This window comes from Corythoichthys intestinalis, chromosome 21 (genome assembly GCF_030265065.1).
Source record: "Corythoichthys intestinalis isolate RoL2023-P3 chromosome 21, ASM3026506v1, whole genome shotgun sequence".
Lineage (NCBI taxonomy): Eukaryota > Metazoa > Chordata > Actinopteri > Syngnathiformes > Syngnathidae > Corythoichthys > Corythoichthys intestinalis.
The window spans coordinates 35,942,300-36,189,269 of NC_080415.1; the positions used below are offsets into that span (position 1 = coordinate 35,942,300).

The following is a 246,970-nucleotide window of genomic DNA, read 5'->3' on the forward strand; positions in this document are numbered from 1 at the left end:
GATTGGGCACACACCTGACTTAAATTGTTTGGTAAAAATTGGTTTTAATTGTTCTTTAAGTCTCCTTAGACCGAGGGTTCACAAACTTATTTTCCACCCTTCTGTCATTGTTTGCATGCTATCCTCATTAAAATATGAAAACCTATAAATGTTTTGGTGGTTTTAGTTGAAGCGGACACTGTTTTTTCATCTGTGTGATTTTGACAAAGATCAGGTCACATTTGATGGCGATTTTATGCAGAAATGTGAGAAATTCCAAAAGGTTCAGATACTTTTTCATACCACTGTACACAAAAAAGCACCTAAGTAATTAAGTAATGCACTTTTACTTCATTACATTCCACTACTGTAAAAAAATTACAATAACAATGTTAAAATTAGGGTTGTTCCGATCATGTTTTTTTGCTCCCGATCCGATCCCAATCGTTTTAGTTTGAGCATCTGCCGATCCCGATATTTCCCGATCCGATTGTTTTTTTTTTTTTGCTCCCGATTCAATTCCAATCATTCCCGATAATTTTTCCCGATCACATACATTTTGGCAATGCATTAAGAAAAAAATGAATAAAACTCGGACGAATATATACATTCAACATACAGTACATAAGTACTGTATTTGTTTATTATGACAATAAATCCTCAAGATGGCATTTACATTATTAACATTCTTTCTGTGAGAGGGATCCACGGATAGAAAGACTTGTAATTCTTAAAGGACTTTGTATATTGTGACTAAATATTGCCTTCTAGTGGATTTTTATAAGCTTTCAGTAAATGATAATCCAGCCATTTAACTTCTGCCCAAATGTATGATGGGAAGTGCAACCATGACTGTGCGTAATGGTACCAATTGATCTATTTTCTCAGCGTTAGGAAATAAAATTAGGTGATAAGAAAAAGATCAACTACTACCTTTCTTCCCCTCATTGCTTCACACGATATTTCTGGTCGTCGAGAGAGGGATTGTAAGGCTTTAGCCAATTAAAAAAGGCTTCAAAGGCTGCCAAAGTTCTCTCTACTCATTTTACGTTGCCTTTTTGTTCTATATATACGTAATACGGTGCCATTATAGATTGAACGCGACAATGCGTGAGTGGGTAGTTCAGCGCATGCGTTAATTTCGTTAAATATTTTAATGTTATTACCGCCATTGACGCGATAAATTTGACAGCCCCACTTTAAGCCAAAACTAAAAACTCTGGATGAGTGTAAGACATTTTGTCTGTAACGTTAAATACAATTAGAAAACGATTTAATTTAAAAAAAAAAAAATATATATATATATATATATATATATATTAAAAAAGGCATGTCCGATATTTTTTTGCCGATTCCGATACTTTGAAAATGACTTGATCGGACCCGACATCTCTAGTTAAAATATTTCGAATAAGAGCAAAACGCCAGGAAAGCAAATATGATTTTCAAATAATAACAAAGACTTTTGCAAATATACAATCATTGTCACTCGATATCAAATGCAGTTCAGAAAATGAACAATACAACGGCAATCTTTTTCCACAGGAACTTTATTAACCCTCCATAGACATACAACATCATATTAATTGCCCTTAATATTACTTTATAATCTAATATGAACATTCTAGTAGATTGCAATTTATACAACATGTACCCCAGTGGTCTGCACTCACTAGGGATAGAAAACATACCCCATAGGTGAAGAACAGATTTTTTTTTTGGTAGGTTTGCACCATTTCTGCATTACAGATGAAGACAAACAGATAAGTAGTGACATAATCCTCCAGTTAATCATAGAAGAGCACCACTGCAACACAACTCAATGATTTGCAATAATCTTAAATTATGATCTATCCTGGGATTTGGGGAATTCTGGTACTTTTACTGAAACATAATTTGCAGATTTTTATCCTCAGTGCAAGCATGAGCGACATGCTTGGAGGAACATGCTGAGTATCAATGTGAAAATGGATCTTCCACCACTCTTAACAGTATTTTAGAGGCAATTAGCAGCATTTACTGGTGTTGTTTTTCTACTGTATTCAGGAGGTAACACTTGACAGCCTATTTCTTAAATATACTGTACATAGTTACAACTGTGTGTCTTTGTAATGCAGCATGGTGGATCTGTGATCAGTGTGGATGAGCAGTAAAACTGTACAGTGCGAGGACAGGATGCTAAGAGGCATCAAGGCCCAGTCTCAAATGCAAAGTTCCTCTCCTGTCAATTTTTTGAACCCACCCTCACAAACATCTTTGTCCTTTTGTTCGAATGGGCCTTAACGGTCTTGCAAAACCTGCCAAAAACAGCAGATTAGATGCACTATATACATACACATATACATCAGTGGACATCAAGTAACTTTACATCAGGCAAGCATTGCATTAGCTAGTTTGTGCATTGTCATTGTTTTAAAGTCACAGAGGTAAGCATTTATTTTCTCGGAAATAAAAATGTAAGTAAAATGTTCGGAAATAACTACATTTGTAAGATCATATATAACTTTTAAAATAAAAATATACTCCTTAAAGGTGCTATACCGATTTGTTTTGTGTCAATTTAAAATACCGTATTGGCCCAAATATAAGACGGTGTTGTTTGCATTGAAGTAAGACTGAAAAAGAGCGGGTTGTCTTATATTCGCGGTCTAGACGTTATACCCATTCACGACGCTAGATGGCGCCAGATATCATTGAAGCGATGTTCTGTCATGATAGATCTTAGCTACTCTCAAGTTTAACCAGTTTGCATTATTTTATAGCAATTTTTTTCCTTATTCAGATTTGTTTCAAGACTACAGTTGCAGTTAGACTTCACTTTAATTGTTAATGTCGTTATTGCAATTTTCTTGTTTTATCACAATAGATTAGTTTATTTACATTTCAAAAACCAGAAGCCATTCATTTACAAATGTGATTGCACTGTAGTTTACATTAGGGTTGTTCCGATCATGTTTTTTTGCTCCCGATCCGATCGTTTTAGTTTGATTATCTGCCGATCCCAATATTTCCCGATCCGATTTTTTTTTTTTTTTTTTTTTTTTTTTTTTGCTCCTGATTCAATTCCAATCATTCCCGATAATTTTTCCCGATCATATACATTTTGGCAATGCATTGAGAAAAAAATGAATAAAACTCGGACGAATATATACATTCAACATACAGTACATAAGTACTGTATTTGTTTATTATGACAATAAATCCTCAAGATGGCATTTACATTATTAACATTCTTTCTGTGAGAGGGATCCACGGATAGAAAGACTTTTAATTCTTAAAGGATAAATGTGACTTTGTATATTGTGACTAAATATTGCCATGTAGTGTATTTGTTGAGCTTTCAGTAAATGATACTGTAGCCATTTAACTGTTCTGTCCAAATGCATGATGAGAAGTGCAACCATGACTGTGCGTAGTGGTACCAATTGATATATTTTCTCTGCGTTGGGAAATAACATAGGGTGTTAAGAAAAAGATCAATTACTACCTTTCTTCCCCACATTGCTTCCCACAATATTTCTAATCATAGGGAGAGGGATTGTAAGGCTTTAGCCAATTAAAAAAAGGCTCCAAAGGCTGTCAAAATTCACTCTACTCATTTTACGCTGCCTTTTAGCTCTATATATATAGGTAAAACGGCACCATTACAGATTGAACGCGACAATGCGTGACTGGGTCGTGCAGCGCATGCGTTAATTGCGTTAAATATTTTAACGTGATAAATTTTTCAAAATTAATTACCGCCGTTAACGGGATAAATTTGATAACCTTATCTTAAGCCTAAACTAAAGACTGGATGAGTGTAACATATTATGTCTGTAACGTTAAATACAATTAGAAAACGATTTATACATATACATAATATATATATTTAAAAAAGGCATGTCCAATATTTTTTTGCCGATTCCGATACTTTGAAAATGACGTGATCTGACCCGATCGATCGGAATGCCGATCGATCGGGACATCTCTAGTTTACATATTTAAATGTTCAGATATTAAGATTTGAATGAGGCAAAATAACATGCTTTTTCTCTCAAATATATTGTTATAATCATTTGTTTCGGATGTACTGTAATTATTTTCTGTATAAAAATGAATTTGGTGTTCAAAAAGTCTTTTTTCAAACTTGAGTCTTGAAAAAGAGGGGGTCGTCTTATAATCAGGGCCATCTTATATTCAGGCCAATACGGTACGTTTATACTGCACGCATGCTCAACCAATGCCCCGATGAATACACAGAACTAGTGCTGCAACAATCAATCGATAAACTCAAGTAATTCGATTAGAAAAAATATTCGAATTAAATTTTGCTGCTTTGAGTATTCGTTTCATTAAAAAGGCGTTGTAATGGTTTGTTTGCATTTAGTTATATTGATTTTGGTGGTTACACCTCCCTCTAGTGGCAATAGTCTATGTTTTCACTCATTTCACATGGCTGAATCCAGCTGCTTCCAGTTAAGACCAACATAAGGTAAGTTTTTGTCTGAGCTAACGTTTTTTTTAATGCATTCTTTAGTTTATAGTCTTTAGTTTAGTTTATATGTAGTTTATTTAGTTTATAGGTATACTTAGCAGTTTTTTTGGGAATATCTGTTTGAACTGTGTATTAAAAAAAAAAAAAAAAAAAAAAAAGGCATTTCATAGCATTTAGGCTCGCAGACTTTTACTATGCAAGTTATCCAATTGTTCTTTTATTGCACTTTGATCTTCATTTTTAATACCGTTTGAGGCTCAGCGCAGGCAGGTATTTTAATTTTTTTATGTTCCTTATCCGATTACTCGATTATTTGAACTAACTAGTTCATCGATTACTCGACTACTAAAATAATCGATAGTTGCAGCCCTAGATAGTTGCGTTCTGGTTTGGCCCACATAAGGCTGTAAGTTGTTTCGGTTAATGTTTTTTGTTTTTTTTAATCCATTCTTAATTTAGTTTATAGGTATATTTAGCCGTTTTTTTGTGGGAATATGTATTTGAACCCTTTGTTAAAAGCATTGTAAAAAGAAAAAAAACATTTTATAGCATTTAGGCTAGCAGACTTTTACAATGCAAGTTAGCCAATTGTTCTTTTGTTGCACTTAGAGCTTAATTTTTAATACCGTTTGGGGCTCAGCGCAGGTATTTTAAATTTTTTATGGTCCTTATCCAATTACTCGATTATTCGAACTAAATAGTTCATCGATTACTCCCCTACTAAAATAATCGATAGTTGCAGCCCTAGATAGTTGCGTTCTGGTTTGGCCCACATAAGGCTGTAAGTTGTTTCAGCTAATATATATTTGTGTATGCATTTGTAATTAAGTTTAGAGTTACAGTTTGTGGAGTTATGTGTCAGCTATTTGCTATGAGAATTGTAAATATGTTAGCATTTGTAGCATTTAAGCTAGCGGACCTTTGTTAGGCAAATTAGGCTGAATTAATCTACAAATTTTACATATTGATCAGACTAGATGGACGTTTGAACATCAATTGTTCTTTGTCATGTGTTTTATTGTTAAAATGTGTGTCGTTTTGAGCATAAGTGTACATATGTGCGTTAGCTTTACAAATTGTCAAAAGTGAAGGAAGTGAAAATCTTCAAAAAGCTTTTGTTTGAGCTTTTTTTTTTTTTTTAAATGCATTTGTAATTTTGTTTATAGGTATATTTAGCTATTTTAGTAGGAATATGTGTTTGAAACATTTTTTAAGAGCATTGTAAAACAAACAAACAAACAAAAAAAAATGTTTTATAGCATTTTATAGCAATTAAGCTAGCAGAATTTTGCTATGTAAGTTAGCCAATTGTTCTTTTGTTGCTTTTGAGGCTAAGCTCAGGTATTTTAATTTTCTATGTTCCTTATCCGATTACTCGATTATTCAAACTAACTAGTTCATCGATTAATCGACTACTAAAATAATCGATAGCTGCAGCCCTACACAGAACCCTGACATTTTAACTGAGACTGCCCCAAAATTTATAGTATTTTTCTTCCAATCAATAGAAAGTGTTTGGGGCATCGGAACGTTTCACCAAGCCTCCGGCTAGTCTCCGCTTGGCAAAAACACTTTTCTAACCCCCCGAAGACTTGCTACTAACAGTGAACAATCACGTCTGCCATTTTTACATCTCTAGTGCTGATTTGATGGGCCAAATGCTCGTTGCTTTATGTTCGTGCTCGTACAAGCATGCACGCTGGTTCTCATAACTGTGTGTTTATCTATAAACGTCTGGTAACGGTACTGCATCTGTACAAGGACTTTTTCTTTCATTGTTTTTATCTAGAGGCTGCTACTTGATAGGACAAATATAAACTGTGATATAATATAATAGCTGTTTTCCCCCTTCTGTCATTGTTTGCATACTATCCTCATTGAAATATGAAAACCTATAAATGTTTGGTTTTAGTTAAAGCAGACACTGTTTTTTCATCTGTGTGATTCTGACAAAGATCAGATCACATTTGATGGTGATTTTATGCAGAAATGCGAGAAATTCCAAAAGGTTTAGATACTTTTTCATACCACTGTCAGTTTAAAAACGAGACTGTTCCCCCCACCCCCCACCCCCCAAAAAAAACTTGAACACAGAAGAAGCTTGGCCCTAATGCTATGGCTTAACAAATATTTCTAATGTTCTACGACAAAAAGATGCTTATCTCAGTGACTTGAATCCAATGACATAACAGGAGAAGTGCAAACTTAGGCGACCTTGAGCGTGAGCGTTGAATATTGTCCTCAGTGAGTGTTAAAACAAACACTCACAGATTCCACATCCAAAAAGAGGGAAAAGAAGGACATAAAGCCACATAACCAAATTCATAATTATTTACCCAGACAAAGCGCGTTTTGCATACTTATTTAGTTACCGAGGAGCGAAACTCCAAGACGGCTGTGTGTGTTTACAAAGTATGTCTATCTGAATACATCTGCACAATTCTTCAGAAGTGAACACACAAATGCATACGTACAGTCCACAACACACAATCAAATAGGTGGCTATTTTTAGTCATGAACGCCATTGCTCTGTCTTTTCATTTGGTTGTTTATACTTATTTTGGACAATGGGTGACTCTAAATGAGGTGATCTGAAGTGGAAGGGTTGCCTTAATATTTATCTCATTGCACCACATGTGTTCCTCTCTTCTTTGGAACGTGACTAAATCGGCGTTTCTATAAAAGTCCAGGAGATAAGATTGCCGGGACCGCCTCGCAAAGCTGGGTTTCTTCCACCCGCTTGCATAGTGGGGAGGCCCCATCCCAAAATACCTTAGTCTGCATACATAGGAGAGATTGGAGAGGCCGGGATCTGATCCAGGATGCGGCATACATAACTGGCAACATCCACGAAACGCTCTTCATACATAAGAATGAATGGATGTTTCTGGGTAAGACAAACAAAAACAGCGTTTATAAATAGAGAACTGGCAAGAAACAATACAAATGCATTATAGACATCAGAATAATTCAGAATTATGTATTATGCCCTGTATTTTTATTATTATTTGTAATGTATAATTAAGAAAAACATATACAGTAAGTCACAGTCAGATTTTTGGCAGACAATTTTTGAATTTTTCAGAACACCAAGAAGAAAAATTGGGGATGTCACAATCGCATATTTTTGCACTCGAGTCAGAGTCTCTGATTTTGAGAATCTAGAGTCCTAATCCAAAACAGACAATAAAAGTCTTTTTTTGCCCCATATACAGTGGGGCAAATAAATATTTAGTCAACCACTAATTGTGCAAGTTCCCCCACTTGAAAATATTAGAGAGGACTGTAACTGTAAATGTGGGTAAACCTCAACCACGAGAGATGGAATGTGGAAAAAAATTCAGAAAACCATTTTGTTTGATTTTTAAAGAATTCATTTGCAAATCATGGTGGAAAATTAGTATTTGGTCAACACCAAAAGTTCATCTCAATACTTTGTTATGTACCCTTTGTTGGCAATGACGGAGGCCAAATGTTTTCTGTAACTCTTCACAAGCTTTTCACACACTGTTGCTGGTATTTTGGCCCATTCCTCCATGCAGATCTCCTCTAGAGTAGTGATGTTTTGGGGCTGTTGTTGGGCAGCACGGACTTTCAACTCCCTCCACACATTTTCTATGGGGTTGACTTCTGGAGACTGGCTAGGCCACTCCAGGACCTTGAAATGCTTTTTACGAAGCCACTCCTTTGTTGCCCTGGCTGTGTGTTTGGGATCATTGTCATGCTGAAAGACCCAACCACGTCTCATCTTCAATGACCTTGCTGATGGAAAGAGATTTTCACTCAAAATCTCTTGATACATGGCCCCATTCATTCTTTCCTTTACACAGATCAGTTGTCCTGGTCCCTTTGCAGAAAAACAGCCCCAAAGCATGATGTTTCCACCCCCATGCTTCACAGTGGGTATGGTGTTCTTCGGATGCAATTCAGTATTTTTTCTCCTCCAAACATGAGGACCTGTGTTTCTACCAAAAAGTTCTATTTTGGTTTCATTTGACCATAACACATTCTCCCAGTCCTCTTCTGGATCATCCAAATGCTCTCTAGCGAACTGCAGAGGGGCTTGGACGTGTACTGGCTTCAGCAGGGGGACACGTCTGGCATTGAGTCCTTGGCGACGCATTGTGTTACTGAGGTCCCAGCTCTCTGTAGGTCATTCACTAGGTCCCCCCCCCCCCCGTGGTTCTGAGATTTTTGCTCACAGTTGTTGTTAGCATTTTGACGCCACAGAATGAAATCTTGCATGGAGCCCCAGATCGAGGGAGATTATCAGTGGTCTTGCATGTCCCATACTTGATTTCTTTGCACCAAGCGTTTCACCTATTGCAGATTCAGTCTTCCCAGCCTGGTGCTGGTCTACAATTTTGTCTCTGGTGTCCTTCGACAGCTATTTGGTCATAGTGGAGTTTGGAGTGTGACTGACTGAAGTTGTGGACAGGTGTCTTTTATACAGGTGACGAGTGGAGCCTCGTTAGACCTCGTCAGAAGAAAGACCTCTTTGACAGTCAGAAATCTTGCTTGTTTGTAGGTGACCAAATACTTATTTTCCACTCTAATTTGGAAATAAACTCTTTTAAAAAAATCAAACAATGTGATTTTCTGTTTTTTTTTTTTCCCCACATTCTGTCTTTCATGGTTGAGGTTTACCCATGTTGACAATTACAGGCCTCTCTAATCTTTTCCAGTCGGAGAACTTGCACAATTGGTGGTTGACTAAATACTTATTTGCCCCACTGTATATGTATACATTGCCTTATGAATTTCTATCCTTTCCACCAAGCAAAATGCCCACTTTCTTCCCATTCGATGGTAAAATATTTCCACACGACATACTGTACATTACCACTCTCAGCTACCCATAACGTTCTCCTATTGGGGCTCTTAAGCAGAAAGATTCAAAATCAGAAAATTAAGCCCATTTTGATGATGATATCAAGACCATATACTCTGCAAATGGCCAAACTGAGATCCAAAGGAATCTGTTAAACTAATACCTTTATATGAAGTGAGCGATCTGTTTTTAAATATAAAACTTGTTACTTGCATTGGATTGCTTTAGCGTGTGTGTACAGTGAGTATGTTCACAACTGATTTATATGTTGCTACAGTAACAACGATAGTAAAGCATAATGTAGTTAAAGATGCAGCAATGATACTTGACATGTGTTCCAATAAAGCAGACACTTACCAGCAACTCCCTGTACTTTGGCCTTTTAGATTCATCCTTTGTAAGGCTGGAGAGAAAATAGTGTAATGTTAGAACAGCAAAACCATGCTTACATATTAATAAGTGTTTATTTATTTATTTATTATTATTATTTCTTTATTTGGCCACGTAGTGATACATAATTGAAGTGCAGAACAGAGAAGGTTGTAACAAGATCTCACAGTGAAGGCATTTTAATTATATTCACTGCCATAGAAGTCAAATAAATATATTTTAACTGGGAAAGTTAACAATTAACCTGTGTTAAAACCTAATAAGTAAATATATACAGTACTGTGCAAGTACTGTTCAAAGCTTTACAGTCCAGTTAAAAAATTTAGCTGAGACAACAGCTCAATGCGACACAATAAAAGTATTGCTTTGGCACCACCTGGTGGTGTGTTGGTGCATGTTTATTTGGTTTAGAAAGATTTTTGATCAAATATTTGTTTAACATCTCTGTGGGTATCTATATACTCCATATTAAGACATGGACACCTGCAATTTGTAGTCAGGTGTGGCATAGGTGATCGTATGCATACTGTACATTTGCCCCATATCAATTTCTGTTGAACTGAGCATTCTCTCTTAGAGATGTCATATAGGGATTTAGATAATTTGACCAATGACATTGTTTGACCTTGTTGGGCTTTAAGGCTACGTCTACACTAGGATAGATAATTTTCGGTATTTTACATACTATTTTTATACCTGTCTGCACTACATTTAAAGCCCCCCCCGCTTCTGCAAGGTACGGCTGCCTTTGCGCAAAGTACGCATGCATAGAAAGAAGCAGCCTCTTGTGTTACTTGCTCGTCCGGACGGTTTATCTCTGAACCGGAAACTCATTACTTGCCGGCGAGAAATTACGAAAATACTGCACCTTCTAGACCAGGGGTCGGGAACTCATTTGTGATCACTGTTTTTTTTTTCGTGAACGCATTTGAATACACCACGTGGGAGAGAGTGAAGGGACTAAGGGCATATTCTGCTTTTACGAGCAGTCGCCGAGTTGTGATTGAAATAAATCTTTAGAAAACAACAACGAAAGCCTGACATCGTTACTTCGGATGTTACAATCGATACTCAGTTGCGCACTCACCACTTGGAAAATAACAAATGGATATAAACATATGGTGTTTTGGTATGTGCGTAACAGTGGCGCTCCTGTAATGGCGATATTTTAACAGGCGAAAATGTCATGAAAATAAAACTGCTCATGCGCTTCTGTGACTTGGTGTACCACGCAGTTCAGTTTAGTGGTTTAAATTTCCACCTACGTATTTTTATATACTCCAGTTCGGTCGGCATTGAGTTATTGGCGATAGCACGCTCCATGACGTCATAACCCCTCCCTCTAGGGAGGGACTATTTTTCAGGCACAGCCTCCTGACTATCCAGACCCCTGGCTGGATGGACGACCTCGTTGCCCCCGTCTCTTCTGGCTAGATGGACCTCCTCTTGTTCCCTCACTCTATTGCATCTCTCTATAAACTGTAACTCCGTCTGCTAATTCCCATTAGCAGTCCTGGTGCATCTTGTCTATCCGTCCTAGGAGTGGATCTCTCCTGACTGTGGTTCTCTCCAAGGTTTCTCATTTTTTCCAAAGGGTTTTTGGAGTTTTTCCTTGCCGACATGGAGGGTCTAAGGATGAGGGATGCCCAGGACTTGGACTAGAACTTTATTTAATTCATCTACAGTTTCTGACTGTGTATCATATTGCCTCTGCAAAGCCCTTTGAGACAACCTAGTAGTGATTTAGGGCTATACAAATAAAATTGAATTGAATAACCTCTGTATCCGGTTGTTATAAGGAGACACTAGTCTATATTAAGCGGCGGGTAATATTAGCCAGCTACCTACTCCTTGCAAGAACTTACACAGAGAAAAGGTACATTAGTGTAGCCGACATGCCATATCGTCTAACTAATTACACGTTTAAGGCCATTATCTGTGCTAGTGTAGACATAGCCTAAACATGCAATGACATACATAATGCTTACCATAAGTTAACGAAATTGATGAACTTGGGGGAAAACTGCCGGTCCTCTGAATTACTGAGCTGTGGAGGCTCCCCTTTCACCACTTGCGTCAACTGATCAAAAACGCTGTTCCACTTGGGGTATGGGAACCTTCCGGTGGCCAGCTCGTACTGAAAACATACACACGCACAGGGAAAAAATATACATAGATTAAATTAGCGAGAAATCATGACAAGTTGCAAAACATAGGTGTCAAGCGGTTGTGCTATACAGGACGGCAGGATATGAATTTCCTACCAAGGTGATTCCCAAACTCCAAACATCAGAGCGGACATCATAGCCTTGTCTAGAGGCACTGGGGTCTATTCTTTCAGGCTGGAAGACAAACAATCACAGAATAGTGTCGTTTTTTTCAGTAGTTGTTAACTCGCATACAGCAGCAATCTGCCAGAGTTCTGTTTACAATTGATTCATTAAATTTGTTTCGATTTCATAGCCGATCCATCAAACAATATACAGGGACTACCCAGGTCACAACGTACCCGACTTAATTTTCGACTTTACGACACCGGAGTCTACAGTCATTAAAAAAAAAAAAATATATATATATATATATATATATATACATATATATATATATATAAAATACTGGTGCACGATAATTATTGGTCCGATAATTATCGGTCCGATAATAGGAATTATGACGTCATACCGATAAATCCAATAACATTATTAATAGGACCGATAATATGTATTGTGCTGGTTTACAGTTTACAGTGACTTTACCCACTAGTATAGGAAAGCAGTTGACCATTTGTGGGGCATTGCTCCCCCCTGCTGGTCAGAATAATTCGTTGCATCTATTTTTTCTGTCACAGTCGTTTTGTTCACATTACAAGCTCATTCACACAGACATTGCGGTGTCTAGCGGTCGCATTGACAATTGTGAATGCTTTCTGTTACGTTTCCGCCTCGGAAATATGTAAGTATTTTATGTTTACTATAACAAATGGATGTGCACCGTAGGTTTACTTCTGTGGTGAAGGGTCATATGTACAGAATTTCATAAGTTGTGTTATAGAAGCCAGCCAATGCTTTAGTAGCTCAAGCTAGTGTGCTATGCTCTACGTATAATAGTTGTGTATATAACTGTATTGTGCAGTTTGTTGTATATTGAGTAGGGTTGTTCCGATCATGTTTTTTTACTCCTGATCCGATCCCGATCATTTTAGTTTGAGTATCTGCCGATCCCGATATTTCCCGATCCGATTGCTTTTTTTTTGCTCCCGATTCAATTCCAATCATTCCCGATCATTTTTCCCGAACATATACATTTTGGCAATGCATTAAGAAAAAAATGAATAAAACTCGGACGAATATATACATTCAACATACAGTGCATAAGTACTGTATTTGTTTATCATGACAATAAATCCTCAAGATGGCATTTACATTATTAACATTCTTTCTGTGAGAGGGATCCACGGATAGAAAGACTTGTGACTTTGTATATTGTGACTAAATATTGCCATCTAGTGTATTTGTTGAGCTTTCAGTAAATGATACTGTAGCCATGCACAAATGCATGATGGGAAGTGGAACCATGACTGTGCGTAGTGCTACCAATTGATTTATCGTCTCTGCGTTGAGAAGTAACATAAGGTGTTAAAATAAAGATCAATTGCTGCCTTGCTTCCCCACATTGCTTCCCATGATATTTCTAATCATCGGGAGAGGGATTGTAAGGCTTTAGCCAATTAAAAAAGGCTCCAGAGGCTGCCAAAATTCACTCTACTCATTTTATGCTGCCTTTTATCTCTCTATATAGGTAAAATGGCGCCATTACAGATTGAGCGCGACAATGCGTGAGTGGGTCGTGCAGCGCATGCATTAATTGCGTTAAATATTTTAACGTGATACATTTTTTTAAAAACTAATTACCGCCGTTATCGGGATAAATCTGATAACCCTACTTTAAGCCTAAACTAAAGACTCTGGATGAGTGTTTATGTTTGTAACGTTAAATACAATTAGAAAACAATTTAATTAAAAAATATATATATATATATATTAAAAAAAGGCATGGCCGATATTTTTTTGCCGATTCCGATACTTTGAAAATGACGTGATCGGACCCGATCGATAATATGTGTATTTTTCTGTTGTACTTTCACATTATTAAGAAGAGTGTCTTCCCATAAAAGCAAGAAATTCATTTTTAGCTGGCTGTCGGGCAGTGCAGAAGTGAAACGCACGGTTTTGTTCATGTCATTATTAAAAATCTGGTGACATCAAAGGAAAATCCATATTCAATCCACCACTATTTTTTTTTTTTTTTTTTTTTTTAAACCTCCAGGTGTTCAAAAACTCAGGTTATACATTTAAAAATATATATATTTATTATCGGTTATCGATATCGGCTTTGAGGAGCAAGAAGTTATCGATATCGGTTTCAAAAATTGGATATCGTGCACCCCTAATATATAGTGTTGACTTTTGTTTTGTGATGCTGCTTTTATTTCGGCGCAGAAAGCATTTAGCAGGTAGTTCTTCCGCACACGAGTCAGAAGGCGTGTACACACGAAGAAGAACGTATTTGCGCACACGAAAAAGAGCGCATGCACACATACGAGGAAGAGCCATTTGCTCCCATGAAGAGAGAGGGGAAAGAGCTGTAAGCCTGCGCGCACATTTGTTGCTTGTGAAGCATCTACACAGGCAACATCTGTATATAACACCTTCTTGTAAAGTTTTTTGTGAGTTTTCGATTGTGGTCGAATACTTGACGCGAGTTGATGAGATTGTTTTTGATGATGTGCGAGCGGGCACTGATACATGGTTGGTTTGGTTTGTGTGGATTGTTATTGCTGTATCAGCAGCTAGTTATAAACGCATATTTGAATTGCTGTTATTGGAGATGAAACAGATCAAATTTTAATGTTATTTTAGTTTTATTCTGCAAGTGTTGATGTCATGAGCAGCTGAATAAAATCAGCAAACCACATGAACGTCTGACATCGTCATTTCGGACCTTAGCTCGCTGTCTAGCTCAGACTGTACACTGGACAGTACAATGACATAATACATGTTTTTGCATAGGTATTTTTTTAGATTTAGGGTTATTTTGGGGCTTAAAGGGTTAATTCCGATTTGCACAGAAATTCGAGTTACGTCGCCAGCATAGGAAGGGAAATAAACGTAACCCGGGCACTACCTGTAATTATTTTCCATTTCACAGCTACTTACTGCCATGTAAGGCCTGCAGCCAGCATCTCTGGTCTTGGCTATGGAGTCGACGAGCTGGCCGCTGATCCCAAAATCGCACAGCTTGATGTTGCCCTTTCGGTCCATAAGAATGTTGGAAGGTTTGATGTCTAGAATTGAAGAGAGTAAAACCCCATTACCTATTAAATCAATTTACATGGCAACGACAATACGTAGGTAGTGTATTTTAAACTTTTTAAAATAGTATATTTTAAAATCAATAAACACCATCACCTTACCTCTATGAATTATTTTCAAGTTTTCCTTTAAGTGGTTCAGTGCTTTCACGGTCTGTTAACAACACACAATTGTAATTCCGGTACAACTCATCAAGCCCATTAAGGAAGGTTCATATTATACTTACAGCTAATGTTATTTTGCCTAATATTTCCTCTGGAATGACATAATCAAACGCACAATACACATATTTATAAAATTTGTCTAATGAGGTAGACATAAGCTCCATACAAATCCAACAGTCCCCCTGAAACACAAATAAAAACATGTTTGTGATAATTACAGGTGTCTAAATTCGGAGTAATGTTGGCAAAAGTTGAGTTGAGCAGAGACAGGGTTTCCCCAACGCAAAAAAGATTGTGGCGCACCGCCACACCAAAATAAAAGCTGCCACGCCTTGCAAATGATTTCTTTTTTCAAATTTAAAGATAAATTCTAATTTATCATTTGAATCCTTTAGCAATACATCTGTGCTGGCTATATGCGCCAGTATGGGAAACTAGTTGACTTTTGCAGTGTGGTGTTGCCATTTGTCTATTTTATAACACAGTTTGGCTCAAAAGTCATTTACTTGCGCTGTGCTCTGTCTATTGGTCGCATTGACACTCGTGAGTTATTTCTGCTACGGTTCGACCTCGGAAATATATTAGGGCTGTCAAACAATTAAAATTTTTAATCGAGTTATAATCACAGCTTAAAAATTAATTAATCGTAATAAATCGCAATTCAACCCATCTATAAATTATGCCATATTTTTCTGTAAACTATTGTTGGAATGGAAAGATAAGACACAAGACAGGTATATACATTCAACATACTGTACATAAGTATGGTATTTGTTTATTATAACAATAAATCAGCAAGATGGCATTAACATTAACACTCTTAAAGCGATTTATAGATAGAAAGACTTGTAGTTCTTAAAAGATTAATTTTAGTACTAGTTATAGAAATTTTATACTAAAACCCCTCTTAATGTTTTCGTTTTAATTTGTAAAATTTTCAATAAAAAAATAAACTAGTAGCTCGCCATTGTTGATGTCAATAATTACACAATGCTCATGGTGCATAAAATCAGTCGCACCCAAGCGCCAGCAGAGGGAGACAAAAAACACAAGTAACAAATGGACATGACACTCTGCTGTCATTTTAATCTGTTTGATGTGCGTCAATTACGTCAAATATTTTAACGTGATTAATGAAAAAGATTAATTCCCGCCCGTTAACGCGATAATTTTGACAGTCCTAAAATATATAAGTATTTTACATTTACAGTAACCTATTGATGCACAGAATATGCATACGTCTGTGGAGAAAAGTCATATGTACAAAACTCCTTAAGTCTTTTTGTTGCATTATAGAAACCAGCCTATGCTTAATGGTAGTGGTAGCTCAAGCAAGTTGTTATATTTATTTAATAGTTGTGTAAGTAAGTGTGTTGTACAGTTTGTAGTGTATTAAGTACTGAATATGCGTTTCTTTCTGTGTTATAGTTTCACAATACAAAAACAAGTGACTTCACATAAAGGCAAGAAAAGACCAATTCTTGTGGTTTATTGAAGTGCATTTACTATTAGATGGCTGTTGGGCAATGCACAAGGAAACGCACTGTTTTGAGCAGTACAACCTCCAAATGAATATAGATACCTCACTATTTACGCCCTATTTGCAAGAAGTCATCTGAAATCGCACATCAAATAAAAACTGTTCCTTTACACGCTTTTTTTTGAAAATCACATTGGTTCTCCTGTTGCAAGCTTGTGCCTGACTACTTTATAATTGGGAGAAAAATCCATAGAAATGTATTTCAATTTGAAGAATGTAATTCTGCTTTAGGCCTGTGAAAACGACCTTAATATTGACATTGACATAACGTTAAAGTTCTTTATTGCATGTGTTTGGCCTGAGTCTTCGCGTGCTAGCATAGCATTTGTTCGTTGCTGATATCATAGTTGTCATTTCAGATTAGTATTTTGAAGTATTAATAAAAGATTTGAGTTGTAATGGGTCCTTTAACAGACGGACTATTATTGTTGTGGTAATGTAGTACGTATTAGGGCCAAATAAAGAAAAAGGGGGGGGGGACTATGAGATGTAAGTAGATGTCATCAGCTACGCATTTTACAAACATGTACCGTAACTGAGAGCTATGACATTAGCCTGGCTAATGAAATATTTTAAATAGATACTTGTTATGGCTCTTCTTGGAAAAAAAAAAATAATGTGGAAAAAAAAATCTCCTTTGTCATGATATGAAGCAATTTCACCGCGGCACGACATGTTGAGACTGTCCAACTCTGATGTAGACCACCGCAGCTTAAAAAAAAATCCTAGGGGAAACCCTGACAGACATTCAATATTTACTGTAGAGTTGTTCATACCTCCCTGAAGAGAGCCCCGTAGAATTGGACAATGTATGGACAGTCGCTACTCCTCATCACCACATCGAGATCCATCAGCAGCTGCTTTTGCTCCTTTTCATCCACGGTGGAACGAATCCTCTGAGGACACAAATAGCACAAGAAATGTGTAAAAAAAAAAAGAGGTTTTTTTTTTTAAATCTATGATGAGTTCCAACTATTGAATCTGTTAAAATGTTACAATCTGTGGAAAATCTCTTACAGTTTGCTAAGAATTGTGATATTGACATTGAAAATACTTCTATATCAACTACGGTATAATCTATATTACTACTGCAGAAATAGCATGCTACCAATTAGTGGTGTGACAATATATGGAAAAGGTGTAGCCCAAAAGGTTATCGATATGCTCCCACCAATAGTTGATGTATCATATAAAACAGGTGTTGCGGTTCAAAAAATAAAAAGGAACCAACCGGTTGCTACCAAAATCTCGCATTAGAATAGTGTTTATCAGTGTTGTTTTCGTCAACGATGACGATAATGAAAATAGTTCGACAACAAACAATTTTTTTCATGACGATGACGTCACGGTGACGCGTTGAAAACATGTCTCGGGAGACTAAAACATAACGAGATGGATGCCACTTGTTGTCTGACAACATGAGAACGAGATGAAAATTTGCCATAGTTTCCGTCATAAATTCACAGTGTGATATTTTCTTATTATATGTGTAGTTAGCTCGCATTTCGCAGTGTTTGGTCGTGTCACTCGTGTGACGTGCTATGCCTCCCCCACCAACCAACACACACGCTTACTCAATAAGCCTGTGCCCATTCCAGGCTCAATTTGTAAAACGTGTCAAGTGCTGCTTGGTAAGTTTTGCTTTCTTATCTTGGCTCGATATGCCATGTTGCTTTAGCCTTTAAAGGTCTGTGCTGAGTGATAATCACACACTAAACTAACTTGTAGAGTTAGAATAGCATTCGCGTTAGCATTTAGCGCTTTGATTTGGTGTCTTCTTAAACTCTTGGAACATTTTACATACAGTTTGTGACATCCAGGTGAGTTTAGTTATTTGCAAATAACGTGCTGTTTTCCTGCTGATTGTGTATTATCATCATGAAAATGGAGATGTCCTTGTAGACTCTAGATTTAGGTGCTGGTCTGTCATGTTCATTCGATATTGTTGGAAATGTTTTACTTATTATTTATTCATGGACTAAAACTTTTGAAGTTTATTGAGCGCCTTGAAAGGTGGAAAAGCGCTATATAAGTATAACACCATTTACCATTTATAGACGAAAACATTTTGAGAATTGTCGACTAAAACTGGACGAAATATGAGTTTTTGTTGACTAAAACTAGACGAAGACGAGCATATTTTGAAGTGACTAAAATATGGCTAAGACTAATAAGTATTTTCATCCAAAAGACTGTGACCAAGGCGAAAATTAAAATGGCTGCCAAAAACAACACTGGTGTCTATGTTACCTCATTGGCTGCCATTGAAAGTGCTCGACATCCTATTCATTTTGACTAGATTGGACGTCCTGCCAGAGCATGTGTTGTGAGGAATTACAGGTGATTTCCTTTTCATTTTGAGTCACACCCTATTCATAAGGGAACATTCTTGAGTCACTTGCTTTTCAGTAACCCAAAATCTCAAGGAGAGACCTGTAAATCCTGCAAAATCAACAGGATGTGACCCAGAAATGCCCTAAAAGGAAAAGCAAGTCACCGAAAATCAACAGGAAATGACGTAAAATGGCCCAAAATTAACTCATTGCCTGGTATTAGCTGCCACTGATGGCAATAGACGTCCAATCAGTTTGATATTGGAGGGTGGCAGCGAATTAACATTGCTTCGCTTCAAACGCACAGGACATCTACTCGTGATGAACTCATTCCAATTCACAGCAAAAGGATGAAAATGGCTTGTTTTTCTATTTTTTTTGTTGTTTTACAGAACATCCTAGCAGGATTACCTGATAATTGTTGTATCGCCAAATTTTGAGTTCATTATTATCGTGAGCCTTGTATTGCCAATAATATCGTGAGCTAGTACCCGGAGAGGTTCCCACCCCTACTACTAATGCTAATTGCACCTGATCTACAATCATTTTACATGGGTCAGATCTCCTAAACTGCATTGTCACAAGCGCAATATCTGCCAATTAAACAAGTCACCTTGACTGCCATAATCTGTCCCGTGGGTTTATGGACCATCTTGTTGACGGAGCCGTACGCCCCTCGGCCGATCTCCCCAAGGTCTCTCAAATCTTCTGCCGTGAAGTCGCAGTGCTGCTCAGGAGAAATCTTAAGCTTCCCCGACGACTCGATGCTGTGCGTTCTCAGCCGCTCTCTACAGTAGATAACCATGTGTATGGATAAATGCAGAAATATTTAATGTGGTTCTAAGTTCCTCTAGAGTTATGTTGTAATGTTTAAGAGTCTAATTTTCATGCCTACTCACATGTGAGGGTTCTGGAAAGAGGGGGGTGTTGGATTGAGCGGGAGGCGGGACGCTGGCTTCACGGGAGGGCTTGCGAAATTCAGCTTCAGCGCTTTACGTTTACCTGTCAGAACAAAGCCACAAAGGGGTCCAGATTGCCACAACATGCACATCCCATACGGTGCACTACAAAACATGGTGTTATGTCTGAAGTTATGCAGTATTATATAAGGCTGCATAACTTACATAGTACATTACATGACCCCTTGAACAATGTAATGATATCCACAACAAGAGCTATATAGTAAAGCAATAATAGTAAACATAAATTAGTAATCTTGCTCTGACAATGCCAATAAAAAATTATTACGATGAACATTTGATAGATTTTTATTTTTCACTGGATATCATTTTTGAAGAAGCGGGCATGTTGCGACTTATCAGTACATTGATATACACTTGAGATAAGCTAATACTGTATGTGTAAAAGTAAGAATGAGAATTGAACCCTAAATTTGACACCAGAAAGATCAGTTAATGTACAAGTAAAGAAGAAACAGAGACAAATTACAATGGTTAAAACAGAATTAAGGGGGAGGATACCCATTCAATGCCTATGAGTTATCTCAAGTTTTCATCAAAATGCATTTTTAGCCAAATCTAAATGTCTAGACAGCCTGCCAGGGGTTCCCAACATACGTACAAATCTACTGAATTAGCTCTTTACCTCAATGCAAAACCAAGCTAGGAAAAACTGTATGCTAGCTTCATGAAAACCTGTTTCCTTATCCAAAAATACTTAATTTGTAAAACAACATCATAGAAAAATAAATAACACTTAACGGTTTGCAGATTCTGCAATGTTCAACTGACTAAAATAGCAGAGTCAAACTTTAGCTAGCATCTTGAGACGATCAACAGCTCGTGTCTACATACTACACACTTCTTAATTCATGTCACTCGTATCTGAAGGCAACAGTTTGCTCTCATATGGATTTGAGAAAGTTTTAAATAGATTTAAACTTGGCGCACTGAATTTTTATTAACAAAACAAAAACAGCTGTTTGATAACCAAGCTACCCTGAAAAAAAAAGAACAAATCAAAGGAACCCAGATAACAAACAGACGTTGAATAAACGATGACATACCATTAAAATCATCAGTATGGTTGACGTTGAAATTTTCGACAAAAAACAATGTTGACTCAACATTGCAAATGCCGATGACACCCGACAGTGACGTTAAAACAACATTGTTCTATGGTGTGTCAGATGATGGTTGGGTTTACATTGTTTTATAGTTGATGAAATAATGTTGACAAATAGTTGATTTCTGATTGACCGGGAAATATGAAATAAGTCATCCAATTATGGACAAGCGGGCGTTATGGTAACAAATAGTTGTGTTCGTGATTGAGCGGGAAGACAGCGCATCACCTCAAATGAACTCCACTGAAAACGCCTCATTTAAGGATAGCCATATTTAAAGGTAAGCCTGTTGCTTTTCTTCAGAGCCTTTATAAGCAATGATACCTTACGGGTAGAATAAATTGCGTTTGTCATCAAAGTTGTACATAAAACGGTTCGCCTGACACAACGTGACAAAGTTGCCGAAATTGTCAGAAACGGTGCATTTGCTGTGATTGGCATACAAGCGAAGACCTATTAGCCTGGATGTTAGCCAAGTAGAACTTCGTTCAGGCAAACGTAATTCATTTTCCAATTAAAGCGCAAAAATCACGAGATATGACACAATCGAGCCTTGTCTAAATTAATTTTTTGAACACAAAGACTGCAGTCATTTTTCCATCGTAGCTAGCTAACGAGCTAGCTCTTTTCCATATGTAGCCCTAATTTGGTTTGTGATTGTATAATATTTTATATGTCAGCCTAGCCGTTTCTTCTGTCTGTAAATAAAGCAGGACCTCTAAATATGGGCATATTTGACAACATTAATAGCATCATGGTTGAAAATGAAGGAAAACAACATTGGTTCAGCGCTGTTCCAATATTATTAATAATCGAAATTACGTTTACGTTTTGTAAGGATTTCAGCGTTGGAACAACATTAATTGAGGGTGCAAAAGTGATGACAAATCAACATCGGGTGTCAACGTTGTTTCAACAATATAAGATTGACAGCAGAATGTTGATTCAACATCATTTCAAAGTCTGTCTGCTATCTGGGAATCATTAAAAGCCTCACACTAATATGATAGTACAGTCCATGTATTTGAATGTTAGTTCTAAAAATTACTATAATTGGTTGACTTGTCAATGAAATACCAGGATGGCACCAGTTGAGAACCCCTGCTTTAGAACAAATAATTTCACCTAGTGTTGCATTCAAGTGTCGGATTAAATCATGCCCTGTTTAAACAAGGTGCAAGGTGAATCCAAAACTATTAACACTACTGCAAAGTCAAATGCAGATTTCTTGAATAAAGTTAAACAGTGACAGTCACCCAATTTACCAAAGCACCCCGCAGGCAGACTCAATAGTATACAGTGGCTTCCTTTCACCCATTCCACATGTGAAACACAACCGATCTAAATTCAAATGTGCCCCATACAGCAGCTCACCATAATGAAAACCAATCAGTGTACACAAGCTGAACAACAAGAGGTTAGGAAAACCACCTGAGACTACTGAGGTGTACGTGAACCCACAAAGAGATTAGAACGGCATTATTAGCGTGCAAGTTACTTGCTTACTTTTGGAAACTCCAGAAAGGCTTATCTGAAATCCTGAGGTAAGAATAAAAACACGCACTTACTTTCGATTTTGTTTACATTATTGCCAGGATGCCAACTATAGAATGCTATACTTAGTAGCAGAGGTGGCTAGTAACACGTTACATTTACTTGAGTAACTTTTTGAGATACATGTACTTCTAAGAGTAGTTTTACTAAGCCATACGTTTTATATTTGAAATATTTGTGAAGAAGTGTTGTATAGCATAGCATAACCTAATGCTAACGTGAATGGTATGCTAACGCTACGAGTTACATTTGGTGCGCGATGAGCACTCGGCACAGACTTTTAGAGGCTAAAGCAACATATCATATCTCTCTTGCCGAGATAGGAAGACAAATCTTACAGTGTGTGTCTCAAAACAAGCAATGACGAGACTAGAGAGGACATTAGTGGGAGATGTTGGAGTGGCGCAGCATGTCACATGAGTGACAAATCCAGGCAGGCTAACTACACATAAAATGCCATACATTGAGAACATGTGACATAAACGATGGCGTATTTTTTTTTCGTTATAGTTATTGTTGACGAAAGCAAGACTGGTGGAGAAGCAACTAGGGTTGTTCCGATCATGTTTTTTTGCTCCCGTTCCGATCCCGATCGTTTTACTTTGAGTATCTGCCGATCCCGATATTTCCCGATCCGATTGCTCTTTTTTGCTCCCGATTCAATTCCAATCATTCCCGATAATTTTTCCCGATCATATACATTTTGGCAATGCATTAAGAAAAAAATGAATAAAACTCGGACGAATATATACATTCAACATACAGTACATAAGTACTGTATTTGTTTATTATGACAATAAATCCTCAAGATGATTTACATTATTAACATTCTTTCTGTGAGAGGGATCCACGGATAGAAAGACTTGTAATTCTTAAAGGATAAATGTGACTTTGTATATTGTGACTAAATATTGCCATCTAGTGTATTTGTTGAGCTTTCAGTAAATGATACTGTAGCCATTTAACTGTTCTGCCCAAATGCATGATGGGAAGTGCAACCATGACTGTGCGTAGGGGCACCAATTGATATATCATCTCTGCGTTGGGAAAGAACATAGGGTGTTAAGAAAATGATCATCTACTACCTTTCTCGCCCACATTGCCCCCACGATATTTCTAATTGCTGAGAGAGGTATTGTAAGGCTTTAGCCACATAAAAAATGGCTCCAAAGGCTGTCAAAATTCTCTCTACTCATCATACGCTCCCTTATAGCACTATCTATAGGTGAATCGGCGTCTTTATAGATTGAACGCGACAATGCGTGAGTGGGTCATGCGCTGCGTTAATTATTTAACGTGATTAATTTTAAAAAATTCATTACCGCCGTTAACGCAATAAATTTGATAGCCCTACTATAAGCCAAAACTACTCCAGATGAGTGTAAGACATTTTGTCTGTAACGTTAAATACAATTAGAAAACAATTTAAATTTAAAAAATATATATACATATATATATATATATATATATATATATATATATATTAAGAAAAGGCATGACCGATATTGTTTTGCCGATTTCGATACTTTGAAAATGACGTGATCGGACCCGATCGGACATCTTTAGAAGCAACGCAACTCTTACTCCGAACTCTGGGCTACACTAGTCGTCACATTTTTCCTCTTTATTCTAAATATTAGATTTTACTTTCGGGTTTTTTTTTTTTTTTTGCCAGCGATGCCAACAGTAGCATTACTAGTTTCACCAAAGACACGTTGCAACAATAATCACATGACTCCTTAATAACAGATAGACACAAACTAGCCGTTCTACGACCACACCGGCCTGTTCAATCACGTGGTGTCTTTAAAGCACTGTAAAAATTGAATATTTGACATTGAGCGCTGCCCTCAACATGTCTCAAAAGTGCGGATTTCAACCTCTCTCCCAGCTTTTATTTGGCACCGATCGACCACGGAAAAACGGAAATCCTTATAATTTCATAATAGGAACTATGAAGGAACTATTCACCATTCAACTATTCAAATTAGGAACTATTTACTCTACTAGAGGGCACTCATGCTCTTGTGACGAATGATGCTTCAGTTCTGCAGATTTTTTTTCCCCCTCTCACTGGATTTCAATGATTTTTTTTTTCCAAATGATTTTGTTGGCTTAATGCGGTTATGAAGTTTATAATACAGTATAATAATAATAACAGTTCATATATATAACTTTGTGCTAAGAAAAAAAATACCATTGTTTAATTTATTTTAAAAATCAAACATCGTAAACAGTTACAATGTTACTTTGAGTTTTCTTTTCATCAAATACCTTTTTACTTGTACTTGAGTACATTTTTTTGATGACTACTTTTAGTTGAGTATTATTATTTTGAAATAACACCACTCCTACTGAATTTTTTGGCTACTCTACCCACCTCTGCTTACTAGTAAGCTACAATAATTGAAAGTGTTAACTGGAAAACATTTCAAAAGGTAGGCAGTCACTAACTGTATTTCATTTGCATAAAATTGCAGCAACTCAAGTGTCCCATCTTTTTTAGCTAGCTAGCTACATACAGTAGGGTTATTAAAACAAACACTGTAAACCACACCCACCAGGGAATGTAATTTTTTAGGTGTTGTCTTGTATATTTGTAATGTGTTTTACAGATAATATCATTAACGTTTACCCCAAAACAAATTATATAAGAAAATTGTGGTGTGTGCCCCCCATTGACACACTCAGAAGTCATAGCATGAGTTACACCTTTAATTTAAACTGAGATTCTTTCACAAAAACATTACAAATCAACCGCAATAGATTTGTAAATGTTATCATAGTATGACCTATATAGTGTTGTCAAACCGCATTGCAGAATAAGTACAGGTTGTTCTTGCACTAAGGCTTAAAAATGAAACCAAATATTAAACTTGCCTCTCGATAAACAGTGCAGTTCTATCAACTCTAAAAACAATGATGAATATGCATGCTTTATTAACTTACTGTATACTTCTAGACAGTGAGCTGTAAAAAACGATTTCTGCATTGGATGATCTTCAATATTGCTTCACTGTCATGATGAGTTTATATTAGCTGCTGCACCAAAAAGAACATTGTTTGCTCTAGGTAATCATAGCCACTACTAATAAAAGTGCATGGATACGTTGCTAGGCAGGAGGTTCCGTTGATTAAAACTAACTTATATGGCTATATCTCCTGAGTGGTGCAGCAGAATCACATATTGTACAAAGGAAAAAAAAAATAACGCAGAACACAATATGGAGAGCAAATTTCACGGCAGAATCAGAAAAAAATTAATTCCCAAATTGTTATCTGCCAGTACGAGTGTAGTGATAAAGCACTGATAGGATATATCCCATCATAGGATTTCTAATGCTCTGATTATTGATAAATAAACGACGAATTAAATACAGGTAGTCCCCGGTTTACGAACGAGTTCCATTCCTGCACTGGCGATGTAACCCAAATTTCCACGAAAGTCGGAATTAACTTTTTAAGTACCCCTAGATACCCCCTAAATCTCAAAGTAACTATCCAAAACCATGTATTATGCATCATTGTACTGTTCTCGCCACGACTTTGTTGCTAAGTCCTAGCTAGACAGTGAGCTAAGCTCTGAAATGACAATGTCAAACGTCTGTGTGGTTTGCTGACTTTTTTTCAGCTGCTCATGACGTCAACATTTGAAGAAACTAAAAATGAAATTTCTTTAATAACAGCAATTTAAATTTGCGTTGACACGTAGCTGCTGATACAGCAATAACAAACGATTAGCATGTATCAGTTAGCGTTTACACATCATCATCAAAACAATCACATCAACTCGTCTCAAGTATTCGATCACAATTGAAAATGCACAATAGTACAGTACAAAAGGGGTTATATACGGCTGTCGCTTCTGGATGCTTCACAAGCAACAAATGTGCGCGCAGGCTGTCACCTCTGTCACTCAGCTGCTCTGTGTGTGCGTGTCTGGGGTGGACGCGTCTGTACATGCGCTCGCTTCCTGTTCTACGCTTCTTGTGCCAAAATAAAAGAATGCATCACAATACAAAAATTAACATATGGCGGAAAACACTCAGGTGACTTGAAGTTCTGCTGTGAGACCCCCAATTTAGCCAACTTTCAAAATTGTCCGATATGCATGTGTGATACATCATTGGAAAGCTTAAAATCTCAATTTTCTGGGGGAAGAAAACATTTGAACAGGAGGGCTTTTTTTTTTTTAATGTTTTTTTATACAGCAAAACCTTATCTGGAGGTGAGAGCACACGAGAACAGAATTACAGACGCCATGACTTTAACGAGATATTATCGCGTACTTACTTTGTTTCGATGCAAACACTGCAGACATCAATTAATGATTCTAAGCTAAAAATGACAGACATTTTGAATAATAAATATAATTAATTTAGGGCTGTCAAAATTATCGCGTTAACGGGCGGTAATTAATTTTTTAAATTAATCACGTTAAAATATTTGACAATTTGACAATTAACGCACAAGCCCCGCTCAGACAGATTTAAATGACAGTAGAGTGAAATGCCCTCCTGTTAATTGTGTTTTACGGAGTTTTGCCGCCCTCTGCTGGCACTTGAGTGCGACTGATTTTATAGGGTTTTAATATAAAATTTCTATAACTTGTACTAACATTTATCTTTTTAAAACTACAAGTCTTTCTATCCATGAATCGCTTCAACAGAATTTTAATAATGTTAAAGCCATCTTGTTAATTTATTGTTATAATAAACAAATACAGTCCTTGTGTGCCGTATGTTGAATGTATATATCCATCTTGTGTCTTATCTTTCCATTCCAACAATAATTTTCAGAATAACATGGCATATTTTATAGATGGTTTGAAATGCGATTGAATTGCGATTAATTACAATTAATTAATTTTTAAGCTGTAATTAACTCGATTAAAAATTTTAATCGTTTGACAGCCCTAAATTAATTACCTTCGTTTTATGGCTGGGTTGAAACAAAAGCGGTTGCGCGACGTCTGTAAACGGGGGTTGAAACAAAAGCGGTTGCGCGACGTCTGTAAACGGGGGTTTTCAGGGTAAAACAGACTAATTAAAAATAGTTCAGGGGCTTTATGCACCATGAATCTGCTATGGCAGCATATAGACATATTGTTCTATCAAACACAACAGTTGTTTTAGCTTAAAATACAGCCGTTTCTTTTAAAGAGGAGTGCAAGAGCTGAAACAGCTTTTTCAGTTTTGTCTGTGTTTTCCGCCATACATAAAAAAATAATTTTTTAAAAAACAACGGGACTCAGGCGTCGTACAGTCAAAATCGCGCAAGTCGGGTCCGTCGTAACCCAGGGACTAGCTGTAACACCAAAAAACGCACTAAAAAATAGTAAATGTATCGACAATTAAATACACAGTATGATGATGATTTCAGACTGAAGAAATTGAAGGTTACACTGGTTTACATCAACTGCAAAACATTATTGTAATACTGAATATTTACATTATTTATGTAATAATGTTTACATTTGTGTTGTCACTGCACAGTGTTGATACTTGTGGTTTCAATAACATTAGTTTGTTGGAAGTGCTTTATCAGTTGTACACTCAGCCAGATTAGATAAATCTCACTTTAAATATTCATTTACATGCACGTACAGTAGAACTTTTCAGAGACAGACATTCAATCATATTTGAGCATTTGGACCTGCATTGTCAATCGAGCCTGAATGGCACATGCATCTTATGATGACTGATGTCATTGTACATTATCTACTGGAATATAGAGCACTTACATGTCTGAAAACATGAATAAATACCAGTAACTATATGGCGTCCTGTTAAGTGCATTTAAAAACCATTTAGAAAAGGAAACTTGCCAAACAACATGCAGATTAACTATGTATATTTGGATGCAGGATACAGTCAAACCTCGGTTCTGGAAATTAATTTGTTTTAGGACTCATTTTGTAAACCTAAATGGTTTTTGCCCATTTAAATGAATGGAGGAGAGAAAATATATACCAGCCATCAAGTTGTGTTTGTTTTTTATGAGTTTTAATACAAAGAAATTTAGTCACATACAGTCGCTCAAACTTTCAGCTTTTTTTATCCCGTCTTGGGGGAACCATTTTTAAATAAATATTTAAAAATAAATAAATAAAACAGCTTCCTGACTGTTAAAGGGCGTGAATGGTTTTTAGAGGAAACACAAATGAGTGTTCTGCAAGAATGCTGTGACTGAAACAAGATTTATTCAAAAATATTTGTTTTTGAACGGGGCCATTTATGAACCGAAGTTTGACTGGATAAAACAATTTTTGTTGTTGTTGTTGTTTTTCCCAAAATACCATAACAGCAGGATTGGGTCACTTCCAACAGCAGATTACAGCCTAGTAAAGTAAATGTGAATACCTGTTTCATTTTGACATCTCCAGCAGCTGTTGGTTTCTGTAGGGTTTAGATCAAAGATTTGATACCACACATGTGCCACAAAAAGATAATGCACAAAACACATTTCTGAATAGAGTGATGCTGCTGTTTATCATCTCATTTGATGTAAGTGGGCATATGGAGAAAGCAGTGTGCCAAAATTTGATTAAATCAATTGTTAAAGGTGCACTACAACCTTAGAGATTTATATCAATAGTTCAATTAATACCAAAGGCGTAGGTTTGCATTAGGATGATAGGGACATAACACAACCATTTTCAGGATGCTCAAATTGTCCCCACTAACTTTTCAGTCAAACAATACATCAGAGGCTAATATATCGGGCCGATATATAAATTTTTTCCCCAATCTCGGATGATTAACATAATAAAAGCAGCTAAAAAAGGATTTTGATCAGGCATCTGTGTGGGCAACTGTGGCCGCTGGATATTACAAGTTTTTTTTTGTCCAGCAGCAGCCACTGTAAGTAATGTAAAAAGACAGCAATGTTGTGGAGGTAGGGGAAACACCACTAATTTTCCTACTGAAAGGCCGACTTGCATAACATTAAACTGTGTGAACTTACTAACCTGCAAAACAGCCTCCACAAGGAAGTCAAGGCATCTCTCACTTGAATCATTGTTTGCATTATGTGCAATACTGTAGAGCCGGGCGGTATACCGAAAATTTACCGTTACCAAAATTCTTCACAACCCGACGTAATTTTGACCATGTCGGTAAATTTGGTAATTTAATAAAACACAAAAATATTGTCTTTTCACCCCGCTTTGACTTTGTGTTGTTCCGCTAAGTTCAAGAAAGCAGTCAGTGTGCTTATGTATGAGGTCACGTGGTTATCAGGAAATCAAACAACCCGAAGCCCGGTAGGCTAACGCTAGCGGCTAACGCTATGAGCAAACGTGATGGAGTCAGGCTTAAGGGAGTTTCGCCAAAATTTTCACCCGACATTAAGTACAGTCTTGGCGGCCTCCCGACAGGCTTTCACCCGCTGTCCTCTCGGGTTCTCACAATTTCAGGAGAGGGTGCTTTCTACTGGTAGCCAGGCCACAGGCTAACGCTAGCGGCTAACGCTACAAATGAACGTGATGGAGTCGGATAGTGGCTCTAACCTTGTTGAAATGGCTGAACTTCATGACGAGATTGGGCACGGACTGCATCTAGCAATCAGTATGTTGCGTTATTTTTTTATCTCTGTGTGTGTGATTTCTCTGATAGCTTTTATGATGGTTCGGCATAAAGTATAATCCAACAGTGAAGCCTATAATATGACCGTTTAATAGCCACAGCTATTTTTCTGTGTGTGCTTGCCTTATTCTGTGTCATTACTGCCATCATAAAATCTTAAAAATGTTTCATTGGCATAAGAGCAATATAGCTTTAATGTGGTTGTGTCTCAGTGGCTGTGTCTGTGTCTGTGTGTGTGGGGGGGGGGGGGGTGCATGTACCAGTATTTTTAAAAAAAAATCCCATATAACTTTTATATTACAATACTTTAGTTTGACTCTAGGGGTGCTCCAGTGTAACATGAAAGTTAGTATGCGTCAAAACAGATTTATTTTTCATGAATTATTTAGCCTATCAATTAATTAGGTTCATTTTTGTGAGAAATGCAGCCCTGACCGCCGTTCAATAACCTGTTTGGTCTTATTAATGTCTGTACCCAGCAAAAGTGTACATGCAGGTTATGATGTCATTTCGTCCCCTACCAATGTTGAGACCAAACCTACGCCCTTGATCAATACATACCTATTGAAATAATTCATTACGACATGACATATCTAAATATACTATACCTAATTGAGTGTTTAATTTTGGTCATCTTGATTCTCTAGTCGGGTGGGGAAGATCATTCAATGGAAATGTCATCCATCAGCAACTATTAACACATCCCTGATTGAACACAATGCTGTCCAAAGCGGCATCAGCCTCTTGTCAAATAGAATCAAATGAGTGTGACAGCAGTTATGTCAGCAGACTAACACCTTTGTCCTTCTAAAGCCTAAACCAATATTAGATCCATAATTTGTGGCTGGGGGCAGATGAAACTTCATTATCCAACACTATAGAGTTTAATAAAAGTACTACACAGTAAAATGTTGTAAAAATGTAAGACACTCAATGTGTCAGTATTATAAGCAGATTTAAAAATGATTGTCAGTTTGATGCTTTCTATCATTACTTGATCTATCTATGTGCTGTCTTGTAAAAGCGTAATTGATCCAGGGAATTGAGCAGCAATCAGTTATAAAAGTCGATTGAATACGTAGTAGTAGTCAGATAGATTTCTGAACTAAACAGTAGCCTGGGTAAAAATAAATACTTTCAATGCAGGCCTGAAATTGCTCATTGCTAGAATCTGCTGAACGACAGCAGTGACCGTGACGTTGGTTCTATACTTGCTTATGAAATACATTTTGAAATTATTATACGTTGTCGCTCTTATATTCATGCGTATTGTGACAGACTTTGGGAATAAAAGTCTCCATGATAGCAACGAGGCCCGGCAATGCAGCAGCTAAACTTGGCTACTGCATCATGGCTAACCTGATAGCTGTGGTTGGTTGTGTAGCACTTTGACGCTAGCTAAACAAAGCTAGGGCGGTAGCGGAAATGGCAACATTTACACTTCAACCTGAAGTCAGACTTTGAATATTTTACAATTTATATTTAAAAATAAATGTGAAATTGGCCTCTTAAAGCATATTAGATACTAATTTCTTACATTTTCAGTCTTAGCTCATGGACTAGATCGCTTGTTACAACAATTTATTTAAGAATGGAAAAAAGTCCCGCAATTATGATTTTACTTTGAAAGTTCTGTCGAGACGGTTCGATGTAAATCTCTCTGCCTTCACAAGGGTTCCTACTTATGGTAGCTACAATGCTATATTTCCATACAACTTCCGTCTTAAGATAGACAGCAAGAAAAATATGTTTGTGTCGTACCTTGCATACTGCTACTCTGTGTCTGCTGGTTAAATTGATGCGACGCGGATCCTACACTGTTGAAGCTGTTGCTGGAGCTGGAGGAGTTGCTGTCAGGACTGGGAGTCGCCATTGTTGTGTTGGGTTCCGGCAGCAGCGCTCGGGCTGCAATGCAGATAGTGAAACTTCGCCCTCTCCCTGCCTCCAGACGGGACACTGCGCCACTTGAACGCAGCAGATGCGATATGGCCACGTCTGTGCTCGCGCTGCCTTCACGGACTGTCTGAAAACTCAATTTTTGAAAATGGATGAACGTAAAAAAAAAAAAAAAAAAAAAAAAGGTTTTGTATTTATGAGTCGCCGTGGATAATGACACTTTGAATCTGTTGGAATTTTTTTTTTTTTCATATAATGCCGAAATTTTTGCACCTTTATAATTTTGTTTTCTAATCATCTGTTATTTAAAGCAACACTAGGTAACTTTTCAACCTTTATAAAATATTTTCATAACATTTGTGATGATATGTCGACTGACAACTAGTTCAATGACACATCTTTTATATCTTTTTTGAGGGGGTCTGTATCACTTTCACTAGCCCTAAATAACTTTGAGGAGGGTGGCAGGAACACTCCACACAAAAAAGCTGAACTGGGGTGGGGGGTGAGCCACACAAATCCAGACAGTTGCTTACAGTCATATGCTATTGTTTAGCAATAACTGGATGCATTACCTTATTACAATTCATCCATCACACAGCCGCTGGAAACAGAAATGTTGTTTAGTCCATCTGAAGGCGACCGAGAGATCATGATTTTACGACACTGTGCGGGTGTGCGTTGGTCGTCATGGGAAACGCAGTCTTCTTTAAGGCAAAACACTTCGCTTTTGTCCACAGGCGTCGCTAAAATTAACCAAAATTAAAAAGTTACCTAGTGTTGCCTTAAATTGGAGGTGTAACTCATGCTATGGCTTCTGTGTGTATGGGGGATTTTTAATTGATTGATTAATTTTACAACACTGTGTGGGTGTGCGCTGGTCCTCATGTGAAACACAGTCTTCCTTAAGGTAAAACACTACCGCTTTTGTCCACAGGCATCGCTAAAATTGACCAAAATTGTAAAGTTACCTAGTGTTGCCTTAAATTGGAGATTTAACTCATGCTATGGCCTTTGAGTGTGTCTGTGATTTTTGATTGATTGATTGATTGATTGATTGATTGATTGATTGATTGATTGATTGATTGATTGATTGATTGATTTTACAACACTGTGCGGGTGTGCGCTGGTCCTCATGGGAAACGCAGTCTTCCTTAAGGCAAAACACTACCGCTTTTGTCCACCGGCATCGCTAAAATCGACCAAAACGGAAAAGTTACCCAGTTATCCAACACTGGGTAATTTTTCAACCTTTATAACATATTTTCATAACATTTGTGACTGACAATTAGTTGAATGACACCTCCTTTATATCTTGAGGGGGTCTGTATCGCTTTTACCGGTAAAACTATCGAATTAACGATGAGGAGGGTGGCAGGAACCCTGCCACACACACAAAAAAAAAAGTCAAATGTGCTGAAGGGTTTACGGCATACGTCACCTCCCTCCAGTGTTGTTTTTGCCTGCCCTTTTGATTTTTGTCTTAGTCTTTTGGACGACAGTACTTATAGGTCTTATTCATATTTTAGTCATCTCAAAATATGTTTGTCTTCGTCTAGTTTTTGTTGACTAAAACTGAAGACTAATTTTGTCTAGTTTTAGTCGACGTTTCATAAAAATGTTTTCATCTGTGAAATGGAAAAAAAAATATTAAACCCACCAGGACGCTATGAACTGTATGTAAAAAAAAAAAGCTGTCTGGGAGTTTAAGAGGATGCTCGCCGTTAGCAATAGCCTGATGCTAACGTGACTGTGAATGCTATGCTAATGCTATGAGTTACATTTAGTGTGTGATGATCACTCAGCACAGAGAGTTTAAGAGGATGCTTGCCGTTAGCAATAGCCTGATGCTAACACAATAGTGAACGCCATGCTAACGCTACAAGTTACATTTAGTGTGTGATGATCACTTAGCTCAGACCTTTAAAGGCTAAAGAAACACTCCATAGTCTCTCTTCTTGCAAGAAAAGAAGACAAATCTTCACTTGTGAATGTCAAAACAGGCAATGGGAACACTGGAGAGGACACTAGTGGGTGAAATGGGGGTGCGCAGCACGTCACATGAGCGACACAACAGACACACATTGTGAACATGACAAAAACGATGGCGCACTTTCGTCTCGTTCTTGTCTCTTCAGACAAAAACTGGAGACTAAAACATAACATGAATGAGCAAACACACGTTTTTAGCTCGTCATCGTCTCATCATCGTCATGTGAAAATTGTTCGTTGACGAAATATTTTCATTGTAGTCATTTGCCACGTTTACATGGAGCCAAATATTCCAGTTACAATCGGAATATTTGTTCAAACCGAATAAATGTGTTCCATATAAACACCTCATTCGGAATGAACAGGCCCAAACCGAATGGAATTTCATTCCGATTCACAGGGGTGGAAAATTCCTTTTCCCAAACCGATTAGAAGTAAAATTATATCATGTAAACAGGGAAGCGGAATGGTGTCTAGTTGCGTTCTTTCTGCACATGCTCCGTACTGACGTGGTGACGTCACTTGGTGACGTAAGTAACGTCACTTGCAACATGGCTTCCAAGCACACGCACAGCGCACCCACACAACTTTTTAAATGAACGGCGTGTCATTCTGAAGTTTTGTTTCCACCCGAAAAGTTAAAACAGCAGCTGATCTGACGATCGATCTCCATGTTTTGCAACGTGACGCTTTGTTTTGATTAATCTGCGCATGTCAGACGGCAGTTGTCAAACGTCCTTTTGGAATAAAGGCAGACACATGCAAACGCTGGATCGGAATAGATGAAGTGACATGTAAACAGCTGATGTGAAATTTCCATTCGGAATGATTTGAATCGGTATGAAAAAAAGTCAGCATGTAAACGTGGCTATTGTTGATGAAAACAACACTGCTTCCCTCTTTCTCCATTCATTAAAACGACCTAACTCAATGCTAACGCTTTCACGCGAATTCTGCAAAGATGGCAGAGCAACAGAGACAAAAAGTTTAGTCTGAGGAGGAAAAAGAAAGTGGCTACCTGAATATACAGAATAAACATTGTTGCCTGGTACACCAGACTCACCGCTGTTCCAGCTATTGAGTCTGGCCACCATTCAGCGGATACAATTTCCAGGGCGGAGCAAGCCACAGCAAACAGACAGCGGAGTGGACCAATCAGCGACGGGCAGACGTGACGTTAGTAAAACGACGAGGGCAGGACGAGGGACTTGCGCGCGGAAGTAAACATACGAAGAGAGCGGAGTTTATTCAACATGGCTAGCGCGAGACAGAATGTTGTCAATGACTCGTGTCGATGTGTTTTTGGTCATTTAAAACTGATTTTACCGTGGATTGGAACATATTCTCGGCTCTCCTGTTCACCATCTGTGTTGTTGTGGAGACGACTTCCGACGCGCAAGAGTGACATTGCTCGTTAAGAACACGTCACGCAAATAATCAAATCTGATTTGTCGATTGATTTTGTACCTGGTCGAGAGGCCGTTAATGGGCTGGTTCCCAGACTTTTCTCTCAGTGTTTGAAAAATACAGGGAGAACAGTCTGGCCGTGCCAGACAATAAACACTGGCCAAGCTTTCACTCGCTGGTGTGGCAAACCCCCCCTCACCCCACTGATGAGTTCGGGGGGGCTACACCAAGCCACCCTGTTGCTAACAGTCATATGCTATTGTTTAGCCACAACCGGATTCATTACCTTATTACTCTTCATCCCTCACACCGCCGCTAGAAACAGAAATGCTGTCCAGTCCATCTGCAGGTCACCATCATGATTTGACGACACTATGCAGGTGTGCGCTGGTCCTCATAGATAAGGCAGTCTTCCTAAGGGCAAAACACTACCGCTTTTGTCCACCGGCGTCGCTAAAATCGAGTCAAACTGTTACCAAGTGTTGCTTTAAATAAACTGTTTCACTTCTGAAATAATTACGCTATCCATCCGTTTTTTTATGTATATATATATATAAATATGAAGTTGGATAACCAAATACCTAATGATTAATAAATGTTGGGGCGGTGGGGACTTTTTCATAGCATTTCAGGACACTTTTCAATGGTCTGAAAAGTGGCATTAAAAATGAAATGTCATTTCTTATCACGTTATTATAAATTAAATCAAAGCGTAACAATTTTTAAAATTTTCTGTTACTCCACGAGCAAGACTTTCCTTCAAATTTATGTTTGGCTAAATGTGTCCGTGTATGACATCGCCAACGACTTGACACAATATATAGACGTGCAAACAAACATATTTATTGGCCTATTTCTTATTTGATTATACAAAGTAGATGTTCTTGGGAGTTTTGTGGCACTATAAAACCAGCCATCATTTTACAGCAAAGTAAGACGTAGCATTTCCTTCCAAATGTACTCATTATTTAAAAATAATCACAAAAATTAAATTTAAGCAAATAAAAACTGTTAACTTTATTCATATTTAACAGATCTTAACAGTAAAATCTAAAGTGCAATGAGTGTATTAAAAACATTCCCTGCTTAAGACATCACAAGTCATTTTTCCTCTCACGATAGTTATTTGACAATATACATGTCTTCGTTCCAGTGCAAAATAAGTGCATAGTACCAATTTTATTAAAAGATTCATTTTCTTTATAATCAAACCTCATGCTTACAATATAAGCTTATATAGTGTAAATCAGCGGTCTCAAACCGACTCCACAAAGGGCCGCAGTGGGTCCTGGTTTTTGTTCCAACAGATCCAGCACAAACAGTTCAACCAATGAGGTTTCTACTAACATAAGCAGCACCTGATTGCAATCAACTGATTACACTTGTAAGAAACCAGATTGGTGAAAAGGTATTTGTCTCGTTTGGTTGGAATGAAATCCAGTACCCCCTGCGGCCCTTTGAGGACCGGTTTGAGACCACTGGTGTAAATGATGTAAATATTCAGTGTATAACTGATGGCCTACATAGTAAAGATTTTAAATTAGATTAGATGAATACCAACTGTTGTCAGGGAAACAAAATGTCTATATTTGAAATCCTCCCAACCCCCTTTAGGACCATCCGGTCTTCGTACACCGAGACAGTTCCAAAAGCGTTGCTGTCTGGTGACGTCTCGATCACTGCCTCCAGAGTAAGGTGGTGAACTCCTGTGCTTTTATCCAAGCAATATCCACCATCGTGATCATGTCCAGCTATGAAACACACTACGCTATTGTGGGACTGGATTATGGACAGGAGTTCATCGAAGTTCCAGGCCAGGCACATTGGGGTTGTGGAGAATGGATGAACTGGGAGGTGACCTGAAAAGTAAACGGTAGATATAGACAAATCCATGTTTCTTATCAGTAGAATGAAGAGAAACTAATTGATGGATTAATAAATTACCTAAATAATCGATAGCTGCAGCCCTAGATGTCATCAACATTCATACATTCCCTATTTTCTCTCTTCCGCTGTAAGCTAATTCAATCACTAAATATTAGGGCTGTCAAACGATTAAAACTTTGAATCGAGTTAATCACAGCTTAAAAATTAATTAATCGTAATTAATCGCAATTCAAACCATCTATAAAATATGCCATATTTTTCTGCAAATTATTGTTGGAACAAACTGTACACAAGTACTGTATTTGTTTATTATAACAATAAATCCACAAGATGGCATTAACATTGACTTTCTGTTAAAGGGATCCACGGATAGAAAGACTTGTAGTTCTTAAAAGATACATTTTAGTACAAGTTATAGTAATTTTATATTAAAACCCCTCTTAATGTTTTCGTTTTAATAAAATTTGTAAAATTTTCATTCAAAAAATAAACTAGTAGCTCGCCATCGTTGATGTCAATAATTACACAATGCTCATGGTGCATAAAATCAGTCGCACCCAAGCTCCAGCAGAGGGAGACAAAAAAACACAAGTAACAAGTGGACATGACACTGCTGTCATTTTAATCTGTTTGAGCAGGGCATGTGCGTTAATTGCGTCAAATATTTTAACGTGATTAATTTTAAAAAATTAATTACCGCCCGTTAACGCGATAATTTTCACAGCCCTACTAAATATCATTTTTATTTGCCTCCATGTGTTTCTGTTTTAATAGATTTATATTTTAATATGAAATAAATAAAAATGTAATAATTATTATGCTTTAATATTATGCTATCAGGGAAAAAAAGTCAACGATAGTTCAATATTTTACTGTTTCTCGCTATGATAATGTATTAAATGAGGTTTCTTGGCTCTGTTGATGTTGGTTCTTTATATTTTCAACTCCCCTGCCAGGGTCCGGAGTGGGGAGTTCCATCAAGAAGGCACTTTTTTGACACCCACACTTTTCACATTGCCTGTTTTAAGCATTGTCAAATGCTGTCAAATGTTATTTTTAGTACACTGTATGCCTGGGGTCGCCAAAAAATAGATACCAGACCTAAAATCACTTGTAGGCACCTGCCTTATAAAACAAACCCATTCAAAAAAGCTCTTTTACATTCACATGTGTTAAACAGTAATAGCTTTTGGATGAATTTTACAACCTTGTTTCATAACTCTTAACAGACAGCGAAACCGATTGCGTTGCTGTCACTTTGATTTGTAGATGTCGAACCTCAAGTAGAGAAAAATATACATTATATTACTTACTCATGATGGTGACTTTTTCCTGCTTCTTGTCGGCTGAGGACAGAACGGAATCGAGCCAGTCCAGCTGGGCCTTACTGAAACCACCATTGAATTTTGAGAACCTCTGCTTTAGATCATCAAATAGTCCTAGAAAAAGAACAACAACAACAACAAAAACATACATCAGCCAGTTTTATGATTTGTAAGTGTAAATGCAAATGAGTAGACATGAAATGAGGAATGAGTTTATCCCTATTAGATGCCGAATCCATTGGTAATGGAATGGACAATTGTTTATTCACTTCAAACCGAATGCACATCTGGACAATGAGTATTTTCGGTCACTTCCTTTTCCTTTTGGGGCATAAACGGGTCACTTGTTGATTTTGGGGCATTTATGGGTCACTTCCTTTTGATTTTGAGTTACTAAAAAGAAAGTGACTAGTCAAGATTGTCCTTAAATTAATAGGAAGCGACTCAAAATCAATAAGAAGCAACCTGTAAATGCTCTAAAATGAACAGGAAGTGACCTGTAAATGCCCACAAGACGTGCCCTGGTTTCAGTGCCATTGACGTCGCTAAACGTCCAGTCCAGTCTAAATGAATTGGATGTCTAGCGCCATCAATTGCAGCCGGTGAGCTAACATAGACACTATTCTAAGAGAAGATTTGAACTATATATTGATTCTTGGTGGTGGGAGCATACCGATAACCTTTTAGGCTACAAAGTATCGCGATATATCACCTTATAAATGTATTGTTACTGGAACAGTTGCTGTATAAATAATTAGCACAGAACATGAATTTTGATTGTTATTTACACCTGTAGTGCTGCAATGCATGCTAGAAGGCACGTGCTATCTATTAACCCAAATAAATCAACAAATAAGCATTAGGAAGGAATAATAAGGATTTAAAATGAAGGAAAAAAAGTAGCAGCTTATAGTCCGAAAATTACGGTAATGTGACGGTCAAAAGACTGTGATGGTTCTAGAATGGTTCATGGCTTTTGTTCTGTTCTTGGACCAGTGCCGACAGGTATTGGCAGTTATTGACAATCAATTGCGTCCCAGCACCAGGAAAACTAAATTCTTATGTTACTTTTAAATTGAATTATGAGTAAGTATACATATTTCATTCACAACATAGAAATGGCTCAAACACTTATTATGTACTTAACATTTAAATAAAATTTAAAAAAAAACATTTAGAATCCAGTATCTCTTAATTTGGATCCCAAAAATCAATGGGCTTTATCATTGTGTGAATGTACCTAACATATTTTACATTTTCCCCCAAATAAAAACCCGGAAGTGCGTTTCGTATGACGTCATTGCGTAAAGGTCTGGATTACCTGGCGGGGTATTGAGGTCCTCGTGGGTATTGTGTTGTTTTATCAAATTTAAAGCGCTGTGATACTGCACACTGTCCTCCTCTACGCCAAGCAAGCTCACATCATAAGCATCCAATACGACAAATGTAAACCCGGGGTAGGGAGTGAAGCTGTAGGCGTAAATATCGCCACCGGCACGGGTTCCGCCGAGGCTCGTATCGGCAAGAAAGGAGCTGTTCAGCTTGGAACGTAACAGCTCGCTTCTACTGAAATTATAGAACTCATGGTTGCCCCACACGTGGTGCACCTCGATGGGGCTGAGTCTAAACTCGTCCAAGACCCGCTCCAGTGCCTGACTAGAGTTTCCATTGTTCTTGTTAAAGCCGTCGATGATGTCTCCCATCTGGAGGATGAACTTTGGACGGGTGTCAGAGTGAGACCAGCTCTCCCGTGCTTGTCTGAGCAGTTCAAGACTGTTTCGGTAGTATCGCCTTCTTGTCTGGGGAAAATTGAGCCCGTCGTCCATGTCAGCGTACTGAATATCAGCTATAACTCCGAAGGTAAAAAGTGGTGCTCGTTGACAACTGTCCTCCATCACCGCTTTTTGTTCTTAGTCTAACTACGGAGTGTAAATATATGACTGATACAATGGGTTGTATGGGAACTTCCTTCACAAAGTTCACATGTCACAATAAAACACGTTCACCCTTACGTCACTTCCGTATATTACATTTCGATGAGGGCGGCGTTTTGGCGCCCTCTATTGACGAGTTATCACCGTTACTCACTTACCAGTCAGCTTTCCATAATTAAATTTAAAAATTATGTTACTGGTTTACAAATAATATACGCACCACAATGCGCTGTGTTTTTTATGGAATAAACTGCCAAGAAAAGTAAAATCCCCCCAAACTGTAAAATAATTTTCAACTCAACTGCGTGTTATTTTAATCATTTTAACAAGCTTAGTATAATTTCTGCACTGTTCTAAAATGTTTGTTTTTTTATTTAATTATTGTATTCTTTAAAATGTAATGCACATTGTGTATGAAATGCGGTCTGATGATGATTTGGTTACGATTTTCATGACTGCATTTAGGACACTGATGAAAACAAGTAGGCCTACTGTATTATCTGGACTATAAGTCGCACTTTTTTCATAGTTTGGCTGGGCATGCAACTTATACTCAGGTGCGATTTATATCGAGTTACATCGCTATCGTTGGAACAGAACTCCGGGACTACCTGTATAATGTTTGTGCTTGGTCTCTGATTAAATAAAATGACCTCCCCAAAATGTGACTTTTTTTTATACACACACGACTTGTAGTCCGAAAATACGGTAAGTCAAGTCCAAGTTGTAGTTGTTAATGCATATTTTTAATGCTGACAGAGTGATATACAAATTCCTGATACTACATTGCAGTTTATTCCTAACCTTCAAAATGAGTAAAAACTATTTTTTGTTAGAATAATCTCTAATAATCTTTATTACCATTGTTAATATTTTGTTGTTATTATTATTATTGTAGCGCTTTAAGCAGTGGATGATTGGTTGGATCATCCGTGTACAGTAGAGACGATATTTAAAAAAAATAATAATAATAAAAGAATGAAGATCTTACAAAAGAACAATTTGCATAGCAAAAGTCCGCTAGCTTAAAAGCTATATAATGCTAATGTTTACCAGATTGCTTGTAGTGCACACCACATACTATCTGGTGCGCATCAGATGGTTTATATTTATTTTATCCCTGTCGATGTCCCTTTAGGGGTTCCGTACATTTCAACATTTATCAAGATCACCAACTAGAATTCCCCATTTGCATACTCAGGACACATACTGTACATACTAAAAAGCCACATGGATGCCAAATTCCTTTTCCTTTCGAATAAGCAAACGATCGGGTGCATTATTTCCACGACTGAACGTTGTAGCATAAGGGAGAACCTATTGTTGTATCAAAATGCCATCTCAGACAGATAATAGATTGTGACCTGTGCTTAGCACCCCTTATTTAGACAACTTGAACTTGACTTGACATTTACTCATAAGCCAGGAGATTTGGCCATCTGTTACATTACAGATTACAATAAACTGTTGTTGCATTTCACCACCATCGGCCTGGCTTTCTTAGACACACGAGGAGGTGCTGTTCAAAACCGATTCAATCAATAGAAGCAGACGCGGCTGTTAAAACAAGGCCCGAAAAACAGAAAAAAACTGTGTGACTGCAGCGTTAATCCACTTCATGTTACACTGGGCATCGCTGTCCACTTGAGGACAGTGTCCTAAGAATATCTAACGCGGTGAACTCCCTAATTTGGCCCATACTTAAGATGGAAACAATGTAAGCTGAAGGTTCATAGCCTGCTTGTTCATGATTTAGCACCCTCGTTGTCAGTTTACAATCATCTAATTTTCTCCTACATGACCCTGACAAGGGATTTTAAATTGAGTGACAGTTTAAATACATCACTTCAAAGACTATATTAATACACTGTCTATACTGGTGAAAGCCCAAGCAGACTTCATAATGCTGTGACTTATATTCAGATGTTTTCACGTTTGCGTAAAGTGGCATACTGACCGTTGGCAATAAAGTCAAAACGATTACAGTATAATGTTTAAATCTGATAAGTGTTTTAGCATTGTAGTCTATTCCAGAGTTTCGATAAAGACACGTGGATCACATTCAGATCTGTATTTCTACAATACTGTAGTGATATCCTGAGAATCTAGTAAGATGTATTGCAAGAGCTTTATGCTTGTGGTGGTTTAATTTAAAACTAGGTTTCCATCAGAGGTGATTGCTCTAAGACTGCAAGGGAAGCTCAGCTTCCCCCCAAATGTCAAAAAAATAAGTGATTAAATGAATACTGTTGTGTGGAGATGTGATTGACCAAATTTGCACAACAACACACTCAATTTTGTTCAGAATTAACTTCTTATCACTAGTGATGATTAGGGGTGCAACGGTTCAGTTAGCCCACGGTTCGGTTTGAACCTCGGTTTTGGGATCACGGTTTCGGCTGGGTTTCGGTTTGCTTTTTGCATTTTTTTTTTTAAAGTGCCTTTATTTTGCTTTTAAGAAAATGAAATAAACACTTAAAATGTAAACATTTTCGACTGCTAAAACTAGAGATGCCCCGATCAATCGGCGTGTCCGATCACGTCATTTTCAAAGTATCGGAATCGGCAAAAAAATATCGGCCATGCCTTTTTTAATATATACTGTATATATATATTTTTTTTAATAAAATCGTTTTCTAATTGTATTTAATGTTACAGACATAATATGTTACACTCATCCAGAGTCTTTAGTTTAGGCATAAGGTAGGGTTATCAAATTTATCCCGATAACGGCAGTAATTAATTTTTAAAAAAATGTATCACGTTAAAATATTTAACGCATATTGCATGCGCTGAATGATCCACTCACGCATTGTCGCGCTCAATCTGTAATGGCGCTGTTTTACCTATATAGAGAGATAAAAGGCAGCGTAAAATGAGTAGAGTGAATTTTGGCAGCCTTTGGAGCCTTTTTTTATTGAGCTAAAGCCTTACAATCCCTCTCCCTACGATTAAGAATATCATGGGAAGCAATGTGGGGAAGCAAGGTAGCAATTGATCTTTTTCTTCACACCTTACGTTATTTCCCAACGCAGAGAAGATATATCAATTGGTAGCACTACGCACAGTCATTGTTCCACTTCCCATCATGCATTTGGGCATGGCTACAGTATCACTTACTGAAAGCTCAACAAATACACTAGATGGCAATATTTAGTCACAATATACAAAGTCACAAGTCTTTCTATCGGTGGATCCCTCTCACAGAAAGAATGTTAATAATGTAAATGCCATCTTGAGGATTTATTCTCATAATAAACAAATACAGTACTTATGTACTATATGTTGAATGTATATATTCGTCCGAGTTTTATTCATTTTTTTCTTAATGCATTGCCAAAATGTATATGATCGGGAAAAATTATCGGGATTGATTGGAATTGAATCGGGAGCAAAAAAAGCAATCGGATCGGGAAATATCGGATCGGCAGATACTCGAACTAAAACGATCGGGATCGGATCGGGAGCAAAAAAACATGATCGGAACAACCCTAGTTAAAACGCCTCTTAGCTCTTTGGCTAGTTTAGTGACTGACTACTGAAATACACAGTAGTAAAAAACTTACTAGGCAAAGTAACTGGTGTTACCTTTCATGTTTTTTTTTTCATATCTAAAAAAAAAAAAAAACATAGTAACCTTTGCTATGTTTGGAGGTTATTTAATGTTCTGAATCAACCGTTAAAGTTGATAAAATTGCTCCCATTTTTGCATTAGTTCCCTTCTGTCTACTTTCGACATGTGAAAATTTTAAAACTGTTTCATCATTTAAAGATAGACTCAAGTCAAGATTTTGCCGATTAAGGAGTGTTTTCGATAAAAACTTACTTAGGTTCACTTGGAAGGTTCACTACAACAGAGCCTTTCTGAGAAGTTTACTGCTCTAACATTGCGGCTGTTTACTAACGCTACTGAGTCTGTCATTTCGCATGTAGTTCTATATGCATGAGATATCTAGGCGTAGGTTGTAGGCTGTCGGCTACAGTCAGGAAATATTGGAGCCACCTAGCCTAGCATTGCGTTTGCTACAGCATCAGAACAAACACTCTTCCCTCTCCGTGCCTCTGACTTTTCTCGCGTCATTTACCTAACGTAGTAACGCATCGTAACACACATTGTCTCGTTGCCGAAACAGTGACAAAATCCGAACGAAGAAAAAAAAAACTAATGCATGAAAACGTACAGATTTTGAATGTACGGCGTACACATTTAAAAATCAGTGCTCACTTGTACAAATTACGCCGAGACCGTACAACCACACTGTCTGTCTCTCCTTTTCTATTTTCCTGCCCCCCCCCCCCCAATAACCCTTTCCAACTCGCTGCTTGCTCCTAATAAACAAAACACAATAATTAATCATAATTGGAGTACTGTGTATCATACTTACATGCATTAAAACTCTACAGACCAATAGGACACTCAGATTCACATTCTTTGTGTCAAGCAGCTGAAGGACGCAAAAAAATTGTATTAAATCAATCGCAGGCCTTTGAATCGAATCCTTGCAGAATACCATTTTGTCCAAAGAACTGATGACGTATTACCGTCATGAAATATTTTCTACCCTCAAAAAGTTCCGGCCCCCCCCCTCCACTCCATAAATATTTTTCTAGATCCGCCCCTGTGAAAAAAGTCTCTCTGTGTTATATTTTATTGACACATAATTTGACGTTGAACTCCTGTCAGGCCAGCATCCCCAAACAAGACTGTCTAGGTCCATAACGCTCATTTGACATTGCATTCTGAATTTCTCATACAATACACCGCGTGAGTGAAAGAGGACAACTGTAGCTCTTGTGTGTGTTGTGCTTGTTGTCAAGGCTAAATCATCTTCGATGCAGACTTAATTGTTTCAAGCTTTGTATCACTTGTTGAGGTCGCCATCCTTTGACATTCATTTTTTTTCATCCTTAATCCCAGCTACTCCGTGCCTTGGGTTTATAACAAAAGCTCAGTGATATCCCCATTAAATCACATGCCAAAGTAATCGCTCCTCTACCCGCCACATGGCTTTGCCCTAAATATAGGCGTCAGAGTCCTTATAAAAGACTTTAGCGCCAATGTTGTTTGCATTTTTCAGCTGACACTTCTGCTGGTGGGTATGTCTGACTGTTAATTGTTTTTGGTTGTTGTGTCGTATATCCTGTTACAATTCTTGGCGGTGTTTCTAGTAGTTCAGATATTTATTTAAGACGCTACTGTTGGCAGAATAACAGTTTTGCCGTGCCAACGTGAATATGGATGCTGAAATGGCTGTTTTCGGGGAGGCTGCCCCCTACTTAAGGCGGCCCGAGCGTGAACGGATCGAGGCCCAAAATCGTCCTTTCGACGCCAAAACCTGCGTTTACGTGGTGGATCCAAAGGAGCTCTTTGTTAAAGGCACTATTCAGAGCAAAGAAAAGGGGAAAGTGACCGTGAAAACAGATGCCGGAAAGGTACAATAGACAAGATGAAGCTTCAGATTGATTTGTGTTGACTGTTCTTAACATTGCAGGTTGTGACAGTGACGGATGAGGACGTGTTCCAAATGAATCCGCCCAAGTTTGACAAAATTGAGGACATGGCTATGATGACCCACCTCAATGAGGCTGCTGTGCTGTACAACCTCAAAGAGCGTTATGCAGCATGGATGATTTACGTGAGCATTGCAACGGATTTTTTTTTTCCAATGTAAAAAAATGTATAGATCGGTTTTTCTAACATATAAATTGATTACACTTGTAAAAAATTAGAGATGCCTGGATTGCATATTTTTGCATCCGAGTCACCTGATTTTGAGACCGAGTCATTTTTTTATTATTGATTTTTTTTTTTTAACAAAAGTTCCAAACATGCAACAGTACTGTTTAAAATACTTCCTCTTCTATTTTTTCCGGGAGTGTTAAGGAGTATAAAACATAGATATATTTGTTTCTTTTGCTAATGCCACCATTTTTCCGGATTATTTTGTTACTTTTTAGTCTTTAAAAATACCATTAAAAATCTTTTTTTGGTTTCATCAGTTTTAACACCCCAATTTCCGGTCACATGACAGGGGAAAACCATAGTTTGTTCCGCTAAGAACAGAAATACAGTGAAATGAAAAAGTCTCTGAACCTTTTCGAATTTCTCACATTTTTGCATACTACCATAATCAAATGTGATCTGATCTTTGTCAAAATCACACAGATGTAAAAACAGTGTCTGCTGTAACTAAAACCGCCCAAACATTTATAGGTTTTCGTATTTAAATAAGGATAGCATACAAACAATGACAGAAGAGGGAAAAATAAGTAAGTGAACCCTCTGCCTAAGGAGACTTAAAGAGCAATTGAAACAATTTTTTACCAAACAATGTGTGCCCAATCACTGATGAGTGGTTTAAAGCTGCCCGGTCCAGTAAAAAACACGCACCTGGTAAGAATTGTCTTGATGAGAAGCATTTTCTGATGTGCATCATAGCTTGGTCAAAAGAGCTGTCTGAAGACCTGCGATCGAGGATTGTTGATTTATATAAATCTGGGAAAGGATATATAACACTGGCAACAGCGACTCCCAGTCACGGTTTCCCACCATGTATCTCGGGGCAGAACACACAACAATGGGCGGGAAACAACAATCGCCACAATATAGACATATTGGTCTATCAAACACAACAGTTCTTTTGGTTTAAAATACAGCAGTTTATTTTAGAGAGGGGTGCAAGACCAGAAACTGCTTTTTCAGTCTTGTTTGTGTTTTCCGCTATATGCATATCCCTGTAGTATACAGAAGTACTTAGTTGCTATGTGATTTTCTTTCAGACCTACTCAGGCCTCTTCTGTGTCACTGTGAATCCTTACAAGTGGCTCCCAGTTTACAACCAAGAGGTGGTGGTGGCCTACAGAGGCAAAAAGCGCCAGGAGGCACCACCACACATCTTCTCCATCTCTGACAATGCTTATCAGTTCATGCTCACTGGTAATGTCTGTAATACTATCTGTAAATGTTCTGCAAGTTGTTCCAAAACTGTAATTTAGGATCAAGTTGTGCTGTTGTTTATTACAGATAGAGAAAACCAGTCCATCCTGATCACGTAAGTTGCATGTTTATTAACAAGTTCAACTATAACTAGACATGTATGATTTCTTTTGTGTTTTTCTATCATTTAGCGGAGAATCCGGGGCAGGGAAGACTGTCAACACAAAGCGTGTCATTCAGTACTTTGCAACAATTGCAGGGTCTGGTGATAAAAAGAAAGACTCTGGCGCTACTGGCAAGTTACAGGTTTGTTCTGAGTGGAATAAGCCTTCATTTTGCTATTTTCAGGCAATATCCGTAACGTTTAAATGTGGTCTCCGGTCGGTCTCAATTCAATGGTCAGTCGCTACGTGGTTATGTTAGTTAGTTGTTAGTTATCTTTGGTAATACTACGATAATGGCTGAACAAACATGCCGTACTTTTTTCCCTCCTGAAAATGGATGGTTTTGTATATGTGTTTTGTTTGTTTTCTTGATGTTGAAGGGAAATCTGGAGGACCAGATAATCTCTGCTAACCCTCTACTTGAGGCTTTTGGAAACGCCAAGACTGTCAGAAATGATAACTCCTCACGTTTTGTGAGTAAAACCATATCACTCCATCAATAATTCTGCTTATACAAAGATAATAAAATCAATTTGACACCATGTAGAACTCTCAAACGTACCCCTTAAAGTTTGCGCTGCTTTAAGACCACATAGGGGAAAAAAACGAAAATTTGGAGAAGGGGGTAAACCTCGGTTCACTACATTTCTCACAGTTTAATTAACGTTAACAGTAGAAAATACATACAGGAGGACACTTCTCTCTAAGCAGCTTCTTAATCGAGTTTTGCAGGTGAGCAAATTCACACAGTTTAATGTTATGCTAACTCTGTTGCAAGTTGGACGTTCAATAGCAAAATTAGTGGTGTGTTCCCCACCTCGACAACATTGATGTCCATTTGTATTACTTACAGTGTCTGCTGCTGGCCGAAAAAAAATCTATCGTTCTAATTTCCTTTCTCTTTGAAGGGGGCGGTGAAGGCAGGCGGCATGTTGTCAACATGTTTTGTTTCTGTCGGGGCTGTGAGTGCGTATGTGTGTGTTGGGGGGTGGGGGTGGGGTTCAAGTCAGCAGCCAATCAAATGTGCGTTTGAGGGGGAAAATGGACTGGCACATTCATCAAGTGAAAAGGGGTAAATTTAAGTCTGAACATAATGAAAATAATTCACTTAATAATGGTAGGGTCAACAATAACAATAACCTGAGCCGAATGAGGACAAGTGGAATAGAAAATGGCTGGATATTTTTTGTAGTTGTTGTTTTAACTGCAGTACAACCAGTGTAATTCTAATGAGAGAGAGCCAATATATTAGAAACGGCTGTGAGTGGTACAGTGCAGGTCAATATCATTCAAAACTGAGCAATATACTAATATGCTTGTCAAGCAGAATTGTTTTTACACAGCTCTTGTTTAGTTTCGATAGTGAGTGCCTATTCATAACTGTTTGAAAATCTACCCCATACATTTTTCATCTTTCAGGGCAAATTCATAAGAATTCACTTTGGTACAACAGGGAAGTTGGCCTCCGCTGATATCGAAACTTGTAAGTTTAATGAAAGATACACTCCCTTTATTTTTACAGCCTGTTCCTTATGATTCACTCATGTTTGTTAGATTTGTTGGAAAAATCCAGAGTTACGTTCCAGCTGTCAGCAGAGAGGAGCTACCATATTTTTTACCAGATCATGTCCAACAAGAAGCCTGAGCTCATAGGTAACGTGTACTGTACATACTAAACATGTTGCAAACAGTGTTGTTTTTGGCAGCCTTTTTAAAGTCTTTTGGACGATAATACTTATTAGTCTTAGTCATATTTTAGTCATCTCAAAATGTGTTTATCTTTGTCTAGTTTTAGTCAACGCTTGCTAAAAAGCTTTTCGTCTGTAAAATGAAAAAAATTAATCCGAAAATAAAGGTTTCCAACTGTTTGGAATGAACATTGACAGACGAGCACATGTCGTAGCGTCTACAAGGACAACGCCAACTTGGTGATAATACACACTCAGCAGGAAAACAGTACATTATTTTCAGTTAATTACACCCACCTAAACGCCACAAACTGTATGTAAACAATGTTGCCTGAAAGTTTAAGAGGATGCTCACCATTAGCATTAGCCTAATGCTAACGCTAATGCTATGCTAACGCTACAAGTTACATTTAGCGTGTAATGATAACCCAGCACAGACCTTTAAAGGCTAAAGCAACATTGCATATTCTCTCTGGCCACAAAAACAAATCTTACTGTGTGTGCAAGCCTGCATGAAGACTGGAGACGACACACTGGTGAGTCTGGAAGTGGGCGGGGGGCGCAGTACAGCAAGAGTGACACAACCAGACACTGCTACGATGCAGGCTAACTACACATAAAATGTCACAAATTGTGAACATTTGACAAAAACTATTGCACATTTTCATCTCGCTCTCGTCTTGTCAGATGAAAACTGTCATTCATCTCGTTATGTTTTGGTCTTCTAAATCACGTTTTTATTATTTTCATTTATTTATACCCATCTGGACGCCACAAACTGTATGTTAACAAAGTTGTCTGAGAGTTTAAGAGGATGTTTACCTTTAGCATTGGCCTAATGCGAACACTATGCTAACGCTACAAGTTACATTTAGCGTGTGATGATCACTCAGCTCAAACCTTTAAAGGCTAAAGCAACATTGCATATTCTTTCTGGCCAAGATAAAAAAAACTAATCTTTCCGTGCAAGCCTTGAGACTGGTCACACGAGCAACACAACCAGACACTGCTACACTGCAGGCTAACTACACATAAAATGTCGCACATTGTGAACATGTGACGGAAACTATTGCGAATTTTTGTCATGGTCTCGTCTTGTCAGACAAAAACTGGCATTAGTCTCGTTATGTTTTAGTCGTTTTTAGCTCGTTATTGTCTCACTGTCGCCATGAAAAACGTGTTTGTTAACGACATAATTTCGTTATCGTCATCGTTGACGAAAAAAAAAAACACTGGTTGCATATAACATTCTTTTTCAAATGTGTCCTGGAATGTCCTTTTAGAGGCCCTGCTTATTACGACCAATCCGTACGACTACCCGTTCGTCAGCCAGGGGGAGATCAGTGTCGCTAGCATTGATGATAGCGACGAGCTGATGGCAACGGATGTAAGCATAAACATATGAAACAAAATATTAGATGCTAATTAATATGTACTCTAGATGGCTTTGCAACATTGTTCTTTTAGAGTGCTATTGACACCCTTGGCTTCAGTGGAGATGAGCGAATTGGCATTTACAAGCTAACAGGTGCTGTAATGCATTATGGGAACATGAAGTTTAAGCAGAAGCAGAGAGAAGAGCAGGCGGAGCCAGACGGGACAGAAGGTAATTTATTTGTATTGCTAGAACTTTTGATCTCTAAAAATGATCTCTCATTTCTGTGTTTGATTTTCACTAGTGGCTGACAAAGCAGCTTACCTGATGGGTCTGAACTCTGCAGATCTATTGAAAGCTCTGTGTTACCCAAGGGTGAAAGTGGGGAATGAGTATGTAACCAAAGGACAGACTGTGCAACAGGTATTTAAACTCTAAGATAATACGATGTGATACCGTAGTAGAAACATTTGCCTGACTTTGGCCCAGGCAGCATGGGATCGGTTCCCACTCAGCGGCGGTGCGATTGTGAATATGAATGGTTGTCTGTCTCGGTGTGCACCTTAAGACTGATTGGTGACCAATTTAGGGTGCGGTCTGCCTTTCGCCCGGAGTCAGTTGGGAGCATCCTATGGCACTTAAAAGGAAAGCTGTGTTGAAAGTGGACGGATGGAAAATGGCAACATTACTTACAATCAGTGATGGATTGAATTTCACAAATACTGTAATACATGTTCTCTACAATTAGATCAAGAGAGGCAAGTTTGAGTCCTCTGTTCATGATAACAACTCAAGGAAATAATTATACTGACAATTCTTTGGAAGTAATTACAAAGGGGGAGAATGCTATTGTATTTCATATGATTTTGCAGACCAATTCCGGAAAACTATGTTATTAATATATCAATTATTAATCTCTAATTAAGAATCTGAATCACACAAAAATACACACGGTCTCAGGCTTCAACTGGGACCGTGTGCTTTGGTCAGATGAGACCAAGATTGAGATTTTTGGCAACAAACACTCTAAGTGGGTCTGCCGTGCCACGAAAGATGCGCATGCTGAAAAGCACCTCATACCCACTGTGAAGTATGGGGGTGGGTCAGTGATGCTTTGGGGCTGTTTCACTCCCAAAGGCCCTGGGAATCTTATTAGGGTGCATGGCATCATGACTGCATCTCCGCCACATATGGGCCTCCATTTCCCCCAGCCATCCTCCGTACATCCAGACGTGAAGGTGTTGGCCGGCATGAGCGTTGGCTCGATGTGGGTCGCATTGTTAAAAAATCCTGTCCAATGAACTCGTTGAGTTCACTGGACAGGATCTATATATGAAGACAGTTTTAAAATAGGCTATTCATTGAAGGTGCGCCTTGTACTTCAATACACCTTATATAGCATTATTATTGGCAGCATTCTACCATGATATCTATGACCTATTCATTTTACGCACTTTGTGCAGGTCTACAATTCCATTGGTGCTCTGGCCAAATCAGTCTACGAGAAGATGTTTCTGTGGATGGTCCTCCGGATCAATCAGATGCTGGACACCAAACAACCACGTCAATTCTTTATAGGTGTCTTGGATATTGCTGGTTTCGAGATTTTTGACGTACGTTAACATTCACATTTACTGTAGTCGGAATGAAATCCTTCAATGATAGTGAAATTGTTGTTTTTCAGTACAACAGCCTGGAGCAGCTGTGTATTAATTTCACTAATGAGAAACTGCAACAGTTTTTCAACCATCACATGTTTGTGTTGGAGCAAGAGGAGTATAAAAAAGAGGGCATCGAGTGGGAGTTCATTGACTTTGGGATGGATCTGGCTGCTTGTATCGAGCTCATTGAAAAGGTTGGCTGCAAATAACCAACTCTATATAGAGAAATTGGAAATAATGTATTGATTCCTATTCTTTCTTCACCGCAGCCAATGGGCATCTTTTCCATCCTTGAAGAGGAATGCATGTTCCCTAAGGCCTCAGACAGCACCTTTAAAAACAAACTGTATGATCAACATCTTGGAAAATCAAACAACTTTCAGAAGCCAAAGCCTGTCAAAGGCAAAGCCGAGGCTCACTTCTCTCTGGTGCATTATGCCGGCACTGTGGATTACAGCATTACAGGCTGGTTAGACAAAAACAAGGACCCACTCAATGAAACTGTAGTGCAGCTCTTCCAGAAAGCGAGCCTAAAACTGTTGGCATTTCTGTACAGCAGTTATTCCTCATCAGATGGTAAGACCGTGCATAATAACTGTAGTTCTAAAAAGTTTTGGTTATGAAGTTCTCATTAGAACTTTGTTTGTAGAGAACTCAGCCGGAACGAAGAAGACTGCCAAGAAGAAGGGTTCATCTTTCCAGACTGTTTCAGCCCTCTTTAGGGTAATATGAATCAGATATACTTACTTACTACTTATATTTTGGGATGTTGGCAATTTTATAATGAGAATGATTACTTCCAACAGGAGAACCTCGGAAAGCTCATGACAAATCTCAGGAGTACCCATCCACATTTTGTGAGATGTCTCATTCCAAATGAAACTAAAACTCCAGGTATTTCAGTCACATTGTATGATCTAATTGTATGTAGTAGAGAGTTAGTTCAACAATTCATGGCGCTTTCACGCTAGCAATGTAACGGACCAGAGTTGTTTTTTTTTTTTTTTCCAGATAGTCCGCTTCGTTTTGTAAATGTGAACGTGCATCCGTACTTTAGTTTGGACCAAACAAACAAACTCTGGTTAAAATCATATTTAGAGATGATTCGACTATATACAACAATTTGGCAAAGTGCAGGTGACGTGAAATGAGTCTTTCAATCTGCAGTTTCGCTATACTTGTCATTATGGCGCTCTGGCGCCGCCATCTGGGTGATGACGTCGGCAGAATAAGGATTTTAGCTGATTTAGAATTCAGCCAAATGGAGGAGGAAGATTCAGAGCAAGGAAAATGAGACAGAGAGCAGCAAAATGTCATCAATGTTTTTATCTCCCTACTCCAATATTTTTACAGGATATTCTTTTTATCTAAGTATTTTTCCCGAATTACTAAATAAATTGTATGGTCATGACAAATAACAGTCTTGTGCTAAATGGAATATGAAATATTAAAAATGCATTTATTCAGTATGACATGGTTAAATTACAGCATAGTGGTCAAAACTGCCGACTTCTTAAACCTCCCTGAACGGTATTTTATGCCAGCGGGGTTAGTCAGGCTTTTGTCATTTCCCTGCAGAGACGGAGGAAAGAACGTACACAAAACAGGAGGCGTGAGAGCTAGGCAACATGCTAACTCAAACCGAGCGGCTTTTCTAAGTCTCTTCCTCGCATTTTGAAAACGAAAAATCACACAAAACTACCCAGACTCAAGTCACACACGGATTGCCTTCACCGATCAGCCAGCCCTAGGCAGCGAGCAACTTTAGCTCATCGTTCTGCTGCAGTCCTGGCAGGCAGGCAGTGCTCGTCGCCAGGGACGCAGAGGGGAATGAATGCCGAAAATGGCGCATTTTCGGTGGACAAACCAGCCAACGTCGGAGCATGTGGCCGCCCAAGCCCAAGCCAAGTATAGCTCTCTCTAGGCAGGCACGTGAAGAGGGCCAAAGGGGCTGGAATCTTAACACAATCGAGAACCAGAGAGCGGGGTGGTCCTCGGAACCAAGCCGAAGATCGTGCTCTATGGGCGGGCACGCGAAAAGGACCGAGGAGGGTGGAAGTCTCGACACAATCAAGAACCGGAGACATGAGCGGGGGGCTCCTCTGGCCCAAGCCGAGGGTAGTGCCCTATAGGCGGGCACGCCTTTATCGGCCGGCGACCATGGTGTGCGACAAGCTACCGGTCGTCAGCCGAGTGGCCTTCTCGGTGGACAGGGACCATTGTCACCCACAAAATGCAAGCCACCTCTTCATTAAAACGTTTGCCACCATCCCAGTATTTGGCATAACATAAAACACGTAGCTTACTTACTTCGTCATCCGTCCAATGGTCTCGGACTTGTTTTGCCCATTTTTCGCGGTGAATCTTTTGTGAAGATCTTATGGAAATCCAAAAAGCCTCACACTACTCTCCCTGGTGAAGCAACAAAATCCTGCAGCACATAGGGCTGGCGTGACACAAAAAATAAATGAATTCATCCGCAAAATCAGCTGTATCCGCAGTTCTTCTGCATACTATAGTAATGGCTGTATTGCGAAAATAATTAATCCGCTGATGTCACAGTCGCCTTCTTCCTCTATCCAGACTCTGGCAAAAAGTCACTCATTTTCATGGCACGGGATTAAAAAAATTGAACACATTTTTCGATCGCTTCCACACACATCCAAGTGGTCTATTTCATTCAGGAGCATAAAATATCACTTGTAATATGATAGAAACAGGCTTTTATGTGTCACTGGCACTTTAAGGATGATTTACGCTCCTGTGTTGCGGTGACGGCGGACCTAAGCCTTTAAGGCAGACCTGATTCACGACCCTACGCTGTAGCCAACGTGCGCCTCCAAAAAATCCTGACTACACGTGGTGACGTAAACGTCAAAGGACTGTAATTGCTCTGCTTGGTTTGTTGTTTCAGGTTCAGCCCAACAACACCGCCATTTTCAAACATTCAGACACCTTCCCAAACTTCTTCTGTGTCACCTACTCAACATTTGTTGTTCAATATTGATTAGCTGCAGCTCCAAATACATGTGTTTTATCTCCATTGCCATTGCTGTCTATGAGCGGAGGAAAACTAAAGGAATTCGACAACAGTCCCCCAAAACCATACAAAGATAAAGCCAAACTCCACTAGGGGCTTGGCGATGAATTACAGAGCAACGCGTTCCCTGACGCAGAACTTCTAATGCTCAATGACGACATATGGTCTACGCCGTTGCTCCGCCGTCAACAGAATGCAGAATCAGGCCTTACTACCTCTTGAACAGTTCTGACCACCGGTTTACGACGTTATATAGTTATTAGAGGTTATGTGATTATGTCATGACTGACTGTGGCTGTCAATTAGGAATTATGGAACACCATCTGGTTATACACCAGCTACGATGTAATGGTGTGCTGGAAGGAATAAGGATCTGCAGAAAAGGCTTTCCCAGTCGGATTTTGTATGGGGATTTCAAGCAAAGGTAAAAAAAATATATATATTTGTTTTTAATTCATTCATTAATTCATTGGCTGCCATGGACAACAATAGACATCCAATTAATTTAAACTGGAATAACTGTCTGCCAATCCTCATGTTTTAGTGCTATTTACATCTCAGTCATTACATCTCAGTCAAAATAGATTGGATGTCAATGGCAGCCAATGATGTCGCGACATAATTGTAAAAAAATAAACTAAAATAAACAAAAGTGATAATCAGTTTTTGTGAACTAATTGTCTGTAACCAGCAGAGACGGCATTGATTCAGGCTCAAGTAGCTTCTGTTGTCTACTTGATGCCACAGTGGCTTTGAAACAGGTGTTCACCAAGTGCGGAGACATAATTTTGCAAAATTTCCATTTCTTTCTATTCTATTACCTCAAGGTACAAAGTGTTGAATGCCAGTGTTATCCCTGAAGGACAATTCATTGACAACAAGAAAGCTGCTGAGAAGCTCTTAGGATCTATAGATGTGGATCATACACAGTATAGATTCGGGCATACAAAGGTCAGTAGAGCAGACACCGTAGCAATCTTTCATACTCATTGGTGTTCACGTGTTTTTTGGTTCCTGTAGGTGTTCTTCAAGGCAGGTCTTTTAGGGCTTCTTGAAGAAATGAGGGATGAGCGTCTAGCCTCTCTCATCACCATCACTCAAGCCTTGTGTCGGGGCTTTCTCAGAAGAAAGGAAATTCAACAGATGTCAGAGCGGCGGTAAGGCGATTGATCGCGCTAATGTGGTCAATAGAATCATTTTGACTTTATTGCATGAATTCCTTGTAGAGAATCTGTTTACACCATCCAGTACAACATACGCTCCTTCATGAATGTCAAACACTGGCCATGGATGAAACTTTACTTCAAGATCAAGCCGCTTTTGAGAAGCGCTGAGACGGAGAAGGAAATGGCCATGATGAAGGAAGAATTTGCAAAGTGTAAAGAAGATTTAGCTAAATCCGAGGCGAAGAGAAAGGAGCTGGAAGCCAAAATGGTTTCTTTGGTTCAAGAGAAGAATGACTTGTGTCTGCAGATTCAAACTGTGAGTACAAACATTATTCGTTATCACTGTTTTGGCTTTTTTTTTTTTTTACCTGTCTTGTTCAGCTGCTTTGACACGGAGAGTGGGAATCTGAGTGTCCTTATGGTCTGAATAGTTTTAATACAGTGCCCTCCATAATTATTGGCACCCCTGAAAAAGATGTGTTTTTTAGCTTCTAATATATTTTTTAAATTCAAATAATATGGCCAAATAATATATAATATTATAATATTTGCCAACAAAACAAGGTCTGGGGACTGAGATGGCCATGGGAGGAGCTTGATTCTGTGTCTGGTGAACCATTTCTGTGTAGATTTGGCCATATGTTTAGGGTCATTGTCTTGCTGAAAGGCCCAGTGACGACCCATCTTCAGCTTTCGGGCAGAGGGCAACAGATTTTGAAACAGCCCTACAGCATCACTGACCCACCCCCATACTTCACAGTGGGTGTGAGGTACTTTTCAGCATGCGCATCTTTCGTGGCACGCCAGACCCACTTAGAGTGTTTGTTGCCAAAAAGCTCAATCTTGGTCTCATCTGACCAAAGCACACGGTCCCAGTTGAAGCCTGGGACTGTGTGTATTTTTGTGTGTGAAAAGAACCTCATACCCACTGTGAAGTATGGGGGTGGGTCAGTGATGCTGTGGGGCTTTTTCGCTTCCAAAGACCCTGGGAAGCTTGTTAGGGTGCATGGCATCATGAATGCTTTGAAATACCAGGACATTTTAAATCAAAATCTGTTGCCCTCTGCCCGAAAGCTGAAGATGGGTCGTCACTGGGTCTTTCAGCAAGACAATGACCCTAAACATATGGCCAAATCTACACAGAAATGGTTCACCAGACACAAAATCAAGCTCCTCCTATGGCCATCTCAGTCCCCAGACCTTGTTTTGTTGGCAAAAGGGGGTTGTACAAAGTATTAACACAAGGGGTGCTAATAATTGTGACACACGTTATTTGATGTCAAATAATTATTTCTTTATGTGGGATTTTTTCCCCACTCAATGAATGCACTTGTATTGGAGGTTGGATTTTTCTCTTTTTTTACATTAAGGTCCCATATTATTTGAATTAAAAAAAAAATATTAGAAGCTAAAAAAACGCATCTTTTTCATGGGTGCCAATAATTATGGAGGGCACTGTATATCACTCGGGAGCATAGACTTCATGATCAGGTGACGGGACACGGGGCTGATCCATAGGAGGCCTATTTTCAAAAACTTAAAATTCAAATATTTTCAAAACCAAAGCCACTAGCGACCTAAAAACCAAAACAGGCACCTCCCTTAGGCATATATGAGCAGCGACATTAAGAAAATTCAAAGTCGTTCCCTAATACAATCCAGATTGATTATTTTTTAATACAAGTATAACAAACTTAAAATGGCTCTAAAATTCTCAAATTTTACTCTAGATGCACAAAAATCACCAAATGCAGGATTAATCACCTATATTTTCAGGATTAATAGCAATATTTAACATATCATGTACGTTTTTGCCCAAAATAGCAACTGAATTTCTTTTTTAATTTAGTGCAGGTTTTCAAACGCTAATAAATCACTCAATTTTCACGTCATAAACTTAATACTTGAGGAAAACATGCAGAATCATCTTAATTTTACTCAACAGTTTTGTTGTCTTTTGCAATCTAGGAAGGTGAGAGCCTGGCAGACGCAGAAGAACGATGCGATGGACTAATCAAGAACAAGATTATGTTAGAGGCAAAGACCAAAGAACTGAGTGAACGCCTGGAGGATGAGGAAGACGTGAATGCTGAACTCACTGCTAAGAAGAGGAAGCTAGAGGATGAATGCTCTGAGCTGAAAAGGGATATTGATGACCTTGAGCTCACCCTGGCAAAAGTTGAAAAGGAAAAGCACGCCACTGAAAACAAGGTTTGCATCTATGTCACTTTGGTGTAAAAAGATTTATTTTTTTACCGAGTTTATTGGTTGTTTCTCAGGTCAAAAATTTGACAGAGGAGATGTCTTCCCTGGATGATACCATTGCCAAGTTATCGAAAGAAAAGTCGGCTTTGCAGCAGGCACACCAGCAGACCCTGGAGGACCTGCAAGCCGAAGAAGACAAAGTCAACTCTCTTAGCAAGGCTAAAATCAAGCTGGAGCAACAAGTCGATGACGTCTGTATTTTTACAGTGTAAACAAAGTCATGCATGGTCTAAAATCTAAATAAAAATGTATCTTTCTGTTGTTGAGGTAGCTGGAGGGCTCTCTTGAACAAGAAAAAAAGCACCGCATGGATGTCGAAAGGGGCAAGAGGAAGATCGAAGGAGATTTTAAACTAGCCCAAGAAGCCATTATGGATTTGGAGAGCGACAAACAAATTCTGGAAGAGAACCTTAAAAAGTATGGACATGTATTTAAACAGGCTGACGATTACTTTATGAATGTACTATTTTCACATTTTCAGGAAAGAATTTGAACTAAGTCAACATGCATCCAAAATCGAAGATGAGCAGAGCATAGCAGCGCAATCTCTGAAGAAGATCAAGGAGCTGCAGGTACTTTTCAAATGTTTTCATATATTTCTGTAGATTTTTCTAGTCGATGATTTGAGTGTATTTCTTTGCCTAATTGTAATTATTATTTAGCATTTGGGTTTTCGGTTAAAAGACCGAAAGCGCATTTATCAAGGTTACATTGGCCAAACAGAATGTTATGACGACTCCAGCACCTATGCGTTTGACGAATCCGAGAAGAGATTTGTGCACGTCACCTTCTAGTGGTTGGCCGCCATTACTGGGGTGCTTACAGACCTATAGACCCTACCCACGTGCCGTCACAACTCCTTCCTCCTGACTGATGCCGCCCAATTGTCCGTCAACACATCATGTTTCCCTGTTACGGCTACATACATTCCTCCTATTTACGACGGGTTTTTCTGCTCGTTAACATTAATAATCAAAATGGTGAAGGCGTGTGTGGCGGTCGGTTGCAATAACAGAGAAGATAGACGGAGAAGACGGAGAGACTTGAAGTTCTACCGGATTCCGAGAGACCCGGAGAGAAGAGAGCGAGATGGGCTGCTGCAATTCGACGAGAAAACTGGGCTCCAAACGATTACCACAGATTATGTAGTAGTCATTTTATATCTGGTAAGATGCATTTAATATATATTTAGAGGGTTTTGGGCTGACAACCACAATTAAGATCATTGCTAGGCTAATCGCTGACAACATACACGTATGTATGTAGTGAGAGTGCTATCGCTAAACCATATAAACATTAAAAGCCCTAACTCCATTGACAAACGACATGAAATACATTAGACTTGACAGTGGATGTTAGCAATAACAAAAGATTTTGAATTGAAAATTTCGTAACTCACCTTTCCAAGCACAAGATAGATTCCTGCCGAATTTTCGTGGACGAGGACCTGTTTCACCCAACCAGCAACGAAGTATTTATAAGCCTCCAAGCTCTTGAAGTTTTTCAAACTTTCGTGAGAATAGGCTGATTTTGTGTGGACAAGATAGTTGTACAGTTCAGGGTAGCTAGCAGATGTCAGGCAAATACGGCGGAGACAGCGGGTCGAAAAACATCGATTTAGGCATCAAATATGGATCTGGCGAATGGATAAACTGAAGCTTTTCCACATAACGCCTTTTATGCAACGCATCAAGTGAGTTTACGGCATCCGAAAGCACCGGGTCTTCCATGAAATGCATTATAACTTGCTCGATCAATTGAGACCATTGATAATACAGACACAAAATGACGGACAAGTGGGGGGAACCATGCAGCGAGCACGTGTTTTTGTGACGTCGGTGGGTAGGGTCTATAGCAGCCCAGGGTCAGTCAATGTACACAGTAATGTTGGCTGCTGTTGACTGTGTTCTGCTTGTGGCTCACCTCAGCAATGGTGGATGGGGTATTTCTGGTTGGTTTGCTCGGATTAGTCAATCAGACGCGTTCAGAGTTTGCTACAAAATGCTCACTGCCACCAGGAACACACCCTCCTATAGGGTTTCAGAATAGGAACCTCTCAAACTCAATTTCTTGAGCCTCCGGGGTTGTAGAACCAATGCCAAGGCGTCATTCATTTATTCATTAGCAGTGTTGTTAATAACGGCGTTACAATATAACGGCGTTACTAACGGCGTTATTTTTTTCAGTAGTGGGTAATCTAATTAATTACTTTTCTCATCTTGCTGTTACCGTTACTGAGGACGGAAAGGCATGCGTTACTATGCGTTACTATATTGGTCGAAAATTTTGAGGGAGACGGACTCACCGAGACGACAGAGCAGAGCAGGAGTGGGGAGGAGGCAAGAAAGTTGTGACGCCGAGCAAACGTGATGCTAGTTAGCTTCAATAATACATGTTGTAGCCGATAGCCTACAAATTACGCCCGCATGTTATAGTAGATATGGTAGACATGGTAGATATCACATGTACTGTATATAAATATAACTAGATGCAAAATGACAGACATGGCACTAAATGCGTTAGTAGACAGCCGCCATCTTAAAGCAGTAGACTTTTTAGGACGGCTCTGTTGTAGAGAACCTTCCTAGAGTCGGCAAAATCTTGACTTGAATCTATCTTTAAATGATGAAACAGTTTTAAAACTTTCATATGTCGAAAGTACAGAGAAGGAACTAATGCAAAATGGGAGCAATTTTAACAACTTTTAACAGTTGATTCAGGGTAAAGCAGTACTTCTCAAATAGTGGGGCGGGCCCCCCCAGGGGGGCGCAGAGTGATGCTGGGGGTGGCGCATGTGACTTTGGGAACATACGTTTTTGCCGAACTAGAATAAAGTGTAATTGCACATCTGCTGAGTGGGTGGCAGTGGCGCTCTCATTTTCAGCATGTGTGCAGTATTTTTGAACCAAACAAGAACACACAGCAAAGAGCACTGGAGCTATGAAAAGCTAAAACAAAGAAATATGACGAAGCGTATGTAGCATTTGGCTTTTGACTGTTAGTACAGTGGGAGATGAGGAAAGACCAGTCTGTTTACTTTGTCTAAAAATGTTCAAAGCGGACAGCAGGATTTTTTTTTTTTCAGTGAAAAGGTACCGAATATTGCCAACAATCGTCCCGCTTTGTCAGTGTTACATCAGTAAACCAGCGAGCACTGTCAGCATCACATAAGGTGGCATAGCAAGTATTTCAATGAAAAATAACCCAACACCACAGCAAAGGAGCTGATACTGCATGCAGCAAAAATAGAAACTTGTCTCTCTGTCCAATGACACTGTCGTTTTTGTTCTATTAATTTTTGTTTCTTCAGTCTAATGGTTTGGCATATTGTCCGATTGAGTTAATGTTGCAAATCATTTTGGCTTTATGATTAGTTTTTTTATTTTATTTATTTATTTATTTTCAGTATCAAACGGTCAAAAAATTTATCTTGAGTCTATTTTTACAGTATGGATGTGTTATTTTTTATTTTTTTTTAACACTTATTTTTTTCTTTAATATTAAAAAGGACAATGTTATGCAGATGTGTACCTATAAGAATTTTATAGACCAACAATACTACGGTATATTTACATGGCAGCAGAGAGTTGGGGGGGGGGGAACGTTTACGTCTTTCTGTGGGGGGGGTGTAACAAAAAATAATTTAGAAGCACTGGGGTAAAGGGTAAATTAGGGTTAAGAATTGGGCTCGGGCCAATTGTACCAAAAACCTTCACAAAAAACTTCACATAGTGTGGCCAATGCTTTTTGGGATTTTTGGGGGGGTTTTTTGAGGAAAAAAAAAAAAAAAAAAAGTAATTATCACCAATTACTTTGCCAAGTAACTAATTACTCTTACATTCAGGTAATTGAGTTACTAACGCAATTACTTTTTGGGAGAAGTAATTTGTAACTATAATTAATTACTTTTTTTTCAGTAAGATTAACAACACTGTTCATTAGTGCTCCAGCAAGGGTAAGGGTGTCCCGTATTGTCAGCATTTTTCTATTGCTGGCGATCTTGTGCCGGCTGCTCTGCATCTTCCACCGTAACTCCATGTTGTTGGAGGTCGCCTTTGATGACTTCGAGCCATCGGGTGCGGGGCTTCCCTCGCGGTCGTCTCCAGCCTGCGGCCCCTTTGGGTCAAACTGGAGGACGGTCAGGAGGCAGAAAAAGGACATGGCCTAACCAGCGGGTGTGGTGTTTTACGACCAAGGAAGCTCCATAAGGTCTCTAAGCACTTCGTTGGAAACTCACTGGGGCCACCTGATGTTCTCGAGGGTTCTGAGAGCACTGCTGTCAAAGCCATCGATTCTAGAGTGTGGTTCAGGGGCCATGTTTCTGAGCCATAAAGCAGGATGTAGAGTATAGCGGGGTTGCGTGAGATGGTCTGGTGCCGCCAGAGTGGTTCCCAGAGAGACTGCAGGTTGGATGCTGCCAGGGCTCGTCTGCGAATAATCTCTGGTTTTAGGTCCTCGTTTCCATGAACCCCAGATACACAAAGTTCTTGACCGGCTCTACGATGTCGCAACCGACAAGGCAAAGGGCATTATGTTACGTGGGGGATGCATGGAGGATCTAAATGCAGGGAAACAAAGACAGGGAGGCGAGGCAGGGTGTCGGTGAGCTCAAAAAAATTATTTAATGATAACTACAAAAAAAGCAAAGTACAAACAAAAACCAAGGGCACCAAACAAAAGGTATCAAAACTTACAAAGGCAGGGATGAGGCATAACTGGGGCAAGAACGTTGATGGGACAGACACTTGGGTAGACACATGGATTGACGATGACTGAACAAAGAACAGACAGAACATGGGGAACTTAAATACAGACATGGGGTAACGAGACAATGAGACACAGGTGGTTGATACAAGAGGCAGCGGATTGGTCAAGACACAAGAAGCAGGCCATAACAGGTGAAATCAATGAATAATCACATTTCAAGACACACTATGACACAAACCTAACCCAATTTAACTCAAGGCATGACAGATTCATCGGAAAATAATGAAAAAACAACAACTAATTTTTAAATTAATTCCATGCATGTGTAGTATTCAGACTTTCGTTTTTTTGGCCAAGTGTGTCTAATATTCTGTTTTCGGTTTCGGCCAAGAATTTTGCTTTCGGTACTTCCCAAATAATAACAATTCATTATTGTATACAAGAAGATGACGGTGTGTTGCGAAAAAAAACAATAGCATTATTTAAAAAAAAAAAAAAAATCTGACATGGTGAGCAGTTACTCACAATATTCCTCATTACTTGAGTATTCTTTTCACCGAATATTTTTTTGTTGAGTCATATTATTTTGAAGTAACTTTACCTAGTAACGCTAACAAACAGAGAAGTAACGCTCTTACTTGAGTAAAATTTCTGGCTACTTAACTCACCTCTGCATGCTATCCATGTAGAGAGAAGACCCACTCAGACGTTGGTTAGTGGTAAGGCTGGTTCTAAATTCACTGAACACAACCCTCATTGGGATAATGGGTATGGATAATGGATTAATAAATTCGGTTTTTATCTGTTATTCACTCAATTAAATTTGGGTTTTGTACTTTGCCATTAAGAATATACATTTTTTTACAAGTTATATTGAACTGTTCTCTACCCTAGGCACGTAATGAAGAGCTGGAGGAGGAGATCGAAGCAGAGCACGCTGCTCGAGCCAAGGTGGAGAAACAGCGGTGTGAACTCGCAAGGGAGCTTGAGGAGATCAGCGAGAGGTTAGAGGAGGCCGGAGGGGCCACCACGGCTCAAATAGAGATGAACAAGAAGCGAGAAGTCGAGTTTCAAAAACTGAGACGGGACCTCGAAGAGTCGACGCTCCACCACGAAGCCATTGCCGCCGCCTTGAGGAAAAAACACGCCGACAGTGTGGCCGAGCTTGGGGAACACATTGACAACCTTCAACGGGTCAAACAAAAGCTGGAGAAAGAGAAGAGCGAGTACAAGATGGAGGTCGATGACATGTCAGGCAACATTGAGGCTGCAGTAAAAGCAAAGGTAATCTGAGCGTTTATATTGGCTTTTTGAAGAAAGAAAAACTGAGGTTTGTATATCATTGATGAAAACAGATTCAATATGAGAAGCTGTGCCACTCCATGGAAGATCAACTAAGTGAATACAAAGCTAAACATGATGAAGACGCTCGTTTAATCACGGAATTAAACGCACAAAGGGCAAAACTACAGAATGAAAATGGTAAAGTACTGGCTACGGTCTTATGGAAGTGTATGGAAACTTACTGAATATTGAATTATTTTGCAGGTGAGTTTTCTCGCCTTCTGGAGGAGAAAGAAGCAATCCTTTCTCAAACGTCTAGGGGCAAACTTGCCTTTGCTCAGCAAATTGAGGAACTCAAGAGACAAGTGGAGGAGGAAACTAAGGTCTGCTCTGTTTAGTGAAACACAAATATCATAAAAATAGTGGCGTTAGTTCTGAATATAATGAGTCTTAACACATTTTGGTTCGCGGGCAACATTGATGGCAATTACATCTCATGTAGGCCAAGCTACTTTCTTTTTGGCCAAATAAGTTAACTCACTGACTGCCATTGTCGTTGCCTGAGTTTCAATCCATTTTGACTGGGAGGGTGAGAATGAACAAACATCCCAGTCAAAATAGATTGGACGTCAAGCGCCGTCAACGATCGTCATCCATCCATCCATCCATCCATCCATCCATCCATCCATCCATCCATCCATCCATCCATCCATCCATCCATCCATCCATCCATCCATCCATCCATCCATCCATCCATCCATCCATCCATCCATCATCTACCGCTTAGTCCAGGGTCTGGTCGCGGAGGCAGCAGCTTTAGCAGGGAAGCCCAGACGTCCCTCTCCCCAACAACTTCAACCAGCTCCTCCGGCGGGATCCCAAGGCGTTCCCAGGCCAGCCCAGAGACATAGTCTCTCCAGCGTGTCCTGGGTCGTACCCGGGGCCTCCCGCCGGTGGGACATGCCCGGAACACCTCTCCAGGGAGGTGTCCAGGAGTCCCTCCCGGATGACCGAGCTTCTCACCCTATCTCTAAGGGAGAGCCCAGACACCCTGCGGAGAAAACTCATTTCGGCCGCTTGTATCCGGGATCTTGTTCTTTCGGACACGACCCACAGCTCGTGCCATAGGTGAGGGTAGGAACGTTGATCGACTGGTAAATCGAGAGCTTCGCCTTTCGGCTCAGCTCCTTCTTCACCACTACGGACAGGTGCAGAGTCCGCATTACTGCAGACACTGCACCGATCCACCTGTCGATCTCCCGTTACCCCCTACCCTCACTCGTGAACAAGATCCCAAGGTACTTGAACTTCTCCACTTGGGGCAGGATCTCATCCCCGACCTGGAGAGGGCACTCCACCCTTTTCCGACTGAGGACCATGGTCTCGGATTTGGAGGTGCTGATCTTCATCCCAACTACTTCACACTCAGCTGCGAACCGCTCCTGTGAGAGTTGGAGGTCATGACTTGATGAAGCCAAAAGCACCACATCATCTGCAAAAAGCAGAGATGCAATGCTGAGGTCACCAAACCGGAACCCCTCAACGCTTCGGCTGCGCCTAGAAATTCTGTCCATAAAAATTATGAACAGAATCGGTGACAAAGTGCAGCCTTGGCGGAGTCCAACCCTCACTGGGAATGAATTCTACTTACTGCCGGCAATGTGGACAAAACTCTGACACCGGTCGTACAGGGACCGAACAGCCCTTATCAAGGGGGTCGGTACCCCGTACTTAGGGAGCACCCCCCCACAGATGACCAAGCTTCTCACCGTATCTCTAAGGGAAAGCCAAGACACCCTGTGGAGGAAACTCATTCCGTCCGCTTGTATCTGGGATCTTGTTCTTTTGGTCATGACCCACAGCTCGTGACCATAGGTGAGGGTAGGAACGCAGATCGACTTGTAAGCTCCTCAGTGGCAAGGCCCTGGGGGTGGATGAGATCTGCCCGGAGTTCCTAAAGGCTCTGGATGTTGAGGGGCTTTCATGGCTGAAACGTCTCTACAACATCGCGTAGACATCAGGGACAGTGCCTTTGGATTGGCAAACCGGGGTGGTGGTTTAAGAAGGTGGATTGGAGGATGTGTTCAAATTATAGAGGGATCACACTCCTCAGCCTCCTTGGTAAAGTCTATTCAGGGGTGCTGGAGAGGAGGCTCCGTCGGGCAGTAGAATCTCGGATTCAGGAGGAGCAGTGTGGGTTTCGTCCCGGCCGTGGACCAGTGGACCAGCTCTACACCCTCGGCAGGGTACATGGGAGTTCGCCCAACCAGTCTACATGTGTTTTGTAGATTCGGAGAAGGCGTTCGACCGTGTGCTTCGGGGAGTCCTTTTGGGGGTGCTCCGGGACTACGCGGTACCGAAGCCCTTGGTAAGGGCTGCTCGGTCAGAGTTTGGTCCACATTGCCAGCAGTAAGTTGAATTCATTCCCAGTGAGGGTTGGACTCCGCCAAGGCTGCCCTTTGTCATACGTTGTATGACAGAATTTCTAGGCGCAGCCACGCGTTGACAGGCATTCGCATTCTGCTTTTTGCAGATGGTAATGGTGGTAAACTTGTATAGCGCCTTTCCACCTCAAAGCGCTTTACACTATCTCGCCATCCACCTACTGGTGAAACAGCACCAGGAGCAACTTGCTCAAGGACACTTAGACAAGTTCATCAGGGTGGAGAATTAAACCCACAACCTCTGGATTCTGGCAAATACTCTACCACTGAGCCACGCCACCCCAAGATCCAAGATGATGTGGTGCTGTTGGCTTCATCAAGCCGTGACCTCCAACTCTTACTCGAGCGGTTCGGAGCTGAATGTGAAGTGGTTGGGATGAAGATCAGCACCTCCAAATCCAACACCATGGTCCCCAGTCGGAAAAGGGTTGCTTGCCCTCTCTGGGTCTGGGATGATATCCTGCCCCAAGTGGAGGAGCTCAAATATCTTGGGGTCTTGTTCACGAGTGACGGTAGGAGGGAGCAGGAGATCGACAAACGGATCGGTGCAGCGTCTGCAGTAATGCGGACTCTGCACCGGTCTGTAGTGGTGAAGAAGGAGCTGAGCCAAAAGGCGAAGCTCTCAATTTACTAGTAGATCTACGTTCCTACCCTCACCTATGGTGCTGAGTGATCATCATATACTAAATATAACTTGTAATTTAGCATAGCATTCACATTAGCATTAGGCTAATGCTAACAGTGAGCGTCCTCTTAAAGTCTTGGACAACTTTTTAAAATTACAGTTAGTGGTATCCCGGTGGGTATTAGCGATAGTTTAATTCTTAGGGCACTTTTAAATTAGACCAAGAGGACCAGGATCAGGTTGGAGAGCTACCTCACAACAACACTGGCAAATGACTTGCTGAAAAGGTTCAGTATTCACACTTCGTTAACAGAACTTTCTGAGTAGGACGAGTACACACGTGGACAAAAGGTGCGCATATTGATTGGACCCATTTAGAAGAAGACATATCACCCTCCTAGGGGAGCATAGGGAGCGTGGAGCACATGATGAAGTTTTGATGTCCGAGTTTCTTTATAAAGTTTTCCAATACCTCTTTGCTGAGCTACAAATTATCTGAATTTAGGACATTCAATTTTGTCCGTTAGGGGTCGAGAAGCAGCACACTATCACAATATATCAACAAAAACAAAAAACATGCAATCATACATGTATTTAGACCAAAAAAAAATAACACTTGTGCAAACGCCTAACATTTCCTTTCCCATTAGGCTAAGACTGCCATGGCCCATGCTCTCCAATCTGCACGACATGACTGTGATCTGCTCAGAGAGCAGTTTGAAGAGGAGCAGGAAGCCAAAGCGGAACTCCAGAGAGCAATGTCTAAAGCCAACACCGAGGTGTCTCAATGGAGAACCAAATATGAGACGGATGCCATTCAGCGCAATGATGAGCTGGAAGAGGCAAAGTTAGCATCCTGTCATCTTAGCATGCTTTAACCAACGGAAATCATTCTTTAAATGTCTCAATATTTCAGGAAAAAGCTCACTCAACGCTTGCAAGATGCTGAAGAATCGATTGAGGCTATAAATGCCAAGTGTTCCTCTTTGGAGAAGACAAAGCAGAGGCTCCAAGGAGAAGTGGAGGACCTCATGGCTGAAGTGGAACGGGCTAATGTGCAAGCAGCTCTCCTAGATAAAAAGCAGAGAAGCTTTGACAAGGTCAGAGGGTTAAACATGATAGAGCACTCATTATCTGTTCTACAGAATGCTTGTAAATTTAAAGAACCGACAAATGTTGTTATGTTTAGATTTTGTCTGAGTCAAGACAGAAATTTGAAGAAAGCCAAGCCGAACTCGAAGGATCGCAGAGAGAATGTCGCACCCTCAGCACAGACCTCTTCAAAATCAAAAACTCTTATGAGGAAGCGCTGGAACATCTTGAAGTTGTCAAACGGGAGAATACAAACTTACAGCGTACGTATTTTCTAGTACGACGCGGGAAAAGCAGCAAAGAACATTCTAATGAGTGTAAATATGTTGTACGTATTGTATGTCTAATAAGATTGGATGCTAAATATTCTTTGTAGAGGAGATCTCTGACCTCTCTGACCAACTTGGCGAGAATGGAAAAGTCATGCATGAGTTGGAGAAGACCAAGAAACATACAGAGTCTGAAAAGACAGAGATTCAGACTGCGCTAGAGGAGGCAGAGGTAATGTGGTTTGTGATTATCTCTGAAATTAGTTGAAGTGAAATATATTAAAGAGATCCCTTTAGATCCGATGGGTCAAACTAATTTTCGTTTGCGGGACACATTTATGGCACTTAGGTCTCATGTGGGCCAGACCAATTTATTTTTGACCAAATAAGTACGTTAGTGGGGGTGAATGAACAACTGAAAGATTAGCATTCACAGCTGGTCCTTCCAGTTTAAATGAATTAGACTTATATCGCGTAAGTGGCAGGCAATGAGTTAATGTTACACCATGTCCTTGTAATTTCAAGCTACTTAGAGCTCCCTTCCTCTAAATGTCCTGTTGATTATTCGGCCATTTCTGGGCTGACCCTTTGGGTCATTTTTGGGTCACTTCCTGGTTAGCTTATTAGCTGCCGTTGACGGTGCTAGACGTCCCATCCCTTTAGACTGGGATTTGGCGAATAAACGGACGCAACTGCACATATGCAAGTAAATGGTAAATGGAGTAATACTTGTATAGCGCCTGCGCCTTTCCACTTTCAAGGCCCTCAAGGCACTTTATACTACATCCCTAGGGTGGGAAATTTCACAGTTAATAACAGACAAATAACAGTCTTGTGCTAAATGGAATATGAAATATTAAAATGCATTTATTCAGTACGACACGGCAAAATGACTCCATAAAAGTCAAAATTGTCGACTTCTTGCACCACCCGAACGGTATTTTAAGCTACCGGAGTTAGTCCGGCTTTTGTCACTGCCCCGGCTTCGGAGAGCATAAACACACCAGGAGGCGTGACAGCTAGCTGACATGCTAACCCGAATCGAGCGCCGTTTCCCAGTCTTATTCTCGCCTTTCGATGCGAAAAATCACACAAAACAAGCCCGGATCATCTCACACGGCGGTGGAGTTGTCGATTGTCTTCGCTGATCAGCAACCCGCTGGCGGCGACCAAGTTACAGATCGTCGTTCCCCTGCTACGGGAAGGAGAGGTTGTTTGCCTGGGAAGCGGCTGGAAAATGACCGCTGGACAAACCAGCCGACGTCGGAGGAGCGCGTAGCTGCCCGAGACCAACCTGAGGATAGTGGTCTACTGCCGGACACACGAAGAGGGCCGGAAATCTGGACGATATGGAGAACCATACGAGCATAAGCCGAGAATAGTGCTCTCTTGGCGGGCACGCGAAGAGGACTGAGGGGGGTGTGCCAAGTGGCATTCTCGGTGGACAAGGAGCATTGTCAGCCACAAAATGCAAACCACCTCCGTATTAAAACGTGTGCCATGATCCCAGTATTTCACATAATAGAAAACACGATGGTTACTCACTTCCTCGTAAGTCCAATGGTACCACAGCTGTCAGACTTCTTTTGGCCAATCGCCAAAAAGGCTCACATGCCTCTCCCTGGTGCAGCAACAAAACCCTGCAGCACATTTGGCTGGTGTGATGTGAAAAATAAACAAATTATTCTGCAAAATCAGCTGAATCCACAGTCCATCTGCGTGCCATACAGCAATGCTGTGTTGTGAGATGCTGACCCGGGTGACGTCACATTCGCATTCGTCCTCAACCCAAGACTGGAGCTGGAAGTCACTCATTAAAACTAATAGACTCTTGGAACCTCTCGTCGTTATTGACAATGTAAGGATCGAAGGACCAGATTGTTGGGACAGAAAAGCTACTGTGATCAGTGAAATCAGTCCAATATCTTTCATTGTTGAGACAGAGGATGGACACAGATTGAGAAGAAATATGAGGGGTCTGTTAAAGGCTCATACGGCTACAGAGAGTCATTCTAAGGATGCTGGCGCTGAAAAACAAAGTGACACACAACCACCGGCAGGAGTAGTGCACGCACTCGATCTCACAAATCAACAGTCTTATGGTGCCAATTTCAAAATGAAAGCATGTAAAGTATGAATAAACGATATGCCGGCCGGATGAATAACCCCGCGAGCTATGTTAACAACGGTGAACCCTAATACTGTATTAGAATGAATGCCTGTCCTTCAGCATTGACACACCATTTTTCTTCTAGGCTTCTCTGGAACACGAAGAATCCAAAATTCTTCGTATCCAGCTCGAGCTCACTCAAATGAAGGGGGAGGTCGATCGCAGGCTGGCTGAGAAGGATGAGGAGATGGAACAAATGAAACGCAACCACCTGCGCATGATGGACACATTGCAGTCGGCCTTGGATGCCGAAGTGCGGAGCAAGAACGACGCCATGCGAATAAGGAAGAAGATGGAAACCGACCTCAACGAGTTGGAGATGCAGTTGAGCCACTCCAACCGACAGGCTTCTGAGGCCCAGAAGCAGCTGAAGAGCATGCAAGCCCACCTCAAAGTGAAACGATATCCCAACCATGCAATGCAATACAAACCGAATATAGACTTTTAAACATAGAATCTTCTCTCTACAGGAACAAACTCTTCTCCTGGATAGCACGCTCCGCAGCCAAGAGGAGCTGAAGGAACAGGTAGCCATGTTGGAGCGAAGGAACACTTTGATGCAGGCCGAAGTGGAAGAGCTGAGAGCAGCCCTTGAACAATCGGACAGAAGCCGCAAATTAGCTGAGCAGGAGCTAGCAGATGCCAGTGAAAGAGCCGGTCTGCTGCATTCGCAAGTGAGTGACATGACGCGTGTCAGACAGTCGAAACCGTCCTGGAATTATTTTTCGGAATATAAGTCGCTTGCCTGGCACGGCCAGACTGTTCTCCCTCTATTTTTCAAACACTGTGAGAATAGTCTGGGACCCAGCTCCTTAATGGCGTCTCGAGCCGAACGAAATCATCAATGCAATCAGATTCGGTTATTTGCGTGACGTGTTCTTAACGAGCAACGTCACTCTTGCGCGTCGGAAGTCTCCACAACAACACAAATGGCGAACGGGAAAGCCGAGAATATGTTCCAATCTGTGGTAAAATCAGTTTTAAATGACCAAAAACACATCGACACAAGTCATTGACAACAGTCTCTTGTGCTAGCCATGTTGAATAAACTTCTCCGTTCTCTGCTCGCGGTAGAGTTTCTTGTCGCTTTACGAACGTCACGTCCGCCCGTCGCTGATTGCGCCACTCCGCTGTCTGTTTGCTGTGGCTTGCTCCAACCAAGGAATTTGATTTACGGAACGGTCGTCAGACTCAATCGCTGGAACAGCGGTGAGTCTGGAGTTCCACGCACCAGCCAAAAAATGATGAGGAAATAAACATATACAGGCAGTCCCTGGTTACAAAGTAAGTACGAGGTACCGAGCCACTTGGTAAGGGATGTTCAGTCCCTGTACAACTGGTGTCAGAGTTTGGTCCACATTGCTGCCAGTAAGTCAAATTTGTTCCCAGTGAGGGTTGGACTCTGCCAAGCTTGCCCTTTGTCACCAATTCTGTTCATAATTTTTATGGACAGAATTTCTAAATGCAGCCAAAGCGTTAAGGTGGTCCGGTTTGGTGGCCTTAGCATTGCATCCCTGCTTTTTGCAGATGATGTGGTGCTGTTGGCTTCATCAGGCTGCGGCCTCCAACCCTCACTGGAATGGTTCCCAGCCAAGTGTGAAGCAGTTGGGAGGAAAATCAGCACCTCCAAATCCGAGACCATAGTCCTCAGTCAGAAAAGGGGGGCATGCCCTCTCCGGTTCGGGGAAGAGATCCTGCCCCAAGTGCAGGAGTTCAAGTATCTTGGGGTGTTGTTCACGAGCGTGGGCAGGAGGGAGCAGGAGTTCGACAAGCGGATCGGTGCAGTGTCTGCAGTGATGCGGACTCTGCACCGGTCCGTGGTGGTGAAGAAAGAGATGAGCCAAAAGGCGAAGCTCTCAATTTACCAGTCGATCTTTGTTCCTACTGTTGGAGGCAGACTTTCAGGTCCTCCACATGTTCGTTTTCAATTCACGTGAGATGTCTAGACTGGATTGCTAAATAAAAGACTGGAGGCAAGAGATCATTACTGCGCTGTTGTAATTACAGAAATTTCTGGGTGCATTCAATGACAGAACAAAAGCTGTGAAAAGAAATGCATGCTGAACAGAGAGCTCGGCGTTGCTTATATGCTGTACACATAAGGAGGTGTGTCTGTTTGGTGATTAACTCATCTTGCAAAATAGGTCATGAGCCTTGCTGGTTGGCAGTTAAAGTCAATGATTATCTGAGGCAAAACTAACTGTCAACTCCATTTATGGACATGATTGCATTAGGCTAGATGCATACTGACTTCACTACCCTCACCTATGGTCACGAGCTGTGGGTTGTGACTGAAAGAACAAGATCCCAGATTCAAGCGGCCAAAGTGAGTTTTCTCCGCAGGGTGCCCGGGCTCACCCTTAGAGATAGAGTGAAAAGCTCCGTCATCTGAGGAGGACTCGTTGTCGAGCCGCTACTGCTCAGCTTGAGAGGAGCCAGTTGAGGTGGCTCGGGCATCTGGTTCCGATGCCTCCTGGACGCCTCCCTGGAAAGGTGTTCCGGGCATGTCCTAATGGCATGAGACCTGGGGATGAACCAGGACACACTGGAGAGACTGTGTCTCGGCTGGCCTGGGAACGACTTTGGATCCCGCCGGAGGAGCTGATTGAAGTGGCTGGGGAGAGGGAAGTCTGGGTTTCCCTGTTAAAGCTGCTGCCCCCGCAACCTGACCCAGGAGCAAGCGGAAGAAAAAACATATGTTGCATCTGAATATAAGCAAGCGGAAGACAAAAACATATGTTACATCTGAATATAAATCGGGAAATTTATTTGATAAAATCCAACACCAAGAGCAGATTTCAGATCTTGAAAGACATTTCAGTAAGAGTTACCTCCGAATTTCGCCAGTCCCTTACAAGTTTCTTGCTATCTCCATCTTGTAATCTGCAGAATATGATTTTCTTTTCGGTGCCATTTTGTTCAGCCCTTCTCAGTTGTTTTTATAAGTTACCGCCAATGTTCAAACAGAGGCCTTAAGCGCCCTCTTGCGGTTCAGTATGAGAATCACGTGAAATGATATGATAATGTGTTCACAATTTCACACATAAGTCGCACCTCTGAACCAAACTTTGAAAAAAACTGCGACTTATAGTCAAAAAAATATGGTAAAAGACTTTTGCGGTCATAATGAACTGTGGAAATCATTGTTGCTTATGTGAAATGCAGAACACGAGTCTTCTCAACCATAAAAAGAAATTGGATGCGGACGTCAGCCAGCTGCAGGGTGAGCTGGAGGACGCGATCCAAGAGGCTCGCAACGCTGACGAGAAAGCAAAGAAAGCAATCACTGATGTAATTATCGCGGGTATGATTTTATTTAACCCATCGGATTTCGAAATTGCAATCTTTCGCTTCAACGTAGGCCGCCATGATGGCCGAGGAACTCAAGAAGGAGCAAGACACCAGCAGCCACCTGGAGAGGATGAAGAAGAACATGGAGACCTCGGTGAAGGACCTGCAGAATCGTCTCGATGAAGCCGAGAGTCTTGCGTTGAAGGGGGGAAAGAAGCAACTCCAGAAAATGGAGGCTCGGGTATGCAAACGTGTTCAGCAAAGTTTGGCGATATTACATAGAAGAAGTTTGCGATTTTGCTTCAGGTGCGTGAACTGGAGGGCGAAATGGAGAGCGAACAAAGAAGAGCTGCCGATGCAATGAAGGGAATTCGTAAATACGAGAGGCGGATCAGAGAGCTCACGTACCAGACGGAAGAAGACAAGAAGACCGTTTTGAGACTGCAGGACCTTGTTGATAAGCTGCAACTTAAAGTCAAAGTATACAAACGGCAGAATGAAGAAGTGGTAAGGTCTTACAGTGGGGCAAAAAAAGTATTTAGTCAGCCACCAATTGTGCAAGGTCTCCCGCTTAAAAAGATGACAGAGGCCTGTAATTTTCTTCATAGGTGTACCTCAACGATGAGAGACAGAATGAGAAAAAACATCCAGAAAATCACTTTGATTTTTAAATAATTATTTGCAAATTATGATGAAAAATAAGTATTTGGTCAAGAACAAAAGTTAATCTCAATACTTTGTTATATTCCCTTTATTGATAATGACAGAGTCAAAGGTTTTCACACACTGTTGCAGTTATTTTGGCCCATTCCTCCACGCAGATCTCCTCGAGAGCAGTGATGTTTTGGGGCTGCCGTTGGGCAACACGGACTTTCAACTGCCCCCAAAGATTTCATATCGGGTTGAGATCTGGAGACCGGCTAGGCCACTCCAGGACCTTGAAATGCTTCTTACAAAGCAACTCATTGTTTCCCGGGCAATATGTTTGGGATCATTGTCATGCTGAAAGACTCGGCCATGTTTCATCTTCAATGCCCTTGCAGATGGAAGGAGGTTTTCACTCAAAATCTCACAATACATGGCCCCATTCATCCTTTCCTTTACACGAATCAAGTGTCCTGGTCCCTTTGCAGTAAAATGCTGTAAAGCATGATGTTTCCACCCCGATGCTTCACAGAAGGTATGGTGTTTTTTGGATACAATACAGCATTCCTTCACCTTCAAACACGAGAAGTTGTGTTTCTACCAAAAAGTTCTATTTTTTGTTTCATCTGACTATATGATATTCTCCCAGTCCTCGTCTGGATATCCAAATGCTCTCTAGCAATCTTCAGATGGGCCTGGACGTGTACTGGCTTAAGCAGGGGGACACATCTGGCACTGCAGGATTTGAGTTACTGGTGGCGGAGTCAATAAATTCTTTAAAAATCAGACAGTCATTTTCTGGATTTTTTTCTCATAGTTGAGGTATATCTATGATGTTAATTCCAGGCCTCTCTCATCTTTTTAAGTGGGATAACTGGCACAATTGGTGGCTGACTAAATACTTTTTTGCCCCACTGTGTGTGAAGCACTCGTGATGGTAACAATGACGACGGGTGTTTCTTTTTTTGCTAACTTATCATTTGCACAGGAGGAGCTGGCTAATGTTCATCTGGCCAAATTAAGGAAAGTCCAGCATGAACTAGAAGAGGCTCAAGAGCGGGCGGACATTGCCGAGTGTCAAGTAAATAAGATGAGAAGCAAAAGCAGAGAATTTGGAAGGGTAAATAATAATATCATTTTATAAGTGAAGTCAGGCGACAAAAACACGTAATTGCCCTTAATGTTTAACATGTTTTTTCTTTTCTGTCCAGGTTACTGAGTCAGAGTAGAACTCAAAATCAACTACACCCAGAAGACTGTCAATGTAACAAATTTAAAATGTAAATGGAATTCAATGGCCACAGTTACATTTGCGATTAACCCTATCAGAACAAGTACGTTCAAAAACCAGATTATGCTCATATCCCTGATTTTAAATAACCTGCTTACCTCACTCACCTCCCGATTTCCCTTTTGATGCAAAATTATGAGATTTACAACAAAATGATCAAGTTATGACTTTGTGGAGTTTGGCGAAATGTTTGTATTTTCACGTTCACATCGACATGTGTGATGTCATTGCTATACCAAAGGAATATGATGATTGATTTGCAATCCTGTACATCTTGCAGATTTAAATGGATTATTTTGAATTAAGAAAACAAAAAAAACAAAAAAAAAAAAGAACTAAGAATAATAGAACCTTGGTTTGCATGTAAATGTGGCCTATGAGCTACAACTTGATTTGCTGTATCTGTAGTGGAATAAATTTGTATATTTCCCATACAATAAAAGCATATTTAATACAAAAGTGGTGATGATTTACTTGTTAAATGATCATCTCCTAGAAGGATATTACACACAAAAACAAAATTTCTTTAAATTCATTTTCTTGTTCCTGTATTGTACTGCCATTTGATTCATTGATATTACTGCCACAAGGAGGCGCTATATGGCAAAGGAGGAAATCAAATGTGTCGAGTGGTTTCTCCAGCGCTTTATTAGAAAAAGTAATAACATTGATAATCCATACCTAACCACTGGTTTAAAAGTGTTTTTTTTTTTTTTTTTTTTAAACCCTTGTGTGGTCATACCATTCTATTTACTCCCCTTGCCCTACAAGTAAAAATGACCCACTCTACCAACGCCTCAGAATAGAGCGAACTAGAACTAGAACTTAATTGAAAAAAAATTATTTAGACATCCAATGCATTATGACTGGTCCCACTCCAGATGTCAATGGTTAAACATGATCATGCAATACCAGCACTCCATATTGAAATGGATTTCAGTTCTATAACTGTCAATGGCAGTGAATGAGTTAAGCTTGTTATGAGGGCCATATTCAACAATATTTTCACAATTTTTCGAAGGCCAATAACAAGTCGACCCGCAACTGAGTCGTGGGCCGTCGTTTGGACACCTCTGGCCTACTGCAATAAGGAAATATGCAAATGTGATGCTATGTAGCACCAGTGGTGGATGAAGTACTCACTTTTTGTTTCACGTAAGTAAAAGTACTAATAAGGGGTAAAATTGCTTAAGTACAAGTATCTAAGAAAAAAGAATACTCAATAAAAGTACTTGCTTTAAAATAAAAGTAAAAGTATTTTCTCCAGATGCAAAAATGTGATTTTATATATATCTTAGATTTTAAATATAAACTGTGCAGAAATATGTAACTGTGCAGAATGGAAAACAGTAAATAAATTGACTGCACTGTAAACAGAAGCTTATCAAACTAAAAAAATACGGAGCTTAAAGGGACATCGACAGAAATAAAATAAATTTGAGCTATTTGGTGTGCACCACAAACTATCTGGTAAACATTAGCATTATATAGCATTTAAGCTAGGGGACTTTTGTGAGGCAAGTTAGCCAATTGATGCATTGTTGCAATTGGCTAGCTTGCATAGCTTTTGTGAGACAAGTCTTGCGTAGCAAAAGTCCACTGGCTTAAATGCAATATAATGCTAATGTTTACAACAATTAGCTAACTTGCATAGCAAAAGTACGCAAGCTTAAATGCTATATAATGCTAATGTTTACAACAGTTGGCTAACTTGCATAGCAAAAGTCAGTGAACTTAAATGCCATATAATGCTAATTAGGGTTGTTACGATCATGTTTTTTTGCTCCTGATCCGATCCCGATCATTTTAGTTAGAGTATCTGCTGATCCCGATATTTCCCAATCTGATTGCTTTTTTTTGCTCCCGATTCCATTCCAATCGTTCCCGATAATTTTTCCCGATCATATACATTTTGGCAATGCATTAAGAAAAAAAATGAATAAAACTCGGACAAGTATATACATTCAACATACAGTACATAAGTATTGTATTTGTTTATTATGACAACAAATCCTCAAGATGGCATTTACATTATTAACATTCTTTCTGTGAGAGGGATCCACGAATAGAAAGACTTGTGACTTTGTATATTGTGACTAAATATTGCCATCTAGTGTAATGGTTGAGCTTTCAGTAAATGATACTGTAGCCATGCCCAAATGCATGATGGGAAGTGGAACCATGACTGTGCGTAGTGCTACCAATTGATATATCTTCTCTGCGTTGGGAAATAACATAAGGTGTTAAGAAAAAGATCAATTGCTATCTTGCTTCCCAACATTGCTTCCCATGATATTTTTAATTGTAGGGAGAGGGGATTGTAAGGCTTTAGCCAATTAAAAAAAGGCTCCAAAGGCTGCCAAAATTCACTCTACTCATTTTACGCTGCCTTTTATCTCTCTATATAGGTAAAACAGCGCCACTACAGATTGAGAGCAACAATGCGTGAGTGGGTCGTGCAGTGCATGCATCAATTGCGTTAAATATTTTAACGTGATACATTTTTTAAAAAATTAATTACCGCTGTTATCGGGATAAATTTGATAGCCCTATCTTAAGTCTAGACTAAAGACTCTGGATGAGTGTAACATATTATGTCTGTAACGTTAAATACAATTAGAAAACGATTTAATAAAAAAAAAATTAAAAAAGGCATGGCCGATATTTTTTTTGCCGATTCTGATACTTTGAAAATGATGTGATCGGACCTGATCGATCGGGATGCCGATCGATCGGGACATCTCTAATGCTAATGTTTATAACAATTAGCTAACTTGCATCGCAAATGTCCGCTAGCGTAAATGCTATATCATACTAATGTTTACCTGATAGTTTGTGGTGTGCACTAAAAACAATTTGGTGCGTACAAAAAAAAAAAAGTATCTGAATGGCTGATTGCAAGCAACTGTCAGGTGCATAGCCCCATCTACTGTACAAGAGTGTGCAGTAGCCATCTGAATGCTCTTGATTTTCATTGGTCAACATCTTGTTCACCTGCCTTATCTTGCTTGCACTCCTGTTGCTCCCTCTAGTGCTCAATAACGGTATAGTTGCACAGGGCTTATTGATTGCCCTGGAGGCATGAAAACGAAACTATCAGTTCACAATGAGACAAAAACAAACAAAAGTAACGTTAAACACAGGTAACAATTTGAAAAGTAGTGGCGTAAAAAGTACTGATAAGTTCTATAAAATGTATTAAAGTAAAAGTAAAAAGTACCACCTCGTATTTGTACTCAAGTACAGGAACAAAGTACTTTTACTTCCTTACAATCCAACAGTGCCTACCACTGTTTTCGTGGTGAATGTCAGCTTCCCCATTAATTCACAATTAAATGGTTCAATCCGTTTTAAAACAGCAATCTAGTCAATTTCATTGAAAACTGTTTTGGAGTACAATGTCGTATTTGAAAACTAAGCGAAAACGAAATAACTTTCCTTTTTTATATTTCCCCTATTTTAGACTTTTATTTTGAATTTCTCCGTGGTTTCCCGTTTTCTTCTCCATGCCTTTCATGTGGTTGACGTTTCGTTAGTCAGAATGCCTGTCGAGGCAGAGCGGCACAGGGCGTACTGACGTGACCCACCGGACAACCTGTTCACCTACTTTCCTCAAGTTTCACAACAATTCTCTTCTGAACTGCGGAATTTGATCGCCGGCACCATTGTCAGCAGGCAGTTTCGCTTTTCCGGGCGATGTCTGGATCCTACTGCAAAACTTTGTATCCGTTCAATGGACAGCAGCACCAGCAAGGACTGAGTTTTGATGCCGGGGAGATGATCAAAGTGGTGCAGCCCCTGCCTGGAGGCTGGTGGGAAGGGGAGAAAGACGGAGCCCGTGGATGGTTTCCTTCGAGTTACGTCCAGGTGTTGGAGGTAAGATCTCATGGAAGTAATTTCATTCATTGAATATCCTATGAGTTATTTTTTCATTAGTTTGGGGAACAATGACCTGTCACTTTGAGATTATTATCAAGATTAGTTCATCCGTACAGGCTCATACAGAATGTCAAATCTTTTACTTTGTGGTTTACAGTTTATAAAGGCAATAAATCAAGATTTTTTTTCATTTATTATTTTTTTAATTAAAAAAAAAGTTCACTCACCTTGTTCATCACTTTGTACATTTTTAATTCATTAATCTTGCATCATTACTTGAAAATATTGTATGCGCTAACTCTTTCGGGGCCAGTGGTCACTGCAGTTGACAGCTTAACAAGTGACAATTTTTTAATTAGTTAATTAATTAATTAAGTTAATTTAAAAAAAAAAATTGGGGCACTTAAGAGCTTTATAACTATTTATAGGCAGGGCCGGCCCAGCCTATACGCAGACTATGCAGCTGCTTAGGGCCCCTGACCACTAGGGGGCCCCTAATCTGGCAATTGTTTATTATATTATATATGTTTATTTATTAATTTATATCCTATTTTGTTTACTACTGTTTGCTTTATTTGACTATTGTGAGTTTTGATACTTAATTTCAAGCTTAAAAAATAAAAGTTCCTCCTTAACTTCTTTTCCTCTTTTAGAAAAAGGTTTGGTGCTATCTACTGTAAGTACTGACAATCATTTGGGGTGAGAAGTTTGAAGCATGCAGTGCAACAAAATCTGATTAATATTAAAAATATGGACGTATGGGTTGGATTGCATGTATATGGGTTTCACAGTACACTGTGACAAAATGGCGTGCCAAAAATATGGGCCCCTTGGCATTATTTTGCTTAGGGCCCCCAAATGGCCTGGGCCGGCCCTGTTATTGGGCAAGTGACTATTTTTGGTCTTTAAAAAATATACAAATATTATCAATTGATATATATATATATATATATATATATAATTTAATTATGAATCATTGTATTTTTATATATTGTTATAAGTATCAGTAGTTATATAAATAATTACAATGTTGTTAAAAACAAAGTTAATGAATATAAAATGAATAAAAACAGAAATACACACTGGTTACAGCCCGAAGTCACACTCTAAAGTGGATCTCCCCCCCCCCCCCGTAGTACAGTGGTACCTCTACTTACAAATGTCTAGATACAGAGTTGTCAGGTTAAGACACGCCTTAACGGGTAATAATACACACTAGTTACAGCCCCAAGTCACTCTTTAAAGTTGATTCCACCCCCCGCCCCCTATAGTACAGTGGTACCTCTACTTACGAATGTCTCTAGATACAGAATTTTCAGGTTAAGAAAACACCTCAACGGGCAATAATACACACTGGTTATAGCCCCAAGTCACACTCTAAAGTTGATTTTTTCCCCCCTGTAGTACATTGGTACCTCAACTTATGAATGTCTCGAGATACAGAATTGTCAGGTTAAGACACACCTCAACGGGCAATAATACACACTGGTTACAGCCCCAAGTCACACTCTAAACGTTTTTTACATCATGTCCATCTCATATTTTATTGTTTATTGTGCAATAATCTAAGTCCCATTCTAAAGTTGAACGCCTCCCCTGTAGTACAGTGGTACCTCTACTTACAAATATCTCTAGATACAGAATTGTCAGGTTGAGACACGCCTCTCAGGGCAATAATCCACACTGGTTACAGGCCCAAGTCACACTCTAGAGTTGACCCCGCCCTCCACCGTAGTACAGTGGTACCTCTAACTACGAATGTCTCTAGATACAGAATTTTCAGGTTAAGAAACACCTCAACGGACAATAATAACCACTGGTTATAGCCCCAAGTCACACTCTAAAGTTGATTTTTTTCCCCCGCTGTAGTACAGTGGTACCTCTACTTACGAATGTCTCTAGATACAGACTTGTCAGGTTAAGAAACACCTCAACGGGCAATAATACACACTGGTTATAGCTCCAAGTCACACTCTAAAGTTGATTTCCGCCCCCTATAGTACAGTGGTACCTCTACTTACGAATGTCTCTAGATACAGAATTGTCAGGTCAAGACACGCCTCAACGGGCAATAAAGCTCATTGGTTACAGCCCCAAGTCATACTCGAAAGGTTTTTTACATTATTTCCAACTAATTTTTTTGTTTATCGTGCAATAATCTAATTGTAACATGTATTTGTTACAAGTTGTGATGCATTTTATGCATGTTTAAAGATTTATGTCTGAATTTTGGGGGGGTTTGGAACGGATTTACATGGAAAACCGTCTCTACTTAGAGAATTTTCAAGTTACGAAACTACTGCTAGAACCAATTAATTTGGTAAATAGAAGTACCACTGCATTTACATAATTCATGGCATGCCATGTCATTGAGGGCGCTAGACATCCAAACCCATTTTGACTGAGAAAACTAATTTTCCAGTCGTTTTATTGTTCACTGCAACCAAATTAGAGTTCATGGTCTGTCTAAAAGGCATTTTAACCGTAGATGGTTGGAGCTGAGATTTAAAGTGGCCAACCTTTAGACATTGGTTGGCCTGCTCCAGCCAACTGATCATATCACGTCCATGATGCTTCGTAGAACCTGCGCAAGAAAGCTGTGCAAACTGTCACTCACGCTGTCCAAACTCCATCACCGCATCACACTCACGGGACCAGACATAATTTCAGGGTTTCACTTCCAAGAAAGTAAACACCCACATTTCCCTCAAGTGGGGAAGTGAGGGGGAGAGCAGCCAGTGCATTCACGCGGACTGAGAGGAGACCTGAGAATTTCAATGGAATGTGCATGGAATGAGGAAGTGTGAAGCCACTCAGCAAGATGCCAATCACCATCTAAATCAGACAAAGCTTAAGGGAATGTCTCCATACTCAGTTTATCTTGAAACGTCTGCTCCAAATACCAATGGTAAACGAGAGGAAAAAAATGTGAGTTTTAGATATTAACCCTTTTCTGCACGAATTATGTTTTTTTTTTTTTTAAAGCTGAAAAGGCACACTTTAGTTCACTGGTTGCCATTGATGGTCCAATGCATTTTGACTGGGAGCTGGGCAAATAAACGAATGTAACTGCGGACAGTACAGTACATTAACTTTTAAGCCAACATACAGTGGTATGAAAAAATATCAACCTTTTGGAATTTCTCACATTTCTGCATAAAATCACCATCAAATGTGATATTTGTCAAAATCACACGGATGAAAAAACAGTGTCTGCTTTAACTAAAACCACCCAAACATTTATGGGTTCTCATATTTTACTGAGAATAGCATGCAAACAATGACAGAGGGGGGGTGAAATATGTGAGTGAACCTTCTGCCGAAGGAGACTTCAAGAGCAATTGAAGCCATTTTTTTACCAAACAATTTAAGTCAGGTGTGTGCCCAATCAATGATGAGCAGTGTTGGGCACGTTAATTTAAAAAAGTAATTAGTTACATTACTCACTACTTCTTTCAAAAAGTATCTGAGTTAGTAACTGAATTACTCTATAGTAAAAGTAACTAGTTACCAGGGAAAGTAACTATTTCCGTTACTTTAAAAAGAACTTGTTGTATGTCAAAGAATTTGAAATTTTCTGAGCAGTATTCGAGTCAGTGGAATAGAGAAGAACAGACAGGTAGTTAACTTGTTAGGTGCTTCAGCAGATTTGAATTGCTTACCACAGATGTCGACAAAAGCTTTGCCCCGGGACATAAATTACACATTACATGCAGGTTCTTTCCTTTAATTTCGACAAACTTGAAATAGTATCTATATCTCCACCTCTTAAAGGACAATTTTTCTTCTGAATACTCTGCCATCCCGACCCTGTGCATCGGTTTTGCGTGTGTGTGTTTGCCGCACGCGCTGTTCCGGTTTGCTTGTGAAATCACCGACTCTGATTGGCTTACAAAACACATGACTCTAACCCTCAGCCAATCACAATCACTTCCATCGCATCTCTCGAGGGGCTGCATTTAGGTAGGCTCGTTTCCCGACAATTCACGTCACCTTCAAAGCGTCTGCCGTCCTCAAGATGGAAGCAGAATTATTGCTGGCTGACAGTGGGGGATGGGAACGAGGCTGGCATCAGGTGTACCAAACGGAGAAATGTTACCAAACTTTGGAAAGCATTGTCTAATTGAATGAGCAGGGACAAACAGCTTGGAGTCAGAAGTACGTGCGCTATTCTCAAACCTGAACGCACCCCAAGTCTTGGATGACAAATCAACAGAGCAGAGAGTCGACTCGACACGGCTGGTAGTTTCTTCAATTTATTCAGAGTAAATAACACACCGCTTTTGACCGTCAGTAACGGCATTGTAACGGCGGATAAAGTAATTAGTTAGATTACCCCATTACTGAAAAAATAACGGCGTTACTCCCAACACTGCTGATGAGTGGTTTAAAGCTGCCTTGCCCACTATAAAACACACACCTAGTCAGAATTGTCTTGATGAGAAGCATTGTCTGATGTACATCATGGCTCGGTCAAAAGAGCTGTCTGAAGACCTGTGATCAAGGATTGTTGGTTGTATAAAGCTGGGAAAGGATACAAAACCATCTCTAAAAGTCTGGATGTTCATTAATCAACAGTCAGAGAAGTTGTTTACAAATGGAGAGAGTTTGGTAATGTTGCTTCTCTCCCAAGGAGTGGCCTTCCACCAAAGATGACGCCAAGACTTCAGCGCAGAATACTCAGAGAGGTAAAAAAGAACCTTAGAGTGACTTACAGAAATCACTGGCACAGTCCAGTATCTATGTGCACACATCAACTATATGTAAAACTATGGCCAAGAATGGTGTTCATGGGAGGACTCTACGGAGTAAGCCATTGCAGTCTAAAAAAAGCTATTGTTGCTCGTTTAATGTTCACAAAAAGGCACTTGGACACTCCACAGAAGTTTTGGCAAAATATTTTGTGGAGTGATGAAACCAAAGTTGAATTGTTTGGGAGTAGCACACATCATCATGTGTGGAGGAAAAATGGAACAGCCCACCAACATCAACACCTCATCCCCACCTTGAAGCACAGTGGAGGGAGCATCATGATTTGGGGCTAATTGGCTGCTTCAGGGCCTGGACAACTTGCAATCATTAAATGGGAGAATGACACTTGCTCGTTTAATGTCCGCAAAAAGGCACTTGAACACTCCACAGAAGTTTTGGAAAAATATTTTGTGGACTAAATGAAACCAAAGTTGAGGAGTGTGGGAGTAACACACAACATCATGTGTGGAGGAAAAATGGAATAGCTCACCAACATCAACACCTCATCCCCACCGTGAAGCATGGTGGAGGGAGCATCCTGATTTGGGGCTGTTTGGCTGCCTCACGGCCTGGACAACTTGCAATCATTAAATGGGAGAATGACACTTGCTCGTTTAATGTCCGCAAAAAGGCACTTGAACACTCCACAGAAGTTTTGGAAAAATATTTTGTGGACTAAATGAAACCAAAGTTGAATTGTTTGAGAGTAACACACAACGTCATGAATGGAGGATAAATGGAACAGCTCGCCAACATCAATACTTCATCCCCACTGTAAAGCATGGTGGAGGGAGCATCATGATTTGGGGCTGTTGTGCTACCTCAGGGCCTGGACTACTTGGAATGATTAACGGAAGAATGAATTTAAAAGTTTATCAGGATGTTTTGCAGAAAAATCTGAGGCAGTCTGTCAGGCAGTTGAAGCTAAAAAGAGGATGAATGCTGCAACAAGACAATGTTCCAAAAAACAGAAGTAAATCAACTTCAGAATGGTTTCAGGAAAAACAAAATACACATTCTGGAGTGGCAAAGTCAAAGTCCAGACTTGAACTCCTGCTGTGGCATGACCTAAAGACAGCGATTCATGCCAGACATCCCAGGAATCTGACTGAACTACAGCAGTTTTGTAGAGAAGAATGGGCCAAGATTATTCCTGATAGATGCGCTAGACTGATCTGCAGCTACAGGAAACGCCTGGTTGAAGTTATTGCTGCCAAGGGTGGGGGGGCAAAAAATATTTAATATGATGGTTCACTTACTTATTTTACGACCTTCTGTCATTGTTTGCATACTATCCTCATTAAAATATAAAAAAACTATAAATGCTTGGGTGGTTTTAGTTAAACCAAAAACTGTTTTTTCATCTGTGTGATTTTGATAAAGATCAGATCACTTTTGATGGCCGCTTCCAATAGTTTCTGATATTATTTAAAATGCTTCTATTGGCCGATATAATGTACAGTATTGTCCTGTGTAAATAACAGGCTGTCGTGACTAGTGGTGTAATGTTGCCAGGAGAACTCCAGCAATTTGCAACAAGCAGTTAGGTATGTCGATTTACTTTTACGCTCATATTGCTTCTCTCACTGGAGAGTCAGCTGTGTTTAGAATGGAGTGAAGACTGGGCTTTTCGCATAGGCTTTTGTGGAATTCCTGTGATTCTATCTGTGCTGTAGAGTGGCCGGGCAGCCAGCCAGCCAGGTGCTTCCCTTAGATTGAAAAGAACATTTCCCTTCTGCACTTATGTCACATCAAAATACTATCATACTATGTATCATCACACTGACATACACAGTCCACGTGCGCTTAGCAGAGAAGAGTCAGCTGTTTGGCTATGACACACCCTTTCCCAACTTTGCTCTGGACTAAAGAATACATTTGAGGTTTTCACATATCTTGTGGTAAAACTGTCACTGAGGGCCTCGGAACAATTTGCTGTACATCTTCCCAGCACGTCGGAGCCGCATAGCGAAAAAGCTTTTTGTGTTGCGGTAGCACTCAGAAACCTTTTAATTGTGAGACATTTTAGCCACCAGTTTGGGGTTTGGAGAGAAAATCAACTATTTAAAGACTTAATCTCATACTGAGGGATGTGACTGTTTCTATTTTTGAGTTGTTCTTTGAAAAACATTAGGTCAGTCAATGTGATTATAGTTATTTTCATTTGGGCTTCTGTGTGATTCCGCGTGATTTTTGACCTCTATGAAGTTTTACAGTCAGTCACGAAATAATTAAAACAAACAAACAAACCTCAAAAAAACCACAATGGATATCAGACATGGCTTTTGGATTAACTAAGAACCGGTTTTGTGAAACATAAAGAGTGTGTGGGATACTGTGTAACTGTACTATATTTACACACAGTAACTCTGCTTTGTACATTAAATAATAATATTAACAGTATGATAGGTAACAGCTGTTTAAACATATGTGATCATTTACTCAAACAACTTTATAGTCTAGCCTAGCGACCACTTGAAAGTCAGATAAGGACGATACTCTGTGGAATGTTATGTGTGGCATGAATGAAAATGAAGATAATAGTAGCGGAAAAAATGATGCAGCCAATGCACTCCTACAATCCTTTTCATCAATTGAGTAATTAATTACTGTAATTTTTGGACTATAAGCCACTACTTTTTCTCTTCATTTTGAATCCTCATATACAGTTGTGGTCAAAAGTTTACATACACATGTGAAGAACATAATGTCATGGCTCTCTTGAGTTTCCAGTTATTTCTACAACTCTGATTTTTCTCTGATAGAGTGATTGGAACAGATACTTCTTTGTCACAAAAAAACATTCATGAAGTTTGGTTCTTTTATGACTTTATTATGGGTGAACAGAAAAAAAGTTATCAAATCTGCTGGGTCAAAAATATACATACAGCAGCGCTAATATTTGGTAACATGTCCCTTGGCCATTTTCACTTCAATTAGGCGCTTTTGGTAGCCATCCACAAGCTTCTGGTTGAATCTTTGACCACTCCTCTTGACAGAATTGGTGCAGTTCAGTTAAATTTGATGGCTTTCTGACATGGACTTGTTTCTTCAGCATTGTCCACAAGTTCTCAATGGGGTTTAAGTCAGGACTTTGGGAAGGCCATTCGAAAACCTTAATTCTAGCCTGATTTAGCCATTCCATTACCACTTTTGATGTGTGTTTGGGGTCATTGTCCTGTTGGAACACCCAACTGCGCCCAAGACCCAATCTTCGGGCTGATGACGTTAGGTTATCTTGAAGAATTTCAAGGTAATCCTCCTTCTTCATTATCCCACTTACTCTCTTTAAAGCACCAGTTCCATTGGCAGCAAAACAGCCCCACAGCATAATACTACCACCACCGTGCTTGACGGTCGGCATGGTGTACTTGGGGTTAAAGGCCTCACCTTTTCTCCTCCAAACATATTGCTGGGCATTGTGGCCAAACAGCTCGATTTTTGTTTCGTCTGACCACATAACTTTCCTCCAGAAGGTCTTATCTTTGTCCATGTGATCAGCAGCAAACTTCAGTGGAGCCTTAAGGTGCCGCTTTTGGAGCAAGGGCGTCCTTCTTGCATGGCAGCCTCTCAGTCCATGGAGATGCAAAACACGCTTGACGTGTTCCAGCAGCTTGTAATTCTTGGCAGATCTGCTTTTTGGTGATTCTCGGTTGAATGTTCACCCTCCTGACCAATTTTCTCTCAGCAGCAGGTGATAGCTTGCGTTTTCTTTTTGATCGTGGCAGTGACAAAACAGTGCCATGCACTTTATACTTACAATTGTTTGCACTGCTGCTCTTGGTAGTGTTGTATCGGTCGCGAACGATTCGTTCTTTTTGAACGAATTGTTTGGGTGAACGAGACCGAACTAATCACCATCTGCACTGATTCGTTCTATGAGGTTGGTGCTTGTTCGCTGAGTGGGAGGGCTTTGAGCAAGCGGCAGCGCCTTCTGACATCGCACACGACCAATCAGACGCCAGCCTCATCGCGGGCAGGGGAGGGAGCGGAAAAAGAATCAGGGCGTCTGTCACTCACTTCCACGTGTAGCCAATAAGCAGCCAGCGTGCAGGCAGGAGGGCAAGACTGAGTTATGTCACTTCCCGTTCAGTGACTCGGTCCTCCGGAGGCTCCGGTTCCTGACCTAGCTTGCTGCTAACTTGACTTTGCAGTAATGCGGTGAACGAGTCAAAAAATGAAAGGAAATGACTTTGTCACATATTTGTTAATGTGGAGCCTATCAAATGCTGCTCAAACAGACAAAAACACCACACAAACCTAGCGAGCATGGTTTAGTGTACTACTTTTCTCAACAGACTCGGGACTACATATAATGACATAGTATCAAATTTACAGTAGTAAAGACTTTCGCGGGTAGCTACGAGGCAAGCAAAAGCTGAGCTGCGGTCGCGTGACGGCAGTGCGGGGGGAGAAAACTGTCATTGTATGGAGGCTTCACGGCAGCGATATTTACCTCATATGTGCACAGAAAAAAAGAATATTTAGTATGATCACCATAATACTGATTTGCAATGAAACTGTATATACATGTCAATTTTTTCCGACTGTTTTATTTTCTTTCATGTCAGAGTGTGTCGGGTGTTAGTTGGTTTGACAAATTATGTCCATCCGTCCATCATGTGCTACTCAAGCGCCCAAAAACAACGCACGCGTACACGGGAGATGTCGCAATATGTCTACATTTTTCTTAACAGACTAATGAGAGTAGAAAGGCAACTTCGTAAAGAGCAAACAATTATTTCTCGTCAGCATTTGACGATCTGAGATGAGGGGACGACAGGGGAGCTGACCGGATTATTTTATTTGTTAATACCAGTGCAAAAATTCAATACGATCATCTTAATACTGATTTGCAATTAAACTGTCAAATATCAAAATGTAGTATTGTTTTTATTTCAGAGCAGCAACATTTGACAACTAGCTGTTTACACTTTAGTTTTAACAATAGTGACCAAAAATAATAGTGATGAGCATTGAACGACAGATCCCGTCAATAGCTCTTGGGACCTGCAGCTGCTTTGAAATGGCTCCAAGTGACTTTCCTGACTTGTTCAAGTCAATGATTCGCTTTTTCAGATCCATGTATGTATATTTTTGACCCAGCAAATTTGATCACATTTTCTGTTAACCCATAATAAAGTCATAAAAGAACCAAACTTCATGAATGTTTTTTGTGACAAAGAAGTACTGTTCCAATCACTCTATCGGAGAAAAATCAGAGTTGTAGAAATAACTGCAAACTCAAGAGAGCCATGACATTATGTTCTTCACAAGTGTATGTAAACTTTTGACCACAACTGTATGGCGGAAAACAAAGACATGACTGAAAAAGCAGTTTTTGCTCTTGCACTCCTCTTCAAAATAACCTGCTGTATTTTAAGCCAAAACAACTTTTTTGTTTGAAAAATATGTCTATGTGCTGCCATAGCAGATTCATGGCACATTAAGCCCCCGAACTATTTTTAATTTGTCCGTTTTACCCTGGAAACCCCCGTTAACAGACAACCGCTTTTGCTTCAACCCAGCCATAAAACTAAGGTAATTCATTATATCTATTATTCAAAATGTCATTTCTAGCTTAGAATCAATCATTTTTCATTTAAAAAAAAAAAAAACACTTTAAAAAATTATTCATTCGCAGTTTTAAACTTTTAAACAAATTACGTCACAATGAAAAAAATGGGGTCTGTAAAAAAAAAAGTCACGGATATCTACCTCATAACTATCGCTTAATTGTATTTTTTGTTACTGTCACATTTTCTCCAATATGTTGGATGATGAATAATCGATCGAAACAAAGAAAAATTGGGAAAAAAACGTTTAAAAGGGTACAGGAAACTGAGGCTACAATTTGCACAAACTCATCGAAATTGGACAATGGAAGATTGGAAAAACGTTGCCTGGTCTGATGAGTCTCGATTTCTGCTGCGACATTTGGATGGTAGGGTCAGAATTTGGCGTCAACAACATGAAAGCATGGATCCATCCTGCCTTGTATCAACGGTTCAGGCTGGTGGTGTAATGGTGTGGGGAATATTTTCTTGGCACTCTTTGGGCCCCTTGGTACCAATTGAGCATCGTTGGAACGCCACAGCCTACCTGAGTATTGTTGCTGACCATGTCCATCCCTTTATGACCACAATGTACCCAACTTCCGATGGCTACTTTCAGCAGGATAATGCGCCATGTCATAAAGCTGGAATCATCTCAGACTGGTTTCTTGAACATGACAATGTGTTCACTGTACTCAAATGGCCTCCACAGTTACCAGATCTCAATCCAATTGAGCATCTTTGGGATGTGGTGGAACGGGAGATTCGCATCATGGATGTGCAGCCGACAAATCTGCACCAACTGTGTGATGCCATCATGTCAATATGGACCAAACTCTCTGAGGAATGCTTCCAGCACCTTGTTAAATCTATGCCACGAAGAATTGAGGCAGTCCTGAAGGCAAAAGGGGGTCCAACCCGTTACTAGCATGGTGTACCTAATAAAGTGGCCGGTGAGTCTATATTCCGGCTTTGAACATCATCTTACCTTTCTATTTGACCCTTACTTTGCCCAACCACGCCCCTGTTACACCCACAAACCGGGGTCCCTAGTGGCATGGGCCTGGGTGCCACTGCACCTCCAGCACCCCCCTAAGTTCCGCTCCTAGTCTGAGCGTACAGTTTGTGCACAAGTACAGTGTCACTGTCTGCAAGTGCATGTGTGAGAATGTGCGTCCAACTCTCCCATATTCCCTCAGTGCATAACAGTATCTACAAAAAAGACAGTATTTGAAACCCTTGTTATTCTTTCTCCTTCCAAGCACTGATTATCCGTTCCTCATTCCCTCTTACTTTCACTCCATTCAGTCATATCTTGAATACATTTGTCTGTCTAGGTCAAAGGGCTAGTAGCACAGTGTATTTGTGAGAAATTTCTCCCAGACTGTATTTTTCACGAGGTCTGGATGCATGCTGAGTGATCCCACAAGAATTGGAAACTCTGCTCCAAAGGACAGTTACAGTACATTCTCCACTAGTGCCTATTGATATGAGTGGCGATTACATGGCTTACTACTCCCTTGGGAGACTTGTGTGGGAGTTTGTGAGAGTGGAGCCTTGTTTTGTGTTTTGTGTGAACCTTGATTTCAAGCGGATGTGTGCATTTTTTTCCCCATTTTGCCTTGTGATAAGGACATTTGGAAAGAAAAGGCCTATAAGGGCGCGTTCTCACTATCACTGTTCGGTTCGTTTGAGTTCTTTTTCTCAGATAATCCACTTCGTTTTGTAACTATGAATGCGCATTCAAACTGTAGTTCAGACCAAACAAACGAACTCTGGTCTGCTCAAATATCATTGGTCTCGAGACACAAGAAAAAAAGTCTGATTTAGTTATTGCCACCACCTGTTATGTGCCACAGGTAAGTAACAGGTGCTGTTAATTACACAAATTAGAGAAGCATCACATGATTTTTTCAAAGCGTGCCAATACTTTTGTCCATCACATTTTTGGAGTTTTGTGTAAAATGATAATGATTTAATTTTTTGCCCCATTCTCTTTTGTGTTTTTTCATTGCAAGCAAAATTAATGAAGATATTATTACCAAAGCATTTGTAATTGCAGTTATTTTCTGGGAGAAATTGAGCATTATCTGACAGAATTGCAGGGGTGCCAATAATTTTGGCCAGCAGTGTATGTGTATTTGTTAAGAGCATTGTTTAAAAAAAAAAAAAAAAAAAAAAAAAACTTAAGCATTTTATAGCATTTAAGCTAGTGGACTTTTGCTATGTAAGTTAGCCATTTTTTCTTTTGTTGTACTTAGATCTTATTTATTTTAAATTTTTTATACCGTTTTAGTTTCAGCTCAGGTATTTTAATTTTCTATGTTCCTTATTCGATTACTCAATTATTCAAACTAATTACTTCATGGATTAATCGACTACTCAAATAATCGATAGCTGCAGCTAGGGCTGGGCGATATGGCCTTAAACATGTATCACGGTAAATTGAGCAGATTTATCTCGATAACGATAAATGACGATAAATTCGCCCAAGCGGACTGTTATATAATTTGAAAATCTGAATCAATGCATGAAATACAGATTAACTATTTCTTGTTGATTTATTTACCAGCATTCAATTTGATATACTCTATTTAACAATTGTACATGCAGTCTAAACATTAAGTTTATAAAAATGTATTGTAAGCAATAAGAATTCAAGTATGAACATTTATAACAGCGTGTATGACTTGAACAATGTACATTGTCAAAATCAATATGCCTGTGCAAACATGTAATTGTAACACAAATGACTTGCAGCTTGAACAATACACTTCAAAAAGACAACTTATTGTTAATGGCTGCTGTGACATAATTATTAAATACAAGTGTTTACTTTATGGTTTATGGTTTTTTTTCCCCCCAGTGCATTTTTTAATAAATGCACGTACAATAAAAATAGCTGGGGCCATTTCTCGGTCATTATAAGTTTCGCCATTGGATTGTACTTTATGCTGAATGCTTTACCATCACAAAAGCTATCAGAGGAATCACACACAGACAGATACAAAATAACGCCACATAGTAATTGCTAGATGCAGTCCGTGCCCAATCCACTCATTAAGTTCAGCCGTTTCGACAAGGTTAGAGCCGCTATCCGACTCCATAACGTTCATTTGTAGCGTTAGCCGCTAGCTAGCATTAGCCTGGCTACCAGTAGAAAGCACTGAAAGCACCATCTCCGGAAATCGTGAGAACAAAGGAGGACAGCGGGTGAAAGCCCGTCTGGATGCCACCAAGAGTCAACTAAATGTCGGTTGAAAGTTTGGTGAACCTCCCTTAAGCCACACTCCATCACGTTTTGCTTGTAGCGTTAGCTGCTAGCGTTAGCTTACCGGGCTTTTGTTTGATTGGCTTCCTGATGATCACGTGACTCCCTACGTAAGCACATTCACTGCTTTCTTAAAGGGGAATGAACATAGACGAACAACACAGAATCAAAGCGGGATGAAAAGACTATATTTTCTTGTTTTATTAATTTACCGAATTTACCGACATGGTCAAAATTACGTCGGTCATCGTTAAGAATTTCGGTGACGGTAAATTTTCGGTTTACCGCCCTGCTCTAGCTGCAGCCCTACTCACAATATATTTTCATTCCAATGGCTTTGATTCAATATTGATACTTTTCCGAGATGAGCTTGTCTCTTAGTTATAAGCATGGTTGAATACGTACATGATGGATATTCACACCTTTTCTGGACACACAACTTCAGCAACTTTGCTGTAATGCAGAAAGGGAAGGTGTTGTAATGAATAAAAAGAAAATAGGAAACAGACACTTCCCCTGTCGTTGACACATTTGCTTTAATGTTTTTTTCTCACTCGAATAACAGTGCAGTATCAACATTTATTAAAGACCCAAATGCAGACAGATTCTATCGCTGCATATTGTGTGAGTTTACAGACATACCTCATTATGTACAGTACGTGAATGTAGCTTGTATCTTTGCTAGGAATCACTAAATGTTGTGCTCAGTTTCCGTAGCAACAACATACACAGCGGTAGACTTCTTTTTTTTTTTTTCAACATATGGGAGTGCATTTGCGTCCATGCAATTCAGACGCATACACGTCATGGATGTACAGTCAATGTTGGGCTTTTTCATTAGCCATTCTGTCAAAACTGGGACGCTGAGGTGGCATAATCTTCCTCCTCCACACAGTCAGTGAGTGGGGGGGACCTGCATTTACAAAAAAATCATGTGACGGATGGTGACACAGATGGCGAGTAGGGGTGACTCACCTCTTCAGAACACGTCTGTCCTCGAACATTGTTAACCCTCTGACCAATGTGTCATTCGCCACACGAAAAGAAAACCCTGAAAAACTTTTTTTCTTGCTTCATGTTGGAGTCCTTATCAGAAATGGTACAACAGTGTCAATTGGGCCACATCCTCATTAGATTCATAATCTTGTGAACCCCTTGATGCCTATTGTTGCGAATTAGAGATATTCCAGTTCAAGGCAGCCTTAAAGATTACTTTTCCTTACCATAGTTGCCTGTTGGTCCTAATTTTCATTACACATACAACTACTAGGGTTGTTCCGATCACGTTTTTTTGCTCCCGATCCGATCCCGATCGTTTTAGTTTGAGTATCTGCCGATCCCGATATTTCCCGATCCGATTGCTTTTTTCTGTTGTGCTCCCGATTCAATCATTCCTGATAATTTTTCCCGATCATACACATTTTGGCAATGCATTAAGAAAAAAATGAATAAAACTCGGATGAATATATACATTCAACATACAGTACATAAGTACTGTATTTGTTTATTATGACAATAAATCCTCAAGATGGCATTTACATTATTAACATTGTTTGTGTGAGAGGGATCCACGGATAGAAAGACTTGTAATTCTTAAAGGATAAATGTGACTTTGTATATTGTGACTAAATATTGCCATCTAGTGTATTTGTTGAGCTTTCAGTAAATGATACTGTAGCCATTTAACTATTCTGCCCAAATGCATGATGGGAAGTGTAACCATGACTGTGCGTAGTGGGACCAATTGATATATCTTCTCTGCGTTGGGAAGTAACGTAGGGTGTTAAGGAAAAGATAAACCACTACCATTCTTCCCCACATTGCTTCCCACTATATTTCTAATTATTGAGAGAGGAATTTTAAGGCTTTAGCCAATTAAAAAGAGGCTTCAAAGACTGCCAAAATTCTCTCTACTCGTTTTACGATGCCTGTTAGCTCTATATATAGGTAAAGCGGTGCCATTATAGATTGAACGCGACAATGCGTGAGTGGGTCGTGCAGCGCATACGTTAATTGCATTAAATATTTTGACGTGATTAATTTAAAAAAAAATTATTTACCGCCGTTTACGCGATAAATTTGATAGCCCTACTTTAAGCCAAAACTAAAGACTCTGGATGAATGTAAGACATTTTGTCTGTAACGTTAAATACAATTAGAAAACGATTTAATTAAAAAAAAAAAAAAAAAAGTATATATATATATATATATTTTTTTTTTTTAAAAAGGCACGTCCGATATTTTTTTGCCGATTCCGATACTTTGAAAATGACGTGATCGAGACATATTTAACAACTACCGTAATTTTTAGACTATAAGTCGCTACTTTTTTCCAGTTTAGTCCAGTGCGGCTTGTTTGTTATGACATGACACTTTCATTGGCATATTATGTGTAATCCGGCAAATTTGTCACCAATGCCATTTATGTCCAGCTTGGCTCTTTAACATCCTTTAAAATGTGAGATAATTTGCCGGATAACACTAAATGACATCTGTTATAAGCATTTATTAATGCTCATGACAGTGTCATGTCATAATTATGATTGTCTAATGACACTTATGGCACCACTGTCAAATAAAGTGTTAGCAAATACCATAATTTGCAATTAATGAAACAACTAGAACAGTAACTGAAGAAATAATTAGCACAGAACGTGAATTTTGCATTTTATTATTTCCATCTGTAGTGCTGCAATGCATACTAGGAGGCATGTTGGACGTCCACACTGTTGATAGCAGGTGGCAGCAGGGGTTGACTCTCTCCCCCAAGGGAGCAGTGATGGCCAAATGACGCTTCTTGAAGCTTGGTTCAAAGCTTCATGGTGGTTCACTTGTTCTTATGACAGTTGGATGATGCCACTGTCAAATAAAGTGTTACCGGTTAATATCTTTTGGTGTAAGTATCCCATAATACAGTGAGGACAGCTGTGGCTTATAGTCCAGTGCGATTTATGTATGAACAAATATCGTTTTCGTGTCAAAGTTGATGGGTGGCGGCTTAAAGTCAGGTGCGCCTTATAGTGTGAAAATTACAGTACATGTATTTTATTTTTGATGTTTAATAAAATATCCGAAGGTGTACTGGGACGGACAACTTGCATTCGGGTTAGGAACTTGTGGGTACCTCATGAAACAATACGATTTGCGATACAAGACTCACGATAACGATGATCTTACGATATGGCAATGCAACAATTATAGATACATTGGTCAGGAAATTGTTCTAAAATATTCTGCAAAACAACTAATAAACAGAAAAACAAGCTATTATCAGTAAAAGATGTCCGGTCCATTTGAAGTGGGTGAGTGACAGTGAATGAAGATTCGTTCATTTACTGCCACCACTCCCATTTCAAATGGATTAGACGTATATGACCATCAGTGGCAGCCAATAACAGGCAATGAGTTCATTCATTTCAGGTCATTTCCTGATGATTTTTCAGTCACTTCCTTTTCCTTGTGGGGCATTGACGGGTCATTTCCTGTTCATTTTGGAGGATTTACAGTTCACTTCTTGTTGATTTTGGAGAGACAGCGAGAGCCAAAAGCAGGATTTAAAATGGATTTTGCCATGTGGCATTTTTTTTGCCATGTGGCAAAATGAATTTTGCAATGTGGCAATTTTTTTGCCATGTGACATTTTTTTTTTGTCATGTGGCAAAATTAATTTTGCAATGTGGCAGTTTTTTTTGCCATGTGGCATTTTTTTGCCATGTTGCAAAATGAATTTTGCCATGTGGCCTTTTTTTTTTTGCCATGTGGCCTTTTTTTGCCATGTGGCAAAATGTATTTTTACATGGGGCATTTTTTGGTGGCATTTTTTTGCCATGTGGCATTTTTTTTCGCCATGTGACAAAATGAATTTTGCAATGTGGCAATTTTTTTTGCCATGTGGCATTTTTTTTTGTTATGTGGCAAAATTAATTTTGCAAAGTGGCAATTTTTTGGCCATGTGGCAAAATTAATTTTGCCATGTGACATTATTTTGCCATGTGACATTTTTTTTTTTTGCCATTTGGCATTTTTTTTCCATGTGGCAAAATTCATTTTGCCATGTGGCATTTTTTTGCCATGTGACATTTTTTTTCCCATGTGGCATTTTTTTGCCATGTGGCTTTTTTTTGCCGTGTGGCAAAATTCATTTTGCCATGTGGCATTTTTTGCCATGTGGCAAAATGAATTTTGACATGGGGCATTTTTTTATTGGTATGTGGCAAAATGGATTTTAGTTTGTGGTATTTTTTTTGCCATGTGGCTTTTTTTTTTTTTGCCAGGTGGCAAAATGTATTTTGACATGGGGCATTTTTTATTGGTATGTGGCAAAATGGATTTTGGTTTGTGGCTTATTTTTGGGGGGGAATGTGGGATTTTTTTGGGTTAATGGCATTTTAGCAGGCCATCCACATCCATGCCATCAACAGCTATTCACGTCCAAATTTTCCATTCTTTTTAAATGGCAGAAAAACATGTGTGGCTGTGATTTTTGACCATAAATTTACCATTAGAGCGTATTGACATTCAACTGGCACCCAAGTCGGGCTATGCCATTGACGGCTATGCACGTCCTTTATTTTTTTAACAGTGACACCTTTTAAAAATGAAATATCGATTCTCGGTGGGAGCATATTGATAACCATTTGGGCTATATATCACCTTTTCGATATATTGTCACACCCCTAACTCGCATAGTGCAGTCTAATGTCTTACATACTGTATAAAGGAGAAGAGTAGGCTACAGTGGTTGGTTGGCGGTTGGCTTGATTCATTAATTTGATTCATTCAGAGACTGTTTCCTTAGTCTGCATTGTGTTCAGTTTTGACCATGAAGTAGTATATTCATGAATAGAAGCATTGATTTTAATTTCTGTTTTAACCAACATCTAGGTGACTCATGATTAAAATCATGGGTAAGACAACGTAAAAGTGCAGACAATGCTTGCTCACAAGCTTTCATGATTGTTGCAGTCCCTCCTCCATGTTTTGCAGCCTCGATGGATGAGTGCGTATGTTGTATGCCACAGGCTTTCTGGCATGCTGTGAATGCTGAGCCAAAGGCAGTCTGGGTTATAGAAGGTTAACCATCTGGAATGGTTCATTATTTAATGCTGCATATGCCATGACAAGATTGCTCCAAGATTTGACACCACTTCCTACTGTGGGTCTTTACTTTTGTTGAAATGTTATTTGCGGTTTATACCGTTGTATGGATCAGACTACACAAAATCTTGGGACTCATATGTAGGAAGATTGGACAGAATCTTCCTCACATGCAGGATGAGATGGTTAAACCATAAATCAGTATCCTTCTGCAGCTTCTACATATTATCCATACTGTTCATACCACTACCGGATGGTGACCATCTGTTTTTGCCAGTGGCTGAAATCCATAGAACAATACAAGGGTTTGTTCACTATTAATTAATACGTGACAGTAGACAGAACATGAAAACAATCTGTTAGTCAAAACATATCTTTAATATAACTCAAGTAATGAGTAACATTGTGAGTAACTGCTTAAGATGTTTGATTTATTATTATTATTTTTTTAATTAAAAAAATGTTTGTTTGTTTTTTTTAATCGATATCAAGTATTATTATTATACTGTACTATAACATGTTGTATAACCACAACAAAAAAACAGAATTCCGGCGAGAGAAAAAAATCTACTGAAATTAAGCATTATTCGTCCAAAGGGTATGAGTGCCCTCTAGTGGAGAAAACATTTCTGAATTTGCAACTAAAAAGAAATCATATCTCTGGTTTTCCGTGGTCAATCGGCGCCATATAAAATCTGGGAGATCGAATAAAATCCGCGCTTTCTGGTAAAGTTGCGCTGTACATCAAATACTTAATTTTTTTATGGTGCTTTAAAAACGCCACGTGATTGAACAGGATGGCGTGATCATAGAATGGCAAGCTTGGGTCTGATTGGTATAATGGAGTCATGTGATTATTGTTGCGACGTCTCATTGGTGAAACAGGTTGAGCCACTGTTGGCATCTTTGGAAATCTCAAGATCTTTTGCCAAGTTGTAAGAAATGTGCATTAATTGTTAAGAGTAAATAGTTTAAAGAAAAATACATGTTGATAAGTCACTGAAATAACTTTGACATGCTTCACTCTACTATTGTTGAGAATTAGTTATGCAGTACATACCTACAAATTCCAGATACCTTGACAAGAAGCAGACCCAGAACATATGGCATGTCAGTTGTTGGCATAATAAAATACTGCTCACTTATAGGATGAAAATCAAAGAAAGTTTGTGCTTGCATAAAGAATTTATGGAGAAAACAAAGATTTCAAAGTTGTATAAATCAATTATGTGCTGGTAAAAAAAAAAAAAAAAACTTTCGTGGCTACAGAGACACTTTTTCTGAATACCGTATTTTCTGCACTATAAGGCACATTGGAGTATAAGGCGCACCTTCAATGAATGGCCTATTTTAAAACAGTTTTCGTACATATGGTGCACCACATTGTAAGGCGCAGTAGGAGTAGTAGTACCTTAATTTTCACACTATATGGCGCACCTGACTATAAACCGCCACCCACCAAACGTGACATGAAAACGTCATTTGTTCATAGATAAGCCACACCCGACGAAAAAGCCGCACCTGTCTCCATTAAATTTAGGGAAATTCACACCAAAAGATATTAACCGGTAACACTTTATTTCACAGTGGCATCATAGGATTGTCATAAGACCAAATGAACCACCATGAGGGTTTGAACCCATTGGTTGGAACCTTCATTTGGCCATCACTGCTCCCTTGGGGGAGACAGTCAACCTCTGCTGTCAACACTGTTGTCGTCCAACATGCCTCCTAGCATGCATTACAGCGCTACAGATGTAAATAACAATAAAAATCATGTTCTGTGCTAATTATTTCTTCAGTTACTGTTCCAGTTGTTTCATTAATTGCTAGTTATGGTATTGGGTAACACTTTACTTGACAGTGGCGCCATAAGACTGTCATTAGACAATCATAATTTTGACATGACATCTGTCATAAGCATTCAACAATGCCTATGATAGTGTCATGTCATAATTATGACAGTCTTATGACACCGCTGTCAAATAAAGTGTTACCTATTAACCCAAATAAATCAACAAATAAGGCGCACTGGACTTTAAGCCACAGGATTCAAATCAAAATTAAGGGAAAAAGTAGCGGCTTATAGTCCGAAAATTACGGCAATAGTAGTAGTGGTTAGGGTTGCGTTATACAGCCACTAGATGGTGCTGCGCTGACATGGTTAACCAATATTGATCCATATATAAGGCGCATTGGGTTATAAGGCGCCCTGTCTGCTTTTGAGAAAATTGTAGCTCCTTATAATATGGAAAATACGGTAAATCTTTGTATATAGGAAATGTGTGTATAAGTGAGATATCTACAGTGGGGCAAATAAGTATTTAGTCAATCACCAATTGTGCAAGTTCTCCTACTTGAAAAGATTAGAGAGGCCTGTAATTGTCAACATGGGTAAACCTCAACCATGAGAGACAGAATGTGGGGGAAAAAAAAAAAACAGAAAATCACATTGTTTGATTTTTAAAGATTTCCAAATTAGAGTGGAAAATAAGTATTTGGTCACCTACAAACAAACAAGATTTCTGGCTGTCAAAGATGTCTAACTCCTTCTAACGAGGCTCCACTTGTTACCTGTATTACTGGCACCTGTTTGAACTCATTATCGGTATAATAGACACCTATTCACAACCTCAGTCAGTCACACGCCAAGCTCCACTATGGCCAAGACCAAAGAGCTGTCGAAGGACACCAGAGACAAAATTGTAGACCTGCACCAGGCCGGGAAGACTGAATCTGCTATAGGTAAAACGCTTGGTGTAAAGAAATCAACTGTGGGAGCAATTATTAGAAAATGGAAGACATACAAGACCAATGATAATCTCCCTCGATCTGGGGCTCCTTGCAAGATCTCACCCCGTGGCGTCAAGATGCTAACAAGAACGGTGAGCAAAAATCCCAGATCCACACGGGGGAACCTAGTGAAAGACCTACAGAGAGCTGGGACCACAGTAACAAAGGCTACTATCAGTCACACAATGCGCCGCCAGGTACTCAAATCCTGCACTGCCAGACGTGTCCCCCTGCTGAAGCCAGTACACGTCCAGGCCCATCTGCAGTTCGCTAGAGAGCATTTTGATGATCCAGAAAAGGACTGGGAGAATGTGTTATGGTCAGATGAAATCAAATTAGATCTTTATTGTAGAAACACAGGTTCTCGTGTTTGAAGGAGAAAGAATACTGAATTGCATCCGAAGAACACCATACCCTCTGTGAAGCATGGGGGTAGAAACATCATGCTTTGGGGCTGTTTTTCTGCAAAGGGCCCAGGACGACTGATCTGTGTAAAGGAAAGAATGAATGGGGCCATGTATCGAGAGATTTTGAGTGAAAATCTTCCATCAGCAAGGGCATTGAAGATGAGACGTGGCTGGGTCTTTCAACATGACAATGATCCCAAACACACAGCCAGGGCAACAAAGGAGTGGCTTCATAAGAAGCATTTCAAGTTCCTGGAGTGGCCTAGCCAGTCTTCAGATCTCAACCCATAGAAAATCTGTGGAGGGAGTTGAAAGTTCGTGTTACCCAACGGCAGCCCCAAAACATCACTGCTCTAGAGGAGATCTGCATGGGGGAATGGGCCAAAATACCAGCAACAGTGTGTGAAAAGCTTGTGAAGAGTTACAGAAAACGTTTGGCCTCCGTTATTGCCAACAAAGGGTACACAACAAAGTACTGAGATGAATCTTTGGTATTGACCAAATACTTATTTTCCACCGTGATTTGCAAATAAATTCTTTAAAAATAAAACATTAAAATAATGTGATTTTCTGTTGTTTTTCCCACATTCTGTCTCTCATGGTTGAGGTTTACCCAAGTTGACAATTACAGGCCTCTAATATTTTCAAGTGAGAGAACTTGCACAATTAGTGGTTGACTAAATATTTATTTGCCCCACTGTATATAAGTGTGCAAATTAATGTTGCATCTGTAAATGTTTTGCATTGTGCTATGTGTGCAACACTGAAGAGAACCTCACGCTGAATTCAAAAACACAGCATTCGGAATATTATTTTATTACATTGTTTGATTTTTCCTTGAAAACAAACATTGGAGTAGCATTAGAATGTGGAATTTCCAAAAATCTGAGACAGTTGGCCAGTTAGCAGCAATTTATCACAAAAGATGCAGTAATGATTAATTATATCTCTTGTCGCTGGTGTGGTCGGAAATAGGGTGGAGAATCTGTTTCTCCAAAAGCACATGAAGGGCAAATCTAATTCAATCTACTAATGCTATTAGAGAGAAAACACTGCTGATGTAGTTGGAGACAATTCATAATTCACATGGTTGCTGAATTAGTAGTCACCGAGCCATGTGGTACCAGATTAGTTCATTGCTTCTCTTCCTTCAGAGCATTAGTAACAAATAACTACATTTCTTCAAGTGATGTCTTATGTCAGTATCTACAGTGGTATGAAAAAGTATCTGAACCTTTTGGAATTTCTCACATTTCTGCATAAAATCACCATCAAATGTGATCTGATCTTTGTCAAAATCACACAGATGAAAACACAGTGTCTGCTTTAACTAAAAGCACCCAAACATTTATAGGTTTTCATATTTTGATGAGGACAGCATGAAAACAATGACAGAAGGGGGAAAATAAGTAAGTGAACCCTATACCTAAGGAGACCTAAAGAGCAATTGAAACCAATTTTTACTAAACATTTTAAGTCAGGTGTGTACCCAATCACTGATGAGTGGTTTAAAGCTGCCCTGCCCACAAAAAAATACACACCTGGTAAGAAATGTCTTGATGAGAAGCATTGTCTGATGTGCATAATGGCTCGGTCAAAAGAGCTGTCTGAAGACCTGCGATCAAGGATTCTTGATTTGTGTAAAGCTGGGAAAGGATACAAAACCATCTCTAAAAGTCTGGATGTTCATCAATCGACAGTCAGAGAAGTTGTCTATTAATGGAGAGAGTTTTGCAGTGTTGCTTCTCTCCCAAGGAGTGGCCGTCCACCAAAGATGATGCCAAGAGTTCTGTGCAGAATACTCAGAGAGGTAAAAGAGAACCCTAGAGTGTCTGCTAAAGACGTACAAAAATCACTGGCACAGTGTACACACATCAACTATATGTAAAACTATGGCCATGAATGCTGAATGGTGTTCATGGGAGGACTCCACAGTGGAAGACACTGCCGTCTAGAAGAAAAAAAAAAAAACGTTGTTGCCCGTTTAATGTTCGCAAAAAGGCACTTGGACACTCCACAGAAGTTTTGGCAAAATATTTGGTGGACTAATGAAACCAAAGTTGAATTGTTTGGGAGTAACACACAATGTCATGTCTGGAGGAAAAATGGAACAGCTAACTAACATCAACACCTCATCCCCACCGTGAAGCATGGTGGAGGGAGCGTCATGATTTGGGGCTGTTTTGCTGCCTCAGGGCCTGGACAACTTGCAATCATTAATGGAAGAATGAATTCAAAAGTTTATCAGGATGTTTTGCAGGAAAACCTGAGGCCGTCTGTCAGACAGGTGAAGCTAAAAAGAGGATGGATGCTGCAACAAGACAATGATCCAAACGCAGAAGTAAATCAACTTCAGAATGGTTTCAGAAGAACAAAATACACGTTCTGGAGTGGCCAAGTCAAAATCCAAACTTGAACCCCATTGACATGCTGTGGCATTACCTAAAGACAACGATTCATGCCAGACATCCCAGTAATCTGACTGAACTACAGCAGTCTTGTGAAGAAAAATGGGCCAAGTTTAGTTCTGATCAATGGGGGGCCACAAAATATTAAATGTGATGAATTATTAACTTATTTTTCCTCCTTCTGTCATTGTTTGCATACTATCCTCATTAAAATATGAAAACTTACAAATGTTTGGGTGGTTTTAGTTAAAGCAGACAGTGTATTTTCATCTGTGTGATTTTGACCAAGATCAGATCACATTTGATGGTGATTTTATGAAGAAATGTGAGAAATTACAAAAGGTTCAGATACTTTTTTGTCCGAGTGTGATTTGCCCTTAAATGAGTAATGGTAATTTAAAACTATTCATGTTAGTTTGTTTTAAATGTCATAATGGGAAATTCAAATGTTTCAGAAAGCTGATAAAATGAAAATAAATAAATTAACTCTTCACAGTTTTCTACACACTGGGTTCTTTCTATTCTGTGTTCCCACTTACCATTAGTAAATATACTGGTATGCAGGGTCATTTTATGCACATATGCTCCTTTACGGTTTTAACAATTGTATTTGACTACATTAAAATCTTGACACTTTTTGTAATTACTGCTTTGTGTCTTAACAGCGAACAGCTTCACTAAGTCAGCTTCCAATGGAGGACCTAAGAGACCCTCTTCCGCCTCAGTGGAAATGCTACATGTCTCCACAGGGGCGGCAATACTACGTCAACACCACAACCAATGGTAAGATTTAATGTTACACTTTCAGCCAAGGGTGGGTAATATTGTTCCAAAGAGACAATAAAAATACAGAATTGTTGTTACAGGACCAGTCCAACATGTTATTGAATTGTGTTTTATACGCTATATGTTGTTGACTAGAAGCAGAGGTCGGTAGAGTCGGGAAAATTTTTACTTAAGAGTAACGTTGCTTCGAAATAATATTACCCAAGTAAAAGTAGTGATCAAAAAAATGTAGTGACCAGAAGTAAAAAAGTTTTTAGTGAAAGGAATACTCAAGTAATGAGCAACATTGTGAGTAACTATTTTAGATGTTTGATTTTTTTGGTTTGTTTGTTTAATTGTTGAAACTGGTTGAGCCACTGTTGGCGTCTCTGGCAAAAACAAAAAAAAGTCAAATCTGTCAGGATAACCGGGCAGGCAGGTAGTGTGGACCCAAATGCAGGGAAACAAAAAGCAGCAAGGCAGGTGGTGGTGAACTCAAAAAAACGTTTTAATAATAACTAACAAAAACACAAAGTACAACCAAAAGTACTGGGGGATCAAAAAGGGAAGGTTCAAACAAAACTTACTTTATATGAGGGACTAGCACACGAGGGCTTGGACAGGACATCGACTTTGACATTGACAATGACGCAACAAGGAGTGAAAAGAAACTGGGAGCTTATATACACTCAGAGACGAGGGGTAACGAGACAACGAGGAACAGATGGGTGACACAAACGGATGCAGATTGTCGGATACACTAGCAGCAGGCACAACAGGTGAACTCAATGGGTAATCACAGGAACACACTAGGAGGAAACCAACTCAAAACAAAAAAAAATATACTGACGAGTAAGGTTGCTCCGATCATGTTTTTTTGCTCCCGATCCAATCCCGATCATTTTAGTTTTGAGTATCTGCCGATCCCGATATTTCCTGATCCGATTGCTTTTTTTTGCTCCCGATTCAATTCCAATCATTCCCGATAATTTTTCCCGATCATATACATTTTGGCAATGCATTAAGAAAAAAATGAATAAAACTCGGACGAATATATACATTCAACATACAGTACATAAGTACTGTATTTGTTTATTATGACAATAAATCCTCAAGATGGCATTTACATTATTAACATTCTTTCTGTGAGAGGGATCCACGGATAGAAAGACTTGTGACTAGGCATGTGCCGGTTACCGGTTTCACGGTTTACCATGGTGTCAAAACGTCGCGGTTTCAAAACCACTAAAATTTTCCGTCAGACCGTCGGACGGTATTCGCTATTTTTCTTGTGTCAAAAATGCAGCCAGAAGCGGCTTGGCGCAGCAGCGCTCACCCCCTCCCGTTTGTTTCTGTGTATGAAAGTGACGCTAACGGCTACACAGCCAGCTAACCCAAAAACAAATACTCCTAACATAAGGCGTACTGTTCTTCAATTTATTGAGCTCTCAAATCGTGGTAAGTTTAATATACAAAATGAATACATTTACAATGTACAATTAGATTTTTCCATGTGAGTAGCTTCCACAGATTAGCACCATAGATAAAGTTCGCCAAAAACAAAACACACATTTTCCTTTCAAATTCAATATACAAACTAAGTAAAAGCTTACAAAGATGAATGTTAGCCTAGGCTCAGCTGGGAGAGCAAGTTCGTTGAGTGTTACAGCCGCAGAGTGAGAAAACAAGCTTGATTCGCTTGAATGAAGGGGGAAAAGTGATAGCATCAAAGATCGCTAATTGCGAACGATGATCTTGCCTTAAGCACAAATCCACGTTCGCTGGATCAAGGTGAGGTCTCACTCCCAATGTGTTTTTTTTTTTTTTTTTTTAAGATGAAACCTTTCCACAACAATATTGACATTTTAACTAACTTATACATTTTTACCTAACTTATGAATTCCTTATGTTCTTTTTAGCACAAAGGCATTACATCATGTAGACTAGAGTTGACACAGTGACTGAAAATGGCGAAACTTCACTTAAGCTTTTCCACCCTAAAAAAAAACAGTCATGCAGTATAAATTTTTAAAAATTTTATTCAGAAGTGTTTTTACTTTATAGAAATTATTTTGTTCTTGCTGTAATCTTGAGCAACTTGAGCTGTGGCTGTGAGTATAGTCTATAAGTTATATTTATTTTAATTTGATTTCAAATATTTTTTTTATTGATAATTTATTTATTTTAACAATATATTCATGTTCCAATTTGCAACTATGGTCTGAAAAAAAAAAATCCTGTTCAATGGAAAAAAGTTGTTGTTTTTTTTTTAACCCATACATCTCAAAATTTTTGGGAGCTATAATTGCAATACCGTGATACCGTGAAACCGCAGTATTTTTGCTCACGGTTATCGTACCATCAAAATCTCATACCGGCACATGCCTACTTGTGACTTTGTATATTGTGACTAAATATTGCCATCTAGTGTATTTGTTGAGCTTTCAGTAAATGATACTGTAGCCATGCCCAAATGCATGATGGGAAGTGGAACCATGACTGTGCGTAGTGCTACCAATTGATATATCTTCTCTGCGTTGGGAAATAACATAGGGTGTTAAGAAAAAGATCAATTACTATCTTGCTTCCCCACATTGCTTTCCACAATAGCTTTAATCGTAGGGAGAGGGATTGTAAGGCTTTAGCCAATTAAAAAAAGGCTCCAAAGGCTTCCAAAATTCACTGTACTCATTTTACGCTGCCTTTTAGCTCTCTATATAGGTAAAACGGCGCCATTACAGATTGAGCGCGACAATGCGTGAGTGGGTCGTGCAGCACATGCATTAAATGCGTTAAATATTTTGACGTGATACAATTTTTTAAAAATTAATTACCGCTAGGCCTGAACGATATATCGTTTAAACATCGCCATCGCGATGTGCGCATGCGCAATAGTCCCATCGCAAGGACGTGCGATAGTTTTTTCATTTCATTTTTTTAAATCCACAAACGTTTGTTTTGAGCAAGGAGCGAGAAAGAGAGTGCACAGTCTCTCATTCTCTCCAGCTCGCAGTCATCGGCTCCTCCCCCTCCCCTGCTAGAGCGGAGTGGAGGGAGGAGGGGCCGAACAGCAGAGCGGAGGGAGGAGGGGCCGTTTTCAAAGTGAAAGCAAGCAATCAAGCAGCACGTTGAATAGGGAAGACTGTCTCCAAAAGGAGTTTTGGAAGTATTTTGGCTATCGACAAGAATATAAGGAACAAAAAACAGCCCTGTTGACAGTGCCTCGCCATGGTTGCCTCAACAAGAAGTAATCCGTCGAACATGTGGGACCATTTAAAACGCAGGTATCTATGCATTCCTGCTACGAGCTTCCCATCAGAGGCTTTTTAGTACAGGTGGGAACATTGTTACGTGCCAACGTTGTTGTCTCAAGCCTGCAATGGTGGATAAACTAGTAGTCTTGGCCAAAAACCTATGAGACCCAGTTGAGAATTGCTGAGCAAGGAAGGTGGACGATATGCAGACAAATACATAAATTTGGGAGTTAAAATGGTTCTGTTATTCATCAGTTATTTGCTGTTATTCAGTTCAATTATTTACAAGTTCAATTGAGTTTCTGTTTCTTTTATATTTAAATTAACTGTAAATCGTATTTTTCAAATAACTATATATAGTACAGCTGCACATAAAGTTTTGATACTTAATATTTTTTAAATATTTTTACAACTTTGTTGCAGTTTTGCAGTTCTATATTGTTATATTTTGTGTAAACAACTCAGGGGACTAATGCACTTGCACTTTTATTTGACAGATTTAATATTTAAGTTCAAATATGTTGACAACTTTTTTGTTTTACTGAGGTTCTTATTTATTGTTATAGTTTGTGAACAACTCTTGTCATATTTAATATTTTTGTTCAAATATGTTTACAACTTTGTTGTTATTTTACCGAAGTTGTTATTTATTGTTATATTTTGTCAAAAACTCAGGGGACGAATGCACCTGCTCTTTTATTTGTCATTTAATGTATTTGCTGCTGTTGAAGTGTCAAATATTGTGTTCAAGAAATTATCTATTTTGTGCAGACATGGCTTCCTGGATCCCTTCATAATAATACAGCAATCTTAATCATTCACAAATGAAACCGTATTATATGAATACACTGTGGTCACGGTGTGTCATGCAAAGTATTTCCAAACAGCTATTCAAGTCATCTAGTGAATATTTCTTTAAAATTATTATTATTATTTTTTTTTTTTTACTATCGCAATATAATATCGCAATATATTGCACACCTAAAAAAAATCGCAACAATAGTTTTTTCCAATATCGTTCAGGCCTAATTACCGCCATTCATTCATTCATTCATTTTCCATGCCGCTTATTCCTCACGAGGGTCGCCATTATCGGGATAAATTTGACCCTTAAACCCTACCTTTAGCCAAAACTAAAGACTCTGGATGAGTGTAACATATAATGTCTGTCACATTAAATACAATTAGAAAACAATTTATTTAAAAAATGTATACATCAAAAAAAGGCATGTCCGATATTTTTTTGCCGATTCCGACACTTTGAAAATGACGTGATCGGACCCGATCGATCGGCATCCCGATCGGGACATCTCTACTGACGAGTGTAGCCCAAAATAGTGGAGTAAGAGTAACGTTTGTTCTTTACAAATCTCAAGTAAAAATCAAAAGTATGGCTTAATAAAACTACTTTTAGAAGTACATTTTTCTCAAAAACTTACTCAAGTAAACATAGCAGAGTAAATGTAATGTGTTACGCGTCTTGAAGGTGACGGTGGCACAGGTGATCATGCATTCATTGAAATATCCCCATATCCTTTGGGTTGCCAGATAAGCGGCTCGCTACAGTGATGTTTTCATCAACAATGACAAAAACGAAAATAAATAATCGTCGATCAATTTTTTTTGTGACAATGATGAGCTAAGAATGTGGCTTGGGAGACTAAAACATACCGAGACGAATGCCAGTTTTCGTCTGACAGGACAACTATGAGACAAAAATACGACATCATTTCTGCCTTTAAAGGTCTGTGCTGAGTGATCATCAGATGGTAAATGTAACTCCTATCGTTAGCGTAGCGGTCACTTTAGCATTAGTATAAGCTCTTAAAATACTGGCTAATCTAAATCAGAGCCACTCGGCTTTTCTGGTCAGTAAGTCTAGAGCAGGGGTAGCCAACTCCGGTCTTCTAAGGCCCCTATCCAGCTTGTTTTCAATGTCTCTCTCCTTAAAACACCTGAAGCAAATGATCAGCTCATCAGTAAGCTCTGCAGGAGCCTGATAACGATCCTGATTATTTGAGTTAGATGATAGGGTTAGCGGCACACACTGGCTGCTGCCATGCAAGGCGCTGCCAACCCATTGGGGGCAAATTAGGGGTTCAGTGCCTTGCCCAAGGGCACTTCGACAGTGGGCAGTTATAGCCGGGAATTGAATCGCTGACCCTTCAGTCCCAGAACAACTCCAGCTACCAACTGCGCCACGGCCAAATAATAAAAGTGCATATGTAAAAGAGCAAACATGCCAATGCTATTCCTTTGTCTTATGGTTATAAAAGATGAGGAAAACACTAGCGTTGTTCAGAAAAGGACGAGTTGCAAGAGCGGGAGGATTTCCGTTTCTCATCTATTACTTTGTTGAACTGACTGTTGCGTTAATATGTTGTTCTTTAAGTTGCCATTCCAGATAATTCCGCTATCTGATGTACATTCTTTATCTACCACATACATCAGCCACAGCAGTCACACATACCAAAATAGAGTCACGTGCACTGAAGCAAGCTCAACTGCCCCATTGCTCTCAATAGATCAACTGTGTTGATTGTAACTAACTGGTTTTCTGACACATCAAATCTCATTTGTATACAGGCATAAAACACATAATTAGTGGCAAAAAAATAATTTTCAGATTGATAAGATTCTGGGTTTGGAAGAAATACTTTCCCATGCCAAACATGTACAATATGCCATTGTGGTTGGGAATCGCTTCTGCCTTTAACTCATTCACTCCCAGCCATTTTCACCGGAGCAAGACCCTTCGCTCCCGGCCGTTTTACTGGATTTTGACTGATTTTGCAAGGCCCACAGAAAATTCTGTTCTATTGCTATTTAAACATGTAACCCATCGAAAGAAAAATTAGACTCTCTTCTTTCAGTAAGAAAAAAAATGTTAGTTCTTATTAAAGATGTCTCGATCCGATCACGTCATTTTCAAAATATCGGAATCGGCAAAAAAATATCGGACATGCCTTTTATTTAATATATATATATTTTTTAATTAAATCGTTTTCTAATTGTATTTAACGTTACAGACAAAATGTCTTACACTCATCCAGAGTCTTTAGTTTTGGCTTAAAGTAGGGCTATCAAATTTATCGCGTTAATGGCGGTAATTAATTTTAAAAAATTTAATCACGTTGAAATATTTAATGCAATTAACGCATGCGCTGCATGACCCACTCACGCATTGTTGCGTTCAATCTATAATGGCACCGTTTTACTTACATATAGAGCTAAAAGATAAAATGAGCAGAGTGAATTTGGGCAGTCTTTGGAGCCTTTTTGTAATTGGCTAAAGCCTTAAAGTCCCTCTCTCAACAATTAGAAATATTGTGGGAAGCAATGTGGGGAAGAACGGTAGTGGTTGATCTTTTCCTTAACACCCTATGTTACTTCCCAACGCAGAGAAGATATATCAATTGGTGCCACTACACATAGTCATTGTTGCACTTCCCATCATGCATTTGGGCAGAACAGTTAAATGGCTACAGTATCATTTACTGAAAGCTCAACAAATACACTAGATGGCAATATTTAGTCACAATATACAAAGTCACATTTATCCTTTAAGAATTACAAGTCTTTCTATCCGTGGATCCCTCTCACAGAAAGAATGTTAATCATGTAAATGCCATCTTGAGGATTTATTGTCATCATAAACAAATACAGTACTTATGTACTGTATGTTGAGTGTATATATTGGTCCGAGTTTTATTCATTTTTTTCTTAATGCATTGCCAAAATGTATATGATCGGGAAAAATTGTCGGGAATGATTGGAATTGAATCGGGAGCAAAAAAAAAAAAAGCAATCGGATCGGGAAATATCAGGATCGGCAGAAACTCAAACTAAAACGATCGGATCGGGAGCAAAAAAACCTGATCGGAACAACCCCAGTTCATATCTTTTTCCATTCTTTAGAAATCAGCATTAGAAAATAGCTTAGTTTGAGCAATTTTCCCATTTCTGATGAAAAAACAGAGAACTTGAGCTTTTCAAACATAACTTTGACTTTAACACAGCTATTTTTTGCTTTAGTGACATCCCAAACATCTGAATAATGTTTTCCTTTTACAAAATAACATAAACAACAAGACAAATAGAGTTTTTGATAGCAAAGTAACAATTTATTTACGCATAACTAACTCAGATGACGCTGTTGTGGCCACGACAGCCAGGTTAACCTTTCCCTCATCGCCGCATGTCTCATAAAGATGGATTTTTTTGAGTCTCTGCGGGGTTTGCTTGGCGAGCAGCACGGAATCAACGACATCGTCCGCTGCACTGGTGGTCCCGGTTGTTCTCCTCGGTCGTTCAGCGCCTGGCATCCCGGGCGTCTTCTAGATTGTTCTCCATTTGGTTGTCTTCCGCCGGCGCTGTGGCCCGGCCGTTCGTTGCCGTTGAATCGGGTTGCGGTTCTACCAAATGCGCTACTGCCCTCCAGTGGCCAGTTTTATTGCTTTAAAATGGATTTTCAGCTTTGTGCTTTGGACCTCAGTTGTATCAGAACCAAAAAACCTAAAAGACGTATAAATACGTCTTTGAGACACTGAAGCGCTTAAAAATAGAACGTATTCATACGTTTTTGGGAGCAAATGAGTTAATGATGTAAATACATACGGCAAATATTGCACTTATCATATACTTTTGGTTTCTTTTTAGATGTAGTGGCGCTGCTACTGATAGCATCATTTCAGAGAAATGACTAAAAAAGAAAATATTGCGTAAATCAGCGCATGGCTACATGAGGATGTTCACCTCTACCACAGATTAAGAAAAGACTAAAATACAACGACTGATGTGTGAGAGTTTCCTTAGCAACTTTCAATGTTTTGTATCAGTGGTAAACACCAAAGCCAAACAGATTAAAGCTAAAGGCATGGTCTCTCTACTTAGCCTCGGAAAACAATTTATTTTGTTGCTCTGTGGGTAGAAAAAAATGCACTTTAGAAGAATTGATGTATTTAATTCATATTTCAAATAGAGACCCAATCATCTAAGTATCACCTCTTTTAAGAGATAATAACGCAATTATTGCTAAGAGTGTACATTACAAGAGTACGTTCTCAATGTGTTAACCACAGCTGTGGATTAGACGTTGCCTCAGAGTGGAACCGGTTTCCCACAGAGCTGTTCACATCTTGTATGCCTCTGATCATATTTCCAGTGGTCAAATTGTGGCTCGAGCTGGAGCTAAAATTAGCCACGGGCTCTATACCAATACTCGTACTATAATACTATTGTCAAATTTATTTACACAAACCAGGCTCGTCTTTTTATTTAAGATGATTGAAAGTGATTATTCAATAGGGTCGCATTGCCAGCCATCTTGAGAGAAAGTCTTTTTCGGACAGAGTGTTTGACCATCTGGAATTCCTTTCAAACTGACAAACCCTCAGACAAACTCTCTTTTAACACACATAATAGGTTTGTCAAGAATCTCAGTCGCTTTTGCCAGAGGGAGACTACTGTTCCTTTTAAATGTGACACTGAAATACACAGATGTGCAAAGAACCCAAATGCAGTACAACAACCAGAGGACTAGTTGGAGTTAGATGTTAACCGGTATGGGATTGTCAAATGCTGATGCCGATACCTAAAAAAGATTTCAGCCGATACTCAAAGCCAATATTTAAGACCAATATTTTTTTGAAGCACATAGATTATATAGGCATTTGAAAAAAAATGCTTCAACATCTTCAAATTTACAATGATGACCTGAGACTTCAAGGATTAATTCGGTCTGGTGCTACCAAACCAACGAACAAAGCCCTTCTTTTTATAATTATACACATTCAGCCAGAACATTATATTCACACTAGAAACTACAATTTCTAGAGAAATTACTCTGGGTCTTTGCTGTGTGGAGATACAGATCTTCACCCCGCCAAGGTTGGTTTGGGGACATTTCGGGGACAATATCAGTGTTGATTTGGGAACATTTGGGGGTCGCGTCCTGGTCATAACAGGTCACTTCCTGTTGATTTGGGGACATTTGGGGGACATGTCCTTGCCATATCAGGTCATTTGAGGACATTTCAGGGGCGTGTCCTAGTCATATCAGGTCATTTGGGGACGTTTGGGGGGGTGTCCTAGTCATATCATGTCATTTGGGGACATTTGGGGGGGGCGTGTCCTAGTCATATCAGGTCATTTGGGGGGGGGGGGGGTCCTGGTCATATTAGGTCATTTGGGGGAGTGTCCTGGTCATATCAGGTCATTTGGGGACATTTGGGGGGGGGATGGCCTGGTATTATCAGGTCATTTGGGGACATTTGGGGGCGTGTCCTAGTCATATCAGGTCATTTGGGTACATTTGGGGGGCGTGTCCTGGTCATATCAGGTCATTTGGGGACATTTCGGGGTTGCGACCTGGTCATATCAGGTCATTTGGGGACATTTGGGGGGGCGTGTCCAAGTCATATCAGGTCATTTGGGGACATTTGGGGGCGTGTCCTGGTCATATCAGGTCATTTGGGGACATTTTGGGGGATGTCGTGGTATTGTCAGGTCATTTGGGGACATTTGTGGGTGTGTCCTATTATTTTCTGGTCATTTCCTGTTGATTTGGGGACATTTGTTTTTTTGCCATTGAAAATGAATGGGAAGTTTGGACGTCCATGGCCATCGACAGCATCGACTTACATATGTGTCAATGGAATCCAAGTTCATTGCCATCAATAGAATTGACATGCATAGCCGTCAATGGTATCAATACAATGTAAATTCCATTGGAAATTTCATTGGAAGTGAATGGGAAATTTTAAAGTTGCATCCCATTAAAAATAAATGGGAAAGTTTTTGGCAAATTTCCAGGGCACCGGAAAGTTTTTCCAAATTCTGTATACAACTTTTATGCCCCTCATCATCCTGGATTTTTTTAATGTCCAAATTATGTGAGTTGGGCAAATTGTAGGACTAGATATATTTTTTAAATGTTTTTTTTTTTTCCCCAAAATTGCTACAATTTTTGACCAAATCACGGAATTTACACATCGAAAATTCCAGGACTGTAAGGGACATAAAAGTTGTGCAGAGAATTTGCCAAAAAACTTTCATTCCCCCAAATTCACCCAAAAGTGTCCCATTCATTACTGATCATGATGCCATTGACAGCCATGTACGTCCAAATTTCCCATTCATTTTTAATGGCAAGAAAACATAGGTCCTTGTGATTTAGGTCCTTTTGACCATTTACCAAGTTGAAATGAAACTGGCACACAAGTAAGTGGATGCAGTTGACAACCATGCACGTCCTTGCCATTGACGGCCATGTACGTCCAAATTTCCCATTCATTTTCAATGGCAGAATAACATAGGTCCTATTGATTTAGGTCCTTGTCCTTGTGACCATTTACCAAGTCAGTCCCTTGACATGAAACTGTCGCACAAGTAAGTGGATGCAATTGACAGCCATGCACATCCGTGTCATTGACTGCCATGTACGTCCAAATTTCTCATTCATTTTCAATGGCAGGAAAACATCGGTCCTTGTCATTTAGGTCCTTGTTTTTGTGACCATTTACCACGTCAGTCCATTGACATGAAACTGGCACACAAGTAAGTGGATGCAATTGACAGCCATGCACGTCCATTCCATTGACGGCCGTGTACGTCCAAATTTTCCATTCATTTTTAATGGCAGGGAAACATCAGTCCTTGTCATTTAGGTCCTTGTTTTTGTGACCATTTACCACGTCAGCCCATTGACATGAAACTGGCGCACAAGTAAGTGGATGCAATTGACAGCCATGCACGTCCATGCCATTGACGGCCATGTACGTCCAAATTTCCCATTCATTTTTAATGGCAGGAAAACATTGGTCCTTGTCATTTAGGTCCTTGTTTTTGTGACTATTTACCACGTCAGTCCAATGACATGAAACTGGTGCACAAGTAAGTGGATGCAATTGACAGCCATGCACGTCCATGCTATTGACTGCCATGTACGTCCAAATATCTCATTCATTTTCAATAGCAGGAAAACATAGGTCCATGTGATTTAGGTCCTTGTCCTTGTGACCATTTACCAAGTCAGTCCCTTGACATGAAACTGGCGCACAAGTAAGTGGATATAATTGACAGCCATGCACGTCCATGCCATGGACAGCCATGTACGTCCAAATTTCCCATTCATTTTCAATGGCAGGAAAACATAGGCCCATGTGATTTAGGTCCTTGTCCTTGTGACCATTTACCACGTCAGTCCATTGATATGAAACTGGTGCACAAGTAAGTGGATGCAATTGACACTGACAGCCATGCACGTCCATGCCATTGACAGCCATGTACGTCCAAATTTCCGATTCATTTTCAATGGCGGGAAAACATACTGTAGGTCCTTTTGATTTAGATCCTTGTCCTTGTGACCATTTACCACATCAGTCCATTGACATGAAACTGGCGCACAAGTAAGTGGGTACAATTGACAGCCATGCACGTCCATGCCATTGACAGCCATGTACGTCCAAATTTCCCATTCATTTTCAATGGCAGGAAAACATAGGTCCATGTGATTTAGGTCCTTGTCCTTGTGACCATTTACCACGTCAGTCCATTGACATGAAACTGGCGCACAAGTAAGTGGATGCAATTGACAGCCATGCACGTCCATGCCATTGACGGCCATGTACGTCCAAATTTCCCATTCATTTTCAATGGCAGAAAAACCTGTGTGTTTGTGATTTTTGACCAAAAACATACCATTACAGCCCACTGACATTCAACTGGTGCCCAAGTAAGTTGATGCCATTGACAACCATGCAACAGGACGTGTGCCCGAAAATGTCTCCAAATAAACAGGAAGTGACCTGATACGTCTGTCTCTACCACAGCAAAGCCTCATTGTAATTTCTCCATAAATTGCAGTTTCTAATGACAGTATATAGTTATGTCAGAGTTAAATTCATTTTTACTGCTGTGAGCCAGGATCTGCTCACATCAGCTTGATGGTTAAAATAAACATCTCCATCTTCGTATCTCGTCATTTTGCTGCTTGATTTCCTTACTTTATGTAAAGGGAAAAAGGTCATTCATGTGCTGCGTGCTGTCATTGAAATTTTGAATCTGAATGATGGAGGCTCATTCTAAGTCTCGAGAGAGGCTGGGAAGGAAATGAGTCATATGAAACGCAGGTCAATTAGGGCAATTTAGAATGATGGACATTTTTTCTTTTTTACAGTTTTGTGGGACAAGGAGGCTGATGAGATTTGCTGCACTTATACATAAATCTGACAGACTAAGAAAAATATTTAATTCTAATGAGTACGAATTGACATTTTGCTCGATAGCATAAGTTGCTCAGTCCACATGTGCTGTCTAATATTATAATTCAGGGTTCTCAACTTATGAAACTTGTTTAGATTGTTTAGAGTGACACTGTGTGTGCGTGTATAAATACTGTATAATGTATGTTATCATGTAGAAAACCGTATTGTTGTTGGCAATACGCTAGAGTTAGATATTGTGATTATTTTTTTCTCACAAAATTCCACATGGTGTTTTTTTGGTGTTGTGGAAGTTGTCACACTGCTGCTTACTCTGAACTCACTTCAAAATTCAGAGCTCTGTAGTTGTTATGGTAACCAGTAGTGTTGTTCCGATCATGTTTTTTGCTCCCGATCTGATCCCGATCGTTTTAGTTTGAGTATCTGCCAATCCCAATATTTCCCGATCCGATTGCTTTTTTTTGCTCCCGATTCAATTCCAATCATTCCCGTTAATTTTTCCCAATCATATACATTTTGGCAATGCATTAAGAAAAAAATGAATAAAACTCGGACGAATATATACATTCAACATACAGTACATAAGTACTGTATTTGTTTATTATGACAATAAATCCTCAATATGGCATTTACATTATTAACATTCTTTCTGTGAGAGGGATCCACGTATAGAAAGACTTGTGACTTTGTATATTGTGACTAAATATTGCCATCTAGTGTATTTGTTGAGCTTTCAGTAAATGATACTGTAGCCATGCCCCAATGCATGATGGGAAGTGGAACCATGACTGTGCGTAGTGCTACCAATTGATATATCTTCTCTGCGTTGGGTGGTAAGAAAAAGATCAATTGCTACCTTTCTTCCCCACATCGCTTCCCATAATATTTCTAATTGTAGGGAGAGGGATTGTAAGGCTTTAGCCAATTAAAATAAGCCTCCAATGGCTGCCAAAATTTACTCTACTCATTTTACGCTGCCTTTTTTTCTCTATATATAGGTAAAATGGCGCCATTACAGATTGAGTGCGACAAAGCGCGAGTAGGTCGTGCAACGCATGCATTAATTGCGTTAAATATTTTAATGTGATATATTTTTAAAAAAACTTATTACTGCCGTTATCGGGATAAATTTGATAACCCTACCTTAAGCCTGAACTAAAGACTCTGGATGAGGCAATGCATTAAGAAAAAAATGAATAAAACTCGGACGAATATATACATTCAACATACAGTACATAACATATTATGTCTATAACGTTAAATACAATTAGAAAACGATTTATTTAAAAAAAAAAAAAAAAATATATATATATATATATATATATATATATTAAAAAAAGGCATGGCCGATATTTTTTTGCCGATTCCGATACTTTGAAAATGACGTGATCTGACCCGCTCGATCGGGATGCCAATTGATCGGGACATCTCTAGTAACCAGGGGTGGGTAGAGTAGCCAAAAATGTTACTCGAGTAAGAGTAGCATTACTTCAAATTAATATAACTCAAAGTAAAAGTAGTCATTCCAAAAAATGTACTCAAGTACAAGTAAAAAATTAGTTGGTGAAAAGAATACTCAAGTAATGAGTAACATTGTGAGTGACTGCTAACAATGTTTGATTTTTTTTTTTTTTTTTTAATCTATATGAACTGTTATTATTATGCTTTGAAGAAGAAAAAGACTACAAACCTATTACATAATCACATTAATCCTCCTCAGAAATCCGTTGAATTCCGGCGAGAAAGACAAAAAAAAATACTGAAATGAACGTGAATGTGCTTTTTGAAAAATAGTTCAAATATTTTTGTTCTAATGGTAATGTTGTTGAGCTGTGGCTGTGGGTTTAGGCTCACCTAAAGGACCACATTTGTTTTAATTTTATTTAAAATATTTAATTAATTTATTTAGTTTTTCAAATTTATATTAACTTAACATTATACTTATGCGCCAATTTGCTAATATGTTTTGAAAAATAAAAATCTTGTTCATTCTGCTTTTTTTTATTTATTTTTTAATCTTTTTAACACAGATATCTCAAAGTAACATATTTTAGAGCTATAATTGCAATACCGTGAAACCGTAATATTTTTGCTTGAGGTTACCATACTGTCAGAATCTCATACCGCACATGCCTACAAAACTTACTACCCACCTCTAATGATAACACTTTGCAAGTTGTATTTTATCTACAGAAAGTATGAAAAAGAGACACAATTGATCATATTGTTTGCCTGGGAGTTGCGCTTCCTGCTCACGTTTTGCATCAAATCGGAAGCTATGGCTGTTAACCATCAGCTAGCTGCCAGTTCTCCGTGCCATGCGTGTCATTTAAGGCGAAGGCTTGGGCAGCTCTTCCCTCTGTTCAATAGAGCCGAGCCAACCAAAAAAAGCCCAAATGAAATGAAATTTTTTCCTCCCATCGATGTGGCGCTTGAATGTTCTCCCCATATAGTGGTGTTTTTCTCTGCTGGTTATAGAAACTTACAACAATAAACTCTTTTAAGTATGAATTATATGATTAAATGCATCATACAAATATGAGTTGCATAGCTTCTGGGGTACACAGTACTATTCTTTTTGTCTTCTCACTTCCTTTAACCATTAACTGAAATGAAAATAAAATAACTGTCCTAATGTGATGAAATTGTACTTATTTTTCTTTTCCCCATAAGAGACAACATGGGAGAGACCCTCCAGCGCTCCTGGGACTCCAAAATCCTCCCAGCGTCACAAGAACTTTCCTCCTACAGGTTCAATATTCCACATATCTGTTTGAACTTTCTATCATTGCAACTTCCCATGTTCTTTTTTTTTTTGACCCGAGGCACGGATTTCTTCTAAAATTCCGCCACGGCACAAAGCAGCCTCTCAAGCCACACCACACACATAGAAACAGACACTTCCTGGAACTAATTTTATCTGTAGCTTCAACTACTGAAGCAAAGGCTCCTCTGTCACTGTTTTGGCTCTATTTTCCCCCTGAAGGCTGATGAACACAAGAGAGCCTAGGAGGATCGGAACATGTTTCCAACCCCGCTGCTGAAAGTTGCTCTCATTTGTATCTACAGTATCGGCCCAATTGGAAAGTCATTACTGTGTATCGCGCTCACTGCACAACAGGGACAGGAATAATACATTATGGTTAAAGTGAATTCATTTTAGACCTTTCTTAAAACTTGATAAAGTTGATATTAAAATGCAACTTTAAAAAATCAAGTTTCATGTTTGTACATGATATCACATTTTTACATGGTAAGTATCAAGTTTTTAGATGATAATGATCATGATTTTCCATGATAATTGTCACAATTTTATATGATAATCACCACATTTTTACAAGCTAATTACCAAGTTTTTACATGATTGTTATAACATTTTTACATGATAATAATCACAATTTTACATGATAATTACCACTGTCTTTACATGAGTTATCACGTTTTTATATGCTAATCATCTCATTTTACATGATAATTATTGTGTTCTTGCATGATAATTATCATGTTTTTACATGATCGTTATCATGTTTTTGCATTATAATTGTTTTTACATGATAGTTATAACATTTTTACATGATAATTACCACGTTTTAACATGATACTTATCACGTTTTAACATGACAGTTATCACGTTTTTATATGATATCAAGTTTTACCATGATAGTTATAACATTTTAACATGATATCACATTTTTTACATGACAACACATTTTTACATAATTGTTATCACATTTTTACATTATAGTTATCACGGTTTTACAAGATAATTAAAAGATTTTTACATAATTATCACAAATTTATGTTATTATTTTCACATGATATCACATTTTTACATGATAATTATCATATTTTTGCATGATCGTTTTCATGTTTTTGCATGATAGTTACCACATTTTTGCATGATAATTACATGTTTTTACATGGTAGTTATCACGTTGCTACATGATAACTATTATGTAACAACGTGATAACGAGTTATTTCATGACAGTTCTAACATTTTACATGATGTCACATTTTTACACGTTTGTTCAAACACTTTGACATGATAATTATCACGTTTTTACATGATAGTTATGTAATAAAATCGTGATAATTATGTAAAAATCTCATAAGATTTTCACATACAACATTTTTAAATGATAATTGTCATGCTTTTGCTTGATTGTTTTCCTGTTTTAGCATTATGGTAACCACACTTTTACATGATGGTTATCACTAATTTTACATTATAATTATCACGTTTTTACATGATAATTATCACTTTTTCCATGATAATATGTTTTTGCATGATTTTTATCATGTTTTTGCATGATAGTTACCACGTTTTTGCATGATAGTTACTAGGTTGTTACATGATATTTATCACTATTTTTCCAAGATAATTAGCATGTTTTAGATGATAATTATCACTTTTTTTCCATGAAAAGATCATGTTTTTACATGATAATTATCACATATTCCCATAATAATTATCAAATTTGTCCATGATAGTTATAACATTTTTACATGATATCACGTTTTTTACCTGATAACATCACATTTTTACATGATAAGTATCACATTTTTACATGATAATTATCATATTTTTGCATGATCGTTTTCATGTTTTTGCATGATAGTTACCACATTTTTGCATGATAGTTACCATGTTTTTCCATGATAGTTATCACGTTGCTACATGATAACTATTATGTAACAACGTGATAACTAGTTATTTCATGACAGTTATAACATTTTACATGTCACATTTTTACACGTTTGTTCTAACATTTTGACATGATAATTATCACGATTTTACATGATAGTTATAAGATGTTTACATAATTATCACGATTTTATTATAAGATTTTCACATACAACATTTTTAAATGATAATTGTCATGCTTTTGCATGATTTTTTTCCTGTTTTAGCATGATAGTTACCACGTTTTTACATGATAGTTATCACTAATTTTACATTATAATTATCACATTTTTACATTATAATTATTACTTTTTTACATGATAATATGTTTTTGCATGATTTTTATCATGTTTTTGCATGATAGTTACCACGTTTTTGCATGATAGTTACTAGGTTGTTAATGATAGTTATCACTATTTTCCCAAGATAATTAGCACGTTTTTACATGATAATTATCACTTTTTTCCCATGATATCATGTTTTTATATGATAATTATCACATTTTTCCATAATAATTATCAAGTTTGTCCATGATAGTATAACATTTTTACATGATATCACATTTTTTACCTGATAACCATCACATTTTTACATGATAAGTATCACATTTTTACATGATAATTTTAACATTTTCACATGATCGTTATCATGTTTTTGCATGATAATTATCATGTTTTTACAAGCTAATTATAACGTTTTCACGTGACAATTATTGATAACTTGTAAAAACGTAATACTGGAGTTTTTTTTTTTTTTTTTTTTTGTTCGGGTGGCAGCAGTTCTTCTTTTTCCACTGCTGCCAAAGTGCTTCAATATGTGAAAATCAACTAACTAACTCTTAAAATATCAGCTGAGAACACTGTATATACTTGTTTTATTGAGAAAAAATGCATACAAAAGGTGTTTATGTAACACTCGTGGGATTTAAGTTAATTTAGAAACACTCGCTTGAACTTTTGAAGTTTAAGTAACACCAGGTACAAACATCTCAAAACATTACAGCACAACCCCAAGTAACAAAAAATGAAAGAATAAGAAAATTGGGTGATGAAATAATATGTTTTGTTTCTAAAAGTGCCCCCTCCTTCTGTTACATATGCATTATGTTATCTTGCAGTTGATCAAATACTTTCTCATGTAATCTGTGTTATGTTGTGATGTGACTATATCTGTGTTGTTGTCCAAATATTGATTAAAAATGACTTATATCCACAGTGAACGGCTTCCATTTTAGTGGGAGTCCCTCGCACCATCCGGAGCCTCCACACAACAGTATAGGCCGGAAAAACAGTACTGATCCACAGGTAAAACACTATGACAACACAAAACAAAAAAGTGCAAAATCAGAAGTGTCAATTTTTTTTTCTCTTTTCAAGATGACTATTTTAACGACAGTTGACTTGTAAAACATTAACAGGGCCTAGGTTTACGGAAATTAATACAAAACCAATGTCCACAAAATATCTTGTGCTCGAGCGAACAATCCTGATACTACTTAAAGTACTTTCAATGGAATGAACAAAGGGTCATTTGTCTCTGTTCTGTGTTCTTAGCCTCTTAACCTTTAAAAGCATATTAGTATGCTTTAGATAGTTTTTACGGACAGCAATGTTTGTGTGAGTTAGCATTTTCTCCCAGAGCTTACAGTACATGTGTTTTCTCATGATATTCCAGATTCCAACCGCATGAGAAGGTTTGCACACGTGTGCAACCAGTTGAGAAAAGCTCTAACTCGCTCACGATGAGGACAAATGTCATTAGTTCAATTTCTTTCTTCATCAAAGCAAAAGTATTATCATTTTCGGACTATAAGGCGCCGCCCACCAAATTTGACACGAAAACGCCATTTTTTCATAGATAAGACGCACAGGACTATAAACCACCACTGTCCTCACTGTATCATGGGATATTTACACTAGTGATGCACGATAATACATTTTTCCACTGATACCGATAACCGATAATTTCCTCCTCGTTCCAACTGATAACCGATAATGTCAAGCCGATAATTCTATTAAAAGATTTATTTAAAATTTTAAAGTATACACAAGGGAAAACATTACTGTGCAAAACTATAATTTATTGCTTTTTTCAACATCAAATGTGAACAAGTAGTCAATTCCAACATCTAAATAAAGACAGATTGTCTGACATTGTGTAATGGTAGACTTTTGGCAACAAGTACTTACAGAGTAAATAAAAAGTAAAGTTGCACAAAAATGCCTTTAAAAGTAAGCCATTCCTAACAAAAAACATTACAACACTGCAAAAACACACCTCCTTCAAACTAGTTAAATTCCCTTGTTTTCAGTGTAAATCTATTGGAAATAAGTGAAATTATCTGCCAGCGCTTCAAGAATATTTCACTCAGATTTCTTGAAGAAAAATAGCTAGCTGAAAATAATCTTAACAGCCTTATTTTAAACAATAAATTATTAGACTTAATCCTAAAAAAACATGTCAGAAATATTCTTAATTCAAGAATAGGTATGGTTCAAAACATTTGAAAGCAATTTTTTCATGGTTTAGGTGAAAAATGACCAATTTTGTGTAGATGTATGGGCTTAATAAGAACAAATGGCAATATTTACTTCAAGGGTCAGTTGCCAAAGGGCTTACACTCACAAGGGATTCAAACGATTACTGGTTTCTAGATCACAAGAGTTGATTTGTGTACACTCTACCCCTCTTAATTGAGACTTCCCCACCCACTTCCCCTTCTTTCCCTGGTCAACAGCCCCCCCACATGGTGTCAACCGGAAATACATCTAGCTAACGATAGCACCAACATATTCCTAGTTAGTGTAGGCGTTCAATGTATTTCTTGTTATTTTTTGTGTTTCGTTTCTTGTGTTTCTTTTCTTCTGTTCCCCCATAACCCCTTCCTGTTCACAGCTTTGTCATAAAAGTATAATTTACATAAGTGGACAAAACTGCTTCGGTTGCGCACATTTGGAGGCTAAACCAAGTGTATAATTATCGGATTGCATTATCAGTTGTATTTTTTTAAAATCTGGATTATCTGTGTGTCGTCATAATTGCCATTATCGGCCGATAATTATCGGTAACCGATATTATCGTGCATCTTTAATTTACACCAAAAGATATTAACCGTAGCATTTCATTTGATAGCAGCATCATAAGACTGTCATAAGACCAAATGAACCCCATGAAGCGTTGAACCAATTGACCGCAAAGCTTCATTGCTTCAAGAAGCCGCATTTGGCCATCACTGCTCCCTTGGGGGAGAGAGTCAACCTCTGCTGCCACCTGCTCTTAACACTTGTCGTCTAACATGCCTCCTAGCATGCATTGCAGCACTACAAATGTAAATTACTTTCAAAATTCATGTTCTGTGCTAATTATTTTTTCAGTTACTGTTCTACTTGTTTCATTAATTGCTAGTTATGGTATTTGTTAACTCTTTATTTAACAGTGGCGCCATAACACTGTCATACGATCATCATAATTAGGACATGACACTGCCATGAGCACTAATGAATGCTTGTGACAGATGTCATTTTGTGTCATAAGGCAAATGATCTCACTTTTGAATGGATGTAAAAGATCCCAGCTGGAGATAAATGGAGTTAGTGACATAATTTGCCAGATGACACTAAATGACAGCTGTCATAAGCATTCATTAATGCCCATGTCTTGATTTTGATGGTCTTATGGCAGTCTTATTAAGCTGCTGCCAAATGAAGTGTTACCTACAGTGGTGTGAAAAAGTATCTGAACCTTTTGGAATTTCTCACATTCCTGCATAAAATCACCATCAAATGTGATCTGATATTTGTAAAAATCACACAGATGAAAAAACTGTCTGCTTTTACTAAAACCACCTGAACATTTATAGGTTTTCATATTTTAATGAGGTGCTCCCAGCTTCATACAAATCAATAATCCTTGATCGCAGGTCGTCAGGCAGCTCTTTTGACCAAGCCATGATGCTTATCAGACAATGCTTCTCATCAAGACATTTCTTACGAGGTGTGTGTTTTATAGTGTGCTGGGCAGCTTTAAACCACTCATCAGTGATTGGGCACACACCTGACTTAAAATGTTTGGTAAAAATTGGTTTCAATTGCTCTTTAAGTCTCCTTAGGTAGAGGGTTCACTTAATTATTTTCCCCCATACTGTCATTGTTTGCATGATATCCACATTAAAATATGAACACCTATAAATGTTTGGGTGGTTTTAATTAAAGCAGACAATGTTTTTTCATCTGTGCGATTTTGATTTTGCAAATAAATTCTTTAAAAATCAAACAATGTGATTTTCTGTTTTTTTCCCCCCACATTCTGTCTCTCATGGTTGAGGTTTACCCATGTTGACAATTACAGCCCTCTGTAATATTTTCAAGTGGGAGAACTTGCACAATTAGTGGTTGACTAAAAACTTATTTGCCCCACTGTATGTGAGAAATTTCGAAAGGTTCAGATACTTTTTCATACCGCTGTATAAATACAACAATTAAGCCACACTGGACTCAAAATGAGGGGGAAAAGTAGTGGCTTATTGTCCTAAAATTACGGTACGTCATGTCCTGTAGCTCCTTCCGATTTCCTTTAGTCTTAAACAATTAAAATTCAGATATTTTAGAAGAACAGCATGTTCTTTCGGAATCCATTCCAATTCACCTCTACTTTCAGTGCTGCCAACGTGCTTCAATATGTGAAAATCAGTCAACTATGACAAGTCAGAGAAACGGATATAACATGTCATCTACAGTGGGGAGAACAAGTATTTGATACACTGCCAATTTTGCTGGTTTTCCCACTTACAAAGCATGTAGAGGTCTGTAATTTGTATCATAAGTTCTCTTCAACTGTGAGGGACGGAATCTTATACAAAAAAACAGAAAATCACGGTGTATGATTTTTAAATAATAAATTTGCATTTAATTGCATGAAATAAGTATTTGATACATCACAAAAATCAAACTTAATATTTGGTACAGAAACCTTTGTTTGCTATTACAGATACCAAACGTTTCCTGTAGTCCTTGACAAGGTTTGCACACACTGCAGAAAGGATTTTGGCCCAGATCTTCTCCAGAGCCTTCAGGTTTCGGGGCTGCTGCCGGGCAACACGGACTTTCAGCTCCCTCCATAGATTTTCTATCGGGTTCAAATCTGGTGACCGGCTAGGCCACTCCAGGACCTTAAGATGCTTCTTACGGAGCCACTCTTTAGTTGCCTTGGCTGTGTGCTTTGGGTCGTTGTCATGCTGGAAGACCCAGCCACGACCCATCTTCAGGGCTCTCACTGAAGGAAGGAGGTTGTCAGCCAAGATCTGGCGATACATAGCCCCATCCATGCGCCCCTCAATACGGTGCAATCGTCCTGTACCCTTGGCAGAGAAGCAGCCCCAAAAAAATGATGTTTCCTCCTCCATGTTTCACGGTTGGGATGGTGTTCTTGGAGTTGTACTCATCCTTCTTTTTCCTCCAAACAAGACGAGCCGAGTTTAGACCAAAAAGTTCAATTTTGGTCTCATCTGACCACATGACCTTCTCCCATTGCTCCTCTGGATCATCCAGATGGTCAGTGGCAAACTTCAGACGTGTCTGGACATGCACTGGCTTCAGCAGCGGGACCTTGCGTGCGCTGTAGGATTTTAATCCATGACGGCGTAATGTGTTTCCGATTGTTTTCTTCGAGACTGTGGTTCCAGCTCTCTTCAGGTCATTGACCAGGTCCTGCCGTGTAGTTCTGGGCTGATCCCTCACCTTCCTCATGATCAGTGATGCCCCATCTTGCATGGAGCCCCAGAACGAGGCAGATTGACCGTCAACTTGAACTTCTTCCATTTTCTAATAATCGCTCCAACAGTTGTTACCTTCTCACCAAGCTGCTTGCTTATTTTCCTGTAGCCCATCCCAGCCTTGTGCAGGTCTATTATTTTATCCCTGATGTCCTTACACAGCTCTTTGGTCTTGGCCATTGTGGAGAGGTTGGAGTTTGTTTGTTTGTTTGTTTGTTTGTTTGTTTGTTTGTTTGTTTGTTTGTTTGTTTGTTTGTTTGTTTGTTTGTTTGTTTGTTTGTTTGTTTGAGCATGTGAACAGGTGTCTTTTATACAGGTAACAAGTTCAAACAGGTGCAGTTGCTTCCGGTAATGAGTGGAGAACAGGAGGGGTTCTTAAAAAAGAACTAAGAGCCGAAATATTTACTAGTTGGTAATGTATCAAATACTTATTTCATGCAGTTAAATACAAATTTATTATTTAAAAATTATACAATGGGATTTTCTGGATTTTTGTATTAGATTCTGTCCCTCACAGTTGAAGAGAATCTATGACACAAATTACAGACCTCTATATGGCTTGCAAGTGGGAAAACCAGCAAAATCAGCAGTGTATCAAATATTTCTTCTCCCCAATGTACTGTAACTATGCAAATTAACTGTAAGACTATCAAAAATGCCCATTGGAAAAAAAAAAAAAAAAAAATGATGGCAGACTTAAAATCAATGACCAAAAAGTATATAGATTTTTTTTTTTTTTTTTTTTAAACGCAACAGAAAATAGAAAAAACATTTTGGTTAGTGTCATATTTAGGGGGAAGGTGGGCTTAATGCAATGAAAGAAAACAACATCGAATATTAAACATGCCAATGATGGACTATTTAGACAAAAAATTAGATACAGGTAGTCCCATGGTTACGAACGAGTTCCTTTCCTACGCTGGCGACTTTCTGTCAGAATTAACGCTTTAAGTTTATTTTTGTAAATGACTTTTTTTTTCTGATTGAAGCAACTTTTTTCGGGGATTGGCATATGGCCATAGGCACCAGAAAGTTTAAAAAAATCACACTAGCAGAAATGGGTTTCTTGTTCTGTTGGGGGAAAAAAACATACTTTTTTATTTTAGTGGCGGGAATGGGCTTCCATAGGTATTGTTTATGAGACTTAAAAATAAATAAATAAATGACTGAAGACAAGACGAGACTCCGGTGTCGTAAAGTCAAAATCGCATAAATCGAATACCTTGTAACCCGGGGACTACCTGTACTGTAAAAAACTCAGGCAGACTTTCCCCATTTCCTTTCACACATACACACACCCATACTCACCCCCTCATCCCTCACTTACATCATGCACATCCACAGCAGCGAGCTCCAGACAGATGGTAAAGGAGCTCGACACCATAACAACTGCGCGAGAGTGTGTATGAATGTGGAGCAGTCATGACTGAGATGGAGAACGGACGGTTTGACAGACCATCCTTCCTCTTTCTGCAGAGCCCAGGACCATCAACGCCCACCAGGAAACAGAACAAGGAGACCACAGTAACGGTGAGTGGGAACACTTTCCATGAACTACCTACGGTATGGTTCTCTTCAGTAAATATCAACTAAAACATTTCATACTGAGCAGGGAATACATTTCAAATTTGGAAAGAATGCAGATGGCACTGTTGGGATCTTCTTTCCACCCACTATTATAGCTGTACTATATCACCTATGTGAGCGTCATTAAAATCCAAGTAAATTCCTTCCACTGGGCTTTGCCCAAAGCGTATAATATTTTTTATTGTGTCTTCCCTCTCTATTCTCCTGTTTCTGGTGTTTTTTGTCAGTTGCTAGTCTACATTGTACACAATAACAAATTCTGTATGCAGCATCGACATCATATGTCAGGTTTCCAGAAAATAGCAGAGATGCTGCTCCTGTGACTTGATTAAGTTTTTCATAAGGTTCTTCTTTCTCGCTGCAAATTTATAACATTTTAATCAGATTATTTTTCTTAAATCTAGTCAAATAATTTTCTCCATCTTGTTTTGAGTGTTAAAACGTAGTTAACAGATGAATGTGTCAGATGTAGGGCTGCATCTATCGATTATTTTAGTAGTTGATTAATTCATCAACTAGTTAGTTTAAATAATCAAGTAACTTGTACAGCAAAATCCGCTAGCTTAAATGCTATAAAACAGTTTTTTTTTTACAATGTTCTTAACAAATCGTTCCGACACATATGTATTCCCACAAAAAATGGCTAAATTACGAATGCATGAAAAAACAACAACAACAAAACTTAGCTTATGTTGGTCTAAACAGGGAGCAGCTGGATTCAGCCATGTTAAATGAGTTATGTCATATTCACTGTTGCCATTAGAAGGGAATGTATTAACAAAAAATTATGAAACTCGATGCAAACACTTTCAAAACAAACCATTGCAACGCCACTCTAACTAAACGAATACTCGAAGTCGCAAAATTTGACTTGAAGCTTTTTTTCCTAATCGAATTACTCAAGTTAGTCGATTAATCGTTGCAGCACTATAAGATGATTCCGTTTACTTTAAGGAAATATTATGATTTGTTTCTTATTAAGCCTATACATCAAATTGTTGTTGATTTTTCACCTAAATAAAGGAAAATTTGCCTTCAAATAATGTTTTGAACGATATCTATTCATGAATTAAGAACATTTCAATATTTCAAAACTTTTTTTTTTTTAAAGATTAAATACAGGTAGTCCCGGGGTTACAACGTACTCACATAAAACAATCGATGATCAAACGTCCATCTAGTCTGATCAATAAGTAAATTTAGTAGATTAAATAAGCCTAATTTGCCTAACAAAAGTCCACTAGCTATTAATGCAAATGTATTTACAATTCTCATTGCAAATCGCTCATACATAACTCCACAAACTGTAGCTGTAAACTGAATTAAAAATGCATACGCAAACATATATTAGCGGAAACAACTTATAGACGTATGTGGGCCAAACCAGAGCGTAGCTAGCCTTTATCCATGTCCGACGTCTGAGTCTGCTTCTCAGTCATACAAGGGGACAGTCCAGCCAGACCCAACTCTGCCAACAGAGGGCAGTGTATCCTCCATCATTAAACAAAATGCAATACTTTTGGACTTTTTGGATTATTATTTTGGGGTACTTGTGCTTTTTGAAGCTTTTGACTTTATTTTTGACACTTTGTAAAGCTGTAACACGTATGTATGCTTATGTTCAAAACGACACCTGTTTTAACAATAAAGCACTTGACACAAAACAATTGGTGTTCAAACATCCATCTATTCTGATCAGTAGGTAAATTTAGTCAATTAAATTAGCCTAATTTGCCTAACAAAAGTCAGCTAGCTTAAATGCTACGAATCGCTCACACGTAACTCCACAAACTGTAGCTGTAAACGTAATTACAAATGCATACACAAACGTATTAGCTGAAACAACTTACAGTCTTATGCGGGCCAAACCAGAGCGCAGCTGTCCTTTATCTATGTCAGACGATAGCTTCTCAGTCAAAAGGCGACAGTCCAGCCAGACCCAACGCTGCCACCAGAGGGCAATGTATTCCGACTTATGCGGAAATTCGGTTTACGTCGCCAGTGTAGGAACGTAACTCGTTCATAACCCTGGGACTACGTGTATACTAATTTATTGCTTATGGTAAGTTTATTTAATCTTATTTTCAGCTAGCCTTTTTTTAGGGCTGTCAAACAATTAAAAATTTTAATCGAGTTAATTACAGCTTAAAAATTAATTAATGGTAATTAATTGCAATTCAAACCATCTATAAAATATGCCATATTTTTCTGTAAATTATTGTTGGAATGGAAAGATAAGACACAAGATGGATATATACTGTACATTCAACATACGGTACATAAGTATTGTATTTATTATAACAATAAATCAACAAGATGGCATTACCATTATTAACATTCTGTTAAAGCGATCCATGGATAGAAAGACTTGTAGTTCTTAAAAGATAAATGTTAGTACAAGTTATAGAAATTTTATATAAAAACCCCTCTTAATGTTTTCGTTTTATTAAAATTTGTCAAATTTTCAATCAATCGCCATTGTTGATGTCAATAATTACACCATGCTGACTCATGGTATAACACATAAAATCAGTTGGACCCAAGCACCAGCAGAGGGCGCCAAACACCACAAAACAAGTAATAAGCTGATGTTACACCGTGCTGTCATTTTAATCTGTTTGAGCGGGGCATGTGCGTTAATTGCGTCAAATATTTTAACGTGATTCATTTAAAAAATTAATTACCGCCCGTTAACGCAGCAATTTTGATAGCCCTAATTTTTTTTCTTTTTTTTTAAGAAATCAGAGTAAAATTCACTTGAAGCACTGACAGATAATTTCGCTTATTTTTATTAGATTTACACTGAAACAAAGGGACTTTAACTAGATTTAAGGAGGTGTGCTTTTCCACTGTACTGCTGCATGACTGCACTTAGCAAACAGTAATGCTAATGATTAGCAGATGATAGCTATCGCACACAAGTTGTAACTTTGTTCACGATGTTTTTTTTCCCTGTCGATTCATAAGACATCAGTTGCATTGTTCATTGTGTTTTCCTTAAAAACAAGATCTGAAGACTGAGGTTAAAGCTACAAATCTGAGTCAGAAAGAAAGACCTTTCATGCGACAGACATGGCAGTAAATCAGGAGGATCAGCAGGACTTTGGCTGGAGCTCTACATATGCATCAAACGGAGTTCATGTGGTCAGCTAAGTTACAAAAGAGAAGACGTCACAAAACTTTTACTGAACATGCTGTCAACAACAACACGAGCAGTCTATCTGCGGTTAGGTGTCTATTCGGATTGAAATGAACTCATTGGTTGACATTGACAGCTATAGATGTCCAAATGATTTTGACTGAAAAGTTGTGGTGGTGAATGATGGCGATCGACGACCCTAAGGAATTTTTTAAAATCAGATCTTAAGTTTTTTGAGTGAAAGCAGTGTTTTTTTTTTTGTTTTTGTTTTTTTATTTCTTGCCTTTCTAGATGACATACCTGTTCTATGTGTTGGATTTAATCAAGTCTATTTCCCCCAAAAATGCGACTTCGATTTGTATGTTTGTTTTTTTTTCCTCTTCGTTGCGCATTTTTGGGCTAGTGCAACTTATACTCAGGTGCGACTGATAGTCCGAAAGAATACGGTATGTTACAAGTTTGAGTCTTGATACTGATTGTATGGGGTGGACAGGTGTTTTTATGCACCTATCGACCTCAAACAAGTGCATCTAAATCAGGATAATACATGGAGTGGAGGTGGACTTTTCATAGGCGAACTAACAGGTCTTTCAGGGTCAGAATTCTCGTTGATAGACTGGTGTTCAAATACTTAATTGCAGCTGTATCACAATTAGGGTTGTTCCGATCATGTTTTTTTGCTCCCGATCCGATCGTTTTAGTTTGAGTATCTGCCGATCCCGATATTTCCAGATCCGATTGCTTTTTTGTTTTGTTTTTTGTATTTGCTCCCGATTCAATTCCAATCATTCCCGATAATTTTTCCCGATCGTATACATTTTGGCAGTGCATTAAGAAAAAAAATGAATAAAACTCGGACGAATATATACATTCAACATACAAGTACTGTATTTGTTTATCATGACAATAAATCCTCAAGATGGCATTTACATTATTAATATTCTTTCTGTGAGAGGGATCCACGGATAGAAAGACTTGTAATTCTTAAAGGATAAATGTGACTTTGTATATTGTGACTAAATATTGCCATCTAGTGTATTTGTTGAGCTTTCAGTAAATGATACTGTAGCCATTTAACTTCTGCCCAAATGCATGATGGGAAGTGCAACCATGACTGTGCGTACTGGTACTAATTGATATATCTTCTCTGCTTTGGGAAATTACATAGTGTGTTAAGAAAAAGATCAACTACTACCTTTCTTCCCAACATTGCTTCACTCGATATTTCTAATTGTTGAGAGAGGGATTGTAAGGCTTTAGCCAATTGAAAAGAGGCTTCAAAGGCTGCCACAATTCTCTCTACTCATTTTACGTTGCGTTTTAGCTTTATGTATGCGTAAAACGGTGCAATTGTAGACTGAACGCGACAATGCGTGAGTGGGTAGTGCAGCGCATGCGGTAAGTATTTTAATGTTATTACCGCTGTAACGCGATAAATTTGATAGCCCTACTTTAAGCCATAACTAAAGACTCTGGATGAGTGTAAGACATTTTGTCTGTAACGTTAAATACAATTAGAAAACAATTTAATTTAAAAAAATATATATATATACAGTATATATATTAAAAAAGGCATGTCCGATATTTTTTTGCCGATTCCGATACTTTGAAAATGACGTGATCGGGACATCTTTAATCACAATCATAAATTGTTAATAAATCATGCATTGTCATTTCTGGATTGTTCTTTTTAGATGATCTCTCTCACAGTGGACATGCACCTACGATGAAAATTTCAGACTCCTCCATAATTTCTAAGTGGGAGAACTTGCCAAATAGCAGGCTGTTTAAATAATTATTTTCTTCACCTCACTTCACGAATTGCTCTTTACCTTAAAAAAAATGTTAATTCACTTTACCTGTTTAATCAATGACATTTTTGGTAGAATACTCGATTACTAAAATATTCGATAGCTGCATCCCTAGGTGTGACATTGCATGAACTTTGATGTTCTGGGTGCCTTTATAGACCCATTTTCTGTCTGACAGTTTAGTCAAATTCAAAACTGAAAGATGGCTGGGGGATTTGATTTCTGACAGGATTAATGTTCCTAACATAGGAGTGAAAAATTGCCTTTGTTGTAATGGGACTTGATTTATTGACAAGTGCTTGTTGCTGCAATTTTGTCTGAGGAATTCTTTAGTGTTTTTGCCTTTTTTTGCTACAGGAATGAAAAAAATAAAAAAACATCTGACTCCCCACAAGAGTTAAAGTTACTAAAACCCTAATTTTTTTTTCATACTAGTTATCCCCTAAGTCAAATCATGGACATCGTGAATCGTCACATGTTGCAAATATCATGAGCATTACCTCATTGTAAGCCTCCTCTCCTAAGTATATTAGGAATGCCATACAGACCAGAGGATGAACTGCTTTTTTTGGTCATTTGCATTTTAAAAACTGTTTTTTTCCCTCCAAATTAAGTTTGCATAAATTATCCGTTAATCTGCCCTCGGTGTGACGCTTTCTTGCTGTGTCTTTCTCTCTTCAGATTAATTGTGTGACATTTCCTTCGCCGGCCTCCATGTCGGAACAACAGCTGCTTAAACCAAACGAATGGAGTTACTGTGACTACTTCTGGGTGAGTTCAGCGTTTTTTGAAAAGCTTTTAGTGATACAGCTGAAGCACAAATAATAACTCGACAAAAATATTTAAATCAAAGATTTCAAACCTAGAAAAAAAATTGTGGCTGCTTTACGTCAATTGGTAAGCAGAAACAAATGTCATGAATCCCTTTTAGTCTGTTTACATGGTCTCTCTGTTTTACCAAATAACATCCTGTGTGGCAATGTGGACATATACAACACTGTATCCTTTTATGTTTCGTTGTTACTCTGTCCACAATGCATGCTGGGAATAATCGTTGGCTTTAGAGCTTGGCGGGATAATAGATTGCGTCAATCTAGAGGGACAGAAAAAAAATTCTGCTTGGCCTCTAATTGTTTATGTGGAAGTCTCCATCTCCTGCAGTGTAATCTCTACCATGTGTGACGTGTGGTGCTAATACGCTATCGTCTACTGTGTGTACTTGTATGTTTTTTTGTTCTAATTCATGGTTCAAACACAGTTACGTACAAACCCAATTCCATTGAAGTTAACATGATAAACATACATAAACCCAGAATATAGTGGTATAGTGGTATGAAAAAGTATCTGAACTTTTTGGAACTTTTAAAATTTCTGCATATAATCACCACCAAATGTGATCTGATCTTTGTCAAAATCACACAGATGAAAAAACAGTGTCTCTTTGAACTAAAACCACCCAAATATCTATAGGTTTTCTTTATTTAATGACAATAGTATGCAAACAATGACAGAAGGGGGAAAAAATAGGTTTGGACACCCATGCTCTATGGAGTCCTCCCATGAACACCATTCTTGGCCATAGTTTTACAAATAGTTGATGTGTGTGCAGAGATATTGGACTGTGCCAGTGATTTCTGTAAGTATTTAGCATACACGCTCGAGTTTTTTTTACCTCTCTGAGTATTCTGCACTAAACTCTTGGCGTCATCTTTGGTGGACGGCCACTCCTTGGGAGGGAAGCAACAGTGCCAAACTCTATCCATTTGTAGACAACTTCTCTGACTGTTGATTGATGAACAGCCAGACCTTTAGAATTGTTTTTGTATCCTTTCCCAGCTTCATACGAATCAACAATCCTTGATCGCAGGTTATCAGACAGCTCTTTTGACCGAGCCATGATGCATATCAGACAATGTTTCTCATCAAGACAATTCTTACCAGGTGTGTGTTTTATAGTGGGCAAGGCAAATTTAAACCACTCATCAGTGATTGGGCACACACCTGACCTCAATTGTTTAGTAAAAATATGTTTCAATTCCTCTTTAAAGTCTCCTTAGGCAGAGGGTTCACTTACTTATTTTCCCCCTTCTCTCATTGTTTGCATGCTATTCTCATTAAAATATGAAAACCTATCGATGTTTGGGTGGTTTTAGTTAAAGCAGACACTGTTTTTTCATCTGCGTGATTTTTTACAATCACATTTATCACATTTGTTGGTGACTTTATGCAGAAATGTGAGAAATTCCAAAAGGTTCAGATACTTTTTCATAACACTGTAAGACATGTTTTTTGCTTCACTTTTTTAGTATAATAATAAAAAACAACAACTTATGTTTATATATTTTAATAAATGGTTTTTAGGCAATTCAAATGTAGAAATTATGATGTTACTGTCCCACCGAATTATTTTGAAACAAGAATAAAGAGCGAGTCCACTCAAATCCACTCAAGCTGCTTACTTACACACAATAAGTTGCCACAGCAACTGTTTAACAAGTTAAACCATGACTGACTCATGCGGCGCTTTCAAGCTTTGGCTTCAGTGCGTCTCTGGCAAGCTCAAACCTTAACGTCTGTCAATCATCATTAACTTAAATAGGCAACTCCAGTGCACTGACTACGTGATCGGATCGGGACGGTTCTATAAAACACCGCATTTATTTATTTATTTATTTTTTTTTTAATCGGGGAAAAAAAAAAATCCGCGATGGACTGAAGGCGCGAAGTTTGAAGAGCGAAGTAGCGAGGGATCACTGTACATTATGGTTCAATTAATTCGTTCCACAGCCCAAAAACCTACGCTAAATCTTTAATAAATCCTGCAGGTACAATTAAAAATAGCAATGACACATAGCAAAACAATAGTAATAATAATAATATGATAATAAATCTCACACATTTATTGTTTATGTGAAATGAAAGTGCAGTTGTGCATCGTTTGAAAAAAAACCTCAGGAATTTTATTTTGTATTCACGTTTAACATCCCTGCTACACTCTAAAACTGCCTTGTTCTGATGTCGCCACCTGTTTGTGTATTTAAGCACTGATAAAACCATTTACTACGCTGAGGTGTGAGATTCTCCTGTTTACTGCAAAGTGTTTGTTCAAAGCATTTCTTGTGTGCTTGTTGTATTTATCTTTTAGACTGATAAGAAGGACCCCCAGGCCAACAACTACATTACCGGGTTTGAAGTCTTATTGCAGAAACAGCTGAAAGGAAAACAAATGCAGAAAGAAATGGCGGAATTTGTCCGCGAGAGGTAACCTTCGTTTTCTTGATCTTTATTCCCCTTTTTTTATTCTTTAATGTGTCATTCTCAAGTTAAAACGAAAAGCACATGTGGCTTCCCCTTTTTTGTGCTACATTAATCCGTTGCGCGAAAGTGGAAATGCACAGTCATTGAGCAGGTTGTGCAAACACACAACAGGTAACGAAAGTCTTTACTTCCTTCTCAGGATAAAAATAGAGGAGGAATACTCCAAGAATCTGTCCAAGCTTTCCCAGATCCCTCTAGGAAGTCAGGAGGAAGGGTGAGTATCTCTCCCTTTGAGTCGTTCGTTCAAAAGAAAGTCAGATCTGATGGAACGAGATGTGTCAAAAGAGATTCAAACAAAACTTCCTTAATTCTGAAATTAAAATCCATGTAATTAAGGTCTTATTGTGTTAAATTTACTGTAAAATTCTTTCGAATACACAAGCTTTTTTAAAAAAGATTTAATATACTAATTTATTGCTTCAAATAAGTCTGTTAAGATGTTATTTTCAAGAAATCTGAGTAAAATTTACTTGAAGCACGGGAAGATAGTTTCACTTATTTCTAGTTGATTTACACTGAAAACAAGAGAATTTAACTAATTTTAAAGAGTCAAGACTTTGTTCATGTATGAAGGTTAGCTTTAGCACATTGCAAATATTGTAAAGTGGTATGAAAAAGTATCTGAACCTTTTGGAATTTCTCACATTCCTGCATAAAATCACTATCAAATGTGATGACTTTGTCAAAATCACACAGATGAAAAAACAGCGTCTGCTTTAACTAAAACCACCCAAACATATATAGGTTTTCATATTTTAATGAGGATAGTATGCAAACAATGACCGTAGGGGTGGGGAGTAAGTGAACCAGCACATTTAATATTTTGTGCCCCCCCCCCCCCCCCCCTTTGGCACCAATAACTTCAACCAGACGCTTCCTGAAGCTGCAGATCAGTCTGACACGTCGATCAGGACTAATCTTGGCTCATTTTTCTCTACAATACTGCTGTAGTTCAATCAGATTCCTGGGATGTCTGGCATGAATAGCTGTCTTTTGGTCATGCCACAGCATCTCAATGGGGTTTAAGTTTGGACTTTTACTAACCCTATTTCGAACTTTTGAAACCATTCTGAAGTTGATTTACTTCTGTGTTTTGGATCATTGTCTTGTTGCAGCATCCGTCCTCTTTTTAGCTTCAACTGTCTGACAGGTTTTCTGGTTTTCCTGCAAAACATCCTGATAAACTTTTGAATTAATTCTTCCATTAATGATTGCAAGTTGTCCAGGCCTTGGGGAAGCAAAACAGCCCCAAATCATTTTGCTCCCTCCACCATGCTTCACAGTGGGGATGAGGTGTTGATGTTGGTAAGCTGTTCCATTTTTCCTCCACATTGTATGTTACTCCCAAAGAACTCAACTTTGGTTTCTTCACTCCACAAAATATTTTGCCAAAACTTCTGCGGAGTTTACAAGTGCCTTTTTGCGGACATTAAACGAGCAACAATGTTTTTTTTTAGACAGCAGTGGCTTCTTCTGTGGAGTCCTGCCATGAACACCATTCTTGGCCTTAGTTTGACATAAAGTTGATGTGTGCACAGAGATATTGGACTGTGCCAGTGATTTCTGTAAGTCTTTAGCAGACACTCTAAGGTTCCTTTTTACCTCTTTGAGTATTCTGCGCTTAACTGTTAGCGTAATCTTTGGTGGACGGCCACTCCTTGGGAGAGAAGCCAAAGTGCCAAACTCTCTCCATTTGTAGACAACTTCTCTGACTGTCGATTGATGAACATCCAGAGTTTTAGAGATGGTTTTCTATCATTTCCCAGCTTGATACAATCAACAATCCTTGATCGCAGGTCTTCAGACAACTCTTATGACCGAGCCATGATGCATATCAGACAAGCTTGTCATCAAGACAATTCTTACCAGGTGTGTGTTTTATAGTGGGCAGGGCAGCTTTAAACCACTTATCAGTGATTGGGCACACAACTGACTTCAATTTTTTGGTAAAAATTGGTTTCAATTGCTCTTTGAGTCTCTTTAGGCAGAGGGCTCACCCCCCCCCCCCCCCCTCCTGTCATCGTTTGCATGCTATCCTCATTAAAATATGAAAACCTATAAATGTTTAGGTGGTTTTAGTTAAAGCAGACACTGTTTTTACATACGTGTGATTTTGACAAAGATCACATTTGATGGTGACTTCATGCAGAAATGTCAGAAATTCCAAAAGTTTCAGATACTTTTATGTACCACTGAATCAACAATACCTGTTAAGCCAAATAACATTATGCGGTCACAGACAGTTCCTCCCAGGCCATTTGATGGAGGAATCCATATGGCTTGTCCTCAATGGCCCTGTAGGGAGTACAATTCTGAACAGTGTGCATGAACCTAACAACGCACATTGTTGGGCGGAACACAAGGAAATTTGCATAGAAACCTAAGTACTGTTATGCTTAAAAAAAATTGCCCCTGTTACAGAATAACCTGAAACTGTTCGGCTTACACGATCTTAATCTTGAAAATGAATTTGTTAACCAGAATCAAAATATCTCTACCCTTCTTCATAAACAGCTTACATGCGTAATGGATTCTGAATATATATGAGAAGGCTGAATTGGGATGGAATCATTCCATATAGAACCTCCGTCAGCCCACACTCATAAAAGTATCGCACAATGCTACCATTATATTTCTAACTCAAGCAGGCTCTGTTGTCAGGAAGGACAATTGCTGTTCTGTTGCTTCTGTTCTGTCATTCCAGCCGAGCATCAGCTGTCAGCGGTGGATGAAGTACACAATTTCTTTATTCAAGTAAAAGTACAGATACCTGGTCAAAAAAAAAATACTGAATTAAAAGTAGTAGTATCTAAGAGAAATGTACTCAAGTAAAAGTACAAAAGTACTTGCTTTAAAATTTATTTTTCAAGTTAAAAGAAAGTATTTTCTCCTGATGCAAAAATGTGCTATATAGTGACCCCTCGTTTCTCATGGTTAATAGGGACCAGAACCCAGCACCCCCCCCCCCCCATTTTTTTTTAATTTATAATTTTGTGTGTGTTCAATGTATATACACTACCATTCAAAAGTTTGGGGTCACGGTATCTGTATTGACTTATAATGACTTTCATACAATACCGTTCAAAAGTTTAGGGTGACCCCAAACTTTTGAACGGTAGTGTATATTTTGAAATAAATAATTTTTAAGCACTTCAAGTTTTAGACATATTATTATTCCATATTTTTAAACAAGAAAAACGTAGAAAAATGATTGTCTTTATTAAATGCTTCATTGAGTGACTCAAATCTGCTCATGCTGCTCACTTACACAAAATAAGTTGGCACAGCAACTGTTTAACAAGCTAAACGATGATTGACACATGCGCTACTTCGAAGTTTCGGCTTCCAAGCGTCCCTGGCAAGATCAAACCTAAACGCCTGTCAATCATCGTTAACTTTAACCGGAAATTCCAGAGTACTGCCTGACCAAGAAAAGCAGCAGGAGGGAACGTGAAAGACTGTGCAAAGTTTGAAGCGCGAAGTAGCTTAGGATCACTGTATTATATACAGTATATGTATTAATTAATATATATCGAGATACATCTGAGCCAATATTCAAAGAAAGAACCAGAAAATTCATTAACTACTCAATTTTATTTAAAGCAAGCAGTAAAATTGCACTATAAACAGGAGCTTAACAAACTAAAAAAATACTCCAAAATTTTAGTTTAATGGTGGGTGCATACCCCCACCTACTGGACAAGAGTGTGCAGCACCCATTTGAAAGTCTGTTGCTCTCACTGTTGGTTTGTATTGGTCAATATCTTGTTCACCTGCCTAATCTGTAATTGTGTTTCTGCCTCGAGGGCTCAATTACGGTATAGTTGCACGGGGCTTATCGATTGCGCCGGAAAACAAACAAAAAAACGGTGAGGTGCGACTCAGGCGACAATTTGAAAAATAATGGAGTAAAAAGTACAGATACATGTTGCAAAATGTAGTGAATTAAACGTAGAGTTAAGTACAGATACAATGATACAGATAAAATGTACTTGAGTACAGTAACGAAGTACTTTGTTAAATTCTACCACTCCCAATAGTTTTCTCTGAATTTACCATTTGATTGATTGAAAGGGATGTGACCAATTTCTTTCATTTCCAATCATGCTAATGTACGGTATCTGTCAATTTTAATGGCAAAAACGTACGAGAATCGATTAAAACAATATGATGCACACAGCAACAGCAATCCATAATGTAAAACATCTCATTTTGTCAAATAATTAAACCCACCAGGACGTCACAACGAGATGTAAACAAGTAAAAGTTTAAGAGGATGCTCACCATGCTAAAGCTAATGCTAATGCAAATGCTACAAGTTTCATTTAGAGTGAAATGATTACTCAGTAAAACACCTTATAAGGGTAAAGCAACATTGCATATTCTCTCATGGAAGATAAAAAAGCTTCCTGTAGTGGCTTGCATTCAAGTTGTTTCGGGGTCCTTGCGGTGTCCTACAGTCTGTCAACGGTGGCCAAAGTTGCCTACACAGATGCCTGATCAAAATCCTTTTTTATTCAGCTTATTTTTTTGATTGTTAATCGGCAGATGTTTAAAGAGAGTCCATATATCGGTCGACCTCTAGTTAAAAACAGTGAGATTGAATTGTGAATAAGATCTCACTCTTTGCATTCTGGGACAGGAAATTGACATTTGTCTTGACTACAAATGGCAAAAAGTATGTTTGCAATACAGGTGTCACCTATCCACAAAGTATTTCGTAGCGTTGGAACACACATTTGAAACCCTTGCTCTAGTGCTCACTCCCTAAAGTCATCCGCCTCTACACGTCATCTTCCAATTTGCACTCAGTAATAATCATCCAGCTTCCTGCTGTCATATCAAATGCAGAAGGATGCGCAGAATCTTTGCATAATACGCATTAGCTCACTGATTTTTGAGGCAACAAAAAATCCTAACACCGGCAACGTAGCGGCAAGTTGAGCCATCCAGGCTGCAGCAGATCACATGCATCACACATTCTAATTATCTGCTGAACTGCTTTTGGACCTCCAGTTCTCCAGATTTACTGTTGAGTGGTGGAGCTGCTGAACTTTTGCACTGACCCGGCTTCGCATCCCCAGCTGTGTGCGCTCATCATCATCCGCTGAACTCCTCCCTTTCTTCGACACTTTCTGCCCAATTTTCGACATAAAAGTGTGTGTCGTCCCTCTCCTCGTAGGACGCTGGGGGAGGCTTGGGCCCAGTTGAAGAAGAGTCTGGCTGATGAAGCGGAGGTTCACCTGAAGTTCTCCTCGAAAGTAATTGCCACTTTTCTCTGACACGAGTTCAAGCACAAAAATACACCACACATAAAGAAAATCAACTAATCTAATAATTCATTCATTGTTATTGTTCAGCTCCAGAGTGAAGTGGAGAAACCGTTGCTGAGCTTCAGGGAGAACTTTAAAAAGGACATGAAGCGGTTCGACCACCATATCGCAGACTTACGCAAGCAGCTCGTCGGTCGCTATGCTTCGGTGGAAAAGGTAGGCCCACTTATACTTGATACAGTGGTACTTCGACATATAGTGTATCACAAAAGTGAGTGCACCCCTCGCATTTATGCACATATTTAATTATATCTTTTCATGGGACAACACTGACAAAATGACACTTTGACACAATGAAAAGTAGTCTGTGTGCTGCTTATATAATAGAGTTCATTTATTTTCCCCTCAATATAGCTCAAAATATAGCCATTAATATCTAAACCCCATGCAAAAAAAGTGAGTACACCCCTTAGAAACTACATCCCTAAATGTCCAAATTGAGTACTGCTTGTCATTTCCCCCCCAAAATGTCATGTGACTCGTTGGTGTTACTAGGTCCAGGTGTGCATAAGGAGCAGGTGTGTTCAAATTTGTAGTGCAGCACTTATTGGGGATTTTATGGGTAAATCACGGTAATATTCATATGTAACAAGGGTCGCAATGCAGAAATCGCAGACATCAAGGAGTGGTTGGGATTTTCTTTTTCAAATATTTACCCTTTTAAACAATTTTTTCTTCAATTTTTACTTGCTTGGAATGATTATTTATCATCTAAAATATTAGGGAAAATGCGACAGTAACAAAAAAATACAATTAAGTGATAGTTATGAGGTAGACATGCATGACATATATAGAGATACATTTTTTTTTCATTGTGACGTAATTTGCTTTAAAAGTTTAAAATATGCGAGTGAATAATTTTATAAAGGCGTTGGGTTTTTTTTTTTTTTTTTTTTTTTTACTAAATATTAGACATCCATTCATGATTCCAAGCTAAAAATGACAGACTTTTCGAATAATAAATATAATTACTTCTTTTTATGGCTGGGTTTATACAAAAGCGGTTGCGTGGTGTCTGTAAACGGGGGTCTCCAGGGTATAACAGACAAATTAAAAATAGTTCGGGGGCTTAATGCGCCATGAAACTGCTATGGCAGCATATAGACATATTGTTCTATCAAACACAAAATTTCTTGTGGCTTAAAATACAGCAGTTTATTTTAAAGAGGGGTGAAAGAGCAGAAAATGCTTTTTCAGCCTTGTCTGTGTTTCCCACTATGTGTATTTGCAGCTGAAGCTAAACAATATTGAACAACAAATGTTGTCAAGTTCTGACGCGTAGGCGACACAATAGACGTTTGCGAATGTTTGAAAACGGCGGTGTTATTGTGCTAAACCAAAAACAACGTTCTGGATGGACAAATCTTCAAGATTTTAATCATTTATTTCAGAATCTATGCAACACAACACGCCTGTCCGCTGCAGCTGATGCCAACAACAGAACACTAAAAGAGAAAGTAAAATCTCTACCGCACCTATCTCACTATTTCACGTCAGCCATGTGGTGCGCTCAGGTACAGCACGATTCATTACAGAACGTGGAACGAATTATAATGTATTCTTATGGGAAAATCCCACTTGGTATACGAACATTTCGACTTACAAATAAGGTCCTGGAACGAATTAGATTTATATGTAGAGGTACTACTTTATTTCTCTTCTCCAAACAGAATATCAGGTGCCATTTGGTTAAAATCCCAAGCAGAAAATAAAATATAAGCACTAACTTAGTTCTTAAAAATCGTACAAGAATGCCAGTACAGCAGCTTTACTGGGTTCTGTATAAAAAAAAAAAAATCAAAGATGGTTTATTGAAGGACCTTCAGATAAAGTTACAGTATTCCGTATAAAATAGGGTGGAGACGCATGAACATTGCAGCACATGCCCCCACCACGAGTTTCTTCCAGATTTGAAAATTCATAAAATTTATATAGTGCCGTGATTTGTATGCTCATGAAAATTCTAATATTGCACCCCACCTCAGCTTTGTGGAATTCAGTTTTGTACACTCTTTAACTGAAGCTGAACCCCTGATTTTAGCTGTAATATTTTCCGTTGATGTGATATATCAATAGATTTATTGATAATCTACATGCAACTGTAATGTGTGTGTCTATGATTTATTTTCTATCAAGTATATCTATATTGTTAATCATTCAATTACTTTCCAATTTTTCACAGCATGTAGTAGGATGGATATCTATCCACAGAGTCATTTGAAAACTTTTTTATTTACTTTTTGGAGTGTGTCCATAACTCATGTACCCTTTTAGGCTCGTAAAGCTTTGGCCGACAGACAGAAGGAGTTGGAGTTGAAAACTCAGCAGCTGGAGAGCAAACTCAACACTAAAGCTGAAGAAGACATCAAGAAAGCCCGAAGGAAATCCACTCAAGCAGGTCAGTTGGGGAGGAGTACCTTGAAAGTGAATATCAGAAAACTCTTTTGTAGAGGTTGACCGATATGGGATTGTCAAATTCCAATGCCAATATCTGAAAAACCTATAAGCCAATTGCTGATATCCAAAGCTGATATGCTTTTTAAAATTTATTTATTTATTTTAAATAATGCGCGAATTATAATGACATTAAAAAAAAATGTTTCAACAACTTCAAATTTACAATGATGACCTGAGACCTAAAGGATTAATTCAGACAAGTATGTACAGTCCATAACAGTAGCCTACATTATTTTCAAATAATTTAACCAACCAGGACTTCATCTGCCCATTGCTTGTTTTGAGACATACACGGTAAGATTTGTCTTCTTATCTTGGTAAGAGAGAATATGCAATGCTACTTTAGCCTTTAAAAGTCTGTGCTGATCATCACAACCTAAATGTTACTCATAGTGTTAGCATAGCGTTAGGGTTAGCATTTAGCGTGGCGAGCGTCCTCTTAAACTTTTTTTTTGCTTACAGTTGGTGGTGTACGGAGCCCATAAAGGGACATCGACAGATATAAGATGTATTTACGCAATCTGGTGCGCACCAGATAGTTTCTGGTGTCCACTTGAAACAAATTATCTGGTAAACATTAGCATTATATAGCATTTAAGCTAGCGGACTTTTGCTATGCAAGTTAGCCAATTGTTGCATTGTTGTAATTGGCTACAATTATAATTATAATTACAAAATGCAACAATTGGCTAACTTGCATAGCAAAAGTCCGCTAGCTTAAATGCTATATAATGCTAATGTTTACTATAATTGGGTATCTTGCATAGAAAAAGTCCACTAGCTTAAATGCTATATAATGCTAATGTTTTCTACAATTGGTTATTTTGCATAGCAAAAGTCCACTAGCTTAAATGCTATATAATGCTAATGTTTACAACAATTAGCTAACTTGCATAGCAAAATTCGGCTAGCTTAAATGCTATTTAATGCTAATGTTTACAACAATTGTCTAACTTGCATAGCAAAAGTCCACAAGCTTAAATGCTATATTACGGAGCCCCTAAAGGGACATAAATTTAGGCAATCTGGTGCGCACCAGAAACAATCTGGTAAACTTTAGCATTATATAGCTTTCAAGCTAACGGACTTTTGCTATGCCATCCATCCATCCATGTGTAGCAAAAATTCACGAGCTTAAACACTAAATAATGTTAATGTTTACAACAACTGGCTAACTTGCATAGCAAAGTTCACCTGCTTAAATGCTATATAATGCTAATGTTTACAACAATTGGCTAATTTGCATAGCAAATGTTCGCCAGCTTAAATACTATATAATGCTAATGTTTACAACAACTGGCTGATTTGCATAGCAAATGTTTGCTAGCGTAAATGCTATATCATGCTAATGTTTACCAGATTGTTTCTGGTGAGCACCACAAACAATAACTGAGAGTGTGTATTATCATCATGAAGTTGGCGTCGACGCTACAATATGTGCTCATTTGTCAATGTTCCTTCCAAATAGTTTAAACTTTGAAGCTTTTTTAAATTTATTTTTTTTTGGAATACAACTTTTGAATTTTACAGACAGAAATATTGAGTAAACGTCGACTAAACTACACAAAGATTTTAAAATGACTAAAATATGACTAAGACTAATAAGTATCATCTAAAAGACAAAGACAAAAATTAAAATGGCTGTGAAAAACAATACTGGTATGTAGTATAGGAAATGGATGGGTCCGTTTAAAAAAAAAAAAAATGTACGCCACAGTGTAAGTAAAATCTCAGCCCAGTTAACTAATCAGGATACTTTAAAACATGGCTTGGCAGAGTTTGTAAGTAGCAATTTGAATATTTAAGAGGAGTATGTTTCTCAAGGGAAAAGCAGATGTCGACTCTCTCTGCCATGTGATGTCATGACTCAGCCCGGCACCGACCACATGCTGTCACAAACAAGTGTGAAAGCCTCCCTCCGAACTGTCTCTGTGTACGGACACAGAACACTGTCTTCCCTCCTCGGTGGCGCTTATGCAACCGGGGAGGAAAACAGTGGCAGTTGTTGATGCCGTTTGGAAAGTCTGCTCGCTCGCCTGCGATCACTTGAGTGTGAGGGAAGCGGAGCAAAGACTGAAGCCAAAACAGCTACAGCGCTTAATATCGTCCATAACAAAGACTAATTGTCATGTCTTCACTGCGCGATATTTATCCTCACGTTTGCCCGACATGCGTTTACTCCTTCTACCCGTTTTGAGTAAGCTTTGCTGTACTTCCTTTTTTTGTAGCAGCTTCTGTATTCAGTTGTGTTTCCTCAGGGTTACTTTAAAGAGATTGTTGCGTTAGTAGCCATGGCAATAAGACATTATACACTTAGTGTATTTTTTTTTTTTTTTTAATTGCATAAAGTCTCATGTGATTGCTAAAACTCCCCTGACAAAGATAAGTGAAACCCCTGTTATTGAGATTGAGGTTCACATTGTTTTCAGTCCTCTGTCTTAAAAAATGCAAAGGAATAATTTGCTTTATTTGCTTCCATTTTCTGGAATTTAAGGTGGACATGGTGTCAATTGGCTTTACATTGAGATTGTTGTGTGGTGCAGACCAGAGGTGGAGCTTAGGGGGTTGGTGGGAGGTTCAAACAGAAAGGTAATGGAGCACACACATGCTGTAAAAACACACCTTCTTAAAACTAGTTAAATTCCCTTGTTTTCAATGTACATCTACTAGAAATTAGTGAAATTATCTGACAGTGCTTCCAAGTAAATTTTACTCGTTTATATTTTTTGAAATAAGAAAAATAGCTAGTTCAAAAATAATCTTAAGTTAGTGTATTTATTCTTAAAAACCTCTGAAATGTCAGAAATGGTCTTAATTCAAGAATAGATATTGCTCAAAACATTATTAGAAAGCAATTTTTTCCTGATTTAGTTTAAAAATGACCAGCTTTTAGATGTATCCTTCCATCCAATCGCTTTGTTTATGTATGAAGGTTAGCGTTAGCACATTGCAGCATCCTGCAACCTGCTAGCAGCATTAAACTGCAAATCAGGCACATGCCCTTACATGCCCAAATGCCCCTTTTGACTGGGCTTTTTTTGTGTGTGTGTATGTGTGTGCTGGCATGCCACCGAGGGCTTTACCTCAACACCGAAAACACCTTTAAAAAAAAAAAAAAATTTAAGCTGTCTGTGTGCCGCTAAACCGGTGCATTAACCCCCACACCACCACCACCTTCGCGCTGTGGCTCTGAGGTGTGTGGTCATCTGGTGGTTGAAAACAAAACAAATAGTGTTACCCTGTTGAACCGTGTTCGAGCAAATACTGTAGTGAAAATTCTTACACCAGGTTTATAGTGGGGATTTAAAAAAAAAAAAAAAAATGTAATTTTCTCTTATATAATGTTCTACTTTAATAATGTGTCTCTACTCTCCATAGGCAACCATATTTGTCCGTTTTCTTCACATTATTTAGAAAAGTACACATCTTTAAGTTCTCTAATAAAGAAATAATAGTTTTGAAAAAACCTGTGCTGACTGTGGCTCAGTATGTATGTATATGTAATTTGTTCTCAGATGAACAACAAGTTGAGTAAGGAAGTTTGGATATAGAGGTTGAAGGAAGAGGCAAAGACTGACTGAGTCAAAGCCAGAAAGTGTTGATGACAGTGTTGATTTCTATTCACTGTTCCCCCCTCCCAATTAAAGTCTATTACAGTCACAGCCAATTTTACTGTAAAATTGGTTAAACTGGAAGTTATTTTGTTGTAAGGTGCATTAAATTTTTGTTCATGTGCCCCTTTTGATCTATGAGCACCGGCCACTCCATCGGTCTATGCACAGCCCTGTTGCAAATGTATGTCTTGATAAGGTTATTCTTCTTAAATCTAGTCATTTTGTCCATCTTGTTTTGAGTGTTAAAGACTAGTTAACAGACGAATGTGTCGGCTTATTCCACTTATTTTAAGTAAATATTACTATTTGTTCTTATTAAGCCCATACATCTAAAAATTGGTAAATTTTCATCTAATCAAGAAAAATTTGCTTTCAAATAATGTTTTCAAACAATATCTGTTATTGATCTGAGAACATTTCTGACATTTTAAATCTTTTTTAAGATAAAATATATTAATTTATCGCTTTGAATAAGTCCGTTAAGCTAATTTTCAGCTAGCTATTTTTTGTATTTCAAGAAATCTGAGTGAAATTTACTCGAAGCGCTAGCAGATAATTTCACGTATTTCTAATAGATTTACACTGAAAACAAAGGAATTCAACCAGGTTTAAGGAGGTGGGTTTTTTTTCAGTGAACAAGATGCATTGAACTATTAGCCACAACGATATTCACACCGAAGAAGTGCATATTATTAGCCTGTAAAAATTCATATATAAGCCGCACTATAAACCGCAGAGGAAAAGAAGTTTTGGTTTATAGTCTGCAAATGATGGTAGTTAAAAACAGTACATTGAATCATTATGAATTTTAAATAAGTTAAATAAATTTAAGTCATTAAAAAGAATACAGCATGGTTTAAAAAGCAAAACATGAAATTGATCAAATACAACTAAGTCATACACAACTTAACCCAGTTGTAAGTGATAGGACAGGATAATGCAAACAAACATAGTCTTGCTATTAGAATATTTGTGTTTGATAATTACAGTACTTCAGTTTTGAATTTTTAAAATGATTTGGGGAAATGTGTTCAAAAGCAATAACTTGTAAACCAGCCTCATCTAGTGGACATACAGTGTAATAGCCATATTTAATGTAAAAATGGTGAATGGTGATGAATGTGCTTTTTTTTTTCTCATACAGTGTCTTGTTGAATTTATTCATAGGAGATGAGCTAATGCGCTGTGTGGACTTATACAACCAGTCACAGTCCAAATGGTTTGAGGAGATGGTTACCACCAGTCTGGTGAGTTTTGTGTAAGGACTCTATGATTTGAGAATGTAAATAATTACAGCATATATATTTAGCATAACATTGGGTATGGTGATGTGTGTTTGTTTTTTATTTAGGCATTTAAACATGTTAAGCTGGTTGAACATGCAAAACAATAGCGCTAAATGCCTTATCAAATAATTGCATATATATGCTACCTGACTATAAATAGCAATACAAAGTAGTCACAAATGTATTTACTGATTTGACACCCTGTTAGAAGGGGATGCACCATTGGGTAGGACACAGGTGAAATAGGGAACCCAAATCAAGATTAATCACCTGTGAGATTCGGTGAAAGTGCAAGACAAGGTTTTGGTAAAGTGCATTACAGAGGAAATAATCTTCCGTACCAATTTGAACAATGGACAAATTTTACAAAGCGCTAATCAATTAGCACTTTGCTCAGTGATACTTATAGATACAGTGAGCTGTGCATATTATAACATTTCTCCTTGACCTATACGTGTGACCACATGATTTGTACTCACCAGGAGTTGGAGCGGTTGGAGTTGGAGCGAGTGGAAATGATCCGGCAGCACTTGTGTCAGTACACCACATTACGACACGAGACGGACATGTTCAACCAAAGTGTAAGAATCTATAATTCATTATCTAAAATCCATATGCAGATGCAATATGCAAGTATTCACTCATTTCGAACTTGAAGGATAGAAATTCATGTCAGTTTTAGGCTTTCATCCTTTGATCTCTCCAAAATCTCTCAATCTTTATAATATAGCATGAATCGTGGAAGATGAAGTCTCTAAATTCCTTGCAATTTTACCTGTATGTTGAAAGACATTTGTATATTGCACCTGCAGCTGTACTTTTACTTAGTTTAAAAAAAAGTGAGTACTTCATCCACCACTGATCATAAGACCGTCATAATGATGACATGACACTGTCATGAGAATTAATGAATGCTTGCAAAAGATACAAACTGGACATAAATGGAGTTAGTAACAAAATTTGCTGGATGTCCCTTAATGGCATCTGTCATGTGAAAATTACGACGGTCTTATGACGCCATGGTAGATTGAAAAAAGTACAATTGTTTTGTACTTGTTAGGTGGACAAGCTCTCCAGGAAACTAACTACAGTATAGGCTTAACATTAACAAACATTTCCAGTATGTACAGTGCCTTGCAAAAGTATTCGGCCCCCTTGAACCTTGCAACCTTTCGCCACATTTCAGGCTTCAAACATAAAGATATAAAATTTTAATTTTTTGTCAAGAATCAACGACAAGTGGGACACAATCGTGAAGTGGAACAAAATTTATTGGATAATTTAAACTTTTTTAACAAATAAAAAACTGAAAAGTGGGGCGTGCAATATTATTCGGCCCCCTTGCGTTAATACTTTGTAGCGCCACCTTTTGCTCCAATTACAGCTGCAAGTCGCTTGGGGTATGTTTCTATCAGTTTTGCACATCGAGAGACTGACATTCTTGCCCATTCTTCCTTGCAAAACAGCTCGAGCTCAGTGAGGTTGGATGGAGAGTGTTTGTGAACAGCAGTCTTCAGCTCTTTCCACAGACTCTCGATTGGATTCAGGTCTGGACTTTGACTTTGCCATTCTAACACCTGGATACGTTTATATTTGAACCATTCCATTGTAGATTTGGCTTTATGTTTTGGATCATTTTCCTGTTGGAAGATAAATCTCCGTCCCAGTCTCAGGTCTTGTGCAGATACCAACAGGTTTTCTTCCAGAATGTTCCTGTATTTGGCTGCATCCATCTTCCCGTCAATTTTGACCATCTTCCCTGTCCCTGCTGAAGAAAAGCAGGCCTAAACCATGATGCTGCCACCACCATGTTTGACAGTGGGGATGGTGTGTTCAGGGTGATGAGCTGTGTTGCTTTTACGCCAAACATATCGTTTTGCATTGTGGCCAAAAAGTTCAATTTTGGTTTCATCTGACCAGAGCACCTTCTTCCACATGTTTGGTGTGTCTCCCAGGTGGCTTGTGGCAAACTTTAAACGAGACTTTTTATGGATATCTTTGAGAAATGGCTTTCTTCTTGCCACTTTTCCATAAAGGCCAGATTTGTGCAGTGTACGACTGATTGTTGTCCTATGGACAGACTCTCCCACCTCAGCTGTAGATCTCTGCAGTTCGATCATGGGCCTCTTGGCTGCATCTCTGATCAGTTTTCTCCTTGTTTGAGAAGAAAGTTTGGAAGGACGGCCGGGTCTTGGTAGATTTGCAGTGGTCTGATGCTCCTTCCATTTCAATATGATGGCTTGCACAGTGCTCCTTGAGATGTTTAAAGCTTGGGAAATCTTTTTGTATCCAAATCCGGCTTTAAACTTCTCCACAACAGTATCTCGGACCTGCCTGGTGTGTTCCTTGGTTTTCATAATGCTCTCTGCACTTTAAACAGAACCCTGAGACTATCACAGAGCAGGTGCATTAATACGGAGACTTTTTTACACACCGGTGGATTCTATTTATCATCATCGGTCATTTAGGACAACATTGGATCATTCAGAGATCCTCACTGAACTTCTGGAGTGATTTTGCTGCACTGAAAGTAAAGGGGCCGAATAATATTGCACGCCCCACTTTTCAGTTTTTTATTTGTTAAAAAAGTTTAAATTATCCAATAAATGTTGTTCCACTTCACGATTGTGTCCCACTTGTTGTTGATTCTTGACAAAAAAATTAAATTTTATATCTTTATGTTTGAAGCCTGAAATGTGGCGAAAGGTTGCAAGATTCAAGGGGGCCGAATACTTTTGCAAGTCACTGTATGCATCCTTTCAAAACAGTATAAGGCAAAATTGGACTGCTGTTTTGTCTTTGTCCAGACGATGGAGCCGGTTGACCAGCTGCTACAGTGCGTGGACCCCACCAAAGACAGAGAGCGGTGGGTGCAAGAAAATAAGACTGGAGAAATCAGGCCGGTGGACATAGAGATATAATATCTGCAGGACAGGGGCTCGACTTTGCAGTTCCACATTCCTGCCGGATGACGGTGCTTTAGATCGCTCGTGCGTCCATGATGGTTTTATGACTTTTAACAAAAGATGGGAGTGATAACCTCCCGTCAAGAACCTGCTGAGGATGATGACGTCAATTTCGGGGTCAAAATAAGCCAACTTTTCTTCTTTTTATGCAAGCACATGCACGCTTCAATGACGCAGGACTTCACAAGGAGTAAGAAACGCCGTGGATGAACAGTGTACATATGTCAAGATGCCCTTTGCCATGCTGCAGTGTAATGCTTCATGTGCTTTTCGCCTCTTGTGATGATTCAGAAGTTGCTGGCAAAAACTGATGTAACAGATGCTACTGAGCAAATGCATTCTGACCACAAGGTATGAGTGTTGTATCACGATTACAGCTCGCGTAATACATTTTATGTCACGAGCAATTACTGACCTTGTCACTACTGCTACACCTACGTGTATTTCATGTAGATATGTGATGATGGATCAACTGTTAACCATAAAATAGTTACAATATATTTAATCTGGTGTGCTTTGGATTGTTGTCATTTGGACAGCCATCACATTCAGTACTAGCGGATTTAAAATAAATATCCAGCAGACTTGTTTTACAGAGGTACAGTATTGTACAATGCAAAATGAAGAGTAATTGATGTTGAAATTGAGAAGACTGTGCAATTATAACCAGATTATGACCATTTTATAAGAAGGTTACTGCTTATTTCAGTGCCATTTACACAAAAGGATGAGGCCAAATGATAACAGTACAAATAGCTACCTAGCCTACTATAGAGTTGATTTATGAGGTTGAAAAAAAAAACTTTTTGGCCTTTTATGTGGCCAGTGGTGTATGTCACCAAACTTTCTAATAATTAAAGCAGATGGAAAATCAAATTGATATGTTTTTATAAGTCTCAGAATTTGCAATTTGGGAAATCAAAGATACAGTGGTATTAAATAGTCTCTGAACCTTTTGGAATTTCTCACATTTCTGCATAAAATCACCATCAAATGTGATCTGATCTTTGTCAAAATCACACAGAGGAAAATATGGTGTCTGCTTTAACTAAAACCACCCACACATTTACAGGTTTTCATATTTTAATGAGGATTGCATGCAAACAATGACAAAAGGGGGGAAAATAAGTAAGTGAACCCTCTGCATAAGGAGACTTAAAGAGCAATTGAAACCAATTTTTTACCAAACATTTAAGTCAGGTGTGTGCCCAATCACTGATGAGTGGTTTGGAAATGTCTTGATAAGAAGCACTGTCTGATGTGCATCATGGCTCGGTCAAACGAAAGGATTCTTGATTTGTATAAAGCTGGGAAAGGATACAAAACCATCTTTAAAAGTTTGGATGTTCATCAATCGACAGTCAGAGAAGTTTTCTACAAATTGAGAGAGTTTGGCACTGTTGCTATTCTCCCAAGGAGTGGCCGTCCAGCAAAGATGATGTCAAGAGTTCAGCGCAGAATACTCAGAGAGGTAAAAAAAGAACTCTAGAGTGTCTGCTAAAGACTTACAGAAATCACTGGCACAGTCCAATATTTCTATGCACACATCAACTATATGTAAAACTATGGCCAAGAATGGTGTTCATGGGAGGACTCCACGGAGGAGGTCACCGCTGTCTACAAAAAAAAAAAAAAAAAAAAAACTTTTGCTCGTTTAATTTTCGCAAAAAGGCACTTGGACACTCCACAGACGTTTTGGCAAAATATTTTGTGGACTGATGAAACCAAAGTTAAATTGTCTGGGAGTAACACACAACGTCATGTGTGGAGGAAAAATGAAACAGCTCACAAACATCAACACCTCATTCCCACCGTTAAGCATGGTGGATGGAGCATCATGATTTGGGGCTGTTTTGCTACCTCAGGGCCTGGACAACTTGCAATCATTAATCTAAGAATGAATTCAAAAGTTTATCAGGAAAACCAGAGGCTGTCTGTCAGACAGTTGAAATCAAATCAAAATCACACAGATGAAAATACAGTGTCTCCTTTAACTAAAAGCACCCAAACATTTCTAGGTTTCCATATATTAATGAGGATAGCATGCAAACAATGACAAAAGGGGAAAAATAAGTAAGTGAACCCTCTGCCTAAGGAGACTTAAATAGCAATGAAAACCAATTTTTACCAAATAATTTAAGTCAGGTGTGTGCCCAATCACTGATGAGTGGTTTAAAGCTGCCCTGCCCACTATAAAACACACCTGGTAAGCATTGTCTTGATGAGAAGCATTCGCTGATGTGCATCATGGCTCGGTCAAAAGAGCTGTCTGAAGACCTGCGATCAAGGATTGTTGATTTGTATAAAACTGGGAAAGGATACAAAACCATCTCTAAAAGTCTGGATGTTCATCAAGTTGTCTACAAATGGAGAGAGTTTGGCACTGTTGCTTCTCTCCCTAGGAGTTGCCGTCCCCCAAAGAAGATGCCAAGAGTTCAGCACAGAATACACAGAGAGGTAAAAAAAGAACCCTAGAGTGTCTGCTAAAGACTTACCGAAATCACTGGCACTGTCCAATATCTCTGTGCATACATCAACTATATGTAAAACTATGGCCAAGAATGGTGTTCATGGGAGAACTCAAAATATTAAATGAGTTAGTCAAACTGTCCAAGAAACAAATTTCTAAAGGATTTACTGTAATTTTCTGACTATAGGCTGCTACTGTTTTCCCTCATTTTAAATCCTGCGGTTGATAGTCCAGTGTGGCTTATTTATTTATTTGGGTTTACAGGTTAGTAAACACTGTCATGAACGTGTCCCACCAGCTACGAGAGTTAACTCCAGCGTGTTTAGTGTGTCTAGCGGTGGTAAAACTTGTTTTTTCTCTCTCTGGCAACTGTCTGTGTTGAGAAAGAGAGTGTGTATAATGTAAATATGATACGAGTCAGACACACGTGCTTTTTATGGAAAATAATTCAAGGGCAGATATGATTAAAAATTAGAAATACATAAATATTTTTCGATGGTTTAAAAATTAAAAATACAAAAATATTTTTAGGCGAAAGACATCCATGTCGGTGGCATGTTGTCAAACGGGGTATGAAAAAAACAATGCTGATGTGAAGTGTTTATTCAAGTTAAGACACTGCAATGACCAGAAATTGGTGCGTATTAAAGCAATACACGAGGAAATACAGTTTAAGATATAATTTGTTTCAACACATTACAATATGACTGTCTTTAGGATACGATGACCTGTGTTGAAAAAAATGTGTTCAAGACAAAAGGAGTGCATTATATTAAATGCTAGGGGGGGCGTGTTTATAATGTGAAGTTGGAGTTAAAATAGTTTCAGTCCCACTCAGGTCTTCATAGCGTTTGAGCGTATTCTTCAAATGGCATCGAAGTGAGTGATGTTACATCGTTGAAGACCGCACTCTTTCTAGTCGATCATGAGCTTCTTAAGGGAGTTGAGATAAGCCGGGATAAGGGAGCTGACGGACTCGTTGTCATCACTCAGGATCTTCTCGCCTCGGCCCTCTGAGCCCACTGAGCTGGCCGATCGCACCAGACTGGGGTATGGGGTGCTGTAACCCTGCAAACACATATTTGAGAAATATTAGGAGTCAAATGAAAATATAATATTAGATTTAAAATCCACTTGGGTGCGAAGTGAACGGGTGTTAATGGTTTTCAGCACAGTGAATCAGGGGTTGCCACAAATGTCTCATGGTTCTACGATTCTGGGTTTGAATATCGTGGGAGCAACATAATCACATAGACAACCCAATTTTGTATGGGATCAATCACCAACGATGTACTGTATATGCAAATCCCAAACTGAACTACAGAATTTTCCGAATATAAGGCGCACCTTCAATGAATGGCATATTTCAAAACTGTTTTCATATATAGGGCGCACCGCATAATGAGGCGCAGAAGTAGTAGTAGTAGTCGTAGTAGTAGTAGGGGTTGTGTTATACATCCACTAGATGGTGCTGCGCTAAAGGGGAATATCATACCATGACTAACCAATATTGATCCATATATTAAAGCGCATCAGATTATAAGGCACTAGAGCTGGGAATCTTTGGGCACCTAACGATTCGATTACGATTACGATTAAGAGGCTGCGATTCGATTATAAAACGATTATTGATGCACCCCCCTCCTTTTTAAAATTTTTATGATATATATATATTTTTTTTTAAAAATGTTTTGTACATTAGTCCAAAAATTATTCAAAAATCCTCTCAGGCTAAACCAAACTACTATATCAGCATCAAGTTAACATATAACAGTAAACAAATATACAAAAATTCTGTATCAGCAGCTTTAAACTACATTCAATTAATTTAATTTTGTGAATCAACTGTTACAGTTGTTAAAATTGCTCCCATTATTCCATAATTTCCCTTCTGTCTACTTTTTTCAAAGTTTTAACACTATTTCATCATTTAAAGGGTATGTAGCGGCAAAGGGGGTGTGAGACATCAATAGAACCGTTATGTGCCAAGATAACAAATATTGATAAAGTTAACAAAAAAATCAATCACATTAATGAGCAATTATCGAAAATAGATCGAAAATGACGAACATTTCCGAAAGTGTTCCGGAAACAGCCGAATGGGGCGGGGACGTCACGACAAGTGAATGAAAGTTGAGGCGGAGCCAGGTGCCATTGTTTTTTATCGACGAGAGAGCCGACCATACACGCGCAGCCACCTAAATGTCCCGAGATATCAAGAAAGAGGACGATGACTGGCAAAGGAGGCTAAGGCTAAGCAAAGGAGGGGAGCAGTCAAGCTCGAAATGGCCAGAGTGAGTACTCTTTTATAATTAAAAAAATGTCACACATTGGATACAGGACTGGACACATGTATAAATTATCATTCGTAAAATGTAATAGAACAAATCCTCTGATCCCATTCATATTTTTGTCTGTTGGCAGAGCGAAAAGCTATGATAGCGCAATAAATGATAATTATTCTATGCATTCCTTTATTTTGCAGTCACGGTGTATCAGCTTCACAAAAAGAAATGCAAAACAAATCATTGGTGTTTCCCACACGATCTGCTGCCGATGTTTCATCAGTGTCATTGCTCCCCTCAATGACCGTTTCATTACGCTGCATTGGCGTTCGTTTGGGCTCAAATTGGTAACCTAAAACACTGATTAAAGCTTCGTAACTCTCCTCGTCACCATTAGATGAACATTCGTTACGTCCTTCTACGTCGGATTCGTCGCTGAAACTAGAAACAAAATTGTCTGCCATCATCGCCGCCATTCAGTATTAAAGCACTGAGCCTTTTTCTTGTTGAAGAAACACCCCTCACTGTCATTTCTGAATTCTCTTTTATTCACAACGAGGGGTGTTTCTTCATGAGGGAACCTGGAATATGTGCAGGATGAACACAATGCATCAGCATAAACAGCTCAAAACACCCCTAATTCTCCCCTCACTAGAAGGAATTATATTGATGCAGACAGGCGCTGCCCCCCTAGTGGCCGGTGGCACTCTCTTCACTTGTCGTGACGTCACGCACACAATCTGCCAGATCTCGGGCGCCGGTCGTTTTAGCTTGACAATCGAGCCAAATTTCTCTCATTTTCTTGTGTGTAATTACACGAAGTGGCATGATATGAATACAAAAGGCATGCGTTTATGGATAAATGATGGAATATTAACATTTTCCCAGGGCATGACATACCCTTTAATGAGAGATTCGTGACAAGATTCTGCCGATTTAGGAGTATTTTAGATTAAAAAGTTAATTAGGTTCGCTACAACAGAGCCTTCTAGAGAGGTCTACTGCTTTATGATGGCGGCTGTTTACTTACACCGAAAAGTCTGTCATTTCGCATCTCTGTTCAATAATACATACAAAATATTAAATTTGGATCTCACAGCACCACTACTTAATTCGCTTATGTTATGTAACATAATTTTGTATTTGAAGTACATTTTTTGTTCAATTTTCACACTACGTTCTGTAGGCGACAAAACTTTTGTCTTGCCAAAATTTGACCTTTATGTCTTCATTAAATGATAAATCTTTTTTCAGTGAAACAAATAATATTTGTGTACATTCAACATCTTTTGGGAGCGTCTTCGCTTTCATATGAGCCATTTTTGAAACCAACTGAATAATTAAAAGTCAAGTTATTAGCAATTGTTTCTACAAAATGGATAAGCGACAAGACTTAAGTCAGGGATTGTATAAGGACTGGCGAACGGAGGAGGACCGCCGGCCGAGATCGACATTCTACGGCCCTATTGTCGACCCAGTGTTTATTTCTCTCACAAGAAAATCAGCCGTGCGTCCGTCTTCCGGCAAAACAAAGAAACAGCGGCGCTGTCAAAAATAGTCGTATTTCCAGCATGTCGTCGGATGTAGAAAAACAAATGGCGAGTCAAATTTTACGTCGGATGTCGAAAAGATCGTGTGTCGAAGCGATCGTATGTCGAGGTTAGGGCTGCAGCTATCGAATATTTTAGTAATCGAGTAATCGACTGAAAATTCTATCGATTAATCGAGTAATCGGATAAAACAAATATATTTTTAGGTGAAGAGCAATTATAAATATACATGAGAAAACAAGACATTTCATCTAATCTTGATCCATTTTCAGTCAATCAATGTCTTTATTTTCGATGTATATTGTTGAAAACAGCCAACAATTGCATCTCAGATGTAACTAGAATAAAAAAAAGACTAATTCACTGCTTTCACTCAAAAAACTTTTAGATTTAAAAAAAAAAAAAAAAAAATTAAATATCTTACCTAAAAATGCCGTTACGCTTGATAACACACATCACTTAAAAGTTAGGATTTTTCTCCCACGTGTTTCAATTGAATTTCTATTTGTGTCAAGCCATTTTTAAGTTCTAGTTAAGTTTTAAGTTAGTCTAAACTGTAAGTCCTGATAGGATTTTGAGTTTTTGCAGTGTTCAAAATAAATGTATGATACAAGCTGTATTGGAGCACATTCGGGACCAGTGCTACTTGGTGTTTTATCCAGCAATGACTACTGAGCTAAAATTGATAGTTAGCATTATTGAGTTTTTATTTTACACCCTCATCACTCCACAACGCTATGTTATGTTAAAGCCTGTATGTAAGACACATTAGCCACGCATCGACAGTGGTCATAATTAATAGAAACCTAGCCCTCCGCAGGGCTAACGTTACGTGAGCTTGTGACAGTAACGTTAATCTTATTTATTAGCGCTTAGCGCTCTTTATTAGCGCTTAGCGCTCTACTGCTTTAAGATGGCGGCGGTTTACTAACGCTGCCCAGACGCGGCCGAGTCTTGTCATTTCGCATCTAGTTCAACATACATGTGATCTCTATGAGACGCATCAGATGCTACCTGCTACCAACTAGCATTGTGCGGGCAAGTATTTAGCAACGTCGGCGTCGTGTGTAGCGGCTGTCTGCTGCAGTAAGTTTTGTTGTTGCTGTTTTTTTGCTTCGTCCTCTACGCACATAACATCAGCGCGTTGTCCAGCATTAAAAGTAGTCCGAGCAAAACGTGATGCTTAGAGCTGTCACAATAAACGAATACTCGAGGTGAATAAAATTACTCGGATCAGTTTTTAAACTCGAGTTACTCGAGTTGCTCGAGTATTCGTTTCAGCTCTAGTCGAGGTACCACTGTAGCATAAATAGTTCAGTAAACGGTTCAGATTGTGAGTACATACAGAGGAGTATCCCTTGCTGAAGCTGCCTCTCTTCTTGGTCCTTATCTTCGTAAGCGCTGACTCGGCGATGTCGGCTCGTTCCTCAGCGTCGTCCAGCTCATGGACTGTCTTCCTGTATTTGGCCAAGTTCATGTTGGCTTGCACCTCCTACATTATTTGTGAGAGAACACAACATGAAGACCAAAAGTGACAGAGTATTGTAATTTTCTACATATTACAAAGATACATACAGCTTCTTCTATTTGTCTCTTGTAAGCCTTCATTTTGTTCTGAAGCCTCTCTACCAGTTCTTGCATTCTCTGCTGGTTTTTCTGGTCTTCCTCAGACTGGAAGACCAGCTCCTTGAGACGACGCTCATTTTTCCGTAGAGTCTTCACGGTCTCAGCGTGTCGCTTCTGCTCGGAATCCAGTTCGAGTTCCAACTCCTTTACCTGTAACACATAAAGTCACTTGAATCAGACTATTTTAACTGAACGAGCAGTCTGATACATAGGCGGAGTTTAACTTTTGGGCCGGGGGGGGGCACAACATGTTGATGACCCCAAAACACAGTGTCAGCAATACAATTTACAAGAATATGTATAATAATAAGTTGAAATGAGCGTTTTTTATTTCCCATCATTCTTGAGGGGAATTCTAAATCAGGCTGCTTGGGACCGCTAAACTTTTCGCCAAGATCATCATCCATTGAATATGGTACGCCCGCCGGTGTCGTGCCAATGTAGTTACCCCAGTCAAAAATTGTATCCCCTGGGCGGAGCCTTATGGAGGTAGATTTGTGTCTTCATTATTCAATCAAAAAAATGTGTTTGAATTAGGGCTGTCAAAATTATCGCTAATTTTTTAAATGAATCACGTGAAAATATTTGATGCAATTAACGCACATGCCCCGCTCAAACAGATTAAAATGACAGTACAGTGTAATCTCCGCTTGTTACTTGTTTTTTGGTGTTTGGCGCCCTCTGCTGGCGCTTGCGTCCAATTGATTTTATGGGTTAGTACCATGAGTGAGCATGGTGTAATTATTGACATCAACAATGGTGAGCTACTAGTTTATTTTTTGATTGAAAATTTTACGAATTTTAATAAAACGAAAACATTAAGAGGGGTTTTAATATAAAATTTCTATAATTTGTACTAACATTTATCTTTTAAGAACTACACGTCTTTCTATCCATGGATCGCTTTAAGAGAATGTTAATAATGTGAATGCCATCTTGTTGATTTATTGTTATAATAAACAAGTACAGTACTTATGTACCGTATGTTGAACGTATATATCTGTCTTGTGTCTTATCTTTCCATTCCAACAATAATTTACAGAAAAAAATGGCATATTTTATAGATGGTTTGAATTGTGATTAATTACGATTAATTAATTTTTAAGCTGCAATTAACTCGATTAAAAATTTTAATCGTTTGACAGCCCTAGTTTGAATGCAAAAATTAATTTGAAACTCAAAAAATGCCTTTGAAAGGTATTTTTCTTTGAATTTTTGTTTTAATTGAAGTCAATTTTTTTTTTTTTTTTTTTTTTTTTGATTGAAGCAACTTTTTTGATTGAAGTAATGTTGTTTTGCGTTTGGACCACATTTTGGCTAGGACATTCGTGTCTTTATATATTATTCAATCAATAAATAAGTTGCTTCAAAAAAATATATATATTTTCAAACGAAAAATCACTTAATTAAAAAAAAAAAAAATTCAATCATAGAAAAAAAGTTTTTGAAAGCGAAAAAATATTTGAGACTCAAATATTTGCATTTGAACACTTAATTTTTAATTTTAAAAGTTTTCTTTGATTTTAGCAATTCTTTTGGTTTTTGGGCCATATTATGGGTTGCGTCAAAATTGCTTCAATCCCCCCAAAATATTTTCAAACAAAGAAAAAAATCATTTGAAAGTTGCCCTACCCATATTTTGGGGGGAAAATAATATGCAGAGCAAATGACCGTCTAAGGTGTTAGTCACATGATTTGTTCGTAAAATAATTTTGACCATTATAAAAAACTTTTTGTTGGGCTTGGCCCTGCCCCCTCCTTAAACTTGCAAACAGATTACCTTTCCCTCCAACTTCTGAATGCTCTTCTTGCCACCTTTCAGAGCCATCTGCTCTGCCTCTTCCAGCTTGGTGCTCATGTCTTTGACCTGAGCTTCAAGACCTTTCTTCGCCTTCTCTAGATGGAGTGTGTGCTCTTGCTCCAAGCGTAGCTCTTCCACCACTCTGGCCAACTGCATATATTCAGCATCTTACTGTTTGCTTAATCTATGATTTCCTTTCGTGTGGTGTGTTTTACCTCACAGCTGGACTTCTTGGATTTGTCTACTGTTCCCCTCAGCTCTCCTTGGAGCTCCTCATGTTCGTGCTGCAGAGCATGTAGATCTACCTCCAGCTTTCTCCTTCCATTCAGAACTGACTGGAACTGAAGAGCAAGAAATTCATTAGTTTACATATCAACACATTTATTGAAGATGGAGTGTTTTATTGAATATAAATGAATTGATAATTGGGTAATCAAACATTCGATCAACAAAGTTGTCCTATTGTAAGATCATGACGGAAAATTAGGATGTTGTTCCACAAATGATCACCTGATTTGTCTTAATAGGTCCCCTCTACACATCACTAGGACTACTTGTGCACTCACCCTGCCCTGTCACACCCTAATCTGACCTACCGTCTTTCATCCCATCCTATTGGTTACTAGGTGTATCCTCTCACCACATGGTGTCACTTCGGTAAGGAAAATCATGTTTTTGTATTACTATATACAGTGCCTTGCAAAAGTATTCGGCCCCCTTGAATCTTGCAACCTTTCGCCACATTTCAGGCTTCAAACATAAAGATATGAAATTTAATTTTTTTGTCAAGAATCAACAACAAGTGGGACACAATCGTGAAGTGGAACAACATTTATTGGATAATTTAAACTTTTTTAACAAATGAAAAACTGAAAAGTGGGGCGTGCAATATTATTCGGCCCCTATACTTTCAGTGCAGCAAACTCACTCCAGAAGTTCAGTGAGGATCTCTGAATGATCCAATGTTGTCCTAAATGACCGATGATGATAAATAGAATCCACCTGTGTGTAATCAAGTCTCCGTATAAATGCACCTGCTCTGTGATAGTCTCAGGGTTCAGTTTAAAGTGCAGAGAGCATTATGAAAACCAAGGAACACACCAGGCAGGTCCGAGATACTGTTGTGGAGAAGTTTAAAGCCGGATTTGGATACAAAAAGATTTCCCAAGCTTTAAACATCTCAAGGAGCACTGTGCAAGCCATCATATTGAAATGGAAGGAGCATCAGACCACTGCAAATCTACCAAGACCTGGCCGTCCTTCCAAATTTTTTTCTCAAACAAGGACAAAACTGATCAGAGATGCAGCCAAGAGGCCCATGATCACTCTGGATGAACTGCATAGATCTACAGCTGAGGTGGGAGAGTCTGTCCATAGGACAACAATCAGTCGTACACTGCACAAATCTGGCCTTTATGGAAGAGTGGCAAGAAGAAAGCCATTTCTCAAAGATATCCATAAAAAGTCTCGTTTAAAGTTTGCCACAAGCCACCTGGGAGGCACACCAAACATGTGGAAGAAGGTGCTCTGGTCAGATGAAACCAAAATTGAACTTTTTGGCCACAATGCAAAACGATATGTTTGGCGTAAAAGCAACACAGCTCTTCACCCTGAACACACCATCCCCACTGTCAAACATGGTGGTGGCAGCATCATGGTTTGGGCCTGCTTTTCTTCAGCAGGGACAGGGAAGATGGTTAAAATTGACGGGAAGATGGATGCAGCCAAATACAGGAACATTCTGGAAGAAAACCTGTTGGTATCTGCACAAGACCTGAGACTGGGACGGAGATTTATCTTCCAACAGGACAATGATCCAAAACATAAAGCCAAATCTACAATGGAATGGTTAAAAAATAAACGTATCCAGGTGTTAGAATGGCCAAGTCAAAGTCCAGACCTGAATCCAATCGAGAATCTGTGGAAAGAGCTGAAGACTGCTGTTCACAAACACTCTCCATCCAACCTTACTGAGCTCGCGCTGTTTTGCAAGGAAGAATGGGCAAGAATGTCAGTCTCTCGATGTGCAAAACTGATAGAAACATACCCCAAGCGACTTGCAGCTGTAATTGGAGCAAAAGGTGGCGCTACAAAGTATTAACGCAAGGGGGCCGAATAATATTGCACGCCCCACTTTTCAGTTTTTTATTTGTTAAAAAAGTTTACATTATCCAATAAATGTTGTTCCACTTCACGATTGTGTCCCACTTGTTGTTGATTCTTGACAAAAAATTAAAATCTTATATCTTTATGTTTGAAGCCTGAAATGTGGCGAAAGGTTGCAAGGTTCAAGGGGGCCGAATACTTTTGCAAGGCACTGTATAAGAACCCAGAATGTGATTACAGTGGTACCTCTGCTTACGAAGTTAATTGGTTCTGGAAGTAGTTTCGTAACTTGAAAATTGTGTAAGTAGAGACACGTTTTCCATATAATGCCGTAATTCGTTCCAAGTCTCCCAAAATTAAGACATAAATCGTTTTTGTAATGCAAAATAATGCCACGAATAAAGAATAAAAGTTGCATAATTTTCGCACTATAAGGAGCACCTGACTATAAGCCGCCACCCACCAAATTTGACACGAAACTGACATTTGTTCATAGATAAACCACACTGGACTATAATCTGCCGCTGTCCTCACTCATTATGGGATATTTACACCAAATGATATTAACCGGTAACACTTTATTTTGACAGCGGCATCATAAGACTGTAATAAGACCAAATGAACCATCATGAAGCTTTGAACCAATTGGCTGCAAAGCTTCATTGCTTCAAGAAGCTTCATTTAGCCATCACTGAACCATTGGGGAGACATCTGCTGCCACCTGCTGTCAACACTACTGTTGTCCAACATGCCTCTTAGCATGCATTGCAGCGCTACAGATGTAAATAACAATCAAAATTCATGTTCTGTGCTAATAATGTCTTCAGTTACTGTTCCATTAGTTTCATCAATTCCTATTTATGGTATTTGGTAACACATTATTTGACAGTGGCGCCATACAACTGTCATAAGACCAAATGAACTACCACGAAGCTTTAAACCAATTGGCTGCAAAGTGTCATCGCTTCAAGAAGCTTCATTTGGCCATCACTGATTTCTTGGAGGAGACAATCAACCTCTGCTGCCACCTGCTGTGTACACTGTTGTTGTCCAACATGCCTCCTATCATGCACTGCAGCACTACCGATGTAAACAATCAAAATTCATGTTCTGTGTAATTTTATTTCTTCAGTTACGGTTCCAGTTGTTTCACTAATTGCTAGCTAACAAGCTAACCAGGAATGGTTAATTTAAAAAAAAAAGATAGAAAGCTTTAATTCAAAAGTTACCTGGTTGTTGAGATCATTGTATTTTTCATTGGCATCTTGCAACTCTAACTCCAAGGCTTTGCGAACCCTTTCTGTACTCTCCAGAGCTGAGCGAGTTTCTTCACCGTCACTAACCAGCAGAGCACAACGTCGCTCCAAGGCCGCTGTCTCCTCCTTGTGCTCCTCACGGGCTCTCACCTCCTCCTCGAGCTGAGCTTGGAGCTCCTAGAGAAGAAAAAGAATCAGTTCTGGAAGTAGCACAATGCTGGTAGCGTGATTAGCACGTTGTCATCAAACCTTAATTTGCTGCTGTGTCTTTTTACTACTCTTGCTTAACTCCGTGTTGGTCTTGGTAAATTGATCAACTTGAAGTTCCAGTTCAGTGATATCAGCCTCTAGTTTCTTTTTGAGCTTCAGTCCCTCCATGCGACCTTTAGCCTCGACATCCAAAGTGGCCTGTAGGGAGTCCAATGCCCTCTGGTGGTTTTTTCTGATTAAGAATAATTGAAGAAGTTAGAGGAAGGAAGGTAAATTAAGAATTTGATTGCATTTAAGCTTTTTCGAAAGTAGGGAAAGCTGAATGAGAAAGGTCTTACCTCTGTATAAAGTTGAAGGGTTGAAAAGAAATAGAGGACAGTATTAGAGGCAGAAAGAATCAAAGTGTGTTAGCATAAAAGTTGGAGACAGGGACTCGAGAGGAGATGAGGTACCGAGCAGCGTCAATCTCTTCATCCTTTTCTTGAAGTCTTCGCTCCAGGTCTGCTTTTGACTGCGACGACTCCAGCTGCAGCCTCATTAACTTGGTTTCCTCTGCCTATAAGGGATGAATCCGACTTGAACACAACTGTAAATATCTGGGAGTTTAAAAGTTATACCTCTAAAGCTGCCTCTGACTCTTCCAGCGAAGCCTGCAACTCTTCTTTCTCCATCTCTATCTTCTTCTTTGCTTTCTGGAGCTCATGGACACTCTTGCCTCCATCTGTCAGCTGGTCTGTGAGGTCAGCAATCTCCGCTGGAAGTTGGGATGACCAAGTTAAGATCAGGACTTTTCAAGACCAAGACGGGAACAAGATTGAAACCAAGACTGAGTCTGGGTTTAGACCAAGACTTTTGAAAATTGAGTCATGAACCAAAACCTGTCTCAAGTGTAAACATGAGTGTAAAACACTTATAGTGGGGCAAATAAGTATTTAGTCAACCACTAATTGTGCAAGTTCTCCCATTTGAAAATATTAGAGAAGCCAGTAATTGTCAACATGGGTAAACCTCAACCATGAGAGACAGAATGTGGGGGGAAAAAAAAGAAAAAAAAACAGAAAATCACATTGTCTGATTTTTAAAGAATTTATTTGCAAATCATGGTGGAAAATAAGTATTTGGTAAATACCAAAAGTTCATCTAAATACTTTCTTATGTACCCTTTGTTGGCAATAACGGAGGCCAAACGTTTTCTGTAACTCTTCACAAGCTTTTCACACACTGTTGCTGGTATTTTGGCCCATTCCTCCATGCAGATCTCCTCTAGAGCAGTGATGGTTTGGGGCTGTCGTTGGGCAACACGGACTTTCAACTCCCTCCACAGATTTTCTATGAGGTTGAGAACTGGAGACTGGCTAGGCCACTCCAGGACCATGAAATGCTTCTTACGAAGCCACTCCTTTGTTGCCATGGCTGTGTGTTTGGGATCATTGCCATGCTGAAAGACCCAGCCACGTCTCATCTTCAATGCCCTTGCAGATGGAAGGAGATTTTCATTCAAAATCTCTCGATACATAGCCCCATTTATTCTTTCCTTTACACCAGGGGTCCCCAAACTTTTTCCTGTGAGGGCCACATAACTCTTCCCTTCTCTGATGAGGGGCCGGGGTCAGTATGTAACAGAAAAAGTGTGACGATTGCAGGAGTGCCTAAATTTAAAAAATTGTTTTTCAGAAAGCCAAAATCAAATAACCCTTTCTGGATTCTTCACGGAACAAATGTAAAATAAAATAAAAATAATATAATATAATATAATATACCGTAATATAATATAATATAACATAATATAATATAACCAAATAACCCTCTCTGGGTTCTTCACAGAAAAAGCTAGGAAATAAATAACACACAAAAAAAACAAAAAAAAATTCAGGGGGCCGGACCAAATGTGGAGGCTGGGTCGTATCCGGCCCGCGGGCCATAGTTTTGGGACCCCTGCTTTACACAGATCAGTCGTCCTGGTCCCTTTGCAGAAAAACAGCCCCAAAGCATGATGTTTCCACCCACATGCTTCACAGTGGGTATGGTGTTCTTCGGATGAGTCAGTATTCTTTCTCCTCGAAACGCGAGAACTTGTGTTTCTACCAAAAAGTTCTATTTTGGTTTCATCTGATCATAACACATTCCCCCAGTCCTCTTCTGGATCATCCAAATATTCTCTAGCGAACCGCAGACAGGCTTGGACGTGTACTGGCTTCATCAGAGGGACACGTTTGGCAGTGCAGGATTTGAGTCCCTGGCGGCGCATTGTGTTTAGGGCTGCAGTTATCGAATATTTTACCAGTCGATTAATCGATGGACTAGATAGTTTGAATAATCTAGTAATCGGATAAGGAACATGAAAAATTAAAATACCCGAGCTGAGCCTGAAACGGTATAGATTTTTTTTTTTCTAAATGAAGATCTATGTACAACAAAAGAACAATTGGCTAACTTACACAGAAAAAGTGCGCTAGCTTTAATGCTATAAAATGCTAAAGTTTTTTAATTCGAATATTTTTTTCTAATGGAATTCTCGAGTTAATCGATTAATCGTTGCAGCACTAATTGTGTTACTGATAGTAGCCTTTGTTACTGTGGTCCCAGCTCTCTGTAGGTCATTCACTAGGTCCCCCCATGCGGTTCTGGAAATTTTTGCTCACCATTCTTGTTATCATTTTGACGACTCGAGGTGAGATCTTACATGGAGCCCCAGATCGAGGGAGATTATCAGTGGTCTTGTATGTCTTCCATTTTTTAATAATAGCTCCCACGGTTGATATCTTTACACCAAGTGTTTTACCTATTGCAGATTCAGTTGTGGACAGGTGTCTTTTATACCGATAATGAGTCAAAACAGGTGCCATTAATACAGGTAACGAGTGGAGCCTCGTTAGAAGGAGTTAGACCTCTTTGACAGCCAGAAATCTTGCTTGTTTGTAGGTGACCAAATAGTTATTTTCCACTCTAATTTGGAAATAAATTCTTTAAAAATCAACCCAACGTGATTTTCTCTTTTTTCTTTCCACATTTCTGTCTCTCATGGTTTAGGTTTACCCATGTTGCCAATTACAGGCCTATCTAATCTTTTCAAGTAGGAGAACTTGCACAATTGGCGGTTGACTAAATACTTATTTGCCCCACCATATAAGGGTCAAATATAGAACTAAACCTTGGTAGGCCTTGTTCTCCCTTCGTAACGCTTCCAGCTGCTCCAGAGACTCTTCGTGAACCGTCTTCAGTTTGAAGAGCTCGGCTGCGTGTTGTTTACTCTCCTTTTGACAGCCCTCCACTTCTGCGACAAGCTCGTCACACTTTTGCTTCCAGTCTCCCAGCTGCTTCTCTAGAACCCTTTGCTTCTTATCAAGCGCTTGTCCGCATCCGCTAGCCTTGAATCGGAAGAAATACTGTTTGTTTAAATTCTGCAATCAAAGCTACTTCTGGAGATAAAGCACACCTCTGCTCTACCTTCTCCAGGTCCATGCACAGCTCCTCCACCTCTCCCTGGAGCCTCTGTTTGGTTTTCTCCAGAGAGGAGCACTTCGCCTGGGTAGCTTCCACTGCCTCCTCTGCCTCTTGCAGCCGCAATACCAGCTTCTTTCTGCAACAGATTATTCACAGTTTTAGATTTGAATGTGGCTGTTTTTTAAGAACATGGCTGCCAGGATCAACTTGACCTACTTGGTTTCCTCCAGCTCATCAGCATACTGAATAGCATCCGCCTCATGTTTGGTCCTCAACTGTGTCACCTCACTGTTGAGTTTGGAAACGAGCCGCTGCAGCTCTTGCTTGCTCTCCTGCTCCTCCTCCAGCTGATCCTTGAGCCCCTCGCACTCCTGTCGCACCGAGCTCAGATTTCCACTGACTGTCTGCTTACACTGGCAACAACCACAAGATACCACGTTTGGTATTTCTTTCATTTGCTATAGAGCCTCATAAGAAACTTCATTTCCGTTTAATTTCAAATTGTGAGTTTTGTATACCGTATCCGCGCTGTGGCACTTACTTTGACCTCTTCGTCCAGCTGTTTCTTCAGCTCCTCTAGTTGAGACTGGAGAAGAGACTTGGTACGACTCAACTGACCAGATCTGTTCTCGGCTTCTGTCAATCGTCGACTTATGTCTGTGTTATCAGCTAGAGAGGCACAGAAGGAAACTGATGAACATATGAAAACTAGTTATTTTAGTTCTGTTACCCATTATTGCTGTACCAATACCCATAAAACTGTTGGCGTTTTTGCTTAAAATGTTGTTCTGCCATCACCTATATGCATGTGCTTAGCAGGGCCGCAATAGAGTTTTGAAGGTGCAAAGATTGAAACCTTACCCCCGTGAAGTAGGCCTCCCATCAGACGCAAATTTATATTAAAATGATGGCAACTCTACGGGTACATTTTGCAGTAAATAGCAGGCTTGAAATATTAATTTCGAGTAATGACGTGACTCGCAGACCCCCTGTTGAGAGAAATGGTGGAGGAAATGTTTTGTATTCATAAATGTGTTCTCAGTTGATGATGAAATAATGCTCCTATTGCTTGTTATTGTTGACATATTAACTTTTCGCCACAAGATGGCAGGATGGGACTTAATTGTCTAAAGTGCTACTTTTATTACGTCTTCTTGTTTGACTTTGATGACTTTGATTTGTGGGATTGCCTGTGAAGACAGCATTGAGAGAGGATGTATCCGCATGTCAGTGGAAATTAAACACGCCGCGTTTTGGCTAAAAGACAACTTATTCTCTGTCAATTCTTCCTACGAATGCAACGTTGAGCTGCAACCACCTCAACACCCCCATTTACTGTAAACTCGACCTGGACGGGTGCCATTCGTTTGTGCTAGTTGTTGGGACACCCCTCTGTGATTGAGAGAGTTGGTACGCTCCGTCAGCCACGACAGGGGGGCTGCGATTGACGTCATCACTCGAAGTTAGGATCATCAATATCTATAAAACGATAGCAACACAAACAAGGGTCCATTTTGCAATAATTGGGGGCTGCTAGAAAGGCTCCCGCTACGCGTTCGTTTCCATGGTAACCGCTCATAGTTTCTTCATGTTTTGGTCTCGAGTCACACGCGCTAAGTGCTTTGGAACTGAGAGAGGCGTGAGGATTGCGGGTACACACTCGAGCAGAGTGCAGCCACTTGTTGAGTTGTGCGAGGGAATGTTGATTTGTGTGCGTCCATGAATGTACCTGAGTATTTTTCCTTAATTTTGGATGGTTCCAGCAATAGGTTGGAGCCTCTACTGTTAGAGCAGCAGGCCTGTATTTTCTTTCCTTTTTTTCCTCCCAGTCATCAGCACTCATTCCACCCACCTCCTCTGCACACCTAATCATTACCCTAGCCTCCCTTCACATACACCCACAGCCTTCTGCTTCATTTGTTAGCCCTCACTGCAACATATGAACGTTTTCGCGTAACCCTGCCTTCACGGACCTTGATACCTTTTTGACTTTTGGGATTTGTGCCTCTGCCCTTTTTCAATGACCCGCAACCTGCAACAGGACCAGATCTAGAACGTTTCCTGCCTTGGCCTTTGCCTTGTGTGACAGGTACACGCTGGTCCGCGTGTGTGAGGCGGTGCGTGAAAAACCTTCCCTCCAATGCCTTCAAGTAGGGACGCTAACGGCCGGGCTGTTGGCTCGAGCTTTATTGGTGCAGTGGTTAGCGTCCCTGCCTGCCGTGTGGAAGCATCGTTGGGCGGCGCTGACACACTGGTTACATTGGTGCCGTGACCCGGATAAGCAGCGAAGGTTTTCGGGGGGTGAGTGTGACGGGTACACGCAGGTCCGTGTGTGAGGTGGTGCGTGGAAAACCTTCCCTCCGATGCCTTCAAGTAGTGACACTAACGGCCGGGCTGTTGGCTTGAGCTTTATTGGCGCAGTGGTTAGCGTCCCTGCCTGCCGTGCGGAAGCATCGTGGCGCGCGGGTTTGCGTCCCGGCCTGGTCAGAGGTGGGAGCGGAACGCGGGGCGGGGCTGACACACCGGTTACACTTGCTTAACCCCCCCTCCACTCCAACATCTCTCCGAAAGACAAGGTCTCTTCCTGTCAGGGAAATTGTTTAATAAACCTCGCACTGACTCTGCATTCTTGGGTCCGTTTGTACCCTGAGCCCTGTCAGCTACACGCGCGGCCGTTTTGTAGTTTTGCCGTTGCAACGCTGGGTAGTCATCGCTCCCGCTCGTCCTTCCCAAGTCGGTGAGCATTGGTTACATCATATTCGTTTTGCACATTTATGCCTGAGGTGACGTGTTCATTTAGCGCAGGGGTTTTCAACCCAGTCCTCAAGGCACACTGTGGGTCCTGGTTTTTGTTCCAGCCGATCCAGCAGAGACAGTTGAACCAATGAGGCTTCTGCTAAAACAAGCCACACCTGACTGCAATCAACTGATTGCACTTGTAAAACACCAGATTGGGGAAAAAGTGTTGTCATCTTGTTTGGTAAGAATGAAATCCTGCACCCACAGTGTGCCTTAGTGGAATAGGTTGGGAACCCCTGATTTAGCATATGGGTGTCCAAACCTGTCCTCAAGTGCTGCTGTGGGACCTGGTTTTTGTTCCTACCAATCGAGCACAGACAGTTTAACCAATGACGTTTGTGCTAAAACAAGCAGCACCTGACTGCAATCAACTGATTACACTTGTGAGACACCAGATGAAAAGAAGTCGTCTTGTTTTGTAGGAATGAAATCCAGCACCCACTGCGGCCCCATGTGGAATAGTTTGGACACGACTGGTTTAGCATCTTTGGGATGTGTTGTAAGTTCAAATGAATGTAAAGTGCTTAGTTGCCACCACATTTTGTGGCTAAATTGACCGCATGTGTGTATGGCGTACTTCCGGGTTGTGCGCGCGCATCCTACCCGCCCCCACCCCCACCTTTGTGTTTATTATACCGTGCATTTCATTTGTGTGTTGTTGATTATTGTGCAGTCAATGTACATTGTTTTACATTGGCACTTATATGCTGTTAACCCTAAACCCTAACCCAAACTTCAGAATTTTTTACATTAAGCTTAATCTTCGAATTAGTGGAGGTTTAATTAGTCGGTGGAGTTGATTTCAACAAATTCTATGCATTTTTTCAGTTATTTGTGAGTTTTGGGGCTCTGGAGTGGCTAAGCTAGCGCTAGTCAACGGTGGTTGAAATCAACTCCATCGACTAATTAAACCCTCGCTATCTCGAAGATGAAACCTTATGTGACAAATTCTGATCTTCCTCTTTCAATTATATGCGATGGCTTTTTTCTGTTGTCATTCATATGTTGAGCCAGCAAAGGGAGAAAAATTGGTAAAAAGTAACTGATAAATTACTTGCAAAGTATCTTAGTTACTTCGATTATGAAGTAATGAGTAAAATCAGTAACTTTGAGACGTAATCAGTATTTAAATTACTTTTTCAAGTAATCTGTGACAACATTGCTCAATAACTCAAAAACGATAGCAGCACAAACAAAACTTTTTACAGCACAAACAAAGCATAAACGATTGACACCATTTTTAGCTTATTTTAATCAAAATGGAGGCTGGTTGACCTCAGATTGACCTATATAAGAATTCTAAATATCTTAAAAACGATAGCAGCACAAACTAAACTTTTTACAGCACAAACGTAGCATGAACGATTGACATCATTTTTAATTTAAATTTATGTCTGATGGGGGGCCAACTTCATGGAGGTTGAAACGTTGGATGGAACAGCACAGTAATATTTACAGTAATATTCAAAAAACCTGTGAGAATATGCAAACAAAATAGCAAAGCCTAGTCATATGACTAGCCGTTTGATGTTTACAATTTCCTAAAACACCCACAGGAACTGAAAATCAAACAAGATGTGGCGTTTCCATAGAATTGAATAGGGTTTTATGATTCACTTTATGATTTCACTTCTACGCTAGGCTAATACTTTTTTTTCTTCTGAATAGTGTAGCTCAGTTCCATGTGTCACTATAGTTTTACATGGTAATAAACAACAGGAATGGAGAGCAAAGTTCACATGTATTCACTTATTGTCATTGCTGTTGGCCACAACACGGAGAGAAAAAATATTTTCGAAAGAATAAGAGCACCATACTTAGACTATGGATACGAACTGGACAGTGTATTGGTGACGTCACCCATAGCATTTGAGGCTAACTTTTGAAGTTCGCTTCAGCGCGTTATGTTTTCCTCCACGTTTGTAAACCACATATTTGGGGTGAGGCAGCGAGAGATCCACAGGTGGATTGATGCAGCGTCTGCAGTTATGCGGACTCTGCACCAGTCCGTATTGGTGAAGAAGGAGCTGCGGCGAAAAGGCAAAGCTCTCGATTTACCAGTCGATCTATGTTCCTACATTCACCTATGCTGAGGGTTGTTCCGATCATGTTTTTCTTTGCTCCCGATCCGATCCCGATCGTTTTAGTTTGAGTATCTGCCGATCCCGATATTTCCCGATCCGATTGCTTTTTTTTTGCTCCCAATTCAATTCCAATCATTCCCGATAATTTTTCCCGATCATATTCATTTTGGCAATGCATTAAGAAAAAAATGAATAAAACTCGGACAAATATATACATTCAACATACGGTAGATAAGTACTGTATTTGTTTATTATGACAATAAATCCTCAAGATGGCATTTACATTATTAACATTCTTTCTGTGAAAGGGATCCACGGATAGAAAAATTTGTAATTCTTAAAGGATAAATGTGACTTTGTATATCGTGACTAAATATTGCCATCTAGTGTATTTGTTGAGCTTTCAGTAAATGATACTGTAGCCATTTAACTGTTCTGCCCAAATGCATGATGGGAAGTGCAACAATGACTGTGCGTAGTGACACCAATCGATATATTTTCTCTGCGTTGAGAAATAGCATATGGTGTTAAGAAAAAGATCAACTACTACCTTTCTTCCCCACATTGCTTCCCATGATATTATTAATTGTTGAGAGGGGGACTTTAAGGCTTTAGCCAATTAAATAAAGGCTCCAAAGACTGCCTAGATTCACTCTACTCATTTTACACTGCCTTTTAGCTCTTTATTTAGGTAAAACGGCGCCTTTATAGATTGAACGCAACACTGTGTGAGTGGGTCGTGCAGCGCATGCATTAATTGCATAAATATTTTAATATATATATATAATATATTATATTTTCAAAAAATTAATTACCGCCGTTAACGCGATTAATTTGACAGTCCTATTTTAAGCTAAAACTAAAGACTCTGGATGAGTGTAAGACATTGTGTCTGTAACGTGAAATACAATTAGAAAACGATTTAATTAAAAAAAATATATATATACAGTATATTAAAAAAAGGCATGTCCGATATTTTTTTGCTGATTCCGATACTTTGAAAATGACGTGATCGGACCTGACCGATCGATCGGGACATCTTTAGCTACGAGCTATGGGTCGTGACCGAAAGACCAAGATCCCGGATACAAGCGGCTGAAATGAGTTCCTCCGCAGGGTGTTCGGGCTCTCCCTTAGAGATAGGGTGAGAAGCCTGAGAAGGACTCAGGATCGAGCCACTACTCCTCCGCATTGAGAGGAGCCGGCTGAGGTGGCTTGGGCATCTGGTTCAGATGTCCGAGCCACCAATGTAACCCCGGGATTACCTCCAATAATAATTATAATGCCTTGGATTTTTTATAGTCCTTTTTTAGACACTGAGATGCTTTACATGTCATTATTCTTTCACTCCGTACTCAATAGTGTTAAGCCAGTACTGTGGCCACAGCTGCTCTGGGGCAGTCCAACAGAAGCGAGGCAGCCAATGCGCACCATCGGCCCTTGCCACCGCCATCCGACCACTCATTCTCACATTCCTTTCACAAAGGCAAGTAGGGTGAAGTATTTCGGAATGGAATCCCTGATCCTTCAATCAGTGGGCGACCTGCTGAACCACCTGTGCCACCGTCGCCTCAAATTGACATTCACATTGAAATCACAAGTAGATCTACTGTACATTCCTACTCTCACCTATAGTCACGAGGTGTGGGTCGCGACTGAAAGAACACGATCTCGGGGACAAGCGGCTGAAATGATATCCTCCGCAGGGTGTCCGGGATCTCCCTTAGAGATAGGGTGAATAGCTCGGTCATCCGGGAGGGACTCAGGGTCGAGTAGCTACTCCTCCACATTGAGAGGATCCAGCTGAGGTGGCTCAGGCATCTGGTTCCGATACCTCCTGGATGCCTCCCTCGAGGGGTGTTGCGGGCATGACCCACCGGCGGGAGGCCCCGGGGACAACCCAGGACACACTGGAAAGACTGTCTCTTGGCTGGGCTGGGAATGCCTTGGGATCCCCCCGAAGGAGCTGGTTGAAGTTTTTGAGGAGAGGGAAGTCTCGGCTTCCCTGTTAAAGCTGCTGCCCAGGCGACATGACCCCGGAGCAAGCGATGGATGGATGGATGGACGGATGGATGGATTAGATGGATGGATGGATGGATGGATGGATGGATGGATGGATGGATGGATGGATGGATGGATGGATGGATGGATGGATGGATGGATGGATGGATGGATTTGGGGTGTTTTGGCGGTACGTATTCTCTACATCAGTCTATGGGCGGGAACCCTATCCTGCCAACTGGGTAAAGATTAAGAGAGATCCCAGAAATGCAAGTGGCCCCTGTTCCCTCATGATTACTATTTTTTTCAGATACATTATGACTTAACGATTGTGGTACAAAAAAATGTCCCCGCGCCATATTGTCCGTCAACTCGTCACTGTGGATGCATTACCGCTACGTAAATTCCTCCTATTATGGCGTGTTTTTCTGCTCGTTAACATTAATAATCAAAATGGTGAAGGCGTGTGTGGCGGTCGGTTGCAATAACAGAGAAGATAGACGGAGAGACTTGAAGTTCTACCGGATTCCGAGAGACGAGATGGGCTGCTGCAATTCGACGAGAAAACTGGGCTCCAAGCGATTACCACAGATTATGTAGTAGTCCTTTTATATCTGGTAAGATGCATTTAATATATATTTAGAGGGTTTTGGGCTGACAACCACAATTAAGATCATTGCTAGGCTAATCGCCGACAACATACACTCAGACGTGAATGAACTACCTGAAAATATATAATTATAAGGGGATAATAAGGCAGTTGTCATACAATTAATTTACAGTTTCACTATTGAAGTCAAAAGCCAAAAAATAAATTCAACTAGGGACAATCTGGAGTAGTGTTATCGCACTTCATATTTATTACTTATTATATATGTATGTAGAGAGAGTGCTATCGCTAAACCATATAAACATTAAAAGCCCTAGCTCCATTGACAAATGACATGAAATACATTAGACTTGACAGTGGATGTTAGCAAGAACAAAAGATTTTGAATTGAAAATCTCACCTTCCCGAGCACAAGGGGTGTCTGGGACACCATTCGACACCTTGAACTTTCGCGTCACTTTGCATTTTTTTTGCCTTGGGTTTTGGTCGTTTTACATTTTCGTTTGGTGTTCCTCTACCTTGTGCAGGTATTTGAGTTTTAAGTATTTTTTGACATTAGGCTTAATCTTCGACTTAGTAGTTGGCTTAGTAGTTCTTGGCTTTCTGCCGACCACCTTGGTTTACCCTCTCGTTTATAGAATTGATCCCCATGTTTGTTCTCTGTTTTGAGGTCCAACTTTTGTTTCTGCATTTGCGGACCGTGACACATATACAGTATGTCTCCAAACAGTCCAAATTCAAAGTTTGAATCAGGCTTTAAACTGGTTTCAAATGGAGTGTCAATGTAAAATTGTCACTTCCGCAATCAGAGGAGCCAAACCTCGGGGACAATGTCCGATACTGCAGGCTAAGACTAAAGAGTTTTTGTTACACGGGACCACATCAGCAAAGTGAAGACTAATTGAACGTCAAAAGCTGAGATAGGTTAGTCTATTATGTGTGTTTGTATAATTTTTGGTTGCGTTGGTGTTTTGTGCTGATTTAGACAATGACCCAGTCATGATTGTACCTGTGAGTCTGTTTTTGGACACGCTAAGTTCAGCCAGTGCCTTCTGCAGGTCATCTCCTCTCCTGGTGGCCTCATAGAGCTGTTCTTCTAATTTTTTCATCTGGCCATCTGAGGACATCTGTAGTAGCACAGAAACATATGAGGCCACACGTGAGTCTTTGTGACAAAGGCATATGGCTTAGGTTACTTGTTTGAAACTGTTTTTCCATGTCCCGAACTTACGGACCTTGGCTTTCTGGAGACTTTCGAGTGAAGTGGACAGATCATCCACTTCCATTCTCAAGTTCTGCTTCTCCTTCTCCAACTTGGCCCTTGTCCTCTGAAGACCGTCACATTGCTCACTTAGCTCTACGATGACATCGCTGTGGCGTTTTCTCAAGGTTGCGGCCAGCGTTTCCGACTGGACCGATGACTCCTCCAGGTCTCGTCTCAGACGCTGGAGCTCCGCCTCTCGCTTCTTGTTCATTTCCATCTGTTCATCACACATATGCTTCTTTATACGTGGTAACATTTTATTGAAAGCACTATCAAGAATAATAGTTCTATCTGATATGCCTGTGCTGTTCTGGGAGGTGTGGTGAGTTTCGTGGCTTTTCAGACTGAACATTTTATTTGGAGAAAGAGAGGAAATTTAATGCATCTGTTTCTTGAAATCACAAACATCATCTTTAACCACTCAGTACAACTGCTGATGGCTTGATATCATTGAACGACTCCAGGAATTCCAACCACAGGGATAAGGAATTGCTTGGAAAAACAGCCCAGAGACACAAAATTATGACAGCTTTATATCAAAATACATTAAAGGCCAGAACTAAACATTAGACTTACTCGTAATTTTGCATATACAGGGGTGTATTTAAGTAGATTATAAAAACTAGGCTTGAGTCAAATATTTTTCAGGTCATACAGGTTCACCAAATTTGGGAGGGACGTTGTACAAGATCACAGTTCAGAAAGCATCAAGTATCTGTGAAAGAGACTCTTAAAAATGTTCCTTAAAATGAGAAAATAAAACAGATTTGATGATAGTGACTGTTGTTTTTGAACAACTGGACGTATAATACATATTTCATGTATTTCGGGGTACTTAAAGAGTGAATTTCGACTTGCGCGGAAATTCGGGTTACGTCGCCAGCGTAGGAACGGAACTCGTTCGTAACCCAGAGACTACCTGTACTCTCTTACCTGTGAGGCTGTGAGTCCGCCTGCTTCCTCCAGTCGATCTGTGAGATCTTCTAGTTCTCTGCCCAGATCTGCCCTGTGCTTCTCCACCTGTCAAACAGATTATTGGAGCTGAGTTTTGACCAGTGTTGTTTGCGTCAACGATGACGATGTCGAATATGTTTTTCATGACAATGACGAGATGATAACAAGCTAAAAACGTGTCTTGGCAGACTAAATCATGATGACACGAATGTCGAAAACACGCCATAGTTTCCTGTAGTGGGCGAGTTAGCGAGAGAGAAGCACAGCTGCGAACCTACGTTTATTGTTTATGCTTTTAAAATATCTATAAAGAGGCAACGCCTGTGTGTATCATCTTTTCTGTTGTGTATTTTACACCCACGATCGGACACATAAAGCCAGTTGTGTGGTTGTTTGAACGATGTGCGATGAGCGAATGCATGCTAACCGTTTGTGTAATTGCTGTAACAGCACCTAATTATCATTTATTTACGTCTATACAAACCTGTTTGGTATCGAGGACGAAATTGATTCCGCAAATGATACGGACGTCAAGCATCGTTATTTGGGAGTTTAGCTCGCTGTATAGCCAGGACCGAGCTGTAGCGTCCTGGTGAGGACAGTATATTCGCATTTCGTTGTTCATGCACTGTACACTTATTCAGCATGTTGTTATTTATTGTATTTTTATATTAAATTGCCTTTCAAGATGACAGATCTGTGCTATGTGTTGGATTTTATCAAGTAAATGTCCCCCAAATTGCGACTTATACTCAGGTGCGACTTACATATGTTTTTTTTAGGGCTGTCAAAATTATCGCGTTAACGGGCGGTAATTAATTTTTAAAATTAATCACGTTAAAATATTTGACGAAATTAACGCACATGCCCCGCTCAAGCAGATTAAAATGACAGGATAGTGCAATGTCCAGCTGTTGTGTTTTTTGGAGTTTTGTCGCCCTCTGCTGGCGTTTGGGTGCGACTGATTTTATGTGCTTCAGCATGACGAGCTACTAGTATTTATTTTTTGATTGAAAACTTTACATATTTTATTAAAATGAAAACATTAAGAGGGCTTTTCATATAAAATTTCTATAACTTGTACTAACATTTATCTTTTAAGAACTACAAGTTTCTATCCATGGATCGCTTTAACAGAATGTTAATAATGTTATTGCCATCGTGTTGATTTATTGTTTTAATAAACAAATACAGTATTTATGTACCTATGTTGAATGTATATATCCATCTTGCGTCTTATCTTTCCATTCCAACAATAATTTACAGAAAAATATGGCATATTTTATAGATGATTTGAATTGCGATTAATTACGGTTAATTAATTTTTAAGCTGCAATTAACTCGATTAAAATTTTTAATTGTTTGACAGCCCTAGTTTTTTTTTTTCCTCTTCGTTGGGCATTTTATGGCTGGTGCGACTTATACTCAGGCGCGACTAGTAGTCTGAAAAATACGGTAGATTTAATGAAGAAAAAACGCTACTCTTATTCCGTTACTTTGGGCTATGCAAAGTCGTTACATTTTTCCTCTATATTCTACATATTAGATTTTTTTTTTCTAGCGATGCTAAGAGTAGCTCTACCAATTTCACCAATGAGAGGTCGCAACAATAATCACATGACTCCATTATACCAATCAGACGCAAGCTTGCCATTGTATGACCCTGCCAGCCTGTTCAATCACATGGTGTCTTTTAAGCACTGTAAAAAATGAAGTATTTGACATAGAGGGTTGCCCTTAACAAAAACAAACAAACAAACAAAAAAAAAAGCACGGATGTAAAACTCTCCCAGTTTTTATTTGGCGCCGATTGACCACAGAAAAACAGAGATATGATCCTTTTAATTTCATAATAGTAACTATGAAGGGACTATTCACTATTCAAACTAGGAAATATTTTCTCCACTGAAGGACACTCTTTCTCTTTGGATGAATAATGCTTCATTTCTGTAATTTTTTTTTTCTCCCAGCGGAATTCCTTTTTTAGTATTTCTTGGGCTTAATGTTTTGTAATTGCCATTGTGAATTTTTTTTTCTTTGAAACTTAAAGGCAACATTAAAGGTATGCAAATTCAGGCAAAATAGGCTTGGGTGTTAATGCTTTTTAATAGGGTTGTTCCGATCATGTTTTTTTGCTCCCGATCCGATCCCGATCGTTTTAGTTTGAGTATCTGCCGATCCCGATGTTTCCCGATCCGATTGCTTCTTTTTTGCTCCCGATTCAATTCCAATCATTCCCGATAATTTTTCCCGATCATATACATTTTGGCAATGCATTAAGAAAAAAATGAATAAAACTCGGGACGAATATATACATTCAGTACTGTATTTTTTTATTATGACAATAAATCTTCAAGATGGCATTTACATTATTAACATTCTTTCTGTGAGAGGGATCTACGGATAGAAAGATGTGTAATTATTAAAGGATAAATGTGACTTTGTAGATTGTGACTAAATATTGCCATGTAGTGTATTTGTTGAGCTTTCAGTAAATGATACTGTAGCCATTTAACTGTTTTGCTGTTTTGGGAAGTGCAACCATGACTGTGCGTAGTGGCACCAATTGATATATTTTCTCTGCGTTGGGAATTAACATAGGGTGTTAAGAAAAAGATCAATTACTACCTTTCATCCCCACATTGCTTCCCACGATATTTCTAATTGTTGAGAGAGGGATAGTAAGGCTTTAGCCAATTAAAAAAATGCTCCAAAGGCTGCCAAAATTCACTCTACTCAATTCACGCTGCCTTTTAGCTCTATATATAGGTAAAATGGCGCCATTATACATTGAACGTGACAATGCGTGAGTGGGTCGTACAGCGTATGCGTTAATTGCGTTAAATATTTTAACGTGATTAATTAAAAAAAAATTTAATTACCGCCGTTAGCGCGATAAATTTGATAGCCCTACTTTAAGCCAAAACTAAAGACCCTGGATGAGTGTAAGACATTTTGTCTGTAACGTTAAATACAATTAGAAAACGATTTAATTAAAAAATATATATATTAAAAAAAGGCATGTCCGATATTTTTTTGCCGATTCCGATACTTTGAAAATGACGCGATCGGAACCGACTGATCAGCATCCCGATCGATCGGGACATCTTTACTTTTTAATACTTTTTAATGTCTGATTTTTTTTCACAAAACTTTTTTAATGCCCCCACATGAACCCTGTTTAACCCAAAATGTAGACGATCTTTGACACCGAACATCAACAACAAAGTTGAAAGGTGGCTAGACAGTTCTGAGGATTTCAGAAACGTGAGGACATGAAAAACTACCCTCCTGCATTCCATGTTAGAGAAACCTCCATGGGAAATCCTTGTCTCTGTCAGTCAATGTGTCTCCTGATGATATCTTCTTCTTAGCTTGGTGGATTTAAACAATAAGAGCATGTCTTTTCTGAAGGTATGCTCTATCTCAGCTCTTCAGATAAAGCGGGGCATGTCTTTGCTTGTTCCAATCTCCAGTCATGTGTCTTTGGCGGGAGTAACCCCATAACAAATACCACCCAGAGTAGGGAGAGGGGAGCGAAACACCTCCAAGGGCCGATTGTCATTCCATTTATCATGCAGTTGAAATATGCACTTATTCTGCTACTGGAACATGCCCCTTAGTCATAAAAGAGTCTGCAAGTGTCTTGTGGCTTAAATACACACATCCTTTAAGAGCAAGTCATGTGAAACAACAAGCACTTAACATGCCCACCTTGGTAGATTAGTTTCATAGGAACCAGGCCACCAAGTTTGTGGATTTTTTTCCACTGAAAAACAAAAATGTTCTGCAGCTAAAAAGAATTTCATCGGAAATAGTGAAGAAGGTCATCCAATATGGGCGTTTGTGTGTCTATTAAGCGTAGACAAAATAGAAGGTCGAAAAACGACGTCCACTCAACATATGAAATGTTTAAATTCGATTCTATGGTGGATGTGAATCGGGAACACAAGCTCGCCTTTCAGAGTTTTATTGTGACAGGTGCAGATAGTTTGGGGCGGTCAGCACTCTTCTGTGTCTTTTACATCTTGACCCACAAATAGCTTTCGGCAGCAGCGGACTCAACTAAGCCAAGCTCGATTATAAGATGCGCCTTATCGGCCTTGCAACCCGACCAACACCCTGGAAGGCACATTTGCTCTCTGTTTTGTTCGTGAAGAGGATTGTCAGTATAGTAAACATTTGTGGTGTCAACAATAATCGGTGCGGCGATGCATCCCGATGCGGAGCATGGACGATTCAATTCGATGCAGGCAACAAACCGAATCGATTCAGCGCATTTTAAAATATATAAGTACGTTCAAAAATCTTCCCTGCGCAATTCCGGTGATGCAACGGATTTGGTTTCCCCATTTGTATTATTATTCTCATGTTTCATTTTTTAAACACCGCAAAACTCTGGTCAAGTTTCCCACCAACCTTGCAGAAGCCAAAATGTCTCCAGATATCTGCTTTCAATGTCTTAGGTGCATCAATAATCTTTCTCACTCCCTCTTTCTCCGCTTCAGCCATTGTTACAGTATGTTATATCCTATCTCTTAGAGGTTAGCTCTTGTCCCCAAACCTGATTAACATTTTGGGCCCTCAGGTCAGGCCCAAAATGGTAAGCATTCATGTTCGGGTCGGGTCGGGTCGCCGCGCCGGACTTATAAATTATATCTTAAAAAAAAAAAAAAAAAAAAAAAGGGACAAAACCGAGAGCAGGCTCTCTGTATTGTGCATTTGCTTGTGCACGCATATGAACGCTGTGGCCCGCATGTTTTTTTTTTTTTTATATTAAACTTTCCCAGCGTTAGTTGGTTGTGTAAATGCTTTTATGATGATCATAAAAATATGTAGACTATTTAAACATTAAGAAAACTTGCATTTTTTTCTGCCAACTGAGAATTCGTTACGAAAGACACTTTTATTTATGCACACAAAGGCAACAGAAATGTGATCCTTTTGATTCTTCTCCTCTGTGTGTCTGCAAAACCCAAGGTTTTTTTTTTTTTTTTTTTTTTTTAATTAAACTTTCCCGGCGTTATTTGGTTGTGTAAATGCTTTTATAATGATCATAAAAATATGTAGACTATTTAAACATTAAGAAAACTTGCCAACTGCCAACTCGAAGAAATGAAAATAAATTGCTGCTGCTGCGTTTTTTCTTCTTCGCGCCACTCACAAAAAAAAAAAAAAAAAAAAAAAAATGGGTTTTTCGGGCTGGGCCTGCAAATCTAGTTAATTGATCGGGCTCGGGCCAGGTCGGGCTTCAATACCAGCGGGCCGGGTTGGGTCGGGCTGGATTTTTTAGGCCTGATCTAACCTCTATTGCACATATATAGTGGGCTAGGCCTACATTTTACTTTTGTTCTACATTGCAATTTAGTTGATGTCTTGTTTGCAACTAAACTGATCCCTGGATTGATATTGCAATAGATGCTGCTGCACTACATTATTTTCTTTGTTGTTTTCTTTGATATTTACTAGAATATTTTTATTGATGGGTCGTTTTGACCAGGCCCAGATCTAGGTTTACCCACCAGAGTGGGCACTAAGAAATCTTGAGGGGGCACCCCCAATGCAGGCTTTTTTTTACCCTCTGCATTTCTCCGGGCTTCGGACCGGTGTTGTGCCGAAAAATAGCCGCCCCGCGTGAAACAACAAGGAGTGACACAAGAGCCAATAAAAAGTTGTTTAATGTCTGACCGCTTGTGTTGGTTCATGATTCACGAAAAATATGCTTTGCTTTAAAATTTTAATGCATCCCACGCTTTAATGCATCGCGATGCATTGCCGAATCGAATCGTGACCCTCTGAATCGAATCGAATCGTGACCCTCTGAATCGGATCGAATCGTGGCCCTCCAAATCGTAATCGAATCGAATCGTGAGGGCAGTGCCGATGCACACCTCTCGTAAACATGCCTTCATACCTTTGCTCTTATGGCCCGTTCAGCTTCCAGCTCCTCCTCCAGCTCCTCAATTCTGGCCTAAGAGGATACAGAATAAATTTTTTTTAAAAAGTCAGAATAGCTTTGAGTGTAACAAAAATATGACTTACAAAATTCACCCTTCCATTGTGAGATAAATCGCCATTTAACAAAAATAGAGTATGTCAGTATAGTGACATAATACATTTGCGTGTAGTTCCATCCTTGACCACTTAAATGGCAGCAAACTTTTTGTTCACACTGTCAAAAAAACAATGAAAACAGGAATTCAGCGTACGCAGTATGCATATGATGGTTAGCAACCTTGTGGCTTAGTGTGGCTAACTCCCTCCACCCGAACTCGTCAGCGCCCGCTCAGTGTCGTAAAATCCTAATCTCTCAGTCGCATGCAAGTGGATTAAATGACATTTCTGTTTCCAGCGGCTGTGTGACGGTTGAATAGTAATAAATTAATGGATCCAGTTGTGGCTAAACAATAGCATATGACGGTTAGCAACCGTGTGGCTAAAACGTTACCTACTTTAAATGTGTCTATTTCAAAAGTGTGTTTGAATATCTTTTTTTTTTTCACTAAAATACTAATAAAACATGTCAAGAATGTATTTAAATATAGTTCCCTGCATTACTGATTTTTACTTATCGCAAAGGACTGTGTATTACTGTATATGCTTTGGTCTGTTGCTTCACATTTAATTTGGCTTTATTTTCATTTTTCTTGTACAGCTGAAACAAGAAAAAGCTGCACACAGACGGCTCATTTCTTATTCGCTCTAAAATGTGGACTCTTACATAATTATATTAATAAACAAATACAAGTTTTTGTGACAAAACATTTAATTTCTGCATTTTTAGACACTACTAGTATTCACTCGTCGTCCGCTCGCCATCACGAACACATCTGCAGTCACACATAAATATACTGTAAAAGCCCCGAATGGGGAAATAGGAAGGAGAGGAGTCGGTGATGACTTTCCCACTTTATTGTGGCAACCATAGAAATAATAAAAAAATAACTGCGTTATCCGCAACATGCTAACTTCGCTCTCACGCTGTACGCTCTCTCTTTCTTGCTTCCCGCTACGTCACTACTCTGCCGTCTGATGGCCTGTTCAAGGGCCCACAAATAGTTACGGACATTACAATACTTAACGATTAACATATTTCTGAACTATATTAACACACAGAACACATCACAATCATCATAAAATAAAGCAATACGCTAATATACACAGTCAAATTATACTCTTTTTCTCACCTCAAACAAGAAAAAAATACTAGTTTACAACGTCCATCTCACATTGCTGCCAAGACGGCTGATTTCTTATTCGCTCTAAAATGCGAACATTTATTGCCCATGCACGCCATGTAGCGAACGCCTCCCCCCTGCTGGTTTAAAACCGTAAGTACAACAGTCTATCTGTGGACACAAAATATTAAAATAATTATTTTGATATTATTTAATATTATTTTATTTAATTACTATTATTATTTGTAAGTTATTACAAATAATTCAGAGACTTATTGTACTTTAAAAGAGTTGAAATTACATAAAATGCACATATTACTTGTATTTTTAGTTTTAAACCTATTGTATGGCTCTCACAGAATTACATTTTAAAATATGTGATGTTCATGGCTCTCTCAGCCAAAAAGGTTCCCGACCCCTGCTATATATTTAAAAAGTACGATTTTAAATTCAACGTTTTTTTAAGCATTTAATTGTCTTTATCTATGTGTCATTCCAGCAGATTGTTTGCTATTTCAGGGCAGCTCTTGTGTGGTCACTCAGTCAGTTCCCTAAAACCTCTTGTCTCCTGGGATTCGGCGTGCCTCTGGATTTTTCCTCAGGTAGCAATTTAAGAGCAAGAATGTCTGTAGCCACAGTCATTGTTGGTATTCTGACCAAGGGCAGGGTCTACTATGTCCGGTTTGAGAGCCTGTCCTAACATTTAAGGAATTTGTATTATTGTTTTTTTTTTTTTTTTTTTTCTTTTACCGGTCAGTGTTGTCATGAAAGGTCACTTTACAAATGCACAAGTAAGATTATGACTGCTAAAAATCTTATAGAATTAATTTCACACTTTAGAAGACTTAATTTAAAAAATACATGTATAAACGTCTAATTGACATGTGCTGCTTATCCAATAGTAATTGTCATTGAGCAGATTTCAAGGATGTCAAGCTCACATAATGACACAGGTAGTCCTCGGGTTACGAACGCTAAATCGTAATTAACCCTTTAAAAATTCAAAATAACTATCCAAAAAGTCCAAAAGTATTGTATTTTGTTTAATGGTGGAGGATACACTGCCCCCTGGTGGCAGCGTTGGGTCTGGTTGGACTGTCATTCAATAATGCTTCCATACAGGAGCGCTCAGATGTCTCACATGGTGTTTGTGTTTGCACTAGTAATTAAGTTTAGAACTACTGTTTGTTAAGTTAGGTGTGAGCGATTTGCAGTGAGAATTGTAAATATGTTAGCATTTGTAGCATTTAAGCTAACGGACTTTGTGAAGCAAATTAGGTTAATTCAATCTACTAAATTTACATATTTATCAGACTAGATGGAGGTTTGAACACCAGTCACTTTGTGTGGCGTGTTTCATTGTTAAAATGCGTGTCGTTTTGAACAGACATGTGCATATGTGTCTTACAGCTTTACAAATTGTCAAAAGTGAAGGCACTAAAAAGCTTCAAAAAGCACAATTGCTTTGTGTGCTGTTTGTCAAGCTGAACAACTTCACGTTTAGTGAGGACAGAACAAGTCACGTAAAGTAGGGTGACCATATTTTGATTTCCAAAAAAGAGGACACTCAGCCCGGCCTCAAGATACTTGAATTTTACTCGAAGTTCACTCAAAGATGCCTATATCACTTTAATATATTTAAAGTGTGCCCCCTCACTCTGGATGGAAAAATGCAGTTTGAAAAAAAAAAAAAAAAAAAATATATATATAAAATGCAGACCCATGGAAATGTAGTCCAGCCAATACACATACACACAGTAAGCTATGAGCCAACTAAACATTTTTATGTATTACTATCACGACAATTGTCCTTGATGAATTGTTATTCCCATTCAAATGATATTCTCATTCAATGTTCTAGATTGCACACAAACAATAACCGAAATAAACTGACAAACTATTCAACCAGCATGTTTCCAAACGTAGCAGTTCAAAATTACCTTTCCCATAATGCCTAGCGTGGTTTAGCTTTACAGTCAAAGCTCCGACAGAAGTCAACAGTTGCCATTATGTAGGTATTTATCATAAAAAACTTAACTGGGCAGGCGTTGTGGCCAAATGGTCAACCCAGTAGATGGCGGTAATGCTTCATGATAGGGGTAAACTGCCTACAAAAACAAGAAGAACTACTCCTTCCCTCCATAGTATTAGGAGCAATGTCATCCCAGGCATGCGCTGCCACCCAGCAGCCGGAGGGATTCTCTTCAAAATGGTCCCGTGAAAAATCATAAAAACCGGACATTTTTATGAATTTATAAAAAACGCCCGGACGACGAGGATACTACGTGAAAGTAGGACTTGTCCGGGCAAAAGAGGACGTTTGGTCACCCTAACGTAAAGTAAAGTAAAAAATAAGATACGGCGAGGTACATTTAGGTACTGTTTGTGCGACTAAAAAGAAAAAGGGAAAAAAAAAAAAGACTGCAGACAAAATGGCGGACGAGACTCCGGTGTATGGAGTTTCTCCAGTTTAATAAACGTCTATGTCCAAAATACAGTATATAACTCTTTTCTGGCTTCAATTAATTGTTTAAGTCGACATAACTCATAACTAATATGTGTGTGTGTGCGCTCCCGGGGCCAGGGGACACCATTTTTGACGGGGTAACTATATTGGCAAGACACCGGTGGTGGCTCTGTTGTAAAATTAGCGTCTTTAGTGGGGCAAGTTAAAACTCACCATTTTGTCGGTGTTCTCTAGCGATTCATGGTCCAGATTTTCAATCCTTGGTTCTTGCTCAGTAGTTGTTGTCACTTTTGAAAGCTTAGGTTTGAAAAAAATTACGTATATACTAGGGCTGTCAAAATTATCGCGTTAACGGTCGGCAATTAATTTTTTTAATTAATCACGTTAAAATATTTGACGCAATTAACGCACAAATGCCCCGCTCAAACAGATTAAAATGACAGCACAGTGAAATGTGTACTTGTGTTTTTCGGAGTTTTGTCGCCCTCTGCTGGCGCTTGGGTGCGACTGATTTTATAGGCTTCAGCACCCATGAGCATTGTGTAAGTAATTATTGACATCAACAACGGCGGGCTCCTAGTTTATTTTTTGATTGAAAATTTTATAAATTTTATTAAAACGAAAACATGAAGAGGGGTTTTAATATAAAATTTCTATAACTTGTACTAATATTTATCTTTTAAGAACTACTGTACAAGTCTTTCTATCCATGGATCGCTTTAACAGAACGTTAATCATCTTGTTGATTTATTGTTATGATAAAGAAATTTAGTACTTATGTACCGTATGTTGAATGTATATATCCATCTTGTGTTTTATCTTTCCATTCCAACAATAATTTACAGAAAAATATGGCATATTTTATAGATGGTTTAAATTGCGATTAATTGCGATTAATTACAATTAATTAATTTTTAAGCTGCAATTACCTCAATTAAAAAACTTAATCGTTTGACCCCTAGTATATACATCTTGCCTCTCCATGGTCTTCGGGTGGTTTTGGCTAAGCAAAGCAAATGTCCGTCTATGGTGCTAGTCACATGATCTGTTTGAAAAATTATTTTGACCCATTATAAAAATATCTTTTTTTGTTCATTTCATTCATTTCTTGTAGACAATACTTTACTGGAAATTTTTAATTTTAAAATCATATACTGTATAGGGAAGTCAATTACATGCAATGACACTTTATGGCCACCAGGGGGGCCTGCCCCTCCCTGAACATCCGCTTATGCTTACAGGTAGTCTGCAGATTACGAACAAGTTCTGGTCCCACGCTAGCGGTGTAACCAGAATTTCCGCGTAATTCGGAATTAACCCTTTAAATACCCCTAAATACCCTGTAAATCCCCAAATAACTATCCAAAACATAGATTATACGTCATATTAATAAAATAAAGGGAGAAAAAAATAGATACTGTTAGGTACGTTGTGTTAAATGCCCTTATATTCAATGACTATTCGGGCTCGTGAGTGAGTCGCCTTGCTGAGAGAAAAGGGCAATGTGAAAAGAGTAGGGAGGCGAGAGAGGGAGGATATCATGGCCGCTCAGGTCGCCTCTCTCAACGCACGTCTGCCGTCCAAACTCAAAAAACTACATCGGGACTCGCAAGAGGAGTCAGCGCTGATGAGAAGCAGCAGCAGCATGAGAACAAGGAAGCTGGACTTGACGCTATCTGGAACCGCAGGACGGCGGCAATGCTGCTGGGGGAGAAGGGGATCATGAAGAACGGCAACGGGATCTAAGTACTGTTTACGCGTCGTAAAGTCGAAATCACGCAAGTCGGGTATGACGTAACCCTGGCACTACCCGCAATAATAATTATAACAATCATGCCTTGGATTTTTATCGTGCTTTTTTTGGACACATTGCATTATTCTTTTACTCCGCACTTGATGGTGTTAAGCCATTACTGTGACCACAGCTGCCCTGGGGCAGTCTGACAGAAGTGAGGCAGCCAATGCGCACCATCGGCCCCTGCGACCACTCGTTTTCACATTCCTTTCACACAGGTATCTCGGAATCGAATCTCCAATCCTTCAATCAGTGGACGACCTGCTGAACTACCTCAAATTCAAAAAGCACATAAACCAGGCCAGCCAACCACTACCCAATCATTGACACACACAAAAAATCCTTTTATGCACCATTTACAAAACTTAATAAATCAAGTCTGTACTGAAATAGGCTTAGCGTGACTATTACAATACTGTCTAAATCCACTGTTAACATTCCCTGTATTCATGCAAAAAAAATACTGTGTGACATATTGAACACTATAGGGCTGCAGCTATCGATTATTTTAGTAGTCAATTAATCTATCAACTAATTAGTTCGAATAATCGAGTAATCGGATTAGGAACATTCAATGCGTTGCAGAATAAATTTTAGGAGATGTAAAACAAAGGCTTGCAAAGATTTTAAAAGAACATTACATGTGAATACTGAAGGAATCTGACCCTTAAGCCAGACTGCCAAAATCACGCCAGCTCCAGCGACCCGGGCCGGCGAGAGTCCGGCCTTAATCTTAACCCCATGTAATGACTCCATTTTGAAAGCTGGATGAAGGCTTTGAAACACTAGTTGAAAATTTATTCTGAGTCGCCAGCAATCATACAGCACAGAGGGACCCAGTCGAGGATTCAGGGTCACCATATCACAAGTCAACAAAAGGTTTCCGAAAAAAAAAAAATGACAACGATGAGTTAAACATTCAGTCTTTTTGAAGGCTCTTGTGGGGCTGGCTATGGGCAGAAGAAGGGTGTGTTTTGGTATTGTTTAGGATTATTGTCTGTTTGTGGATTGGACAGGAGAATTCGGGATTTACTGTTCTCAGGGCAATGAGGGTTGTGGATTTTGCCACCTTAGCATCAAAGTGGCTCTTGGAGTCTTATCAGTCGTGTTATCAGTTGGATATCGGGTGTTCTCTGGTGTTCCTTGTGTTGGGACAGGGCGTTCCGCCATTTGCTCTGGACTGTCCGGGAGAACTGATTGCGAGAGTTGGTGGTGCAGACGCGGGCTTGTCAGTGTCAAACATCTCTCGCGTCATGTATCTCTTATGCCCTATATTCTGCTTGTTTTCCTTAAACTATGGTATAAGTGCTATTTATTTTATATTGGATGTGTTAGAGTAATACAAACAGTCAAACAGTATATACGAGAAATGATTCTAATGCATAAAAAATATTAGCTCTAACAACCCTTATGTTGGTCTTAACGGGAAGCAGCTGGATTCAGTCATCTTAAATAAGTTATGTCATATTCACTGTTGCAACTAGAGGGCAGTGTATCCACCCAAATCAATAAAACTAAATGCAAACACTTTCAAAACAACCATAACAACACCACTCCAATCAAACGAATACTCCAAGCAGCAAAATTTGATTTGAAGCTCTTTTCTAATAGAATTACTCTATTTCCCCTAATTTTCGGACTATAAGCCGCTATTTTTTCCCCTCATTTTGAATCCTGCGGCTTATAGTCCAGTGCGGCTTATTTGATGATTTATTTGGGTTAATAGGTAAAATTTTATTTGACAGCGGCATCATAAGACTGTCATAAGAACGTCATAATTATGACATGACACTATCATGGGCATTACTGAACGCTTATGACAGATGTCAATATGTGTCATGTGGCATATTAAGTCACTAACTCCATTTATGTCCAGCTCAGATCTTTTACGTCCATTCAAAGTGAGATAATTTGCTGGATGACACTAACCGACATCTATTATAAGCATTCAATAATGCTTATGACAGTGTCATGTAATAATTGACAGTATTATGGCACCACTATCCAAGAAAATGTTACCAAATACAATAGCTAGCAATTAATGAAACAACTGGAACAGTAACTGAAGAAATAATTAGCACAGAAAATGAATTTTTGATTGTTATTTACATCTGTAGTGCCGCAATGCATGCTAGGAGGAATGTTGGATGACAACAGTGTTGACAGCAGGTGACAGCAGAGGTTGACTGTCTCCCCCAAGGGAGCTGTGATGGCCAAATGAAGATTTTTGAAACAATAAGGCTTTGCAGCCAATTGGTTCAAAGGTTCATGGTGGTTCGTTTGGTTTCATGACAGTCTTATAATGCCCTTGTCAAATGAAGTGTTACCAGTTAATATCTTTTGGTGTAAATATCCCATAATACAATGAGGACAACTGCGGCTTATAGTCCAGTGCGGCTTATCTATGAACAAATGCCGTTTTCGTGTCAAATTTGGTGGCTGGCGGCTTATAGTCAGATGCGCCTTATAGTCCAGAAATTACAGTAATCGTTGCAGCACTACACTAGTCCACAGAGTATTTAATCCTGTCATAACAGTGAATTATTCCATTCAAAGAAATCATAATAAAGGCTCAATAACTCGTCTCAAACACACTATTGCTTCCATCAATTAACATCGTAACAAAGCGAATTTGTTTTTCCTAATGAGAGTGGATTGCAAGTTCATCTCTCCATGTTCAGACACGTTCCTGTGTTATCTGAAACCCTCATCCTTGTCATATTGTGAGGAAATGTGTTTGACAGGGTGCATAGCTCGGGGTCATTCACACAACAATACTGATGAAAGACACACATTTGCTACATCACTTCACGAAATAATGGCTTTTAAGACAAAATAAAACCACTATGCTGGTTGCGTTTTTTTTAATGCATGCAAACATGCCTCCAAAAATATTTTGGACATTGTGCAAATTACACTTGTTATTATCTTAAAGGTTGAGCACATTTTTGACACCAATAAAAATAATACACTCACATGCCAACGAAGAACCTCTGCAGAGAGAACAGCCATGGTGAAGCAGCAGTCTGACTGACTTGTCTTTCTCTCACACACAAGCAAACACGGCCAAAGCCCTCCTGCATGTTCCTGTCCACACCCCCTTGCACATGCATGGCTACGTTTCTCAGACACACACACCCCTCAAATATCTGTTTTTCGTTATATTTCTACTTTTCAAAACATCAAAAAAAAAAAAAATCATTCCTCATTAGATACAAACAACTTAAACTAGTTACTAGAGTATAGGGCTGCAGCCTGCAACTAACGATTATTTTTGTAATCGGTTAATCGGACGGTTAATTAAACGATTAATCGGATCAATGTCACTTTTTTCAATACAACTGTGTTAATTTTGGACAACTGTTTTAAGTACATGAAACCTAAAGTTTTTAATAAATGTTCTGAGTATAAAACATGAATAGAATTTCTGCACACTATGTCAATTTAAAAGTTTGAATGGGAGTTTGTGTTGAAAGATGACACGAAGCTGTTTTATGAATGGGTTTATGTATATGGTTTCTTTACAACTTTACTATCTTACAATAACTCAGGTACGAATATGCTTCTCCAAAACAAAATACAACCGGACACTGATTAGCATAATCGCTAACTAGCTTAGCGCTAAGTAGTAACGTCTCATCCACAAAGAATACAAACAATACAATTGGCTTCATTTACTTAACTCTGACAGAGGCACACTGGATCTAATGACACAAAAGACAATCTTATCTCTCAACACTTCGTACAGTATTATTAATTCAGCAACTCAACTGAATGAAGCAGTGAACTCTCTCTTTCTCTCTCTCTCTCTTGCTCTAATCACTGGCACGCATGCGCAGTCTTACATTACACACAAACAAGGACCCAGACGGACCTGCTTGTAGCTGCCGGCAAAAATGGATTATAAAATTAGTTGGCAACTAATTTATTACCGTAATTGAGTTAATCGATGAGCTGTTGCAGCTTAACTACAGTGGAATGATTTTATGAATGCACTTCGCTACCTACCTACCCACCTACCCAAATCCGCCCAAACATACCCACCTACCTAACTTCCCACCCAAACGCGCCTGCTTGCCTGCCTACCTACCTACCTACCTACCTACCTACCTACCTACCTACCTACCTACCTACCTACCTACCTACCTACCTACCTACCTACCCAAACCCAACCACTTACCTACTTACCCACCTACCTACCTACATACCTACCTACATACCTACCTACCTACCTACCTACCTACAGCACTACCATTTCTTACCTACCTACAGCACTACCATTTCTTACCTACCTACCTACAGCACTACCATTTCTTACCTACCTCCCTCCCTCCCTCCCTCCCTCCCTCCCTCCCTACCTACCTACCTACCTACCTACCTACCTACCTACCTACCTACCTACCTACCTACCTACCTACCTACCTACCTACCTACCTACCTACCTACCTACCTACCTACCTACCTACCTACCTACCTACCTACCTACCTACCTACCTACCTACCTACCTACCTACATAAAGCAGTACCATTTCTTAGTTATTCCACCCAAAACAATGTATCAGAAAAAGCTCACTTTTTTGAGCACTTCTCTTATTAAATTACCTTTAAAGGTGCTATGAATTGGTGACCATGTCGAAAATTGACTGCACTAATGTGATTTTACATAAAGAAAACGAATTTGGCACTCAAATCTGACTATGCATCAGGGAATTAATTGTTACAGAACCCCTACAGGGACATCGAAAGAAATAAAATAAATTTAAGCAATCTGGTGCGCACCAGATTGTTTCTAGTGTACTCCAGAAACCATCTGGTAAACATTCCACATGCAAATTATCCACTTGCAACAATGCAACAATTGGCTAACTTGCATAGCAAAAGTCCGCTAGCGTAAATGCTATATATTTCTAATGTTAACAACAATTAGCCAACTTGCATAGCAAATGTCCGCTAGCTTAAATGCTATATAATTCTAATGTTTACCAGAAAGTTTCTGGTGTGGACTAGATTTCTTTAAATTCATTTTATTTCTGTCGATGTCCCTTTAGAGGCTCCGTAAATTGATGATTACGTCTAGCTTTCCAGAGCTGCGCTATCTAGTCTATGTTAACAGAGTGATAGAACGCTCACACGGCAACAAGAGAATTAAAAAAAAAAAAAAAAAAAACTATGGATAGCATCCTAGCAGAAATCTGCAGATCAGTCTGGGTGTGACATCATCTTCTGTTTGAAGGCAGCCGAGTAATGACGACTAATTAGGATGTAATTTCAGTAATAAACCTTTTCAGTCACTTTTTCAGATTTGTGTCCAAAACGTCCTCTGCTATCATTTTAAAGTCACATACTGCAGTATTTTATTGCACTTTTAAACAATATGAGCAAGAACAAAAAGAGTTTGTCATTTGTGTAAATCGCTTCATGCATTTGATCTCGCTATCAACCTGGACTCCAACCTGAATAATTGGTCATGAATTACAATCAGATGTGGCCTCTACAGCTGAGGTCCTTTCTCCCGCATCTGATGGGATCGTCAGCATGCGTGGGTAGTTATTTCCTCTGTGATTCCCCCTGAGTCGATCAAAGGGGAAAACACAAGCTAAACAACTACGATTAATGCTTTGGATTCATCTACACCTAGTCTTGCTGACCTCCTGCAGCGCAAACAAGAGCCCACCATACTGTCCGTTCACACATGTTCACATAGCGACACCGTTGGAATTTACCACTTTGTTCTTTTCAAACGTCTTCAAATGGCAGTGTAGGGCTCCTAAAAGAAATTTATGGTTGTTTGAGAGAGCAGCAGGCGAGCTCTCTTGACCTGCTTTAAGCCTTTTGCTTCAGGTGATGAAGGGGTCAAATAAGTCGATATGAAAACAACCTAACACCTGTTTGAGAAAGCCGGTGATGCTGGTGTTATGTTGCAAAATCCACTTTAGTAGGCCAATAAACAATTTCATAATATTAAAACGAGCAGAGCCCCTAAAGAGACAATTTCCCATGGAATTTACATTGCCACTGACGGCCATGTATGTCGAATCTATTGATGCCAATGTACTTGGATTCCATTGATGCATATGTAAGTTGATGCCAATGACGCCCATGGACGTCCAAATTTCCCATTCATTTTCAATGGCAAAAAAATTAATCTCTCCAAATCCACAGGAAATGACCAGTTATCAATAGGACGTGTCCCCCAAATGTCCCTGATTCCATTGACGCATATGGAATTCAATGCCATTGGAAACGAATGGGAAATTTGGACATCCATGGCCGTCAATGGCATTGAATTCCATATGCGTCAATGGAATCGGGGACATGTGGGGGACACGTCCTATTGATAACTGGTCATTTCCTGTGGATTTGGGGAGATTAATTTTTTGGCCATTGAAAATGAATGGGAAATTTGGACGTCCATGGCCATCGACGACCATGTATGTCAATTCTATTGATGCCAATGTACTTGGATTCCATTGACGCATATGTAAGTTGATGCCATTGACGGCAACTGACGTCCAAAATGTTGCCGATTCATTTTCAATGGCGAAAAACCCAATTTCCCCAAATCAACAGGAAATGACCAGATATCAATAGGACGTGTCCCCCAAACGTCCCTGATTCCATTGACGCTTATGGAGCGTGCTGCCATTGACGGCCATGGACGTCCAAATTTCCCATTCATTTCTAACGGCATATACTTTGTTTAATGCCATTGACGGGCATGTTTGTCCATTCTATTGATGGCAATCTACTTGGATCCCATTGACGCCTATTTTAGTCGATGCCATTGACGGCCATGGACGTCCAAAAATTTTCCCATTCATCTTCAATGGCAAAAAAAACAATGTGTCCAAATCAACAGGAAATGGCCAGATATCAATAGGACACCCCCCCAAAATGACCCTTAATTACCTTATATGACCAGGCCACACCCCCCAAATGACCTGATATGACCCGGCCACAGCCCCCAATTGTCCCCAAATGACCTGATATGACCAGGACACGCTCCCCCAGATGTCCCCAAATGACCTGATATGACCAGGCTACCCCCCCCAAATGTTCCCAAATGATGTGAAATGACCAGGCCATGCCCCCTAAATGTCCCCAAATGACCTGATATGACCAGGCCACGCCCCTAAAATGTCCCCAATTGACATGACCAGGCCACGCCCGCAAATGTCCCCAAATGACCTGATATGACCAGGCCACGCCCCCAAATGTTCCCAAATGACCTGATATGACAGGGCCACGCCCCCCAAATACCCCCAATCCCCAAATGACCTGACATGACCAGGCCATGACTCCCAAATGTCCCCAAATGGCCTGATATGACTAGGACACGTCACCCAAATGTCCCCAAATGACCTGATATGACTATGACACGCCCCACAGATGTCCCCAAAACTACCTGATATGACCAGGACATGTCCCCCAAATGTCCCCAAATCAACAGGAAGTTATCTGGTATTATCCCCAAATCAACCATGGGAGGGGCTAAGATCTTTATCTCAACACGGCAAAGACCCAAAGTAGTTTCTCCAGAAATTGCAGTTTCTAGTTTTACGTGTTATTTTGGCCAGAGTTCTTTAAAAGTGACACAGAGAATGAAGACGTCATTGGACTTGTTAGCATGTTCTTTATGCAAGTGTTTTTCAACATTTTTTTGAGCCACAGCACACTTTTTCCATTAAAAAAAAAAAATCCCAAGGCACGCCACCTTAAAAAATGTAAAAATGAATGTCTGTAAACTATATTAACAATATGTAGTCGTGTATTGAATAGAAACAACAACAACAAAACACAAAGAAAAACACATTTTAAAAAGAGATTTTTACTCACTCATTGTGATACCGTTGATAATCTCGCTAGTTTCAGTTCTTCTTTACCTAAATTCCAATAAAACATAGCTTTTGCTTATTGCGTAACACCAGGACTCTTTGAGAGGAAACAGAAATTCAACGAGTTTTGTCCAATTCTGAGTTAGCATCTTTCCTTTTAAAAAAACTCTTCTTTTAAGTTTAGCGAGCTAGCCGCTACACCTAGCCGCTAGAAGCATGGTGCCACGGCGTACATTGGTTGATAAACACTGCGTTATGCTATAGTTATCTGACTAAGGCTCCTAATGGTTATTTTATGTTAATATACCGTACCTCAAATGCTTCTTTTCAGTACACCTCGACTACCAAAGTTAGAGCAAAACAATTAAAGGAGTACACACAATTTACTGTTTAAAGTACATTGAGTTTGGCAAGATATCTGAAAACAAATCCAAATTGTAGGTATTAAGAGAAAGCAAATTGGCACTTCCCCTTTCACAATTACACCACTGTCTGGAAGTAGTCGATGCTTATCACTTTGACGCTGTGTTCAAACCATCCTCTGACATGATTGGATCTGTGAAAGGGCTACTCCAATTACAGAGAAGAGCCCAGCAGCTATGTTGAAAAGCAGGAATGCATCACACACTGCTTTGTAAGCAACAACCCAACATGCCTTTCCTCAAACTGACCTGCAGCTATATACAAGTTACAAGTGTAGGTTGCATACAGTGGTTACTTACTAGTTTTTTCTTACAGTTAAATGTGAAGAAGCTGTAATTACATTGTTTCCTCTAATCCTCAATTATGCCTGAAGGAGGGTTATTGCAAGAGGCTTTCGGTTTCAGATAAACAATCATTTCAAAGTTTGCTGCCAGCCTAAGAAAATATAATCAAGGTGTCCGTATTAAGTACACTGTTAGGGGCTCCGTTTTGGTTGGTTATGATTTTGGTTTGATTCTTTGATGTGTCTTTCTTGCCTTGTCCTTGTGATCGCCCTATCCCAGGTCTCCTGCAGTCACCACCTGCAAATGTTTCTCCTGTTCCTGCTTAGCCTGACTTTCCCCACCCTCGCCCGTTTTTCTGGTGGCATGAAAGCCACACCAATCGCCTATTTACTGTTACCAAGATGGTTTACGATGACCGACGTAATTTTGACCATGTCGGTAAATCGTTTTTTCTTTTTACTCAAACGAAAAAAATTAAAGTCTGTTCAGCCCGCTTTTACGGAGCGCCTAAAGGGACATCAACAGAAATAAAGAAAATTTAAACCATCTTGTGCGCACCAGATAGTATGCGGTGCGCACTAGAAACCATATGATACGCACCAGAAACAATCTGGTAAACATTCGCATTATATAGCATTTAAGCTAGCGGACTTTTGCTATGCAATTGGCCAATGTTTCTTTTGTAAGATCCTCATTTATTTTTTCCTTTAGTATTGTTTGAGGGTAAGATAAGGCGCGCATCGGACACCAGCTGCTTCGGCATGTTAAAAATGATCATACGGGATTAAGTTGATCATAACTTCAATTTGGGACTCAACTAGCACCTAAGCTGAGCCTCAAACGATATGAAAAAAAATAAATAAATGAGGATCTAAGTACAACAAAAGAACAGAACTTCCATAGCAAAAGTCAGCTAGCTTAAATGCTATATAATGCTAATGTTTACTATACTGTTTCTGGTGCGCACTAGAAACAATTAGGTGCACACCAGAGGAGCCACGAAATTTGGCATACTTGGTCAACTTGGCCCAATTAGAAGATATATTTGGGGTCTCCTTTTTTGTTGGACCCTAATCAATAAGGTTTTTTTCACCTAGGTGTATGAATGTATTTCTCATCTCAGGATATACAAAAACATCTCTGTCAGTCATGCCCACAACACAAAAAGGTTCCACGATGTGACGATCTGCCACCACCCTGAACTGCGGGCCGTCTGAGTTGCCTAACGTACGAGTTGCGGCAACTTAACCAAACAAGCCTCCCCAAAGGACGATAAATTGGAAGATTTTAAACATCAAACATGACAAAAGAGAATTTGTGCTTGTTCAGTTGTAGAAAAAAAGACCATCACAGACATCTTGGGTGAACAAAATGAAATCTTACCTGCAATTCAATACTCTTCTTCTGCAGGTCGTTGGTGAGGGCCTCTTCAGCTTCCAGCTTGGAGCGAGAACTGCTTATTTCCATTTCCATCCTGTAGTAACAAGATCAAGTATTGATTTGGAAACAATAGAAATTAATCCAAAAACAGGCAGAAACATACTAGTTGTATTATACTGTGGTTGTAATTCACAAACAAAATACAATATACAACTACTATACTATATAACGTGTATATGACAGGATATAATGTATTTTTTACATTTAAAATTATGTGTAATAAATCTTTGAGATTCTTCTGAACAACTGCTGCCCTGCAATTCAGTCAACCTTATGCAACCCTGTGTACATTACATTGAAAACCTTTAAACATTATGGTTGTTTGTAGTGTAGAAGCAATGATGAACATAGTACACTTCATACAAAAATGATGTCTCATTATGTATTTGTGCATCTCCTACCCCCAAACCGGATGTTCGGCACCTACACCTAAGACTGACATATGAGGGGCATTTAAGTACCAAATTTTTGCACTATAAACTGCACCTGACGATAAGCCGCACCCATCACATTTTTACTAAAGGCCATTATTTCGTCATATACTGCAAGTATTACTACTCATGTTTATTTGGTTCGAATGAACAGAAGTTTTCTCCAAATGAAAAGTCTATACTATTCCCAGGTGCTTGAACAGCAATATTGTCACATCTTGAGTACGACATAGATATGTGGGATAGCAATCACATCCATATGATGAGTAACAAGCCTGAGAGGGATGTTTTTTATTACCTGTCATAAAACGAGACAAGACTTGAGGAAAGAAGATGTCATCGATGCTGGTCCAAATTCATATCTCGGGAGTTATTTAACCTGCTCTACTTGATGAATACTTCTGCTATATATATATATATATATATATATATATATATATATATATATATATATATATATATATATATATATATACATATATATATATATATATACATATATATTAGGGCTGTCAAACGATTAAAATTTTTAATCGAGAACATACAGCTTAAAAATGAATTAATCGTAATTAATCGCAATTAATCGCAATTCAAACCATCTATAAAATATGCCATATTTTTCTGTAAATTATATATATATTCTGTAAAATAATTTGTTGGAATGGAAAGATAAGACACAAGATGGATATATACATTCAACATACGGTACTTAAGGACTGTAGTGGGCATTTCACTCTTCTGTCATTTAAATCTGTCTATGATGTCCTCACTCCGAAGCGTCTACTTTTTCCAAAGCTAGACAGCTAGTGAACGACGCCTTAATAATCAGACTTCTTCCTTTTTCATCTGATTTATTAATAAAATGGCCTCATACCACTGTCCTCTTTAGACTGTAGAGAAACTACAAAAAAAGTATACAAGCATTGCATTAGCAACAACGTTAGCTTAGCACGCTATACAGGTTCACTAAACATAAACAAAAAGCGTCTCATACAAAAAATATAACATTTTGCTTACTAACATAATATGTACATTCTTTACAACAACCATACTTACGGACAAATCTTGTCCAAGGATCATATAAGCACAACATTATCAGCCCGAGACGTCGTGCAGCCATATTGAACTGGACTGAAAACAATAAACCATGTCGCAAAGCGACCACAAGAGTTCGCTGTTTGACAGCACAAAAAGCCTTGCTATAAAACTTACCAAAAGGCAGAATACTTTCTGAACGGGACATGTGCGTTAATTGCGTCAAATATTTTAACGTGATTAATTAAAAAAATTAATTACCGCGCGTTAACGCGATAATTTTGACAGCCCTAATATATATATATATATATATATTTTTTTTTAAACTGCATTTTTTCATCCAGAGTGAGGGGGCACACTTTAAATATATTAAAGTGATATAGGCATCTTTGAGTGAACATGGAGAAAATTCAAATATCTTGAGGCTTGGCTGAGTGTCCTCTTTTTTGGAAATCAAAATATAATCACCCTACGAAAATGAATGAAATGAAATGAACTTCTACTGCGCCTTATAATGCGGTGCACCCTACATATGAAAACAGTTTTAAAATGGACCATTTGTAGAAGGTGCGCCTTATACTCCGTTGTGCCTTCCAGTGCGGGAAAATACGGTACTTTATTTGTTGTTAAATTCTAATTGCACAGGGATGATGATACTATGTCAGTGGTATTAGGTGTTCTAAATGTTTGTCAGAAACAACCACAATAATAAAGTATCATTGTGTTGCATTGGATCTGCATAGATTGTGGAAATTTACAGAACATGCATACATTTTTCTCCAATAAGTTATGCAAACAAATCATGCAGAATGTTTTTAGCCCAACCTGTAATGCCAATAAAATGGGAGAAATATAAAATGATTGACAGGTTTTATATTAATGTTAGTCACGGACTGTTTAAAAACCTAGTAGTTCAGCAACAAAATGACTCATTCACTTTTATTAATGATCACAGCGACAAAGAATCTTTTGACCGGCGGCTTGAAACATTCTATTGCAGATTAAACTGCTCATTGGTGCGCACAGAGCGTATCAGAGAAGGCTTATTATGACAGTTGTTACCGCGGATGACTCTGTTTGCTCTTATTAGCGAGTGCACTCAAAATAGGAGACATCTTCCAGCTTGTCAGAGTTTAGGCATTCATCCTTCTCGAGAGGTTCATTATAGGAAAATGACAAGGTTTATTTTCTTAGTCCACTGGTTTGGAAACATTTTCAAAATGAATATAGGTCACAGGAGTTCTTCAATGAAAAATCCATTGACCTGATTTGTATTTCATGCAGACTTAATTTTTGTTGTTGTTTTACTTACTTGCTTTTGTAATTACTTACAGAGCTACGAAGGTACAGTTAACTTGGTTCAAAATGTGTAATTATGAACTATAAACTAAACTAGTTGATTTAAAAATTTCTTAGTCGAACTTCAAACTAATTTGCATAGAAAACGTTATTCTGCTGCTATAAAAGCACCAGAAGCAACAAAACAGCCAAGTTAAATAATGAGTACCACTTAAACTCTGACCTTCTGATGATATGGTCAGGGCCATTCCTCGTTTTTTCCCCTCCTTCGATACTCTCTTGAGTCTCCTCCAACTTTGTACTTTTCTTCTCCAGCTCTTCACGCTTCTGGCGCTCCTCTGCCAGCTGACACTCCAACTATACGAAAACCATGCCAAATAATACACTTGAAGCATCAGCTGACCATACAAGTGAATTTGCATGTTTTTTGTTTGTTTTTTGACTATGTGTCCATCCGTATAAGTCGGATGAAGGGTCTTAGCGACACAAGCACTCGCCAATGACCAATCAGAGCAAAAGATTTAAATTAACACGAAATACTGAAATTTGATACGGTTAGCAACAAATTAATGTGAATTAGCATGCAAAAAAACTACCATTTAAAATATCCTGAAAAGGGCATTCAGGGCATTTTTTTTTTAACCTGTCTTGTTCCCCTCCTATGATACACAGTACTCCCGATGTGATTACTCATTGTGTTTAGTTTAGTAGGAGAACACAGTGAGCAGGAAGGGGTTATGGGGGGACAGAAAGGAAAATAGAAGAGATGGAGACAGAAGAGGAGAAGAACAAGCAATAACAAGAAATACATTGAACACCTACACTACCTATGAATATAATTGTGCTATCGCTAGCTAAATGTATTTCTTGTGGACACCATGCAGGGGGCCGAGGAGAAAGAGGAGAGGGGGTGAGACCAAAAGAGAAGTGATTAGTTGGGGTGGAGTGTACACAAATCAGCAATGTGTAGAGAAGAAGACAATCATACTAGTATGTGAATCACTTGTTGACATCCGATTCTATGCTGCCTGATCGCTAATCCTGGCACTGACATTCTCTCTACGTGAGTGTGCCTAATTTCATCCAGTCATGAGTGAATCCTATCAGATGTGTGATAGTCCTGCAGACAAGTGAAAATGCTGTATGGGTGTCATCCCAGGGCCACGTCCCCTCCCCTGCCAATTGGGGGGGTGAGCCAGTGCAGCCCATCAATCCTCCCACAGCTTCAGCAAGGGGGGCCATTTCCGCAGGACCTAGAATGGTCCCCCGGACCATCTACGCTCCCATAAACTGACCTTCAGGGAAGGTATGAGGGGCCGCGCCACCGCTCCCCGTGCCCAACCAGCCACCGCCGCAACCCCCCCAACCGCCACAGCCCACTAGGGCCTGGGTAGGACAGGACCGCCAACCGGAGTGGGCGAAGCCCCGCCGAGCCACCGGCATAGAGCCAGCAACCCGCGCCAGATTCCAGGGAGGATACCCGGGAATGAAAAGAGAGGGCAAGGCGGAAGCAGGAGAGCGCCGAGAGGCCGCCACGGGACCGGAGCCCCAATCCCCTGCTACCTACAGAACTGCCAACCCAGGAAAAGAGGAGGTCACACCCTGGCAACCACACCACAGATAAAACTGTGGGATCCACCTACCACCCTATTACTGAGGCTGCCAGCTCCCTGACTGGCAGCCATTACCCAGCACCATTCTGGGCATTTTCAATGCAAATTATTTCTTGCAAAAAGGCATAAAGACTATAAGCAACAACAAAAAATGTAATCATGCATGTGTAAAGGGTACACGCACGTCCGTCGTGTGCGGTGTGTGGAAACCTCCCTCCCGATGCCTTCATGTGGGTGCGCTGGCAGCTAAAGCTGCTGGCCCAGGATTTTGGCTTAGTAGTCAGCATACTCACCTGGCATGTGGACGCGGGGTGAAGTCCTGATCTGGACGAGGGGGACGGATCACGTCGCGCGGTGTGGATCTATGCAACACTGGTTACATTGGTGCCGTGACCCGGATTGGCAGGGAAGGTTTTGGGGGGTGAGTGTAACGGGTACACGCGGGTCCGTAGTGTGTGGAAACCTCCCTCCCGATGGCTTCATGTGGGTGCGCTGGGAGCTAAAGCTGCTCGCCCAGGCTTTTGGCTAAGTGGTCAGCGCACTCCCCTGCCGTGTGGACGTGGCGCAGGTACGAGTCCTGACCTGGACGAGGGGGACGGATCACATCGCACAGTGTGGATCCATGCAACACTGTTCACATTGGTGCCGTGACCCGGATCGGCAGTGAAGGTTTCATGGGTTGAGTGTAACGGGTACACCTGGGTCCGTAGTGTGCCGTGTGTGGAAAACTCCCTCCCAAAGCCTTCATGTGGGTGCACTGGCAGCTAAAGCTGGTAGCCTGGGCTTTTGGCTTATTGGTCAGCGCACTCGCCTGCCATGTGGACGTGTCGGTCGGCGCAGGTACGAGGGGGACAGATTGCGTCTCGTGGTGCGGATCCATGCAACACCAGTTACAGACCTTTAACTCTAGCATGCATCTACAGGAAATACTTACATCTTCTACTCGTTTCTGTAGTTGGGTTTTCTCCTGAGTTAACAAGTCCACCTTCTCCTCCTCACTATGTAGGTCATCCATAGCTTGCTGCAAGTGCAAAAAAAACAAAACAAACAAGCAAAAAAATCAAATTGGTGCAGTTTTCTAATCTATTAATTCTGTTCCAATACTCAATGCATCACACATAATGATATCCTGGGATTGAAGATTTAAATTAATAATTAATTATATATTTTTTAACAAATATAGATTGGATCTATTGGGAAGCTCAATTCACGATCATAAGCAAAGTTCATTGAAGAAACATGTTATCTGCCATTAGGTGAACATTTTAGCCCAACACTCTGAGATTCTGTGCTCTTCAGTCATTACAGGATTGCTTCAGCTTGCAAGAGAAGCAACAGTGCTGAAATGTCCATTTATAGACATCTCTTGCCATGAAGTGATGAAAATTAAAGCTTGTGGAGATAGAGATTGTGACTCCTCCCAGCTTCATCTAAGATAACAAACTCTTGATTATAAAGCTTTCGTCAGTCCTTTTTGTGATATATTGCTCAAATCGGGCAATGTTTTTTAAGAATACAAAACTGGTGCAGTTTAAAATAATCTCCTATAGTTGATCTGACTCATTAAATCTTGGAGAAGTTGTCAAGATTTCCACATGGAGGTAGCGAGATTGTCGGTGCCAGAATTAGCGATCAGGTGGCATAGAATAGGACATCAACATATCCACAATTTCAGGTGATTTACATAATACACGGTTCCTGTGCTGCTTTCGTCAATAATGACGATGACGAAAATATTTAATCAACGAATAATTTTTTCGTGACGATGCTCAAAAGACTAGAACATAACGAGACAAATGCGACATCGTTTCTGTCATATGTTCATGATCCGTAACCGTAGAAAATGTTTGGGATGTGTCACTTATGTGAGGTGTGCTGCGCCTTGCCTACCTTACTGGAGCTTCGGATGCATCTCAAGCTAGGCTGCGCTACATCTTGCTTGTTTGGAAACACGGTAAGGTTTGTTTTCTTATCTTGGCAAGAGAGAATATGCTTTAGCCTTTAAAGGTCTGTGCTGAGTGATCATCAGACAGTCATTATGTTAGAAAAAAATAAATATGAATTTTCTACAAATCCAATAAACAGTGTGAATTTACAACAAATAATTTTGCTTTTGATTTGCTTTTCACATTGGAAAATGAAATTAAACTCGATTCATTTAACACCGTTTCTGTTTTTGTTTTATGCTGACATTCTCATTCTATCACATCCATGCCTCACACACTGTATTCATGGCGTAAAATGTGATGCAAATATATATATATTTTTTTGTTTATTTTTTTTTTTTATATGTAAATGCATTGCACACTATCTGTAGGTCTGTTGTACAGCAGTTGAAAGAATTGGGGAAAAAAAGCCTGTAAATTGGGGACTAACTCGTCCAAAACCTGGTCTAAAACGCCACTTTGCCTAGATTTATTCGCTGCTCAGCCTTCAACGCGTACAGACGCACTCTGAGCTCCTGAAGCACTCTCTTATCTTAACCGATAAGCGCTCAGGGCCAGCAAGCTCGACTCCCAGTATGGCTCCAATGAATCTGAAACCTGGAGACTTGGATGAAATAAAATCCTCCATACAGAAGTTGGAGGTCTCCTTGACTGGCTTGATTCAAAACCAGAATCAAGAAATCGTCAGAGAGCTCCAGTTACTTCGCGCTGAAAATGAGAAACTCAAGCAGGCGGTCGAGGAGAGAGATGTTTGCATCAAGAGGCTGGAAATTTTGGCTGATGATCTCGACCAGTGCCGACACGCAGATGAGCTCATAATTTCTGGATTACAACTGACACCTAGCCCAGGGGACACAGTGGCGCAACTGGCAATTGCTAAGCTGAAAGAGTATGGAATAAACATGGAACCGCTGGAATCCGTCGCTGCCTTCTGCTCCCATCTGGGGGGAGACGACCGGCGACGGTGCTCATGAAGCTGGCAAACCACACGACCAAGATTGCCCTGCTTAACCAGCGCCGCCACCTAAAAGGGTCGAAGATTTTTTTGAATGACAACTTGACTCGCCGAAATGCCGAAATTGCAAGAAAAGCACGTCAACTCAAGAAAGCTGGGAAAATAGCCAACACCTGGGTCTTGCCACACACATAGCCACAACAAAATGTTCCACAGCAAACAGTTGCAAAAATGTCAGGGACATTACTAAGCCATAACCTTGTACATCCTGAAATTAATTGAGCTGCTTGACTGGACGCTAGGTTACTAAACTCAGACTGTTGATTGTGTTATTGTACAGTTTTGATGTATGTTCCATGCCTGAATGTGCGTCTTTAGTTGTATGGGGGACGGGAAACTGATAAGCATATGCTTCATCTCGTCCGCCTTTGTCTTCTTCTTCGGTTCCTTCGGGCAAATCATATCACATTTTGTAATTGTCAATGATTGTCAATGATACCGATGCTGATGACAATAAAATTCCATTCCATTCCACTCCATTTAGTTAGCGTGCAAAAATAGGGCCCTGTGCTGAACCCCTCAGACTGACTCACCGAACCCCTGGGGTTCGATCGAACCCAGGTTAAGAACCACTGACTTAGACTAATAAGTATTTTCGTCCAAAAGACTAAGGCCCGATTTATCTTTACTTTTCTTGTTGTTGTTTGTTCTTCTCCTCTTCTGTCTGCTTCCTTCCTTTCTGTCCCGCCGTAACATCTCCCTGTTCCCTGCTTTCTCCGAATAAATAAAACATTGACGCCACTACAATAGGAGTTCTGATAGTGGATGCATGCTGTTATTTTCTAAAAATACGTGATGTCATACTAAGTTGCATACACTACGTATACTGTACGGTTCCAATTGATTAGATTCAAAATTCAATGTAGTGGAGTGAATTTATCGCTGTTATTCACTTATTGGCCAAAAATGAACATGACCCGCGATCCAAAAGAAGTATAAAACCCCTGATCAAGAGGATATGTCTTCAAACCTAACCTCTCATACTTCTAAAGCCTCTTCGAATTAACTGTGGAAAATTTGTCGAGGCTTAATCTGCGCTATCCAGTTAGTCTTTCCATCAGTGCGTGGTGACGTTAGTGCCCTACATTCTTTGGACATTCCTGGACAAAGATAGAATCTTATCCCTTTATTACACCTCAGTGAAACAAACTTGGAGATTCAGTAAGGGTCTCTAATTGTAGCCTCTGCAGCCAAGTGATCAGCTGCGAGGCCTTGATATATGGCCGCTATCAGTCTGGTTTTATGATCGTTCAAGGATGCTCTCATTCAACTATGGCGGGACCACACTCTCACAAACCGCCGTTTCTCAGTTTCCATGTTAAAAGGTGGAAGTAGAAATGTTCCCTACCTCTTTATCACGCTCACAAGCAATAAGAGCACCCTCCAGTTGATCCAGGTCTTGTCTGAGGCTATTACATTCTTCCTCCATCCTATCTCTGTGGTGAGCCAACTCAGTTGAACGGACCTCGCCTTCTTCCAGACGCTCTGACAGGCCAGATAGCTGTCGTTCCAGCTCACGTTGCGTCTTCTCCAGCTGGATACACCGCAGTTCTGACACGTGCGCAGTGTCCCGCTCCTGGAGAATAATGTACAACAGTCATCAACGAAATGTGAGCAGTTCGTGATGCTTTTGTTTTGTTTGCTTTATCAGCAAAGTACTAGATAATCTAAGGGCATACGTGGAGATTAAGGGGTTGGAATAGCGCCCCCCGCTCCCGTGGCCAAAATCTGTCATTGCCTGTAATTGACTTTCCTATACAGCGTACACGAATTTAAAATTAAGACTTTGCCGGTAAAATTTTGTCTGTAAAAGTTGTAAAGCAATAAAACAAACAACAACAATGAATGAAATGAACAAAAAAAAATATATATTTTTTGCGGGTCAAAATTATTTTTCGAACAGATCATGTGACTGGCACCATAGATACAGTCATTTATTTATTTTATTTATTTCTTTATTTTCCCTTCAGGCATGACAAATCCAAACAAACATACAGCATTTATATGTGTTTACAATTAATTCAACCCGAAAAGAAAAGGGCTGACGGGAGAAGCCGAAGCTTATTGAAACCCATCCCCAGTATACCATATAGGACGCAGAAAATATCGAATATCAATTTTTGACATTCAGATTTCGTAATGATTGCAAGTTTTTTTTTAATTTATTTACTTTTTTTTTTTTTTTTAATAATAACCATCCCCTCTGATTGTTCATTTTCCCAATAGTCCATGAGACAGATAACAGAGCTCAGGAAAATGCGTCCTTCACCTTCGAGTGTCTGAGTAGTTGTGTCATTTGCTTTACTTAGCCAAAACGACCTGAGGACGGAAGAGGCAAGATTGATAATGGACTAATTTTTCCAAACCTAAGCTTTCAAAAACAACAACAATTCCTGAGCGAGAACCAAGGATTGAAGATGTGGACTATGAAACGCCAGAGAGCACCGCCAAAATGGTGAGCGGAGTGTCAGTTTCCACCATTAAAGACGCTGATTGTACAACAGAACCACCACTGGGTGTACCATATGCAACATACACACAGCTGGGGTGCCTGTATTTAAGAGCATGGGCTAAGCTACTAACCGAGCATATATCTTGTAATCTAAATTTATTGCTGACTGTGTTTTGGGGTCATCAACATGTTTCCCCCTCCCTGCCACAAAAGTCAAACTCCGCCTATGTCTAGGGTGCAGCTGGATTTGTGCTGAAGACCACAACCAAGTTTGGGAACAAAAAAAGGACTCCTCTGAAACCAGAAATCACTGTGCCCAGCTCAAGATCAAGACCAGAGACACCGCATAGGGCTATGAACGCGCCAAAAGGCGGCGAACTGGCAACCCAATGCCGCTGTGTGTATGTGCATTTGTAGAGCAAAAGAACACTGATCTATTATGTCCCTTTGAAAAGGGATCTCAATCTGACACCCCAATATATAAGGCAACGCTACACTTTGCTGCACTCATTGGTCAACATGATTTTTTTCCAAGGCATGGCGTATTTTGTGGCATGTATCCGGTGTCAGGGTTACATTTCTCACTGAATATGAACCAAATTAATTTACAGGCTAAACAATCAATGCAAAATTAATCTGTATTGATTTATACTACAGTGTATCACAAAAGTGAGTACACCCCTCGCATTTCTGCAGATAATTAAGTATATCTTTTCATGGGACAACACTGACAAAATGCCTGTATATAGAGCTAAAAGGCAGCGTAAACTGAGTAGAGTGAATTTTGGCAGCCTTTGAAGCCTTTTTCTAATTGGCTAAACCCTTACAATCCCTCTCCCTACGATTAGAAACATCGTGGGAAGCAATGTGGGGAAGAAAGGTAGTAATTGATCTTTTTCTTGACACCCTTTGTTGTTTCCCAACGCAGACAAGATATATCAATTGGTACCACAACGCACAGTCATGGTTGCACTTCCCATCATGCATTTGGGCAGAACAGATGGCTACAGTATCATTTACTGAAAGCTCAACAAATACACTAGATGGCAATATTTAGTCACAATATACAAAGTCACATTTATCCTTTAAGAATTACAAGTCATTCTATCCGTGGATCCCTATCACAGAAAGAATGTTAATAATGTAAATGCCATCTTGAGGATTTATTGTCATAATAAACAAATACAGTACTTATGTACTGTATGTTGAATGTATATATTCGTCCGAGTTTTATTCATTTTTTTCTTAATGCATTGCCAAAATGTATATGATCGGGAAAAATTATTGGGAATGATTGGAATTGAATCGGGAGCAAAAAAAAAAAAAAAAAAAAAAATCAGATCGGGAAATATCGGGATCGGCAGATACTCAAACTAAAACGATCGGGATCGGATCGGGAGCAAAAAAAAAACATGATCAGAACAACCCTAAATAGAATAGAATAAAATAGCCCCTTATTGTCATTATACAGTTGTAGAATGAAATTGTGGAGCATCTCCCTTTACAGTGCAGGACAAGTAGATATCTCAAAAGTGACTTGCAAGATTAAAAGTATAAAATCTAAATAAATATAAAATATGTATGAAGTACTCCTATGTTCAGGCAGTGCAAATAATTGAAGTAGCAGCAGTTAACAGTAAAGGCATTGAATATTGCACATTAATATTGCACGTAAATAAGTATTGCACATAGAATATGTGTAAATAGAAGTTAAGTAGCAGCAGTTGAGGCATTGAATATTGCACATAGTAAGTATTGCACGCAGTATATTGCATGTAAATGAATATTGGATATTGGGTGACATGTGGCGTTAAATATGGCTGTTCAGGGTGGAGAAGGCTTTAGCAAAGAAACTGTTCCTCAGTCTGTTCTATGCTAAAAGTGTTCCAATATAATACTCAGAATATTATAAAGAATTGATTAGTAGAGTTTGAATAAAATAGATTATTTCCAAAATAAAGCTACTTCCTCAAAAAAATGTGTCTATCAATCAGGAGTTATTCATTTATTTTGGTAACTACACTTAGTTTGTGTATGGCAACTTTCAAAGAGTGACTATTGGATGAGTGAAGAAACATCTGGAAGTTAGTGTTAATAGGGGTTTGGGGATTTTAAATTGTGAAGTCTTAGCTAAAGTAAAGAGCAAAAGGAAAACTAACCTTACCGCAAAAAAAGCCACAAAATGTGTGTTCCTCCTTGCCGCAGGAAAAAATCCTTCCCTTTGTTAGCCTAATCTCTCCTTAATATAGCTCTGCTACAAAGATCAACACGGTGACGTGAAGAGCTGACCTGATAGACAAGTTTAGCTTTTTACCAGAGCTCATGGTCAGCAGTAACCATCCATAACAGGAGTGAAAGTTCTCATTATCAGCTCTGCTCTGCTTAATAGTTATTTCTTAACAACAAGTCATCATAGGCGAGGTATTTACTAGAACAAGCAAATAGTGACCAAATATGTGGGCATTTGCGAAATGACAAAACAACCTTTATCCACGTGCAGGATTTTTTCCCATAAAAGTACTTGTTCTGTGCCCTGTCGGATTTTCTACATGGCTGCTCACCAACTTCTATTATTAGAAGATGATATGAAGGCTAAAAGGTGCCTACAAACCCTAACAGAGAAAGGTTTCTGGACTATAATCACCTATATTAATGTTTTGAAAGTTTGGCTTACCTGAAAACATTTCTACAAATTGAATGTACTGTAAACCTCTTTCGAATACTGTAGTGTTACTGCACTAATGTTTGTAAGACTTTAAGTACCGTAATTTTCGCACTATCAGGGGCAACTGACTATAAGCTGTACCCTTCAAATATGGCACGAAAACAACATTTGTTCATAGATAAGCCGCACTGGACTATAAACAGTAGCTTTCCAAACTGTATTATCACTACAACTACCAAGGATGTATCAGTTAATACAAATCCCTTTTGTATCCAGAGAAGGGTCAACTGACCTTAATCAACATATCTTTTGTGACCATTGAGGTCCTCATTAGTCATTCCCATTCACACTCGCAAAACCACAAGGTTGGATTGCTCCAATTAGCATCTTGAGTGTTTGCAGGACAGGGCTGCCTTGGCTTTGTCAGACAGTGAACTGCTCAGGCAGGCAATCGGGCGGACAACCTTTTTACATATTCCAAAAGCTGTAGTTAGCCTACAGTACAAGGGACGGTGTATAAAAAAAACCAAAACAAAACATTTTTCATGTGGTGACTAGAGCCGATCACGTCATTTTCAAAGCATCGGAATCGGCAAAAAAATATCGGCCATGCCTTTTTTAAAATATATATATATATATATATATATATATATATTTTTTTTTTAATTAAATCGTTTTCTAATTGTATTTAACATTACAGACATAATGTGTTACACTCTTCCAGAGTCTTTAGTTTAGGCTTAAGGTAGGGTTATCAAATTTATCCCAATGACGGTGGTAATTAAAAAAAAATAAAAAAATAAAAAAGCTAGGTACCACAAAAGAACAATTTGCTAACTTACATAGCAAAAGTCTGCAAGCTTAAATGCTATAAAATGCTAACTTTTTTTTTTTTTTTTTTTTTTTTTACAATGTTCTTAACAAATGGTTCTGACGAATATTCCCAAAAAAAACAGCTAAATATTCCAATAAACTAAATTATGAATGCATTAAAAAACATTAGCTCGAACAAAAACTTATCTTACGTTGGTCTTAACAGGGAGCACTTGGATTCAGCCATGTGAAATGAGGCAGACCAGAGTGCGGTGTATTCACCCTAATCAATAAAGCTAAATGCAAACGCTTTCAAAACAAACCATTACGACAGCACTTTAATTTAACGAATACTCGAAGCTATAAAATTTAATTTGAATATTTTTTTCCTAATCGAATACTCGAGTTAATCAAATAATCGTCGCAGCACTAATTTAATCTGTAAAACACAGCGCTGTCGAGTGACGCGGATGTAAAATAAAAACATAATAAAGCTAACTGTCAATTTTAGCTCAGTAGTCACTGATGGATACATTTATAGTATTGTCGCTTCTAAACGGTACATTCTACTAGGTCTACTCAAATTAAAATTCACTCACAGGTTGTAATCTGTTCTCCAATGTGGTGCTAAAGCCATCCCAGTCCAGTTCATCAGGTTCTGCTTCTGTTCCTGGATCACTTTGCCTCTGCTTAGGTTCTTCTACAAAGTGGTTAGCGTGAGCACCTAAAGACATCCTCTGAGAAACAACAACCTCTTGTAGGTCTTCCTTCATCTTATGCTGTAGCCAAGAGGCTGATTACCTCTCTTGAATGCATGTTTCTTCTTCCAAGTGGATTCTTGCAAAGAGAACAATAAAACTTCAATTCGCTTAGCGATTTTGATCCAGAAAATGGTACTCTTCTACTGATCTCTGCACCTATTTGTTGCTAATACTCCGAGTACTTTATTTAACAAAAATCTTCACTATCTTCTGATGTACGTGATCCAAACGTGCCCCTCATCTGTTTATCCAGCTCGTTGCAAGAAACAATCAGTCCATAGAAGTTAGAGGTCTTCCAACATCTCTGGTGTTTTTGTTTCCAAATCTAGGGTGATGTCATATTGTGATAAAGTTCACATTGAAACACATCCATTGAATGCACAATTGAAACACTATCAAAAATGAGTGAAAAATGCCAAAAGTCCATCCTCCTCTCAGTCTTCATTAAAACTGACAAATGTCTAATGCACTCTCACCCACTTAGATCTCCCACAATGCCACGACATTCCTCCACGCGGAACATTGAGGGCCTATTGTGCTTCGCTCAGTGTGAATAGAAAAATATATTAACTAAAGATGAATGAAAATGTGTTTTTCAACCATGATGAAAGAAGTTATTCTTTTAATCTCCATCCATGCACATTGCCGCTGTTCAGAACGGGGACAAATAAGCAGCAGTTTATTTTGCCTCTTGACAAGCCGCAATCTTAAAAACAGGCAAGTTTACACACACTTTACCTTTTTAAAGCAAACACAACCACTTTCTTTCCTTTTAAAAACAGGTGTGAGATTAAAGAGGTCTGGATGAATGTAAAGACAAGCATAACACTCACAGAGGAAAACTTGTCGCTGCTTGAATCTGGTATCTGTATTTTCGGAAACAAGCTGTCATTAGCTGAACCCGGACAGTCCCCCTCCCGCATCGACTTTTTGTCAGTGGGAAATTACAGTATACAGTATAGTAGAATACTGCGTCATCTTCCGCACGTGCGTGGCAATAATTGCCATGTTGTCAGATTTAGAATTAAAACGTACATGAGGATATACTGTATGCATCATTGAACTGCTCTGCTTTTACAGTGAACTATTAAATAAGTATAAGTTTTTCCACTTAGAAATCATAGAGGAATCTGAAATTTTCATCGTAGGTGCATCTCCACTGTGAGAGAGATAATCTGTTAGAACTGGCCAAGAATGCTCATGTTTGGAGAGACAGCGAGAACCAAAAGTGGTATTTGCCATGTGGCAAAATGGGTTTTGCCATGTGGCATTTTTTCTTTGCCATGTGGCATTTTTGATTTTGCCGTGTGACTTTTTTTTTTTTTTGCCATGTGGCATTATTGATTTTGCCTTGGGGCAAAATTGATGATGACATGCGGCATTTTTTTTTTTACATGTAGCAAAATGGATTTTGCCATATGGCCTTTTTTTTGCTATGTGGCATTATTGATTTTGCCATGTGACATTTTTTCGTCATGCGGCATTTCCTTTTTTTTGCCATGTGGCAAAATTTGCCATATGGCATTTTTTTTTGAGCCATGTGGCAAAATGGATTTTGCCATGTGGCATTTTTTTGCCATGTGGCAAAATAAATTTTGCCATGTGGCATGTTTTTTTGGGCCATGTGGCAAAAGGGATTTTGCCATGTGGCATTTTTGATTTTGCCGTGTGACTTTTTTTTTTTTTTTTTGCCATGTGGCATTATTGATTTTGCCTTGGGGCAAAATTGATGATGACATGCGGCATTTTTTTTTTACATGTAGCAAAATGGATTTTGCCATATGGCCTTTTTTTTGCCATGTGGCATTATTGATTTTGCCATGTGACATTTTTTCGTCATGCGGCATTTCTTTTTTTTGCCATGTGGCAAAATTTGCCATATGGCATTTTTTTTGAGCCATGTGGCAAAATGGATTTTGCCATGTGGCATTTTTTTGCCATGTGGCAAAATAGATTTTGCCATGTGGCATGTTTTTTTGGGCCATGTGGCAAAAGGGATTTTAACATGTGGCCTTTTTTCTTTGCAATGTAGCATTCTTGATTTTGCCATGTGACATTTTTTTTTTGCCATGCGGCATTTTTTTTTTTTTTTTGCCGTGTGGCATTTTTTCTTTGCCATGTGGCAAAATTGATTTTGCCATGTGACATTTTTTTTTGCCATGTGGCAAAATGGATGTTGCCATGTAGCATTTTTTTTTGTAGCAAAAAAAATGCCATAAAGCAAAATCCATTTTATAACATACCCCCAAAAAATGCCACATGTCAAAATTCCTTTTGCCACATGGCAAAAAATATGCCACATGGCAAAATCCATTTCGCCATGGCAAATGCCATATACCGCCCCACCAAAGAAAATGCAACAAACCAAACATTTTGCCTCATACCCCCCCAAAAAATGCCACGTCAAAATTCATTTTGCCACATGGCAAAAAAAATGCCACATGGCAAAATCCATTTTGCCACATGGCAAAAAAAAATGCCACATGGCAAAATCCATTTTGCCATATGGAAAATGCCATGTACCCCCCCCCCCCAAAAAAATGCCACAAACCAAAATTAATTTTGCCAAATAACCAAAAAAAAAAAAAAAAAAAAAAAAAAAAAGGCCACAAGTCAAAATTCATCTTGCCACATGGCAAAAAAAAATGCCACATGGCAAAAGCCATTTTGCCACATACCCCAAAAAATTGCCAAATGTTAAAATCCATTTTGCCACATGGCAAAAAAAAAAAAAACGCCACATGGCAAAATCCATTTTCCCACATGGCAAATACCACTTTTGGTTCTCGGCCCTGCTGGATGTTTGAGTGCCATTGTTGGCACAAGACGTCCAATCGTTCCCCTGTATTAAGCAAACGATTCAATGTAAAGGAGTGTTTTAGTGAGATTTTACTGCACTGACTATGTTTATTCATTTGCTTGAGGTGAAGGGACTACAGGGTGAGGCCTGCCCCATGGCTGAACCCCAGGGTCCAGGTCAAGAGGAATACTGCAGCTGGCTTTGATCACTGAAGCACTCCACATTTCATGGACAATCATGCAGTTTGCTGGCTGCAGGTCAGCTTACAAGAATAAGTCCCATCAATGCCATGATTGTTGTTAAGTCATTATAAAAAGCAATGACTGTTGATAATATGCCAAGCATTTTATTGGCTCCTGAGAGTTGATTGTTGTTTTTTTCAGGGTGATTGAAATACTTGACATACTGTAATTGAATAGGGGACATTCACTCTGCTAATGTCAGATGAATGTGATATCTGCGAATGTTTCCAAGTAGACCTTCCGACCGAATCAACAGAAAAGGCCCCATTACAGATTTTGTGTTCACACGACCACTTTCTACATTCGGACGGCGCCGCAATTCTGCGTGAAAATGATGTAGTATTTGAGCGACGCAGTAGGAGGCAGTGCAGTTTTACAGCCAATACACACAATTCCTTAATAGCATTCTCCTAAGCTCAGGTTGTGTGTGCTTATCCTAACGAGAAAATTTCTCGTCCAAACGAGAGACATTAAAAATGTCAACCCCGCCCCCTAAAATGTCCCTTTTTGGGTGCCGTAGCATTGTAATTTCATTGTTGCTCTTGAAACTTGTAGGTTGCAAAAACACAAATTTGCCTGTAACTATGAAAAATTGAGTGTTAACATCCCATTTGATGTAGCTCAGTGTATGCATTCTATTATGGAGTCAGTGTACAGTATGTGTGTGGGTTGGACAGACAAAGTGAGGGGAACACAGGCTGAAAGAGACAACAACTAGCCTATTTGTTTGTACTCAACATCGCAGAATGAAAAACGTAAAAGCCCATAAAATTGAATGTGACATTGCTTTCTTATGCCTTGTATTCAGCAAGGCACGCCCCCTCTTTGGCTTTTGACTCTTTACAAGGAGGAGCCCTTCTGTCAACTAACAGTAAAGCAACACGCTTGGGGACATGCAGCCCCCATAACCCAAGTCAGATCATGTTAGGAGGGTCACAAATAACAGTATGAGTTGGTTTCTTACATGTGCCAAAGGTCTGATGGTAGGTCGGTATTGATGGAAGTCCGTTTGGATCACACACACTTTCTTCTCCATCCTCACAATTCCCAATATCCCATCCTGACTTGACCCAAGCGGTGTTGAGGAGGAAATGCACCCTATGTGTGCACCGTTAGTGAGAATATGTGTGTTACCGGGCGAGGGAGACGGAACAGATAGTAAGGGAGAGGATTTGTGTAAGACTGTTACGTCCGCTCTCCGACCCTAAGGAGGGAGTGTGATGAGCAAAATAGAAAACACGAACCAACTTGCATGCCCCTCTTTATGTGTACTCCCCAAACACATACACAAAGTGAATGAAACAGCCTATAGATCAGGGGTCCCCAAACTACGGCCCGCGGTCTGGATACAGCCCGCCTCCACATTTGGTCCGGCCCCCAGAACATTTAAAAAAAAATTTTTTTTACTTGTGTTATTTATTTTCTGGCTTTTTCTGTGAAGAACCCAGAGAGGGTTATTTGGTTATTATCTATTTGATTAACAGTGTTATAATATAATAATTATATTATATTATATTTAGGGCTGTCAAACGGTTAACATTTTTAATCAAGTTAATCACAGCTTAAAAATAATCGTAATTAATGGCTACTCAAACCATCTATAAAATATGCCATATTTTTCTGTAAATTATTGTTGGAATGGAAAGATAAGACACAAGACGGATATATACATTCAACATACTGTACGTAAGTACTGTATCTGTTTATTATAAAATAAATCAACAAGATTCCATTAACATTATTAACATTCTGTTAAAGCGATCCACGGATAGAAAGACTTGTAGTTCTTAAAAGGTAAATGTTAGTACAAGTTATAGAAATTTTATATTAAAAAACCCCAAAAAATGTTTTTGTTTTAATAAAATTTGTAAAATTTTCAAACAAAAAATAAACTAGTAGCTCGCAATTGTTGATATCAATAATTACACAATGCTCATGGTGCTGAAACCCATAAAATCAGTCGCACCCAAGCTCCAGCAGAGGGCGACAAACACCAAAAAACACAAGTAGGCCGTCTTATATTCTGGCCAATACGGTAAATAGGTTGTGATTGTATATAGAAAATGCAAATTTTGCTTTTGTTGAGCAAAACAAAGATGATTCTGCATGCTTTCCTTAAGTATTAAGTTTCTGATGTGAAAATGAAGTCATTTATTAGCTGTTGAAAACTTTGAATTTAAAATATAAACAATATGTCTATATGCTGCCATAGCAGATTCATGCCGCATGAAGTCCCCAAGTATTTTTAATTTGCCCGTTTTACCCTGAAAACCCCCGTTTATAGACGTCGCGCAACAGCTTTTGTTTCAACTCAGCCATAAAACGAAGGTAATTAATTATAATTATTATTCAAAATGTTACATTTTTAGCTTAGAATCCTTAATTGATGTCTAATATTTCATTGAAAAAAAAAAGGACTTAAAAAAATTATTCACTCGCATATTTTAAACTTTTAAACAAATTACGTCACAATGAAAAAAATGGTGTCTCTAAAAAAGTATCGGATATTTACATCGTAACTATCGCTTACTTGTATTTTTTTTTGTTTCTGTCTGTCGCATTTTTTCCGATATACTGTATTAGATGACAAATAATCGATCCAAACGAAGAAAAATTGGGGAAAAAAAACATATAAAAAGGTATATATATGAAAAAGAAAATCTCAACCACTCCTTGATGTCTCCTTGATGCGATTTCTGCATCGCGACCCTTGTTATATTATCAAGTTTCACCCATAAAATCCCCCCAAAATCCAGCTGTGGCCATTCACGGCAGTGTCTTGACACTCAGTGATACATGCTACAAGAAGTTTTTGGATCGAAATAAGGTAAGTGCGTGATAATATCTCGTTAAAGTCATGGCGTCTGTAATTCTGCTCTCGCGTGCGCTCACCTCCAGATAGGGTTTTGCTGTTTAAAAAAAACATTTTTTTAAATGCCCTCCTGTTCAAAAATTTTCTTCCCCCAGAAAAATGAGATTTTAAGCTTTCCAATGATGTATCACACTTGCATATCGGACAATTCTGAAAGTTGGCTAAATTGGGGGTCTCAGAGCGGAACATGAAGTCACCCAAGTGTTTTCCGCCATATGTTAAATATTACTATTGATCCTAGGTGATTATCTCTGCATTTGTTGATTTTTATGCATTTAGCGTATACTTTGAGAATTTTTTTAGCCATTTGAAGTTTCTTTTATACTTGTATTAAAAAATTATTATTCAGGATTTAATTAGGGAACGACTTTGAATTTTTGATGTCGCTGCTCATGGAGACTCATATATGCCTTAGGGAGGTGCCCGTTTTGGTTTTAGGTTGCTAACGGCATTGGTTTTGAAAATATTTGAATTTTAAGTTTTTGAAAATAGGCCCCCTACAGATCGGCCCGAGCCCCATCAACTGATAGTGAAGTCTATGGGTAAATAGTCATTATCGGACAACTCTAGTTTCCACATGTACAGTAATTGGTCTGTCAGAAACAGCTCCACATTTATTATGTGTGCAAAAATGCATTATACAGTAAAGTCATCTTCACATTTTATTGTTTTTGGGGCAGTACATGAGAAACTGTTGAGGTAGCATTTTGCTAACACCTGAAAAATGTCATTCGCCACATGGAATGAACCACGTTTGAGATATTTGTTTCTCCAGTTTCATATCACCTCACATTTGCTGGCCACAAACAGCACAAACTCATGTAAGAAAAGCAAATCTGGGCAATTTTGAGGTATGCTGAAAATGGTACACCAGCTCTTTTGAAAAAGAGACTATTGGTTGGAGCCAGCAAATTCCTCAAATTATCTCATGTGAGTTAGACAAGCAGTGGATGCTATGCTTGTAACAGTGAAACAATAGCAACCGAAGATGAGGTACCGGTGTCTCCTTATGGAGGTGTTTGTTCTTTCTCGACAGTGTGAACTCTGCCTCCAAGATCATATTGTCTGACAAGGGCTCAGTCGACAGTTTCTGGCTTGTGTTTTATGGGCTGCCAAGTTGAGCGGATGTCAGAATGGGAGTTAAAGAATGTAACCTTTTGCACCCAGAGAGAGAGAGAAAAAAAAAAACACTGTAAGGTTCCTTAATTTACAATTGGGCATTAACCACGCACCAGGCAATACCATATTGACATTAGTTCAGTTTTACATGTTCCATTGTCAGGACTATCACTGTTGCGTATGTTGTGCATTGCTAGCCTCTTTTATAATCGCAAGCATTTATACTGCAGATATACACAGTAAACAGTATTTATAATTTTTGTTATTTTTGTAAGTATTTATACTAGGGCTTTCAAAATTATCGCGTTAACGGGCGGTAATTAATTTTTAAAAATTAATCACGTAAAATATTGGACGCAATTAAGGCACATGCCCCACTCAAACAGATTAAAATGACAGTACAGTGTAATGCCCGCTTGTTACTTGTTTTTTGGTGTTTGGCGCCCTCTGCTGGCGCTTGGGTCCAACTGATTTTATGGGTTAGTACCATGAGTGAGCATGGTGTAATTATTGACATCAACAATGGCGAGTTCCTAGTTTATTTTTTGACTGAAAATTTTACAAATTGTAATAAAACGAAAACATTAAGAGGGGTTTTAATATAAAAATTCCATAACTTGTACTAGCATTTATCTTTTAAGAACTACTTTAAGTCTTTCTATCAATGGATCACTTAAAGAGAATGTTCATAATGTTAATGCCATCTTGTTGATTTATTGTTATAACAAACAAAAACAGTACGTATGTACAGTATGTTAAATGTATATATCCGTCTTGTGTAAAGATGCCAATCGATCGGGTCCGATCACGTCATTTTCAAAGTATCGGAATCGGCAAAAAAATATCGGACATGCCTTTTTTTAATATATATATATATTTTTTTAATTGTATCGTTTTCTAATTGTATCTAACGTTACAGGTAAAATGTCCTACACTCATCCAAAGTCTTTAGTTTTTGGCTTAAAGTAGGGCTATCAAATTTATTGCATTAACGGCGGTAATTAATGTTTTTTAAATTAATCATGTCAAAATATTTAACACAATTAACGCATGCGCTGCACGACCCACTCACGCATTGTCGCGTTCAATCTGTAATGGCTCCAATTTACTTATATATAAAGCTAAAAGGCAGCGTCTTTGGAACTTTTTTTTTTAAATGGCTAAAGCCTTAAAATCCCTCTCCCATCAAAAAAATATCGTGGGAAAGTAATGTGGGGAAGAACGGTAGTAGTTGATCTTTTTCTTTACACCCTATGTTATTTCCCAACGCAGAGAAGATATATCAATTGGTGCCACTACGCACAGTCATGGTTGCACTTCCCATCATGCATTTGGGCAGAACAGTTAAATGGCTACAGTATCATCTACTGCAAGCTCAACAAATACACTAGATGGCAATATTTAGTAACAATATACAAAGTCACATTTATCTTTTAAAAATTACAAGTCTTTCAATCCGCGGATCCCTCTCACAGAAAGAATGTTAATAATGTAAATGCCATCTTGAGAATTTATTGTCATAATAAACAAATACAGTACTTATGTACTGTATGTTGAATGTATATATTAGTCCGAGTTTTATTCACTTTTTTTTTCAATGCATTGCCAAAATGTATATGATCAGGAAAAATTATCGGGAATGATTGGAATTGAATCGGGAGCAAAAAAAAAAAAAAGCAATCGGATCGGGAAATATCCGGATCGGCATATACTCAAACTAAAACGATCGGGATTGGATCGGGAGCAAAAAAACATGATCGGATCAACCCTAGTTAGTACCATGAGTGAGCATGATGTAAATATTGACATCAACAATGGCAAACTCCTAGTTTATTTTTTGATTGAAAATTTTTCAAATTTTAATAAAACATTAAGAGGGGTTTTAATATCAAATTTCTATAACTTGTACTAACATTTATCTTTTAAGAACTACAAGTCTATCCATGGATCACTTTAAGAGAATGTTAATAATGTTAATGCCATCTTGTTGATCTTGTTTGATTCTTATAATAAACAAATACAGTACTTACAGTATGTACCGTATGTTGAATGTATATATCCGTCTTGTGTCTTATCTTTCCATTCCAACAATAATTTACAGAAAAATGGCATATTTTATAGATGGTATGAATTGCGATTAATTACGATTAATTCATTTTTAAGCTGTAATTAACTCGATTAAAATTTTTAATCGTATGACAGCCCTAATTTATACTTAATGCACAAGCTAGCAAACATAACATACAGTACATCACAATTAAAAAGGCTTTCTCTGACCTAGTTTGCCCTGACCTCAATGTACTTTTAGCGCCTGCCAAAGTGCTAGAAGTCAAACAGGTAAGCTCCAAGATCTGCCAACTTCCTTTAATGCGGATTTTGGCTCATCACATGCCTCTAAGCTGAGCATCAACCATTATTAGGTGCTTTCTGAAAGCAAGCAAATTACTCTGCACATTCTTCTAATTGAGTTTCACGTTTCATTTAAAACATGTCAGCTCTCTGCACGCAAGATTAATGGCAGACCTTCAGATTTGGCTTCAATATTTATATTCATTTAAATAACAATGAAATGTATGTATCCATAGCTGTGACAGCCTGCATTTTTACAGGCCGAACACAGGTGGATTACACTGCTTTTGTAAATGTTATGCATTATCAGTGCATCAATTAGGTCTATTTGAAAGTAGCATGCAGTTTCTTCTGAATGTCTGCCATTATAGGCTTATCCAAGGCATTTATCAATATTTAGCTGAATAGTCTGTGTGTCACCTGAAAGAATGACACATGCATAAGCGGATTTTAAGGGGGGGGCAGGCCCCCCCCCGGAGGCCGAAAAGTGTCATTGCATGAAATTGACTTTCCTATATATATATAAAAGTTGTAAAGCAATAAAACTGCAACAAAAATGAATGAAATTATTTTTAGAACAGATCATGTGACTTAAGACAGTCATTTGCTTTGCATATAATTAAAAAAAAAAAAAGATAGTAATTTTTTTTTTTTTTTTTTTTTTGATTGAAGCAACTTTTTGGGGGGGAATTGAATGATTTAGACACAAATGTCCTCCCCATAATATGACCCAAACACAAAAAGAATTGCTTCAATCAAAGAAAACTTTTTCAATTAAAAGTGTTCAAATGTAAATCTTTCAATCTTAAATATTTTATCTTATTCAAAAACGTTTCTGTGATTGAATTTTTTCTTTTTTGATTGAAGTGATTTTTCTTTTGAAAATATATATTTTTTGTATTAAGCAACTTATTTTTTGGTTCAATAATAAAGACAAAAACGTTCTAGCCAAAATGTGGCCCAAACACAAATCAACATTACTTCAATCAAAAAAAGTTGCTTCAATCAAAAAAAACTTCAATTAAAGAAAAATGGCTTTCACATGCATTTCTTTTTGAGTTTCAAATTAATTTTTTCATTTAAAGACACTTTTTTTTTTTTTTTTTTTAAATTGAAGTGATTTTTTAAAAATTGAAAATATGCATTTTGATTGAAGCAACTTTTGTTTTTATTGAATCAACTTTTTTTTTGGATTGAATAATAAAGACACAAATCTACCTCCATATGGCCCCGCCCAGGGGATACAATTTTTGACTGGGGTAACTACATTGGAAAGACACCAGCGGGCGTACCATATTCAATGGATGACGATCTTGGAGAAAAGTATAGCTGTACTAAGCAGCCTGATTTAGACTTCCCCTCAAGAATGATGGGAAACAGAAAAACGTTCATTGTCTACTTATTATTATAAATATTCTTGTAAGTTAATTTTATGGCTGACACTGCGTTTCGAGGTCATCAACATGTTGTGCCCCCCCCAGGGCCCAAAAGTCAAACTCCGCCTATGCATGTTGACAAACCTTCCGACCTAACCTTTGTATTTTTAAGCTACATTAGTCGTTCCATTTTTCGTCTTTATTCTACATATTAGATATGGCTTTGTTTTTTTGCCAGTGACGCCAACCGTAGCGTCACTAGTTTCACCAATGAGACGTCGCAACAATGATCACATGACTCCATTATACCAATCAGACTCAAGCTTGCCGTTCTATGCTCTCAAAGTGACTCGAAAGCGCAGCTTTTAACCTCTCACAGTTTTATTTGGCGCCGACTGACCACGGAAAACCAGAAATATGATATCGTAATAGGAACTACGAAGGAACTATTCAATATTTAACTATTAAAACTATTTTCTCCACTGGAGGGCACTTATGCTCTTTAGACGAATGATGCATCAGTTCTATTGATTTTTTTCTTCTTTGGCTTAATGTGATTATGTAGTAAGTTATAGTACAGTATAATAATTACTAAAGATGTCCCGATCGACCAGGATGCCGATCGATCGGGTCCGATCACGTCATTTTCAAAGTATCGGCAAAAAAATATCGGACATGCCTTTTTTAATATATATATATATTTTGTTATTAATTAAATCGTTTTCTAATTGTATTTAACGTTACAGACAAAATGTCTTACACTCATCCGGAGTCTTAAATTTTGGCTTAAAGTAGGGCTATCAAATTTATCGCGTTAATGGCGGTAATAACATTAAAATACTTAACACATGCGCTGCACTACCCATTCACGCATTGTCGCGTTCAATCTATAATGGCATCGTTTTACGTATGCATAGAGCTAAAAGGCAATGTAAATTCAGTAGAGAGAAATTTGGCAGCCATTGAAGCCTTTTTAATTGGCTAAAGCCTTACAATCCCTCTCTCATCAATTAGAAATATCGTGGGAAGCAATGTGGGGAAGAAAGGTAATAGTTGATCTTTTTCCTAACACCCTATGTTATTTCCCAACGCAGAGAAGATATATCAATTGGTACCACTACGAACAGTCATGGTTGCACTTCCCATCATGCATTTGGTCAGAAATTAAATGGCTACAGTATCATTTACTGAAAGCTCAACAAATACACTAGATGGCAATATTTAGTCACAATATACAAAGTCACATTTATCCTTTAAGAATTACAAGTTTTTCTATCTGTATCTCACAGAAAGAATGTTAATAATGTAAATGCCATCTTGAGGATTTATTGTCATAATAAACAAATACAGTACTTATGTACTGTATGTTGAATGTATATATTCGTCCGAGTTTTATTCGTTTTTTTTCTTAATGCATTGCCAAAATGTATATGATCGGGAAAAATTATCGGGAATGATTGGAGTTGAATTGGGAGCAAAAAAAAAAGCAATCGGATCGGGAGCAAAAAAACATGATCGGAACAACCCTAACAGTTCATAAAGATAAATTTGTGCTGAAAAATAAAAAAGCATTGTTAAAAACAAACAAAATAAAAAAAATAAAAGAATACTTTTTATGCAGTTGCTCAAAATGTTACTCACTACTGAGTATTTTTTTTCACCACATACTTTTTTACTTGTACTTGAGTACCTATTTTGGATGACTATTTTTACTTGAGTAATTTTTTTTAAGTAACACTCTTTATTTGAGTACAATTTTTGGCTACTCTAACCTGCCTCTGAGAAAACGTGAATACAGGCTATAGTGTCTTGGTGCAATTCGGATCGCTATCTGAAAGTATATCAAGGATATGTCGCCATCTGGTGGTAAAACTGGAATATTATCTCCTTTAATCTCACCAATGTAAAACGCCAGAACATATTTTGTACAGTACAATAAAATGTGGGTGGTTTGCCAGTTATTCGTCCAGCATCAGAAGACCATCCCGTCTCCTGGATAGCTGTAAGCTTGTTACACAGGTGTGCTGACTGTCAAGGCTATGCTAATTGAGGGTCAAGAGGTGTGTGTAAATCTAAAAACTGGGGAGTGGATGTTGCAAGACTTCCTAATTCTGGAGCGCAGTCGCATTTTATGATTGTGTCATCGTTAATTAGGAGTTTTTTTTGGCAGGGCCTTGGCTTTTTTCCCCCTAAGTGTTCCCAATTTAGCATTTTTTCAAAACCTCCACCTCCAGTGATTGTTTAAAAAAAAAAAAAAAGTCTATAAACACAGATTTTGTGACTGTATTGTCTTGCACTCCCTCAATCGACATGCAATGATATTTGCACTTGTTACACACCAGTGTAAAGCCAGCACTAGCTAATTGCACTTTATTACAATACATTTTGAAGTTGTTTTCGAATCATAGATTTAGTTTGCTTAAATTAGATTTAGCTTAGCTTTGAAATCTGCATGATGAAAACTTAAATGACAAAGTATCGAAGTTGGCTTTTTGTTCCCAACGTTTTGTTTAACTGTTTTAAAAATGTATAAGTACTGTATTTTCATGACCATTAGGCGTAGCTAATAAGAAAAACAAAAAAATTCTCCAAAATGGACGGTGCGCCTAATCATGTGGTGCGCCTATTGTATGGACCTCACGATACGATATATGATACAAGGCTCACGATAGCGATTATCTCACGATATCGCGATACAGTGATATCCTATTTGCCGCTTCATTTCTTCTTTAGACAACTTGCGCACACTTTACCTTCACTGCCACTCTCAAGCACCTCTAGTGCACCGCCAAGGAATTGCTCAACAAACATTAAGCAGTTTACAACATCCATACTCCATTGTAAGGCCGATATGTCAAATAATTGATACTTGGCGGGAGCATATCGATAACCGATCGGGATGCAAAATATTCCGATATATCGCCGTTTCGAGATATTGCCACACTCTTAGTGGACTGAGCATCAATAGGTGTCTGTCCAAGCAAATTCTTAGAAAAGGCGGACGTAAGTGACTGCCGCATGAGAACCTTAAAGGGAGAAGGTTGCATGTAATAGGGGGCATGGCCCCAGTAGATGTAACGTTCGAGCGTGTGCGTTAGGCTAAACAACATTGGTTCGGTGAAGGACCCTCGAAAATGGCATCTACTGCAAAGAGACACGCTTACAAACCTGCCATGTTTGATGGAGACCTAGCCTAGCTGTTTAATTCGGATACAGAACATGAGGACTTTGATGGATTTGTGGATTCATTAAGACTGATGTGAGTACTTTGTTAAATTCTTTAATAAAGTACAATTGAACTCGTTTTGCTCCCGCTGCCTTAAGAAAAAATAAATAACAAAAAATACACTAGCAGGCATGTTAGCAAGCACGCACACTAGTGCGCTTGGTAGCGCATGTATTTCATGCGCCCAATAATGCGGTGCGCCTTGTGTGTGTGCGTCTTACGGTTGTGAAAATACGGTAAGTCAAAATTCCATTAAAATACTATTTAAAAAAAAAAAAAAAAAAACTCCAAATTACTGTTACTGCCTTTTATATTTACATTATCTACACATTGCAATGCCAATACGGGAATCAAAAGATGATTTAAGAGTAACTGGAGACGTACGGCTAAAGGATTTAATAATTTATTTACTATATCAGTGCATACAGATACTTGTTACACACAATAAGGTCCATGACCACTAATTAAAAATGTATTTTACATAGGAAAGAATGATTTGAACCCCCTCAAAAACGAGATGGCTGTTCATCTTAAAATGCTTGTAATATAATTAATACAAAAAAGTAACATACCAGACCAAAAATAGTACCAGCCTTATAAGACACCTGTCTCACAAAACATTGTTTTTGAGTTCAAGTAGGCAAACCACACAAGGTTTATAAACGGCACTTCAAAATGAGGGTAGACATTGGCATCTACTCTCCTCTGTATACGATAATATTCTTATCGGTCTCGTGTATTTTTATTTCGTGGAGGACGTTAGGAGTGATGGCTTTTGCCATGTTGTTCCAGATGTAAACAGCCAGGTTCTCAGTCGTGCTAAGAAACAGAAAAAAAAAAAAAAATTAGTAGTGGTAGTAGCGAAAACAAAATTCATATTAACCATGTAGGCTTTGTCTCATTTCTCACTTCATTCATCACGTCCATTGTAAAGTTCGCAATACATAAACCATACCTGGCAATATTGGCAAAATATGGCACATCCTTATCCAGGTTCTTATGATCAAGTGGAATCATGATTACTTCCTGTAAATAGGACAAATAACACTCTAAATCATAGATATATTTTACATTTACCATTTGAAGTTAAAAACTAAAAAAGTGCAAGTTCCAAAGTGCCAGCGTAAAGTGTAATATGCACGTCACACAAAAGGTTGACCAATATATCGGTTAGCCGATATATCGGGCCAATATGTTGACTTTTTTTCCCCAAGATCGGCCATTATCAAGAAATATGCCGATACAGTTGAAGAAGTTATTTTAGCTGTTTGGTAGCTGGATTTTCTTACAAAGGTCGACCGATGTATCGGGAGGCCGATACATGGACTTTTTTCAAGATTGGCAATTAGCAAAAGGTTGACCAATATATCGGTCAGCCGATATATCGGGTCGATATGTGAACTTTTTTTTTTTTCCAAGATCAGCCATTATCAAGAAATATGCATACAGTTGAAGAACTTATTTTAACTGTTTGGGTGCTGGATTTTCTTATAAAGGTTGACCGATATATCGGGAGGCCGATATATCGGGCCAATATGTTGACTTTTTTTCCCCAAGATCGGCCATTATCAAGAAATATGCCGATACAGTTGAAGAAGTTATTTTAGCTGTTTGGTAGCTGGATTTTCTTATAAAGGTCAACCGATATATCGGGAGGCCGATACATGGACTTTTTTCAAGATTGGCAATTAGCAAAAGGTTGACCAATATATCGGTCAGCCGATATATCGGGTCGATATGTGAACTTTTTTTTTTTTTTCAAGATCGGCCATTATCAAGAAATATGCATACAGTTGAAGAACTTATTTTAACTGTTTGGGTGCTGGATTTTCTTATAAAGGTTGACCGATATATCGGGAGGCCGATATATAGGGCCGATAAATTGACTTTTTTCAAGATTGGAAATTAGCAAAAAATAAGCCGATATAGTAGACGAACTTATGTTAGCTGTTTGGGTGCTGGATTTTGTCATAAACAGGGGTTCACATAAGTGGTCCGCATGCGCGCATGCGTACTGGACGTAGACAAACGCGCTGGCCCTCAACGGCTTCCATACGCTTTTGCGTACCGATGGCTGACCACTGTATTTGCGGCGGACACGAGAAAATAACTTCTCAAAATGTCGAAGAGGCAGGCCACACTGAGTAATTACTTCCGTATTCCCCCACCCCCGTCTAAAGACAGACAGACGACAAAGACGTCACCGGAGCTACTGAAAAAAAGGACTTTTGCTGAAAAGTGGCTACAGGAGGTATCATGGCTAGAAGCAAATGATGCTCGCACGGAAATGCGGTACAAAATGTGCCGTGAGAATCCCAATGTCGCCGATAAGAGCAGCGCATTTTATGTAGGGTCAAAGAATTTCAGCCATCCAAACTTTGAAAAGCACGAAAAAAACAGAGCATGTGGGAATTAAGCAAACTATCGATGTCAAACAGGACCCCACTCGCCCTATGGACAAGTGGCGGAATAGGGCGGAATAAAGGTAATGAACAGCGACATGCACTGACAAACGTGTTTTTGCTCGCATTTTACAAAGCTAAACATGCACGTTCAATGAGGTCTTATGAGGAGGACATCCCACTTTTAAAAAGGCTTGGAGTTAATGTGGGAGCCGCATAATGCCCTTTATTTTGAAATGGTGCTTTTTATTTCTTTACATTTCACTTCAAAGTAATGGCAATTTTGTTGTGCCAGTTGATGTTAATCAAGCATTAATTGTTAATATAATTAATTAAAGTTAATTGGCTCTAAGTAAAGCTTGTCATAAATTTATCGCATCAGGCGGGTCGGCTCTCAAGCTGAATGAGGACCAAGTCACATCTCCAGGTCCTCCTCTGAGAACCTGGGCAAAAAAAGTATGTGCACCCCTGGTCATAAAGGTCGACCGATATATTGGCATGTGCAAGTTTCAAAGTGCCAGCGTAAAGTGCAAAATGCACTTCACATAAAAGGTTGACCAATATATCGGTCAGCCGATATATCGGGTTGATATGTGGACTTTTTTTCAAGATTGGCCATTATCAAGAAATATGCTGATATACAGTAGTAGTAAAACTTATGTTTGGCCGTGTGGGTCCTAGATTTTCTCATTAAGGTCGACCAATATATTGACATGCTGATATATCGGGCCGATAAATTGACTTTTTTCAAGATGGGCCATTAGCAAAAATAAGTTGATATAGTAGAAGAACTTATGTTAGCTGTTTGGGTGCTGGATTTTGCCATAAGGGTCGACCGATATTATAGCATGTGCAAGTTCCAAAGTGCCAGCGTAAAGTGTAGAGCTGGGAATCTTTGGATACATAACGATTCGATTACGATTCAGAAGCTAGATTCGATTATAAAATGATTATTGATACACCCCCCCCCCTCCTTTTTTTTTTTTTTTTTTTTAATGTTTTGTACATTAGTTTCAAAATTGTTCAAAAATCCTCTCTCAGGCTAAACCAAACGACTATTTCAGTATCGAGTTAACATATAACATATAAAGAGTGGATCTCTCCTGACTGTGGTACTCCCTAAGGTTTCTCATTTTCTCCCAAAGACTCTGGAGTTTTTGGAGTTTTTCCTTGCCGACATGGAGGGTCTAAGGATGGGGGATACCCAGGACTTAAACTTTATTTATTCATCTTTGTTGCTTCATTTGCTGTTTCTGATTGGGTATCATATTGCCTCTGCAAAGCCCTTTGAGACAAACTTGTTGTGATCCAGGGCTATACAAATAAATTGAATTGAATTAAAAATATAACAGTAAACAAATATACAAAAATAACAGTAAATAAAAAACTCCAGTCCCCATTCTGTATCAGCAGCTTTAAACTACATTCAATTAATTTAATGTTGTGAATCAGCTGTTACAGTTGTTAAAATTGCTCCCGTTATTCCACAATTTGCCTTCTGTCTACTTTTGTCAAAGTTTTAAAACTATTTCATCATTTAAAGATAGATTCAAGACAAGATCCTGCCGATTAAGGAGCATTTTAGATAAAAAGTTAATAAAGTTCGCTACAACACAGCCTTCTAGAGAGGTCTACTACTTTAAGATGGCGGCTGTTTACTCACGCCGGAAAGTCTGTCATTTCGCATCTCTGTTCAATAATACATGTTTTAACACGGACGTCGTCTGTCATTTTGCATCTAGTGCTACATATATATGATACCTATTGTAGCCGTATGTTTGTAGCAGCTAGCAACTGGGTGGTGTTTGTAGTGGCTTTCAGCTGCAGTCAGGTATGATTGTTTTTTTTTTATCTAGCGGCATGAGTTGAACATGATATTTATTCTCGGTCCGTTCCTCATTGCGTCCCAAAGACCGCGCTGACTGTGTTTTACTTCCGCTTTTCCTGGTATAATTCAATAATTGGAATTTGGATATTTGTGAATCGTTCTCAAATCTTCCATGGCCGAATCGCGAATAATCTAAGAATCAGAAATTTCGCACTTCTCTTGTATAGTGCAATATGCACTTCACACAAAAGGCTGACAAATATATCAGTCAGCCGATATATCGTGCCGATATGTGGACTTCTGTTTTTCAAGATCGGCCATTACCAAGAAATATGCCGATCCAGTAGAAAGCTGGATTTTCTTATAAAGGCCGATAAATAGACTTTTTTCAAGATGGGCCATTAGCAAAAATAAGACGATATAGTAGAAGAACTTATGATAGCTGTTTGGGTGCTGGACTTTGTCAAAAAGGTCGACTGATGCATTGGCTAGCCGATATATCGGAGTGATAGATGGACTTTTTTCAGGATTGGCCGATATTAACTGATACAGGGATTGGACAAAATAACGGAAACACCTTAAAAAAAAATCAATATCAAAATCAGAAATGCCTTTTGCGGCAATTACAGCCTGAATTCCCCGAGGTATTGATTCATACAACTTGTGAATTGTTTCTAAAGGAATTTTAAGCCATTCTTCAGTTAGAATACACTCTAACTCTTTTAGAGACAATGGTGGTGGAAATCGACGTCTTAATTGAATCTCAAACTGATCATAAATGCTCAAAAATGTTGAGGTTTGGGCATTGTGCCGGCCATACGAGATGCTCAACTTCAATAGAATGTTCCTCATGCCATTCTTTAACAATTATGTTGCCAAAATGTTAGGTGTTTCCATTATTTTGTTCAACCCATGTATATAGCCAATATAATAGAATAACTAATGTTCAGTTTGGGTGATGACTTTTGTTAATCGTAATTTTGCACCATCTAGTGGCCACTGTTAGAAAAGGAAGTAGCAGAATAAAAAAAAAAAACTCCTAAAGGGCGTTTCAATTACCTTTCATAACCAACCAGATTTTCAGACATTGACAGTTGGCTGAATTTTTTAAAAAGCGGTATAGAAAATCCCATATAGGTCAACTTCTACTTCACACCTGTACAGTGAAATGCTGTTCAATTCCTGTTCTGTAATTCTTACCTCAATGCACCTTTTCAAGTCGGTCAGGTTCATTATCATGCCGGTAATGTGATCAATCTGTTCGGAAAAATACATGCAGATTAGTTACATTTACACTGCTCTCACTAATTATGCCTTGACTGATATTTTCCAATGAATTGCATTACAATATATGATAGATCATGAATAAGATCCTATTGAGTTGTCAAAAAATGACATTACTATATCTTATTCAGGTCAATTTTGCAAGGGAAAAAAATGAAGAAAATTGCTGAAACTTCTAAAATATTAATGGAAGATAGTGATTAATGAACTATAATCTTTGAGGGGAGGGGAAAAAAAGAAAACAGTAGTCAAGGAACATTTTTGCAACTCCGTCTAAAGAGGTCATGTGGGCTTATGGGTACAGAGCAACATTTATCTTCAATGTCTTTCCATGAATTGATTTTCATGACAGCAACAACGCAAGGATTCATTTAGCTTAAATGGTGAATCAGTCCTTTAGAGAGCATGAGACATCCTTTTTACATCTGGCATATGCACTTGAAGACCTTGACCTCTTTGAAAGAATGTCTACAGACTATGCATTGGTCATTATGGGAAAATATTAAGATATTACGCAACTCTGGATACAAATAAAGACTCATGTTACAGTTCTAGACAAACTTACAACAATACATTAATTTAAAGTTTAATTGTGAAATATGTATCTTTGTAAATGCATATGGCGGAAAACACAGACAAGGATAAAAAAAGCAGTTTCTGCTCTTGTACCCCTCTTTAAAATAAACTGCTGTATTTTAAGCCAAAACAAAGGTTGTGTTTCAAAGAACAATACGTCTATATGCTGCCATAGCAGACTCATGGCCCATTAAGCCCCCGAACTATTTTTAATCTGTCCGTTTTACCCTGGAAACCCCCGTTTACAGACGTCGCGAAACTGCTTTTGTTTCAGCCCAGCCATAAAACGAAGGTAATTAATTATATTTATTATTCAAAATGTCAGTCATTTTTTACACTCATAAGAGATTCACACGATTACTGGGTTCTAGATCACAGAACTGATTTGTGTACACTCTACCCCTTTCAATCACTTAGCTTATAGTGTTAAAGACAGCCCCACCCCCATTCTCCTCTTTCACTGGCCAATAGGCCCCCACATGGTGTAAACCGGAAATACATCTCGCTGACGATAGCACCAGCATATTAGTAACTAGTTTAGATGTTCAATGTATTTCTTGTTGTTGTTTGTGTATGTGTTTCTTTTCTTTCTTCTCTTGTATTTCTTTTCTTCTGTCCCCCCATAACCCCTTCCTGTTCGCTGCTTTGTCATAATAAAAAGGTATTTTGAATGATCACAATGGGAGTATGTCAGACTCTCAATGTGAAACATTAAAACTGTTCAGAATCCGGGCCCTTAGACTTCCATTCTCTGTGTCAAACAGCTGAACAGGACAGGTTTAAAAAAAAAAAAAAAAAAAAAGTCAGTCATTTTTAGCTTATAATCATTAATTGACGTCTAATATTTCGCTTAAAAAAAAAAAAAAAAAACGACTTTAAAAAATTATTCACTTGCATATTTTAAACTTTTAAACAAATGACGTCACAATGAAAAAAATGGCGTCTGTAAAAAAGTCACGGATATTTACCTCATAACTATCGGTTAATTGTATTTTTTTTGTTACTGTCGCATTTTTTCCGATATGTTAGATGATATATAATCGATCCAACAAAGAAAAATTGAAAAAAATGTTTAAAGGAGTAAATATATGAAAAAGAACATCTCGACCACTCCTTGAAGTCTGCGATTTCTGCATCGCGACCCTTCTTATATCACCATGTTTCACCCATAAAATCCCCCAAAAAATCCAGCTGTGGCCATTCACAGCTGTGTCTTGACACTCAGTGATGCATGCTACATGGAGTTTTTGGATCCAAACAAGGTAAGCACGCGATAATATCTCGTTAAAGTCATGGCGTGTGTAATTCTGCTCTCGCGTGCTCTCACCTCCAGATAGGGTTTTTTTTTTTTTTTTTTCCATGCCCACCTGTTCAAAAATTTTCTTCCCCCAGAAAATTGAGATTTTAAGTAGGGGTGTGAAACGATTAAAATTTTTAATCGAGTTAATTACAGCTCAGAAATTAATTAATCGTAATTAATCGCAATTAATCGCAATACAAACCATCTATAAAATATGCCATATTTTTCTGTAAATTATTGTTGGAATGGAAAGATAAGACACAAGACGGATATATACTGTACATTCAACATATGGTACATAAGTACTGTATTTGTTTATTATAACAATAAATCAACAAGATGGCATTACCATTATTAACATTCTGTTAAAGCGATCCATGGATAGAAAGACTTGTACTTCTTAAAAGATAAATAAAAATAATAAACAAAATATATAAACATATATAAATAAATAAAATTTATAAATATTTATACAAATGTATAGAAAATAAATAAAAGTTAATAAATAGTACAAGTTATAGAAATTTAATATTAAAACCCCTCTTCATGTTTTCGTTTTAATAAAATTTGTAAAATTTTCAATCAAAAAATAAACTAGTAGCCCGCGATTGTTGATGTCAATAATTACACAATGCTCATGGGTTCTGAAGCCTATAAAATCAGTCGCACCCAAGCGCCAGCAGAGGGCGGCAAAACTCCGAAAAACACAACAAGTACACCTTTCACTTTGCTGTCCTTTTAATATGTTTGAGCGGGGTATTTGTGCGTTAATTGCGTCAAATATTTTAACGGGATTAATTTAAAAAATTAATTACCGCTCGTTAACGCGATAATTTTGACAGCCCTAATTTCAAGCTTTCCAATGATGTATCACACATGCATATCGGACAATTTTGAAATTTGGCCAAATTGGGGGTCTGAGAGCGGAACTTCAAATCACCTGAATGTTTTCCGCCAAATATATATGTGTGTATTTATAAGTAGCAAGAAGTGTTTTTTGGCACAAGGTGTAATGGGAGGTTTAAAGCAATATAAAACCTGATACTCACCTTTCCTCGCACTGTTATCTCCACTGTGGACAGAAATATATTGTTAATGTTTGGGAAACAATAGACTACAATTCTGATGAATGGGAATAATAATTAATATCTTTACATTTAAAGATCTTGTCACTGAAAAATGCTATTAAATAGATTTTACAGACTGAATGATTGAAATATGCAAACATATCACTAAAGAGCCTACTCATGCAAATTTGGCAAAGTGTAAATGGTAAATGGTGTTACAGTGTAATAAACTGGTAAATACTTGTGTCAGGGAAATTCAACTTTGACCTCCAAGACAAGTGTTACATCGAAAGCTTGATTACAGAAATGACTATGACCCAACCAAAGATTGCTTGCTTCGAAGACTTTATATAAAAACTTGATATATCAATGGCGTGATCCGGCAAGGAGCCGTGAACACGCAAGAGTACAAAGAAGTACAATACAGGCTGGACATTTATACTGTTGAAAGGGCGTTACCCAAGGATGCTGACTGTGAAACGATATCTATGAAAACGAAAGTGAAACTTAAGTATCAACTCTGGTGGTTTTCCACAGAAAAACATCATGACTTACAACCTTGAGAACCTGGCCGTGGCTGGCACCAAAAGGGAGTTAAAATCTGATAAGACAGTCAACAGAACCTCTTTGTATTATGTTAAAAAAAAATACAACACACGAACCTGGATGAATAGTCTAACAAATGAATATAGTATAAGGCTGCAGCTATCGAATATTTTAGTGGTCGATTCATCGATGGACGAGTTAGTTCGAATAATCGAGTAATCGGATAAGGAACATGAAAAATTAAAAAAACCTGAGCTGAGCCTCAAATGGTTAATATATATATTTTTTTAAATGAGGATCTATGTACAACAAAAGAACAACTGGCTAACTTACATAGAAAAAGTCCGCTAGCTTAAATGCTATAAAATCCTAATTTTTTTTTTTTTTTTTTTACAATGCTCTCAACAAATGTTTCAGACACATATTCCCACAAAAAACGGCTAAATATACCTATAAACTAAATTAAGAATGCATTAAAAAACATTAGCTCAAACAAAAACTTAGCTTACGTTGGTCTTAACAGGGAGCAGTTGGGATCAGCCATGTGAAAAGAGGCAGACCAGAGGGCAGTGTATCCACCCTCATCAATAAAACTAATGGCAAACACTTTCAAAATAAACCATTAAAACACCGCTTTAATTAAACGAATCCTCGAAGCAACAAAATTTAATTCAAATATTTTTTTGTAATCAAATACTCGAGTTCATCGATTAATCGTTGCAGCACTAATAAAGTATCACACCAGTTATGTGTTTTATAAGCATGAATAAAATTTCCCTCACAACTTGTTGATTAAAAACAACAACATCAACAAAAAAACTAGAAACCGCAATTTCTGGAGAAATTACGATAGGGCTTTACTGTGGTTGATACAGATCTATCAGGTCACTTCCGGTTGATTTGGGAACATTTTGGGCGCTCGTCCTTTTGCATGGCTGTCGTAGGCATCGACTTAATCGGGCGCCAGTTGAATGTCAATGGGCTGTGATGGTAAACACAAAGGTTTTTCCTCCATTGAAAATGAATGGGAAATTTGGACGTACATGGCTGTCAAAGGCATCGTCTTAATTTGGCGGCAGTTGAATGTCAGTGGGCTGTAATGGTAAGCGGTCAAAAATCACAACCACCTATGTTTTCGTGTCATTGAAAATGAAGGGGAAATATTTGCCACGAGAAATGAATGGAATGACGTACATGGCCGTCAATGGCTTCCCATTAGAAATGAATGGGCAAGTTTTGGCGAATTTTGAGGGAACCGTTTGGCAAATTCAGTATGCAACTTTTATGCACCTTACCATCCTGGAATTTTTGATGTGTAAATTATGCAATTTTGTCAAGAATTGAAGAACATGTAAGGTTTTGGGGGGGAAAAAATCTAAACACGTTCACGGGCGAACGGGCGCTTAAAAAAATACACTGTCTCGCGAAAATTCTGGTCATTTTGATATGCTAACGGTGACGGTTGGTCAAATGGTTTGGAGTGTGCGGAAGAAACGCCATTAAAAATAGTAATAATAATAATAATTTTGCTATCTAGGCCTTTGCCTTGCAAAGCCCCATATTAAAACAAACACACAACAACAACAAAAAAATAGTCTCACAATTATTTTTTTTAATTGTAGTTTCAGTCTTCATTTCCTCATCAATTTTGCAGTTGATAGTACTACAGTAAATAAGATGTAGACCTATATTAAGATGTCCATTTGAATGACATCATCGAGTTAAGAGATTTTAAGATATCACTTTAGTCCAGTACGCCATGATATGATTATGAGGGTTTGCAATCAGCATTTGATGCTATTTGCGTAATCACATCAAATACAGGCCTAAAAATAACAACATTGAAACAGTTCATGTTATATTATCTACATCTCGCAAAGATATATGCTTTACCTGCAGAAATATGGTATGCAAATGCATTGAAGATCTCAAACAAAAATGCTATTTTGTGTGCAGTAGAAATGAAAACATAACCCACCTTTATAATTGTGTCCATGGCCGTAAAGATTGTTACATTTCCCGTAGACCTTTCTATTATCTTCATCGCTCAAGTGAACACTACGAGAGAAGAAAACCATGATTTATTTCGTGTAGTAAGCGAGCCTTGACAACAAACATTACTACTACAGCATAGTTTTGATCCAGAATCACAGTAGACAAGTATAAAATACTCATACAAGAATGTGAGAGACAATATGATGTAACATTCGAAAAATTTATCCTAGATGGAAAAATCGGGTATATATTTCCTCAGCAAACGAGTACAGTACTATAAATAGTCGTTTCGCATAACTATGGAATGCTGTCCTGACAGTTTGATAGAAAACAACAACTACTTATATCGCCCGTACACGTAGATTTCAGTTTCCTGCTTACGTAGGTGCTTTCCTCTTGATCCTAAGCGCCCTTTGCAGTAGCAACAACAACATCAACAACGACGATAACACCACTTCGTTCGCACCCTTTAAAGAAACCTTTGGCCGAATGTCAGCACCTGTGCAGACGGTGACATGCGCTGAAGCTCTGGACCCGAGTGATGTATCCGATACGCTCCGCGACGCCGTTCATGGCGGATCCAGGCATGTTCCGAAAGTGTGGCGAGAGCTCTCAGAGTCTGCAGATTATTATGGCTGCCGCGACTGCCTCCAGCCTCTCGTGACTCATCCAGCGTCACCATTGGTTAAAAACTGGGCGTGCTTAAATGCTCACATGACGCATCACACATTCATAGCGATTGCTCCGCCAACAAAACGTAAGAAAGTTTAAGCGGGGTGTTTGTGTTAAATATTAATGGCAATGTCACACTTAATAGGGTAGGTCAAGATGCTGGGATGTGTGTTTTGACCAGCAGGGCCGTCCCTGGGTGACTAGGCGCCTTGGGCGAAAATGTAGCTAACCCCCCACAGCCCCAAATGACAATACAGTGATACCTCTACATAAGAAGTTAATTCGTTCCAGGATCGTGTTTGTAAATCGAAATGGTCGTATGTCGAGCAGGATTTTCCCCTAAGAATACATTATAATTCCAATATTCGTTCCACAGCCAGAAAACCTAAATTAAATCCCTAATAAATACTGCTGGTACTATTACAAATGGCATTTGCACATATCAAAACAAATAAACTATTAGTAAAAACCAGAATAATGAATAATAATAATAATAATTAGGGCTGTCAAACGATTAAAATTTTTAATCGAGTTAATTACAGCTTAAAAATTAATCGTAATTAATCGCAATTCAAACCATCTCTAAAATATGCCATATTTTTATGCAAATTATTGTTGGCATGGAAAGATAAGACACACGACGGATATATACATACAACATACTGTACATCAGTACTGTATTTGTTTATTGTAACAATAAATCCACAAATGGCATTATTACCATTCTTTCTGTTAAAGTGATCCACGGATAGAAAGACTTGTAGTTCTTAAAGGATAAATGTTATAGTTACAAGTTATAGTAATTTTATATTAAAACCCCTCTTCATGTTTTCGTTGTAATAAAATTTGTAAAATTTTCAATCAAAAGTAGAGTTAATATAATAATAATAAGAATAAAAATAACAATAACAATAATAAAAATAGAGTGAAAAGTTTTACGTGCATAGCATTGTTGTTTAACTGTGTGTCAGAATAGGGCCTCATTACTATAGACTGAAGTGCTTTTCTTTTTGAGAACTTTTTTTTTTTTTTTTTTTTTTTGAGAGATAGGAATATTATTTTTGTTGTGCTTTCACTAAACGATACTTATGTTTGTTGTGAAGGAGAAGCTTACGCCAATAAACGGCGCGCCTGTGTCCACTCGCCTTTACTGTATAACATATACAGTGGGGAGAACAAGTATTTGATACACTGCCAAAACCCATTGGCGGTGTATCAAATACTTGTTCTCCCCACTGTACCTGTACATATCTTACCCAAAATAAAACAAGAGACACATAATTGCCACTAAAAGAAAGAAAACTTACCGAAATATGTGTGAAGCACAAATAGCAATTTGCATTGCATTGTGAATACAGAATAAACGTCTCACAACTACTAATTCTCCCACGTTTAGAAGACATAACATGAGTATGGAACGGCGCTGCCCCCAAGCGGCCGGTGGCATTCTCTTCACTCTTAATGTCCATAAACGGCCTCATTGTAATGTTTGAGGCAATATGCCAGCGGGTGTGTTAATTGCGTCAAATATTTTAACGTGATTAATTTAACAAATTAATTAACGCCCGTTAACGCGATAATTTTGACAGCCCTAATAATAATTGTTGAGGTGGTTGCAGCTCAACGTTGCATTCGTAGGAAGAATTGACGGAGAATAAGTTGTCTTTTTAAAACTCGGCGTATTTAATTTCCATTGACATGCGGATACATCCTCTCTCATTGCTGTCTTCACAGGCAATCCCACAAATCAAAGTCATCAAAGTCAAACAAGAAGAAGTAATAAAAGTAGCACTTTAGACAATTAAGTCCCATCCTGCCATCTTGTGGCGAAAAGTTAATATGTCAATAATAACAAGCAATAGGAGCATTATTTCCACATCAACTGAGGACACCTTTATTAATACAAAACATTTCCTCCACCATTTCTCTAAACAATAATATTTCCTGTAATAATGAAACGAATCGGGTTCTAATGTGGCGGACTGTACCTGAATGCACCGCGTTGCTGACGTGACAAAGAGGGAGCAGTGCGGCTGAGAGTTTACTTTCACTTTTAATGTTTTGTTGAGAATACCGTCAATTGCGGTGGACAGTAGGCGTGTTGTGTTTTACAAGTTCTGAAATAAATGATAAAAACCTGACGAAACTGGCGATTTCTTTGGCAATGTTACCACAATAATAATTTTTACCTTAACTAATAAAGACTGGCGAACAGAGGTCGGAGGAGGACAGCGGAGATCGTAGACATTCTACGGCTGCATTGTTGAGCCAGTTCACAGACGCGTACCCCATGCTCATATTTTTCTATCATTTCCCTCTTCATTTCAATGGTAAGCGTCACCTTTTTCCACCACCTGTACCAACCTTTTTGGAACCTGTGTTGATTTCTCCCACAAGAAAATCTGCCGTGCGTCCGTCTGTGCCGCTGTCATGTTGACGTATTTCGACCATGTCGTCAGTTGTAGAAACAAATGGCTACTCAAATTTTACGTCGGATGTCGAAAAGATCGTGTGTCCAAGAGATCGTATGTCGAGGTACCGCTGTATACAGTGGTACCTCTATATACAATAATAATTCATTCCAGGACCTCCTTTGTAAGTCAAAATGGTTGTATGTCGAGCGGGATTTTCCCATAATAATACATTACAATTTGATTACAGGTCGTACCTGGTTTACAAACGAGTTCCGTTCCTGCGCTGGCGATGTAGCCCGGATTTCCGCGCAAGTCGGAATTAACCCTCCTTTAAATCCTTCAAAGCGCCCTCTAGATTAAAAAAAATAATAATAATCAAAAAACATGTATTATATGTCTCTGTCTTCGCCCATACGTTGCAGCTAAGTCCTAGCTAGACAGTGAGCTAAGCTCCGAAATGACGATGTCAGACATCCGTGTGGTTTGCTGACTTTATTTAGCTGCTCATGACATCAACACTTGCTGAATGAAACTAAAATAAGATGAAATTAAATCAGTCTCATATTCAATAACAGCCATTCAAATTTGTGTTTGCAAGTAACTGCTGATACATCAATAACAAACGATTAGCATGGATCAGTTAGCATCCGCACAAAACAATGACATAAGCTCGCCCCAAGTATTCGACCACAATTGAAAACGCACAATAAACAGTACAAAAGTGGTTATATACAGCAGTCTCTTTTGGATGCTTCACAAGCAAAAATTGTGCGCGCAGGCTGCCACGTCTTCACTTGGCTACATCCTTGTGTGTGCGTGTGCCATGTTTGGGGTGGGCGGGTGTGTAAATGCTCTCGTGTGTGGAAGTACAACCTGCTCTACGCTTCCTGCGCCAAAAGCATGCATCACAAAACAAAAGTCAACATTTAAAAAAAATAAAAAAATAAAAAACAAGGTGACTCAGGTGTCATAAAGTCTAAATCGGGTCGGGTCCGTTGTAACCCAGGGACTACCTGTAATTCGTTCCACAGCCCAAAAACTTACGCTAAATCCTTCATAAATACTGCAGGTACAATTACAAATAACACAACAAATAAATTATGACTACAAATTGGAATTATAATAATAATAATGTAACGAATTGGATTCTAACGTGGCGGTTGTGTTTTGCATGCTGTTCCTGAACTCAATGTGTGACTGACGTAAGAGTGAGAGAGGTGCGTTTGAGTGGGAAGCTTTTATTGTCGTTTTCTGTTCCATTGCTGTTGGCGTCGGCTACGGTGCCCAGTAGCCGTGTTGTGTTGCCCAAGATCTGAAATAAATGATTGACAATCGTAAGCATCACCTTTTTTTCACCACTTGCGCTAACCTTGTCGGGAACTTTGCTGATATCTCTTGTAAGAAATTTCGCCGTGCATCCGTCTTGCAGGAGAACAAGGAAATTTATTGGACATTGTTGAGACAATTGCCGAGTGAAATTTTGTATATCAATAGGAGCGTATGTAGAAGCGATCGTATGTCGAGGTACCACTGTACTACAAATGTGACAGAAAATTCAGCGCCGAAAACTATCGGTCGAAAATGGCTATAAATGCATCATCGGTTTTCGGTTCTCAAGATCGAAAGTTTACCACTGTTTATTGTGAAGAACCTTAGTTCTTTTGTGATGTCATCAAAACACGGCGAGAAGCAACAAACCCCCGACATGTTGGCTGTGAGCCAGCAGTGTTAGCGAGATATTGTCAGCCATGGTGTTGCCTTTCGCCGTGTTTTGATGAGGTCATCACATGAGGTCTATGGTTCCTCAAACAATCTTTTTAACTCATTTCAGTCTGGATTTCGGCCACAACACAGCACCAAGACCGTGCTTATCAAAGTCCTAAATGATATTCGTCGGAATACCGATGCAGGCAAATAATCTGTTCTGCTGCTATTGGATCTCAGCGCCGCATTCGACACGGTTGATCACAACATACTACTCAGAAGATTGGAACAGTGGGTAGGGCTTACTGACACTATTCTTCAGTGGTTCACATCCTATTTACATGATAGGGATTGCTTTGTGTCAATCGGAAACCATCAGTCAGAACGAACCAAATTCACGTGTGGAGTCCCTCAAGGGTCAATTCTTGGACCACTCTTATTTAACATCTATGTGCTTCCCTTAGCTCAGATTATGGAACAGTATGACATCGTCTATCACACCTATGCAGATGACACACAACTGTACATTTCTATGTCCCCACATGATTATAGTCTCCCTGAGTAAATGCATTCATCAAATCAATGAATGGATGTGCCAGAATTTTCTCCAGTTAAATGTGGAGAAGACAGAAGTGATCATTTTTTGGCCAAAAAAGGAAAGGTCAAAGATAAGCAGGCATTTTAGCATAATGTCACTTACAGCTACAAATCAAGTCAGAAACCTTGGCGTAATTATTGACTCAGACCTAAAATTTACATCTAAAGTCCGTCACTAAATCTGCTTATTACCACCTAAAAAAATACAGCCAGAATTAAGGGGCTTCTGACTCAACAAGACATGGAAAAACTTATGCATGCATTCATTTTCAGCAGATTGGACTATTGCAACGGTATATTTACTTGATAAAAAATCAGTCAGGAAGCTGCAGCTAGTACAGAATGCTGCAGCCAGAGTCCACACAAATACAAGGAAGCTGGACCACATTACACCGGTTTTGAAATCGCTACACTGGCTTTATTGAGTCAAAGGATAGACTATAAAATACTACTG

General features: G+C 38.8%; 6 protein-coding genes across 13 annotated transcripts; 2 read left to right on the forward strand and 4 right to left on the reverse strand.

Annotated features, from left to right (window-relative positions):
- Nucleotides 1–1,298: 1,298 nt before the first annotated feature.
- Nucleotides 1,299–32,328, reverse strand: map2k4b (mitogen-activated protein kinase kinase 4b). 4 transcript variants are annotated; one of them, XM_057826188.1, is made up of 14 exons: nt 32,071–32,328; nt 29,086–29,121; nt 22,676–22,708; nt 19,983–20,085; nt 19,697–19,871; nt 17,527–17,646; nt 15,273–15,392; nt 15,148–15,199; nt 14,891–15,018; nt 11,942–12,019; nt 11,666–11,814; nt 9,645–9,690; nt 7,229–7,343; nt 1,299–2,276 (listed from the first exon to the last, which is right to left on the reverse strand). In XM_057826188.1, exons 1-13 carry the CDS (start codon nt 32,180–32,182, stop codon nt 7,230–7,232), a joined length of 1,266 nt encoding a protein of 421 aa, XP_057682171.1. In that variant the 5' UTR covers nt 32,183–32,328; the 3' UTR covers nt 1,299–2,276; nt 7,229. The 4 variants fall into 4 exon arrangements, with proteins under 4 accessions (XP_057682171.1, XP_057682169.1, XP_057682172.1 ...); XM_057826186.1 differs by lacking the exon at nt 1,299–2,276 and having other exon boundaries at nt 4,568–7,343; XM_057826189.1 differs by lacking the exons at nt 1,299–2,276; nt 22,676–22,708 and having other exon boundaries at nt 4,568–7,343.
- Nucleotides 32,329–36,436: 4,108 nt separating this feature from the next.
- On the reverse strand, nt 36,437–40,790 carry adprm (ADP-ribose/CDP-alcohol diphosphatase, manganese-dependent). The gene is made up of 3 exons (XM_057826414.1): nt 40,138–40,790; nt 38,805–38,930; nt 36,437–37,463 (listed from the first exon to the last, which is right to left on the reverse strand). The coding sequence occupies exons 1-3, from the start codon at nt 40,709–40,711 to the stop codon at nt 37,171–37,173; spliced, it is 993 nt and encodes a 330-aa protein (XP_057682397.1). The 5' UTR covers nt 40,712–40,790; the 3' UTR covers nt 36,437–37,170.
- Nucleotides 40,791–45,828: 5,038 nt separating this feature from the next.
- Nucleotides 45,829–77,266, forward strand: LOC130909439 (myosin-4-like). Its single transcript, XM_057825918.1, has 39 exons — nt 45,829–45,847; nt 45,957–46,183; nt 46,243–46,386; nt 47,531–47,687; nt 47,775–47,802; nt 47,879–47,993; nt 48,232–48,324; nt 49,271–49,334; nt 49,406–49,504; nt 50,823–50,926; nt 51,007–51,145; nt 51,219–51,337; nt 52,378–52,527; nt 52,599–52,769; nt 52,845–53,151; nt 53,225–53,298; nt 53,382–53,469; nt 55,922–56,039; nt 56,443–56,566; nt 56,636–56,772; nt 56,842–57,097; nt 58,750–58,992; nt 59,061–59,237; nt 59,318–59,463; nt 59,528–59,618; nt 64,648–65,037; nt 65,109–65,235; nt 65,302–65,420; nt 68,757–68,953; nt 69,023–69,206; nt 69,296–69,461; nt 69,575–69,699; nt 71,723–72,031; nt 72,108–72,311; nt 74,803–74,928; nt 74,999–75,169; nt 75,235–75,435; nt 76,562–76,693; nt 76,785–77,266. Exons 2-39 carry the CDS (start codon nt 45,986–45,988, stop codon nt 76,800–76,802), a joined length of 5,811 nt encoding a protein of 1,936 aa, XP_057681901.1. The 5' UTR covers nt 45,829–45,847; nt 45,957–45,985; the 3' UTR covers nt 76,803–77,266.
- A 3,129-nt stretch (nt 77,267–80,395) lies between these two features.
- On the forward strand, nt 80,396–156,911 carry gas7b (growth arrest-specific 7b). The gene is made up of 14 exons (XM_057825924.1): nt 80,396–80,740; nt 105,692–105,809; nt 120,943–121,020; nt 124,170–124,258; nt 130,201–130,254; nt 135,943–136,032; nt 138,407–138,522; nt 138,719–138,793; nt 143,762–143,840; nt 143,940–144,068; nt 146,187–146,310; nt 151,151–151,230; nt 151,752–151,850; nt 154,077–156,911. The coding sequence occupies exons 1-14, from the start codon at nt 80,561–80,563 to the stop codon at nt 154,188–154,190; spliced, it is 1,425 nt and encodes a 474-aa protein (XP_057681907.1). The 5' UTR covers nt 80,396–80,560; the 3' UTR covers nt 154,191–156,911.
- Nucleotides 156,912–157,249: 338 nt separating this feature from the next.
- LOC130909440 (myosin-16) lies at nt 157,250–220,341 on the reverse strand. 5 transcript variants are annotated; one of them, XM_057825919.1, is made up of 22 exons: nt 215,986–217,598; nt 210,805–211,032; nt 207,430–207,516; nt 205,106–205,239; nt 202,061–202,151; nt 186,610–186,666; nt 180,675–180,761; nt 179,713–179,958; nt 179,487–179,604; nt 171,525–171,652; nt 171,200–171,396; nt 170,987–171,119; nt 170,691–170,907; nt 168,157–168,293; nt 167,992–168,095; nt 167,579–167,771; nt 167,303–167,506; nt 164,183–164,308; nt 163,947–164,117; nt 162,116–162,316; nt 161,886–162,032; nt 157,250–157,773 (listed from the first exon to the last, which is right to left on the reverse strand). In XM_057825919.1, exons 1-22 carry the CDS (start codon nt 216,157–216,159, stop codon nt 157,621–157,623), a joined length of 3,333 nt encoding a protein of 1,110 aa, XP_057681902.1. In that variant the 5' UTR covers nt 216,160–217,598; the 3' UTR covers nt 157,250–157,620. The 5 variants fall into 5 exon arrangements, with proteins under 5 accessions (XP_057681902.1, XP_057681903.1, XP_057681906.1 ...); XM_057825920.1 differs by lacking the exon at nt 215,986–217,598 and adding an exon at nt 220,154–220,341 and having other exon boundaries at nt 157,251–157,773; XM_057825923.1 differs by lacking the exon at nt 215,986–217,598 and adding an exon at nt 214,068–214,115 and having other exon boundaries at nt 157,252–157,773.
- A 10,177-nt stretch (nt 220,342–230,518) lies between these two features.
- On the reverse strand, nt 230,519–241,794 carry pts (6-pyruvoyltetrahydropterin synthase). Its single transcript, XM_057826733.1, has 6 exons — nt 241,629–241,794; nt 241,113–241,192; nt 238,571–238,593; nt 235,562–235,618; nt 231,087–231,157; nt 230,519–230,950 (listed from the first exon to the last, which is right to left on the reverse strand). The coding sequence occupies exons 1-6, from the start codon at nt 241,715–241,717 to the stop codon at nt 230,827–230,829; spliced, it is 444 nt and encodes a 147-aa protein (XP_057682716.1). The 5' UTR covers nt 241,718–241,794; the 3' UTR covers nt 230,519–230,826.
- Between the last annotated feature and the right edge of the window lie 5,176 nt (nt 241,795–246,970).

Excerpts from the sequence above, each read along its gene's own strand:
- map2k4b (XM_057826188.1), bottom strand. The coding sequence starts at position 32,182 with ATGGCGACTCCCAGTCCTGACAGCAACTCCTCCAGCTCCAGCAACAGC. Across the intron at positions 15,393-17,526 it reads ACGGGGCTCTCTTCAGGGAG|GGGGACTGTTGGATTTGTAT; the intron begins GTATGAACAACT and ends TTTGTGTTTCAG. Across the intron at positions 7,344-9,644 it reads CAAAGTACAGGGAGTTGCTG|AAACATCCATTCATTCTTAT; the intron begins GTAAGTGTCTGC and ends TGTCTTACCCAG.
- pts (XM_057826733.1), bottom strand. The coding sequence starts at position 241,717 with ATGCCTGGATCCGCCATGAACGGCGTCGCGGAGCGTATCGGATACATC. Across the intron at positions 241,193-241,628 it reads GCATGTCACCGTCTGCACAG|TGTTCACTTGAGCGATGAAG; the intron begins GTGCTGACATTC and ends CTTCTCTCGTAG. Across the intron at positions 231,158-235,561 it reads ACTTGAAAAGGTGCATTGAG|GAAGTAATCATGATTCCACT; the intron begins GTAAGAATTACA and ends TCCTATTTACAG.
- adprm (XM_057826414.1), bottom strand. The coding sequence starts at position 40,711 with ATGGAGGACAGTTGTCAACGAGCACCACTTTTTACCTTCGGAGTTATA. Across the intron at positions 38,931-40,137 it reads GGACCTCAATACCCCGCCAG|GACTATTTGATGATCTAAAG; the intron begins GTAATCCAGACC and ends TTCTTTTTCTAG. Across the intron at positions 37,464-38,804 it reads GGAAAAAGTCACCATCATGA|GTCACCTCCCAGTTCATCCA; the intron begins GTAAGTAATATA and ends TTTACTTTTCAG.
- LOC130909439 (XM_057825918.1), top strand. The coding sequence starts at position 45,986 with ATGGATGCTGAAATGGCTGTTTTCGGGGAGGCTGCCCCCTACTTAAGG. Across the intron at positions 56,773-56,841 it reads CAACAGATGTCAGAGCGGCG|AGAATCTGTTTACACCATCC; the intron begins GTAAGGCGATTG and ends AATTCCTTGTAG. Across the intron at positions 59,619-64,647 it reads AGAAGATCAAGGAGCTGCAG|GCACGTAATGAAGAGCTGGA; the intron begins GTACTTTTCAAA and ends TCTCTACCCTAG.
- gas7b (XM_057825924.1), top strand. The coding sequence starts at position 80,561 with ATGTCTGGATCCTACTGCAAAACTTTGTATCCGTTCAATGGACAGCAG. Across the intron at positions 105,810-120,942 it reads CGTCAACACCACAACCAATG|AGACAACATGGGAGAGACCC; the intron begins GTAAGATTTAAT and ends TTTCCCCATAAG. Across the intron at positions 143,841-143,939 it reads ACCTGAAGTTCTCCTCGAAA|CTCCAGAGTGAAGTGGAGAA; the intron begins GTAATTGCCACT and ends GTTATTGTTCAG.
- LOC130909440 (XM_057825919.1), bottom strand. The coding sequence starts at position 216,159 with ATGAAGGAAGACCTACAAGAGGTTGTTGTTTCTCAGAGGATGTCTTTA. Across the intron at positions 205,240-207,429 it reads TACAGAAACGAGTAGAAGAT|TTGGAGTGTCAGCTGGCAGA; the intron begins GTAAGTATTTCC and ends GTTTTCGTATAG. Across the intron at positions 167,772-167,991 it reads GAAGAGATTGACGCTGCTCG|AAAAAACCACCAGAGGGCAT; the intron begins GTACCTCATCTC and ends ATTCTTAATCAG.